General features: G+C 47.0%; 1 protein-coding gene across 1 annotated transcript; it reads left to right on the top strand.

Annotated features, from left to right (window-relative positions):
* Window positions 1-57,658: 57,658 nt before the first annotated feature.
* Window positions 57,659-226,906, top strand: LOC139669195 (testis-specific H1 histone-like). Its single transcript, XM_071549643.1, has 6 exons — window positions 57,659-57,701; window positions 58,642-58,699; window positions 225,640-225,727; window positions 225,796-225,803; window positions 226,048-226,339; window positions 226,853-226,906. Exons 1-6 carry the CDS (start codon window positions 57,659-57,661, stop codon window positions 226,904-226,906), a joined length of 543 nt encoding a protein of 180 aa, XP_071405744.1.
* The last annotated feature ends 467 nt before the right edge of the window (window positions 226,907-227,373 follow it).

Raw genomic sequence — 227,373 nt, 5'->3', positions numbered from 1 at the left:
GAGGGTTTTCCTCAGTGTGGGGAACAGCAGCTCCAAAGAACACACTGATGTTGGAGAGCTCAGAGAAACCACCAGGAAGGGAGGTGGGAACCAGATCTCCAATCACTTGGAGAGATTAAACACTGCAATAAAATCATCTAATTAGTTTTATTCTTTATTATTTTTTGAGACATCTTCAGGACTGGAGGTTTTATCCTTCTGCTGCTTTGCTGCCCTGTGTCCCCTGCACCCCAAGGCTCTGAGATGTGGCCATGAGGGCACCAGGAAAGGTCACCACGTGGATCAAACAAAGCCAGAGAGAATGAGACTCATCTTTAAATCCTCTTGTTAATTAAAAGACAAAAAAATCTGAGTCTGGTCATGTTTCCAGTCAATAAAATCAAAGTTTTGCTGTTGTTCCAATGGCAACCAGGTCAGGTTTCTGCTGATATTGATCAAACATCAGATGCAAGAGGGTGAGATGGGAAGTGTGGAGGGCAGAAAAGGGTTGGCCTTGATGAAAGGGTTGGACTTGATGATCTCAGAGGTCTCTTCCAACCCAGCTGATCCTTTTATATTCTAAAAGCAATCAGAGTGAGGACACCAAGAAAAACACCCCCTTTGGACATTGGTCTGCTGTAAATTAATCACTAAACTGATCTTTGGAAACAAAGAATTCCTCAATTGCTGCTCTGATCATCATAGCAAAGAACCTGAGGTTTGTCAGAGATGGTTCATACTCTCATTGTCTTCCAACAGCTTCATTCCAGAGGGTCTGGTTTGGTCTGGGCTGTCAGCCAAGAGTTCTGGTGAGCACAGATCTGATGTGCAGCCTGGGCAGGATTGGGCTGGAAAGGTCTGAAATGAGCTGTCAGTCCTTTAAATGTTCTGGAGAGGCTTCTGAAGACATTGAGCCCTAAATGTGATGGGGAGAAAGCTGGAGTTGGATAAAGACACGAATAAAAGAAATGGAAGGACTGTCTTAAAACTTGGCTTTATAGATAAGAGAATAACCCAAGCTATTCAACAGTTATTTCTATGAAAACCAGGAAAATATGTCCAAAGCAGAGAGAAAATTCCCTGTGACCAAGCAGCAAATACAGGCCCTTACTGTGAGGAGCAGCCGTTAGATCTGAAGGGAAAATCACCCCTGGAATTGTCCTTTGTGGGGGAAGAAGCTGCCACACCTTTTGGGCTGACAATCTGCCTCCCCAGGATGCACCTGAATCCCAAACCAGGTCCTGGAATCCCCTCATCCTGCTGGGAATGTTTGTGTCCTGATGCTGTGGACCCTTCAGGAGGGGCCAGAGATGAGGGAACTGCCACCACCCCACTGGCAAATGGGAGTCAATCCATTTACTTTAATTACCTGGAGCTTTTTCTTGCTTTTGTGAGTTCAGTCTGATATAATAATTTAAGATGATGTTCTGTGCAGAGTGTTTATAAAGTCTCTTCCTGCTGGTGCAGGTTCTGGTTTTTAGCAGGGAAATAAACCCAACATTTTTCAGCAAAGGTGTAGCTTTTTTTTGCAGGATTTGTTTCTAAATGGAGCCCTGAGGAGAAGCAGCAGATTCCCAGACAGTGTCTGCTTCAAAGGTCAAGTGATTCCCGGGGAAAAGGGTTGCAGGATGCTCTTCCTGAGTTCTTCTCTTCCTTGTACATTAGAAAAACAAGTTACAGGTAGAAATTATCCCCCAGTTCCACAAAAGATCCTCAACATTATTAGTTATTTCCAACACCTTCAAAAAATAAGGGCAAATAATGACAGACCAGTGTTTTGAAATGTATAAAGGTGGGAAGAAAATTAACACAATAACACCATTCCCACCATTTTATCATAAATATTTCAGTCTTATTGAAGTTTCCCCAAGAGGTTTGATTGAAATGCTTCATCTTGAAGTGCATCTTTTGTAAGAGTTGATGATGTTGAAGAGCTTTAACCATCAAGTTCTGCCTTTAACCTCAGCTTGCAATTCCATTCGTGCCACCAACATCCAGGTGAGAAAACAAACCTTCATTCCTTCAGAATGATTTGGATTTGGGGTAATTTGCCTCTCAGTTCTTCTGTCTGCACAAAACAACCAGACTTTTTCTCCTTTCAGAGCAGAGCTAAGGAATATACAAATGAGGAGATCTGCCAACTTCAGCTTCTCCCCTCTGAGGTTCTTTGAAATCATTTCCCTTGAACTCCCATCTTTAAAAAAAGCAGATGCCTTTAAACAAACCCTCACAACTCCACAGAGGCATCTGGAAAATGTTTTCTCCCAGGAAATCAAAGGCAGGAGGCTTTTGTTTCTTGAATCCTATGATAAATAAAGAACCCTGATTTAAAAAAATATATATATATATAAACATAAGAATCGTGTTAAACTCTTGTCACGCCGTGGAAAGTCACACTTGACTTACAGTTTGGAAGGAATTTCAGGGAGCACTTCAAAGCCTGTTTGTTTTTCCACATTTGCCAGAAAAGAAGGCTCTGAGGGAGCTCTTTGTACAGGAGAGCAGCATTTCCCAGGGTGGGTTGAGGGCCACAAACCCCTGAGATGTTGGTGCAGTGCTGGCTCTGACACTCAAACCCATAATAATTATGGAGTTCATCACCCCAAGGAAGAAAAGGAATCATCAGAATTACAGCAGAGCAAGATCTTGGTGTTGGAGGGGAAATATTTCAGGGATTCACACCCTCAGATAGACTTCTGTGGTGCTGCTGAAGAGCTGCCCTCAAAATGTCTTTAAATAAGGAGGGTTTTTAGCAAAGAATTGGAGGGGCTTGTCTTGGTTTGAGATAAGCAACTGCCAACCCCCCCAAGCACAGAGAGAAAAGCCTCCCTCCTAACACCAGGGAAAGGGAGGAAAAGAAAGGGGAAAGAAAAAAAACACTTCAAACTGCATTTATACTAAAACTACATATATTTTCACAGAAAGAAAGAGACAATTAGAAGAGAGTACAAATATTCACTCACACAAGTCTGCAACAACAAGTTCCCCACCTCAACTTCTTAACGAACACACAAATTCTACTGTCCTAACTACACATTACTTAAGAAAAGACTTATTCCCCAGGGAGACAAACCCAAGCAGAGAGACCCAGAACAACACATTTTACTTTCCTGAGATCCCCTGTGAGCCAGTGGTGGGCCTGGTCCTCTCCATCCCCCCTGGGACAGCATCGTGTGTCCTCCCAAGAGGAGGCTGAGAAGTGACTGCCTTAACCACTCCCACACTGGTTCCTACTGCCCTGGAGATGATGTCATAGTGTGGTATGGAATACAAACTTACTGGCTAGAAGAGGTCAGCTGTTAGCTCAGCCCAGCTCAAGTCAGCTGCCAGCTTCAGCCTAGTCCAGACTTCAGAGCCCAAATCTAGGCCCACCTGGGTGAACCCATAACACACAGTCAAAGACAGAACTGTACCCCTGTGATCCAGACTCCAGGACCACTTAGAAGATTAACAACCTGATGTCATCCTAAAAGACAAAATAAACTGCTTTATTTGCATAGCAAGTTTCCAGCCCCAAAATAATGAATGGACCCCCTTTCTGCTCCACTTCATTCAGAATGAGTGAAAAAAAATCTATATTAATCCATCTCCTTTAATTTTTGCATATAACTGTCTTGGTTTGAGATAAGCAACTGCCAACCCCCCCAAGCACAGAGAGAAAAGCCTCCCTCCTAACACCAGGGAAAGGGAGGAAGAGAGAGGGGAAAGAAAAAAAACACTTCAAACTGCATTTATATTAAAACTACATTTATTTTTCACAGAAAGAAAGAGACAATTAGAAGAGAGTACAAATATTCACTCACACAAGTCTACAACAACAAAGTTCCCCACCTCAACTTCATAAAAAACACACAAATTCTACTGTCCTAACTACACATTACTTAAGAAGAAGCTTATTCCCCAGGGAGACAAACCCAAGCAGAGAGACCCAGAACAACACATTTTACTTTCCTGAGATCCCCTGTGAGCCAGTGGTGGGCCTGGTCCTCTCCATCTCCCCTGGGACAGCATTGTGTGTCCTCCCAAGAGGAGGCTGAGAAGAGACTGCCTTAACCACTCCCACACTGGTTCCTGCTTCCCTGGAGATGATGCCATAATGTGGGATGGAATACAAACTTACTGGCTAGAAGAGGTCAGCTGTTAGCTCAGCCCAGCTCAAGTCAGCTGACAGCTTCAGCCTAGTCCAGACTTCAGAGCCCAAATCTAGGCCCACCTGGGTGAACCCATATCAGGGCTGCATCTCATCACCTTTGAGAAAAGGCAGAGAAGGAAAATTAAAATTTAGGATTCCCAAACCAGCATCAGACAAAGGGACACTCAGGACTCTGCTCTGCCTTCATAGATTAATTCAAATTATTTATAAGTTCCTGTTGATTTGTTTATCCCTCCCCCTCAGTAGGAATCCTTGTCCTGCATGAAGAACTATATGAATGCTACTTAGGGCTTAGCTTTATTGATTTGCATTTTATATGAAATTTATGCTAATCTGATCCAGATATTCTTCCCTGAACCATCGAAGGGGAGGTGGAGCCACACAGTGCAATGGTTGGAATAATTATGGCTGTCACTCACAATTATTCCAACCCTTGTCCATTAAGAAAGCAGGAAATTATCCTCCAGTTCTAGAAAATCTCCTACATGTTAAATGGTGGGTATAAGATACAAGTTCCCCAGAAGAAGTTTGGAATATCAGAAGTTTAAATTTTTAAATGTTTTTTTCCAGGTTTGCTTTGTTTTCCTACTTTCCTAAAGAGTTGCAGCTTGGAACTAGAAATGACAGATTATTGTTATTTATTTCACAGGATCCCAGACTAGTCTGAGTTGGAAGGACCCACAAGGATCATCGAGTCCAACTCCAGTCAATGCCCACACAGGGGATTGAACCCATGACCTTGGCATTGTTACCACCAAGTTTTAACCAACTGAGCTCATCTCAGGGTATTTCATTCTCCTATAAATAAAATCCCTGGAAAATAAATTCTCCAGGAAAACTTTGTGAATTAATGGTGCTTTTTTGTGAGCTCCAGCCCTGTGTGTGAGTCTGAGAGAAGTCCTGAGCACTCAGAGAAACAGATCCCTGGGAAGAGGTTTGTGGGGAGACCTGTTGGGTACCTCAGCAGGAGAAATTTGGGCACAGCTGCCCAGGAAGCTGCTCCTGGCATGAAGGTCCTTGCAGTGTTTCCAGGGTCACACCCTCCCTGTGGATGCTGCAAACCAGGGGAACCTTGGAGAGAAGGAATATATCCATATTTATATAAATATACAATCAAGAGGCCAAGAACTGATGTATTTTGCAGCATTAAGGGACCTTGGGGTACTAATTGACAGGAAGCTCAACAGGAGCCACCAGTGTGCCCAGGTGGCCAAGAAGGCCAATGGGATCCTGGCCTGGATCCAAACTAGCGTGGCCAGCAGGCCCAGGGCAGTGACCCTTCCCCTGGACTCTGCCTTGGGGAGGCCACACCTTGAGTGTTGTGTTCAGTTCTGGGCCCCTCAGTTCAGGAAAGAGATTGAGGGGCTGGAGCGGGGCCAGAGAAGAGCAACAAGGCTGGAGAAGGGACTGGATGTGGCTCTGAGTGTCCTCTTAAACACCTCCAGGGACAGAGAATCCACCATGTCTTGATCCAACCTCACTGTGATCACCAGCCCAGGGCACTCCGTGATCACAGTGAGGTTGGATCAAGGGTTGGACTTGATGATCTCAGAGGTCTCTTCCAATCCAACTGAGAAGAGCAACGAGGCTGGAGAAGGGACTGGAGCACAAGTGCTGTGGGGAGAGGCTGAGGGAGCTGGGGGTGTTCAGCCTGGAGAAGAGGAGGCTCAGAGGTGACCTCAGCACTGTCTGGAACTGCCTGAAGGGAAGTTCTGGCCAGGTGGGGGTTGGTCTCTTCTCCCAGGCACTCAGCAATAGGACAAGGGGGCACGATGGGCTCAAGCTCTGCCAGGGGAAATTGAAGTTGGAGAGCAGAAAAAAATTCTTTGCAGAGAGAGTGCTCAGGGATTGGAATGGGCTGCCCAGAGAGGGAGTGGATTCCCCATCCCTGGAGATTTTTAACCTGAGCTTGGCCGTGGCACTGAGTGCCATGATCTGGTAAAGGGACTGGAGTTGGACCAAGGGTTGGACTCGATGATCTCGGAGGTCTTTTCCAACCCAATCCATTCTATGATTCTATGATTCTATATGGAAAACCCAGTGCTGGGTTTCCACCTTTTGATGTTGTGTCACCTCTTGTAAATTCGATGTCTCCTTTTCTCCTGTGTGTCAGCTGAGACTGATGGGAGTGCTGACTACAAAGACAGGTCGGGAAAAATATTGGGGAAGAAAAAAAAAGCAGCACCAACCTTTGCTAAAGCAAAATGCTGTTAAATGTCAGAGAGCAAAGATTTAATGCAATTTAGGGAGCTGAGATGCAAAATGGGTGCACTGGGGAGTGCAGGGCCTTGGCTAAATCCTAACAAGTCCTGCAATATTCCACCCAGGCTCCTGATTGTTTCCTCATTCTCCTCCAAAGCATCTCTGAAGGCTTGGCCTCTCCCCCAGCAGAGGTGCAGCCTCTGGGTAACGCTCAGTGCATTTTCCAGGCTCTTGTTCAGCTCTCCCATCAGTTGGATCTACTCAGGATATTGTCTCCTTTTCCATTATCTCTCTGGTCCCAAGGGATTCAGACTAAAAGTTGGGCTTAAAACCTCTTTTGGCTGCTCAGAGCATCATTAGAGCAGCTGAGGAGGGAGCAGAGGCTCCTGCTGGAAGTGCCTCAGGGCTGGGAATTCTGTGCTGGCGTCAGCCCCATTTCCAGCCCTGTCTCCTGTTTGGATTTATTTTTTTTTTAATTCATGCATTATCATAATGGTGCAAAGCACTACAGAAATGTCTCCTTTACACACAGAGAGTTGAGTGTGAGAGCTGAGCTGGAGGAGTGCTATTCAGGCCAGCAATTGCCATCCCAAAGAGCTTCCCTCCCTGCAGGGAGTGGGGATCAGGATGCAGACACCTCTGCCTGTCACTCTGCTGAGGTCACTTTTTGGAGGGATGGATTTGGAACCAGAGCATCTGTTTGTACAGTCTGAGACCTGATTTGGGTCTGTCCTTCCCTGTGCCCTCTATTGTGATGCTGAATTGTGACTTCAGTGCTGGGAATCAAAGGCAAGCCCAGACTAAATACTGTGAGAAAAAAAGGGAGAAGAGCTTTAATAACTTGGTCTTACCTTTGCATTTCAAAGGAGCTGTCACATCACTGGGACAGCCTCTGGTTTAGAGAGATAATGCCACCTCTGCCAGAGCCACTATTTTATTCACTCCAGAGATTATTGATTTTGTACTGAATTTGAGTGAGAATAAAAGAGTAACAGATACTCTGGATTTGAGTGAGGATACAAATGAAACAGATACTCTGGATTTGAGTGAGGATACAAGTGACACAGATACTCTGCAGTCCACTGATATAGAATCATAGAATAATAGAATGTATTGGGTTGGAAAAGACCTCCAAGATCATCGAGTCCAACCCTTGGTCCAACTCCAGTCCCTTTACCAGATCATGGCACTCAGTGCCACGGCCAATCTGCATTTAAAAACCTCCAGGGATGGGGAATCCACCCCCTCTCTGGGCAGCCCATTCCAATTCATGAGTGTCCCGAGTTTGTAACCCAGAATTTCCTGAAATGTCTCTTCCCCTTTTCTCAGCTGCTTTCTGGTCCCACAGAGCCACTCGGTGCTGTCACTCCCTGACCAAACCCTCAGCAAAACCACTAATTGACTTGGGCTGATTAACAGCTGCCAAGTGTTCAGTGGTGCACAGCTCCAGAACTGCAAATTCCATGACCCAACCCAGCCCCCTCCAACTCAACCCAACCCAACTCAACCCAACCAACCCCACACCCCTCAAGACCTCCCAACCCAAGACCCTCCAATTCAACCCAACTCAACCCAACCAACCCCACACCCCTCAAGACCTCCCAACCCAACCCAAGACCCTCCAACTCAACCCAACCCAACTCAGCCCAACCAACCCCACACCCCTCAAGACCTCCCAACCCAAGACCCTCCAATCCAACCCAACTCAACCTAACCAACCCCACACCCCTCGAGACCTCCCAACCCAACCCAAGACCCTCCAACTCAACCCAACCCCACTCAACCCAACCAACCCCACATCCCTCGAGACCTCCCTACCCAACCCAAGACCCTCCAACTCAACCCAACCCCACTCAACCCAACCAACCCCACACCCCTCAAGACCTCCCAACCCAACCCAAGACCCTCCAATCCAACCCAAGCCAACTCAACCCAACTAATCCCACACCCCTCAAGATCTCCCAACCCAACCCAAGACCCTCCAACTCAACCCAACCCAACTCAGCCCAACCAACCCCACACCCCTCAAGACCTCCCAACCCAAGACCCTCCAACTCAACCCAACCCAACTCAGCCCAACCAACCCCACACCCCTCAAGACCTCCCAACCCAAGACCCTCCAACTCAACCCAACCCAACTCAACCCAACCAACCCCACACCCCTCAAGACCTCCCAACCCAAGACCCTCCAATCCAACCTAACTCAACCCAACCAACCCCACACCCCTCGAGACCTCCCAACCCAACCCAAGACCCTCCAATCCAACCCAACCAACCCAAGACCCTCCAACTCAACCCAACCCCACTCAACCCAGCCAACCCCACACCCCTCAAGACCTCCCAACCCAAGACCCTCCAATTCAACCCAACTCAACCCAACCAACCCCACACCCCTCAAGACCTCCCAACCCAACCCAAGACCCTCCAACTCAACCCAACCCAACTCAGCCCAACCAACCCCACACCCCTCAAGACCTCCCAACCCAAGACCCTCCAATCCAACCCAACTCAACCTAACCAACCCCACACCCCTCGAGACCTCCCAACCCAACCCAAGACCCTCCAACTCAACCCAACCCCACTCAACCCAACCAACCCCACATCCCTCGAGACCTCCCTACCCAACCCAAGACCCTCCAACTCAACCCAACCCCACTCAACCCAACCAACCCCACACCCCTCAAGACCTCCCAACCCAACCCAAGACCCTCCAATCCAACCCAAGCCAACTCAACCCAACTAATCCCACACCCCTCAAGATCTCCCAACCCAACCCAAGACCCTCCAACTCAACCCAACCCAACTCAGCCCAACCAACCCCACACCCCTCAAGACCTCCCAACCCAAGACCCTCCAACTCAACCCAACCCAACTCAGCCCAACCAACCCCACACCCCTCAAGACCTCCCAACCCAAGACCCTCCAACTCAACCCAACCCAACTCAACCCAACCAACCCCACACCCCTCAAGACCTCCCAACCCAAGACCCTCCAATCCAACCTAACTCAACCCAACCAACCCCACACCCCTCGAGACCTCCCAACCCAACCCAAGACCCTCCAATCCAACCCAACCAACCCAAGACCCTCCAACTCAACCCAACCCCACTCAACCCAGCCAACCCCACACCCCTCAAGACCTCCCAACCCAAGACCCTCCAATCCAACCCAACTCAACCCAACCAACCCCACACCCCTCAAGACCTCCACACCCAAGACCCTCCAACTCAACCCAAGCCAACTCAACCCAACCAACCCCACACCCCTCGAGACCTCCCAACCCAAGACCCTCCAATCCAACCTAACTCAACCCAACCAACCCCACACCCCTCGAGACCTCCCAACCCAACCCAAGACCCTCCAATCCAACCCAACCAACCCAAGACCCTCCAACTCAACCCAACCCAACCAACCCAAGACCCTCCCCGTGCTGTCATTAACCAGAATTTCTCTCTGGCAGCCCCGGTGCAGAGGTCAAAAAGGGGAGCAGTGTGAGGAACAGCTCAGTTTGGCTGCACACTTGGTATCTGCCCTCTGGGAACTGCTTTCCTGTGGTGCTGTAGATAAATTGGCATAAAACCACCCATTAATTCCATAGCTGGTCCCACAGCCACACCATATGCACGTTATTTCCTTTCGAGAGCCATCGTGCACGGAGTTATTGATGGTTGTACACAAGTGTTCTAATGAAATAATGGTTGTCTCAGTGCCCTGAAGCTGTGGGGGCATTGAAATGCAAGTGGCAGATGAAAGGAAAAGCTCCACGCTGCTTGTGAGGCTGCAGGACTGCTCAGATTAACATTTCAGCCTCCTAAAGTAAAGAGATTTGAGAAATGAATCCAATAGAGGCAACTGGATGGTGAGAATGGCACAGCTGAGTCTTTATGGGGTGTCATTCCCCCCCTTAGAAACACAGAGTTGGGGCTGAGGATTTCCTTTCTTAGCCCATTTCAGAGGGTGGGTTTGACATCGAGTGGAGCAGATTTAGTTTGCTATAAATAAAAAAAAAAAAAACAACCAAAAATTAAAAAAACCCCACAAAAATAAAAAAAAAAAGTTGTTTCCATTGCATGAGCACAAAACCCCCTGAAAACATCTGGTGATCCCTCACCATTCCAGTTCAAGGAGAACCTGGCCATGGAATGACCTTCCTTTCCATGAAAAAAAGGTTTTCTTTTAAAATTTAACACATCCAGGCAAGGATTCTGTTCCTCAGCCCAGGATTTGGGCTTGTTCTGCTCACAGCTCTCCAAGAGAGACGTTGGAAATCCAACAGCTCAGCCATCTGAGCACCCACCAAGCCCTGCTGGAAAGAACTGAGGGCAGGGCTGCTCCTGCTCTCCTTGGATGGATTTCCTCTCAGCTGAAACAGCTCCATATATTCCAGAAATACCAAATCATCCCTCAAGGATTCTCCTTCTGATCCCTCTGGTACCTGTAGAAGGAGAGCAATGAAAATAAACCCCCTGGAGTGGCAATGGATATTCAGGTGTTTCACTGAAGTGCTCCCCCAACTTTGGGACCCACTGTAGGTTGGTGTGATTAATTTATGTCTATCAGCAGAATCTCTCTTTGGATTTTCTTCCTGATACCTGCAAGTTGTGGATTCGAGGTGCTCCAGCCAGCAAATCCAAACAGATTTTGCCAAAAAAATAAAGTTTAAACTTGTACTAATGGAGCAAGAAAGAACAAGAGCAGGAGGTTGATCAGGTGGGAGAACAACCTCTGAAAGCAGAACAAATTCCTTTATTGTGTTGAGAGGCAGCACAGCCAGAGATTTCACAGTCCAGCTTGGAAAACTATCCTAGTTGTGCTCCACATCCATGGAACAGGAAGTGAGGGAAAACTACAGGGTCACCCTCATAGTATTTATGTTGGTTTGAGTTTTATTATTCCTATTATTCCTGAGGAATGAACCTGTTTTTCCAATCCTGCCAAGTCCTAGATCCCAAATAAATCCATCCTCACTTTCTACCCCATCCCCCAAGACTGGAGGGAGCAAAGACATTTCATTTCCCAAAAACCAGAATTTTGCTGGAAATAAATGACACCTTTTCCAAGAAATCCTCATGAATGCCCCAAACCCTGTGAAAACATTAAGTGCCCAGAATCCCCCTGTCCCTGGATTTCTGTTGTTCTGGCATTCCATGAAACCACAGAGTCCCAGGATGCCTCCAGCAGGAGCCTCAGTGTCTCCAACAAGTCCCTGAGAGCCTGAAAGCCAAACACCATCAGCCTGGAGGCTCCTGCTAATTGAGGGAGCGGAATTGCAAATGCAGAGCGGGTCAATGCCAGGGGAATTTGCTGGGAATCCTCCCTGGATTGCTCCTTAGATCCCTCCAAAGAGCAATCATAAGACAAAGGAGTGCAAATGGTTAAGCTTTAAGAGGCATCAAACGTGTTCTCCAGGATAAATTCCAACAAAGGAGTGACTGGATGGTGCTGTAGGAACCTGCCAGGGTGGCATCACCTCTGTGCCCTCTTCCTGAACCACCAGCCTGTCCACAGGTACAGGCAGAAGCTCCTCAGGCTGAGCTTTCCACCAGGAGTTCTTAAATCTGCCCAGCTGATCCCCTTGGAAATCGAATTATAGTTGGGGTCAGTGCAAAGGAGTGGAGGGAAAACCTCCTGCTGGTGTTTGCAGACAAAACTGAGAGCAGGAAATAATTAGAGACAGCAGCCTGATTAAGGGCAGGAGGTAATAAAGGAAAGATATTTATTCAGAACTGTCTTACTGCTGTTCCAACAGGAAGAAAAAGAAAAATTAAAAGGCTGGAAAATACTTTAGGAAGATGGAAAAATCAATGCACTAAGATGTCCTCTGCTCCTCTTGCTTCATGCTCTGGAAACAACACAAACAAGGTTCTCTCACTGCCATCCAGAGCAGGACGGCAGCAAAGAAGGCAGGAGCTCCAGTGTTGGAATTCCAGCACTAGGAACTCCAGTAGTCCTTGGGACACACCTGGAATTCCAGCACTAGGAACTCCAGTGTTCCTTGGGACACACCTGGAATTCCAGCACTAGGAACTCCAGTACTCCTTGGGACACACCTGGAATTCCAGCACTAGGAACTGCAGTAGTCCTTGGGACACACCTGGAATTCCAGCACTGGAAACTCCAGGACTCCTTGGGGCACACCTGGAATTCCAGCACTGGGAACTCCAGTATTCCTTGGGACACACCTGGAATTCCAGCACTAGGAACCCCAATACTCCTTGGGACACACCTGGAATTCCAGCACTAGGAACTCCAGCACTCCTTGGGGCACACCTGGAGTTCCAGCACTAGGAACTCCAGGATTCCTTGGGACACACCTGGAATTCCAGCACTGGAAACTCCAGTAGTCCTTGGGACACACCTGGAATTCCAGCACTGGAAACTCCAGTAGTCCTTGGGACACACCTGGAATTCCAGCACTAGGAACTCCAGTACTCCTTGGGGCACACCTGGAATTCCAGCACTAGGAACTCCAGTATTCCTTGGGACACACCTGGAATTCCAGCACTAGGAACTCCAGTAGTCCTTGGGACACACGTGGAATTCCAGCACTAGGAACTCCAGTACTCCTTGGGACACACCTGGAATTCCAGCACTAGGAACTCCAATACTCCTTGGGACACACCTGGAATTCCAGCACTAGGAACTCCAGTATTCCTTGGGAAACATCTGGAATTCCAGCACTAGGAACTCCAGTATTCCTTGGGCACACCTGGATTTCCAGCGCTGGGAACTCCAATACTCCTTGGGACACACCTGGATTTCCAGCACTAGGAACTCCAGGATTCCTTGGGACACACCTGGAATTCCAGCACTAGGAACTCCAGGATTCCTTGGGACACACCTGGAATTCCAGCACTAGGAACTCCAGGATTCCTTTGGACACACCTGGAATTCCAGCACTAGGAACTCCAGGATTCCTTGTGCACACGTGGAATTCCAGCACTAGGAACTCCAATACTCCTTGGGACACACCTGGAATTCCAGCACTAGGAACTCCAGGATTCCTTGTGCACACGTGGAATTCCAGCACTAGGAACTCCAATACTCCTTGGGACACACCTGGAATTCCAGCACTAGGAACTCCAATACTCCTTGGGACACACCTGGAATTCCAGCACTAGGAACTCCAGTACTCCTTGGGGCACACCTCGAATTCCAGCACTAGGAACTCCAATATTCCTTGGGACACACCTGGAATTCCAGCACTAGGAACTCCAGTAGTCCTTGGGACACACCTGGAATTCCAGCACCAGGAACTCCAGGATTCCTTGGGACACACCTGGAATTCCAGCACTAGGAACCCCAATACTCCTTGGGACACACCTGGAATTCCAGCACTAGGAACTCCAGTACTCCTTGGGACACACCTGGAATTCCAGCACTGGAAACTCCAATATTCCTTGGGACACACCTGGAATTCCAGCACTAGGAACTCCAGGATTCCTTGTGCACACGTGGAATTCTAGCACTAGGAACTCCAGGATTCCTTGGGACACACCTGGAATTCCAGCACTAGGAATTCAAATACTCCTTGGGACACACCTGGAATTCCAGCACTAGGAACTCCAGTAGTTCTTGGGACACACGTGGAATTCCAGCACTGGGAACTCCAATACTCCTTGGGACACACCTGGAATTCCAGCCCTGGGAACTCCAATACTCCTTGGGACACACCTGGAATTCCAGCACTAGGAACTCCAGGATTCCTTGGGACACACCTGGAATTCCAGCACTAGGAACTCCAGGATTCCTTGGGACACACCTGGAATTCCAGCACTGGGAACTCCAGGATTCCTTGGGACACACCTGGAATTCCAGCACTGGGAACTCCAGGATTCCTTGGGACACACCTGGAATTCCAGCACTAGGAACTCCAGGATTCCTTGGGACACACCTGGAATTCCAGCACTATGAAAACCCATCATTTGGTCTCCCTGGCAACGCTCCTGCCAATCACAGGCAGCCCTTAATTGCATAATTGTTCAGCCACCACCACCTGCTCTTCTGGGCTCTGAGATATCAAAGGAAGCCCCAGCAACTCTGAGCAGCATCTCAGTGCATTGCATTAATTAAACATAAATGAAGGAAGAACAACCAGCTGCAGCCACAGAGGAAGCTGTTGGGATCTGCTGCTTGTTGAGATTATTCCCATTCCCCTTCCAGGCCCTGATGTGTCTGGATTGGTATTCCAGGTACATGAGATTCCTGACCTTATCTAGCAAAGTTTTCACCCCTTCCCTGATCACACAGAGGTGTTTCCTGAGGCCAAATCATGGATAAAGGCAAATTAATCAATCAGCAATTAGGGCAGGGTTCTACATTCTGGCAGTGTAGCCCAGCAGAGGGGAAACCAGAAGGAAACCCCAAAGCTACCGAGGTGTAATGAAGATAATTAGAACATTATCCATTGGGTTCATATCTCTGCATCCCATTAACACAATCAAATGGATTCATCCAGCTTGGGGAGAGCTCTGCTGGCTGCAGGAACTGTTGGCTTTGGGGTTATGTCAATAGGTGTAGAAAAGACCCCAGTTCTGGGACTTGTTGGAGGGTTCATTTGTGAGCCTGGACTAATGTCTGCAGGCAGAAGAAGTCCAGGGAATGATCCAGAAGGTTCTAATGCATAATTATCTTTGGGATAAGGCAGTGAGGTGATAAACCCCTTAAATCTGTCCAAAAATCTGGGAGCTTCTACTCTTGGTGGGGGTTTCCTACAGGATCTGGGCTCCACCTTTGCTTGTGGTGCTGGGGATGATGCACCATTGCAAGAAGGAAAGGAAGGAAGGAAGGAAGGAAGGAAGGAAGGAAGGAAGGAAGGAAGGAAAAGGAAAGAAAGAAAAAGGAAGGAAAGAAAAAGGAAGGAAAGAAAAATGGGGGAAAAAGAAGGAAAGAAAAAGGAAGGAAAGAAAAATGGGGGAAAAAGAAGGAAAGAAAAAGGAAGGAAAGAAAAATGGGGGAAAAAGAAGGAAAGAAAAAGGAAGGAAAGAAAAATGGGGGAAAAAGAAGGAAAGAAAAAGGAAGGAAAGGAAAAAAGGAAAGAAAAAGGAAGGAAAGAAAAAGGAAGGAAAGGAAAAGGAAGGAAAGAAAAAAAGGAAGAAAAGAAAAAATGGGGGGGGAAAGAAGGAAAGAAAAAGGAAGGAAAGGAAAAAAAGGAAAGAAAAAGGAAGGAAAGAAAAAGGAAGGAAAGGAAAATGAAGGAAAGAAAAAGGAAGGAAAGAAAAAGGAAGGAAAGAAAAATTAAGAAAAGAAAAAGGTAGGGGAAAAAGGAAGGAAAGAAAAAGGAAGGAAAGAAAAAATGATGGGAAAAAGGAAGGAAAGTAAAAGGAAGGAAAGGAAAAGAAAGGAAAGGAAAATGAAGGAAAGGAAAATGAAGGAAAGGAAAAGGAAGGAAAGAAAAAGGAAGGAAAGAAAAAATGATGGGAAAAAAGAAGGAAAGAAAAAGGAAGGAAAGAAAAAGGAAGGAAAGAATAAATGGGGGGGAAAGAAGGAAAGAAAAAGGAAGGAAAGGAAAAGAAAGGAAAGAAAAAGAAGGAAAGAAAAAGGAAGGAAAGAAAAAAAGGAAGGAAAGAAAAAATGGGGGGGAAAGAAGGAAAGAAAAAGGAAGGAAAGAAAAAATGGGGGGGAAGAAGGAAAGAAAAAGGAAGGAAAGAAAAAGGAAGGAAAGGAAAAGGAAGGAAAAAAGGAAGGAATGAAAAAGGAAGGAAAGAAAAAGGAAGTCAAGAAAAATTAAGAAAAGAAAAATTAAGAAAAAGGAAGGGAAAAAAAAGAGAGGAAAGAAAAAGGAAGGAATTTTCAGCTTCCCCCTCTTGGCTATTTTGTCTGCTTGGGAGAGAAGTTTCTCCAGGATGGGATTTCTTTCCCTCTCTGTGCAGCAGCTCCTGCAGCAGAGCCCCAGTCACGGCACCACCCTGAATTGGAGGACCATCTGCAGCAGGGCCCCAGTCACGGCACCACCCTGAATTGGAGGACCATCTGTCCAAGTGGGACTCGTTCTCCTGCCCACTCAGTCCCACAGTCTGTCAAAATCACCCAGATTGGGAAAGGAAACCAAACCCTCCACTATTAAAAGCACTCGAATTAAGTGGATCTCCTTGACAGAACTGGGTTGAGGAATGACTAAAACTGCAGCTTGAGAGGGAGATCTAGAGGGGCAGAAGCTTCTGCCAAGGTGGCAGTGATGGCCACTCGGGGTGAGGGGGGGACAGGGAAGGTTCTTCACTGGTGAACTGGTGTGGCCACACCACCCCAGGTCCAGGTTGGAGAAGGTCCCACCACTCCTGGGAGCTGGGAAGAGAACATCCCTCTGGCTGAGAGCTGAGGTGCTGCAACCTCTTTGCTTTTCTCAACTCTTCAATCTTCACATCATTCCATAGCATGAAAAAAAAAAGGAAAGGTGTTGGACTTCAAGCTGCAGATTCCACAGTGACCAAACCTTCTTGCTTTGAGGCTTCAATTTAAAAAAAAAATAATAAAAAAAACCCAAACAACAAACCCAGACCAAACAAATCCTGGGAGCTGGGAAGAGAACATCCCTCTGGCTGAGAGCTGAGGTGCTGAAAGCTCTTTGCTTTGCTCAACTCTTCAATCTTCACATCATTCCATAGCATGAAAAAAAAAAAGGAAGGTGTTGGTCTTCAAGCTGCAGATTCCACAGTGACCAAACCTTCTTGCTTTGAGGCTTCAATTTAAAAAAAAAATAATTAAAAAAACCAAACAACAAACCCAGACCAAACAAATAGTAAAAAGTTCTCCCCCTTCCAATATTGAAAGGGATAATAAATGGTAAGGGAAGACAAAACAAGGAAAAGCACCAGCAGGGAGCCCAGCTCAGAGCTCTGTGCCAGCTCAGCTTCTCTAGTTTGGAGAACAAATATTCTGGACTTGCAACACCTTCTGTTATAATGGATATTGTTTTTATTTTTTCTTTTCCTTGCTAGGGACATAAAGCTTTCTTTCAACTTTCATTTCCAATCTTATTAAAAAAAAATCATTTATTTTCCTCCCTTTTCTGCTCACCAGTGTCAATCAGGGTTGGCAGTTCTGCTGCTTTGCTCTCGTCAGACACTCACCAACAGGATTTCCACAAGTGTCCAACCCCACTGACAGTTCCCAGTGGTGATGTTTGATCTGCTTCAGGTGGACTGAAAATTCATTTGGAATCAAAAAAAAAAGGAAGAGTCACCTGGAATGGGAATTTATTCGTTCTGAGCTCTTTGAAACAATCCTCTGGTGGGTTTGAATAGACTGGAAGCAGAAGAATCTGAGACATCCCAAAGCTGTTTTCCATCTCCTCTGAGCCACATGACAGGACTACCCTGGAAAGGACATTTTCACAGGACAAATTGTGGTTCACCACAGGCTGTGGTGCTCGTGCTGGTGGTCACAGCTCCACAGTGCCAGTCCTTGGGGAAGGTGCCCCCACCCTGCTCATCCCTCTCTCCCCCATCCTGCTGGTGCTTTCTGCTTCCACAGGGGTAGAAGTTTGAGGTTTTGGAATATGAAGTCCTTGCACACGGGTGTGTTGAAAGAAACCAAACCTCACATTTCTTATAAGAATCTCAGAATGGTTTGAGTTGGATGGAACCTTAAAGGTCATCCAGTTCCACCTCCTGCCATGGGCCACTAGATGAGGTTGCTCAGAGCACCATCCAGCCTGGCTTTGAAGAGACAGACTTGGCTTAAAAGCACTTGGATATTTTACTCTTTGAGATTATTAAACCCTCACCCTCTCAAAAAAAATCCCCAAACAACAACAAAAAAAAACCCCTAGAAAACCTCCAAACAAACAAACAAAAATTAAAAAAAATCTCACTAAACCAAACCCAAACCAACAACAAAAGCCTTCCAACTGCTGACCCCAATATCTATGTCTTAATGACAGAGGTTTGGGTGGAAGAACATCAATTCTTGGTCCTTCTCTTGGTTCCTCCTTCTCTTGGTTCCTCCCTCTCACTGCAGCTCAAGGGCTCTGCTATAAATTGGACCAGCAGATGATCCAGAGCTTAAAACCCCACCCTGAGGGTCTGTTGTGCTTTCAGTGCCTCCTGCAGGTGCTGACACGTGTCCTGCTCCAACCCAGCCCAGCCCAGGCACATCTGCCCCTTGGGGACAGGGACCACATTTAGTCTCCTCCCAAAGAAATCAGGAGCTGCTGGGTTTGGATGTCCCTTCAAGCTGGCCATGAGCTGCAAGGTCCCTGCCCAGCTCAGATATCCCTTTTCCCATGGGGATCTTCTCCTTATTTCCATCCCTGCAAGTGCCCAAGGCCAGGCTGGGTGAAGGAACCTGGTCTGGTGGAAGGGGTGGAAGGTGTTGGAATGAGGTGATCTTTAAGGTCCCTCCCAAACCAACCCATTCTTCAATGAAACTAAAATTCCTTGGCTGTTTCACCAGTAAAATAAATTCTAAATTAAAGACTTCAGGAATTAAAAAAAAGAGACTCCCATGATCCTTAGTCTCCTCCCAAGGAAATCAGGAGCTGCTGGGTTTGGATGTCCCTTCAAGCTGGCCATGAGCTGCAAGGTCCCTGCCCAGCTCAGATATCCCTTTTCCCATGGGGATCTTCTCTTTATTTCCATCCCTGCAAGTGCCCAAGGCCAGGTTGGGTGAAGGGTGAAGGAACCTGGTCTGGTGGAAGGGGTGGAAGGGATGGAAGGTGTTGGAATGAAGTGATCTTTAAGGTCCCTCCCAAACCAACCCATTCTTCAATGAAACTAAAATTCCTTGGCTGTTTCACCAGTAAAATAAATTCTAATTTAAAGACTTCAGGAATTAAAAAAAAAAAGAGACTCCCATGATCCTTAGTCTCCTCCCAAAGAAATCAGGAGCTGCTGGGTTTGGATGTCCCTTCAAGCTGGCCATGAGCTGCAAGGTCCCTGCCCAGCTCAGATATCCCTTTTCCCATGGGGATCTTCTCTTTATTTCCATCTCTGCAAGTGCCCAAGGCCAGGTTGGGTGAAGGGTGAAGGAACCTGGTCTGGTGGAAGGGGTGGAAGGGATGGAAGGTGTTGGAATGAGGTGATCTTCAAGGTCCCTCCCAAACCAACCCATTCTTCAATGAAACTAAAATTCCTTGGCTGTTTCACCAGTAAAATAAATTCTAATTTAAAGACTTCAGGAATTAAAAAAAAAAAGAGACTCCCATGATCCTGAAGCCCAGTTTTCACCCACACATGACAATGGGTTCTTTTAGAGTTTGTGCAAAGAGCAATGCCTGAAATCTTGCAAAGCCTCTCCCTCCCCTGGAATTTCAATCTGGGATCAGAAAGATCACGATTTTTTCTGCCCATTCTGTTATGGGTTCACCCAGGTGGGCCTAGATTTGGGCTCTGAAGTGTGGACTAGGCCGGAGCTGTCAGCTGACTTGAGCTGGGCTGAGCTAACAGCTGACCTCTTCTAGCCAGTAAGTTTGTATTCCATACCACATTATGACATCATCTCCAGGGAAGCAGGAACCAGTGTGGGAGTGGTTAAGTCAGTCGCTTCTCAGCCCTCCTCTGGAGAGGACGCACGATGCTGTCCCAGGGGGGATGGAGAGGACCAGGCCCACCACTGGCTCACAGGGTACCTCAGGAAAGTAAAATGTGTTGTTCTGGGTCTCTCCTTTCTGCTTGGGTTTGTCTCCCTGGAGAATAAGCTTCTTCTTAAGTAATGTGTAGTTAGGACAGTAGAATTTGTGTGTTTGTTAAGAAGTTGACGTGGGGAACTTGTTGTTGTAGACTTGTGTGAGTGTATATTTGTACTCTCTTCTAATTGTCTCTTTCTTTCTGTGAAAAATATATGTAGATTTAGTATAAATGCAGTTTGAAGTGTTTTTTTTTCTTTCCCCTCTCTTTTCCTCCCTTTCCCTGGTGTTAGGAGGGAGGCTTTTCTCTCTGTGCTTGGGGGGGTTGGCAGTTGCTTATCTCAAACCAAGACAGTTTTAATGGTGCATTGGCCGGGAAACTCGGGAGCGACGGAGGACCTTGGCGGGTGTCCCAGGATCTTGGCAGGCTTCCCGGGAGGATTGTTGTAGAAACATAGATTGATAAGTGCCTTGTTTATGTACATCCAGAACAGAAAATGTAAACAACTCTCCCTTACTGTTGAATGCTCGTTTTCACTGTTTCACTGTCTTTGTGAGTTCAAACAGCTCGACTGGTGCCTGCTGTGACTGTAGCCACTGCAGAAAAGAGAGGCCCATGAAAGCTGTTCGTGTGTGGCAAGACACGGCTGTTTGAGTTAAATCCCTGAGGACTCATCATGTGAATGCTGATGTGCCCAGGAGCCGAGCTGATGAGGAGCATCTCACCTGGACTGGCATGGGGAGGAGTTGTTCCTGGCTCGATGGGCCCATGGTGCCTCAGGCCACCTGTAGGTGGATAAAGTCGAGGGGTGGATTTAACCCTGAACACTGTTCTTAAGGTTATCCATAGCTGTGAAGCGTGCTTGCCATTGTGAGACCCCAGTGAACGGGGAAAAGAGGAGCTGTGGAACCCCCTGCAGAGAACCCAACAGATGCGGTGCCTGGAACCAGCGCCCGCAGTGCTGAGCGACCCGCAGGAGCCAGAGCTGTCGCTGGCGGGGCTGCCACCAGGGCTGCGAGCGAGCCGGGGGAGGCTACGAGCCATGAGAGGCCACGAGCCGTGAGAGGCTGTGAGCCGTGAGAGGCTGCGAGCCATGAGAGGCCGCGAGCCGTGAGAGGCTGCAAGCCAAGCCAGGGCTGCAAGCGAGCCAGGGCTGGCGAGCCGCTGGGGCTGCTCCTGCCTCTGCTGCTTGCTTGTGCTGCTGTCGGGGCTGCTTCCGAGGCTGCCAAAGCTGTTAGGACTGCTGCTAAGGGGGATGGCTCACATGGTGAACTGTAGTACTTCTGTGTGACCGAGGAGAAAGACATGAAGAGAAGCCTGCGTAAGCTGTTGATGTGTGGTGGGACACTGCCGTTTGAGTTGAATCTTTGAAAACCCATCATGTGAGTGTTGATGTGCCCAAGAGCCGAGCCAATGAAGAACATCACACCCTGGACTGGCTGGGGGAGGGTTGTTCCTGGCTCAGTGGGCCTATGATGCCTCAGACCACCTGTAGGTGGATGAGGCCAAGGGGTGGATCTGACTGTGAACACTATTTTAACCCCAGTGGGAAACTAGAGACTCCTGAAGAGAGGATGGTAACCCTACTGAAAGACATGAACCATCAGATAAGATGACCTGAGTTGGCCTGCTTTTTTCCCATCTGAAATATCTACCCCATCCTAATGGACTCTTAGCCACATTATGGAGGGGTGGAAAACAGCCCTGGAAAAGCAAAGAGTGTTTAAGCATGAGAACCTAAGATATGAGTGACATAATATGGTATGGAATAAGGGGTGGAGAATGTTATGGGTTCACCCAGGTGGGCCTAGATTTGGGCTCTGAAGTCTGGACTAGGCTGAAGCTGTCAGCTGACTTGAGCTGGGCTGAGCTAACAGCTGACCTCTTCTAGCCAGTAAGTTTGTATTCCATACCACATTATGACATCATCTCCAGGGAAGCAGGAACCAGTGTGGGAGTGGTTAAGTCAGTCGCTTCTCAGCCCTCCTCTGGAGAGGACGCACGATGCTGTCCCAGGGGGGATGGAGAGGACCAGGCCCACCACTGGCTCACAGGGTACCTCAGGAAAGTAAAATGTGTTGTTCTGGGTCTCTCCTTTCTGCTTGGGTTTGTCTCCCTGGAGAATAAGCTTCTTCTTAAGTAATGTGTAGTTAAGACAGTAGAATTTGTGTGTTTGTTAAGAAGTTGACGTGGGGAACTTGTTGTTGTAGACTTGTGTGAGTGTATATTTGTACTCTCTTCTAATTGTCTCTTTCTTTCTGTGAAAAATATATGTAGATTTAGTATAAATGCAGTTTGAAGTGTTTTTTTTTCTTTCCCCTCTCTTTTCCTCCCTTTCCCTGGTGTTAGGAGGGAGGCTTTTCTCTCTGTGCTTGGGGGGGTTGGCAGTTGCTTATCTCAAACCAAGACACATTCAGCCAATCCCTGTCAAATCAAAGCTTTCCTTTTGGCACACAGGGAGAGTCCTGTCCAGGAAACATCAATGAGGTTTTCTTTTCTACTTTTCTTTTCTTTTATCTTGATGGTGACCCACCAATACCGACCTGTTGTATGACACACAGGGGAAGTTGCTTTGTGGCAGAACAATTATTTTCAATTATAAATATTAAAAAAAAAAGAAGCAAGACCCCTCCTGTCCTGTGCTTGCCTCTCCCATTTAACTCGTAATTGCTTTTATTGATAATTTTTTTCCTTCCCTGCAGTGGGATGGTTATCAAGCAAATCTGTCTGGTTTTTGTGTGTGCAAAATGAGAATTTAACTGATTCATTTCACTGCCAATACACTTGCACACCAGATCCTAATCCCACACACCTCACTGGGATTATTTTTTTTACCATCTGAAGACCTTTTGGGCTGTGAAATGACAAACTGGGCACTCTTGGCTTTCTTCCTGTGGCAGATTTTGCAGCCACCTCTTTAGGAAATTCCAGCTGTTGTCATTAGAAACACAATCCATCTCTGTCATTCATTTTGCTAAGCAGGAATCAGCAGTTTGCCACCATCATTTGCAGGCTCTACAAATACTTAGTGGCACACCCAGATGGTTTCAGCTCTGTGGTTGGGGCTGCCTGGCACCCTCAGGGGCACCTCTCCAGCAGGGCAACACTCCATGAAGGTTCTTGGGACTTCTCAGTTCAATTTATTCCACAGACTTTGTCCAAAAGGGTTAGAAAAGAGGGGAATAAAGGGAGCACAAGGTTGCACCTTCCCTCTGAGGGGCACTGTGTGGGCAGGGACAGCACCCAGGGAATGGCTGGAGCTGTGCCAGGGCAGGGACAGCACCCAGGGAATGGCTGGAGCAGGGACAGCACCCAGGGAAGGACTGGAGCTGTGCCAGGGCAGGGACAGCACCCAGGGAATGGCTGAAGCAGGGACAGCACCCAGGGAATGGCTGGAGCTGTGCCAGGGCAGGGACAGCACCCAGGGAAGGGCTGGAGCTGTGCCAGGGCAGGGACAGCACCCAGGGAAGGGCTGGAGCTGTGCCAGGGCAGGGACAGCACCCAGGGAAGGGCTGGAGCTGTGCCAGGGCAGGGTCAGCACTCAGGGAATGGCTGGGGCTGTGCCAGGGCAGGGACAGCACCCAGGGAATGGCTGGAGCTGTGCCAGGGCAGGGACAGCACCCAGGGAATGGCTGGAGCAGGGACAGCACCCAGGGAATGGCTGGAGCTGTGCCAGGGCAGGGACAGCACCCAGGGAAGGGCTGGAGCTGTGCCAGGGCAGGGTCAGGTTGGATCTCAGGTAGAGGTTCTTCCCCCAGAGGGTGGTGGGCACTGAGCAGGCTCCCCAGGGCAGTGGGCACAGCCCCAAGGCTGCCAGAGCTCCAGGAGGGTTTGGATGATGCTCTGGGGCGCAGGGTGGGATTGTTGGGGTGTCTGTGGAGGGCCAGGAGTTGGACCTTGTGGGTCCCTCCCAACTCAGTGTGTTCCACTATTTTACATATTTCCTACCTGTGCCATAACAGGAGGAGGGTCCCAGAGCAAGAACCACCTTCCCACCATCCCTGGGTCATGGCAGATCCTTCACCTTTTGTGTCCCCTTCCATCTGACCCTCAGCACCTGGAGCCAAGAGAGACATTCTGGAAGCATCTGCTCAGAAACCTCTTTTATTCCTGCAGCTGTGAAGTGTTTCTCAGCTCTGCTACCTTTTTTTTTATCTCCAAATCTTTATTTCTGTATATTTTAAAGAATAGACTGTTATGACTCAAATCTTTTTTTTTCCCCCCCACCTCTATTTATACTCAGTTTAAAAAAAGGAAGTTGCTCTTCCACTTTTCCACAAAGAATCTCATGAAAGGACAAAGTGAGCTCCTGTTCAGTTACTCCAGGAGTTCTGGCAAAGCTTTCAAAAAAAAAAGAGGGAGGCTAATTAGAGATGTGAAATGAGCTTAATTTCCAATTGAAACCATTTTATGTCTTTTTCTTTTAATTCAAGGCATTAACTGTACCTGAGTCTGATTTTGCTGCATTTTCCTGAACTTCTGAAGTGGTTTTCAAGACTCTTTCAAACTTCTTTTGCTTTATCCAGGAGTATCTCATGTCCCATTTGTAATGGTCTGCTGCACTCATTAGACACTGGGAGCCACCTGTTAAAAATTTGCCCAGAACAAATCCAGTTTGAGACAGATAAGGAGGCAGAACTATGACTTTCTCTCAGCTAATAGCTGAATTTTTTTTTGTGAAAGGTTTTGGATCAGATGCACTTGAGATTTTCACCCTGTTTTGAGAAGAGAGAAATGGTGGTTAATTAAAAAAAAAAAAAAAAACGACATTTCTTTAGTCTCCAAAGAATATTTGTAAATCACACATGAAATTGGAAGCAATTTATCAGTGATGCTCTCGGAAATTCAGCTGTATATCCATCTGGCCATGGTGCTTTAGGAGGCAATATTGCTCACAGGACACTTTTTATTGCTCTTCTCTCCTGGGGGTTATCTGAGCCCTGCCTGGGTAGTGCTGGCAGCTGAGTCACGACACTGCAGCTAAAAGAACTGATTTCGTGGACTCTCTCATGAACATTGAGTTACATCTAAGCCTGCAGTCTTTGAAATGAACTGGTAACATCATAGCTAAATAGCTTGTTCAAGCCATCTAAGTGATGCTTGTACCCTATTTTAGCTTAACCAAGTGAATTTCAGTCCTGTCCTGAAAACTTTTCCATGCTCTTATGTCTCTTGGATTTCTTTCAGCAAAGTGATCTTTTAGAGACCCATATTATGGCTCACAATGTGTGAAGGTGCCATTGCTAATTAACATGATAACAGATACAATTTCACAGTGAAAATGCTTTTATACACAGAGGCAAGGAGCTCCTGCACAGCTACTCTGTGAGGTGGAGAGGACTGACTGTGGTCAGCACAGGCTGTGGCAGGATGGTCTGACCTCGATGGGGCCTGAAATACACTCAGAGGATGCAAGCACTCTGTGAGGAGCAATTGGTAGTGCCAAGATGATGTTTGGTGCTGCAGAAACTCCAGACACAGCTTGGTAGTGGAAAGCCCGTGCATTCATGGCTAGCAGTCAACCCCTTCATGTTATAAAAGCTGAATCTGCTTTTTGTATTGTCAAAATGTGAGAATTCTGAAATTCGAGATTCCTTTGAAAATTGCCTGGGATTTGCAAAATTGCACACTCCCAAAACTCAAATTAGCAAAATTTGTGAAGAGATATGAGAGACATAAGACACCTTACATACCCCAGCCTTGCCTATAGCTAAGGCAGAGAAACAACTGTTTCATTGATTCCTCGTATTCACATAAGAAAACTTGGTTTGCAAAATTATTAAATGGTCTAAATTTCATTTTACTTTGCAGAAACTCCAAAAGCCCATGAAAATGGACATTCCTGCCCCAGACTGAGAACTGTTGAAAGATGGGACACTGACATCTGCATGCTGACTAGAGAGAGTCATCTCAAGTACTGTCAACTAACTACACCACAGTGTCTTGGTTTGAGATAAGCAACTGCCAACCCCCCCAAGCACAGAGAGAAAAGCCTCCCTCCTAACACCAGGGAAAGGGAGGAAAAGAGAGGGGAAAGAAAAAAAACACTTCAAACTGCATTTATACTAAAACTACATATATTTTCACAGAAAGAAAGAGACAATTAGAAGAGAGTACAAATAGACACTCACACAAGTCTGCAACAACAAGTTCCCCACCTCAACTTCACAACAAACACACAAATTCTACTGTCCTAACTACACATTAATTAAGAAAAGACTTATTCCCCAGGGAGACAAACTCAAGCAGAAAGGAGAGACCCAGAACAACACAGTTTACTTTCCTGAGATCCCCTGTGAGCCAGTGGGTGGGCCTGGTCCTCTCCATCCCCCCTGGGACAGCATCGTGTGTCCTCCCAAGAGGAGGCTGAGAAGAGACTGCCTTAACCACTCCCACACTGGTTCCTACTGCCCTGGAGATGATGCCATAATGTGGGATGGAATACAAAATTACTGGCTAGAAGAGGTCAGCTGTCAGCTCAGCCCAGCTCAAGTCAGCTGACAGCTTCAGCCTAGTCCAAACTTCAGAGCCCAAATTTAGGCCCACCTGGGTGAACCCATAACACACAGTCAAAGACAGAACTGTACCCCTGTGATCCAGACTCCAGGACCACTTAGAAGATTAACAACCTGATGTCATCCTAAAAGACAAAATAAACTGCTTTCTTTGCACAGCAAGTTTCCAGCCCCAAAATAATGAATGGACCCCCTTTCTGTTCCACTTCATTCAGAATAAGTGAAAAAATAAAATCTATATTAATCCATCTCCTTTAATTTTTGCATATAACTCATAACAAGCTGCAGTGCATGGATTTTGTTCTCCCTTCCAGGGAGAGGTTGGCACATGTGGGCTCCCTTTTGTTCTCCCCTTTTGTTCTCCCTTCCCTTGGCAGAGGTTGGCACATGTGGGCTCTGGGATGCCCACCTACAGCTTGGGCAGAGCCACGAGGGAAGGAACCAGGTGAAGTTTTAGCCTAAGACAAGCTCGAGCTGCATTTCTAAGCTCAGGGTTGAATGGGAGTGTTGATTCTGGATACACTGATTTTATCACACTGAAATACAGTCAGGAATAGAGGTCGTGCTGTCAATGAACACCAGGAGATGACCCAGAAATATTTAGATTTGTATTTTTCTTAAATAGACGTCTAATCAGATAAATTGAAGTCCAGTTAGGGGTTGTACAGAGGGGATAGTTTGGATAGAGACCAGTTTTCAAATTAAACATTGCTTTGGTGTCCAAGAAATCTGGATCATGGAATCACAGAATGGTTTGCATTGAAGAGCCCCAAAAGCCCATCAAGCCCAGTCAGTTCCACCACCTGCCATTGACCTTCCTACAATGATGGGGAAGGTAAAATTGTCTGTCTCAGGTGGACATGGCACAGCCCAGTTCTCCAACAAACAGATCAGATCAAATCAATGCCCTGGAATTGTGGCTTTCTGTGGGATGGAGTTTGGCAAATGGAAGGTCAGGAGGCAGCCAAAAGGCCACTGGACAGATTTCCAGGTGAGCACAGGATGTTGTGTGAGACTCCAGCTCAGATTCCTGCCTGAGCTGAGCATGGAAATGTGGAGCTGCTACAACACAAGCCCTGCAGAGATCAGAGGTGGCAGCAGGGCCTGGGGCAGCCTCAGGATGGATTAAAACTGGGATGTTCCTCTTGATTAAAAACCTCAGAAAGGCATCCAGGAGAGAAATGCTGTCCAGCCAAGCCAGGGGGACATGGAGCTGCCAAGGGGATTGGTGGAGGTGTTTGCCAGAGATGCAGAGCTGCCAAAACTCGGTCCAGGGGACCTGCTTTGCTCAGGGCAGATCAGAAGATGTATTTCCTCACAGAAACCCATCCAGAAATACCAGCTACTGTCACCTGGAGGGAAAAATAAGGACAAGAATTGTGCTTTGGGCTCCTTGCCAGGGCAGAGGTGCTGTGAGGACATCCCTGCTGTCTTGGAGAAGGATGAGGATGGATGGAAAGAATCAATCTCCAATCCCAGTTTTCTCAGTAGACTAAATCAAGCGTTGAAGGAAGGTAGAAAATCCCAATGGAATTCCAAACAGGTGCTGAGGAACCAGTTCCTTCCAGCCCTTGCCAGGAGAGGCTCTTTTCTCCCCTAACAGTGTGATTTGCACAACTCTTGGAGACATCCTTCACCTCACACCAACCACTGCTCATGCAAAGCTGGAGCATTAAATTGCAAATGGAGGATTTAATTAAAATGTTCCTTTTCCCAAGATCAATAATCGAGGCAAGAAAGTTTTCCTTTCCGTTGATAAATCTGTTTTTTCCCCTCATTTAGAACAAACTGTGAATTCCACTTTGGAGCACGTTGCTTCCAAAAAAACCTCCAAAATCAAATTAAACCCTTGGATTCATTTCACATGTTACCCAGAACAGCTCAAAGGCAATATTAGAAGACGGCACAAAATAACATAATTAGGCACAGGTTCATCTCTGAAGTTTGGAGAGTGAGGAAGAAACTTTTTGGGCATTTAAGTCATTCAGTAAAACTCGAGTGTTCCAAAGAAAAAATTGTGAACATTTTGATCTGTGTAGAGTTTGAGTCCAAACTCCCAAAGCTCAGCAGAACTCACTTTATAAAGTGACTTCTAATTTATATTCTGTGTTAATGTTAAGAAATTAAATCAGAAATCTGGAGACAATTCTACATAATCAGGTGGAAACAGTGGAATAAAATCTGTCAAATCATTTCGATCAAAATCCATTACACTTGTGCTATCTGAGCACTGTTCTCTCTGCACAGAAAACTTCCAGCATTATTGCATTTTATTTATTTAAATTTTAATATTACTCTATCACAGGAGAGTTGTTGTTTTTTGGGTTTTTTTTTATCTCAGAACTGATACGAAACCTTCAAATTAATTTTATGGTTATGGAGTTTAACTGGGAATATTTTAATTTCTGTCAGACTGTGCAAGTCCAGAGCTGGAATCATTCAAAAGTGATGCCAAAGATCCACAACCATGATCATAGAATCACAGAATCAGAGAATGGATTGGGTAGGAAAACACCTCAGAGATCATCAAGTCCAACCCTTGGTCCAACTCCAGTCCCTTTACCAGATCATGGCACTCAGTGCCACGGCCAAGCTCACCTTAGAAACCTCCAGGGATGGGGAATCCACCCCCTCTCTGGGCAGCCCATTCCAATCCCTGAGCACTCTCTCTGCAAAGAACTTTTTTCTGCTCTCCAACTTCAATTTCCCCTGGCAGAGCTTGAGCCCATCGTGCCCCCTTGTCCTATTGCTGAGTGCCTGGGAGAAGAGACCAACCCCCACCTGGCCAGAACTTCCCTTCAGGCAGTTCCAGACAGTGCTGAGGTCACCTCTGAGCCTCCTCTTCTCCAGGCTGAACACCCCCAGCTCCCTCAGCCTCTCCCCACAGCACTTGTGCTCCAGTCCCTTCTCCAGCCTCGTTGCTCTTCTCTGGCCCCGCTCCAGCCCCTCAATGTCCTTTCTGAACTGAGGGGCCCAGAACTGAACACAACACTCAAGGTGTGGCCTCCCCAAGGCAGAGTCCAGGGGAAGGGTCACTGCCCTGGGCCTGCTGGCCACGCTAGTTTGGATCCAGGCCAGGATCCCATTGGCCTTCTTGGCCACCTGGGCACACTGGTGGCTCCTGTTGAGCTTCCTGTCCCTCAGTCCCCCCAGGTCCCTCTGCCTGGCTGCTCTCCAGTCACTCTGTGCCCAGCCTGGAGCGCTGCAGGGGGTTGGGGTGGCCAAAGGGCAGGACCTGCACTTGGCCTTGTTGAACTCCATCCCATTGCAATCAGCCCATCTCTCCAGTCTCTCCAGATCCCTCTGCAGAGCCCTCCTGCCCGCCAGCAGGTCGACACTCCCTCCCAGCTTGGTGTCATCAGCAAATTTGCTGCTGATGGACTCAATCCCCTGATCTAAATCATCACTAAAGATGAAAACAGGACTGGACCCAACACAGACCCCTGGGGAACACCACCAGTGACTGGCCACCAGCTGGATGCAGCTCCATTCACCAGCACTGTTCCTGTTCACTACAAAGCTGATACACCTTTTTTCTCATCTCTAAAACTCTGCTGCATAAAAAGAGAGAAGAAAATAAAGGTGAGCAGCACAACAATCAAGCATGGCAGGTCTCCACATTGCTCCTTCAGTGATGCACAATCTGCAGGCTGTAAACAGCCTAATATTTCCACAAGGAAGGGATAAATCAGCCAGTGAGGAGCAGCGAGGAGAAAATGATGGAGCTCCCAGTGAGCTGTGAAGCAGTGAATAAGGATGTGTTACACCACGGGAAACCATCAATATTTGTGGATTGTGTCAGAGTGAGAGAGAAATCTGTTGGGTAATTTGTATTCTCTTTGCTTTAATTGCACTGTGGCAGCCCCAGGGGCTGGGTCGGGGTTGGGGCTCTGGTGGCTGCCTGGTGGGGTTGGCCAATGGTCCACAGGAGACAGGGAGACCCTGCAAGGCATCCCATCACTCCAGGGACCAGGGAAGGGCAGTTCTTTGGGTGTCACTCCGACACTTGGCACCTCTTTGTCTTCCTAAGGATGGTATTTATCTGATGACTAAAAGTTGTGGACACTTTATGGAACCACAGAATGGTTTGGGTTGGAATGGACCTTGAAGATCATCCAGTTCCAACCTTCCTAGAAACCAGTGCTAGGATTAGTCATGCTGGACTTAACTAACCCCTGTCTGATGGCCCTGGTTCCAGGTGCCTCCTTTCACTGAGCTGCTGCTTTGACTCATGTTCTTCAGAGTGGTCATTGATTGGAGCTACAGGGACCTGATCTCCAAATTCCCTCAGACCACTGATGGAGGTGTTGGAGTTGCAGCCACCCAGCATCGTGAGAACTGAGGTTTGGGTTGTTCTCTTTGGTCCTTTGGTCCTCCTGGCTGGAGGGTCGGGGCCAGAGAGTGCTGGTGAGCGGAGCTGCATCCAGCTGGCGGCTGGTCACCAGTGGTGTTCCCCAGGGGTCTGTGTTGGGTCCAGTCCCAGCGTCCACCATACCAAAGGGGCTTCAATCTTTTTGCCTGCTTAATGGCAGCACAGGTTTCACAATCATGGATAACCTGAGAGATAATGTCCATAGTTAAATCTACCCCTCGGTCTCATGCCCATTTATAGGTTGCGTCCCGGCATTGGTGGCCTGAAGCATCATGGGCCCATCGAGCCAGGAACAATTCTCCCTTTTGCTGCCAGTCTAGGTCTACTTGTGACACCTCGATCTGTGCAGCTCGGTCTGCCTGTCTGTTATTATCATGTTCCTCCTTAGCTCGACCTTTGGGCACATGGGCATCTACATGGCGGACTCTCACGTTCAGCTTCTTTACTCTGGCAGCAACGTCTTGCCACAGATCTGCAGCCCAGATGGGCTTCCCTCTACATCTCCAATTCATCTTCTCCCACCGGTCTAGCCACCCCCAGAGGTCATTCGCTATCATCCAGGAGTCGGTGTACAAGTAGAGCCTTGGCCATCCTTCTCTTTCTGCGATGTCCAGGGCCAATTGGACAGCTTCGAGTGTTGGGATTTCATATGCTCTTAGATCTAAAGTGTGAGTTGTGTATTGAACTTGTTTCTGTACTTAGCGTGTTGTAGTTTCAAGGACTAGTTAATGAGGTCAGCAGCTCCTGCCACCCTCTCAACAGATGTGTGTAATCGGCCAATTAGAGCGGGCATTGTCATGCAAAGAGCATTGTTAACCAATTATCAGTGCCAAGGTGGCGGAGCTGCGGAGGGATTCAGCTTTTGAAGTGTGTAAGAGTTTAGTGAGCGGATGAATAAAGTTGCCTGTCGCAGTAACTTCTGTCAAGTCGTCTCAGCAGGTCACAAACCCGCCTCCCTCCGTTACCTTTGAGTTCCGCAAACCGACTCGATTCGCCTTTCCCTTCAGTGGCTTCTGCCACCCGTCTGGTGGGACTCCACACAGCTGCTCTCCACTTCTGGCTCTTTCCTACGATACGGCAGGAACCATCGGTGAAAAGGGCACAGCGTGTCTCTTCATCTGGCAGCTGGTTATATGGTGGAGCTTCTTCAGCACATTTTGGATTTTAGAAAATATATGGATCTAACAAGTCAAAAAGGAGAAGATGTTACAAGTTTTCATGCAACCAACATGAGAACTGGTTTTTCTCTGGTTTGTTTGACCATTTTGTGAAAACTGAGTGAGGAACCTGAAATAGCTCATTTAGTCTTCTGCTTCTCCCACATTCTTCTGCCAACAAATATGATCTGAATTGTTTGTTCATGGAAGGTTTTATAAAGGTCTTTTTAAAAACTCATTTCAAGGTCCTGTTGTAAAGGGCTGCAAAGGTTATGAGGGTTTGCTTTGAATCCCACTCTCGTTTCTTTATTATTAATCTAATTTGGGCCATTTAATACATGTCTGTATGCAAGAAAAAAAAAGGTGGATTGATTCTCATCAGCTTGGACTGAGGTGTTTCAGGACAGAAAAGAACTGGTGTGACAGAAAACAAATATAGAAGCAATATTTACCTACATGAAATATGTCATAGGAACCCTTGGAATCCTTGGGGAAAAGGGGAAATAAAAGGTTTTTATTGTATTAATCATTTAGCAACTGGCAAAACTCTTGGTAATTTTTTCCCTTATTTGCACAATTCACCATTTGAACTTACTTGTCCTAATGTCATAAATATTTTTGTCTCTCTTGAGGAGGGATGTTTTAACAGAATTAAATTTTTTTTCTTGATTACAATTTTTTTTTTCATTGATATTTGTGCAATGGTAAAATCAAATACACAAGAAGCCAAATGGTTTCAAATCTAAATTCACCTCTTAAGGGACTATTACTGTCCTTGAAAAAAATCCCCCAGCAGGGTCTACATCATAGTTTAATTTTGGTTTGTTGGCAGATGCCTCATTTTGTCCTCTAGAGGACAGATATAACAACCTGAAGAGTTTTGGTCCAAAGACTCTATTTCTGTGACCTGTAGCACAAACAGGGAGTGTTTATTCCTGCAGCCTCACAAGGACCATCAGCAGGAGCTCCCACCAGGACAACAACTGGTTAAAAGGGGTTTCTTCCTGTTCTACTCCCTAATTAAACACCCAAAGTCTGGGGTCAGAGAATGCCAGAAGGGTTTGGGTTGGAAAGGACCTCAAAGCCCATCCAGTGCCACCCCTGCCATGGACAGGGACACGTCCCACCAGCCCAGGGTGCTCCAAGCCCTGTCCAACCTGGCCTTGGGCACTCCCAGGGATGGGGTTAAATCACAGAATCATAGAATGGCTTGGGTTGGAAGGACCTCGAAGCCCATCCCATCCCACCCCTGCCATGGGCAGGGACACCTCCCACCAGCCCAGGCTGCTCCAAGCCCTGTCCAGCCTGGCCTGGGACACTCCCAGGGATGGGGTTAAATCACAGAATCATAGAGTGGCTTGGGTTGGAAGGACCTTAAAGATCATCCCATCCCACCCCTGCCATGGGCAGGGACACCTCCCACCAGCCCAGGGTGCTCCAAGCCCTGTCCAACCTGGCCTTGGACTCTCCCAGGGCTGGGGCAGCCACAGCTTCTCTGCCCAACCTGTGCCAGGGCCTGCCCACCCTCCCAGGGAAGGATTTCTTCCTAACATGTAGCCTAAATATCTCCTTTTTTAGCTTAAAACTCACCCCCCTCCTCCTGTCAATATCTGCCTGTGTAATAAGTCACTTTACCTCTTTTTTTAGGATCTGAACTCATGTTTCAGGGTCTGTTTTGTTAAATATCTCCCCAAACCACAACCACTGCCAGCAGATTCTTCTTCCCTTGTTGCTCTTGCAGAGAGTCATCTCAGATTTAAAAAAAAAACCCATAAATTGCCTTCAAACTGCTTGGTCATCTTTAATTTTAGAAAAGCTGAGTAAAATACAGTACCTGAGGATGTCAGCAGAGCTGAAGAGGGGACACCAGTGACCCCCACACCAGCCAGCACAGGTGACACAGCCTGGCAAGGTGGGGATCGGCCACACTGTGCCCAGATTGCTGCCAACAGCTCCTCTCCTGCCTCCTGCACTCCCAAGGAGGACATGCCAAGGATGCTTCACTCACAGTATTGCCCTGAGACCCCCAGGAAGGTGAGAAGCCACTCCCTGGGTTTGTTGGCCCCCAGCTTTTCATTTGGCTCTCAGCAGGGAGGGGCAGAGCTGGCACAAGGATGGCACAGCCTTCAAAGGGGCTTGGATGGGGTTCAGCTGGTTCATCCCACCAGGGCCACATGGACAGAGTTCTGTGCTCCTCTCCTTTCCACATTGCACTGAGTCTCAACAGTTAAAATGCCAAAGATCAATTTGTTTTAATTGCATTTCACCGTGAAAAAAAAAAAAAACAATTAAAAAACCCCATCCCACGCTCAGCCCTTCAGAACTCAGAATATTCTTGGCCTTTAGATGTCTTTCCAAATAAAATTACTCCAAATTTTATTACTTGTTTTCAAACATTTTGTGTTCTTTGGTTCATTTAAATCTCAGCACACTCGACAGAGTTGTTTTAATGTCACTTGATTTACCAGCAGTTAAATCTCAAATAAAGAGAAGGAGACAAGGACAGCTCGGGTTGCTCCACCTGCAGAATAAAAGTACAGAAGCCTGAGAGAAGTTAAACAATTATTCAAAATTAAGTCTAAACAAAAGCAAATTCTCAAGGCCTGATCTTCAACTTGTGAAAAATCTCTGAAGGACTTGGTGAGAAATGAGAAGCAGAAGCAAACAAGGAGCAAACAATGAGGCCCAAGGCAAATAACAAAGGGGTAAGGAGGGAACTGCCATCACAGCAGAGCCTGCAAACAAAGGGATTAGAACACAGACAAGGCAGTGTGAGGTTTCCATCAGATACCCTCAGTGTCAGGTCTGTTGGGAAGAAAACCTTGTGTGCAGTACAAGAAAACAAAGCAACCCCAAATTCGACCAGTTTGAATGAAAATACTCAAATGTTGCAGCCTCATAATCCATTAATCAGGTTCCACAGTTAACAAGTGGGCAGAAAGGATGGCTACAAAGACTCTTTATCCTCCAGTTCCTTTGGGACATATTAATGTAATCCTTTTAGGATGTATAGGATGCAAAGAAATCAAATCTGCTGTCTCTCCTGCAGGAATGGATCAGGCAGCTCTCAATGGATGGTGGATGGAGCAGGATATTCCCAGCTGAAAAGGAAATGGAACTCTGCAGAGTTCTACAGACTCAGCCTGTCTTTGAGAGGAGCCCTTGGTACCAGTGGCATTGATTGCAAAACTGTCTGTAAACTTCTGCTTGGCAAAATACAAGCTCCATTAGGAATAATCAGTTCTCTTGGATACACATCACTGGGGAACTTCAGCAGTGTCTTGAAGGAAAATCAGCACTGTCTGCAAAAGAAACTTGTCTGAAACTCTGTAGCTGCACTTCTCTGACACAGGATTTCTTCTTTATCTGGAATGAGATGTAGATCCACGTTTTGAGACTTTTTGGGAAGTCCCAATTTGATTTGGCACCAACTAAAATTTCTTTCGTGTCTGTGATGGACAAACAGTCCTGAAAAGTCTCGTCCAGGTGTTTCTCTGGGAGGTCACAGCTCCAGGTCCACACCTACAGACACCCAAGGTGAAAACCCAATCATTGGGTCAAGTTTAGCCAGAGAACCAACCCAGCAGTGAGGGGGGAGTTCAGGAGAATTAAAAGCAGTGTATTCCTAAGGGAATCATCACTTGGAGAAGTGGGTTTATCATTTCTCTTTATACAGGGACAATATTTTTTTTCAAAGACTGGAAACCCAAACATTTTTTCCACAGGCTTCAATACTGTGCCTGTTTGCAGTGAACACCTTTGACCTGATCTCACATAAAAACCACCCCTGAGGAGCAGCAAACCACAGGATTTCATCAAGAATCTCTGGACCTAAAAATCTGTTGTGTGCTCCCATCTGGTTTTATGTATTTTATTAAATATGTCTTGCAGTTCAGTAGCTGTTGGGCCCTCACCCCACCTCACTGAGATGCCTTTTCAGCAGCAACAGCAGAGAAAAAGCAATGTGGGCATGACACATCTGCCTGAATAAATATAATTATGTTTTCTTGTAGTTTCTTGATGTGGTGACTATTTAATTTCCCACTTAACCAGAGAGTTTTCTTTCAGCTCAAAGAAAAAAGGCTTGTCTGCTGATAACTGCTGTTCAGTCTGTTCTCTTGCATCCATTCTCTTCCCAGCTTTGTGCAACAAATGCTTTTCTCCTTTCCATAACAACGGGAGGCTTTTAGTCTCATGATAATCTCGTGCAGAGGTGATAAGAGCTGCACTGAGGGAGTGTAGCAGCTTCCTCCCTGCAGCTGTATTTTGTAGCACCACTGGATTCTCTCTTGGTGTTGGTTTCTCTCTTGGTGTTGGATTCTCTCTTGGTGTCGGTTTCTCTCTTGGTGTTGGATTCTCTCTTGGTGTCAGTTTATCTCTTGGTGTTGGTTTCTCTCTTGGTGTTGGATTCTCTCATGTTGTCGATTTCTCTCTTGGTGTTGGATTCTCTCCTGGTGTCGGTTTATCTCTTGGTGTTGGATTCTCTCTTGGTGTTGGATTCTCTCTTGGTGTTGGTTTCTCTCTTGGTGTCAGTTTCTCTCTTGGTGTTGGATTCTCTCTTGGTGTTGGTTTCTCTCTTGGTGTTGGTTTCTCTCTTGGTGTCGATTTCTCTCTTGGTGTTGGATTCTCTCTTGGTGTCGGTTTCTCTCTTGGTGTTGGACTCTCTCTTGGTGTCGGTTTCTCTCTTGGTGTTGGTTTCTCTCTTGGTGTTGCTTTCTCTCTTGGTGCTGGACTCTCTCTTGGTGTTGGATTCTCTCTTGGTGTTGGTTTCTCTCTTGGTGTTGGATTCTCTCTTGGTGTTGGTGGTGGAGGGTTTGGTTGCAGCAGGTCCTTCTGGTGTCACATATACACAGAATTATCTCTTCTATATGCACAGTGAACCTGTTTTAAAAGGAAACCCCAAACACTTCAAGCTCTCTGAAGCTCTTTTTTTTTTTTTTGCCATTTTGTTCAGAGGAGTTGAGTTTTGTTTCCTTTTTTTGTGATTCTGCAGGATGGGAAGATGAAAAAATGGACAGAACAATCCCTGGGGGGGGTCCAACTGCAAACTCCTTTTCATTGGTATATATTGAAAGCAAATCCAGGAGGCATTTTCATGTTCATCAGTTTTCATCCATCCCATTCACACACTGAGGGAATCTGTCCCACTTTCTTTTACCTTCTGTGCTTTGTTCTGGGCAGAAACGTTGCAAAGTCTCACTCTGGGAAGGTCGTGTTGCACTCAGACAAATATCTTGTCTTCCCTGTAGTGAAGCTGAGAATATCTTCAGCTTTTTTTTTATTTTTTTTTTTATGAAGCAGAGGTTCAAAAGTTCATCCTGCACAGACTTCAGCTGTGGTGAGGAAGAAAGGGGAAAGCCCTGAAGAGATGAGTGGTATTACAATGAGAAACTCAAAGTCAGCCTTGTCTGGAGGAGGGTTTCGTTTAATTGGGCCACGATTAAAGCTTTGCCTTTCCCTGTCTTTGGAGATGGGGATACAGCAGCTTTTGGAGTATTCTTAAAAACTGATAGTGCAGAGGACACCTCTGAACTCTCTGTGTTTTACTGGGAAGAGGCTTTGGGAAGTTTATTTCAGTCTGAATAGTCACAGAATTGGTGGGAGGAAATTGCATTCTGGGTTGCTGATAAAGATTTCACATAATTTATAAGAAAATAACATTTAGAATGAATACAGAAGAAAAAAATGTGCATTCAGTCCCACTAGACTCCCAAAATCTTTGTTCTATCATACTAATTGACTTCCTGTTTGGAGTCATCTTTGAGCATCCTCTTTGAGGGACAGCACTTGATTTTTTCCAAAGAACTTGGAGCTCCAGTTGCAAGAAAAGCTCTGGAGCTCCTCTTGATTATCTCCACAAGTTTGTAAATGTTGTCTCCTCAGCTTTGACCTCACCTGGAGCCCACATTCAATTACCTTCCTGGACAGTGTTCCCCCTTATGGCCCCTCTTTGTTACTTCCCATATTCCTTCCTGGACAGTGTTTCCCTTTATTGGCCCCTCTTTGTTACTTCCCATATTCCTTCCGGGAAGGTGTTTCCCTTTATTGACCCCTCTTTGTTACTTCCCATATTCCTTACTGGACAGTGTTTCCCTTTATGGCCCCTCTTTGTTACTTCCCATATTCCTTCCTGGACAGTGTTTCCCCTTATGGCCCGTCTTTGTTACTTCCCATATTCCTTCCTGGACAGTGTTTCCCTTTATGGCCCCTCTTTGTTACTTCCCATATTCCTTCCGGGAAGGTGTTTCCCTTTATTGACCCCTCTTTGTTACTTCCCATATTCCTTCCTGGACAGTGTTTCCCTTTATTGGCCCCTCTTTGTTACTTCCCATATTCCTTCCTGGACAGTGATCCCCCTTATGGCCCCTCTTTGTTACTTCCCATATTCCTTCCTGGACAGTGTTCCCTTTATGGCCCCTCTTTGTTACTTCCCAAATTCCTTCCTGGACAGTGTTCCCTTTATTGGCCCCTCTTTGTTACTTCCCATATTCCTTCCTGGACAGTGTTCCCTTTATGGCCCCTCTTTGTTACTTCCCATATTCCTTCCTGGACAGTGATCCCCCTTATGTCCCCTCTTTGTTACTTCCCATATTCCTTCCTGGACAGTGTTTCCCTTTATTGGCCCCTCTTTGTTACTTCCCATATTCCTTCCTGGACAGTGTTTCCCTTTATTGGCCCCTCTTTGTTACTTCCCATATTCCTTCCTGGACAGTGTTCCCCCTTATGGCCCCTCTTTGTTACTTCCCATATTCCTTCCTGGACAGTGTTTCCCTTTATTGGCCCCTCTTTGTTACTTCCCATATTCCTTCCTGGACAGTGTTCCCCCTTATGGCCCCTCTTTGTTACTTCCCATATTCCTTCCTGGACAGTGTTCCCCCTTATGGCCCCTCTTTGTTACTTCCCATATTCCTTCCTGGACAGTGTTCCCCCTTATGGCCCCTCTTTGTTACTTCCCATATTCCTTCCTGGACAGTGTTCCCTTTATGGCCCCTCTTTGTTACTTCCCATATTCCTTCCTGGACAGTGTTCCCCCTTATGGCCCCTCTTAGTTACTTCCCATATTCCATCCTGGACATTGTTTCCCTTTATTGTCCCCTCTTTGTTACTTCCCATATTCCTTCCTGGACAGTGTTCCCCCTTATGGCCCCTCTTTGTTACTTCCCATATTCCTTCCTGGACAGTGTTTCCCTTTATGGCCCCTCTTTGTTACTTCCCATATTCCTTCCTGGACAGTGTTTCCCTTTATGACCCCTCTTTGTTACTTCCCATATTCCTTCCTGGACAGTGTTCCCCCTTATGGCCCCTCTTTGTTACTTCCCATATTCCTTCCTGGACAGTGTTTCCTTTATGGCCCCTCTTTGTTACTTCCCATATTCCTTCCTGGACAGTGTTCCCTTTATGGCCCCTCTTTGTTACTTCCCAAATTCCTTCCTGGACAGTGTTCCCTTTATTGGCCCCTCTTTGTTACTTCCCATATTCCTTCCTGGACAGTGTTCCCCCTTATGGCCCCTCTTTGTTACTTCCCATATTCCTTCCTGGACAGTGTTTCCCTTTATTGGCCCCTCTTTGTTACTTCCCATATTCCTTCCTGGACAGTGATCCCCCTTATGGCCCCTCTTTGTTACTTCCCATATTCCTTCCTGGACAGTGTTTCCCTTTATTGGCCCCTCTTTGTTACTTCCCATATTCCTTCCTGGACAGTGTTCCCCCTTATGGCCCCTCTTTGTTACTTCCCATATTCCTTCCTGGACAGTGTTCCCCCTTTATGGCCCCTCTTTGTTACTTCCCATATTCCTTCCTGGACAGTGTTTCCCTTTATGGCCCCTCTTTGTTACTTCCCATATTCCTTCCTGGACAGTGTTCCCTTTATTGGCCCCTCTTTGTTACCTCCCATATTCCTTCCTGGACAGTGTTTCCCTTTATTGGCTCCTCTTTGTTACTTCCCATATTCCTTCCTGGACAGTGTTCCCTTTATTGGCCCCTCTTTGTTACTTCCCATATTCCTTCCTGGACAGTGTTCCCTTTATTGGCCCCTCTTTGTTACTTCCCCTATTCCTTCCTGGACAGTGATCCCCCTTTATGGCCCCTCTTTGTTACTTCCCATATTCCTTCCTGGACAGTGTTCCCCCTTGTGGCCCCTCTGTGTTACTTCCCATATTCCTTCCTGGACAGTGATCCCCCTTATGGCCCCTCTTTGTTACTTCCCATATTCCTTCCTGGACAGTGTTTCCCTTTATGGCCCCTCTTTGTTACTTCCCATATTCCTTCCTGGACAGTGTTTCCCTTTATGGCCCCTCTTTGTTACTTCCCATATTTCTTCCTGGACAGTGTTCCCCCTTATGGCCCCTCTTTGTTACTTCCCATATTCCTTCCTGGACAGTGTTTCCCTTTATTGGTCCCTCTTTGTTACTTCCCAACTTCCTTCCACAAACACTTAAACCCTTAAAAGCAGAACAAACCACGACTATGATCTAAACCAGAACAAGTGTGTTCTCTCTTCAGGAGGAAGTGGTTGCCCTTGTTCAGTGAAAGGTCAGATTAGATGATGCTAATTAGCTCTTCTGTCCCCAAATCTCTAAGTTAAGCCATGCCCTTGGCCCAGCATGGAACTCAGAGCTCTTCCTTAGGAACAGATGAAATAAATTACAACGGAGAACCAAAAGTCACTCATTTGGGCAGCCAATGAGAGCCCTCACTTGTTTTATATGCCATTTACAGTCCACTTTTGTGCTGCTGCACTTGAGTGCAATCTGTGGCACTGATTATACCTAATTGAGCCATTTCCTGTGCTGCCCTTGGATTGTTGACAAATTCTGCCACTGGCACCGCAGGGTTTGCCCTGGCCCAGCCATCACTAATGCAGCTGTTGCTGGGTCATTTGAGTGCTGTCTGCACAGCAGAACTGGGTGTTCTGTCCCCTCCACCTGCACCACTCAGACAAATAGTGTGGTCAGCAGGCCCAGGGCAGTGACCCTTCCCCTGGACTCTGCCTTGGGGAGGCCACACCTTGAGTGTTGTGTTCAGTTCTGGGCCCCTCAGGTCAGAAAGGATATTGAGGGGCTGGAGCGAGGCCAGAGAAGAGCAACAAGGCTGGAGAAGGGACTGGATGTGGCTCTGAGTGTCCTCTTAAACACCTCCAGGGATAGAGAATCCACCATGTCTTGATCCAACCTCACTGTGATCACCAGCTCAGGGCACTCTGTGCCCTGGGCTGGTGATCACAGTGGGGTTGAATCAAGGGTTGGACTTGATGATCTCAGAGGTCTCTTCCAATCCAACTGAGAAGAGAAGAGCAACGAGGCTGGAGAAGGGACTGGAGCACAAGCCCTATGGGGAGAGGCTGAGGGAGCTGGGGGTGTTCAGCCTGGAGAAGAGGAGGCTCAGAGGTGACCTCAGCACTGTCTGGAACTGCCTGAAGGGAAGTTCTGGCCAGGTGGGGGTTGGTCTCTTCTCCCAGGCACTCAGCAATAGGACAAGGGGGCACGATGGGCTCAAGCTCTGCCAGGGGAAATTGGAGAGCAGAAAAAACTTCTTTGCAGAGAGAGTGCTCAGGGATTGGAATGGGCTGCCCAGAGAGGGGGTGGATTCCCCATCCCTGGAGGTTTTTCAGCTGAGCTTGGCCGTGGCACTGAGTGCCATGATCTGGTAAAGGGACTGGAGTTGGACCAAGGGTTGGACTCAATGATCTCAGAGGGCTTTTCCAACCCAATCCATTCTATGATTCTATGATTCGAAGTTCTAAAGCCTAAAGCCTGGACTTGATGTTGTTACTGACTCAGGAGAAAATAAATGTTTTATGTATGTATTAAATCTCAATGGGTTGTGCCATTCCAGTTTGTTCCTTTGGAGCCTTCTCTAATTACAGTAATTAGTTTCTCTCGTTTTCCTCTCAGCTGATACCATTACTTGGCATTTCTTGCTCTTTGTGTGTTTTCTGTTGTTCTTTGCTTCTGTCCAAAGCAAGTTGTGCCAAATTTCATCCTCAGTCACATCATTCTGGTTTTGTTTCATAATGATTTCAACAGAGGGATGTTACCATAGGGGGGAAAGGATCTAGTCCCAAATTATGGGGCTTTTCTTTTCCAAATATTACAATATGTAAATATCTGAGGGCAGAGGAGCAAGTGAGAATGAGAATTATAAAAACCAGCAGATTTAGGAGTGAAATGGAAACCTGGGCAGGAAATAGGAGGGGAAGGAAAGAGAGATCTGTTTATAGGGAGAACAGTTGTTCTTTTCTTTGCCTCATTTAAAGGACTCTTTTGTAGACATTGTTTGTGCTGTAGATCTTTCTTATCTCCCTCTACTCAGTTTTGTTTGTCTAATATCTGCTCAGCAAGTGACTGACTTTATTTGTCTTCATCCCCCTGTATAGTCTCTGCAAGAATCCTTCGGTGTTATATGTCTTTGTTTGACTTACATTCCCTTGGCAGTTTTCCTCTGAGGCTCTTCATCTTCATTGCCCCAATGTTCTCTGAGCAGCAGTTGGCTGCCACTGCCCAGGCTGGATGTCCTCAGCCCCAGTCAGCAGCAGTTCCCTGGGGCCATCCTTCTTCATCTGCCCACCACCCAACCTCATCACATCCCTTGTGTGCTTTAGGAACCATCATCTGACAGACTTCACCTCCCTTTCACTTCCCAGGACACCCAGCAGTCCTCAGCAGGTTCCATTTTCTCCAATCTTCAGGGTTGTTTGTCTTTCTCCTGGATTCTTCAGCAGACACTCCTGTACAGCCCAGCCCTGAGTTGTGCTGAGGATGTTCCTGCTCTGGGTGTGCCACCCTGGGGTTCATCATCATGGAATCATAGAATGATGGAATGGTTTGGGTTGGAAGAGACCTTAAAGATCATCTTATTCCACCCCCTGCCATGGGCAGCGACACCTCCCACCAGCCCTGTCCAACCTGGCCTTGGACACTTCCAGGGATGGGGCAGCCACAGCTTCTCTGGGCAACCTGTGCCAAGGCCTGCCCACCCTCACAGGGAGGAATTCCTTCCAGTATCCATCTATCCCTGCCCTCTGGCAATTTGAAGCCATCCCCCTTTGTCCTGGCACTCCAGGTCCTTGGGAATAGTCTCTCTGCATCTTTCTTGCAGGTTCCTTCAGGTACTGGAAGGTTGTCATGGGGTCACACCCCAAAGCTTCTCTTCTCCAGGATGAACAATTCCAACTCTCCTGGATTTTCTGTCATAAAACCTGCAGATCTAATTCTGTTAAATGGGCTCTTTGCAAGGTGTGTTGATCTTACAGAGAAAACCTCAGATTCCTACAAAATTAAATTAATTCAACCATCATTCAAACCATCATCAACCCTCATTCACCAACATCTCTATGAAACAACTGATGGACTTGTGAAGAAAGTCTAAGACACTCTGAGGAGCCCTTGGATCTTTGTCATGTTTCTCACACAGCTTGAACTAAAGGAAAGGAAAAATGGGTGTAAATCTTCCAGATCTCAAGAAATATCTGACCCAACTCCCTCATCAATGGCTGCAAAGGGTGGTGAGATCTCCTGAGGGGAAGTTCTACCACAGAGATGAGCACCAGCTGTTGGCCAAAACCTCAGAGATCTTTGGGGAAAGGACCTAATTGGCTTCATTGTATTGAATCTGTCTCTGGCTGTTTCTTCCTGGAGCTGTTTCCACTCATGGAGTAGTTGCAAATTCTTCTGTAATATTTCATGATGGGGTTTGTGTTCTGTCCAAGAGGACCTCGTTGGAGCCCTAAAGAGCTGCTGGGTGGCCAATCCCACCAGGAATTCCACCCTGGCTGTGCTCTGGGATGAGCTTGGCAGCCTGGGACAAACTGCCAGTGCTGTGGAGATCACTGAGGAGCTTATGAGCCCTCAGCACCCATGTGGGCACCCACGTTCCTCCTGACCTCCCATTCCTTAGATTTCCTCCTCTCTTGGCCAAGCCATGGCTGAAAAGGAGCTCAGCACCCGACAGTAAAAGCTGAGTCCTTCCATCTGCTCCATCTACCCAGTGATTCCCAGTTTTCCTCAGAGCAGATGGGACACGAAACCCCCATTTACATCCAAGGGCGTAAATCTGGAGTCCAAAAATAAGTTCCACTCTACTTGTGTGTCCATCAAAGAGGGCAAAGCAGGGAGGCTGTGCTGGCACAGAGGAGCTCAGGCCAATGAGGAGGCAGGAATGTTCTTGGACTGCTCCACTGCACTTATCTGTGTGCATTCCTTACCAGTTCCTGCTTCCCAGGGACTTCTCGGGCAAGTTTTATTTTGCAAGCTTGGCTTTGTTTTATTTCTCTGAAGGAAAAGCCAGGCTAAGAGGTCACCCACTGGAATCTTTTGAACTGATGCTTCCTGAACTCTGAGTGCCTTGAAAATGATTCTCCAAATGTTTTCTGCAGTTCTCTACACCAAGAAAAATATTAGGACTGGAAATATTTGAAACATAAATATGAATTTTTTTTTTATACAGAGAATTTTTTGCTTTTTATCAGTGATCTGTTGTATTATGATAAATATTCTTTGGTCCTTGTTCTGGGAGCACGTAACCACCTGAATTTTTCTCTTATTGTAGGGATTTCTGTGTTTAGAAGCACAATTTAGCATTCAGAAGGCATATTGATGCTCCTTACAGTCTGTTGACCTCCACTGGCTGGTGGTTTGATAGGAAGAAGAGCATCTCCCTCTGGAAATGCTTCCCTTTCCCACCAAGGCTCGTGGCTGATTTGTACTTCCTGTGGTGGGAGAAATATCATAGAATCAGAGAATGGATTGGGTTGGAAAAGACCTCAGAGATCATCGAGTCCAACCCTTGGTCCAACTCCAGTCCCTTTACCAGATCATGGCACTCAGTGCCACGGCCAAGCTCAGGTTAAAAACCTCCAGGGATGGGGAATCCACCCCCTCTCTGGGCAGCCCATTCCAATGCCTGAGCACTCTCTCTGCAAAGAATTTCTTTCTGATCTCCAACTTCAATTTCCCCTGGCAGAGCTTGAGCCCATCGTGCCCCCTTGTCCTATTGCTGAGTGCCTGGGAGAAGAGACCAACCCCCACCTGGCCAGAACTTCCCTTCAGGCAGTTCCAGACAGTGCTGAGGTCACCTCTGAGCCTCCTCTTCTCCAGGCTGAACACCCCCAGCTCCCTCAGCCTCTCCCCACAGCACTTGTGCTCCAGTCCCTTCTCCAGCCTCGTTGCTCTTCTCTGGACTCGCTCCAGCCCCTCAATGTCCTTTCTGAACTGAGGGGCCCAGAACTGAACACAACACTCAAGGTGTGGCCTCCCCAAGGCAGAGTCCAGGGGAAGGGTCACTGCCCTGGGCCTGCTGGCCACGCTAGTTTGGATCCAGGCCAGGATCCCCTTGGCCTTCTTGGCCACCTGGGCACACTGTTGGCTCCTGTTGAGCTTCCTGTCCCTCAGTCCCCCCCAGGTCCCTCTGCCTGGCTGCTCTCCAGCCACTCTGTGCCCAGCCTGGAGCGCTGCAGGGGTTGGGGTGGCCAAAGGGCAGGACCTGCACTTGGCCTTGTTGAACTTCATCCCATTGCAATCAGCCCATCTCTCCAGTCTCTCCAGATCCCTCTGCAGAGCCCTCCTGCCTTCCAGCAGGTCGACACTCCCTCCCAGCTTGGTGTCATCAGCAAATTTGCTGCTGATGGACTCAATCCCCTGATCTAAATCATCACTAAAGATGTTAAACAGGACTGGACCCAACACAGACCCCTGGGGAACACCACTGGTGACCAGCTGGATGCAGCTCCATTCACCAGCACTCTCTGGGCCTGACCCTCCAGCCAGCTCCTAATCCAGGAGAGGGTACACTTGTCCAGGCCATGGGCTACCAGCTTTTCCAGGAGTATATTATGGGAGACAGTGTCAAAGGCCTTGCTGAAGTCCAGATAGACACACCCACAGCCTTCCCCTCATCCACCAGGTGGGTCACCTGATCGTAAAAAGAGATCATGTCTCGACTTCTGCAAAATCTGTGATAAATGTAATAAAAAATCTGTAAATAGGAGAATGTTTGAGCTGGTTTATATAATCCTGGATTCACAGAATAGTTTGGAAGGGATCCCAAAGCCCATCCAGTGCAGGGACACCTTCCACTGGCCCAGCTTGCTCCAAGTCCCATCCAACCTGGTCCTTATCCCACTGGCCTCCATGGAGTTAAACCCCCCTGCAGCTCTTCCCTGTGCCAGGAGAAATGGTGGCCACCCTCATTCCCTGAATTCCCTGAATTCCTTGAGTTCATGCCAGAGCTGAGCACCCACTGCTCTGCTTTCTGGGTGTTTACTCTTCAGATGTTGTCCTCTCACTGAGTATCTTTATGTATGTCAGAAATCTCGGGATCTAAGGATGGATCCAGGACTGTCAGCCCCATCCTGAGGCTTTTCAGGATTGTTTGGGCTCAACAGATTGAGAACTCGCCAACACACTTTTTTTTTTTAAATAGATGTGCCAATTCATCAAAAAACTCTGTAGGACACCAGGAAAAAAATCCAAACAAAAAAACCTACCAAGCATGAAAGAAATTCCCTGTTCCAGAAGAAAAAAAACCTGGTTTTGAAGATGTTGAAACATCCCACTCCCCATTCTGAGTAAAATGTCTCATTTTTTTGATTTGAATTTGAATCTGAAATTGCCTTTGCTATTGAAATTGGGAAAGACATGGCGAGCAAAGAAAACTGAAAATTCAAGATGATCATGTGCTTGACATGATCCAATTTCATTCCAGGCCATACTTTAATCAGAATTTGGTTTTGCCATAATTCTTTCAACCAGCTCTGAGGTCCCATGTGAGAACTACTGAGCACTGAGCACATTCTGACCCATCAGAACCTCCAGATATTCCACATTTATGTCAAATCCTGCAGCCTCTCCAATGCATATAAAATGCAATTCACTGATTTGTTTTTTTTCAAGCCTGGACCAACACGTCATTTGCACAACTCAGAGGGTTGTTTGCTGCTGTATCTGCTTGAGTTTTGGAGGGCTCAGCTCCTCCTTCTCCTCCTCCTCCTCCTCCTCCCTGGCCATGTGTCCCTCTGCTGAAGGCACTGGCTGCTTCTTCCCCCAGTGAAGAGCAAAACTCTGTAAAGCAGCATCTGCTCCACATTCCTCTGCCTTTGGTTTCACACTTCAGGCACAAACTCCTGGGCTAAGCCTTTGGTAACATCTTTGTGAAAACCTGAACATTTGGTCCCTGCAACCCCCGGGGCAATTCATGCTTTTGAAGAATTTGCAAAACCCACTGAAGCCTGACCTTTCTTTTCTCAAATCATGTTGACTGTGTTTAATTCTGTAGACTTCCCTCTGCTTTTTTTTTTCCTTTCTATGTGATCTTCAAATAACTTTTGGCAACATTTCTCTGTAAACTGAGGTTGTTTTCTGAGCTTTGTTTTAGGATGCACATAGAATGTTTTTTATTTTAAATAATGGGCTCAGTCAGCTGCTTTCCAATCCCAGGGGAGTTATTCCTTTTGTTAATTTATATCTTTGACATTTTGTTCTTATGTTTGAGTTTTCCCATTTAGGTGGTTCATTTTTACAGAAGCTCCTGGCCAGAACATCTTCAAGCATTTCCCCAGCCCTGGAGGTGCCCAAGGCAGGACTGGCCGTGGCACTCAGAGCTCTGGGCTGGGGGACAAGGTGGGCATCGGGCTCAGGGTGGGCTCCGTGGGCTGGCAGGGCTTTGCCAAGGTGGGCATCGGGCACAGGGTGAGCTCCAGCAGCTGGCAGGACTTTGCCAAGGTGGGCATCGGGCACAGGGTGGGCTCCATGGGCTGGGAGGGCTTTTCCAAGGTGGGCATCGGGTACAGGGTGGGCTCCATGGGCTGGGAGGGCTTTGCCAAGGTGGGTATCGGGCACAGGGTGGGCTCCATGGGCTGGGAGGGCTTTGCCAAGGTGGGCATCGGGTACAGGGTGGGCTCCAGGGGCTGGGAGGGCTTTGCCAATGTGGGCATTGGGCACAGGGTGGGCTCCAGGGGCTGGGAGGGCTTTTCCAAGGTGGGCATCAGGCACAGGGTGGGCTCCATGGGCTGGGAGGGCTTTTCCAAGGTGGGCATCAGGCACAGGGTGGGCTCCAGGGGCTGGGAGGGCTTTTCCAAAGTGGGCATCGGGCACAGGGTGAGCTCCAGCAGCTGGCAGGGCTTTGCCAAGGTGGGATTTGGGCACAGGGTGGGCTCCATGGGCTGGGAGGGCTTTGCCAAGATGGGCATCGGGCACAGGGTGGGCTCCATGGGCTGGGAGGGCTTTTCCAAGGTGGGTATTGGGCCCAGGGTGGGCTCCATGGGCTGGGAGGGCTTTTCCAGCCTCGGGGATTGTGGGATTATGGCTTTAGAAACCCTTACAAGTATTTTCCTGCATTGACTGTTCCCTTCTTTGCAGACATTGGTGAATGTCCATGTTCTTCCTCCAGGAGAAACACCTCACTGGGCTCTGCTTGTGGGTTTGTATCATTTCAGTCACAAAACCCAAAGAGAAACAACTTCTTTAGCTCTGATAAATGAGTAACAATGACATGTATCTTCCAGCAGTGGAGGGAAAAAGTGTTTGAAGAAATATTTCATCTCAAACCATGGAAATCTCTCCCCATTTTCCTGAGTTTTTTTGGTCCATCTCCCCTCAAAACTTCATGGCTGATGGTGGAAATAACCCACCTTTCCCTTCAGATGCTCTGGGAACTGATTCCTTTCAGCACTGAGAAAACTCTGCCATTTGTCTGACACTTTGGGTACTGAGACAGCTCTTGACCTTTCCAAGGAACAAACACCTTTGCTGAAATCATCCCCTTTCATTTCATGAGTGGCAAAATCCTTGAAATCCTCCCCAACTCAGCATTCCAGATGTTTTCCAACCCTGCATCTGCTTTCACAGTCTGGCCCAGAGTTCCCACTACAAAACCACAAGTCTACACTCATTTTTTCCCCCCCAACATTTCCTCTTTCACCACAACATCCTGCATTAAAAATTGCTTTGCTGTCTTTTAACTCTGCCCAGACTCTCTGACTAGACTGTGGGGCATTGACATGATGGTCTCTTCATTGCTTCTCAGGAGATATTTTTTATTAAGTTCTCATCTACTCTGCCTCTTGCACATCCTTCTAAATTTGAATTTTGTGTTTGACAAGAGCAGGAATACATTATAAATTATGCTGCTGGGCATAAGTAGGCCAATATCACATATTTTACTTTTTTATTATTTTGCTCTCTGTGTATTTCTACCTTTCCATTGAGTTTCTGCAGTGGAGGAAATGAATGCTCAGAGGTGCTGATTAACTGCTGCTCAGGGAGGAAGGGGAAAGAGGAGGGAAAGTGGAAAGAATAATTGGAAAATGAATTAAAAATCACTGTACCTTGCTTCAGCTCCCTGGATTTCCCTTCAACTTGCCCAGTTCACACTTGAACCTGCCCAAGCAGCATCTGCTGCTCATGAGAGGGCAGAGGGAACCTCTTCAGATGAGACACAACCCCAGGTTGACACTAATAATGATGTATTTAATGTGATTAGGCAACTTCCATGTATCCAGTGATATTTTTTAGCCTCCCTGAAACATATTTACAGTCCCAAACTGGTCTCATCTGGTATCAGGTACAGTCTGAAAGGTGCTGAGACATCTGTATTTCGTGGCTCCTCATCAGCTGAACTGCTCACTGTGGCTTTCCCTGCTGGACTTCCCAGCCATTTGCAGGTTCCCAGTTCCCTCAGGCAGACAAACAGATAATAAAATCCTAAATCCAGGCCAGACTGCCCATAGGATGCTCCCTGATATGGGATGAAGGGTTTGTAGGGCTCTGCCACCTCAGCAGGAGCTGCAGGTGGGGAGGAGATAAACAAGGGAGGTCTGGGCTGCAGTGACAGCCCCTGGACTGGGGCCCTGCAGGGTGTGGCACCCCCAGCACTGCCCAGAAATGTTCAGGAACAAACTGGAAGGAATAAACTGTGATGCAGCATCTCCCGTGGCAAGGTCAGCCCACTTGGATGAGCATCCCTTTCTTTGAGGGAGTGTGTGAAAGAGCTCTGGAAATGCCCTGGATTTGGGATTTTAGGGGTTTTTCCTTCATCAGGGTATTTTTATGCTCCCTAAAGCACCATGGATTCTCATGAACACAACCAGAGGGGGCACAGGGAGGGTGATAAAGGAGGGCAAGAGAGCCCTACCACTGGAGAATGGGTGGGACTGTGTCGTTGGACACACACAACTGCTGTTCCTGAACTTTCAGCTGTCTGACTTCTGCAATGACTCAAAACTGTGCTGTAAAATCTGATTTTTTTTCATTTTACAGCAATTTATGTCCAGCCTTTCACAACCTTAAGACTCAGAACAAGGCATGAACAGGCCCTGGCTCTGAGAGCTGCCCCATCCATCCATCCATCCATCCATCCATCCATCCATCCATCCATCCATCCATCCATCATCCATCCATCCATCCATCCATCCATCCATCCATCCATCCATCCCTTCATCCATCCATCCATCCATCATCCATCCATCCATCCATCCATCCATCCATCCATCCATCCATCCATCCATCCCTTCATCCATCCATCCATCCATCCATCCATCCATCCATCCATCCATCCATCCATCCATCCATCCATCCATTCCCACCTGGATTGGGCAAACCCAATGATTCCACTCAATTCTTGCAGAGGAATTAATCATTTTGCTGCCCCACAGTGATGGGAATGTTCCTTTTTCCCTTTCCCACCTGCCTGCTGTTGGGTGTTGCCATGGAGAACTCTCCACCTGGGCATGATGGTCCTTCCCAGGATGGCAGCTGGAGTTTCATGGCCATGGTGAAGAGGAGATGTCAGTTCTGGCCTGTGGTTCCTGGGTGGTGGGAGGTGGGAAAGAGCTCCTGCTCAGCAGCTGCTCCACAGGAGGGAGCAGTTCCCATGAATTTCTCAGCAGTTCCCATGAATTTCTCAGCAGTTCCCATGAATTCCTCAGCAATTTCCATGGATTTCCAAAGCCTTGGGTATTCTCAGCCCAGAGCCACAGCTGTCTGGGTTTGAATGCAGGCAGAGAGACTCAGGAATTCAAAAGCATTTCATGGAGACTGAATTTGCCTCTGATTTTTTTTGTCTGTGTTCACGAATGTGTTTGGGTAATTGAAGAGAAGCCTGAGAGGTTCATAGACAAAGATGCAAACACTCCTTTTCTCAGTGTTACAAAAAAGTCTCTGTTTTGTCTGATCCCAGCATTAAAGGAAATGTCTTACTCCTAAAACCAGAACCCACCACTTTTCCTTTCTGCTTCAGCTTCCCTTTCTCTCTGAGCATCTTTTCTGAGGTTTGCAGGCTCCCTGAATTTAAGGCACGACACTGATGGCTGATCTCTGCATGGATAGGGTGAAACTGGGCTCTGGCAGCTCTCAGAACCCTGCAGAGAGCTTCAAGACAAGCAACAATGTTGACAATTCCCTTCTTCTTTAGTTCTCCCCAAATGAGGGCTATTCCTCACAATGGCTTAAAAAACTTCCCCATTCCCAGGCAGACACATGTGGGTTGTTTCCCAGCTGGACTTCATAGAATCACAGAATCATGGAATCGATTGGGTTGGAAAAGACCTCCAAGATCATCGAGTCCAACCCTTGGTCCAACTCCAGTCCCTTTACCAGATCAGGGCACTCAGTGCCACGGCCAATCTGCGTTTAAAAACCTCCAGGGATGGGGAATCCACCCCCTCTCTGGGCAGCCCATTCCAATCCCTGAGCACTCTCTCTGCAAAGAATTTTTTTCTGCTCTCCAACTTCAATTTCCCCTGGCAGAGCTTGAGCCCATCGTGCCCCCTTGTCCTATTGCTGAGTGCCTGGGAGAAGAGACCAACCCCCACCTGGCCAGAACTTCCCTTCAGGCAGTTCCAGACAGTGCTGAGGTCACCTCTGAGCCTCCTCTTCTCCAGGCTGAACACCCCCAGCTCCCTCAGCCTCTCCCCACAGCACTTGTGCTCCAGTCCCTTCTCCAGCCTCGTTGCTCTTCTCTGGCCCCGCTCCAGCCCCTCAATGTCCTTTCTGAACTGAGGGGCCCAGAACTGAACACAACACTCAAGGTGTGGCCTCCCCAAGGCAGAGTCCAGGGGAAGGGTCACTGCCCTGGGCCTGCTGGCCACGCTAGTTTGGATCCAGGCCAGGATCCCCTTGGCCTTCTTGGCCACCTGGGCACACTGGTGGCTCCTGTTGAGCTTCCTGTCCCTCAGTCCCCCCAGGTCCCTCTGCCTGGCTGCTCTCCAGCCACTCTGTGCCCAGCCTGGAGCGCTGCAGGGGGTTGGGGTGGCCAAAGGGCAGGACCTGCACTTGGCCTTGTTGAACTCCATCCCATTGGAATCAGCCCATCTCTCCAGTCTCTCCAGATCCCTCTGCAGAGCCCTCCTGCCCTCCAGCAGGTCGACACTCCCTCCCAGCTTGGTGTCATCAGCAAATTTGCTGCTGATGGACTCAATCCCCTCATCTAAATCATCAATAAAGATGTTAAACAGGACTGGACCCAACACAGACCCCTGGGGACACCACTGGTGACCGGCCACCAGCTGGATGCAGCTCCATTCAAGACCAGCGTGGCATGGAAACATTCAGGTCACTGTCACACAGACTTCAAAACTCCATCTGGAATTCCTGAGGGATCCATGGACTGATTTCCCAATTTGTCCTGTCACGCTGAAGCTCAAATAGAATTTATTGGCTTGATGAAAAAAAATTACAGGGGGCAGTTCTGCAGCTTGTGCTGCTCACAAAGCCCAACTCTGCAACCAAAACAGCCCCTTCAGCCCTCAAGAGCCATCAGAGGAACCTGCAGGATTGGAGGTGTCCTCATCCTGGGCTCCACAAGCTACATCAGTATTCTGCTCCCTTCTCCTCTCTGCTGCAATGCTGGAAATGAACATTTCAGCATCAGCAGAAAAGCCAGAACGTCTCTGGATTTCCCCATGGACAGGAGAGGCACGTGGAGACAGAGCAGTGCAGAGAGAGCAGTGGGTTTCTGTGGCATCTCAGCAGCTCCAGCAGGTGATGTATCACCTGCACAGTGGGCTCACCCTCTTGTGTCTGGCACAAAGGGGGATTTTCGTGCCTAAATTCTTCTTATCACTGTGTGTCATTTCCCTCGTTAATCATCATCTCTTCCATGCCATTCCCTGTCCATCTGGTTGGGTGTCAGGTGTGGGACCAAAAAGCTCCACTACATTAACATCCAACTGGTGGCTACTGGTGGCTGGCAAATGAGGTCGCTTTGGGACTGTTTATTAGCTGTGTTAATTGTCTGACAGATCGTTATTGACTCCCATCCCAGGCATGGCAGATGGCCAGTAAAAGGCAAACTGAAGCTCACTGTCTTTTTGTGGCATCTTGATGGCTCAGATTTAAAAAAAAAACAAAAAAAAAAACAAAAAAAAAAACCCTTTGTGTTGCAGAAAATAATCTGTCATCAGTCAGATGAAAATGAGATAAATTATTATTGAATTCTAGTTCTAATTGAAACTTCCACCTTCTCATTCCCCCCATGGCAGGGGAATGGAACTGGATGGTCTTTAAAGCCACTTTCAACCCCAACCATTCTGTGATTCTATGAATTATGCAGGAAGGTCAGAGCTATGGCTAATAGGGCTGTAAAAATGAAAATATTAATATAAATAAATCTGCTTTGAGTCTCCACTGCAAGGTCTTTCTACAACCAATGACAAAAAACATTCAGAAACCTGTAGATCTCTTTTCCAGTGGAAAACAAAAAGTATCAAGGGCCAGAAAACAAGTAATGAGCACCACCCAACATGGTGAGAAATGTATCTTTTTTTGGCTGAACAGAATTTTTCTTCAATGTGCAATACAGTTTTTACAAGAATTAGATCTGCCATGGAGATGTTTGGTGAAGCCAACACTCATCAAGCTGCTGCTGGAACCAAACCCAAGCCAAACCCTTCACCTCTCCCTGTCCTCAGGTGAGGTCTGAAATGGGGTGAAGGTCTCTCTGTCCCTGAATTTGGGTAGATCCATGTTGAGATTAACATTAATTTAACAGATATATTCAAACCCCCTGTTCTGTTCCCACCTGCACTCCAGAGGTGCCACCAGCTCTGATTTTTCTCTGGAGTGCCACCTCACACCCCCACCTTTCTCTCCAGTCTTTGTCATGGTTTAGCTTCTCAGCAGCAGGATTATGACTAAGCCTGATAAATGTGTGGAAACTTGGTAATTCTCCACCTACTTCCTCCAACTCTCCTGCTCTGAGTCACTCTCTGCTGAGCTTTTGACATTTATTTTGAGTTTTTTCTCTTGTCATGTGGTTCCCATAATACCACACAGTGCTGAGGCACAGAAATCATGGAGACACCACAGAAATCCCCTTGGGGGACAAGAGGAAGACTCAGGTTTCAGTCTGAAAAACTGACATTTCTGGGCAGTGATGCACCTGGGAATTTATATTTGGGACCACTCAGTGGGCCTGAGAACTGGTTTTGGTCCAGCAACTTGAGCAGCCTCTGGAAATGAGTTTGTCACTTAAAGAATGTGCACAGAGGTAGCCAAAAAGCAGATTTATTCTCCCCACTCACCTGGCAGCCTAATGTAGAAAAGGAGGGAAAAGAATGGCAGGAATCATGGAATACCCTGAGTTGGAAGGAACCCCCAGGGATCATCAGTTCAACTGCTGGCCCTGCTCAGGATAGCCCCAAAAATCCCCCCCATGTGCCATCATGAGGATGATTTGCTGCCAAATCAGGAGAAAACCTCTGCCAGCCCAAATCCCTCTTCAGGGAGCTGAACCACTGTGTGCCCTAAAGATGGGCCTTTCCTCTCTCCCCTCCTGCTGAGAGCTGTGCCCAAAGTCCTGCTGGATTCCCAGAGGAATCCCAGCTCTGAGGATCCAGCACTGCACCAGCAGCTCCTCAGCAGGGGAAGATCAGGAATATTCCCAACAGAACTCACCCCTAAGAGGTCATGGCAGATTCTTGGAGACTGTGGACACCTCATGGGTGAGATGATTCCCAAGCAGCCAAGATATCCAGTGCTGGAAGGACAATTGCTGGGCAGGGATGTCAGTGAAGAGGATGAAGGGATGAAGGTAAATGTCAAAGCATTTCAAAAACTGGCTCCTCAGCAGCCTAAGGATAACCACTGAAAAGGCAGGTCTTGCTGCTCAAGGCTGTGGTTCTTTGTCCATCTGGGGAAATGTTTCCATCAAATTCAGCACAAACACCACTGAGGTTGTATTTTCTCCTCCCAATGCACGCTGACTCCTGAATTATGTGGATTTTTGTACCTTGTGTCAATGGCAGCTTTCTTTTTTGGTTGTTTCCATGGCTTCAGTTAAATTGCATGAGCTCTGGCCTGCATTTTCCTTCATTCAGTGCATTTCCCTTTTATGAATCATGTTATTTGTCAGCCAGTGTGTTTAGCACAGCCTTGGTGCCCCATATCAGCCTCCTGTGCTCTTTACTCAGGGTTTTGCTATTGCTGCTCTGATTTCTTTGCACCTTCCAAAATGCAAGTCAAAGCCCATTGAATAGGGAGGGCCATCGTGGAAAATGCAGAAGAAGACAATTTAAAATAGCAGCAGTTCTGGGGGGAACTTCCCCACTTTTTTTTTTTTTTCTGCTGAGATTTAAAATTCAAAGAGAGATGATGGGATTAACATACACTGAAGTGTTGAGGAGGGAGGCTCTGCGAGAGGCTGCTGGAGCATAAATGCATCCCATAGAATACTTTCATTCCTACATTTTACAGTGATTTGCATGACTGGCAAGGCATTGTTTAAAATGCAGTTTGATTAAATCCAGGCATAGGAGAAGCACCGTATTAAATCTTTCAGAAAGCACTTTGTATCACGCTGAGTTGCATCAGTCACACATGGCTATGACTGCAACAAAAGCCAAGACTAAAGTTGTTTAATTTTAGATGGTATATGTTTACAGTCTATAATAAGACATCAAATGTTCTCTCTCCAAACAGTTGTCTTTATCCTAAAAAGAAATTCCTTTCAGATAGCACATGAATCTCTGTGCTTTTCTATTTTTGAAAACACGAGGAGTGCACTTAGTCATTAATCAGCGACAGGGACGATTGGACCAGTGCAATTAACTCCACTTGTTCTATTAATAATCAAGCATGCCACAAATGCTTCTGCACTCAGGTGTTAATCAGGACACCATGTAGCTCTGCGTTGCTTCCCTCTAAAGTGAGAAAGGAAATGCAGATTAATGGAGAATCAATGTGAGATATGGAAGTGTGACTTGCACTTGTCAGTAAAATTCAGCTCTCCAGAAGACACAAAGATGGTGCAGCTGTAAAAAAGGCAGCTCAGTTTATCAGGCACCCTCACAGAGCTGCCTGGTAAATGGGCCCAGAAACACTTTAATATCAGGAGAAACAACCAGAGCTGCTCCTTCCTCACTGCCTTGTGTTTGTAGGTATGAGCAGAATGCAGCTGAGTGGCAAAGTGGCATCTCACTCCTCCCAACAGCTGCCCTTGAACTGTCTGAGGTTTGGTGCTGGCAGGGCTCGGGCAAGGCTCGGTGTGCCCTGGGTGCTGTGGTGACTGTGGTGACTGTGGTGTCTGTGGTTGGTGACTGTGGTTGGTGTCTGTGGTGTCTGTGGTGACTGTGGTGACTGTGGTTCTGTGGTGTCTGTGGTTGGTGACTGTGGTTGGTGTCTGTGGTTGGTGTCTGTGGTGTCTGTGGTGACTGTGGTGACTGTGGTGTCTGTGGTGACTGTGGTGTCTGTGGTGTCTGTGGTGACTGTGGTGACTGTGGTGTCTGTGGTGACTGTGGTGTCTGTGGTTGGTGACTGTGGTTGGTGTCTGTGGTGTCTGTGGTGACTGTGGTGACTGTGGTGTCTGTGGTGACTGTGGTGTCTGTGGTTGGTGACTGTGGTTGGTGTCTGTGGTGTCTGTGGTGACTGTGGTGACTGTGGTTCTGTGGTGTCTGTGGTGTCTGTGGTGACTGTGGTTGGTGTCTGTGGTGTCTGTGGTGTCTGTGGTGTCTGTGGTGTCTGTGGTGACTGTGGTGACTGTGGTGTCTGTGGTTGGTGTCTGTGGTGTCTGTGGTGACTGTGGTGACTGTGGTGTCTGTGGTTGGTGACTGTGGTTGGTGTCTGTGGTTGGTGTCTGTGGTGTCTGTGGTGTCTGTGGTGGGTGTCTGTGGTGTCTGTGGTGACGGTGGTTGGTGCCTGTGGTGACTGTGGTTGGTGTCTGTGTTGACTGTGGTGACTGTGGTGACTGTGGTTGGTGTTTGTGGTGTCTGTGGCGACTGTCTTTGGTGCCTGTGGTGACTGTGGTGACTGTGGTTGGTGTCCATGGTCTCTGTGGTTGGTGACTGTGGGGTCTGTGCTATCTGTGGTGTGGGCAGCCCTCGTGCCCAGGGTGTCCTGCCATCCAGCCCCTCTCTCCCACATCTGCCTGGCTGAACTGGGGCAGTCATGGCTGCAGTTTGGTGAAGGCTCTGCAGCACAGCCCTCAGCTAATTAAGCCTCCCTGCACTAACGAGTCTGTGCCTGCTCCACTGCACAGGTTTGCCATGATTTGTCATGACAGTGGCTGTATTTTAATATCTGCTGAGGAGCCAGTCCTTTGACTCTTTTGATTCATTTGAAAACATATTTCCCAGTAGTACATCAACTTTTTTCCTCTTGTTTTCAGTCAAACATCCCCAGTGAAGAGCCCCAAGGCTCTGGTTGGGTGGCAAACACACAACAGCTGTAGGGAAGCTGATCCCTGGCACTGCCTGGGCATCTGCACACCAAGCAGTGTCATTGCCCACCATGGAGGTGACAGAAGGGACCAAGGGCTTCCCATGGCAGCCAGGTTGGTTTTGCCTTCTCTCAAAGGCATGAGGGACCTTCAGCCCTTGAGGACCAGGCATGATTTAATGGGTTAATTCAGGGTTTCATGAAGGCAAGCATCAACCAAAGGATGTAACTCAATACCATTAATCCATTAATCAGAACCCTCCTCTTCTCCCACCCCAAACCAACCCACTAATTTCAGTGCTAATTAACCTATCAGTCAAAACAGATAACAACTATCTCCCACACAGGCAGTTCAACATCTACCTACCTATTTGTCCCACTGTGAGTGCAAAGATGTGGTGGGCACGCCATGGACAGTGGTGGCTGCAGCCCCAGGGGGTACCTGGGAGCCCCAAGGACCTGACTCCTGATGAGAAGCAAGGAGATGAATTTTGGAGCTGCTCTTCACCCTGTTTCTGGGTGCTCTTCTGTCAATAGAGGAATGATTCCTGTTTGTAGGTCCATGCAATACAAATATCTGTTTGTTCTATTGGCAGAGGGCAGGGTTAGGTGGGATGTTGGAAAGAGTTTCTTCCCTGGGATGGTGGGCAGGCCCTGGCACAGGTGCCCAGAGAAGCTGTGGCTGCTCCATCCCTGGGAGTGTCCAAGGCCAGGTTGGAGCACCCTGGGCTGGTGGGAGGTGTCCCTGCCCATGGCAGGGTGGCACTGGGTGGGCTTTAAGGTCCCTGCCAGCCCAAACCACTCCATCCCTCTGAGATTCTATAAAAAGTATTGTTTTCAAGGCACTGTGGCATTTAAGAGTCAACAACTCAGGAGACTCACAGGATGTGGGATGCTCAACCTGGGCATCTTTAGGTCTATAAAGCAGCAGAGGTGTGACACAGGACAGTGTGACAGGAAAAAAGCAACGTTATTATACCACTAAAATTGCAGAAGGGACTTGGCCACGCTTGAATGTCACTGGTTTTATCTGCTGGCACTTGTGGCTTCCCCAGCTGGTGGCCCTGGAGTGTTTATTCACATCTCTGAAGAGCTGAGCAAGAAGGTCACAAGGTATGACACGACCTTTACAAAACTAACTCCTTCTACATTGCACTGATCCTGCACTAAAATAATTAAATATCAATTTTTACCACAACATTGTCTGACCAACCTGATCTCTTTTTACGATCAGGTGACCCACCTGGTGGATGAGGGGAAGGCTGTGGATGTGTCTATCTGGACTTCAGCAAGGCCTTTGACACTGTCTCCCATAATATACTCCTGGAAAAGCTGGTAGCCCATGGCCTGGACAAGTGTATCCTCTCCTGGATTAAGAGCTGGCTGGAGGGTCGGGCCCAGAGAGTGCTGGTGAATGGAGCTGCATCCAGCTGGTCACCAGTGGTGTCCCCAGGGGTCTGTGCTGGGTCCAGTCCTGTTTAACATCTTTAGTGATGATTTAGATGAGGGGATTGAGTCCATCAGCAGCAAATTTGCTGATGACACCAAGTTGGGAGGGAGTGTCGACCTGCTGGAAGGCAGGAGGGCTCTGCAGAGGGATCTGGAGAGACTTGAGAGATGGGCTGATTCCAATGGGATGGAGTTCAACAAGGCCAAGTGCAGGTCCTGCCCTTTGGCCACCCCAAGCCCTGCAGCGCTCCAGGCTGGGCACAGAGTGGCTGGAGAGCAGCCAGGCAGAGGGACCTGGGGGGACTGAGGGACAGGAAGCTCAACAGGAGCCACCAGTGTGCCCAGGTGGCCAAGAAGGCCAAGGGGATCCTGGCCTGGATCCAAACTAGCGTGGCCAGCAGGCCCAGGGCAGTGACCCTTCCCCTGGACTCTGCCTTGGGGAGGCCACACCTTGAGTGTTGTGTTCAGTTCTGGGCCCCTCAGTTCAGAAAGGACATTGAGGGGCTGGAGCGGGGCCAGAGAAGAGCAACGAGGCTGGAGAAGGGACTGGAGCACAAGTGCTGTGGGGAGAGGCTGAGGGAGCTGGGGGTGTTCAGCCTGGAGAAGAGGAGGCTCAGAGGTGACCTCAGCACTGTCTGGAACTCCCTGAAGGGAAGTTGTGGCCAGGTGGGGGTTGGTCTCTTCTCCCAGGCACTCAGCAATAGGACAAGGGGGCACGATGGGCTCAAGCTCTGCCAGGGGAAATTGAAGTTGCATATCAGAAAAAAATTCTTTGCAGAGAGAGTGCTCAGGGATTGGAATGGGCTGCCCATAGAGGGGGTGGATTCCCTATCCCTGGAGGTTTTTCAGTTGAGCTTGGCCATGGCACTGAGTGCCATGATGTGGTAAAGGGACTGGAGTTGGACCAAGGGTTGGACTTGATGATCTCGGAGGTCTTTTCCAACCCAATCTATTCTATGATTCTATGTTTCTATTATCCCTTCATTTCTGCCTCTGATGGACATTTATTATATTTTTTTCTGTTTTGGCCGAACACTTTTAGTATCCTGCAACTATTTATCCAGAGAAAAAGATGAATTTGGCCTTTTAAAATCAGATTTAAGTAACTTTTATTTTGGTAATCTATTTTATATGTTTGCATTAAAAAAGAAAAAAAAAAAAGAAAAATTGTGTTTCCTACTTTATAGCCCATTATAATCTAATGATTTCAGGGAAATATCAAATTAAAAAGCTGCAAAAAAAACATATATTGAACCTGGCAATCCCTTCTGGAGTTTTAAAGCTTATGATCACACAGAGCTTGCCAGGGAAGTTTTTATCTCCCCCAAATCACTGAGCCATTACAAAGCATCATGTAATTATGTAATTAGGTGATATATCATCTGTATTAAAAATGCCTGTGAAAATTTGTGTTACCTGTGAGCTGCTTTTGAGCAGAGCCCTGTTCTGGACTGGGGGACTGAGGCTGCTCAAGTGATCTATGGCTTTGTTTTGTCACTGTCTCTTTATTCTCTCGCTCTCACAGTCCGTGGGCATCAACACACAGGAAAAAAAAATATGATCTGTGTAATAAAATGTAAATCAGCTCTGAGGCCAAGCCACACAAAGATTTCACAGTCCTTGAGTCTGTATTTAGGCAGTTCACTAGTCAAATATAATAAAATTATAGAGATAAATTGGCTTGGGCTTGCTTCGTTTCCATCACCTTTCATTTCCACCTGGAAAAGTGCAGGGAAGCAAAGCCCTGACCAGGGGCTTGGGTGGGTGGGTGGCCTTTGCAGCCATTCCTGTGGCCTTTGTAGCCATCCCTGTGGCATTTGCAGCCATTTCTGTGGCCTTTGCAGCCATCCCTGTGGCCTTTGTAGCCTTTCCTTGGCCTTTTCAACCATCTCTGTGGCCTTTGCAGCCCTTCCTTGGCCATTGCAGCCTTTCCTGTGGCCTTTGCAGCCATCCCTGTGGCCTTTGCAGACATTCCTTGGCCTTTGTAGCAATTCCTTGGCCTTTGTAGCCATCCCTGTGGCCTTTGTAGCCATCCCTGTGGCCTTTGCAGCCATTCCTTGGCCTTTGTAGCCATTCCTTGGCCTTTGTAGCCATCCCTGTGGCCTTTGCAGCCATCCCTGTGGCCTTTGCAGCCATCCCTGTGGCCTTTGCAGCCTTTCCTGTGGCCTTTGCAGCCATTCCTTGGCCTTTGTAGCCATTCCTTGGCCTTTGCAGCCTTTCCTTGGCCTTTGCAGCCATCCCTGTGGCCTTTGCAGCCATCCCTGTGCCCTTTGCCTCCATCCTTGTGGCCTTTGCAGCCATCCCTGTGGCCCTTGTAGCCATTCCTGTGGCCTTTGCAGCCATTCCTTGGCCTTTGCAGCCATCCCTGTGGCCCTTGTAGCCATTCCTGTGGCCTTTGCAGCCATTCCTTGGCCTTTGCAGCCATTCCTGTGGCCCTTGTAGCCATTCCTGTGGCCTTTGCAGACATTCCTTGGCCTTTGCAGCAATTCCTGTGGCCTTTGCAGCCTTTTCAGGGCCTTTGCAGCCATTCCTTGGCCTTTGTAGACATTCCTTGGCCTTTGTACCCATTCCTTGGCCTTTGCAGCCTTTCCTTGGCCTTTGCAGCAATTCCTTGGCCTTTGCAGCCATTCCTGGGCCTTTGTAGCCATCCCTGTGGCCTTTGCAGCCTTTCCTTGGCCTTTGTAGCCATCCCTGTGGCCTTTGCAGACCTTCCTTGGCCTTTTCAGCCATTTCTGTGCCCTTTGCAGCCATCCCTGTGGCATATGCAGCCATACCTGTGGCATTTGCAGCCATCCCTGTGGCCTTTGCAGCCATTCCTGTGGCCTTTGCAGCCATTCCTTGGCCTTTGCAGCCTTTCCTGTGGCCTTTTCAGCCATCCCTGTGGCATTTTCAGCCATTCCTTGGCCTTTTAGCCATTCCTGTGGCCTTTGCAGCAATTCCTTGGCCTTTGCAGCCATTCCTGCGGCCTTTGCAGCCATTCCTTGGCCTTTGCAGCCATTCCTGCGGCCTTTGCAGCCATTCCTTGGCCTTTGCAGCCATTTCTGTGCCCTTTGCAGCCTTTCCTGTGGCCTTTGTAGCCATCCCTGTGGCCTTTGCAGCCATTCCTTGGCCTTTGCAGCCATTCCTGTGGCCTTTGCAGCCATTCCTTGGCCTTTGCAGCCATTCCTGCGGCCTTTGCAGCCATTCCTTGGCCTTTGCAGCCATCCCTGTGGCATTTTTAGCCATTCCTTGGCCTTTGTAGCCATCCCTGTGGCCTTTTCAGCCATTCCTGTGGCCTTTGCAGCCATTCCTTGGCCTTTGCAGCCATCCCTGTGGCATTTTCAGCCATTCCTTGGCCTTTGCAGCCATTCCTTGACCCACACATGGGAACCAGGAAGCTTAAACCAAGTTCACAACATCCAATGAGCCCCAGGACTGGAGAGAAGGTGCTTCAAGGGAAAAGGGGTGCCAGATGAAGGGATTGAGGGATCCCCTTTATCCCTCATAGCCTGTCCATCCTGTTGTGAGTCCAGGCCTGCCAGTGATGCCTGGAGATGTTCTGTGCCTGGGGCTGGGGTTCTCCTCCCTGGTCCCTCCTCCCTGTGCTGCCTCCTGGCCCCTTCCCTATCCCACTACCCCCTTCTCCCTCTGATCCCCCAATAACCCATTTCCTCCCTGCTCCTTCAGCCACATCAGCTCAGTTTGGCCAAAATTGGGGCTGGAGAGCACAGAGAAGTATTTTGGCCAGGAAATGAAGAGGCCAAGGTGGAGCTCTGGCCACAGCAACCACCAGAGGGTAAATCCATCTTCTAGGAGGTGGTTCAGCCCAACCAGCAGAATTTGCAGGCAAAAAGATGGCCATATTTCTAAATGTTCCTCTGTTTCCTTGGAGGCAACCTTTGGACTGCATTGATTTGCTTCTCAGTGAATACTCAGGCAGCTTCCCACTTCTCTGCACAGCCGTATTCCCCAGTTATTCCAGCCCCTCTTCCCCACAGAGACACAAAACCAGGGATGTGGGACACACAAACCTGCTCTCCAGTCCTACCACCAAGCTGCTAATTCAACAGGTTTTGCCTTCCTTCTGTGTTTGTCTTGCTCAATAGGAAAGTGGAAAGATTACTGTATTTATAAATTTCTGCCATCTATGAGAGGAAAAAAAAAAGTCATTTAAAGAACAAACCCCTCTGCTGGGTCATATTGCTGTGGAATAAGGGTGGGGAGGAGGGGAAGAGACAATTAAAAGTGTCCTCCCTTTATCTGGTCCCTGCTGTTCTTTTTACAGCCATGCAGCCAGCAAAGTTACCTGTGATGCTTTTAAAGAAGCCAGGAAAAGTAACATTAGTTCTCAAGGAAATGCAGTTTTTCTTTTGAATTCTCTTTGTTCTCTCTTAAAATAAGGCAGTGAAGCTCCTGGTGGGGTCAAGGGAAGGTGATCCCACAGCAAGATGTGGTGGCCCCTCAATTCTGCGTCATCAAAAGTTGTTTCCTAAACACCAGGGATTTTTTTCTCTTGTAGGATGCCCTTTTGCAGGTCTGTCTGTAGGAAATGGAGCCCTTTCTTTGCTCCAGAAGAGCTGGCTTTGGGTTTAGAGCAAACCCAGAGGATCCTCAGCTGCACCAGCCTAAGAGCATCTGCTGAGCCTCTACAGCCACAACTCACTCTGGGCAGGTTTGGCATTGAGAAAAGAGTGATCTGTGGCTTCTTGAAGGCCTCCATTTGACCCAGGAGTCAAATCAACCCCTCTCAGTATTGAATGGTGGATAATAAATGCTTAAAGAAATGCTCACAGTGGATAGTTAAAGATGATACCCTGACTTACAAGTTCAAAATGAGCTGGTTGGTATGAATTATTCACTGAAGAACAGTGAGTAGCAAGTGGATTAATAAACCAAGCCAGAAAGAATTTATTTTATTTTTAAAGAAAAAGAAAATTTGCTTTATTTTTGGAATGTTTTCAAACAATTAAGAGGGGAAATTTTTAGAAAGCAAGTTGGTTGTTACAGATTCTCCAACCAAAGGGAGGTCCTGTAGTAATTTTTTTGTGCTGCTACTCAAGACACACTTGTGTGCTCTTGGTACTGCAGCTCATCCCAAGTGCTCCAACAAGCAAGGAGATCTTCCAGCTGCTCCTGGGCAAGGGTTCCTCACCCTGAGAGAAGCAGCTCCTGGCTGTGCACGGTGTAACTCCCACCTTTCTGCCACTAAAAGGCTGATTAGCACAATAACTTTAATTAACAGGAAAACACCACCAGGTTTAAGGACTCGGTTTCACCTTTCTCCTCCCGTGAGCAGGAGTTGGTAGCACAAACCCACAGCCTGAATCTTGGAGTTGCAGAGGGTTTCTCAGTGGTTGGCAGCAGGTTACTTGAGCAGAGGGTGGGGCTCCTTTGCAGCTGCCTGTTCCCTGCACAGCACACGTGGGAGGCTCTGACATCACAGCACAGGGGAGGAGAAGGTGAGTCTGGCTCTGTGAAGGTGCCATTCCACACCTCCACACTCATCTGTTATGCATTTTATTTCATTCTGAGTGATTTTTACCAACCCACCCAGATCCTGGACCTCTAATTTGTTGGGAGCATATTGTTGGGAAACAGGAGACCTCTATTTCACATCCAAAAAGAGTCTCCCATGGGAAATAAAGATCTTGTCTGCTTTTCTTTCAGCTGTATCAGCTGATCTAATAAAAAATAGTGTCTCTGCTGAACTTGCTCTACTTAAATCCTTCAAGCATCACAGCCACTGATAGCACAGTGAGGGCACCAGTACAGCCTGACACTGGTGCTTTACCAGCCAAGGTGCCCTCGGTGGTGCTGGAGCCAAGAGGAGACTGTGCAGGGCTCTGTGTGTGCCTGCAAACCCAGTGGGCTCACAGGGTGTGTCCAAGGCAGACCCCTGACCACTCCTGCTCACAGAACCTCAGGATCCCTGAGGCTGGCAAAGCCCTCCCAGCCCATGGAGCCCACCCTGTGCCCACCTTGTCACGAGTGCCCCATCCAGTCCTTCCTTGGGCACCTCCAGGGGTGGGGACTCCAAACCTCCCTGGGCAGCCCCTGCCAATGCCAGACGACCCTTTCCATGCAGAAATTCCTGCTGCTGTCCCACCTGTTCCTGCCCTGGCTCAGCCTGAGGTCATGCCCTCTCCTCCTGTCCCTGTGCCTTGGAGCAGAGCCCAACCTTCACCTGGATCCATCAGGGAGTTGCAGAGCCAGAAGGTGCCCCCTGAGCCTTCTTTTCTCCAGGCTGAACCCCCCCCAGCTCCCTCAGCCTCTCCTCATCCCCCAGCCCACACCAGGCATCGTTGGCCATGGGAATGACCCCTCTGGGCAGTGCTGGATGGGACAATGCCCACCAGGAGCTCCTGACAGCCACTCCAGCCCCCAAGGAGCTTTCAACCCATAGGCCCAAACCAGAGAAGGCACAAAAACAAACCTCTAAGGACAACCATCAGGTTTTCCCCTCTACAAGTTTTGCTCTCCAGTGGCAGCCTTGAGGGCCACATACATGACCCAACCCACTGCAGGTAACCTGGAGGGGCTCTGGGATGTCCAGTCCAAACCAGTATAACAGCACTGCCTGATGGTCAGCACATGCAGGGCATGGTCAAGGACCTTGTGTCTCATCACAGCACGTCTATGACACCCAAATCAGGGCTGCAGCCCTTGCTTCAGGATTTCACTCCCTTACTTTGAGTGGCTTTGAAGAGCTCTCCAGGTGATTCTCTGTCTCCTGGGGTGACTCTCTAGCTCCTGAGGTGACTTCCTATCTCCTGAGGTGACTGTCTCCTGGGGTGACTCTCTGTCTTCTGGGGTGACTCCATAACTCCTAGGGTGACTCTCTACATTCTGGGGTGACTCTGCCTCCTGAGGTGTCTCTCTGTCCCTGAGGTGACTCCCTGTCTCCTGGTGTGACTCTGTCCCTGAGGTGGCTGTCTGCCCCTGAAGTGAGTCTTTATCTCCTGGGGTGACTCCCTGTCCCCTGGGGTGACTCCCTGTCCCCTGAGGTGACTCTCTATCTCCTGGGGTGACTCCCTGTCCCCTGGGGTGACACCCTGTCTCCTCAGGTGACCCTGAGGTGACACCCTGTTCCTGGGATGACTCCCAGTCCCCTGAGGTGACTCTCTATCTCCTGGGGTGACTCCCTTTCCCTGGGATGACTCCCTGTCCCCTGAGGTGACTCTCTATCTCCTGGGGTGACTCCCTGTCTCCTGAGGTGACCCTGAGGTGACACATTGTCCCTGGGGTGACTCCCTGTCCCCTGGGGTGACTCCCTGTCCCCTGAGGTGACCCTGAGGTGACACCCTGTCCCTGGGGTGACTCCCTGTCCCCTGGGGTGACTCCCTGTCCCTGGGGTGACTCCCTGTCCCCTGAGGTGACCCTGAGGTGACACCCTGTCCCTGGGGTGACTCCCTGTCCCTGGGGTGACTCCCTGTCCCCTGAGGTGACTCTCTATCTCCTGGGGTGACACCCTGTCCCTGAGGTGACACCCTGTTCCTGGGGTGACTCCCTGTCTCCTGAGGTGACCCTGAGGTGACCCCCTGTCCCTGGGGTGACTCCCTGTCCCCTGAGGTGACCCTGAGGTGGCACCCTGTCCCTGGGGTGACTCCCTGTCCCCTGAGGTGACTCTCTATCTCCTGGGGTGACTCCCTGTCTCCTGAGGTGACCCTGAGGTGACACCCTGTCCTGGGGTGACTCCCTGTCCCTGGGGTGACTCCCTGTCCCCTGAGGTGACTCTCTATCTCCTGGGGTGACTCCCTGTCTCCTGAGGTGACCCTGAGGTGACACCCTGTCCCTGGGGTGACTCCCTGTCCCCTGGGGTGACTCCCTGTCCCTGGGGTGACTCCCTGTCCCCTGAGGTGACTCTCTATCTCCTGGGGTGACTCCCTGTCTCTTGAGGTGACCCTGAGGTGACACCCTGTCCCTGGGGTGACTCCCTGTCCCTGGGGTGACTCCCTGTCCCCTGAGGTGACCCTGAGGTGACACCCTGTCCCTGGGGTGACTCCCTGTCCCTGGGGTGACTCCCTGTCCCCTGAGGTGACTCTCTATCTCCTGGGGTGACTCCCTGTCTCCTGAGGTGACCCTGAGGTGACTCCCTGTCCCTGGGGTGACTCTCTATCTCCTGGGGTGACTCCCTGTCTCCTGAGGTGACCCTGAGGTGACACCCTGTCCCCTGAGGTGACTCTCTATCTCCTGGGGTGACTCCCTGTCTCCTGAGGTGACCCTGAGGTGACACCCTGTCCCTGGGGTGACTCCCTGTCCCTGGGGTGACCATCCCAGCCCCCAGGAGCAGAGCTAACACTCTTCCACACCACCAGCCCAGGGAATGACGAGGTTTTCTCTGAGCACACCAGCACTTACGAGGTACAGAGAAACAGAGGGAAAGGAAAAGCACTCAGTGAGAAGGATGATGAGTCTCCTACTCTCGAAGAAAATTGTTTTACTCGAGACTTAACGTTTCAGCAGAGCTCTTTTTGTTCTGATTTTAAAGCTATAGATTAATCTCTCTGATTTGGGCAGAAAATAAGCCATTAGTCTGGCTAGCTCTAACAAATGCCTCTAATGGAAGTATTTTCAAATATGTTCTCCTTCCCCACGTATTCCCACTTACCAAGGCTATAAAAGTTAGTTTGTGTGTGGCATTGCAGAAGCACATTGAGACAAAAAAAAAAAACCATAAAGACGGATTTTATTTTCAGCATAAAGGATTTAGCCACGGTTCACTTGTCAAAATTGCTCGACTGAAACTAATTTAAAAAAGGAAACTGTAGTCTTGATTAATCAGAAATTTCCACAAAGAACATCTGCTTTCTGTAGGAAATGTTGCCATGTCAAAGAAACGGATTTCGTGGGCACGGTCCAGCCCAACATAAACATATTTTAAGCTCATGAATTTCAGAATCTTTCCTTTCCACGTCTTGGAGTCGGAATGAAATTCTCAAACAGTTCTGCTTCTTTTTAAATTCATTGAGGTGGATTAACAATTGTGTGAAAGGAAACCTGTGCAGAGCATCCCTCCTGGAGGCAGAGGAGGGAAGGATGGTGGGGAGAGCCACCAGTGGGCTCCAGGGTGGCCACTGGGGTGGGGAGGGAAGGAGCAGTGAGACTGTCCCAACCTGCTTGGGAAACCCCAGCCTGGGCTCAGCTGTAGGTTTTCCAGGCACACCAAAAGAATGTGGAGCTTGGTTAATAATCTGATTTATTGTGCCCTGGATCTGAGGAGTTCCAGCAGAACAAGAGGAATAGAAACTTTACTTTGGGGGGGAAAAAAATCAGGTGTTGTTCTGCCTGTGGAAACGAGGCTCTGCTTGCAGCTAAAAAAAAAAGAAATACCATTAATAAAGATTTTTTTGCTGCTTTATCTGATGCCAACACAATAGATGGTCGGAGAATGTTATGGGTTCACCCAGGTGGGCCTAGATTTGGGCTCTGAAGTGTGGACTAGGCCGAAGCTGTCAGCTGACTTGAGCTGGGCTGAGCTGACAGCTGACCTCTCCTAGCCAGTAAGTTTGTATTCCATCCCACATTATGGCATCATCTCCAGGGCAGTAGGAACCAGTGTGGGAGTGGTTAAGGCAGTCTCTTCTCAGCCTCCTCTTGGGAGGACACACGATGCTGTCCCAGGGGGGATGGAGAGGACCAGGCCCACCACTGGCTCACAGGGTACCTCAGGAAAGTAAACTGTGTTGTTCTGGGTCTCTCCTTTCTGCTTGGGTTTGTCTCCCTGGGGAATAAGCTTCTTCTTAAGTAATGTGTAGTTAGGACAGTAGAATTTGTGTGTTCGTTAAGAAGTTGAGGTGGGGAACTTGTTGTTGCAGACTTGTGTGAGTGTATATTTGTACTCTCTTCTAATTGTCTCTTTCTTTCTGTGAAAAATATATGTAGATTTAGTATAAATGCAGTTTGAAGTGGTTTTTTTTCTTTCCCCTCTCTTTTCCTCCCTTTCCCTGGTGTTAGGAGGGAGGCTTTTCTCTCTGTGCTTGGGGGGGTTGGCAGTTGCTTATCTCAAACCAAGACAGAGCAGCAGCGCATTCCTTTGCAAGTCACGTGGTGGGGACTCACCATCTGAGCTCTCCCCTCCTGCTCCTGCCCTCATTTGTTTTGTTCAGAGCTTTGGGTGACCCACGTGGGCTGAGCCCTTCTGCCTTTTCAATAGCTCACCAAATAAATTCAGAATGCTTAATTGAGGCTTAACCTTTGTTTTGTTCAGTAAGTGGGTTCTCCATCTAACAGCTCCACACAAGGAAATAACTTTGTTGAGGTTTTGCATTTTGCCAGCTTTGTCTCTCTCTAAAGATGGAGAAAATGAAGCCTCTGCAATGAATTGATGGAGCAGAGAAGCAACGGAGGAAGAAATAATTTTGATGATTTCTTCTTTGCGCTGCAATTATATCCAGTACACTTGACAATGGAATAAACAAATAGTACAAATGAAGCCATTAATTTCCTTTCTATCCACACAATTTTAATTAGAATCATTTAATTAGTCTTGGCTACAGTTTCTCAAGGAGATTGCACAGCACACATTGAAGCTGGTCTGCTGCACAAAGCTGTATTTATCATTGTTTATTAAGCACAACAAATAGCTCTAAACATTTCTAGGTAGGCTGTGAAAAATGCTGCTGCCAAAAATAATTCTTCAGCACCAAATGTATTTGAAAGCAAAGTTATCTCCTTGTTCATTAGTTATTAAGCTTTTGCTATTTTAATTGTTACAATAAATGGAATGACATCTTTAATATATTCCCTAACTTTTTATGGCTTGTCATGTTTTGTAGCTGGCAATAAATGTCCCTGGGCCTTGAAGTCATTTATTCCCTGTTTGCTTTCCCAAAGATTTCACTCCAGAATCACAGAATCACAGACTATTCTGAGTTGGAAGGGACCCACAAGGATCATCAAGTCCAACTCTTCAGTCAGTGGCCCACACAGGGGATTGAACCCATGACCTTGGCATTGTTACAACCAAGTTTGAACCAAAACAACCTTTTCAAGGTGCAACATGAACTTACAGCAAATTGCTCTGCAAGGGCCTTTGGGTTCATTACAGAGGTCCTCTAATTTCTCCACTCCTGCTCTCCTCACCACTGCTGATGGTGATTGTTGTAGAACCAGTTCCAAGAGCCTCCAGCTCCAAAGTTTCAAAGGCTCCTTCAATCTTTAACTGGTTTCACACTGAGAAAGTCATTTATTCCCTGTTTGCTTTCCCAAAGGTTTCACTCCAGAAAAACAACCTTTTCAAGGTGCAACATGAAATTACAGCAAATTGCTCTGCAAGGGCCTTTGGGTTCATTACAGAGGTCCTCTAATTTCTCAACTCCTGCTCTCCTCACCACTGCTGATGATGATTGTTGTAGAGCCAGTTCCAAGAGCCTCCAGCTCCAAAGTTTCAAAGGTTCCTGATGCTCCTCCAATCTTTAACTGGTTTCACACTGAGAAAGTCATTTATTCCCTGTTTGCTTTCCCAAAGGTTTCACTCCAGAATCACAGAATCACAGACTATTCTGAGTTGGAAGGGACCCACAAGGGTCATCAAGTCCAACTCTTCAGTCAGTGGCCCACACAGGGAATTGAACCCATGACCTTGGCATTGTTACAACCAAGTTTGAACCAAAACAACCTTTTCAAGGTGCAACATGAACTTACAGCAAATTGCTCTGCAAGGGCCTTTGGGTTCATCTCCAGAGGTCCTCTAATTTCTCCACTCCTGCTCTCCTCACCACTGCTGATGGTGATTGTTGTAGAACCAGTTCCAAGAGCCTCCAGCTCCAAAGTTTCAAAGGCTCCTCCAATCTTTAACTGGTTTCATACTGAGAAAAAATTTCCTTGTCTTACCCAACCCTTCCTTTCAGTCAAAGGGAAGGATTCCATGTGGTAGCCATGGAGAAGACATCCCCCCTTCCCTGGCATCAGCCTTGTTTCCCTGTCTCCCTTTGACCTTCTCCAGCCTCTGCAAAGAGCTTTGTGTTTCAGCTTTACCTCCCCAGGGTGAGATGGGTCAGATTTTGCAGCTCCTTCCAAAGGCAGCAATTCCCCAGTGGAAATGTCATTAGGATGAGAGATCAGAACATCAGGAAGACAAGCCATGAACTTATTCCAACATATCTACATGTCCACAGGACTGGACTCAATGATTTCAAAGTGCTTTTCCAACCTTAATGAGTCTGTGATTGTGAGTCTGTAACTGAATCGTTGTCACAACTGAGAAAATCTTCAGGGAATCAATTTTTTTTTTCTTTCTGTTTTCAGTTACAAGCAGAACTGGAGAAACAGTCACAACAAATAGTTTGTCAGCTGAAATCCTGTCTTTCATTCCTGGCATGAGCTGCCCAAAAACCTGACAGTTTTCTCAGCTGTATTTTCTACTTAAAACCATCTCCTGAAAAGTTTTAGTTAATATTTCTTGGCTTCTGCCTCACTTTGAGGCACATTCCTAAGTCCACATTGCTGAGGTTTCCAACAGCCTCATTGTGATTCTAAGCCAAAGGGAACCAGATCCTACAAAGCAGTGGATGGTCACAAAACCATCCTACAAACCAGTTGATGGTTCCTGAGAGACAGGAAAACCAGTGTAGGGATGTGGGAAGAGGAAATATTTAGAATTCTGGAAAATTCAAGTGATAAACAGCATTTTTCAAGACGTTGGCAAAGGCTGGTTTGTTAAGCAGGGGCAAAATGTACCTTCTGTGGAAGAGAGAAAATGAAGTCAGATATTAAAGGAGAAATAAAACAATCCAGTATATAAACATGAGAAAGTGGAAGGATTTCATAAGTTTAGGAAGCTGAAAAGAAAAGTTAAATTCTCAGGATAAATCCATTCATAAGAGCTGAGGAAAATAAAATTCATTTAATACTTTTGTATAAAAGAAATCCTGGTAGTTTTCTGGGTTTAGCACTTCAGGTTAAGGTTGTCAATGACCATGCAGGGACAACAGAACTGCTCCACAAACATTCCTGTCTCCCACTTTCAAAGGAAATACACAGATTAGGAGTCATCTAATAACTCCCAAGGATGTTCAACAACGCAGATAAACACAAATATTTCCATATTTACAACCACTGAGTCACTTCCCCCGACCTCAGTCCTGGCAAACAATGGGATTAAAGCTGACAGAAGATTCAAGATGAAGAACTGAAGATGGGAACATGATTGTCATGAAACAGGTCATGTCAAACAAGCAACCCCGATGTTGTTTCCCTCATAACTTCACCAGCACGTGCAGCTCTTCCATCCCCTGAATTTTGTGCAGTGTTTGACTCAGCCCTGGGAATATTTCGATTGAAAAGGAGAATTATTCAATAACAATAAAAGAGAGGTTAAATCTATTAAAAATGGGCAAGCTAATGGATGTGAAATGCAGCCATCAGAGGGGAATCCTAATTAAGTGCAGGGCTGGGGTTCTGCTGGTATCTGCTCCCTGCTATTAATCATCTCCAGTAATGATTGGCTTGTAAAAGTTTGTGATGACACCAAGATTGATGGGAAGGGAAATAATCAGGAGAGCAGAGAAGCAACAAAGAGCATTCTGGATCCCTCACTAACCTTCTTCCTTCAGAAGGAGAAGGTTTAGTCCAGTCGATCCCTCACTAAACCTTCTTCCTTCAGAAGGAGAAGGTTTAGTCCAGACAGACTCAAAGATATGTTTAGAAGACAAGAATGAGGCCACATATGCTAAATTTAGGTTGGGACCTTGGAATTTCCCTCAGTGGAAATGGTTTAGTTTTTCATAAAACAAAGGAACTGAGAGGAGGAAACAGCAAAAAAGGGTTCCATGACCCTGACAGGCACCTGCAGCAGAGCAGAGGGGATGCAAATCCCTGCTGGTTTCCCTTGGGATACAACAGTGCTGTGAAAATAATTTGGAGGAAAATCAGGAATTCATTGAAAGGGATAAATTTCTCTCCATGGGCAACCAAGGTCTGGGTTATTCCTGTTCAAAGGGAGCTCCATTAACAGGGATGTCACCAAAGCTCCTTGATGGGGCTCAGACAGAACGTGGTCCATCTCACAGAGGACAACCCTCCTGCTCCACAGCCCTCCCAGGGGAGAATTGTGCTGGATACTGGGAAGATCCTGAATGGAGAAGACACCAAAGGGGCAGCTGAAAAAAGAGGCACTCAAACCAGAAATAGGAAAAGTAATTTTAAGAAGGAGAGTTCTTTCTTTTTGGGGGAGGATTGGCCTTCTCCACTTGCTGATGCCTGTTTGAAATCACTCCTTGAGCAGCAGAAATTATTCCAGAGGAAGGCTGGGGGCAGTAATAATATTTAAAAGCTGCCAAAGCCCTCAGAACTAAATCTTTATGAATCAATATGAACTAATCCCCTGTAATATCACTTTAATTCATTAATTACTCCACTGTAGTATCACCTCAATCATCACAGCCAATGATCCCAGTTGTGTTTGAAGGTTTGTTGTGTTGACTACGACCCAACTGCAGCAGAATTGGGTTTAAAATCCCCCAAAGACTCAGTTCTACCACTCTGGGGAAGTTTTCCCTCTGTGCCTTTCTGATTTTCTGCTTTTTATTGAATTTAGGACTCTCAGAGGGGGGTGTTTCCTTTCTGTTCCCTGTTCTGCAGCTGTTCACAGATTTTTTTCTTTCTCCATCTGCAGGTAATTCCACCTTTATTTTTTTTTTTATGAATTGGCATATTTTGCTGAGTCTACATTTTATATATATAAAAATACACCATATATATTTTATATATACATATATATGTTCTAAATGGAATCATTCCACAGAGAGATTCTTCTTGCCACTTTTGTGATGTTTTTCTATTTGCAGCCCTAAATTCTACAGTCATTTTTTTTGCTACAAAAAACACACCTGCATTTCCACGTTATTGATTCCTGAGTTTTTTAGGTTGAAAATATTAGGTGATAAAATCAGATGCAAGGAGTTGCTGGTGAAACTCATAAAACCCTTCACAAGTTAATAAATAGGGGGTTTATCATTGCATGTAATCAATCACCTTTTCATCCACACTACAAAGAGAAGATTTTTATCCAAAACAAGCAGAGTGAACGCTCAAAATATGATTTTTCATGGAAAAGAAAAGATCAAGTGTTTTGCTAATATCAAAATATCTTTGCAGTCAATAACCTTTTAGCTGGTGTGCAATTAAATATGAATAATAATAAAATAATTCAAGCTCATCTAACAAGCCCCTGTGTTCTCTCTTCACTTCTCATTGTATTTATGGATCATAAATTCGTCACCGCTTCATCCCAGAGCTTTGAACACAAAAGATGAGGTTAAAGCAGAAGCAGCCTTGAATTTGGTACATTTAAGAGCCATGATAAGCAGGCACAAGATCTCAGTGTGCTCTTCTTGACATGAGGAGGAGCTTTTCCTCAGCAGAACCTCCTGAAGAGCTTTGCTGGAGCTCCTCACACGAGTCAACACTCCCTTGGACAAGAACCTGCAGCAGCTGCTTGAAATTCTGCAATGAAAGCACCTTTTGTGGAGAACAGGAGCCATTCAGATGGACTTCTGAATGCCAGTGGACCTCAGAATGTGTTTGCTATCCCAAAATACAGATATCAGGTGTAGGATGCTCAGAGGTTTGTTGGTTTTTTGTTTTGTTTTTTCTTCCTTTTAGTTACTGTAGCATCAAATAAGTCCTGCTCTCTGTCTTGATTTACCTCCAAAGTTAAGTGTCAGATTTTAGGCAAATAAAAAGTGATTAAAATATGACAGCTGGTGAATTATTCTAACACCTGGTAACAAATCATTCTTGGCAGTTCAATAGCACACTTGTTAAAGCACAGCTATTAATATTATAAACAGTGAACAGCAAAAAAAAAATCAAAAAAAATCTGTAGCACTTCACTAACACACTGGGTTTGTCTTAATGTGGAAAAATGTCAAGCCTTATTCCCTGGGATGGAAGCAAACTGGAGATGAAGAACTGCAAACACACAAATCCTTCCAAGGAATGTTGGTGTGGAGGTTCAGAACCAGCATAAAATGAGATTTCAGCTGGAGGGGGCCAGTCAGCCCCTTACTTGGACTCTAAATTCAGTCCATGTGCCATTTATTGGTGGAGATATCCAAGTGTGGAAGTATTTAGGTGACATTTGGTATTATTTCATTAATTCTTTGGCATCTGCTATGACTGGCTATGAGATGGGCTGATTCCAATGGGATGAAGTTCAACAAGGCCAAGTGCAGGTCCTGCCCTTTGGCCACCCCAACCCCTGCAGCGCTCCAGGCTGGGCACAGAGTGGCTGGAGAGCAGCCAGGCAGAGGGACCTGGGGGGACTGAGGGACAGGAAGCTCAACAGGAGCCACCAGTGTGCCCAGGTGGCCAAGAAGGCCAAGGGGATCCTGGCCTGGATCCAAACTAGCGTGGCCAGCAGGCCCAGGGCAGTGACCCTTCCCCTGGACTCTGCCTTGGGGAGGCCACACCTTGAGTGTTGTGTTCAGTTCTGGGCCCCTCAGTTCAGAAAGGACATTGAGGGGCTGGAGCGGGGCCAGAGAAGAGCAACGAGGCTGGAGAAGGGACTGGAGCACAAGTGCTGTGGGGAGAGGCTGAGGGAGCTGGGGGTGTTCAGCCTGGAGAAGAGGAGGCTCAGAGGTGACCTCAGCACTGTCTGGAACTGCCTGAAGGGAAGTTCTGGCCAGGTGGGGGTTGGTCTCTTCTCCCAGGCACTCAGCAATAGGACAAGGGGGCACGATGGGCTCAAGCTCTGCCAGGGGAAATTGAAGTTGGAGATTAGAAAAAATTCTTTGCAGAGAGAGTGCTCAGGGATTGGAATGGGCTGCCCAGAGAGGGGGTGGATTCCCCATCCCTGGAGGTTTTTCAGCTGAGCTTGGCCGTGGCACTGAGTGCCATGATCTGGTAAAGGGACTGGAGTTGGACCAAGGGTTGGACTCGATGATCTTGGAGGTCTTTTCCAACCCAATCCATTCTATGATTCCATGAATCACAGAATCATTTAGGTGGGAAAGGTCTCTAAGATCAGAGTCCAAGCCTTGACCACCACCTTGTCATGAAGTCTTGGATTATCTTGAATAAATCAGAGTTTTTGGAAGATCACAATCCTTATTCGTATCCCAGGGGAGTCTTTGCCCATGAACCCGTGGGAATTAATACATTAAATCACTTTTACACCCATTAATTGTCTCATTTCTTTGTCTAATGATGACATAGCACAAGACTCTTTAAACATCCCTTCAGAGGACTTCAAACCACAGATTTCCTCATTTTGGATTCATCACTTATCAAGAGGATCATGACCATTTGAAGACAATGACAATGTGCCTACAGGCCTGGAGGTCCATCCTGCAGCTCACAAGGGACTGGAGGACAGATGGAGACCAACTCTGGTCACTCCACCCTTCTCTCTAACCTGCTTTTCAGACTTCAGCTGAACCTGAGCTTAAAATTCAACACAATCAGCTCTGTCCCAAATTTCCTGCAGGGCAGATGAGGTGCCACATCTCTCCTACCCCTTGGCATAGGAGGGAAGTCTCCAGGTGAGCATTAAAATGTGACAATACATGAGATAGAATCACATCATCTCTCTGCATGATGGGGAAGACAGATGAATGTGACATTAATACAATATCAGAGATGTCACCAGGCAGAAATTTCACAACCTCACAAGTTATTTTCATGTTATTTTTTTTTTTGCTTTTCATGTTGCCTTTCTGGTTTGATTTCACCACGTTGCAGAGGAATAATTATTTCTCTGTTATACAGGTGGTTGTGCACAGTTTGAGGGACTAAAAATAAACTGGGGCTTTACTGATGGATTTTTTGGACTGATACATTTTTTGACTGATACGTTTTTTGACTTTGTCATAGATAATTTATGGAATAATTTTACACTTCTGCAACACCCAGCTCACAATTCACATTCCAATCCATGAGGTGTCATTTGCAATTTGCAATGGGTTCTTAATGAAATTCTTTGGATCTTACCTTCTAAATGTTTCATTTTCTGCTTGGCCAGAAGAGTGAAAGTGTGTTCATATACATTTATACCTTGTAAATGGAAATAAAGCTGTGATCTGGCTCATCTTTCTAATCTATTTACCCTCCCAACTCTCCCAGTGTTACAAAGAATTTTATCTGCATTACATGGGGAGAGAAGCAGGAAACAAGAAGCAAATCTGACTTGTTCAAGGTCACAAAAGAGATGGATGAGAAGTAGGGAGTTGAATCCATAAAGGATCATGGAATATCCTGAGCTGGAGGACACCACAAGGATCATCAATTCCAACTCCTGGCCAGGACAACCTCAAAAATCCCACCACATGCCTGACAGTGTTGTCCAAACCCTCCTTAAGCTCTGTCAGTTTGGAGCCTTTAGCCCTCTCAGCTGTGCTGGGCTCATCCTCCAGCTTAAATTAACTCAGTAACTCATTAACTAGGACACAAATGAATGCTGAGCTTTAGTTACATTCAGAGGAAGTCACCTGGAGGAGCAGAATCACAACAGGTACCAACTGAACACGTGGCCCTTGGAGACACCACAGCCCAAGCACCCCTTGGGCTCCTCAGCCAGAGCAGAGGAATTTTAATTACTGTCAGATTACTCCTTTTTTCAGAGCTGTGCCCCTTTCTGTTGGCTCCTGCCCAAGGAGGATGCTGCTAAATTGGAATGGGATCAGATGTGGTACCACTGCACGATGAGAGCCTTGGAAAACTGCCCTCCAGTGCAGAGCCACGCAGCTAATTGAGCTGTTGGTCTGGGCTTTTTTCCTACTAAAGCAAAGATCAAGGGCTAAACTTGCTCTGTGAGCATCTGTGTGGAGAAGGGAAATTCTAAATAACACCCTCTCAGTCCAGCCAGGGTGTAATCAGGTTAAATAACCAGAGGTTTAGGCTGAACATGCAAGATTTGCAAGGAATTTTTATGATAGTTTTCAAGGGACCATGGGAAGGGTCTCCATCCCTAGAAGTTGAGACACTTCAGAGCTCAGTAATACCTCTGACAAACTGTTCTTCATTCTGAAAGTCTTCCCTCATTTCAGAATTCGTTGTGTACAGAAGGCAACAAAGGAAACAAATGGGAAAAAATCAGTGTGTCAAAATTACGGATGCAAATTAATGGATTGGAATTTGTTCAATGTAATTACAGAACAATTTCATTTTTTTAACCCCCACCTGGGGATGCAAAGAAAACCCAATTACTGTAGAAGTGAACATGTTTTACAGGTTTCCCACCATCTGCTCTACGAGTGTCTCCTCCAGCAGATATCCAGCCCAAACAGCTGTTCTAGAAGCTCCAGTGGAATGTTCTCCAGGGCTTCTCCAGGGATGTCTCTACCTGTGCTGAGAGCACAGGGAGCTGTGGGCACTGTTGGCAGCAAACAGAGCCCACCTTTCTGCTCTCATTGGCTGACAGCTCTCACTGGGACCACACAAACCCTCTCTCCTTCCAGAGTTTGGCTGTTTCTGAAGGATGTGGTGGCTTTAAACTCAAAGCAAGTAGGTTGAGATGGGATATGGAGAAGGAATCCTTCCCTGGGAGGGTGGGCAGGGCCTGGCACAGGTGCCCAGAGAAGCTGTGGCTGCCCCAGCCCTGGAAGTGTCCAAGGCCAGGTTGGAGCACCCTGGGCTGGTGGGAGGTGTCCCTGCCCATGGCAGGGATGGGATGGATGGGCTTTGAGGTCCCTCCCAACCAAACCAATGTGGTTTTGGATGATCCTGTGACCTTGGCTGCGTGTGGGTGATTGAGGTGCCCTCTCCTCATGGGCAGTGCCTCCCCAGGAGCAGAGCTGAGCAGAAGGTTGTCCAATGAAGAAGCTCTCACACTGAGATCTGTTCCATGCTGGTCTGACCCAGCTCATTCATTGACCTTCTGCTCTTGGTTCAGAGCTCCAGCAGATTTTAGCTCCGAGTTAGAGAGTCCTTCATTGTAAAGAGCTGTTGAACTCCAAAAAGACTCCTCTGGGGGCTGATTTCTGTCCATTAGTTCTCTGCAACATGATGCTTTATGAAGCCCTGATATTGTGTTGCTGGATGGGTATGTTTAGCAAGCTGCAAATGAAAACAGAGCAGCCTCCTCAGGATCAAATAGATGGAGAAAATGATACTTCAAGATGATCAAAAAGGCAGAAAAAACAATGTTTGCTCCAAGATCTGTATTGTGCATATGTATATGTGGAGATATATCTCTATATTTCTCCCAGAGCACACCAAAAACAAGGGAGAAGATTAAATATGGATTTTTAATGGGTGCATATTTACAGTCAGAGCCATTTCTCTCTCTCAAATGCAACAATGTGCAAAGAGAATCAAAGGGACATGGAGAAGTCTATACTTGAAAAAAAAAAGAAGCTTTTCATAATACTTTGCATTCCTCAACTTGGTGTGTTTTTGCTGTAATTCATTTTCTCCCCTCAGTTCTGAACAGTCAGACATTCTGGAGTGTTTTGTTCCATAAATTTATAGTGACAACTTCCAGTAAATTGTCTGAAGAAGACAATAAAATTGGACCCTTTGGATTGCTGTGTGAGGAGATCAATGTTCTATTTTCCAGTGTTATGATAATGAGTTAATTCTAAAGATGTATTGAGTGATTTGGCTTTAATTCTGGCTTTGAAATTTCCCTCATGTCTGGACACCAGTGCAGTTTGCTACAGTGCTCAGGACAAAAAGCACAGGGCTGTAAATGGCATTTCTGGAGTGGAATTTACCTCACCCACTTGTGCCTACAAGTGTTGAGGTGCTTGGCTCAGCTCCAAGGGGTGATGCCAGGAGGGATGTCCCCTGAGAAAGGGGGACACAGAGGGCAGGGAGGGGCTTGGGGGGGTCTGTGGGACTCACTCCAAACCACCTCCCCAATTCTCCTTCTCCAGTTCTGCTGGAGTTTCTCTCACCCTTGAGATCTGTCAAAGGAAAGAGGAATTATATCTCCAGATTAGTTCACAAATGGGAATACTTGATGGGTGTTATGGGTTCACCCAGGTGGGCCTAAATTTGGGCTCTGAAGTCTGGACTAGGCTGAAGCTGTCAGCTGACTTGAGCTGGGCTGAGCTGACAGCTGACCTCTCCTAGCCAGTAAGTTTGTATTCCATCCCACATTATGGCATCATCTCCAGGGCAGTAGGAACCAGTGTGGGAGTGGTTAAGGCAGTCTCTCCTCAGCCTCCTCTTGGGAGGACACACGATGCTGTCCCAGGGGGGATGGAGAGGACCAGGCCCACCACTGGCTCACAGGGGATCTCAGGAAAGTAAACTGTGTTGTTCTGGGTCTCTCCTTTCTGCTTGAGTTTGTCTCCCTGGGGAATAAGTCTTTTCTTAATTAATGTGTAGTTAAGACAGTAGAATTTGTGTGTTTGTTAAGAAGTTGAGGTGGGGAACTTGTTGCAGACTTGTGTGAGTGTCTATTTGTACTCTCTTCTAATTGTCTTTCTGTGAAAAATATATGTAGTTTTAGTATAAATGCCATTTGAAGTGTTTTTTTTTCTTTCCCCTCTCTTTTCCTCCCTTTCCCTGGTGTTAGGAGGGAGGCTTTTCTCTCTGTGCTTGGGGGGGTTGGCAATTGCTTATCTCAAACCAAGACAATGGGATGGTAAGGAAATGTTGCTGGAAAGCTCTGAGGAGCAGTTGCACCTCCTTCCTGCTGTCCCAGCCAGGTGGGGACAGCATGGGAGCCAATCCCCTCTGCTTCTCCTCCTGTTTGGAGCCCCCAGGGGGGTTCTCTAAAGATCAGAAAGTCAAAGAAGCTGTTCCACTTCAGAAACCTTCTCATGTGCATCTCAGCAACAGGGCAGAGATCCACATCTCCTCAAGGAGGATTAAATACAGTGGCAGAGATACAGAAGGTAAAAGCATTTCCTTGCTGTGGTTTTGTTTGTGGATAACTCTTTTTTCCAAGGCAGTTGGGCACAGGAATTGAGTGTTGGACACAGCAGTTTTCAGCAGGTAAAAGATGAGTGAGCTCTAATTGTCCTCAATCCTGTCAGGGCTCCCACTGCACCCTGAGGGCCTGAGGCTGAAACTGGGGGAGCACTTTGTCATGAGCTTTCTCACCCAGGCTCTTCCTAATTCCTTTCACACAATTCTTGTGTCTTTAAATTGTCTCTTTTCACAGCATTTCAAGGTGCCTTTTCCTTTTCATCCTTTCTTTTTGCAGGAACAGTTTTCAACACCCCTCCACACACTGAAGCTGAAGACAAAACACTTCCCTGTGTTGCATATTCAGGAGTGGCACATGAATTATATGCCAGGCTACCAGAAAGGGCCATGGGTAAAGGCTGGTGTTGGCAAGCCCAGGAATGAGGAGGAGACACCAACCACCTACACCACGTGCTGGGAACATCCATTGCATCCAGTTTCACCTAAACTGGGGACTTCCACAGAGAAGAGGCAAACAGGGCCAAAACATTTCCAAGTCATCCCTGAGAAGCTTTGGGATGTGCACAGTCCCTTCCTGCCACTGTGCAGCCAGAGCTCAGATGTGGAGCTGATGGTGCCCAAAGGGCAGCAGGGGTGGCATCAGGCTCTTGCCATCACTGGAAGGTTTCCCCTCCCTGCCCTCCACACAAGAGCTGTGCAGAATTCCCCACAGTCTGGGCAGTTGTGGCAATGAGAAAACAGTTCAGTGTGAGGTGGCAGAGGGTGTTTTTAATCCCCCAGCAAAGAGCCAGGCAGAGCATCCAAGCACTGGCAGCTCCTTCCCCTGCATGTGCCACAACCAAAGGTCACACAATAAAGAGCATTAAGTTTCCAAACTCGACACAGCCAAAGCAGGAAATCAGGAGAATTGCAGCCTGATAGATATATTTGACCCCTACACCACTCATTTTTACCTTATTACTCTTGGGAGGCCGAGTTGAAAAGGAATAAAATTGTGGATTGCAGTTTCCAGAGCACTCAGGGTCCTGCCTGGAGTGCCAGGAGAGGGGGATTTTCTCCTCTGAGAGGGGAAGGAGGGCCAGGGATGGCACTGACTGGTACCTGTCACTGCTAACCAGATGAGAATAATGCACTCTAAACATTCATAGTCCTGCTCTGTGAACCACAAACCCAGCACAGAGGACAGATTGGTTCATTACCCCTCTTCTGTATGAGCTGGAGCCTTTCCCAGTGGCCTTGGATTCCAATTACCAAGGCAATAGTGGCATTATCAGAGCCATAAAGGCTCCTGTCCCCACATAATCACAGAGAGAAAGGACAAAGGTGGGCTGGGGGAGAGGAGAAAATATATTTCTGCAGGTTTCCTATTTATTGTGTGTTGCTGTTCCTGTGATGACTGCAATGCATGGGAGGTCCTGGTGCAGACCAAGCCTGGAGATGCTCCAAAAGCTCCCAGGAGGTTTGGTGGTCCTGGGACCACAGAGTGGAGACAGCAATCCTGGCTGCAGGTTTGGGGATTGAATAAAACCAGTTAAATAAGAATTACCTACACTTTTAAGTAATCTGTGAACCAGGTCTAAAATTCTGCCTTTTAATCTCAAACTAAATTTTTTAGAGAATATTTGTTTTCTTCCCTTCTCTTCCTATTTCTCCCCCACCCCCCACCCCCTTTTTGTTTTTTAGGGTTTGTTTGTTTGTTTGTTTGTTTGTTGGTTTGGTTTTTTGGTTTTTTTTTTATGAGCTCTTTTTAAAAGAAAGGATTATATTTGACAGGTTGCTTAAATTCCCTTCCTCAGATAGGGTCACCAGAGGCAACAATTATACCTGAGGATCTATTCTAAGTTTTGGACAAGCTGTTTTAATGATTATATTCACCTGTTAATACCCAGTTCTTTCCAGGTGTTGAGAAAATAATAATTAGCTGCTGTTAAAAATCAGATATTAGGAAGAGTTGTCTGACATAATGGGGTAACATTAATGTGGTTTATAATTTATCCTGACATTTTCCTGCAGTAGTGGTGCACTCTGGTGTGGGGATTATGGACACTGGAGAGACTTTTAGTGCCCTGAGGTTGTGGAGGGTATTTTTACACCACTTCCATTTGGACTATTTAAAAGCCAAGATATTGAAACACCTTAATTGGATGTTCTGATTAGCCCAGGATGGAGTTTGATTTCATACTGATATAAATCTGAGAAAGGCCTCCTGATGTTACCAGGAATAAACCCACACAAGACCAAGGGGAGAGCAGAATCAGACCCTTTTTATTCTTACCTGGGGAAATCTGAGCAAACCAGAAGGATGTTATTTCTCCACTGGTTCAAGGGCAGGCAGGACTTTCACAGGAAAGGTATTTACAGCAAAGGGCTCTCTCCCTGTGACTCATTCCTCTCTCCTCTGCCCAAAGCACCACCTGGCATCCCGAGGGCTCTGCCCTCTGCCAGGCTCTCCCTTGCCCACCTGAGACATCCCTGGAGGGGTTCCAGCTCCCTCAGGAGGATTCATCCTCAGCTTTACCTTTAAACTGCCCTCCAATACTAATTGCAAAACCTATTTATTATTAACTAGGTATGAATTTTAAATAACTCTGTTGAACATCCCAGTGCATAAAACCTGCATTTCTTTCCATTCCTGCAGCAGCCTGGGCTGTTTACATTAATTTATTTAGCATTTCTGCATGTTTCTCACCCACAAGAGAAGAGAATATGATCACATCCCACTTTACATATTTAGATGTATATGCATGGATAATTAAAAAGTAAGAATTACTCAGTGAATTGCTTCCTGAATTATTTATTGGGATTATTGTGGTAATATCTTACTGTAACTATTAAACACCAAAATGTTTCCTTTAACCACAGGGCCTGGATTAGCACTTGCTGGAATAGAAGGAATACTTCAAGCCCCACACATAATTCAGGTTTATCTCTGCCTTTGCCACCAGCGTCGCTTTAGAGAATGGAAATGGGAATTTGGTGCCAGTTTGAGGGAGCTGCCCATCCCCAGGGCACCTGGCAGAGCCAAGGTACCTCCTGGTAGTTGGCAGACAGATGCCAGCTCGGTGTGGTGGCCCTTGGATGCAGCCAAAAGCCACGTGGACACTGTTGGTGGAGCAGCAGCTCCTGGAGAGCCACCATGGGAATGGCTCCATGTGCCCAGATGGCTCCTGGCGGGCACAGGGCATGGGCAGTGCCAGCCAAGTGCCCCTGGAAAGCATCCATGTCCCCAGCACAGCCTTCTCAGGCAGGGTGGCAGCACTAAAGGCCCCTGCTGTGCTGGGAGGTGCTCAGTGCCAGCAGGGCATGACAAACCTGTGCAGAAATGCCAGGGCTGGGCACTGTGCTGTTCAGAGGTGGTGCCTCCAAAGGGGTTCCAGCCCAGGGAAATGCTGGCTGGGATTGCTGTGGCAAGAGGAAAGCTCCCAGATTTGAAGTCTGACACTGCATCAAGGCTTGTCATTTTCTTACTTTGTTTTTTCTTTTTTTTCCTCCCTAAATATGCAGGAAATATTTGAATAAAACCCAATGTCTTTTTTTTGGAAAGGATATTTGCTAAAAGTCTACAGAACATCCTGAGGTGGAAGGGACCCACAAGGATCATCAAGTTCAGTTCCTGGCCCTGCACAGACATCCCAACAATCCCACTCTGACCCTGAGAGGATCATCCAAACCCTTCTGGAGCTCTGGCAGCCTTGGGGCTGTGCCCAGTGCCCTGGGGAGGCTGGTCAGTGCCCACCACCCTCTGGGGGAAGGACCTTTCCTTGAGATCCAACCTAATCCTGTCCTGGCACAGATGGACAAATAGATGGAATAAATTGGGTGACCTAGAACAGCAGAACAACAAAAGAGCCAAAAGCAAAGGACAGAAACTGAAGCATCATTTTGTTAAGTGAGATTATCTAAAAAGATCAATATAATCATGGAAGAAGCAGCACAGAAGAACAACCAGGCAGACTCTTGGTCTGTTTACCCACCCTGGTCAGTGGAAACCAGACAGGTCCAGCAGGCTGGGCTCTGGTCATGTTAAAAATGGCAAATATAGGATGATGATGATGATGGTACAGGGGTCTGTATTAGGTCCAGTCCTGTTTAACATCTTTATTGATGGTTTAGATGAGGGGATTGAGTCCATCAGCAGCAAATTTGCTGATGACATCAAGCTGGGAGGGAGTGTCGACCTGCTGGAAGGCAGGAGAGCTCTGCAGAGGGATCTGGAGAGACTGGAGAGATGGGCTGATTCCAATGGGATGGAGTTCAACAAGGCCAAGTGCAGGTCCTGCCCTTTGGCCACCCCAACCCCCTGCAGCGCTCCAGGCTGGGCACAGAGTGGCTGGAGAGCAGCCAGGCAGAGGGACCTGGGGGGACTGAGGGACAGGAAGCTCAACAGGAGCCACCAGTGTGCCCAGGTGGCCAAGAAGGCCAATGGGATCCTGGCCTGGATCCAAACTAGCGTGGCCAGCAGGCCCAGGGCAGTGACCCTTCCCCTGGACTCTGCCTTGGGGAGGCCACACCTTGAGTGTTGTGTTCAGTTCTGGGCCCCTCAGTTGAGGAAAGAGATTGAGGGGCTGGAGCGGGGCCAGAGAAGAGCAACGAGGCTGGAGAAGGGACTGGATGTGGCACTGAGTGTCCTCTGGAACACCTCCAGGGACAGAGAATCCACCATGTCTTGATCCAACCCCACTGTGATCACCAGCCCAGGGCACAGAGTGCCAGAGTGATCCCAGTGGGGTTGGATCAAGGGTTGGACTTGATGATCTCAGAGGTCTCTTCCAACCCAACTGAGAAGAGCAACGAGGCTGGAGAAGGGACTGGAGCACAAGTGCTGTGGGGAGAGGCTGAGGGAGCTGGGGGTGTTCAGCCTGGAGAAGAGGAGGCTCAGAGGTGACCTCAGCACTGTCTGGAACTGCCTGAAGGGAAGTTCTGGCCAGGTGGGGGTTGGTCTCTTCTCCCAGGCACTCAGCAATAGGACAAGGGGGCACGATGGGCTCAAGCTCTGCCAGGGGAAATTGAAGTTGGAGATCAGAAAGGAATTCTTTGCAAAGAGAGTGCTCAGGGATTGGAATGGGCTGCCCAGAGAGGGCGTGGATTCACCATCCCTGGAGGTTTTTCAACTGAGCTTGGCCGTGGCACTGAGTGCCATGATCTGGTAAAGGGACTGGAGTTGGACCAAGGGTTGGACTCAATGATCTTGGAGGTCTTTTCCATCCCAATCCATTCTATGATTCTATGATGATGATGATGATGATTTTTGCTCCTCTGAACCACACTTGTGGATGTCTAAGGGAATCAGCTGCAGGTCTCTGGTGGGAGTCAGAGCTGCTCTGGTTTGGGGTGAAGCTGCAGGTGGAGGGCAGGGCTCTCAAACTAAACTCAGGGCTGTGTTTAACAGCCAGGAACTGGAGTGGAAACAGCCCATGAGGAAATCTGTGCAAGGCATGACTAAGAGCCTTCAAAATGCTGAAATTGCTTTTTTGTAACACTTTTTGGCAGAAATTGGAGTAATTAATAATAGTAAAGGCCCACAGTCCATCTCACTCCCTCACAGGCAGCAGATGCAAGTGTGGCCAATCAGGTAATTAAGCAAATACCAGCAAAAAAAAAAGGAAACCTCAACAAAACTCCAACATTTCTTAATAGCTTCAGATCAAGCAGTAATTGCTGAAAGTCTTGAAACTACAGGTCATGAGGGAGAATTCAAAGTACCCCTCTTCAGTTTACAAGGTTTTGAAGCCACATGTCCAATCATCAGATTGGGAAAACCCTCAGAGGCCACTGAGTCCCACCATTAACCCTCAAGTGCCAGGGCCACCACTAAGCCACATCCCTCAACACATCTACACTTTGCTTGAGCACTTCCAGGGATGGTAATTCCACCACTGATCTGGGCAGCCTGTTCCCATTCCTGACCACTCTTTTGGTGAGGAATTTTTTCCTGATATCCAACCAAAACCTCCCCTGGTGCAACTTTCCTCTTGTCCTACAGCTTGTTATGACCCTCCTCTGTTTCCAACCTCCTGTCAGGGAGCTGGAGAAAGCAAGAAGAAAACTCTGATATATCTCAGATACTCATCTTGCAATAAAATAAGTTTAAATGTAGTTTTACAAAAGGTTTGGAGTGTGGTTTAATTCTGAGCTGACATTTACTGAGTTCTTTTCTTTTTTTATCAGCACAACAGGAATGTGCTTCTGTGAGCCCACAGTCCACCTGGGTTCAAGTCCTCTCTGCAGAGCCAGACACTGAGGAACCACAAACTGAGAGAATTTCAAATATATTTGAATATAGATTTGTTCTGCTTTGTTTTGCTCTATCCAAAGTTAGAAAGGTTTGTGATTGCAGGTGGTGTTTGGCATCAGAAATGATCTGGAGCAAAGATGCTCCACTTACCTCTGCCTTTTGTTTGCTTTGACTGGAGAAATATTGTAGATTATGGAATAATCTCAGATGATTTGGGTTGGGAGGGACCTTAAAGTTCATCAAGTGCCACCCCTGCCATGGGTAGGGACACCTCCCACCAGCCCAGGGTGTTCCAAGCCCTGTCCAACCTGGCCTGGGACACTCCCAGGGCTGGGGCAGCCACAGCTTCTCTGGGCACCTGTGCCAGGGCCTGCCCACCATCACAGGGAGGAATTTCTTCCTCATATCTAATCTAAATTTGTTCTGTATTAGTTTAAAACCACCCCCTTGTCCCCTCACCACATGCTCTTGTAAAATGTCCCTCTCCCACAGATACACAAGTTTTCCTCCCTCCAGCTGATGTGACATGTGGGTTTAAAGATCAAGCAGCCTTTGGGAGCCAGGCGGTGCCACCAGAGCTGCCAAGGGCCCCAGTGGGTATCTTTTGTCTAAGATCTATTAATATACCCTGGAATTAAACATACTATAATCAAATTAAGTTGCAAGTCCAGCCTGGCCACTGCTCTGGAGCTCTGAGCAGGTCTCAGCTTGCTGTCAGGAGGACACCACCACCCCTGCAGGGCCACAGGGAGGGGCTGAGACCCCCCAGGCTTGAGCAGGGGGGAAGTTCTGCTCTCCTGCCAGGCAGGGCACCTGGGCATGGAGTGTGGTGGCTCTGCAGAGGGATCTGGATAGACTTGAGGGATGGGCTGATTCCAATGGGATGGAGTTCAAAAAGGCCAAGTGCAGGTCCTGCCCTTTGGCCACAACAACCCCCTGCAGCGCTCCAGGCTGGGCACAGAGTGGCTGGAGAGCAGCCAGGCAGAGGGACCTGGGGGGACTGAGGGACAGGAAGCTCAACAGGAGCCACCAGTGTGCCCAGGTGGCCAAGAAGGCCAAGGGGATCCTGGCCTGGATCCAAACTAGCGTGGCCAGCAGGCCCAGGGCAGTGACCCTTCCCCTGGACTCTGCCTTGGGGAGGCCACACCTTGAGTGTTGTGTTCAGTTCTGGGCCCCTCAGTTGAGGAAAGAGCTTGAGGGGCTGGAGCGGGGCCAGAGAAGAGCAACGAGGCTGGAGAAGGGACTGGAGCACAAGTGCTGTGGGGAGAGGCTGAGGGAGCTGGGGGTGTTCAGCCTGGAGAAGAGGAGGCTCAGAGGTGACCTCAGCACTGTCTGGAACTGCCTGAAGGGAAGTTCTGGCCAGGTGGGGGTTGGTCTCTTCTCCCAGGCACTCAGCAATAGGACAAGGGGGCACGATGGGCTCAAGCTCTGCCAGGGGAAATTGAAGTTGGAGAGCAGAAAAAAAATTCTTTGCAGAGAGAGTGCTCAGGGATTGGAATGGGCTGCCCAGAGAGGGGGTGGATTCCCCATCCCTGGAGGTTTTTCAGCTGAGCTTGGCCGTGGCACTGAGTGCCATGATCTGGTAAAGGGACTGGAGTTGGACCAAGGGTTGGACTTGATGATCTTGGAGGTCTTTTCCAACCCAATCCATTCTATGATTCTATGATTCTAAGCACCCTGGGGTATGAGATACCCAGCAGATGCCAAGGAGCCCAAGGAAGGAATCCTTTGGTATAGATTGGGCTGGGTGCTGATAGGAAAGGGTGCTCTGGCTGTGACCAGGCTGGAAAAACTCTTTGAAGGATTCTTACATTTATTTGTTGACTACTGGGTTAGTTTGAACCCACCAAGTGCCCACAAATGCCCACACAACATCTCCCCCTGTGTCTCAGGCCACCCCACCAGCCTCAGGATTCCTGTTCTGGCCCCCCCAGATCCAGCCAATGATTACAGAAATATTAGTGGGGCAAGACATGATTCCAAATGGGATGATTTGAATTTCACAGCAGCACCTGGTGCAAACTCTTCCTGTGCAATGACATTTTCTTGCTCAGGTTTGATGACTCTGCCTCTCTCATTATCAGCATTTCCTTTCCTGCCAGTGGTTCTTACACATGTAGCTCCCTAGTTAGTACACAGAAACACCTGAAATTATTACCAATCTGCAGCAGCTTTTTGTTTGATCTCTAATGTTTTATTTCTTTTCTCCCTGTGCACACCCTGACAAGTTTTTTTCTAGTTAGCCCAGGAGAGTTTCCCCAGCACACTCTGCCTTTTGATGCTTTCATCTTTTCTCTTAATCTGGTTTATCTGTATTCCTCTTCCTTTAGCCTTGTTATTTATGTTCCACAGGCTGGATATTTACTTCAGGGATAAGTCATTCCTGGTTTTTTTTTTCCTCCAGAAAACATACTTCTCTTTTATTAAAAAAACCCCATCCTGTCAAAGGTTGCAGTGCCATAACTCAGAAAAACCCAAATTCTTTCCATTTCCTATAAAGCCTACATTTTAATTAGATGATGTTTTCTTTTTATATTGTCAGAGAATAAAGTTTAAGACAATATTCTTCAATACTTTATGCTTTCAATAAATTATTTACACCGAGGTATATCCTAAGCTGCACTGGCTGCTTATTTTTCAAGGGCAAGGGCTCTGCAGAAGGAGAACAGTATCCATAAATATTCCAAAAAAAAAAAAAGAGATATATTTAAAGGAAACAAATGCAAAGGGAGCTGTTACAAGCAGAACTTTGGCAACCAGATGGCAAAACCTGTATGATAATTTGGATCACTATCAGACTTGAAGTGGATATCTGGGTCATGTTTACAACAGCATTTTCTCTCTGTAGACTTAAGAGTTTTAGGGGGGGGGAAAGAAGTGAAAAAATGGATTAAGATACAAAAACCTGAGCAGGATAAATTTCCTGAGCAGGTTTCCCAAGGAGCTACAAAGTGCATGGGCTTGGTTAAAGAAATAAAGCAGAGTGTGTGCCCAGTCACAACAGACCAAAGTTGGCCAAATATTCTAATTTTCAACCACTTTGAAAAGGCTTTTTCAAAAACTAAACAGGATACTTTGAACTCCCTAACCTGACCTGTGAAAACAGAATTATTGAAGCCCAAAATTTAGGCTCAGGACTGATGGAAACAATTATAAAACAATTAGGAGAAAGGAATGAGCTGCACCAGTGACGTGCCCTGTTCATGGATTAGCAATTCCTGTTTCTGCAAAGCCTTCAAAGCAACATTCTGACCCAGTTTCTGCACACTGTTCCTGCACCCTCTGATGTTGAATTAAACCCCTTGTGTTTGATGTTTGCTGAGTGAGGTAGCACATCTTTGCCTCTCCAAGATGTCTTTATCTCAGGGTAAATCTCCCTTGTTCTCAGCACTGCTGGAAAAATTCAACTTGTAATTACGTATCGAGGCATTCTCAATATTCACATTATTTTTATCAATTAATGTGTGCTCACAGCCCTCCCAGAACACCTTCCCCATCCTGTGCACAACTCCTGGTACATCCTTGTCTTGGGTTGAGCTGGCAAAACACCAACTGTCCAAGACAGAGTGAGTCCATCAGCATCAAATTGAGTCCATCATCAGCAAATTGAGTCCATCAGCAGCAAACTGAGTCCATCAGCAGCAAATTTGCTGATGACACCAAGTTGGGAGGGAGTGTCGACCTGCTGGAAGGCAGGAGGGCTCTGCAGAGGGATCTGGAGAGACTTGAGAGATGGGCTGATTCCAATGGGATGGAGTTCAACAAGGCCAAGTGCAGGTCCTGCCCTTTGGCCACCCCAACCCCCTGCAGTGCTCCAGGCTGGGCACAGAGTGGCTGGAGAGCAGCCAGGCAGAGGGACCTGGGGGGACTGAGGGACAGGAAGCTCAACAGGAGCCACCAGTGTGCCCAGGTGGCCAAGAAGGCCAATGGGATCCTGGCCTGGATCCAAACTAGCGTGGCCAACAGGCCCAGGGCAGTGACCCTTCCCCTGGACTCTGCCTTGGGGAGGCCACACCTTGAGTGTTGTGTTCAGTTCTGGGCCCCTCAGTTCAGAAAGGATATTGAGGGGCTGGAGCGGGGCCAGAGAAGAGCAACGAGGCTGGAGAAGGGACTGGATGTAGCTCTGAGTGTCCTCTGAAACACCTCCAGGGACAGAGAATCCACCATGTCTTGATCCAACCCCACTGTGATCACCAGCCCAGGGCACAGAGTGCCCTGGGCTGGTGATCACAGTGGGGTTGAATCAAGGGTTGGACTTGATGATCTCAGAGGTCTCTTCCAATCCAACTGAGAAGAGAAGAGCAACGAGGCTGGAGAAGGGACTGGAGCACAAGTGCTGTGGGGAGAGGCTGAGGGAGCTGGGGGTGTTCAGCCTGGAGAAGAGGAGGCTCAGAGGTGACCTCAGCACTGTCTGGAACTCCCTGAAGGGAAGTTCTGGCCAGCTGGGGGTTGGTCTCTTCTCCCAGGCACTCAGCAATAGGACAAGGGGGCACGATGGGCTCAAGCTCTGCCAGGGGAAATTGAAGTTGGAGATTAGAAAAAATACTTTGCAGAGAGAGTGCTCAGGGATTGGAATGGGCTGCCCAGAGAGGGGGTGGATTCCCCATCCCTGGAGGTTTTTAAATGCAGATTGGCCGTGGCACTGAGTGCCATGATCTGGTAAAGGGACTGGAGTTGGACCAAGGGTTGGACTCGATGATCTTGGAGGTCTTTTCCAACCCAATCGATTCTATGATTCTGTGATTCTAAATGTCCTGCAGAGCAAATAAACTACCAGGACTTACACTTTCTTTTCATTAGGCACTCAGCTCATATTCCTCTGCACTCTGAAGAGACCAAACAAATAAACCCATGGCAGAGGGCTTGGCACACACTCCCTGCAGTGCCCAGGGCAGGGCAGGGCCCTGTTTGCATGGTAAGGGCACAACCAGCCTGAAAAACCTGGGATGGTTATGTTGGTTGGCACCTGGAGGAGAAAACTTCCATGTTGTGGCTCAGTAGAAAGAGCTTTGGGAATGAAGTTGGTCACTAAACTCATGAACTCACAGGAGGAAACAACAGAGAGAACTTCTACAATGTCATGGACATCTGGACACCATGAGGTGTGAGGGGACAGTCTTGTTGGGTGCTGTCCTGACCTGCCAAAGCAACAATGGCAGCCTCTCCAAACCTCTGTGGTCTAAAGGGCAGTATCACCTTCAGACTCCTTGGAAAAGGGAATTTATGCTGCTTTTCCAGATTCCTTCTACTTTGAAATGCCCCTGATCTTTCAGGTCACTCCCAACTCAAACCATTCTATGATTCTGTGACAACACCACCATGTTTCACACCCGTGGAGATGCTCAGACAACAGATTTAAAAGCTTCAAGTGCAGTCAAAACCAGATTTTTGGGCCCAAAGAAAAGTCCTTGGAGGCAATTGCAGAGGAGGCAAACAAAGGCAATGCCTTTGAGCAGAGAATTATTTTTGCCAATCCTGCCCAAAGCAACTCTGGCCCAGCAGTTCCACCCACCAGCAGCACTTTGTGTGCCAGCTGTGGTGGTGGGGCCTGTTCTCTGGGCAGTGGGGCACGAGCACAGCCCATTCTGCACAATTCCTCAGCTCCACATTGCCCAGCCCCAGCTTTTGGTGGGATCTGGTCTCCAATGAGGGACTGAGAAAGGGGGAGATGTGCAATAGGCTCCATAATGCATTTTCCATCAGGCTCAGGCTGCTGTAATAGAACATTTATACCCAACAGTCAGAGGGTTTAAATATCTATTAACACATTGCTGGAAAACAGAGGACCATGAAGAACATGAGAAGAACCAGCACTAAGTCCAATGTTCCCTCTCCTGTGTTCCCTCTCCTGTATTCCCATCTCCTGTGTTCCCTCTCCTGTATTCCCATCTCCTGTGTTCCCTCTCCTGTATTCCCTCTCCTGTGTTCCCTCTCCTGTGTTCTCTCTCCTGTATTCCCATGTCCTGTATTCCCATCTCCCGTGTTCCCTCTCCTGTGCTCCCTGTGCTGTGTTCCCTCTCCTGTATTCCCATCTCCTGTATTCCCATCTCCTGTATTCCCTCTCCTGTATTCCCTCTCCTGTGTTCCCTCTCCTGTATTCCCTCTCCTGTGTTCCCTCTCCTGTATTCCCATCTCCTGTATTCCCTCTCCTGTATTCCCATCTCCTGTATTCCCATCTCCTGTATTCCCATCTCCTGTATTCCCTCTCCTGTATTCCCTCTCCTGTGTTCCCTCTCCTGTATTCCCATCTCCTGTATTCCCATCTCCTGTATTCCCTCTCCTGTGTTCCCTCTCCTGTGTTCCCTCTCCTGTATTCCCTCTCCTGTATTCCCATCTCCTGTATTCCCTCTCCTGTGTTCCCTCTCCTGTATTCCCATCTCCTGTGTTCCCTCTCCTGTATTCCCATCTCCTGTGTTCCCTCTCCTGTATTCCCTCTCCTGTGTTCCCTCTCCTGTGTTCTCTCTCCTGTATTCCCATCTCCTGTATTCCCTCTCCTGTATTCCCATCTCCTGTATTCCCTCTCCTGTATTCCCTCTCCTGTGTTCCCTCTCCTGTGTTCCCTCTCCTGTATTCCCTCTCCTGTATTCCCTCTCCTGTGTTCCCTCTCCTGTGTTCCCTCTCCTGTATTCCCATCTCCTGTGTTCCCTCTCCTGTATTCCCATCTCCTGTGTTCCCTCTCCTGTGTTCCCTCTCCTGTATTCCCATCTCCTGTGTTCCCTCTCCTGTGTTCCCTCTCCTGTGTTCCCTCTCCTGTGTTCCCTCTCCTGTATTCCCTCTCCTGTGTTCCCTCTCCTGTATTCCCATCTCCTGTGTTCCCTCTCCTGTGTTCCCTCTCCTGTGTTCCCTCTCCTGTGTTCCCTCTCCTGTATTCCCATCTCCTGTGTTCCCTCTCCTGTGTTCCCTCTCCTGTGTTCCCTCTCCTGTGTTCTCTCTCCTGTATTCCCATCTCCTGTATTCCCTCTCCTGTATTCCCTCTCCTGTATTCCCATCTCCTGTATTCCCTCTCCTGTATTCCCTCTCCTGTGTTCCCTCTCCTGTGTTCCCTCTCCTGTATTCCCATCTCCTGTGTTCCCTCTCCTGTATTCCCATCTCCTGTGTTCCCTCTCCTGTGTTCCCTCTCCTGTATTCCCATCTCCTGTGTTCCCTCTCCTGTGTTCCCTCTCCTGTGTTCCCTCTCCTGTGTTCCCTCTCCTGTATTCCCATCTCCTGTATTCCCTCTCCTGTGTTCCCTTGGCCTTGGCCAAGTGGGTGGGAGGTGTTTGGAAGCAAGGAGTTCATCAGATTATCAGGGGGAATAAGAATGCTCATCTTCCCCCCATTGAAAAGCTGGACTGGGGGAAAAAGATAATTTAAAATAATTATCATTGTTATATACATATGTTTAATGCACACATCTGTAATACATACAGAGATATACAGATAAGTATATCTGCATATATTTGTGCACCTCAGACATTGTCACTCCTTCGGGCAGGCCTGCCACTGGCCCTCAGGTGGATGTAATTACCCTAATTAGCTCGTTACCCATTTGCCTTTCATCTCCCTGGGAGGAATCCTGAGTTGTCCCAGGTGATTCTCATTCCCTTTAATTTAGTCCAACCCCACCCAACCTGTGGGCTGGAACTGTTGCTATTTCTTTGGGTATTTACTGGAGGCAGGTGGAGTTGGAGCTTTGGCTGCCTCAGGAAAGCACCAGCGGGCTGGGACTGGCCTGGGGAGCACTTGGAGTGTAAGGTAAGGATGAGTTTTGTGTGGATTTTTTAATAGTTTGTGGTTCTTGGAGACTGGGAAATGGAGTTTGTGGGGGATAGAGCCTTGCTGGAGAGTGAGGATTGGAAACAAGGGTTAAAATCCTTGTCCAGTGTGGAAGGAGGAGGGAGTTGTGAAGGTGTTGTTGTGGTTTGGTTTTTTCCTGCTGCATTTTTACCAAGCTGAGGGAGCAGCCTGAGAAAAGAGGCTGGACCAGAGAGCTCCACCCTTTCTCTCTTTCCTTTCTGAAATCAAACTTATCAAAATACAAACTTTGATTAATCAAGTGTTTCACCTTTTGCTGTGAGTCCCAGTTTTAAGCTTTGACATCAGGTGGATCCTTGGTCCTTTACAGCCCAAAACAGCCACTTTCCAGGGGTGTTTAAGCTTTCAGGCTTCCTGGAAGCTCCAGAGAAGACTTGGCTGAAAGGAGCAGCACATATTCCATGCAGGGTGAATGTGCTTTCTCTGCTTGCAGGGCCTGCAATACCTGCAGGGGGTAATAAATACCTTCATCTTCCAGTATTTCCATTCAGCTCATTGGAAATGGGGGTGATGCTGCATTTTGCCTGATGTGCAGGGGTGGGCTGGTTTCCCTGGGGCAATGTTGAATTGTTGTAGGAAAATAGAGTTCACAATCCCCCAAAGTAAGTGTAGAGTGTTATGTTTGACCCTAAGAATGGGCTCAAAACAGGCTAAATTATGCTTACAAGTAACATTTTTCTTAGGCTTGAGGTACAGAGGAGTAAAACTCCAAAGATTAGGACATGGCTGGTTTTTACTCCTACATCTTCATCTTTAATGAAGAGATTAATATCAAAGTTATATCTTTGGGGGATTGTTATGTCTCTATTTCACTCTGCTATTTGGTGACTTTGCCAAAATGAGGAAGAGAAGGGCACAAAATGTTTCTCAGCTTGTTTTTTCAAAGGCTCCTGTCCCTGTCACTTGGTTGAATTCCATGTGGCCAACACGGCAGTGGCTTTTTTGTGGAAGTGGCAGGAAATAATAGTGATTTTTCCTCCTTGCACATGAGGAGCATTGGCATAGAAATGCTTGTGTGGTTGTTTTTGTTGCTTTTGGGGGGCTCTCATAGCCCAGGCCATGTCCTTCTGTGAGATGAAAAGCTGTGGATTCCCACAGGAGACTTCTGTCCACATCCTGGAAGAGCATCACAAAACCTTCACCATTAATAGTCTGAAGTTATTACACTTGAAATAGAATTGCCTGCAGGACTATAAATATCTACCAACTTGGTATTTTGTGCTTTAAATGTGGTTTTTGTTGTTCCTGTGACGTCAGCAATGAGACAAAAGGGGGAAATACAGGGTGGGTTTGAGTCAGGAGTGTGACTGTTCCCAGGGGTGGGTGTTGAGCTCAGCTGAGCTGTTCCAAATTGGTTGCAAATTATGGGCTCTCTCCTCTGCCAATTACCTGCTCAAACTTCATGGTCTTAGCCTGTTCCTGGCTCACTTCACTAGATGATAGTTATTCAGATTAATCCCTGGGCCAATTAGGAAAGTGTAATCATTGCCTTCCTACCTTTTACTTTGTCTCACTTGTCAACTGCTCTCAACTTCACTGGGGACTCCAGAGAAACCAAGAATTTGCTTTTTTGTTGTTGTGTTGGTGAGATCTGCCCAACAGGTGAGCTCCCACCTTTAAACTCTTCCCCTCTGGGATCTATCTCAGCAGTCTCTGGGTTTCCTTGATCCAGTTTCATGTGTGCCAAGGGTACCACTGCTGTAAAACTGAAAGTGCTGGAGAATGGGAGTGTTACTGTTCTGCCCTTTAACTTCAAAACACTCCCAGCTGGCAGAAGAGCTCAAACCTACAGCTGAGATCATTGCAATACAACACAAACTTCCAAGAATGCCAGAAAATAAATATTCTGTAGGATCCATCCACTCTGATGGGATTGAGTCCATCAGCAGCAAATTTGCTGATGACACCAAGCTGGGAGGGAGTGTCGACCTGCTGGAAGGCAGGAGGGCTCTGCAGAGGGATCTGGAGAGACTTGAGAGATGGGCTGATTCCAATGGGATGGAGTTCAACAAGGCCAAGTGCAGGTCCTGCCCTTTGGCCACCCCAACCCCCTGCAGCGCTCCAGGCTGGGCACAGAGTGGCTGGAGAGCAGCCAGGCAGAGGGACCTGGGGGGACTGAGGGACAGGAAGCTCAACAGGAGCCACCAGTGTGCCCAGGGGGCCAAGAAGGCCAAGGGGATCCTGGCCTGGATCCAAACTAGCGTGGCCAGCAGGCCCAGGGCAGTGACCCTTCGCCTGGACTCTGCATTGGTGAGGCCACACCTTGAGTGTTGTGTTCAGTTCTGGGCCCCTCAGTTCAGAAAGGACATTGAGGGGCTGGAGCGGGGCCAGAGAAGAGCAACGAGGCTGGAGAAGGGACTGGAGCACAAGTGCTGTGGGGAGAGGCTGAGGGAGCTGGGGGTGTTCAGCCTGGAGAAGAGGAGGCTCAGAGGTGACCTCAGCACTGTCTGGAACTGCCTGAAGGGAAGTTCTGGCCAGGTGGGGGTTGGTCTCTTCTCCCAGGCACTCAGCAATAGGACAAGGGGGCACGATGGGCTCAAGCTCTGCCAGGGGAAATTGAAGTTGGAGAGCAGAAAAAAATTCTTTGCAGAGAGAGTGCTCAGGGATTGGAATGGGCTGCCCAGAGAGGGGGTGGATTCACCATCCCTGGAGGTTTTTCAGCTGAGTTTGGCCGTGGCACTGAGTGCCATGATCTGGTAAAGGGACTGGAGTTGGACCAAGGGTTGGACTTGATGATCTCGGAGGTCTTTTCCAACCCAATCGATTCTGATTCTATTTCCCACTGACCAGGCTGCAAGTCACAGGAACTGGGGAGATGTGCAGGAATTAGGTGGCCAAAGAGAAGTCAGGAATGATTCCTTTTCCCAGGGCAGGGAAAAGAACCAATCAGCTGGTCAAAGCAAAGGGCCTCCAGCAAATAAAAGTCCCACGAATGAATTTAGATCAGCTTTTAATGGAAAAACAAACCTGTTCTGTTCTTGGTTAATCAGGTTTCCAGACTCCAACTACCGAACTGTCTGGATGGAAGGTGCTTTCAGTCACCCTTTACTGCCTCCCTGAAATCTTCTGCTTTCTGCACCTGAGATCCCACCAGTTTTCAATACATTTTTATAAAAAGGCTGATTTTTCCAAACCAGGGGATGGGCAAAGTTGCTGCTCTATTAATTAGTGTTGATTGGGGAGGTTGCTGTCAGGATTGCTGCAGGGATGGGAGTGGGTTCAGGCTCTTCAGCCTGGTAATAGAACTTGATAAGAAGTAAATCAGAGAAACATATTTGGTCATAATGGACTTTGTGACATGTGCTGCTTTCCATTTGTAAAGGGCCTCTTTTGTCATGCAGTCCACGGAGTTGTTTTCAGCTGATGAAACCACAACAGAGCCCTTTTATCACAGCAGGAAACTTCCCTTTCCCCACAGATTTTCAGCAATAACAATTCTGGGGGGTAATAATTATTCCAGCTGCACTGTACCATGTAAATGGATCTGCTGCTTTGGTGGCATTACTGCAAAAGGCAACGCTGATGGTGGATGCCCAGAATGAGCCAATTAATTACCCAAACTGTGAAATCAAATAAATCTCACAGCAGTGACCTCGGTGCCAAAGAATCAAGGAAGACATTAGGTTGATGTGTGGTTGCTTTTGTTGAAGTAAAAGCAGAACTTAAGAGCTAAATGTTGTCATTATTCTGATTTAAAATCAACCTTCAGGCTGGCACGGCCGTGCTGGCAGAGGGAGATGGATGTTTGATGCCCATTTAGCTTCTTGTCTGGATCTGCTGCAAACAGGCTCATGAAGCAAATGCCCCAAATGAAAATTGCATTGGAAAGCTGCATCAGGGATAAAAATCCAGCCCTACAGATCCCCTGTTGATGGGAGCACTGTGCCATCTCTGTGCCCTACACAACCCCCTGGAGGTGGCACCTCGTTTGGCCTCTCTGCCCAACTTGGGCATTGCCCTCAGTGCTGATGCTTTTACCTCCTCTTCTCTGGAGGGTGAGAGTTTCCAGAGGCTCTGAGGAGCATCCACGAGTTGGGATAACAGCAGTGCTCTGTTCTCCACTTTCCTTCTCCCCCCCAAGCCTGATTTTTGCAGCTTTTCACGTAGCAAAGCAAGGGAATGTGTGAGTGGAGTATCAGGATGGAACAGCAGCACAAGCCCTGCAGGGTTGCAGATGTGTATCAGCTGTGCTGTTATCAATACATGCTGATGGGACAGGAATTCAGTGATGTTCTGCAAGGAAATGATTACAGGGAGCTCCAAATCCTGAGGTTTTGTGCTGTCATCTGTTGTGGAAGTACTGCAAAATCAGTGAGGATTTTTCATCAAAGAGGGGGGGAAATTCATATGGTTTTTACTGCATTTATTTAAGAAAAGTCAGAGTGCTGTGCAGGGAATTTCATCAGTATCCAAAATGCTCATCAGTATCCAAAATGTGATGTTTAATAGTCAGCAAGTGCATGAGATTTCCTGCTATGGGTAAAGGGCTCTGGGTGGTGCATTGAAGGGAGGAGAAATCTCTCTTGGTTTTCCACTGGTCACCCAATTCCCACTGGAGCCAATTGTCTTATCATATTTTTCTGTCTGCAAAGTCAACTTTGAGTTGTTGGAGTTTCCCTTACTGATTGAAACCCTCCAGGTCCCACTGGGACCTCAAGTCATTGATGCTGGGAGGTTCATTCACTACCAACTGGAGAACTGGTAATTCTTTCTCTGCCCACCAACCTTTGCTTAGGCTGCAGGAATGATCCTAAATCCCCAAAAGGCATTTTAACATCCAACCCCCAACAGTTTCCATGGAGAGCAGGGTTGTCAGTAGGAATTCAGAGCACAAAAGTGTGGACAGAAAACCATACCAGGAATGCTCTGTGGGATAAAATGAATAAAAATCACAGTCCCTGAGACAGAACACAAGAGTGGTGCTCAGGGAGACAAGATAACTCCATGGGAACTGCAAGATTCCTGTTCAGAGCATTCAGTGATAGTTCCTGACCAAAGGAATTGTCACAAACTCGATCCCCCTGATCTGTTATCTTAGTATTGATAATTAATGTATTTGTCAGTTCCTTCTGTCTGTCCACCCTCCAAAATGAGGGAGTTTTCTGGCTGAGGTGAGATGTGAATACATGTGGGTATCCCCATGGAGCAGGAAAGGGATTCCTAAAGGTTGGGGTTAGTGGTTTATAGATATAAATTTTTAATAAGGAGGGAAATTTTTTGGATATTTTTCATTTTACAGCAGGTGATTAATGCTGGAGTTGTCCAAGGGCAGGTTGGACAGGGCTTGGGAGCAACCTGGGCTAGTGGAAGGTGTCCCTGGAACTGAATGATCTTTAAGGCCTTTCCCAACCCCAACTCTTCTAAGACTTTAAATGTCATAAAAATGCAGGGTCTTTCAAAAGTGGAGCTGAAGGTTCCTGCTCATTCCCAGATTGCAGGTTGGCCCTGGGTGTGATCCAGGGGAGAATTTGGATTAAATAAAACCCACCAATGACCCCAGCAGGAGGCCAAGGCTTCATTCTCCGTGCCTGGCAGGGTTATGGAGCAGTTCATCCTGAGTGCAATCACACAGCACCTTCAGGGTGGACAAGGGATTAGACCCAGCCAGCAGGGGTTTAGGAGGGGCAGGTCCTGTCTGACCAACCTGATCTCTTTCTATGATCAGGTGACCCACCTGGTGGATGAGGGGAAGGCTGTGGGTGTGTCTATTTGGACTTCAGCAAGGCCTTTGACACTGTCTCCCATAATATACTCCTGGAAAAGCTGGTAGCCCATGGTCTGGACAGGTGTACCCTCTCCTGGATTAGGAGCTGGCTGGAGGGTCGGGCCCAGAGAGTGCAGGTGAATGGAGCTGCATCCAGCTGGTGGCCGGTCACCAGTGGTGTCCCCAGGGGTCTGTGTTGGGTCCAGTCCTGTTTAACATCTTTAGTGATGATTTAGATGAGGGGATTGAGTCCATCAGCAGCAAATTTGCTGATGACACCAAGCTGGGAGGGAGTGTCGACCTGCTGGAAGGCAGGAGGGCTCTGCAGAGGGATCTGGAGAGACTGGAGAGATGGGCTGATTCCAATGGGATGGAGTTCAACAAGGCCAAGTGCAGGTCCTGCCCTTTGGCCACCCCAACCCCCTGCAGCGCTCCAGGCTGGGCACAGAGTGGCTGGAGAGCAGCCAGGCAGAGGGACCTGGGGGGACTGAGGGACAGGAAGCTCAACAGGAGCCAAGAGTGTGCCCAGGTGGCCAAGAAGGCCAATGGGATCCTGGCCTGGATCCAAACTAGTGTGGCCAGCAGGCCCAGGGCAGTGACCCTTCCCCTGGACTCTGCCTTGGGGAGGCCACACCTTGAGTGTTGTGTTCAGTTCTGGGCCCCTCAGTTCAGAAAGGACATTGAGGGGCTGGAGCGGGGCCAGAGAAGAGCAACGAGGCTGGAGAAGGGACTGGAGCACAAGTGCTGTGGAGAGAGGCTGAGGGAGCTGGGGGTGTTCAGCCTGGAGAAGAGGAGGCTCAGAGGTGACCTCAGCACTGTCTGGAACTGCCTGAAGGGAAGTTCTGGCCAGGTGGGGGTTGGTCTCTTCTCCCAGGCACTCAGCAATAGGACAAGGGGGCACGATGGGCTCAAGCTCTGCCAGGGGAAATTGAAGTTGGAGAGCAGAAAAAAATTCTTTGCAGAGAGAGTGCTCAGGGATTGGAATGGGCTGCCCAGAGAGGGGGTGGATTCCCCATCCCTGGAGGTTTTTCAGCTGAGCTTGGCCGTGGCACTGAGTGCCATGATCTGGTAAAGGGACTGGAGTTGGACCAAGGTTTGGACTCGATGATCTTGGAGGTCTTTTCCAACCCAATCCATTCTATGATTCTATGATTCTCTGTCCCATTACCTTTGCAATATGGACACTTCAAGCACTGACTGTTTATTGTTCCTCTAATGGAAAAAAAAAATTCCTTTTGAAGGAATCTGTTCATGCTGATTTTTTCCTCAGAGATTTAATTTGCTCTTGTGGTTTCCCTAAGAAAAAACAAACCAGTTTTCTTGAGGAGCTTTATTTAATCCTCCTGCAGAGGCCCCTGGGCTGTGGCTGCAGGATGGGGCAGTTATTGATAGCTCCAGAATAATACAAATATCTCCCATAAAATATCTCCTAAAGGCCATTTGAGGTTGTTTCCTAAAGCTGTTCCATTCCCTCCTTTAATTCTTGTTTCAAGCCACTTCCCCAGTTTTTGGGCTCAAATCTTCCCCCAGGATTCTCCAGAAAATGTCACCCTTGGGATTGTCCCTTCAGATAAATCTTGTGAGAGGGATTTATTGCAGATTTCACTAAAGAACAGCTGACCCAAGTCCTCTTTTAATTGTGCTGATGGAACTTCATTGAACAATCCCTGACTTCCATCAGCGCCACTGAGAGAAAAGCCAAGCTGGGAAGGGTCTGAAATGCAGAAAAAAAAAAGAGCAGAGTGGAAGAAACTGGTTGGAAAGAGGAGAAAAAAAAAACCAAACTGGGAAGGGTCTGAAATGCAGAAAAAAAAAGAGCAGAGTGGAATGAACTGGCTGGAAAGAGGAAAAAAAACCAAGCTGGAAAGGGTCTGAAATGCAGAAAAAAAGAGCAGAGTGGAAGAAAGTGGCTGGAAAGAGGAAAAAAAAACAAGCTGGGAAAGTTCTGAAATGCAGAAAAAAAGAGCAGAGTGGAATGAACTGGCTGGAAAGAGGAAAAAAAAACCAAACTGGGAAGGGTCTGAAATGCAGAAAGAAAGAGCAGAGTGGAAGGAACTGGTTGGAAGGAGGAAAAAAAACCAAACTGGGAAGGGTCTGAAATGCAGGAAAAAATAAGAGCAGAGTGGAATGAACTGTTTGGAAAGAGGAAAAAAAAAACAAGCTGGAAGGTTCTGAAATGCAGGAAAAAAAAAGAGCAGAGTGGAAGGAACTGGTTGGAAAGAGGAAAAAAAAAACAAGCTGGAAAGTTCTGAAATGCAGGAAAAAAAAAGAGCAGAGTGGAAGGAACTGGTTGGAAAGAGGAAAAAAAATATCAAACTGGGAAGGGTCTGAAATGCAGGAAAAAAGAAGAGCAGAGTGGAAGGAACTGGTTGGAAAGAGGAAAAAAAAAAACCAAACTGGGAAGGGTCTGAAATGCAGGAAAAAAGAAGAGCAGAGTGGAAGGAACTGGTTGGAAAGAGGAAAAAAAAAACAAGCTGGAAAGTTCTGAAATGCAGGAAAAAAAAAGAGCAGAGTGGAAGGAACTGGTTGGAAAGAGGAAAAAAAATATCAAACTGGGAAGGGTCTGAAATGCAGGAAAAAAGAAGAGCAGAGTGGAAGGAACTGGTTGGAAAGAGGAAAAAAAAAAACCAAACTGGGAAGGGTCTGAAATGCAGGAAAAAAGAAGAGCAGAGTGGAAGGAACTGGTTGGAAAGAGGAAAAAAAAAAACCAAACTGGGAAGGGTCTGAAATGCAGGAAAAAAGAAGAGCAGAGTGGAATGAACTGGTTGGAAAGAGGAAAAAAAAAACCAAACTGGGAAGGGTCTGAAATGCAGGAAAAAAGAAGAGCAGAGTGGAAGGAACTGGTTGGAAAGAGGAAAAAAAAAAACCAAACTGGGAAGGGTCTGAAATGCAGGAAAAAAGAAGAGCAGAGTGGAAGGAACTGGTTGGAAAGAGGAAAAAAAAAACCAAACTGGGAAGGGTCTGAAATGCAGGAAAAAAGAAGAGCAGAGTGGAAGGAACTGGTTGGAAAGAGGAAAAAAAAAAACCAAACTGGGAAGGGTCTGAAATGCAGGAAAAAAGAAGAGCAGAGTGGAAGGAACTGGTTGGAAAGAGGAAAAAAAAAAACCAAACTGGGAAGGGTCTGAAATGCAGGAAAAAAGAAGAGCAGAGTGGAAGGAACTGGTTGGAAAGAGGAAAAAAAAAAACCAAACTGGGAAGGGTCTGAAATGCAGGAAAAAAGAAGAGCAGAGTGGAAGGAACTGGTTGGAAAGAGGAAAAAAAAAAACCAAACTGGGAAGGGTCTGAAATGCAGGAAAAAAGAAGAGCAGAGTGGAAGGAACTGGTTGGAAAGAGGAAAAAAAAAAACCAAACTGGGAAGGGTCTGAAATGCAGGAAAAAAGAAGAGCAGAGTGGAAGGAACTGGTTGGAAAGAGGAAAAAAAAAAACCAAACTGGGAAGGGTCTGAAATGCAGGAAAAAAGAAGAGCAGAGTGGAAGGAACTGGTTGGAAAGAGGAAAAAAAAAAACCAAACTGGGAAGGGTCTGAAATGCAGGAAAAAAGAAGAGCAGAGTGGAAGGAACTGGTTGGAAAGAGGAAAAAAAAAAACCAAACTGGGAAGGGTCTGAAATGCAGGAAAAAAGAAGAGCAGAGTGGAAGGAACTGGTTGGAAAGAGGAAAAAAAAAAACCAAACTGGGAAGGGTCTGAAATGCAGGAAAAAAGAAGAGCAGAGTGGAAGGAACTGGTTGGAAAGAGGAAAAAAAAAAACCAAACTGGGAAGGGTCTGAAATGCAGGAAAAAAGAAGAGCAGAGTGGAAGGAACTGGTTGGAAAGAGGAAAAAAAAAAACCAAACTGGGAAGGGTCTGAAATGCAGGAAAAAAGAAGAGCAGAGTGGAAGGAACTGGCTGGAAAGAGGAAAAAAAAAACAAGCTGGAAAGTTCTGAAATGCAGGAAAAAGTAAGAGCAGAGTGGAAGGAACTGGCTGGAAAGAGGAAAAAAAAAACAAGCTGGAAAGTTCTGAAATGCAGGAAAAAGTAAGAGCAGAGTGGAAGGAACTGGCTGGAAAGAGGAAAAAAAAAACAAGCTGGAAAGTTCTGAAATGCAGGAAAAAGTAAGAGCAGAGTGGAAGGAACTGGCTGGAAAGAGGAAAAAAAAAACAAGCTGGAAAGTTCTGAAATGCAGGAAAAAGTAAGAGCAGAGTGGAAGGAACTGGCTGGAAAGAGGAAAAAAAACCAAACTGGGAAGGGTCTGAAATGCAGGAAAAAATAAGAGCAGAGTGGAAGGAACTGGTTGGAAAGAGGAAAAAAAACCAAACTGGGAAGGGTCTGAAATGCAGGAAAAAAGAAGAGCAGAGTGGAAGGAACTGGTTGGAAAGAGGAGAAAAAAAACCAAACTGGGAAGGGTCTGAAATGCAGAAAAAAAAAAGAGCAGAGTGGAAGGAACTGGTTGGAAAGAGGAAAAAAAAAAACCAAACTGGGAAGGGTCTGAAATGCAGGAAAAAATAAGAGCAGAGTGGAAGGAACTGCTTGGAATCCTGCCCAGGAATTTATGACATGGGAAACCCCTCAAAGAAGAATTCAACCATTAATTTTATTTTAGTTGTGCCAAATCTGGATCAGTTTGATGTGATTAACATCTTATTTTGAGTTTTATTTGGGTTTATCTTAATCTGCTGGAGTTTGATTTATGTAACATTGTGCACAGCAATACATTATTCAAACCAGCATTCTAATATAAACTAATTGCCTGAAATCAAAACAACAAAAAGATATATTTTGACAAACTAAATTAGGAAACCATGCACTTCTTCCTTGAAAATATTTCACATTCTCCTTTGCCTCTGCTGCTGAACTGCACCTTTCAACCCAAATAAAATCCCTCAAAAGCCTCTGGGGCCAATTGTAATTTTAATGTTTCCTACTCGGAACCAAAACACACTTCAAGTACCACTCTCAGATTAGATAAATATACTATTGTTTACAGTTGTGATAACCTTTAAGATCCTGAAAATGCCTTTTAAAAAAGCCAATTACAGGCTTTTATTTGCTGCTAGTAAAACCAGAGGAATAACAGCCCAACTCATTTAATCCCTACTGTGATTTCCTCTGGGCTAATTAAAGTGTACTCAACTGATGTCTTAACTGCACAGCCACAGGCAAGGCAAACATTTAAAGGGACCTGCATCCTGAATTCCTCTCTGGAATGGGATGTGCTGCTCCACAGGGGTATTTGTGGGCACTGGGGATGTCCCACGGAACTGCCCTGGAGGAGAAGTCTGGGCTGTGCTGTCAGTGCTCACACTGAGAGGTTGGATCAAGGGTTGGACTTGAGGATCTCAGAGATCTCTTTCAACCCAGCTGATTCTCAGATTCCATAAATGCCAAGGATGGTCCTGTTCTAAATATCTCCAGAACTCTTAGTGAGGTCTCCTCCACTTCCTCCTCCATGTTCTTGCTCCACAAACCCTCCTTGAAAGCCCCTCCCAGGTGGGAAACCAGTGGACTCCCCAGCCAACCAGCCTGGAGGAGCTTACCCTTGAGAGGTTCTGGGAGCTGGAAGGGAAACAGGGTGGCAAAGCTGGATGGGCTGATAGAACTGCCCAGTGCTGGTGGTTGTCTCCACACCAGCCCCTGCCAGTGCTCACACTGAGAGGTTGGATCAAGGGTTGGACTTGAGGATCTCAGAGGTCTCTTCCAACCCAGCTGATCGTAAGATTCCATAAATGCCAAGGATGGTCCTGTTCTAAATATCTCCAGAACTCTTAGTGAGGTCTCTTCCACTTCCTCCTCCATGTTCTTGCTCTACAAACCCTCCTTGAAAGGCCCTCCCAGGTGGGAAACCAGTGGACTCCCCAGCCAACCAGCCTGGAGGAGCTTACCCTTGAGAGGTTCTGGGAGCTGGAAGGGAAACAGGGTGGCAAAGCTGGATGGGCTGATAGAACTGCCCAGTGCTGGTGGTTGTCTCCACACCAGCCCCTGCCAGTGCTCACACTGAGAGGTTGGATCAAGGGTTGGACTTGAGGATCTCAGAGGTCTCTTCCAACCCAGCTGATTCTCAGATTCCATAAATGCCAAGGATGGTCCTGTTCTAAATATCTCCAGAACTCTTAGTGAGGTCTCCTCCACTTCCTCCTCCATGTTCTTGCTCTACAAACCCTCCTTGAAAGCCCCTCCCAGGTGGGAAACCAATAGACTCCCCAGCCAACCAGCCTGGAGGAGCTTCCCCTTGAGAGGTTCTGGGAGCTGGAAGGGAGACAGTTCCCAAGCTGGACGGGTTGATAGAACTGCCCAGTGCTGGTGGTTGTCTCCACACCAGCTCCTGCCAGTGCTCACTTTTGGAGAGGATGAACTGGCACAGAGTGCTCAGAGAAGCTGTGGCTGCCCAAGGCCGGGGCTGGAGGTGCCCAAGGCCGGGGCTGGAGGTGCCCAAGGCCAGGTTGGACAGGGCTTGGAGCACCCTGGGCTGGTGGAAGGTGTCCCTGCCCATGGCACTGGGTGAACTTTAAGGTCCCTTCCACCTCAAACCACTCTGTTCCAAAAGGAATTATTTTCATGCTGTCTGTAACTACCAATATGTGCAGTTTAGGTAAAAGGAACCTTTCAAATCCCTTCATTCCAAGATGAAAATGGGTTTCACACACACAAACATGCACTCTTAGCTTGAATAATGAGTACTTTGAAGGCAATGGAGGTGCCATGGAGGTCAAAAATCACCCTCTTGTTACCAATTTCCTGTGTCTTAGTGCAAACAGCTATTCCTGGCTGGATTAAGGCTTTGGATTGTCTGGTTAATGCTCTGTGGTGCTGAGGAAAGAATGAGCTCTGAAGAAAAGCTGCTCCTTTACAAGCAGCTGCCCCTGAGTTTTCTGATGCTGACACTTGCACTTCTAAGTGGCATGAATGGACTATTCTTCACCTTTAAATGCACAGGATATTTCTTTCCCATTTCTGACTTGTTGATGGCTCTTTAATGCCACAATTCAGCGTGTATTAATTTTTACAGCTGTTAGAGAGATGCTGGAAGGGAAATAGTGAGTGCTCAGCCCTCCCCTATCATACCAAACACTGGGGCTGCAATAAAACAAATAACAGTGATTCATTCAGGCTGCACAAACCTCTCCATCAGAACACTCAGGAGGCTGAAGGGACGCTCAGTGCTCTCCTGTGGCTTTTGTTTTCTTGACTTGTTGATATTGAGCTCATCCTGTTTTCCACCTCCTCCCAACAGTTGTTCCCTCCACCACTCCTGAGGCAGGAATGGGGATGTGTCTCTCTTTTTGGGGCCCTCAGCCCACAGGGGATGCCTGGAGCCATCAGCAGGAAGGGTTGGTTTGATTTTCTGACATGAATGCTAATTATGTTCCTGCTCTTGTTGAGAAGTGAATTTTTCTCCTTCAGCATTGTTTTGTTTTACAAAGATTTTCCTCCAAGTTTTGTCCTTTCCAATAATATTGTAGCATAGCCTGAATTTCCAGGCAAAAGTTTCTCAGTGTTATTTTCCTCTTGCAGTTGCTTGGAACCCTCTGGGTCAGCTATTTTTCCTTCTAGATCTTTAAAATACATTTCATTCTTCTTGTTGGACAAAATAAGAATGGAAAATCTGTCTTAAAAACCTTCCTGTTTTGTTTCAGGCTGTGAAAGGACTAAATTTGCCTCTCAGAATCCTCCTGACCCCGAGTTGAAACTGTATTCAACATATTTATGGGCAATTTAGCTCTTCCTTTTTAACAATAAAATCATATTCAGGCATGAAACACTCAGTTTTTAAGGGGAGAACTTTTGTTCCCAAATCTGATATCAAGACTCGGTTCAAATTTTTCAGGCCAAATAAAAATACAGGAAAAAAAAGTAGGAAAAACATTCCCTTAGGTCCATATCCATATCCAGCCAACTCAGTAAGAATATTTTAGTTATAAACAAGTCACAACAACAACAAAAAACCCTCTGAGGAATCTTTGCAGGGAGGGTTTTTATCCCTGATTTTTGCCAATATTTGTCTGCTGTGTGTTGTGGGTGGGAGTGACTTGAAGTCCCGGGTTTTAGAGAAGGCAAATAAGGAATGATGGAGCTGTCAGCTCAGCCCTGGGAAATTCTGGGGGTTGATGGAGCTGTACTGGTTTATACTGGGCTGGAGAAGGGGTCCAAAAATCCCCCCCAGAGCCAGCAAGATCTGCCTTGAAATCTCAGCATCTCCTGGAAACCCATTTCAGACCCCCAGAGCCAGCAAGGGCTGCCTTGAAATCTCAGCATCTCCTGGGAACCCATTTCAGACCCCCAGAGCCAGCAAGGGCTGCCTTGAAATCTCAGCATCTCCTGGAAACCCATTTCAGACCCCCAGAGCCAGCAAGGGCTGCCTTGAAATCTCAGCATCTCCTGGAAACCCATTTCAGACCCCCAGAGCCACCAAGATCTGCCTTGAAATCTCAGCATCTCCTGGAAACCCATTTCAGACCCCCAGAGCCAGCAAGATCTGCCTTGAAATCTCAGCATTTTCTTCAAACCCATTTCAGACCCCCAGAGCCAGCAAGATCTGCCTTGAAATCTCAGCATCTTCTTGAAACCCATTTCAGACCCCCAGAGCCAGCAAGGGCTGCCTTGAAATCTCAGCATCTCCTGGGAACCCATTTCAGACCCCCAGAGCCAGCAAGGGCTGCCTTGAAATCTCAGCACCTCCTGGAAACCCATTTCAGACCCCCAGAGCCAGCAAGGGCTGCCTTGAAATCTCAGCACCTCCTGGAAACCCATTTCAGACAACCAGAGCCAGCAAGGGCTGCCTTGAAATCTCAGCACCTCCTGGAAACCCATTTCAGACCCCCAGAGCCACCAAGATCTGCCTTGAAATCTCAGCATCTCTTGGAAACCCATTTCAGACCCCCAGAGCCAGCAAGGGCTGCCTTGAAATCTCAGCATTTTATTGAAACCCATTTCAGACCCCAGAGCCAGCAAGGGCTGCCTTGAAATCTCAGCACCTCCTGGAAACCCATTTCAGACCCCCAGAGCCAGCAAGATCTGCCTTGAAATCTCAGCATCTTCTTGAAACCCATTTCAGACCCCCAGAGCCAGCAAGATCTGCCTTGAAATCTCAGCATCTCCTGGAAACCCATTTCAGACCCCCAGAGCCAGCAAGGGCTGCCTTGAAATCTCAGCATCTCCTGGACATCCATTTCAGACCCCCAGAGCCAGCAAGATCTGCCTTGAAATCTCAGCATCTCCTGGAAACCCATTTCAGACCCCCAGAGCCAGCAAGGGCTGCCTTGAAATCTCAGCATCTCCTGGAAACCCATTTCAGACCCCCAGAGCCAGCAAGGGCTGCCTTGAAATCTCAGCACCTCCTGGAAACCCATTTCAGACTCCCAGAGCCAGCAAGGGCTGCCTTGAAATCTCAGCACCTCCTGGAAACCCATTTCAGACCCCCAGAGCCACCAAGATCTGCCTTGAAATCTCAGCATCTCCTGGAAACCCATTTCAGACCCCCAGAGCCAGCAAGGGCTGCCTTGAAATCTCAGCATCTCCTGGACATCCATTTCAGACCCCCAGAGCCAGCAAGATCTGCCTTGAAATCTCAGCATCTCCTGGAAACCCATTTCAGACCCCCAGAGCCAGCAAGGGCTGCCTTGAAATCTCAGCATCTCCTGGAAACCCATTTCAGACCCCCAGAGCCAGCAAGGGCTGCCTTGAAATCTCAGCATCTCCTGGGAACCCATTTCAGACCCCCAGAGCCAGCAAGGGCTGCCTTGAAATCTCAGCACCTTCTGGAAACCCATTTCAGACCCCCAGAGCCAGCAAGATCTGCCTTGAAATCTCAGCACCTCCTGGACATCCATTTCAGACCCCCAGAGCCAGCAAGGGCTGCCTTGAAATCTCAGCACCTCCTGGACATCCATTTCAGACCCCCATTTGCACATCTTGGAGACACAACCACCCTGCTGAACACTGAGAGAGAGGGAAACTCAGTCTGAAGGTTGGATTAGAAACTCCATCTCAATTTAGAGCCCAAACCAACTGCAGCATTTGGTAACTTCTATCAGGTTTTTGTGTCCACGCTCTGAAACAAAACCCTTCAGCTCTTGACAAACCCTGTAGGTTTGGTGAGGTCGGATAGGAAAGGGCTGCACATGCTAAAAATTGAGAAATAAATAGAGCTCTTGTAGGTTGTTTATATTCTAAAACATCTTCTAAGGAAGCAAAATGAGATAAAATACACTGAGGGAAATTCTTCCTTTGTGGCACAGCAACCATTCTGGTGCAGGAGGCTCTTTGCTGCCACAGGGAGGGGAAAAATCAGATTAATTTGGGAACCACCCTCACCAGACCTGTTTTTTTTTTGCCTGATATGGGGCAAAAATGCCTCTTTGCCTCCAGGAGAGTTTGATTCTCACCAGCTCCTCCTTCTCAAGGAATATGCTCCATTAAGCCACTCTTGGAAGGTGTTGAAGATATCAGGGATTATGTCTTTATTGAGACTAAAGAGGAGTGAGTTGTCCCTGCTGAATCCAACCTCCAAGCCCTTCTAGGAGTTTATAATTATTACCATTTCCCTTCCATATGGAACTTAATTGTAAACCTGCCAATGAATTTCCTTCAGCATTGCACTTGCCTGCCTGGATGAGTTTGGAATTTATTATTTCAATTTGATTCCCTGCACTTTATTTTGTAGGAAATATTTGGTGTTCTTCAGTGGAAGAGCTCGTAGCGAATTTACAGCCCTTTGTTCATCAATAAATTCCAAAAAAAATCAAATTATTGTTAGGCACAAACCCCTCAAACACTGTATTATTAAAGTACATTTTGAGACAAGGCATCATCTTGTTTTATGAGATGTAGTTCAGTGCTGGAATGGTGTTAGAGCCTTGTACATGAGACACTTGGAGGGGTTATTTTTTTGCTTAGGAGATTGATAAGGACCACAAGAAATTACTGGTGAACACTTTTTACTGCAGTGATTTGATTCTGGTGGTGTTGGTTTCAGTTATTCCATTCTCTTGTTCTTAATTAGGGTCCAAATTGGAGGGTTTACTCATTAGTGGGAGTAGTAACTGCCTTCTGTTTTGGGGTTATTTTTATTTTTTCCCTGACCAGGAATTGCCCTTTCTGGGCTGTCCCAGGTTCCTCATCCCACAAAAGATCCTTGTGCCACTGAGGCTGCTGAGATTTCCCATTAGGAAAATGGAAAGGATGGGAAAATTATCCCATATTTAGGATTACAATATCCATCATTTGCACAGGGAACAGTCTCCAAGCTGAGTTAAAAGCTTGCCCTGGAAATAAGGGCTAAATATTGTCCTGAAGTCACTCTGAAATTACCCAAATTGAGGCATTTTACATAAAATCTTGCAAGATTTTCATGATAAAATGAACAGCAGGATGGAAATCCAGGGGAGCCTAAACAATGGCTTTGGTTTTTGGACTTGTAGTCTGTCAAATCCATCTTAAATCTCCCTGAGATAAACCTGGAGATTAAAATCCAGCAGGTTCTGAGCACAGACTAAAATTGATGCAGTAGGAACAGTCTCCAAAAGGTGTTGGAAGGATCTGTGTCTGTTCATTAAGCCAAGTGTTAATGAAGAGAGAACCATCATATATTGGAGCTTCCATTTCCTAAAAAACCCAACGAAATTCTCAGTCATCAAGAGCAAAACCAAATCATGATCAATTTGAGGGGGGGAAAAAAAATATAATAATTTGGTGGTGAAATGGATGGTTTATTAATTTGAGTCCTCCTGAAGTTACATCTCTTCAGGAAACTCTGCAAAAGACTCGAGTCCAATATCAATCCTAAGGAGATTAAGTACTTAAGCATTATACTGTCCTCTAAATTAAGGAAGTTGTATAAGCTTAATTTCCAGAGGATTCTAAATGTGATTAAACAGGATATGCCGTGATTAAATATCTCGCTGCTCTCCATTTGGGGGTGGATTAACTCCCTTCAAATGAACTCTCCCACAATATTTGTTTCAGATGAACTCCCTGGGAGAATTTTTTTTGTGTGTGTGTTTTACAGAAGCTTGTCTAGATCTTGGCAGTTTTGCACAGAAAATAAAAAAGTCTAAAAGTGCAGATATTGCAGAAATCTACTCAGATTTGTGTCCCAGCAGCTGAATTAAGTCTGGGGGGGGGGGATCTGTTGCACAGCCTGAAGCTGAAGCTTCTCACATTCCCCCTTTGGAGATTGTAAATGCTGAATTTTTCCATGGCTCATCCAGTATCTGTCCAGGAAAAACCTCCCCAAAATCTCCATCCAACTTGCCAGCAGTTCCACCTTTCCCCCAAACTGTTTTGTGTCTGATGCATCCAAATGGGCAAAAGAGTCTTTTTGTAAAAATTAAGAGGTTATTTCACTTTGCACTCGGGTTTGCAGAGAGATTCCAAAGGGTTTTGTAGCCTTGAGAATTTCCCTTCACTTTCCAAGTGTGTTGAGCCTTAATTTTCTTTATCAGCACGTGAACATCAGAAATATTAATGTCATATGATTTGTTGCTATGAGATTGAGGGATAACTGAGAGCTCCAGATTCTCATATTCCTTAACCAAGTGCATTTCAGGGAAGTTTTCAGTGGCCACAAAGAACATTTAGGAATTGTCGCAGATTGCAAGGTGGAAAATGTCCCCTTTTAACAAGATTTTTAGGTATTAAATATTGTCTGAAAGAGGGACAGGAAGTTGTGCAGCCCTTGTGGGACACTCTCCAGCAGCCTGAGCTGAGCATTAACTCTCATGGATGTGAACTATTTCTTTATATATTTTTTCTGCCTTTTGCACATTTTTCCCTTGGCAGATTTTACTTTTCCTTCCTCCCACACTGGGTATGGGATTTGCTGGATGGGAGCAGAGGTGAGAGTGCAGTAACCCACTGCTGGCAGCAGTCAGGAGAATATTCCCAGGAGGAGACAGGGAGCCCTGGCATCAGCTGCACATAACCTTAAAATAAAAATAAAAACCAACCAAACCAACACTAAATATCCATCAGGATTGGGTAGAGATGCTGCTCTGAGCTGCACATGAGCTGGAGCAAACAAATACATCAGCTGCAGAGGGACCTGGAGAGACTGGAGAGATGGGCTGATTCCAATGGGATGGAGTTCAACAAGGCCAAGTGCAGGTCCTGCCCTTTGGCCACCCCAACCCCCTGCAGCGCTCCAGGCTGGGCACAGAGTGGCTGGAGAGCAGCCAGGCAGAGGGACCTGGGGGGACTGAGGGACAGGAAGCTCAACAGGAGCCACCAGTGTGCCCAGGTGGCCAAGAAGGCCAATGGGATCCTGGCCTGGATCCAAACTAGCGTGGCCAGCAGGCCCAGGGCAGTGACCCTTCCCCTGGACTCTGCCTTGGGGAGGCCACACCTTGAGTGTTGTGTTCAGTTCTGGGCCCCTCAGTTCAGAAAGGACATTGAGGGGCTGGAGCGGGGCCAGAGAAGAGCAACGAGGCTGGAGGTGGATGTGGCTCTGAGTGTCCTCTTAAACACCTCCAGGGACAGAGAATCCACCATGTCTTGATCCAGCCCTACTGTGACAGATTATCCAGGGTCAGAGAATCCACCATGTCTTGATCCAACCCCACTGTGATCACCAGCCCAGGGCACTCTGTGGGGTTGGATCAAGGGTTGATGATCTCAGAGGTCTCTCCCAACCCAACCCAGAAGAGAAGAGCAACGAGGCTGGAGAAGGGACTGGAGCACAAGTGCTGTGGGGAGAGGCTGAGGGAGCTGGGGGTGTTCAGCCTGGAGAAGAGGAGGCTCAGAGGTGACCTCAGCACTGTCTGGAACTGCCTGAAGGGAAGTTCTGGCCAGGTGGGGGTTGGTCTCTTCTCCCAGGCACTCAGCAATAGGACAAGGGGGCACGATGGGCTCAAGCTCTGCCAGGGGAAATTGAAGTTGGAGATCAGAAAGAAATTCTTTGCAGAGAGAGTGCTCAGGCATTGGAATGGGCTGCCCAGAGAGGGGGTGGATTCCCCATCCCTGGAGGTTTTTAAACTGAGCTTGGCCATGGCACTGAGTGCCATGATCTGGTAAAGGGACTGGAGTTGGACCAAGGGTTGGACTCGATCTTGGAGGTCTTTTCCAACCCAATCCATTCTATGATTCTGTCATTTACTCTGCAAAATTTCCCCCCCCACCACCACAAAAACTCAGAAAGTCTCCTGCTGTGCTTCCATGTGGTTCACTAAGGGTGTGGTGCAGCCCTTTGCCCACCTGCTCTGTCCCTCTGCTCCCCAGAACAGAGACTTGCAGGAACCAAGGAACCATTTACCAGTTCCTTTAAGCTGCAAACATATTAATGTATGCAATTTTTATATGCTCATTATCCATTTATTGTGAGGTGAACCACTCAGAGTTCATTAGTCTGAGCTGTCTAAACTATTGCTGAGGTTCTGTTGATGCTTTAATGGCTTTTGTTGAGTCCATCCATTACCCTTGGTGCTTTATAAACGTGAGCTCCCCCTTTAATATCTCCCTCCTGTTTCCCTCCCTGCCCTGATGTCTGTCTGGGTGTGCTTGGCTGCTGTTTAGCTCTTCTTCCAGCTGGCCTAATGACTAAGTCATATATAGGAGGGAGGGATTTAAGCTGCTAGTTTTGTTCTTCCCTTTAAATCCAGCTCAGTTCAAATATCCATCAAATCTACCTGAGTGCATCTGCTTGTCAATGAGGTGAATGTCTAAAATCCAGAGTGAACACACCTGAGGTTCAAAAACCAGCAGTTTGGTCAATGCCCTTTAAAAAATTCCCTTCACACGAAGATTGTACAACAGAACTGTTGGATTAATGTCAAAGCTGAGATGCTCCCCCAGTATCAATGTCCTTCCTTGCCCCAAACCCTCCCTGGGCAGGAGCAGATTGCTCAGAGAAATGCCATCCCAGTGGAGTGCAAATAAACACTGCTCTGCTCTCCCAGTTCCTCCCCCCAAATGCCAGTGATCAGATCAACATTTCCAAAGTGCCCCAAGCACCTGCTGCCAGTGAGTGAGAGGTCTGTCAGCAGCAGAGTGAACCCTGTCCATGAGCTGATTTGGGATGAAGCACCAGAGCTGGCCTGGAGCACCAGGGAACTGGTTTAATGTCACCACTTCAGCTCAGCCCAGTGCTACAAGTTCTCGGTGCAGAAGGAGCCCTGCAGGAAGGCAACAGCAGCACATCTGTCAGCTCTCCACTGAGCCTTTCCTTCCCTCCCTGCTGGCCGTGGAATGTGGGCTTGGGCTCTGCTCCACCTGATGGGCAGCGCAGCCCTCGTGGGTTCCCTCCTTACTTATCCTCTCAAAGAGGTTTTCTCAGCTCAATGCCTTCCTTTGTGTATTAATCACCTACTGATCTTAAAAAAAAATGGGCTGGGAAAAACCCTAAACTATGTTTAGTCCTGTCTCTGTGTAGGAAAAGCTGTTATTTTAAGCTGGAGTTGCCAAGTGCTGGGCTCACCTGAGCCCCTCATTGCTCACCCCTCTCCCAGAGGGTTCAGACAGCACGTACTCAAATATGGGCATTTCATGGTAATTCGATTAGAGCTGGAAGCTGAAAGTGTTGTTTTTATGTGGAATATGCAGAGTCCTAAATAACCCAAAGAGAGATCAGGCTGATCTGAGTAAACATGATTTTTCAACCCTTTCCTGAGACAGCTGTCAAATGGCAAAAGGATCTATTGGCAATGTGGCCACTGTTGACTTAGCTACAATATTCCTCTCTCCCTATAATTTTCCTTTTCACCTGCCAAACCTGCCCATTTATATGCTTATATCCTGTTATTATATAAAATCAGGATGACAAATTGTATGTCTGCAGCCCTCTTTGTTCCCATTCTCCAGCCCAGTGAACATTCCTGGTGTACATCAGTTTTATGGGAATGGAGGATGTTTGGGGTTTGTGACAAATGTTGCTGGGCTTGATTCATTTTACAGCAGGTAATGCCAGGGGAGAAAAAAAACAAACCTGCCCAGCACCTCTATTGAAAAGAATAGCCTGCCTGTTGGACTTTGCACATAGATTTCTTTTGTCTGGTGGTGCTTTTGTTTAAGGCACTCTCCAGGTGGAATAATCAGGTCTCTACAAGCAGAAAGCCATCAGGATTATACATCAGGGGTTCTGAGCATCACTCACACCTATGTCAGGGCAGAGGGTTGGGCTTTAGTTTTTTTTATTTATTTTCAGGTTCCCAAAGCTGTGCCTTTTTCAGAGTGGTTGGTGCTGCCTGGGTGTGGGCAAAGGGATCCCAGGGTGGGCTCCAAAGGGGAGTTCATCCTCCCTCAGTCCCAAGGCAGGTGCTGGTGCCACCAGAACATTCTTACTCACAGGGCTGAGTGGAAAAAGCAGAGGAGGAAAATTTGGTTCCACTCACACTGGGCATAAAACTCTCATTGACTGCGCTGGGGCCAGGATTTTATTCCTGATATGAATTTCCTCTGTCAGACAATTTAAAGATGCTTTTATGAGGGAAGGAATCTCACCATCTAAAAGAGCATGTTTGCAATTCTGGAAATCTCTGACATATGTTTTAGGAGTGTGTCATATTTCCTACCAGGAGACTTTATGATGCCCAGAGCGTTGTGGGGAGATATTTCCACAGGCTGTGATAAAGCAGCTGAGATGTTCAGTGATGGTGCTGGAGGTCATTTTAAAGTTACAACTTGTTCTTTAAATTCACTTCCTAAACCTCCCTGTGTTGTTTAAGTGCAAAAGAATTGTCAGTGGTTTTGTTTGGGCCTCTTTTGTTTAGATTTAATGATGTTTCATGTGCTGCTGAGAGAAGTTGGGTCTGGCTTTTATTTTTGTGGAATCCCAGGATGGTTTGGGTTGGAAGGGACATCAAAACCCATCCAGTTCCATCCCCTGCCATGGGCAGGGACACCTCCCACCAGCCCAGGGTGCTCCAAGCCCTGTCCAGCCTGACCTTGGACACTCCCAGGGATGGAGCAACCACAGCTGCTCTGCCCACCCTGTGCCAGGGCCTGCCCACCCTCACACAAGATAATTCTTCCAGGTATCTCATTTAATCTCCCTTCTGTCAGTTTGGATCCATCTTGCCTGGCCCTGTCACTGCCCTTTTAATTACTTGCACTAATAGTAATATTTGGATTATTTGCACCAATACTTCTGAAGTAACTGACTGTACTCCTTGGACAGCAAAGGGAGTTCATGTAGACAGGACATGTATTTATTCAGTGTGTTAACTCTGTTTGTAACTGTTTATTGTCCCAGGGCTGGGGCAGCCACAGCTTCTGTGGGAAACCCATGCCAGGCCCTCCCAGGGAATAATTTCTTCCAAATCTGCCCTTTTTCAGTTTGAAGCCATTCCCCTTTGTCCTGTCACTGCAATTCCTGATGATTTTTGTGAATTCCTCTATTTCTAGTAAATGGACTAGAGTTGGACCAAGGGTTGGACTCGATGATCTTGGAGGTCTTTTCCAACCCAATCGATTCTATGATTCTATGACTTCCATAACTCCAAAAGCCTTTCCCAGCAATAGCTGAGTCTCCCTTTGCTTCCTAGTGGAGCCTGACTCATTAACACAAAGAATTTAATTGAAGGACAGACTTTTATTTCTTGCAAGTGCCACAGATACCTGTGTGCTTCTACATCTTTGTGAGTAATTGAAAATAACCCCTCTTTCCATGGCCTTTGTTCCTGGGGGGGGATCCACCCCAAGTGTGCAGTTCCCAGCCAAGTGCCAGGCAGTGTTTTGTGGTAACTCAGCACATATTTCGTGTCACTGTTCTGGGTGAGTTTAACACAAAATATAACCCTATTAAAATTACAACGCGTTTCTCACCTCGCTCAGTTCAAAGGACTCACGAGCTGCAGAGAATTTAATTAAAACATGATGATTTAATAGGTAGGCTCCATCTATTGTTTACTCAGGAGGTTGAGATTCTGTTTAAAATTGGGTCCCAAATTGAATTTAGGCTTTCCCTGCCTTGTCAGAGAAATGAGACTCCTGGAGTTGCAGGTTCTTTCCTCTTGCCCAGCTCCAGGAGAGTTTGGGAAGGGGCAGGTGATGGGCTTTGTAATTCTCTTTTAAGAGAAACATGAAGAAAAAAGCATATTCACCCCTCAGGGATGTTTGTCAGCAGAGGTGGGGAGGCAAAGTGGCCCAAGGAGGGCAATGCTCACATGGGCAGCCCTGGGAAAGGTTCATGTTCCTCTTCCCTCACCTGAGCAAGACCCTGGAGACAGAATTTGTCAGCTTGAATGGCTTTGGTTTGTGTTCTCAAATAATGACTCGTTCCCTGAGGCAAAGGTCTCCTCAGGGCTAAAGCTGGTTTTCATTTCTTTCCTGGCTTTGTGATACCCAGTTTACAAAAAGATACCACAGAATGTCCTTAAAATGGGTTGTGTAAGAACAGCTGCTCATAAAAACATAACAAGGAAAGGAAAGGAGCTGAGGGAAGAGCGAAGAGCTGCAGTCATTTTGTACAGCATTGAGTGTTCAACAGCACAGAGAACCTACAACAAAAGGGCTTTTCCTCAGTGCCAGGTGCTTTCTTATATAATCACAGGATGATTTGGCTTGGAAGGACCTTGAAGACCATCTCATTCCACCTCCTGCCCTTCCACAGGACCAGGTTGCTCAGAGCCCTGTCCAGCCTGACCTTCTTGCACCCAAATATCCACCAAGGTGTTTTCACACCCACCCTCCAGCACTGCTGAGGTTGGCCCAGCCTTGTCCACAATCCAATAATTTCATTTCTCACTTATGGAAAGCAGCCAGGATGGGGGGGGGTTGGACCTGTCCTGGCACAGGGAGCAGGGGCAGCATTTTTACCACCCCTTTATCAGGCAAATGTGTCTTTCCACAGATGGATCTTGGTGTGACTCAAGGGAAGGATTGTACAAGACTTCTATAAACAGCAAAAATGTACAAATCCTGCCATGACACGATGATTTAATGTATAGATAAGAAAAGGCACCGTGCCAGATTCTCAGCTTCTGTCACAGCTTTAATGAAAAGTGATTGCAGCATTTGAGAAACCTCAAAAGCTGTCCCAGCCAAATGCCACGTTTCTATATATTTTCTGGGCCATAAATCTAAGTTGGAGCAGGATATTACCTACATGTTTTGATAAAAGGCAGCATTTAATCATTTCTTATATGAAATTAATTCTAATTTATTGCATCTATAGCTATATAATGAGTTGTTTCAGGGAAATTTCCTTTACATGGCAAAAGGATCCACGGGAAAAACATCTTAATTCAGTTTCTGTGCAAAAAGCTGTTCTGTATTCAGAGGCAAAGTGGAGGAGCCCTAATTCAGTGGCTCCAGGAACCTGCTTGGATAGTCAGGACATGTGTTCTATCATCAGAGGGCCCTGCTTTGACATCCCCAGCCTGACTCTCAGCAGAGAATTGAAGCTGAAATGCCTGCTGTGCTTTGCATATCCCCAACCCACATTATTCAAATTCCCACCTCAGGAGCCACTTGTGCCCCTCTGGCCTTTGGAAAGTGGAGAGTTGTTCCTGTGCCCGCAGGGCAGGGGCTCTGCCAACGCCACCCGTGGGCTCTGCAGACACCACAACTGCTCACAGGGTTTGACCCAGTGCATTAGAAATCCATAAGTTTGGAAAGAAAGGATTTAGGGGTTCATTGGACTGTAAGGAAGAGAGATTGGGCCACTGCTGGGGGGGTCAGTGACTGCCTGCCATGCCCAGGCCACCTCCAGCCATGCCATGCAGAGCCCTGGGTGGTGGGGTGGGGCTGGCTCAGCAGCCCACACACCTCAGCCTGTGTCACTCTGATATTTTAGCCTGTCTTTGGGGTAAAAAAACTCTTTCTTCATGTTCAGAAAACACCAGTCCCATTTTTGATGTCACCACAAGCAGGGTGTGGTGTAACCCACAGTCCATCAAGAAGCTGCTCCTGAGCACTCAGAGGGAGCTCCACCAAGGAATTCCAACCCTCCCTAGGCTGAAATCACCCAATTTTATGTCACCTTTGGTTGTTTTTTTTTCCCAGTCCAAGGGGTTTAACTGTGATTGAGCACCATGTCCTTCAGAGGGAGCTCCACCAAGGAATTCCAACCCTCCCTAGACTGAAATCACCCAATTTGATGTCACCTTTGGGGGTTTTTTCCCAGTCCAAGGGGTTTAACTGTGATGGAGCACCATGTCCTTCAGAGGGAGCTCCACCAAGCAATTCCCACAACCCCTCCCAGGCTGAAATCACCCAATTTTATGTCACTGTTGGGTTTTTTTTTTCCCAGTCCAAGGGATTTAACTGTGGTTGAGCACCATGTCCTTCAGAGGGAGCTCCACCAAGGAATTCCAACCCTCCCTAGGCTGAAATCACCCAATTTTATGTCACCTTTGGGGTTTTTTTTCCCAGTCCAAGGGGTTTAACTGTGATTGAGCACCATGTCCTTCAGAGGGAGCTCCACCAAGGAATTCCAACCCTCCCTAGGCTGAAATCACCCAATTTTATGTCACCTTTGGGGGTTTTTTTCCCAGTCCAAGGGGTTTAACTGTGATTGAGCACCATGTCCTTCAGAGGGAGCTCCACCAAGGAATTCCAACCCTCCCACCCTGAAATCACCCAATTTTATGTCACCTTTGGGGGTTTTTTTCCCAGTCCAAGGGGTTTAACTGTGATTGAGCACCATGTCCTTCAGAGGGAGCTCCACCAAGCACTTCCAAACCCCCTCCCAGGCTGAAATCACCCAATTTTATGTCACTGTTGGGTTTTTTTTTCCCAGTCCAGGGGGTTTAACTGTGGTTGAGCACCATGTCCTTCAGAGAGAGCTCCACCAAGGACTTCCAAACCTGCCCTCCACCCTGAAATCACCCAATTTTATGTCACCTTTGGGGTTTTTTTTCCCAGTCCAAGGGGTTTAACTGTGATTGAGCACCATGTCCTTCAGAGGGAGCTCCACCAAGGAATTCCAACCCTCCCACCCTGAAATCACCCAATTTTATGTCACCTTTGGGGGTTTTTTTCCCAGTCCAAGGGGTTTAACTGTGATTGAGCACCATGTCCTTCAGAGGGAGCTCCACCAAGCAATTCCAAACCCCCCCCCCAGGCTGAAATCACCCAATTTTATGTCACCTTTGGGGTTTTTTTTCCTAGTCCAAGGGGTTTAACTGTGATTGAGCACCACGTCCTTCAGAGGGAGCTCCACCAAGCAATTCCAACCCTCCCTAGGCTGAAATCACCCAATTTTATGTTACCTTTGGGGGTTTTTTTCCCAGTCCAAGGGGTTTAACTGTGATTGAGCACCATGTCCTTCAGAGGGAGCTCCACCAAGTACTTCCCACAACCCCTCCCTCACCCTGAAATCACCCAATTTGATGTCACCTTTGGGGTTTTTTTTCCCAGTCCAAGGGGTTTAACTGTGATGGAGCACCATGTCCTTCAGAGGGAGCTCCACCAAGCACTTCCAACCCTCCCCACCCTGAAATCACCCAATTTTATGTTGTCTTGGGGTTTTTTTCCCAGTCCAAGGGGTTTAACTGTGGTTGAGCACCATGTCCTTCAGAGGGAGCTCCACCAAGGAATTCCCACAACCCCTCCCAGGCTGAAATCACCCAATTTTATGTCACCTTTGGGGTTTTTTTTCCTAGTCCAAGGGGTTTAATTGTGGTTGAGCACCATGTCCTTCAGAGGGAGCTCCACCAAGCAATTCCAACCCTCCCTAGGCTGAAATCACCCAATTTTATGTCACTTTGGGGGGGTTTTTCCCAGTCCAAGGGGTTTAACTGTGATTGAGCACCACGTCCTTCAGAGGGAGCTCCACCAAGGAATTCCCACAACCCCTCCCACCCTGAAATCACCCAATTTTATGTCACCTTTGGGGTTTTTTTTTCCCAGTCCAAGGGATTTAATTGTGATTTAGCCCAACTTGGCCAGTTGCCTGGTGCCCCTCCTTGGTGGGACCCTGCTCTGCTGAGAACTGCAGGCTGTTCCTGCTGAACAGAGCCATGAATTATTTACTTTGCCTTCCTATAGCAACTTATTGACCACAGCATTGTAAAGCACCCTATTAATGTTTTAAGCATCTCACTTTATTTGAATCTGAGTAAATTATTTAGGAAAAGTTAAAATGCTTTATGCTTTGACTAATGAGAGTGAAAAGTGTACCCTGGCTCTGATTTTAATTGGATGTTTCCCCTGTCCTGGAGAAATCAGGCATTTATTTCATCCTTAATTAACTATGGGTGCAATCCCCAATGGATGCACGTTGAGTTTTTCCACTTGATCTGGTCATTAAGAGCCATAAATGTGCAGATTATTTTTTTCCTTGGAAATACAAAATAATTCTGCTTTTTCAGGTTATTTGGTTGCCCTGCAAAGAGCCAATTCCTACTCTGCTGATCATCCTGATGCTCCCTGAAATTAAAGCAACGCAGCACATAAATTTGGGATAATGTAAATTGATTCAAGTGGTGCAGAACTCAGTCAGCCTGAAATGAGTGATGTCTTTGAGCCTCTCTTTCATCTTTGTTAGCACAGAAATGGGCTGCAAGATCAGTTCTGTTATGTCATAGTCCATTATAGTCACTTTGAGGCAATATTAGTGTTGTGTGTGGAGTTATGGAATGTTTGCTGGGCTTCAACAGTCTCTTGATTTGCCTCTTGGAGAAAGGTGAGGAGTATCCACTTTTGCTCTAAACCATGTACTGACATCACAAATAACATGCACAGAGGTGGAATAAAGGGTCCAGCAAAGCCCAATTTTTTTTTTATCCCCCCACCTCAGCAGCTTTTTCTTCAGGGAAATCAGATTGAAGACAAGACAGCCCAGTGGTGCTTCTTGGCTTGCAGCAAATCTCAGTTTTTAGCTCAGTTTTGTTGCCGTTTCTCTTTTTTCTGTTTTTATTTTGTGTCATAGATCCAAAACCTGCTGCTGAACAAAGATCTGAGCCGGTGCCTGATCCTGAGCTCTGGTATTTGGAAGTCAGGAGCAGTTTAATGCTGAGAGTGTTTCAGGCAGGGCCTTTGACAGACAAGCCATGTAATGTGTTCTAATGTTGTACCAGGGCAAAGGAGGGTTTGATGATGACTACAGGAAAAAAGAGAGCTATAAAAGACCAGGCAGCAGATTCTTCCTTATGTATTTTTGATCACCCAGCTGTTGTCTCTGAGCTTCCTTACAATGGTCATATTTGCTTCTAAAAAGCACTTCAGGCTCTGGTTTGAGAAGCAGCAGATCAGAGAAGGAGTTTGTAGGACAAAGGAGGTGTTGGAGGAGGAAATTAAAACAAGGAAACCTGGAGGCAGCTTGGGAAAGGTGTCAGTGGTGAAGAACTGCTGAGGGAGCATCGACAGACTGTGAGAATGAGGATGGCAGATGACTCTGGGAGGAAGTCACTGGCATCCTGTGCACACATGGAGGGTGTAGTTGCTGTGGGGTTGGCATTTTTCACAGGAATGTGGCAGCACAGAGTGGTTTGGTTTGGAAGGGACATTAAAACTTACACAGTGCCCTGTGCAGGGTCACCTCCCACCAGCCCAGGGTGTTCCAAGCCCTGTCCAGCCTGGCCTTGGACACTCCCAGGGCTGGGGTAGTCACAGCTTCTCTGGGCACCTGTGCCAGGGCCTGCCCACCCTCCCAGGGAAGGATTCTTGCCCAATATCCCACTGAACCTTCTGGCAGTGGGAAGCCATTCCCTGTGTCCTGTCCCTCCATCCCTTGTCTCAAGTCCCTCTCCAGCTCTGCTGGAGCCCCTTTAGGCTCTTGAAGGTGCTCTCAGGTGTCCCTGGAGCCTTCTCTTCTCCAGGTGACCCCCCAGCTGTCCCAGCCTGGTCCATCCAGAGGGCTCTGTGTGACCATCAGCAGGAGGGTAAAACAAGCACCACTAAAGGCAGTTGGGCTGATTTTCCAGGATCAGCCACCACCCCACCAGGTCACACCATGCCAGGTCCTGATTCCATGAGGTGGATGGAGGTCAATGGAGTGACAAGGCCCTCTCCTGTCACAGGAATTCCACAGTGTTGGGCTACAGTAACTGGAACAAATTAGTCTTTCCCAGCCTGCAATATCACAGCAATTTTCTTAAAGCCATCCACTTGAAATGAGCTTTCCCAATTACCACACAGGCTTCATAAAACAATCACAGGAGTGCAAACAAAGCCCCTTAGGCTGATGTCCTAATTACCCTCCAGGCTCCTGATCTTTTGAGTTGCCTTCCTGGTGCAGAATTGATGCTTGGAAGTGAATTCCTGCCTCCATGTGCTGTAGGAAAAGGTCATTTACTGAGGCACATTTCACTGTGTGCAAACTATAAATGCCCAATTTCCTGTCTGTAACCAGTTTGGTCCTTGTGGTCACTGAGTTTTAGAAGTTTCCCAGATATTTCTAAATATTCCACTTCTATTTTTTCTGGGGGGAAAATGCATTTCTTCTTAGGAGTAGTTATGAGATAGACTATTAGCCTGGATAGCATTGATGGCAATGAGAACTCCTGCTGAGCTTTCAGCTCGAGTTTGATAGGAAGAAATGCATCCCTGGGATAAAGACTAAAATAAAAAGCCACATGGAGAGTTTAGCAAAGATATTTCAGTGATAGTGATCTGTTTATTCCAGAGGTAGAGCTGGAAAATCCTGAACTAAAAACTATGGGATAAACTTGGCTGCTCATTTCGTACTTTTCAGCAGGAGAGAAAAATATAATTTCTTGCTACCTGTCTTAAAAGAAACTGAAATAAAAATACTTTCAATTAATAATTAAACTGAAAGAGGAGAACTTTAGGTTGGATATTGGAAAGAAATTCTCCCCTGTGAGGGTGGGCAGGCCCTGGCACAGGTGCCCAGAGGAGCTGTGGCTGCCCCATCCCTGGGAGTGTCCAAGGCCAGGTTGGGTTCCATAAGAGCACCCTGGGCTGGTGGGAGGTGTCTCTGCCCATGGCATGATCTTTGAAGTCCCTTCCACCCAAACCATTCCATGATTCCATAATATTTCTGCTTATTTCCTCTACATTTCCAACCTCTTCATTCCTCTTATTCTCCTGGATTTGTTGCCTCCCTTTGTCTGTACATTCTCTGGATCAATTAGCCTGAAAATGTTCCCCAGGGGTCTGTATTGGGTCCAGTCCTGTTTAACATCTTTAGTGATGATTTAGATGAGGGGATTGAGTCCATCAGCAGCAAATTTGCTGATGACACCAAGCTGGGAGGGAGTGTCGACCTGCTGGAAGGCAGGAGGGCTCTGCAGAGGGATCTGGAGAGACTGGAGAGATGGGCTGATTCCAATGGGATGGAGTTCAACAAGGCCAAGTGCAGGTCCTGCCCTTTGGCCACCCCAACCCCCTGCAGCGCTCCAGGCTGGGCACAGAGTGGCTGGAGAGCAGCCAGGCAGAGGGACCTGGGGGGACTGAGGGACAGGAAGCTCAACAGGAGCCGCCAGTGTGCCCAGGTGGCCAAGAAGGCCAATGGGATCCTGGCCTGGATCCAAACTAGCGTGGCCAGCAGGCCCAGGGCAGTGACCCTTCCCCTGGACTCTGCCTTGGGGAGGCCACACCTTGAGTGTTGTGTTCAGTTCTGGGCCCCTCAGTTCAGAAAGGACATTGAGGGGCTGGAGCGGGGCCAGAGAAGAGCAACGAGGCTGGAGAAGGGACTGGAGCACAAGTGCTGTGGGGAGAGGCTGAGGGAGCTGGGGGTGTTCAGCCTGGAGAAGAGGAGGCTCAGAGGTGACCTCAGCACTGTCTGGAACTGCCTGAAGGGAAGTTCTGGCCAGGTGGGGGTTGGTCTCTTCTCCCAGGCACTCAGCAATAGGACAAGGGGGCACGATGGGCTCAAGCTCTGCCAGGGGAAATTGAAGTTGGAGAGCAGAAAAAAATTCTTTGCAGAGAGAGTGCTCAGGGATTGGAATGGGCTGCCCAGAGAGGGGGTGGATTCCCCATCCCTGGAGGTTTTTCAGCTGAGCTTGGCCGTGGCACTGAGTGCCATGATCTGGTAAAGGGACTGGAGTTGGACCAAGGGTTGGACTCGATGATCTTGGAGGTCTTTTCCAACCCAATCCATTCTATGATTCTGTGCATTAATTGTGCATGAACCCTTCCCATGGTCGTGCCTTGCCCCTCTGTTCTCACGGTATGCACGAGACAAAGATACATTTAATTTTCTCTGTCCTTCCTAACTCACTTTTACTCCCTTGTAAAGCTGCTGCAGAAGAAAGAGCAGCTCTGGGGTGCTGGATTAGCCCTTTGCAGGCAGTTCCTGAAACAGGTTTCCATGCTGTAGATATCATGGAAAAGATGCCAGGAGGAAAACAGACACCTCTACAGATGGGGTGAAAAAAAGTCCTGCTGAACTGCACTGAGCTCAGCTTTGCTATTCTGGTCTTTTGTTTGGGTTTTTTTTTCCCCAAAAAAGTAGGTTTATTATTTGAGCTCAGCACAAGACTTGAGCTCCTTCTCTCCCAACTATTAAAATAATATCCATGAGTTCAGGAGAAACTCTGAACTTTTCCTGATCTCACCCAGGCAACTTCTGGAAGAGTTTTCTTATTTTGTTTTCAGAAATACAGAAAAAAATGGAAACATAAAGAAAAGAATGTATTAGTTATTTTTATCACTTAAGCCCTTTTGCTCAAAACTGACTTTTTGGAGATGAAAACCCAGCAATTGAGATACAGATGGATAAGAAAAAAAAGCTGTTTCCTGTCCTGCAGCAATTCTCTGTCTTGAGATGTCAACAGCCTTATCATTCCTGTTGGGGATGAAGTGATGCTCTGAAATAAGAGGGGAGATGTGCTCCTCCAAAGTCCCAGCTTTAGGGTTGAGATACTTAATCAAGATCCCTGCAACTGGAGCAAATTCAGGTGGAGGGACCTCAAGAAGCCATTTGTTTCATTTGACCCAGAGACAGGGTCTTACTTGTCCTTAGAAATTTCCAGTGCTGGATTCTACAGCTTCAGAATGAAAATACTGTATTGCTTAGTGGATATTCCTGTTAAAATGGCTTTATTTTCCCCCCCCTCACCTTTTTCCCAGATATTTCTGTGGTTCCTTAAGTCTTTCAGGACCTGTGTCCCCTCTCAAACATCTGATAAATGCCACTGCCTTTTCTCCTGGTGCCCCAAGTCCCCTCTTTGTGTCCTCCAGGAATGGCATGAGCGAGCCCCGAGCTCACCTCGTGACCACCCCAGTGCTGACCAGTTTATTTATAACAGATTTCTTTTTCCCAGATATTTCTGTGGTTCCTTAAGTCTCTCAGGTGCTGTGTCCTCTCTCAAACATCTGATAAATGCCACTGCCATTTCTCCTGGTGCCCCAAGTCCCCTCTTTGTGTCCTCCAGGAATGGCATGAGTGAGCCCTGAGCCCACTCTGTGACCACCCCAGTGCTGACCAGTTTATTTATAACAGATTTCTTTTTCCCAGATATTTCTGTGGTTCCTTAAGTCTCTCAGGTGCTGTGTCCCCTCTCAAACATCTGATAAATGCCACTGCCATTTCTCCTGGTGCCCCAAGTCCCCTCTTTGTGTCCTCCAGGAATGGCATGAGTGAGCCCCGAGCTCACCTCGTGACCACCCCAGTGCTGACCAGTTTATTTATAGCAGATTTGGGTGATCACATGCAAAGGAAACCCTAAAGTGGCATCTCTCACATCCCCAGGGGGTTCTCAGAGAGCTCATTGCTGGGTTTGCTCCTCTGGCTTTGTGGGGTTGCCAACACCTGAGACAACACAAAAGGGACAATCCTTGGGCTTGGGAAAATGGGGTTACAAGGAGAGTTCCCAGGCAGGATTTGGAGGTGGGATTGTGGAGCATCTCCTGTCCCTCTCAGCTTAAAAGGGACAGTCTTTGAGCTTTGACAAATAGAGCTACAAGGAGAGTTCTCAGGCACGATTTGGAGGTGGGATTGTGGAGCATCTCCTGTCCCTCTCAGCTTAAAAGGGACAGTCTTTGGGCTTTGGAAAATGGGGCTACAAGGAGAGTTCCCAGGCAGGATTTGGAGGGTGGGATTGTGGAGCATCTCCTGTCCCTCTCAGCTTAAAAGGGACAGTCTTTGGGCTTTGACAAACAGAGCTACAAGGAGAGTTCTCAGACAGGTTTTGGAGGGTGGGATTGTGGAGCATCTCCTGTCCCTCTCAGCTTAAAAGGGACAATCTTTGGGCTTTGGAAAAAGGGGCTACAAGGAGAGTTCTCAGGTTTTGGAGGTGGGATTGTGGAGCATCTCCTGTCCATCTCAGCTTAAAAGGGACAGTCTTTGAGCTTTGACAAATAGAGCTGCAAGGAGAGTTCTCAGGCAGGTTTTGGAGGGTGGGGTTGTAGAGCATCTCATGTCCCTCTCAGCTTAAAAGGGACAGTCTTTGGGCTTTGGAAAATGGGGCTACAAGGAGAGTTCTCAGGCAGGTTTTGGAGGTGGGATTGTGGAGCATCTCCTGTCCCTCTCAGCTTAAAAGGGACAATCTTTGGGCTTTGGAAAATGGGGCTACAAGGAGAGTTCTCAGGTTTTGGAGGTGGGATTGTAGAGCATCTCATGTCCCTCTCAGCTTAAAAGGGACAATCTTTGGGCTTTGGAAAATGGGGCTACAAGGAGAGTTCTCAGGCAGGTTTTGGAGGTGGGATTGTGGAGCATCTCCTGTCCCTCTCAGCTGTCCTGCTGTGGCACAACCCACTGCTGAGGATTCCCACATTGGAACAAACACATCAGCACCTCTGTTAGTTTGTTATAATAAAGAGGGGTTTGTCTTTCTTTCCTAACACAGCATTTCACATGAATCTGAAGGTAATATAATGTTGTCACTGGGTAAGGTCTGTCTGCACCCACAGTTAAATACAGATATTTCTGCAGGAGGAAGGCACAGAGATCACCACACACACTGGTTTTGGTTTTCATGTGAAAAATATAGTCCTGAGTGACCAGGTGAGATGAGACAAATCCCAGCCTACAAAGTGGTTTCTCAGAGAAGTTCCTTCTTTCCCATTTTCCTTCTCCTGGTACCTCCCAAGTAGGGGATTGCTGTGAGTGCCACCATGGCTTGGGCTGGTGGCCACGGTGGCCCTGGCCATGCATGGGGATGTCACACCACACCTTCAGCTCAGGGCAGGTGTCAGGAGCTTTCAGTGCAGTAAAACAGAGTCTGTGCATCCTTTTTGAACAAGAAAAACCTGTTTTACCCAGCAAGGAGAGCAGACCCTTCCTCCCAGACAGGGGAAATGAGTGCTTTGTTTATGACAGATTTCTGCTTTTATTCCCAAGGTTCCCAAGTAAATGAGTGTAAAAACTCAACCAGAACCTGTAATATTTGCCTGCACATTATTCATCCAGCAATCCTGGAGCTGCAGATCAGGGGGCTGAGAGGCAGCAGGTAAAATATGGGGCTGCTCAGCCTCTTCTGTGCTGGTGTAAATCACGAGGAACTCTCAGCAAAGCCAATGGAGCATAAAATTGGTGTAAGTGGGAATCAGGACCATCTCCTGTACCTGCACATCAGGGAAACTATTTCTTTAAAGTGCTTTTAGAAAGAGCTTCTTTTCTTCCTGCATTAAAAAGATCAAAGGTAGGCAGAGTAATTTTCCAGCACAAACATGTTTATTTATTGCCACGTAACTTGCAGGAGCCACACTCTGGTTGAGTCTGAGTGCAAAAAAATAGTGATTGATTTTTGCTTTTCTTGCTTTAATAAAAGGAATCACAGGGCTCGATGAAAACATGGATTCATTTGATTTGATTGACACCTTCAATTCTGGAGATAGATTCCAACTAATGGAATGAATATTGCAACACACGAATCAATTATGTTTGTTCACTTGTCAGGGTTGGAAAGGGAGAACTGGATAAATTCTATATGATCCAGCTGTCTATAGATTATCTTGTCTTCATAGGCAATACCATCATCAATGCATTTGTTTTAATGAGGAGCTTATCAGCATCCACAGCCACTCTTATTTAGGGAAATAATGGAGTTTTCTCCAGGAACTTTCCCCACTTCCAAACCAGGAGATGAAAGATTTGCTGCTGTAATTAATACTTAATATTATCAAAATCACTAATTTGCTGGCATTATTATTTATGTTTTCACAGAGTATTTTGCCTTGCATTTTAAGCAAAATTCTCCAAGTACTCAAGCTGGGTTAAAGTCTAAAATTATTTCAATATGAGCTTGACTTAAAGCACCCAAGTAATTGTTTGATAATATAAATCAGCAAACAAATAGGTCTGTGGCTATTTGGAAAATATTCCAAACTTCCACTTGCAAAATATTCCAAACTTTTATTTGCAAAATATTCCAAACTTCCATTTCCAAAATATTCCAGACCTTTATTTGCAAAATATTCCAAACTTCTCTTTGCAAAATATTCCAAACTTTTACTTGCAAAATATTCCGAACTTCTCTCTGCAAAATATTCCAAACTTCCACTTGCAAAATATTCCAAAGTTCCACTTGCAAAATATTCCAAAGTTCCACTTGCAAAATATTCCAAACTTTTACTTGCAAAATATTCCAGACTTCCACTTGCAAAATATTCCAAACTTCCACTTGCAAAATATTCCAAACTTTTATTTCCAAAATATTCCAAACTTTTATTTCCAAAATATTCCAAACTTTTATTTCCAAAATATTCCAAACTTTTATTTGCAAAATATTCCAAACTTTTATTTGCAAAATATTCCAAACTTTTATTTGCAAAATATTCCAAACTTCCACTGGCAAAATATTCCAAACTTCCATTTCCAAAATATTCCAAACTTTATTTGCAAAATATTCCAAACTTTTATTTGCAAAATATTCCAAACTTTATTTGCAAAATATTCCAAACTTCCCTTTCCAAAATATTCCAAACTTTTATTTGCAAAATATTCCAAACTTTTATTTGCAAAATATTCCAAACTTCCACTTGCAAAATATTCCAAACTTTTATTTGCAAAATATTCCAAACTTCCCTTTCCAAAATATTCCAAACTTTTACTTGCAAAATATTCCAAACTTTTATTTGCAAAATATTCCAAACTTCCACTTGCAAAATATTCCAAACTTCCACTTGCAAAATATTCCAGACCTTTATTTGCAAAATATTCCAAACTTCCACTTGCAAAATATTCCAGATCTTTATTTCCAAAATATTCCAGACCTTTATTTGCAAAATATTCCAGACCTTTATTTGCAAAACATTCCAAACTTCCACTTGGAAAATATTCCAAACTTTTATTTGGAAAATATTCCAAACTTCTCTTTGCAAAATATTCCAAAGTTCCACTTGCAGAACAAACATTCCAAACTTCCATTTCTATGATTTTCCCATTTTTTGACCTTTCCTATAATTCTTAATTATCTGTAATTATATCACAGTCTTGCATCTATTTAACACCTTTCCATAATTTTTTTGCAGCTTGTATTAACCATTTTTTATTATGCAAATAATGGGAATGGCAAAATTATTATTAATCAGTCCAAGAAATCTTTCTAAGCAGTTGTGTGAGTTCTCAGTTCTGTAATTTTAGTTAGTTTGGGTTTGCAGAGGATTCAAAGGACTGAATTTTTTAGAAATATGGAGGATTTAACTGAATTTTTTAGAAATATGGAAGATTTAAAGGACTGAATTTGTCAGAAATATGGAAGATTTAAAGGACTGAATTTTTTAGAAATATGGAGGATTTAAAGGACTGAATTTTTTAGAAATATGGAAGATTTAAAGGACTGAATTTTTTAGAAATATGGAGGATTTAAAGGACTGAATTTTTTAGAAATACGGAGGATTTAAAGGACTGAATTTGTCAGAAATATGGAAGATTTAAAGGACTGAATTTTTTAGAAAAACAGAGGATTTAAAGGACTGAATTTGTCAGAAATGTGGAGGATTTAAAGGACTGAATTTTTTAGAAATATGGAGGATTTAAAGGACTGAATTTTTTAGAAATATGGAAGATTTAAAGGACTGAATTTTTTAGAAATATGGAGGATTCAAAGGACTGAATTTTTTAGAAATATGGAGGATTTAAAGGACTGAATTTTTTAGAAATACAGAGGATTTAAAGGACTGAATTTGTCAGAAATATGGAGGATTTAAAGGACTGAATTTTTTAGAAATACGGAAGATTTAAAGGACTGAATTTTTTAGAAATATGGAGGATTTAAAGGACTGAATTTTTCAGAAATATGGAGGATTTAAAGGACTGAATTTTTTAGAAATATTCAGGATTTAAAGGACTGAATTTTTTAGAAATATGGAGGATTTAAAGGACTGAATTTGTCAGAAATATGGAAGATTTAAAGGACTGAATTTTTAGAAATATGGAAGATTTAAAGGACTGAATTTTTTAGAAATATGGAAGATTTAAAGGACTGGATTTTTTAGAAATATGGAGGATTTAAAGGACTGAATTTGTCAGAAATATGGAAGATTTAAAGGACTGAATTTTTTAGAAATACGGAGGATTTAAAGGACTGAATTTGGTGGAAATGGGGTGAATTTTTGTCTGAAAAATAAGTTTAGAAATGGCACAAAAAATTTGATGGGGATTGGACTTGTCTGATCTTTATTGTCCCTTCCAACCCAAACCCTCCTGTGATTCTCCAAGTCTTGAATTGGAAACTTAAATAGCCTGAGTTGGGTTTTTTTCGGGATTTTTAGAAAAGATTTGCACAAAAATTCTGAGGAACCCTCTTTGGGGTCTCAGCTGGTTCCTGAACAGTCACTTGGAGCAAATCTGAGCATGAAGTGCAAGTGGTGCTGCCATGAGGCTCATCTGGAAGAGTTTTCCCCTTGTCTTTCCAACTTGGGAGGTCTCTCCTTGCTGACCAGACCTGGTGCCCGCACAGGTTGGGTTGTCCCTCAATTCCCTGGTGTTGCCTGGAGGGATCTGCTCAGGAGACACTTCCAGGTGGGAATACAAGGGGAATATAAAGGGATCTAATGCTGTAAAACCAAATATTTCCCTGTCTCTGGTGCATTCACACACATTTGAGTCCAGACCAGCCTCTGTGCTACACCCAGTGTGGGAACAGGCTCTGCCAGGAAGGTTTCCTTTCCTCCTCAGTTCTGAGGAATCAGAACATGCAGATGGTGGGACTTGGTAGTCTTGGGGGATTTGGGGTGTGGCATCTTGGACTGTTGCAAATGGACTTTTCTGTAGAAAATGCAGGAGAGGGCACTGCCCAGGAGCATCCAGTGCCCCCAGTTTGTGGGCACAGCCACAGCTCTGCCATCAGAGCAGCCCAGCCCTGAAGGGTCTTTCCATTTCTGTTGGTTCAATGATGTGGGAGCTAAAAAAGAGTAGGATAGTGCAGCACAACAGATGGAGATGATTTATTGTGGTTTACAAACACCACTTTGGAAAACCAACAGCCTCACCAAAAGAGATGTTAAATTGATGAACTAAGCTATGATAAAGTTATGGATCAGAGAATGGGTTGGGTTGGAAAGGACCTTAAAGATCTAGTTCTGACCCCACCCCCATGGGCAGGGACACCTTGATCATGTAACATTTATTATTACAACACTTATTATTTATAGATCACAGTTATTGCTCCCAAAAAAATCAGAAAACAGACAATGAACTTCATCTCTTCTTAGTCCTGAGCCTGGAGCTCTGTGTCCACTTGCCCTCACTCCCATGTTGTCACCTCTCTAAATCAGTCAAGATCCTTAAGTTGAGGTTGTAATGATGTTCTCCATGTCTTCAGGAAGACCTAAAACAAGATAATTTCAAGAGTATAAACCCTCCTGCCTCTGGCTACCAATCAACCTCTAATTACCAGCAATAAGGAGGACAATTTCTGTGCCTGCTGGAGATCCTGGCAGAGCATTTTTCCAGACTTTGTTCTGGTTTCCTTCACAGAGAGGACAGGACAGCAGGGACATGGGCCACTTACCTGTGCTCTGAACCAAATCCAGAGTCATTTTCCCAACTGGAGAATGGCTGAGCTGGGAATTAGGTGATGCCTTGGTGAGATGCAGACCTGCCCAAAGCACCTCCCCTACAGAAGGGCCCAAGTTCTCTCTCCATGGTGGTGGCTCAGTTAATTCAACACTACAAACACAACATCCCCTGCACTCTGTGTTCCCTTTTCCACTGATAATCAGCCACTCTGCCAGGAGGGCAGAGCAGGAAGGTCCTGGGCCACCCACTGCTCCCTCCAGCTCTGCTGAAACTCTGAGGAAAAGCTCTTTTCTGAAGCACAGGCTGGTGCCAGAATTCAGCCTTGTCTGTGGCAATGAATGTTAATTCACACACATGAGGGAGTTCTGGGGCTGATTCAAAGCTCTTCCTAGACCTGCAGGTGCCCAGGAGAACTGCAGGAGTGTTTGTGGAGGAGAAAATATGCAGAAATTATGCTGCAAATGCCTTTTTGGTAATATTGACACACTTTCACACAGGCTTTGGGTCTCACAGACAGAAGAGGAACATTCATCTGTCTTGAGGCTGAGGGTTTGGGATTTTTTTCACTCATGTGATGTTCTTGACAGCGTTCTCAGGGTACTAATTTGTTACTTTTAATGCTAATTCTGTGTCCACATGAGAACAGACATACATCACACACAGACACTGTGCTGGCTTCCATAAAATATTGATGAATCATTATTGGCATTAGGGATATCGGAAGCCCAAACTTGTGGGAGGCAATTTCATAGAAAATGAAATTATGGAATATTTATTCCCCCAGTAAGCTGCCCTGAGTCTGTGTCTCCTGCAGAATGAGGGAGTTAGTTATTTATGAGCTGATGTCCTGCTCCTCTCCCTTAAAGAGAAACCACAGAGCAGGTGGAACAGGATGTTTGTTTACAAACTGGCCGGAGAGAGCTTTGCTCTCCCTTTGATTTGCAGGGACTAATGAGCAACATCATTTTTAATCAGAGGGTTTGCAGCCTGACAAGCACCTCCTGCCTCTGTTCTGAGATCTTGGTTGCTGTGGGGGATGAGTCAGAGTGAAAGGCATTCTGTTGGTACCTGGGCACTGTGTGTGTCTTGTGTCCTGAGGGCATGTCTGAGGCCAGGCTGGATGGAGCTTTGAGTAACCTGGTCTAGTGGAAAGTGTCTTGTGTCCTGAGGGCATGTCCCAGGCCAGGCTGGATGGAGCTCTGAGCAACCTGGTCTAGTGGAAAGTATCTTGTGTCCTGAGGGCATGTCCAAGGCCAGGCTGGATGGAGCTCTGAGCAACCTGGTCTAGTGGAAAGTGTCTTGTGTCCTGAGGGCATGTCCAAGGCCAGGCTGGATGGAGCTTTGGGAACCTGGTCTAGTGGAAAATGTCTTGTGTCCTGAGGGCATGTCCGAGGCCAGGCTGGATGGAGCTTTGAGAACCTGGTGTAGTGGAAAGTATCTTGTGTCCTGAGGGCATGTCTGAGGCCAGGCTGGATGGAGCTTTGAGCAACCTGGTCTAGTGGAAAGTGTCTTGTGTCCTGAGGGCATGTCCAAGGCCAGGCTGGATGGAGCTCTGAGCAACCTGGTCTAGTGGAAGGTGTCCCTGCCCATGGAGGGGGTGGAACAAGGTGGTCTCAAAGGTCCATTCTAACACAAACCATTCCATGAGTGGGTGGGTTTTACTGGTGAGGAAGATGAGGATCTGGCATGCAGTCCTGGGGCTGTGTGTGGAAGTTGTGCTTCCATGGTGACATTTGGCCACATCTGCTCCCAGGCTGAGCCTAACGTAGAAGAAAAGCAGTGAGGCAAAGATTGGTGTGGCAGGAGAGGGTGAGACTCTGAGTGAGCTGTGCTGTAAAGGGTTTCTCAGCCTAGGACTAGCTAGGCTGGGCTTTAGTGGCGCAGCAAAGCCGAGCTCTGGACTGGGGGGTGGAAGGAAGTCAGTTTGTCTGTGCTGATGAATCAAAGGGCAGCATCACCAGGGCTAAATAGAGCATGAGATGTCGGGAGTTCTCCGGGCTGACTCCGGAGCCGCCCCGGCCAGCGCGGCAGGAAGGGCTGGAAGCAAATCGACGCTGACAAAGCTTTTAAGATTCATCTCGCCCTTCCCCAGCAGCTCAACACGACAGCTGCTCATTCGTTGTGCCACCTTCTGCACAAACAACCACGTGTTTGACCTCCTCCTCTGCCTCTCTGTGCCAAAGCATCCCCAGGGAACGACCCTGCCTGGGGAGGGAGGATTTTTGCAGCGTCCCCAAAGGCAACGAGACCTCAGGGAGCTTTGTGACCTCATGTTTTCCTCCCCCACATCTGCAAAGAGCAAAAGTCACTTTCTTCATTTCCCAGGTCCAAAAAAAAAGGATTTTTGAAGGTGAAAAATGGGAGAGGACAGGGCAGAGCAGGGGTGTTGTGCTGAGCAGTGCTCTGTCTCTGCACTGCCTGAGTATCTCACCCATCTCTCCTACCTGCCTGTTCAGGCTCAGAGGTCCCTCTGCACGTTCCTGCCATGACCCCAAATTATTCCCTTAATAACAATATACACACATTTTCCATTATTCCTTGATAAACCCTTGTTTGAGTGATCACAAAGGTGGGTTTCTTCATTACCCAGTTAACACAGCCCTTCCAAACAAGCAGTTTTGGCTTGAAAGTGCTTTTTATCCACTTTTCTCCTGTAACAAAGAGCCTCTTTCAAGTGGAGATGACTCTGATAGCACCAGAGATATTAACACATGTTGTTACTGCAACCCCTTTAACACTTCCAGGAATTTAATTTCAATTAATTACTTTGTACTGAGAATGGAGAAAGTGAGAAATGGATCACCTGCTTTTATGGGGAAGAAAAGCAGAGATCAAGACTTCTTGAAAGACTTAGTGAAAGGGAAAACAAGACTGCTACATTTTCTGCTTCTGATTTAGGGCTGGGAGATACTTTGCATCACATTATCAACTCCTTTTACATTTTAATCTGCATAAATCCCATCAGGATGTGCCAAGTGCTCCCAGGAACGGGCTGCTCTGCTGCCACTTTTCTGACCAAGTATTACAGGAGGGATTGGATGTAAAATCAGCAAACAGAGCAAACTTCCCTGAAGGGAAGTTCTGGCCAGGTGGGGGTTGGTCTCTTCTCCCAGGCACTCAGCAATAGGACAAGAGGGCACGATGGGCTCAAGCTCTGCCAGGGGAAATTGAAGTTGGAGAGCAGAAAGAAATTCTTTGCAGAGAGAGTGCTCAGGGATTGGAATGGGCTGCCCAGAGAGGGGGTGGATTCCCCATCCCTGGAGGTTTTTCAACTGAGCTTGGCCGTGGCACTGAGTGCCATGATCTGGTAAAGGGACTGGAGTTGGACCAAGGGTTGGACTTGATGATCTGGGAGGTCTTTTCCAACCCAATCCATTCTGTGATTCTCTTCTATGATTCTATGGATAATGACACAGGGCTTAGGCAGGAGCCTTTAATAAGACAAAATTAAAGGTGTACCAGCTAAATTCTGTGCTTTTCAAAGGGACTGGGTGTCCTCCTTTTAGAAGTGCTTGGGTGGCTGTAATGGAGAAAGACTGTGATGATTTTTGACGCGTGTTAATGGTGTGTGTCACGTTCTTTCCATTTTCCTAAGGACTTGTCTAATTTCTGATGGCATGTGTCACATTGCATATGCTTGTTAAATATAGGGCACAAGCTAAAAATATGCCCAATTTTAGCAAAATATATATGATAACAATTGCACATATCTCCCTCATCACAGCAGCATCGACTAATCCTAAATCTGACTCTGGTAACAGGTTTTTTAAAGCTCTGTCTTAAAAGGTAGTGGTGAAAAGTGAGGCTTTGGTGGAGCTGTTATTGAGGAGAAGGAATTCTGTCTCACTGCTCATTCCTAGAGGAGGGTGAAAAATGCTGAGCTGTGAATGTGTGGCAGTCCCTGATTTATGTGGTTTGGCAAAGGCTGCAAAGAGCCCCTGTGGGGAGGAGGGTGAGGGCACAGTCACGTCCCAGCTGTGGCTGAAAACGTGACCTGCTGCTCTCCAGCTCTGTGGGTGATGCTATTCCTCTGCAGGGAGGAACACAAGGGATGACAGAACATTCTCCAAGCCCCACAGTTCCCACAAAAGCCCAGGATGGGAAGCCAGGACTGTCCATGTGGTCATTATTCTCTTACCAATTAACTCTTGCTCTCTGGCCAGTGGTCAAGCAGCTCCAAATGAGTCTCAGTGTCTAGTCCAGACCTTTGCAACACTCAGATTTCACCCTTTGCCTCGAGCTGACAAGACTTCTTGATATTGAAGCTTCTTCCTTTGAAAAAAAAAGTGCCATGAGCAATAAATGGATCTCAATCAGTCACCAAAGTGAATTATGTTATGAGTGGTATTATGGCCACATACCTTTTAATAAGATGTTATTTGATTTTCTGATTAGATGAGGTTTATAATTAATTTTTTTTCACAGTTAAAGAAAGGAGACCAGGTTGTGATGTTTTTCTAGTGTTTGAATGTTGCTCTAGTTTTTCCCAACAGTTTTCCCTGTAATTAAATAAGACTATAAGGACTTGTGTCCCTCCTCCAGCTCTTGCTGTAGGACTGGGATGAGCTGAATGATCCTGTCAGGGTGTGCAGGATGGAAATGGGAGCAGGCTTTGCTTTTGCTGCCTAAGAAGAATCAGACACTGTAATGGACTCACAAGTGTTACCGAGAAATGAATATGAAAAATAGATAAAGTGAGCTCTGAGAACCACGTGGTTGAGATTTATAGAGAGATGTGGGTAGGTGGAATGTGTGTGTCCAGCTCAGCCAGGCTCTGAATGAAGGAAACATGGTCAGAGGTTGAATGGAAAACCATTTCATACCAGTCAGACCCACTTCAATTTGATGGTCAACAACTTGAAATGAAATGGTGGAATTTTGTCTGAGTTTTCAAAGGGCTTTCTCATTTTCCCCTCAAATCCACCAGAAGTGATGCATTAGTGGAAAAAGGGAACATCATATCAGCCAGGGAACTTGCTTAACTTGTAAGTTCATTCCAAAAGCCTTTGTAAATCCTTGGAATCACAGTGCCCTTCCTGCCTGACCCGTCCCTGCCTGACCCGCTCCTGCCTGAGACCCGTCCCTGCCTGACCCGCTCCGCCTGACCCGCTCCTGCCTGACCCGCTCCTGCCTGACCCGTCCCTGCCTGACCTGCTGCCTGACCCGCCCCTGCCTGACCCGTCCGTGCCTGACCCGCTCCTGCCTGACCCGCTCCTGCCTGACCCGCTCCTGCCTGACCCGTCCCGCCTGACCCGCTCCTGCCTGACCCGCTCCTGCCTGACCCGTCCGTGCCTGACCCGCTTCTGCCTGACCCGCTCCTGCCTGACCCGTCCCTGCCTGACCCACTCCTGCCTGACCCGTCCCTGCCTGAGACCCGTCCCTGCCTGACACCCGTCCCTGCCTGACCCGTCCCTGCCTGAGACCCGTCCCTGCCTGAGACCCGTCCCTGCCTGACACCCGTCCCTGCCTGACACCCGTCCCTGCCTGACCCGTCCCGCCTGACCCGTCCCTGCCTGACCCGTCCCTGCCTGACCCGCTCCTGCCTGAGACCCGTCCGTGCCTGAGACCCGTCCCTGCCTGACCCGTCCCTGCTTGAGACCCGTCCCTGCCTGAGACCCGTCCCTGCCTGAGACCCGTCCCTGCCTGAGACCCGTCCCTGCCTGACCCGTCCCTGCCTGACCCGCTCCTGCCTGACCCGCTCCTGCCTGACCCGCCCCTGCCTGACCCGCCCCTGCCTGACCCGTCCCTGCCTGACCCGTCCCTGCCTGTGCATGAACCTTGGCCAACACCTCCCCTTCTCTTCCTTCTGATCATGTTGATGGGCAGCGCAGGGAGCAGGTTTTGCTCTCCCAATCCAGCAGCTTCCCCTGTTGGGATTTTTCCATGAGTGTGTGCCAGCCTTGGAGAGGGGAATTTGATGACTTAGGATTGAAACCAAGGCAATCAGAAATCTGCTGTATATGCATTAAATAGCCTGTATAATCCTCTAATGAAGGGGTTACTCAGCACAGCCCATGAGGATGCTGAGCTGGAGGAATCATGACAAAAGATAACTTCAAATTCAGTGTTTTTCCCTCCTTCCCTCAAGAAAGGAAGAGCTACAAAATCTCCTCACCTGAACAAACAACTCTCCCTTTCACTCTGTCCTGTCCTCAGTTTCACATCACTTCTGATAAATGATTTTGATCTTCTCTGGGAGACAAAAATTCTTAATGAGTTAAAAAACAGAGAAAATCTCTACAGTCTGAGGAAACAGCCACTGTCCCCTTCAGTCCAGTTCTTGCAGCACATCACAAAGCAATAAATCCCTGACAAAAAATCAGAGTCACATCATCTTAATTCTTTCACCAATGCCATGAAATTCTGTTTTAATTGAAGATATTGACAGCTGTCCCCATGAAAGGACCAGATGATTTCAAGGGGAAAATAGTGCAGGCACTGGTTTTAAATGTTTTCTTGGCTTTTGTAGGACTTGGATGGCTGACAGGAAGGATGTTTCATGTCTATAAGATTATCCATTATCCCAAAAACTAACATTGAAAAGAAAATTTTCTTTTGGATGAAGTCATCCCCTACCCTGTTACACCCAGTTGTGGCTGTGAGGCTTAAAGGAACATCAGCACTTTCCATTTGTAAGAGAAAAATTCACTGCAGAGCCTGAAGGCAGAAAATGAAATTCTGTTTCATTCCATCATCAGGTTCCAGAAATCTTTTTTGATAGAAATCAAAATATGAACTCTACAAAATCCTTGATATTAGTGAGAGGAGAACTTGGTTCAAACAGAAACAAGAATCAAACAGAAAGGAGTTCAAATAGAATTAAGGTTCAAATAGAAATAAGAATCCCTTCAAAGGACAAGCCAGGGTGGGGCCAAGATAAAGATCTTTATTTCCACAGAGTTAACATGTCAATTTTGCTTGTCTACAACCCAAAGGCTTTGCTGAAGCCCAACTGAGGCTGATGTTCCTCCTACATGAGCAGAGGAAGCTCTTGGTCCATCATTCCATGTTGCCACAAAGACTTCCCATCACAATGAAGGTCTCTGGAATATCCCAGGAGCTGAAACACTTCCTGCTTCCACTTCACACAGCTGAGATTCTCTGCTGAATTCCAGAGAATTCTTTTTAAAATCTGAGAGAAAAGGGATTGAAATGACAAAGGAAACTGCTTTTCTTTCCACCTGTTTCCACTCTTGTTTCTCCAAGATCTGGGTTGTGTGGCACTTTTTTTACTCAAAGGTGTTGATGCCATGAATGACCCTTCCCCCCAAAAACAGGACTCTGAGCCACATTAGTGCAGGGTAAGATAAAAAGTAAAGGTCCTTTAATATCCCAGGCCTACAGCCCACAGGAATACAGGATGACATCCATGTGTCCCAGTTCTTGTTTCCATGGCTTTTATAATAAGATCCCTCCAATCATTGCTTTACACATTTCTCAGTCCAGCCCCAGTCCCACCCCTGGTCCAACCCCTGGAATTGGGTCTGGGGTCGTCAAGACCCTCTGTCTTCATCAGCTCTTCTTCCTCGGGCACACAAAGGTCTCTTGGAGTTCATCCAGTTCTGGCTTTTGGGTCACTCTGACCTGTGTTTATGTTTCATCCTGTGGGCCTTCTGATATCCTTCAGCTCTACCTTGGAAAGGAGTCTGAACAAGATTAATTAACTAAAGGAATTTGAGCTCCCTGTTCTGGGACAGGGGTAGTGATAGAAAGGCATTAAACTGTTAGAAATATTAACCCTCTAAAAATCCACAACTACTGTGTTCCTAAAATCTACAAAATGTGAAAATCAGAACAAAAACCCCTTTGGCATCAGTGGAGTTGCAAATTTACCCTTCCCTGCACCTGTTCTTGCCACAGCCCAACTCCTGAAGGAGATTTTTCCACAAGAGCCATATCAAAAGCCCATGGAGTTGTTACACATGTCATGTTCTTCACTTACCCTTCCATGGAAGAGACCCATTTATTCATCCTCCCCTGAAAAATGGGCTCTGTTCAGCAGAGTGAGCACTGAGAACCTGATGTGGTTTGTGAGTAAATGAGGTTTCAATGTCCCTTTTAAATACCTCTGAATGTTCCTGATATCCTGATGTGACAAACACAGGAAAGACAGATAGGTTTGCTGCCACCTTTAATATTCTGGGCATATTGCAATGGCTGCAATTCTCCTTGGGAAGGGAAACCAAGTGGCTGAGCATGAAAAGGAAGGGGCAGGTGATGGATTGAAGTGAGGAAGGGAAACAAATCATGGAGAATTAGGCTAATGAAGGGAAGAAACCATCCAGTGACCGGGATGGAATCACAGAAAATGCTGAGCTGAAAGGGACCTACAGGGGTCATTGAGTCCAACCCTCAGCCCTGCTCAGCCCCATCCCCAGAGTCACACCCTGTGCCCCAGAGCATCATCCAAACCCTCCTGGAGCTCTGGCAGCCTTGGGGCTGTGCCCACTGCCCTGGGGAGCCTGGTCAGTGCCCACCACCCTCTGGGGGAAGGACCTTTCCCTGAGATGCCACCTGACCCTGCCCTGCCACAGCTCCAGCCATTCCCTGGGTGCTGTCCCTGCCCTGACACAGCTCCAGCCATTCCCTGTGCCCTGTCCCTGCCCTGGCACAGCTCCAGCCCTTCCCTGGGTGCTGTCCCTGCCCTGGCACAGCTCCAGCCCTTCCCTGAGTGCTGTCCCTGCCCTGGCACAGCTCCAGCCCTTCCCTGGGTGCTGTCCCTGCCCTGGCACAGCTCCAGCCCTCCCCTGGGTGCTGTCCCTGCCCTGGCACAGCTCCAGCCCTTCCCTGGGTGCTGTCCCTGGTCCCACAGGGCAGAGCTCAGTGCCTGCCCCTCCTGAGGAAGTTGTACCTGCAATGAGGTCTTTCCTCAGTCTCTTCTCCAGCTGAACACACCAAGTACCCTCAGTGACTTGTTGTAGCTTCCCCTGACAAAGATCAAGAAGTCTGGAATTGGCTTCAAATTCCTCCTTATGTTTTGGCCATGTTTGATGGACATTTTGTTGCACTTCCCATTGATCCTATTTTGCTTGTAAAGCAGAAAAAGAGAAGGAGAGTTTTCAGTGTTGTTGCTGCCATGGGGTTTAATTGGTAAAGAGAGATTTGGTAAACCCAGGATGGGCTCATTGGGCTGAGACAAGAGGAGGAAATGGGGTTAAATCCATGTGGGAAAACCAGGATTTTGGTTGTCCCTGGTTGGTGTCCCTTTGTGGAGCACCTGGGCCATCCCTGCTGTGCTGCCACGTTCCTCCTTCACTAACAGCAGCACCCACAGAGGAGCCCAAGGGACACCCCAGGACAGCTCAGCCCCATGGCCTGAAACCCTCATGCAGTTTTTATGTCAGAAATGGTTTGCCTGATGGTCAACAATGTGGAAACAGCACTGATTTAAGGAAGAAAAAACCCCAACAAATTCACAACAGCAAATAAGATATAAAGGAATGATGCAGACTGTGAAGAGTCTGGAAAACCTGAGTTCTTATTTTACTATAGAGCTATCAACAAACACACACACACACAAAAAAAAAGGAAATAAATTATTTTTAAATTCAGATATTGAACTCTGGAAGAAAAGCAAAAGTGCTTTCCCTGCTGTTCTTTCCAATATTCACTTCATGTTTTATTAGGGATTTAGAGTCATCTCCACTTTTATTCTGAAGTGTTGCTATTTCCAGAGGAACAAAGAATGTTCCTTATCAGCGTCTTCCAACTGGACTTCCTGATGTCTTGGATTCCCAGTTATTAACCAGGGAGCTCTGTATCCACAATCACTTGGTGGTTTTTAAGACCCCACAGGTCTGGAAGTGTCTGGACATTCTTATAAAGATTTAGTAGTTTATTTTGTGCTCAGCAGAGTTTGCCAATATCCTCTTGGAGCAGGAGGTCAGCAGGTCAAACCTCCCCACGTCTGCACGTTCCTCTTGCATCTCTAATTGTTCTCAATGAACCCCTCAAAACAGGGGGGTTTAATTATCTGAAGGCAGAAATATCTTGTTATTGCCCTCAGCTCAGCACAAACACTCACATGGAACTATTACAGCATCCTTAGGAATATAAAATCATGGAATCACGGAATCATTAAGGCTGGAAAAGACCTGAAGCATCATTGAGTCCAACCTTTAACCCAGCACTGCCATAGAATTGCCCAGAATCACCTTAAACCTTCCTAAAATCTGCTTTAGAAATAAAACCCCTCCCTGAAAATTCTACTGTGATGCCTGAAAACTTGTGGAATTAGGGATGGTGATGGAAGTGGGAGCGGAGCCCAACAAACACCCTCAGGAAGGGAATGTTGGGCTGAACCAAGAGCTGGGTTTGGGGAGCACAGACACGGAACCAGCACAGACCCCCCTGTGCTCCACAACATCCCCTCAGTGCTCCTGAAAACTTTAGTTAAATTTGCAAATATTTCCAGTAAAACTTGGTAAGGGCTGTTTTTCCATCACGGGCTAATTTACATCTCATTTCAAGCCATTTGCAAAGTTGATTATAAATTTTCAACTCACATTGCAATGTTTGTTTTCAGCTGGTAAATCACCACTTTTAGGGAATGGCAATCCTTTGATTTTTTTTTAATGAAATTTAAGATTACAGGATTGTGTTGCTTATCTAAAATTAGAAGTGATTGGATAACAATTTTCCCTGCAAACTTTATGTTTTCGTCTCGCTCCATATTTTTATGAGTGTTTTGCAGATAATCCACTTAACATGGATGGGAAATGTGTGTTTAACAAAAAAAGTCTTCAAACACCAACCTAAAATTTGTTTGCTTCAAATTCCATGTATCATAAAAGGCTTCAGGGGGGACCTTCTTTCTGTCTGCAGTTACAGGAGGGAGGAGCCAGGTGGGATTTGGTCTCTGGTCCCAGAGAATAAGGGACAGGATGAGAGGACATGGACTCGAGCTGTGCCAGGGCAGGGGCAGGTTGGGCATCAGAGGGAATTTCTCCATGGAAAGGGTGGGCAGGCACTGGAAGGGGCTGCCCAGGGAGGTTTGGAGTGCCCAGCCCTGGAAGTGCTCAAGGCAGGACTGGCCGTGGCACTCAGAGCTCTGGGCTGGGGGACGAGGTGGACATCGGGCACAGGGTGGGCTCCAGGGGCTGGCAGGGCTTTGCCAAGGTGGGCATCGGGCACAGGGTGGGCTCCAGGGGCTGGCAGGGCTTTGCCAAGGTGGGCATCGGGCACAGGGTGGGCTCCAGGGGCTGGCAGGGCTTTGCCAAGGTGGGCATCAGGCCCAGGGTGGGCTCCAGGGGCTGGCAGGGCTTTGCCAAGGTGGGCATCAGGCACAGGGTGGGCTCCATGGGCTGGGAGGGCTTTTCCAAGGTGGGCATCGGGCACAGGGTGGGCTCCATGGGCTGGCCAGGCTTTGCCAAGGTGGACATCGGGCACAGGGTGGGCTCCATGGGCTGGCCAGGCTTTGCCAAGGTGGACAACGGGCACAGGGTGGGCTCCAGAGGCTGGGAGGGCTTTGCCAAGGTGGGCATTGGGCACAGGGTGGGCTCCATGGGCTGGAAGGGCTTTGCCAAGGTGGGCATTGAGCACAGGGTGGGCTCCATGGGCTGGGAGGGCTTTTCCAAGATGGGCATCGGGCACAGGGTGGGCTCCAGAGGCTGGCAGGGCTCTGCCAAGATGGGCATTGGGCACAGGGTGGGCTCCATGGGCTGAGAGGGCTTTTCCAAAGTGGGCATCGGGCACAGGGTGGGCTCCATGGGCTGGCAGGGCTTTGCCAAGGTGGGCATCGGGCACAGGGTGGGCTCCAGGAGCTGGCAGGGCTTTGCCAAGGTGGGCATCGGGCACAGGGTGGGCTCCAGGGGCTGGGAGGGCTTTTCCAAAGTGGGCATCGGGCACAGGGTGGGCTCCGTGGGCTGGAAGGGCTTTGCTAAGGTGGGAATCGGGCACAGGGTGGACTCCATGGGCTGGGAGGGCTTTACCAGCCTCAGTCTGTGCTTCTGTACCATCAAACCCCTTGCCCAGCACAGGGCTCTGATTTCAGTGGGGTTTAAGTGTGTGCTTGAAGTTAAACCTGAGTCTAAATGGTTTGTGGGGCTGAGCCCTCACCCACGTGCACGAGCAAGTTGATCTTAAAAGGAGAACATTTCACCTTGATCCAGGCAAATTGCAAAACAATTTCTATAATTTCACCATATATTTGGGTCAAGAATAAAATACACAATAAAACCTGCACCAGGCTTAGAAAATGTGAATCTCCATGGTGCAATTATATAAAAAAATAACTTTTGTTTGCATCTGTCTGGCCCAGAAAACATTGGCACAAACGTGTTCCTGTAGACTGGACTCTGCCAGTGTTGGTGTTATTGCTGTAAATCACCTTCCTCCATTGTGCTCTGGCCTGATGATTTATTACTTACATTTTGAGCAATAAAAAAGGGAAACCTCATCCTATTAATTGCTTTTTTCCCACCCCTAAACTCAAATATCCCTGGACTAAAGGAACTTTGTGTCACAGAGGGTTATTTGTCTATTAACAGACACCCCAACCACATTTATTTCTGCTTCAGGGGAGTCTCTGAGTCTCTAATTTTTAGATTAATTTTTTTGCCTTTTTTTTCCCCCCCAAAAAATGTCTTTATAATCATGTAGTGAATCTTGGAATCAAGGCAGATCTTGATATTGGGCAACAAGTACCCTCAGACTCAACTTGGAGGGCACATATTGAAGCTGGCACGGTCCCAATCAGCTTATTAGTTTTATAGATTTGAATTCTCTTGGCACCATGTGAGAAATAACACAGAATTTCACACCCAGCAGCATTTCTGGCTGGGTAGAGTCAATCCAATCATCATTTGCATTTAAAACTGGTATAAAAATCTACATTTTCTTGTTCCAAATCCCTGCCTTTCCTTCAGACCAAGCGTGGACTCCCTTTGCACAATCACGTGAAAATGAAGTTTAAAATCGATGAGGAAAAAAATGTGAAACATCTGGAAACATTCAAATTCCCCCAAAACTCCTTCCCATTATGTTGAAACCACAGGAAACTAATTTACCTCTCCAGCTCTGCAATCTTAGCAAATGAAAGTGCCCTGTTTTGTCCACGGAAATTCTGCAAGGAGTTCATGGTTATTTGCCACAATTTGCTGTTCTGCCCATTTGCAATAGAAAAAATAAAGAATATTCTGGGTTAATTACATTGTGCCTAATTTGCTGGAGCTAAATATAGTCTGACCTATGATGGATGCTGAGCTATAGCTGAGATCAGGAAGGGAGAATTATTTCAGCACACCTGATTTTTGCTGTCCCTGGCACAGCCCTGGGTGGCTGCACCTTGTCCTGACATTTCTAGGCAGGAGTTTGTTTGTTCTGCTGAGGAAACCAACTCCCCTTCCCTTGTTCCCCTGACTCCTGTGTGGGTTTCCCATCCTGTGGCTTTGGGGTTTGGTCTGCTGAGGTTTTGTGACTCCCAAGTCCCCGCAGGTCACTGTGTCCTCCTTGCAGGTGCTTTCAGTGGCCAAATTTTGAGGTTTTCTTCTCAATTTATGTTGGTGATTAATGCTGATTTTTTAAATAATGTATTGCAATAGTATGAGAGAAGGGAACGGAGCTGGGGAAGGGGCTGGACCTGCAGGAGCAGCTGGGAGGGCTCAGCCTGGAGAAAAGGAGGCTCAGGGGGGACATTCTGGCTCTGCAATCCCTGATGGATCCGGGTGAAGGTTGGGCTCTGTTCCAGGAAACAAGGACAGGAGGAGAGGGAACAGCTTCAGTCTGGGCCAGGGCAGGGGCAGGTTGGATAGTCAGGAAAATTTCCTCACAGAAAAAGTGTCCAGGCCCTGGCACAGCTGCCCAGGGGTGTGGTGGAGTCCCCATCCCTGAAGTGCTGGAAAGGTGTGTGGATGTGGCTCTTGGGGAGGTGGGTTAGTGGTGAACATGGAGCTGCATTGAGTGGTTGTGGACTCATCTTCTCCAACCTTGATGATTCTGACTCTGTAGCACTTGAGGAGCATCTCACAGGTCCCACACCAAAACTGCTGCTGGATTCTCTCTCCTCTTCTGCACTCACAAAGAGCATCCAGGTCTGGGACAAAACCACCTGATGGGAATCAGTGTCCTCCCAAGTGCTTCACTCCTTTTATCTCAGTCTCCCCTCCCAGGGAGTGGCAGAGGGAGGGGTACCCACAACGGGAGCTGTGCAAGCACCAACCAGCTGCAGGAAACTGTCTCTTTGCCCAAACCCTTCTGTTTAGAGACAAACACCCAAGACAATGGCTGGACACTGACTGGAGGCCAAGGCAAGTGCAGAGGCAGATTGATGGGCACAACACACTGGTTGCTGCTCAGGAGTTTGGGTGTCTCTGTTCCACTTGGACACCACCTACAAAACAAACTGAACATCCTCAGCAGCACTAAATAAAGCACCATAACACACAGCAAAACACTCACTGAGATCTGCCTTCCCCAGGGGGTTCTGGCAAAGTATTTCATCCTCTGGTTTGTGCCTTTCTCTTTTATTTTTGTTCTGTGTGGTTTTCCCCATGCGTGTGGTTCCTCCCAGCTATCCCAGAGGCAGAAATTCCACTCACACCCCAAATCCCTTCCCTAACAGTCCAGGAGCATCAGCAGCACGAGCAAACTGCAAACTCGAGTTTGTGTTCGTGTCCTGTCAGAAGCTACAGTTGAAGTGAGGCCAGAATTTGTTCCCCAAAGTTTTCAGGTGGGAAGAAATCCTGTTCCTATAGAAAAATCTCCCCAAATCCTCCTGCTGGCTCCCGTGCCTGGTTGGGAACCACTTCCCCTGCACCAGCTGCTGTGCTGAAAGCACTCTCAGTGTGCTGCCATCAGATTAGTGGACACTTTCCCCAGCCTGTGAACTCCAGATAAATCCCAGAGCAGCAGCAGGAGGGAAGCAGCATAAGCTGGAGCAGAAGGTCCCCGTTTATTGGAAATGCACGTTCCGTGCGCTCCAGCAGCTCCAGGATGACAAACTGCTCCACCTGCCCCTCCAGATCTGGGAGAGCAGAAAAGCAGATGCTGTCCTGACCTGTAGCCAGTGCATTTGTGCTGCTCTGCTGGTTTGGAGTTATTTGTGCCCCAATTATATTACTACATTTATTATTCCTGTTCAGTTCAATGGCTTGTGTGTGTTTTTGAGACATGTTGTGTCTGGGAAAAAAGGTAGATATGGGGATTAAATATTCTGGCGTTTTTCGGGGTTTCCACTGCACTTATTCCCATCAGAGGGAGCTGAAATTTCTGGGTTTAGCAGCTCTACAGGTTGGCCATGCCTGGCCATGGCACCCAGCTCAGACCTGCTGCTGGTGCCACTGGTCTCATGTTGAGCCCAAAGACAGCCCAGGGTAGGGCCAGAACTCACAGCACTGGGATTGTGGCACAGCCTGGGCATGAGGCAGAAGCTCTGAAGGTGTGTCCTGTGTTTACAGAATCCCAGAATATCCTGAGCTGGAAGGGACCCACAGGGATCATCAAGCCCAACCCTCAGCCCTGCCCAGGAGCATCTCCAGGAGTCTCTCCCTGTGCCCCAGAGCATCATCCAAACCCTCCTGGAGCTCTGGCAGCCTTGGGGCTGTGCCCACTGCCCTGGGGAGCCTGGTCAGTGCCCACCACCCTCTGGGGGAAGAGCCTTTCCCTGAGATCCAACCTGTCCCTGCCCTGGCACAGCTCCAGCCATTCCCTGGGTGCTGTCCCTGCCCTGGCACAGCTCCAGCCCTTCCCTGGGTGCTGTCCCTGCCCTGACACAGCTCCAGCCATTCCCTGGGTGCTGTCCCTGCCCTGACACAGCTCCAGCCCTTCCCTGGGTGCTGGCCCTGCCCTGGCACAGCTCCAGCCCTTCCCTGGGTGCTGTCCCTACCCTGGCACAGCTCCAGCCATTCCCTGGGTGCTGTCCCTGCCCTGGCACAGCTCCAGCCCTTCCCTGGGTGCTGTCCCTGCCCTGACACAGCTCCAGCCATTCCCTGGGTTCTGTCCCTGCCCTGGCACAGCTCCAGCCCTTCCCTGGGGGCTGTCCCTGCCCTGGCACAGCTCCAGCCCTTCCCTGGGTGCTGTCCCTGCCCTGACACAGCTCCAGCCATTCCCTGGGTGCTCTTCCTGGCCTGGCACAGCTCCAGCCCTTCCCTGGGTGCTGTCCCTGCCCTGGCACAGCTCCAGCCCTTCCCTGGGTGCTGTCCCTGCCCTGGCACAGCTCCAGCCCTTCCCTGGGTGCTGTCCCTGCCCTGGCACAGCTCCAGCCATTCCCTGGGTGCTGTCCCTGCCCTGGCACAGCTCCAGCCATTCCCTGGGTGCTGTCCCTGCCCCGGCACAGCTCCAGCCCTTCCCTGGGTGCTGTCCCTGCCCTGGCACAGCTCCAGCCCTTCCCTGGGGGCTGTCCCTGCCCTGGCACAGCTCCAGCCATTCCCTGTCTCCTATTCCTGAACTTTTCACCAAAAAGCAAAGTCCAGGAGTTGGATTTCAATGATCCTTCTGTGTCCCTTCCATCTCAGGTTATTTTATGATTTTTTGAGCTTTGAGGAGTTTTTCCAAACCTTTCTCATTATGAGGTACCCTCTCCAGGTCTACACCACGGGGAATATGGGCTTAGTTTGCCAACTTACTGCTCCTCAGATGCTTCTTGCAGGTAAAAGGGTGGGTTAAGCCCCTCCTTGCCTTTCTTGCAGGTTGTTTGGAAGGACAGAGCTGAGCCCAACACTTTAAAACTCTTCCACTGTAAATGGAAAGATATTCCTAAAGCTGGGGACACATTTTAGTTGCTCATTTGTAGAGTTTTACTTACAAAATCTATTTTCAGATGCAGTTTGAGATTTACAGCTATTTGTGGACTGTGCCTTAAGGAAAAACTCTTTACTAATAGATATGGAAATTAACTGAGGTTTACATTTTCTCACCAAAACTCCGTTGTTGTTTTTTTTTCCCTCACTATTTTTAGCTTAAGATGAAACAGCAGACATGAGAAGAAATAGAAGTGCACAAGCAATGAAGGGTTTTTTTTGTGAAGGGACCAGTTCCAGTCAGGGATGGAGGATTTATCAGAGCTTGGGACACTGGGAGGAGAAACCAACAGGTGCATGTCCTGAGTAGGCAAAAGAAAAATCACTAAATTTACAATATTTGATGAAGTGAATGCTGAAAATGAGAAATATAAGGAAAACTCTTTCAGCTCTCCAGGCAGGATTTTTTTCTGTGCTTCCCACCCACAGCTGAAGGGCAGCACGTGGTGGGTGTTAATTAGGAGTGGTCAGGCATTGGAACAGGCTCCTCAGGGGAGTGGTGGAGTCACCAACCCTACAGGGGTTCATAAAACAAGTGGATGTGGCACTTCGTGACGTGGTTTGGTGGCCATGGGGGTGTTTGGCCAAAGGTTGGACTTGATGATCTCAGAATTCTTTTCCAGCATTAATGATTGTGTGATTCTATGGGTAAACTCTTTTTTTTTTTTTTAACTTCTCCTGAACCTTTAATTGGGGAAATAATTTACAGTCAGCACTGACAAGGGTTTGAGTTCTGCATTGGAGAGACAACTACTGACTTTCCCATAATTCCCACTTTTTCACTCATGCCACAGGGATGTACACAAGGAATCAGGAACTGAAAAAAAACCAGGAATACCACAGAGCAAAAGAACAAATTCAGTTAAATTCCACTTTTTGACCTGCCTTTTCATTTTTATGAGTCTTAATAAATAGTTCTGTGCATTTTTTGCTCTTCCAGGAGCCCCTTCCTGCAGAATTCTCTTTCTCATCTTATTTAGGGCACATGTAAAATGTGTCTAAACAACACACACAAAATGCTGGGGTTTAAAATGGCCCAACAGCCAAAACCCAGACCCTACCAGGGCACCAAGTACCCAGATATTTTCTGAAATCAAATCTGCTCTTTCACTGCTGGTTTGTTGGGTTTTATTTATTCTCCTAATAATTAGTTGGAATCTCTCTGTGTTAATGGAGATTATAGAATAGTTTGAGTTGAGGGACCCTAAAGATTATCTCATTCCATCCCCTGCCATGGGCAAGGACACCTCCCACCAGCCCAGGGGGCTCCAAGCCCTGTCCAACTTGGCTTTAGACACTTCCAACTTGGCCATGGGAACTTCCAGCCTCGCCTTAGACACTCCCAACCTGGCCTTGGGCACTCCCAACCTGGCTTTGGACACTCCCAGTCTGGCCTTGGGCACACCCAACCTGGTCTTGGGCACTCCCAGCCTGGCCTTGGACACTCCCAACCTGGCCTTGGACACTCCCAACCTGGCCTTGGACACTCCCAACATGGCTTTGGACACTTCCAACCTGGATTTGGGCACTCCCAACCTGGCCTTGGGCACTCCCAACCTGGATTTGGGCACTCCCAACCTGGCCTTGGGCACTCCCAGCCTGGCTTTGGACACTTCCAAGCTGGCCTTGGACACTTCCAACCTGGACTTGGGCACTTCCAGCCTGGCCTTGGGCACACCCAACCTGGCCTTGGACACTCCCAACCTGGCCTTGGGCACTTCCAGCCTGGCCTTGGGCACTCCCAACCTGGCTTTTGACACTCCCAACCTGGCCTTGGAGACTCCCAACCTGGCCTTGGACAATTCCAACCTGGCCTTGGACACTCCCAACCTGGATTTGGGCACTCCCAACCTGGTCTTGGACACTTCCAACCTGGCCTTGGTTATTCCAACCCTGGAAGTTCCATAAAACTCCCCCCAAAGCATGAACTGAGTTCTCTTACCTGCTGATTGAAGCAAGAACCAGAGGAATCCCTGTGGTTACACAATGCCCAGCATCCCTGTTGGCAATCCTAATACCAACAGTATCACATCATTCTTGATCTCCTTTCACAGATTCCTCTGATCTTTGAAAATGTACAAAGTTTAAAAACACTGTCACTGGAAATAAACCCTCCACTGGGATGGGCCACGCTGGATTTTTTTTTTCCATCCAACAACTGTGAGGAGGTTTTTTATCCCGTTCATCCCTGCCTGGTGCCAGGGATGAGCAAATGCACGTCAGCCCCTGTGCCAGCCATCTGTTGAGCAGAGCCTGTGCCAGCTGCTCCTCGTGGGCTGCAGGTAAGAACAGGCTCTAGGGCAGGCAATGGGAAGTTTATGGGATTTTAGGGATTTAGGTGGGGCTTCGTGGAGGAAACAGCACTCCAGGCACAGGGATGGGGTTTGGAGCAGAGCATTACTGATGTGCTATCATCATCATCATCATCATGGCCAGGCTTCGCGAACGAAGATTTGAGAAGGGCACTACCCAGGCTTGCTGCACATGCTGGTGGCTAAAAAGGCCGATATGGGATAGGCAGGGCTGGTCACAGAAGGCACAGGGAACATCTCCCTGGGTGACATTGGCAAGGAATGGTTCTTTCTGCGTTGTCTTTTCTGCTCCAGACTGACCCTTTGTGCATTCTCAAAGGAAGCAGCAGCGTCGTGAATGGTGTGTCTCCATGAATGCCAACTGGAGGCCAGAGTGGACCATTGGGGCAGTCAATATGGCCAAGGCTGAGGTGTTGTTTCAGGGAGTCCTTGTATCTCTTCTTTGGGGCTCCTCTCTTGCGGCAGCCGGTGGCGAGTTCACCATAGAGCACAATCTTTGGGAGGCAGTGGGTGATCCTCCATCCTGGAGACGTGCCCTGGGCAGTGGGTGATCCTCCATCCTGGAGACGTGCCCTGGGCGGTGGGTGATCCTCCATCCTGGAGACGTGCCCTGGGCGGTGGGTGATCCTCCATCCTGGAGACGTGCCCTGGGCAGTGAGTGATCCTCCATCCTGGAGACGTGCCCTGGGCAGTGGGTGATCCTCCATCCTGGAGACGTGCCCTGGGCAGTGGGTGATCCTCCATCCTGGAGACGTGCCCTGGGCGGTGGGTGATCCTCCATCCTGGAGACGTGCCCTGCCCTGGGCGGTGGGTGATCCTCCATCCTGGAGACGTGCCCTGGGCGGTGGGTGATCCTCCATCCTGGAGACGTGCCCTGGGCAGTGAGTGATCCTCCATCCTGGAGACGTGCCCTGGGCGGTGGGTGATCCTCCATCCTGGAGACGTGCCCTGCCCTGGGCGGTGGGTGATCCTCCATCCTGGAGATGTGCCCTGGGCAGTGGGTGATCCTCCATCCTGGAGACGTGCCCTGGGCGGTGGGTGATCCTCCATCCTGGAGAGATGCCCTGGGCAGTGGGTGATCCTCCATCCTGGAGACGTGCCCTGGGCGGTGGGTGATCCTCCATCCTGGAGACGTGCCCTGCCCAGCACAGCTGCGTTCTCACCAGCATGGCCTCCATACTGCTGACCCTGCCTGTTCAGAACAGACACACTGGTCACGTAATCAGAGCAGTGGATGTTTAGGATTGAACGAAGGCAGCGCTGATGTACTATACACTAAAGGGGTTTTGTAGCCCTGTTTGGTCTGCCAGGAAAGGTGCTCTGCGTGATTCATCAGGGTATTTTTGTGATCAGGTGACTCAAACTCACCCTCTTTGTGGCTCTGAATACAAACCTTTTATAGGATATTCAAGATGCTCACTGGGACTTTCCTTTTTTGGGAGCCCAGTCGGGAGCCAGGTAATTCCGTGGCTTCCTTGCACATTGAAACGGGTCTTAAGCAGGTCCTTCAGGACCCCGGACAGCTCCCAGGACTTGTCCCGGCAGTGGGAAAGAACAGCAGCTCCACCATCTCTGATTTATCCCACACAGCTCCTCAAGACATCTCCGTTTCATTCTTATTTTTAAGCCCTGCCAGGAGTGAGTGGAAGCCCAGGGGAGTTGTGGGTTCAGTGATCTGCCAGTCTGGGACGTGTGGGTTTGATTTTCAGGACAAACAGGCACACAGGGTGAGGAAGGACAGGTCCCTCTTTAACAGCCTGGCCTGATCTCCTTGGGGACATTTCTGTGCTGGCAGCCACAGTCCCAACAAGTCTGAGCCCCAGAGGAAACTTCATCCATCCTTTATCGCTTCATTTCCTCTGATCCTGCTACAACTACAGCCCTGAAAAGAGATAATGTCTTCAGATTGCAAATAGCAGGAGAAGTTTCCAGCAAAAACCCTCCAGATGAGACACCTGAACTCTGTGTCTGGCCAGAACTGAGCTGATCTCATGATTCTCAGCCTCTTTCACATTCCAAACACACCTCAATTATTTTAGTTCAAACCTGTATTCTCAGTAAAACCTTTACAATATTCCTGCTGTCCTGGGCAAAAGTCCAGCACCTCTGACCTGCTGAAGGGTCCTCTGTGTCCTGCTCAGGTGTCTTCTGTGTCCTGCTCAGGTGCCCTCTGTGTCCTGCTCAGGTGTCCTCTGTGTCCTGCTGAAGGGTCCTCTGTGTCCTGCTAGGGGGCCTCTGTGTCCTGCTCAGGTGCCCTCTGTGTCCTGCTCAGGTGCCCTCTGTGTCCTGCTGAAGGGTCCTCTGTGTCCTGCTCAGGTGTCCTCTGTGTCCTGCTGAAGGGTCCTCTGTGTCCTGCTGAAGGGTCCTCTGTGTCCTGCTCAGGTACCCTCTGTGCCCTGCTCAAGTGACCTCTGTGTTCTGCTGAAGTGGCTTCTGTGTCCTGCTCAGGTGCCCTCTGAGTCCTGCTCAGGTGCCCTCTGTCTCCTGCTCAGGTGTCCTCTGTGTCCTGCTCAGGTGCCCTCTGTGTCCTGCTCAGGTGCCCTCTGTGTCTTGCTCAGGTGTCCTCTGTGTCCTGCTGAAGTGCCCTCTGTGTCCTGCTCAGGTGTCCTCTGTGTCCTGCTCAGGTGCCCTCTGTGTCCTGCTGAAGTGGCTTCTGTGTCCTGCTGAGGTGTCCTCTGTGTCCTGCTCAGGTGGCCTCTGTGTCCTGCTCAGGTGCCCTCTGTGTCCTGCTCAGGTGTCCTCTGTATCCTGCTCAGGTCCACTCTGTGTCCTGCTCAAGTGACCTCTGTGTCCTGCTGAAGTGGCTTCTGTGTCCTGCTCAGGTGCCCTCTGTGTCCTGCTCAGGTGTCCTCTGTGTCCTGCTCAGGTGCCCTCTGTGCCCTGCTCAAGTGACCTCTGTGTCCTGCTGAAGTGGCTTCTGTGTCCTGCTCAGGTGGCCTCTGTGTCCTGCTCAGGTGTCCTCTGTGCCCTGCTCAGGTGTCCTCTGTGTCCTGCTCAGGTGCCCTCTGTGTCCTGCTGAGGTCCCCTCTGTGTCCTGCTCAGGTGGCCTCTGTGTCCTGCTGAAGTGCCCTCTGTGTCCTGCTCAGGTGTCCTCTGTGTCCTGCTCAGGTGCCCTCTGTGTTCTGCTCAGGTGTCCTCTGTGTCCTGCTCAGGTACCCTCTGTGCCCTGCTCAAGTGACCTCTGTGTCCTGCTGAAGTGGCTTCTGTGTCCTGCTCAGGTGCCCTCTGTGTCCTGCTCAGGTGTCCTCCGTGTCCTGCTCAGGTGCCCTCTGTGTCCTGCTCAGGTGTCCTCTGTGCCCTGCTTAGGTGGCCTCTGTGTCCTGCTCAGGTGGCCTCTGTGTCCTGCTCAGGTGGCCTCTGTGCCCTGCTCAAGTGACCTCTGTGTCCTGCTGAAGTGGCTTCTGTGTCCTGCTCAGGTGCCCTCTGTGTCCTGCTCAGGTGCCCTCTGTGCCCTGCTCAGGTCCCCTCTGTGTCCTGCTGAAAGGTCCTCTGTGTCCTGCTCAGGTGTCCTCTGTGTCCTGCTCAGGTGCCCTCTGTGTCCTGCTCAGGTACCCTCTGTGCCCTGCTGAAGTGTCCTCTGTGTCCTGCTCAGGTGTCCTCTGTGCCCTGCTCAGGTGCCCTCTGTGTCCTGCTCAGGTGCCCTCTGTGTCCTGCTGAGGTGTCCTCTGTGTCCTGCTCAGGTGTCCTCTGTGTCCTGCTCAGGTGCCCTCTGTGTCCTGCTCAGGTGCCCTCTGTGTCCTGCTGAAGTGGCTTCTGTGTCCTGCTGAGGTGTCCTCTGTGTCCTGCTCAGGTGGCCTCTGTGTCCTGCTCAGGTGCCCTCTGTGTCCTGCTCAGGTACCCTCTGTGCCCTGCTGAAGTGTCCTCTGTGTCCTGCTCAGGTGTCCTCTGTGTCCTACTGAAGTGGCCTCTGTGTCCTGCTCAGGTGTCCTCTGTGTCCTGCTCAGGTGCCCTCTGTGTCCTGCTCAGGTGCCCTCTGTGTCCTGCTCAGGTCCCCTCTGTGTCCTGCTGAGGTCCCCTCTGTGTCCTGCTCAGGTGCCCTCTGTGCCCTGCTCAGGTGTCCTCTGTGTCCTGCTCAGGTGCCCTCTGTGTCCTGCTGAAGTGGCTTCTGTGTCCTGCTCAGGTGTCCTCTGTGTCCTGCTCAGGTGTCCTCTGTGCCCTGCTCAAGTGACCTCTGTGTCCTGCTGAAGTGGCTTCTGTGTCCTGCTGAGGTGCCCTCTGTGTCCTGCTCAGGTGTCCTCTGTGCCTTGCTCAGGTGTCCTCTGTGTCCTGCTCAGGTGTCCTCTGTGTCCTGCTCAGGTACCCTCTGTGTCCTGCTCAGGTGCCCTCTGTGTCCTGCTCAGGTGGCCTCTGTGTCCTGCTCAGGTGCCCTCTGTGTCCTGCTCAGGTGCCCTCTGTGTCCTGCTCAGGTGCCCTCTGTGTCCTACTGAAGTGACCTCTGTGTCCTGCTCAGGTGCCCTCTGTGTCCTGCTCAGGTGGCCTCTGTGTCCTGCTCAGGTACCCTCTGTGTCCTGCTGAAGTGTCCTCTGTGCATCTCCTAAATACTAAAATTTCCTTATTTACCATATGCCAGACCCACCCTTGTGTGCTTGAAAACACACTTTCTTTACTGATATAAGAAAAGAAATACATTTTTTAAAATATTTAATCCACCTCAGTAATTTTCTTCATTAAAAACCCTTCACATTTTTAATATTTTGACTTTCAGCAGATTTAGGGATTTTTTAGCTGCTCCTCTTGGCAATTAAACTCGGGGTTTAAAGGGCTATTTCTTGGGAAGATGAATCAGATCTGCTGGGAAGGCACCGGGCCCAACATCCATTAGAATTTCTTATTTTAAAAGATGCCTTAAACAACCAGTTGCAGCAACCTGAGTGTTTTGTGCTGGGTTAGAGGGAATTTCCTTTAATAAAAATTGCTGCTAAAAGGGGCTTCACTCTTTGTCTAAATGCTGCAGCTCCTGACATGAGAGACCTGTGCACAGTCTAAAATTAAATGCTGTAAAATTGGAGCAATCAAAATATCACATCAATCACATTAAGACGTTAATTAGCAGATCTTGATGTTTTCAGCCTTCCATTTTGATGGCTTAAAGTCAGTAAAAGGATCAGACAATAAATGTTATATAATACAGTGCCTAAAATGTAGATTTAAGGTGATTTATACTTTTGCCACATTTGAGAAACTTCAGGACTGATCCTCCCATTATAAACTTATTTAGTAAATGTGAGTCTGTTGGTTTAAAAGGAACAAGGTGAGAAACATCCCAAACGGGCTCTTTAGTCTCAGTATTTGCCAGTCCTTTTAAAACCACTCACACTAATGGGAGTCTGTCCTATCTCTGTGTTATCTGGGCTATTTTTCCCCTCTGGTTTATCAGTTTCCACAGGGTTGTTTTAGATATCTGATTTTACCAGACAAGCAGTGCAAGAGATATACATCTTCTGGGCCTTTACCTAACATATAATTAGACCAGCAAGGCTCTAAGTCTTGCAACAAAGCCTTAAAAATGATAACTTGGTACCCAGCATGTGACTGAGAGATTTAAATCTTCTCTGGAGGCAGAGTGGAAACGACCAGTCCAGATATTTGAAGATGAACAGCACGAAAATACATCAAATTCACTCAGGAAAGGTGCAAGGATTGTGGTGTTATTAATTTTAAAACCTGCAAGGGGACTCCTATAAAGATAAATTCAGGAGCAAAGAGGACAGCTATCGAAGTTTTACAGGTTAGGAAAGCTCTTTTTGGGAGGCAGAGGGAGGATTATGGATGTGTCTGGAAGAAATAAAAAATAGCTGAAAACTCAGGTTTGGAAACATAATTTTGGTTTTATTCTTTTCCTCTTGTTGTTATTTTCTCCCTGTTGCTTCTTCTTCTTAGTTTTTAATTGTCAAGGCAGGTTCTTGTGCAGGAGAATGTACAGACAGACAGACAGACAGACCATTCTGAGTTGGAAGGGACCCACAAGGATCATCGAGTCCAACTGGGTTTCTACTTGTTCTTCTTGTCCAGAAAGGAGGGGAGGGAAGGCAAGTCCTGCAGGGACTGTCCCAGTTTGCTGCAAGGGCAGAGTGGAGCCCAGACTGGGAGTACTCCTGGGCTGCCTGTTGCCAGAATCCACTGGGCAGGGAGTCCTTTGTGCCATTGAAAATGTGGGCACCACTTGCAACCCACCTGTGAAGGCACCAGGAATCCAGGTGGGCACTTGGGATCCTGTGCTGGCATCACGGGAAAGGTTCTTGCCCTGATTGTCTGCAGGGTTTAAAATTCCACTTAAACTGAGCCACAACTCTGGGATAACTTCCCAATGCATCAATAAACATCCCCTGCTGTTAGCTCAGAAATCAGAGAGTTGGTTTTATTCCCCATAATCCCTCGGAAAAACTGGCTAAGGGTGGATGTTCTGCCTTTGGAACAGGTCACTCCGTGGGAAGGAGAAGTTCAGTCACTTCCAGCATCACATTTTACACTTTTAGGTGCTGTTGCATGAGCTCAATGATTTTTGTCTCCAATTATAAAGCTGAAGGAGATCCATCCACGTTTCAAGGGTGGCCTCAGAACCCAAAAGCTGCCCAGCAGCTGCCTGGGCAGAGCTGACTCAGAAATCACACGCTCAGGATCTCTTTTGGATATTCTGCTGGTCCTCATTGGCACAGAAGGTTCATTAACTGTGTGCCATGCCAGGCTTTTCACCACGGCCCTGACAAGCCTTTCTCTTCACATGACTCACTGTGTTTGTCCCAATCAAGTCATTAAAGCAGCTCCAATATCTGACACACAGCAGGAGAAATTCAGTTTATTGCCATAAATTAAGCCTTTTTTGTTCATTACTGTGAAATATTCTAAAATCAAACATTGCTTTAGCAACGGTTCTGCAGTTGGAAAAAAACCCACACCAAATTACTTCTAAGCTCATGTTAGTCATGATGGCACAAAGGAAGACATTGTCCTCCCTTTATCTTTCTATGTAATAATTCAATTATACAATGAACAGCATCAACATCCCTGGTACATTTATCTCTGTATTTTATATATTGCAATATTAAAAAAAAAAATCAGCTTTTCTATTAATTGCTTGGTTTGAAGAGACTCTGAAAACACGAGCTGGAGGCTCAGCTTTGCTCTGCTCTCCAGAGATCTCTGGTTTGACTCCTGAACTCCTGCTCACTTCCATTGAGACAAGGGGCTGTATTTCTCCTGACTGCCATGGGAACAGGATCAGGCCAGCAATGTGTACTTGCCACAGAAAAGCAGACTAATTGAAGTCAAAATGGTTTCAGAGGTCTCGTTAGGGTGATTTTAATGAGGATTTTTAAAGCTGTCACACCTCTCACGGATCTTTTTGTCCGGGAGGTTTTGCCTCAGCAGTGATGTGAGTTCGAGAATATTCAACCAGCCTTTTGTGTTCCCTCAATGCCACAGAATCTGTGCAGCTCCCAAATTCTAAAAATAAACACAAACGGAAGCCAAACCCTTTCTTTTCTTTAATCACGTCCCTCCATGAGTAGGGAGTGCACTTTGCCCAACTGAATTTTCCTCCACTCTATAACTTCATGAAAAGCAAACATCAACGGAGCTGCAATCTCCATGGCAGAGGGAACTCGCTTGGAGATTCAAGGGAGTGTTTTTCTGATCTATTTTGCAGTAGCAGTGCAGGTTTAAACAGCATCGATGGCAACTGCTCAGTAACTGAAATCCCAGTGGCCAGATTGTGTTTTGAGAAGGGCAAAATGAACTTGTGTGGCTGTTTTGAGAGGGTGTTTACCCCTGGGAGGAGAGCTGGGCCAGGTATGGGCATCCCAGCCCACCTTTCATTGAGCTCGAGGCATTGGCTTGATTAAAGTTAATAAAGCAAGAAGAGATTTAGCAAATGGAACTGATGTCGAGGGATAATTTCAGCTGGAATGAATGAGCAAGAGATGTGGAGAAGTAATTACAGGACTTTGCTAAAGACCTCTGGGGTGAGATGCACATGACCACAGCACACTGTGGGAGGGAGCAGAATGAGGAACTAAACACAGCAATGGGATCCTTCAGTTATCCAGGAGTAAATGAGAGCAGCCTGTGGTTTCTGACACTGAGCGGCAGCAGCTGAGGAAACTCGGGAGCTGAGCCGTGTCAGGGTGGCTGACACCCTGCTGCCCACCTTGCTCAGGGTCTCACAGCTTTTGGTGGACCAAGAAAGGTACCACCCAACTCATCCAGTCCTGGATGCACTGAGGACAATCCCAGAACACACTCACAGAATCCTTAAGGTCAGAAAAGACCTCCAAGATCAGCAAGTCCCACCTTTGACCAACCACCTCCTTGAGCACCAAACACCCCGCCCAGTCTTTGAGGACTTGCTGCATCTCATAGTGGTTTATTTCATTTTCTAGAGTATTTAATTTATTTCATTTTCTTCTAGAGGAATTCTTAGGAAAAAATCCCCTAATAATCAGAAGGGTTTAAAACCAGAAAGCAAATTTTAGTGTTTTCCTCCTCTCTGGCTGCTCTGGGTTATGGCACAGTGGCTCTTGTTTACTCTGATGAACTCTGACTTTGAAAGACTCTGACAGGGCTTAGCTGCACTCTTTTAATCTAAGAGTATAACCTGTAATCAATAAGCAAGGCTTTTAAAATCATCAATAATTTATTCAAAATTATTCCATTTTTTCAGCCTTCCAGGAACCGCTTGTGAGTCAACGCAACTCCAGCATAAATAACACGCTGATTTTCCTCTTCTGCAACAATAACCTTGTTGAAGCACCAGGAATTAATCCTGAAAAGCTCCAATTCGTTGTGTTGTATAAAATATGAGGAGCCTGGTAGGCTCACTGGGGTGGCATCACTGTGTGCCAGTTTGAAGCCGGGTGCTCTCTGGGGCAGCTCCAAAGGGCAGCCAGAGGGGCTCAGCACATCCCTGGGAGTTTCCTGGAGGGACACTCTCCATCCAGGCACGTTTGGCACATCCTGAGCTGTGGGAAATGCCTGGAGGGACACTCTGCATGCAGGTTTTGCCCATTCTGAGCTGTGGAAAATGCTGCTCTCATCTGCCCTGTGTGATGTTGTGGCACACTGAGGTTTATGTTTTATGTGTGGTTCCTGCACGATGTGCTCAGTTTGTAATTCAAGGTTGTTTCCTCGACAGCCAGACTCAGCAAATTCATCCTGAAAGCTGCGATTCCACTCATTCCTTTCTTTTTTTCCTTCTGTCCTTCCTTTTTTTCCTTCCTTTTTTCCTTCCTTCCTTTTTTCCATCCTTCCTTCCTTCCTTTTTTCCTTCCTTCCTTTTTTCCTTTTTCCTTCCCTCCTTCCTTTTTTCCTTCTCTCCCTCCTTCCTTCCTTCCTTCCTTCCTTCCTTCCTTCCTTCCTTCCTTCCTTCCTTCCTTCCTTCCTTCCTTCCTTCCTTCCTTCCTTCCTTCCTTCCTTCCTTCCTTCCTTCCTTCCTTCCTTCCTTCCTTCCTTCCTTCCTTCCTTCCTTCCTTCCTTCCTTCCTTCCTTCCTTCCTTCCTTCCTTCCTTCCTTCCTTCCTTCCTCCCTTCCTCCCTTCCTCCCTTCCTCCCTTCCTCCCTTCCTCCCTTCCTCCCTTCCTCCCTTCCTCCCTCCCTCCTTCTTTCCTCTCTTTAATCTCACACTTGTACCTATACCAACAAAGATTCAGGTGTACTTTTATACCTTAAAGAACATTATACACGTGTCCACTCTGTGTCTCCAACCCAATGTGGTAAATTTACAGCCTAAAACCAAGCTGCACCCATAAGAAGGAATCCCTGCAAATTTCCTGTGTCTGGGAAATTTCTGTAGCTCCAGCACTATTTGAGGTAGATCCATTAGTCTGGCTGACATTTCAAAATAGATGTATAAGCAGATATCATGGGGCTGCTGTTGAACCAGCATGAAAAATCTATTCCATTCTTAGTAAAACTTGATCCCAAATAGAAGGGAACAACATGGCTGGAGAAGTGCTGGATGAACACACAAGTGGAAAGTGGCATCCTCACCACAGCTGAGCATTAAAAGCATAAAATTCCTTCATTTCATAGAATCATAGAATGGATTGGAAAAGACCTCCGAGATCATCGAGTCCAACCCTTGGTCCAACTCCAGCCCCTTTACCAGATCATAGAATCATAGAATGGATTGGGTTGGAAAAGACCTCCAAGATCATCGAGTCCAACCCTTGGTCCAACTCCAGTCCCTTTACCAGATCATGGCACTCAGTGCCACGGCCAAGCTCAGCTGAAAAACCTCCAGGGATGGGGAATCCACCCCCTCTCTGGGCAGCCCATTCCAATCCCTGAGCACTCTCTCTGCAAAGAATTTCTTTCTCATCTCCAACTTCAATTTCCCCTGGCAGAGCTTGAGCCCATCGTGCCCCCTTGTCCTATTGCTGAGTGCCTGGGAGAAGAGACCAACCCCCACCTGGCCAGAACTTCCCTTCAGGCAGTTCCAGACAGTGCTGAGGTCACCTCTGAGCCTCCTCTTCTCCAGGCTGAACACCCCCAGCTCCCTCAGCCTCTCCCCACAGCACTTGTGCTCCACTCCCTTCTCCAGCCTCGTTGCTCTTCTCTGGCCCCGCTCCAGCCCCTCATTTGTGGCTGTGGATGTTGGTGTGAGAAATGTGTTGGTCACAAGAGAACAGTACCTTGAGAAAGAAGCACAGCTCTTACTGCTGCCTCTGTTTCCTGCCCTAAACTGGCCTTGTTTGATACCATTTCACCCTGAGACTGGATTTTCACTCTCTTTTCCAGCTAAGCTTAAAAATATATTCTTGGATGAGAGAATTTTGGGACAATTACAACTTCTGAGAACACTCTGTAGGACGTCGCCCTCCATTTGGTGTCCTGAGCTCAGGTAAGGACTGAAATACCATTTCATCTGGTGGGGGAGGTGAGACTCCCCTTGCCCATCCTTGCATTTCACATTGGATTATCACAGAATCCCAGACTATTCTGAGTTGGAAGGACCCACAAGTATCACTGAGTCCAACTCTTAAATCAGTGATTCACAGAGGGGATTGAACCCATGACCTTGGCATTGTTACAACCAAGTTTTAACCAACTGAGCTGATCTCAGGGTTCCTTCAGTTAAGCTGAAAAATATATTCTTGGATCACAGAATTTTGGGACAATTACAAATTCTGAGTATGTTCTGGAGGTGTCACCCTCAGTTTGGTGCCTGAGGTAAGGACTGAAATGCCATTTCCTCTGGTGGGAGAGCTGAGACTCCTGTGCCCATCCCACTGGATACTTAGGGGATTGGTCCTTGGCTTTATCCTTGTTGTGCTGTTAATGATGGATTAACATGCATGAAACCTCTAATGCTGCTTGCAGGGCTCGAGCTCTCAGAACACCTGCAAAGCCCGACTGGGGTAAGCAGCTTAACAGGGATACTCCCTGGGTAACAACATCTCCTTCTCCACCACTAAACCATCTCAAGGACAGAGATCAGGAGCCTTAAGTGCTCAACACATGGAATAATAGACAAAAATGAGCCCAGAAAACAATACCTGCAAGTTTTCATTTCCCAGTGGCCACAATGAGAAGCTGCTACACAAGAAAGGCAATTTTGGGGGTCTTAAGCTCACTGTTGTCTCTTTGTTTTGCTTCAACCTGCAAGACTTCCCATCAGGTTCTCTCCATTATTCTCTCTCTTGTGTGGATCACACAATTAAGTGACAAAGCCTTGTTTTTGACATCTGTCTGATTTCCATGACAACAGATTATGGAACCAGGTGTAGTGAGCATGTGAGATGAAACCTAAGAAAAATGAGGAAGCCAAATGGAGATTTAATCAACATGAAGGTCAGCGACAGAGGGTGGGAAGGGAAGACAAAACAAAGAGGTTTCCTTTAAGGGAGGAATTTATTTTTCTCTTTCCTTTCTGCTATCCAAATGTTGGAGAATGTAAGAATAACCTCTGCTCTTTAGGGAAAGGCAACTTGTGGCCCTCAGCAGGCAAGTCTGGGTCTGTCCCTTTAGGAAGGAGAGGATGGTGATGGTAACACCACCCAACCCCAGAACGCCATGCCCACCACGCCCACGTGCCAACCACTGCTACTGTTCCTTCTTCCTCTGGATCTGGAAGGAAAAGATGGAACGACTGTGAGCTATTTAGTCAGGATTAAGATTCAAAAGCCTAAAAGGTCATTTTCTGCAAGAGATGAGGCTGCTTCCCCTGCCTGCTGTGCTTTGGACTAAGCAGAGATGAATCCAGGTTGCAGTGAGAGATATTGAAGTTTTTAAGAAAAAAAAAATAAGAAAAAAACTTCCTATAGTTTGGAAAGGTGATTACTGGGAAAAAAAAGTGCTGAGGGAATCTGTGGACTCAAAAGGAAGTTAGAAGAGGTCAGAGAAAGATCTGTCCAGCAAGATGCAGGGAGAGCTGCTCCTCTCTGGGAGAGGGAAAGGATCTCCCAGTCCTACATCTCTCCATCCCAGTTTTGTGCCGTATTCAGACCACGAGCATTGAAAACTCCTGTTCTTTAGCCTGTGATTTGAGCTTCAGTAGCTTGCTCATACTCTGGCTTAAGTTCATAAACTATGTCACAACAGGCTAAGCTGGACATCTTGAAGGACTGCCAGAAAAAGGGCAAGCAAAGAAAATAACTGTAATCCCTGGCATTTTGGAAAGAAGAGGCATAAATAAGTTTTAAAGCCACGAGCACATAGAGAGAGAAATCATGGGAAGAGACCTGAGGGAGCAAAGAGCTGCTATTTAGACTCCCTGTTAGTATTCCAAAGGCAGACAGTGAATAATAAGAGGGGGACTGATGTCTGATTTTCAAGGGATAACTTATATCCATTTTAGTGAATAATTCTGCATACACCTGGATTCCCTTCAGGACTGTTCCCTCTGCAGGGAAGGGGCTCTGAGCAGGGCTGGAAAGCAGCTCAGGGAGTGTAATTCACTGCCTCGACTTGCAGTGGGCACTGGGAGAGCACCCAGGGAGAAATCCATGTGAATTGTGGAGCATTTGTCAACAGAGGGAGAAGTTCAATTTGGCACAGGCAGGGGCACAATAACCCTGCAGTTACTTTGGGGCCTCGCTCTGTCACCATATAAATCTTCCAGCAGCTCAATTTGTGTTCGTTTTATGTGTGAAACATTAATAGATTTTTAATATAGTGGCAGCAGATAAAATGAACTTCAGCAGCATCCCAAAGAGAAATGGCACACAGGGAGCCCCACTGGGGGTGTTTTGCAGGGCTCTGGTGAGCTGGGGGAGAGGGGAGGGTGGTGAAACTCAGGTTGCACAGCCTGGGGGAGTTGGTAGCTGGGCTAAATGATTGTTATGAGACCAAGAAGTGCAGGGCTGTGAAGAGACTGAAACACTACAGGGCTTCCAAAGCACGTGAGAAGCAGCCTGCACTGGTCAGATTAATCCTGTATCTGGAATTTAATTGAGATTCACTCCAAATCTGGGATATTCTATACCATGTTATCATTAGAACCAGCTGGAAAGTTGCAAGAACCAGCTGAGTGCACTCTTCTTTCTTTCTTTCTTTCTTTCTTTCTTTCTTTCTTTCTTTCTTTCTTTCTTTCTTTCTTTCTTTCTTTCTTTCTTTCTTTCTTTCTTTCTTTCTTTCTTTCTTTCTTTCTTTCTTTCTTTCTTTCTTTCTTTCTTTCTTTCTTTCTTTCTTTCTTTCTTTCTTTCTTTCTTTTTCTTTCTTTCTTTCTTTCTTTCTTTCTTTCTTTCTTTCTTTCTTTCTTTCTTTCTTTCTTTCTTTCTTTCTTTTCTTTCTTTCTTTCTTTCTTTCTTTCTTTCTTTCTTTCTTTCTTTCTTTCTTTCTTTCTTTCTTTCTTTCTTTCTTTCTTTCTTTCTTTCTTTCTTTCTTTCTTCCCTCCTTCCCTCCTTTCTTTCTTCCCTCCTTCCCTCCTTCCCTCCTTCCCTCCTTCCTTCCTTCCCTCCTTCCTTCCTTCCTTCCTTCCTTCCTTCCTTCCTTCCTTCCTTCCTTCCTTCCTTCCTTCCTTCCTTCCTTCCTTCCTTCCTTCCTTCCTTCCTTCCTTCCTTCCTTCCTTCCTTCCTTCCTTCCTTCCTTCCTTCCTTCCTTCCTTCCTTCCTTCCTTCCTTCCTTCCTTCCTTCCTTCCTTCCTTCCTTCCTTCCTTCCTTCCTTCCTTCCTTCCTTCCTTCCTTCCTTCCTTCCTTCCTCTTTCCTTCTTTCTTTGTTATTGGAGTAACATCACCAGTATTTGAGATGGTGAGTGACCTACCTGGAACCTCCTGCAAACATTGACAATAAATTGACTGCTGTGGAGTTTCCTCTGTAGGGAGAGGTTTGTTCATGTGCTGTGTCAATCTGTAGTACATGGAGGGCAGAATTAGAGTAGAAACCTGACTATTGAAGCACTGGGGCTGGGCAGTTCCCATTAGCAGGGCTGTCACTCAGCTGCATTCTAGATATAGCCTGGATAAATACCAAAGGGTTTTCTCCATGTTTCTTCTTTTATCATGGCCACAATTGTGCTTATAAATATTTTACACCTTTTGTCTGCAAGCTCTGCTTTCTTGGCTTGCGTATTTGCCCAAGAGTGAGTGCAACGACTCTTCACCATGAGGATTAATGTTGAAATATTAAAATGCTGAGATCCTCCTCTGTGCCCACTGCCAATGAGCTGCTCCTGCCTGTGCCAGAGGAGGCACAGCCTCTCACAACAGCAAATCCATCCCGTGGTGGAAGCTCTGAACTCCAGCACTGCTTTGGGTAGTGGGTGCTTTACATGCAAAAGGCATCTCAGATGTTATATGCAGTTATAAAGTTAATATAAAAAGCAGATGGAGAGAAATTAAAGGAGATAGTCAGGGGAGAAGGGATGAGATATAAAAATAGATGGAACTGGTGAAGCATGGAAGTTGCAGCAAAGCTGTTCCAGATGCCAGGAGCTACTCCAGAGAGGAACCTCATCCCAGCAATGGGGAGTGGTGGGAAAGTGCAATGAGCACTTGGAGGGACAAAGGGAAGATTATGCAAAAAGGCCTTTAATGTTTGTCTGCAAACCCAACCAAATCCTGGTTTGAATTCTCATTTCTTGTGAATTGTATCAAAAACAATATTTACCCTCGGTATCAGCAGTCACACAAAACTTCCCACCTTTATTGATATTCTGTCTAGAAACCATAGAAAGATATTTGTCATTTTAAGCCAGTGAGCAAAAGCAGGAGTGTATGGACATGTGTTGTGACACACCTGCTTAACTCTGCACCCAGAGAAACTCTCAAAGTTTGCTTAATTTATTAAAGGTCTTAACACCACCCAAATTTATCTCCTAATCCACTTGTTTGACCAACTCTGGGATCAAACAGTGTGGCTGCCACAGTGCCTGATTTACACTGTGCTGAGCAGCTCCTCCTCTCTGGGACTCTCCCTACAGAACTTCAGGATGGACCAACATGATTCTGTGCTCTCATGTAAATAATAATTACATTATTCTGCTTTTCTGCTGGTAAATCCATAAACCCACAGGGAGCAAAGCCTGAAATCAGAAATACATCTGTGTATATACATAATATAAATATATTTTAAAAATCTATGCACAGCACATTTTCAATCCTCCCCTCACCTAAGTGGTTAAAAAGGGTGGAGTAGGAAAATGTGTCATTTTATTACAACCTCCTTGATGACACTGATGAATACAACTTTATTAGAAGCAGCAGATGTTGTCTGAAACCCTCGAGGAGTCTCTGATAAGGAGCTTTGCCTCTCTGAATTTGCTGACAAATATTATCTAATACTTCAATCTCACTCTCACTCCACAACCAGGGGCTCTCCCTTTCAGGCATGGAGTCATCAGTCTTTGCAGAGTTGCTCGTGCTCTCAGGACTGTCCTTGTCACAGCATGAGCCAAGTCAACCTTATCCTTTTTACATGGACAGTCTGTGTTCTGTCTTTCAGTCAAGTGTTTGCAACCTTTGAGGCAACACACAGGGATTGCTGCTAAGAGAGAATCCTACAGTGGTTGGGGTTGGAAGGACCTTAAAGCCCACCCAGTGCCACCCCTGTCATGGACAGGGACACCTCCCACCAGCCCAGGGTGCTCCAGCCTGGCCTTGGAAACTCCCAGGGCTGGGGCAGCCACAGCTTCTCTGGGCACCTGTGCCAGGGCTCACCACCCTCCCAGGGAGGAATTTCTTCCCAAAATCCCATCTAAACCTGCTCTTTTCCAATTTAAGACCATTCCCCCTGTGCTATCCCTCCCCTCCCTTGTGAACATTCCCTCTCCACCCTTCCAGGAATCACTGAGAGGCAGAAATCCTGACTGGAATGGTTCCTTTGGAAGCTGAAGGGAAGTTCTGGCCAGGTGGGGGTTGGTCTCTTCTCCCAGGCACTCAGCAATAGGACAAGGGGGCACGATGGGCTCAAGCTCTGCCAGGGGAAATTGAAGTTGGAGAGCAGAAAAAAATTCTTTGCAGAGAGAGTGCTCAGGGATTGGAATGGGCTGCCCAGAGAGGGGGTGGATTCCCCATCCCTGGAGGTTTTTCAGCTGAGCTTGGCCGTGGCACTGAGTGCCATGATCTGGTAAAGGGACTGGAGTTGGACCAAGGGTTGGACTCGATGATCTTGGAGGTCTTTTCCAACCCAATCCATTCTATGATTCTATGAAATGGGTCCCATTCCTTGGGAGCCAAATGGTTTCCCGAAGATTTGGGCTGGAGAGGCTCTCTGGAGCAGCCTCCCATCCATCCCACGCTGAGGCAGAGTAAGAACACAGCAATTAGATGACATTTGTGGCCATTCCCATCAGAGAACAGTGAATTAATGATGTTCTACAGAACCATTTCCCAGTATTTCCTCAGAAACTCTTGTTGGGTCTCCCCATAAATGTCTCATAAAAGCCATAAATATTCAAGAAAGGAAGGCAGTTACATATAAAGACCTCTAATAGGCACTATGAATGAATTCTGAACCATATAATAGCCAGGCACCTGTGAAAAATGGCAGGAGGATGTGATCTATACATTATATATGAGGCACTTTGCTACAGCTGCGAAGATTTCTCGTTATTCAGCGAGGCTGGGAAATTAAAACAAGAGAATATAACAAAAATGTCACTGGAATTAAGGCTTGTGTGGTGCTGCTTCTTACTCAGCGATCATTATAAGAATTAGTTTTGCACCAAACAGGATTTATAAAAGCTCATAAATTCCAGTTTTATGCAAATTCACATTTCTGGGAGTTATTTCACTTTCTACAAGCTACTTGAAATGTTTTGGTGACCAAAGGAAATGAATAATTCCAATCAAATGCAACAGGCAGAGCTGGACACCGAGATGTCACTGAGATATATTTTGGTTATGTTGTGTATATTTTAAATATACAGCTGATAAAATCCTGGCAAAATTAATACCATAAAATTTGACTGAACTTTCAGGTTTTCTCTCTCCTTTCTCCCTTTCTTCTTTTTCTTTTAATCGGTGACAGAAGCAAAACTTGCCTTGCATTGACCTCAATAAAAATTTGTCCTGAGCACTGGGGAGGGCAATTCCCAACTGCAAAGCACATCCTGAGGGTCTGTGTTGGGGTGGAGCTGCCTGGCTGAGCCCACAGGGCTGGGCCAGGGGGTGTGAGCCCACCAGAACCTTCCCAAGGGGAATGGACCACCAGGAAACCACCCCGAGGGAGAACAGGGCACCTTCACTCCTGATTGTCCTCAGCACAAGTAAGGCACCAGCTGGCACCTCAGTGCTCCAGGAATGGGGTTAAACCAGCACAGGGGTGATCAGGGATCATCCTTTGGACCTGCCCAGCTCAGGGCTGAAGGCATCTCAGCCAGCCTGTGCATGATTCCAAAGCCATCCCATCACTTTGATGGGCAGGATTGAAGCTCTGTGCTTTATTCTGCAAAATACACCTGGAAAGGAAAAAAAAGGGACTGCATTTGTCTCTATTATCTCACAGTTCGGCCTTGGGTAGGTTGAAAAAATTACTGGGGGCTGGGAAAAGCAGTTATGAGAAAGTCTGTTCTCCACTCCACAATAGGAGTCCACAGCTGAGAATCAAATTTCAAAACAAAAGCAGAGAAGCAGCAGAAGATTTTTGTCTTTCTCTGATCAGTTCTGATAAAACCTGACATGGCATCTCTTTAAGATGCTTCAGTCTCTCCTGCTACTTGGGAGGCTTGAGCTACTTGAGGTGTCTTTGTGTTGGTAGCAGTAGCCAGACAAAAGGGAGGTTCCTCCTCGGAGCTGTGTGATGCACAACCCCTTCTTCACTCTGGGTGACAGGTGCCTGTCTCTTCAGAAACACCATCCCTGTGATTCCTGCTGAAGAAATCCTTGTGCAACTCTCACTCCACCTGAGCACTGGCTGAGTGGAAGAAAAGCTCCATCTAAGCCTGAGCATCCTCAGAATTCACTTCAGCGGCGATGAGAAGTCCGGCACTTACTGTGGAGCCTTCCACTCTCTGCAAACAGCTGGAATGGGTTTTTTTGCCTGGGGTTTGCAGCCTTTTTCACCTGAGGGGCTGTGATTTGGCAGAGAGGAGCTGGAGAGCACCTTGCCACGCTCTGGAGGTTGAAGGGAATCTTGTGCCACCACGAGAGGTCACGGCACCAACGTGTGTTGGAGTCCCACCTAACGAGCGCCTCTTCTTGCAAAATAAATGATTAATGAGTGCACCTACTGAAGGCAAATGCTCTTATAATCTTCAGGCACTGAAGCTGAAAATCCTACAGAAGGGAGGATGAGCACAGCATCACTAAAAATGCCCTTTAAAACGTGTGTATTTTAGGAAGTTGCAGCCGTATGCAAACAGTCCGTGACTTTTGGCTTGTTGAGATACTTTCCCAACTATCTCCCTTTGGGAATGAAACCCTTTCTTTCATTAATGCAGCAACCTGTGGGTCTGCCTGCTCAAAAGTTACCTGCACAAACTGCCTCTGACCAGGAAAAAAAGTTTTCACTCTCAGTGCACCTGAATAATTTGCACAGTTTGGCTTTTCGTGGTGCCTCAGCCCCTTAGGTGCTCTTGTTCTCTTCTTTAACAGGTTATTCATCTGTCTGCCTCCAAAGCTAAGCAGAAAGACAAGCTGAAGTAAAACCTGTTGCCACCAGACTCTTCTTCAACTGCAGAAGCACAGGATTCCCCAGGGACAAAGCACTCTGGAGAAAGGAATAAAAAAACCCTCCTCAAAACACGAATATTTATCCCTCCAGCTCTGCAGAAAGAAGAATTTCCTTTTTTTTTTCCTATGTCTGTAACTGCAGCAAAAATGGGGCCAAAAATTTCCTTCTCATGGTAATGGGAAGAAAATCCAAGCACTGAAGTGCTGGTGGAAGTGCTGGCATCATCCCAAGGAGCAGCACGGTGGGGTGGCAGTGCTGGGGGAACCCACTGTGGGCTTCTTGGGGTTGAGACATCACCAGCAGTGCAAGGATGAGGGGAAAGCCTTGGCTGGTGTAAATCAGCTTAAATCCATCCCCATCTGATTCACTGAGACTGAGCCTGGCCCTGTGTGTGTAGGACTGGCCATGGGAAGGTTTGCCAAGGCTGGGGAGACACAATCTCCAGGGGCTGGAACGAAATGATGATCACTCAAGGAGGAATATAAAGAGAACTGAGTTCATTTTAAAATTTATGGGAGCCTTTTATCATTCAAACTCCAATGGAAATGATCACCTGGAAGATTATTACACTCAGACAGAAGCCAGGCATGGACTGGCTCTTAATCGTTCTGAAAATCGATATAAAATACAGAATAGGAGCTACAACATTAAAAATAAAAAGCTTCATAAGAAGCTCATCCTTAAGCATTTTTGGGGGGCTTTGAAGACATTTTATGTGTCAAAAACTCTACAGAAGTCTTTGAGGAAGGGATTATTCCATGGATGGGGTTGTCCATCACCTACTGAAGGGAAGACCAAAGCTATAATTAGCCATCTCTTGCTGCCATGGTGTTAAGTATCTTTGGCTAATTGTTGCAGCCCACATGGTTGTCCATATGTTTTGCTGCAAAGGATGATTAATTCTCCTCGTCTTCAATACAATATGTGCTTTATGCAGGGGATATATCTTTAGGAGCAGGAAAATTCCTATATAACAGGAAAATAAAGCTCCTGGTCCTGCCATTCCCTTGGGTCAAGTTCAGCCCAGTGAGTGGCATCGAGGTTTTCCTTTCCAGGAGTTGTTTCTAGAGGTAGGAGGATCCCAGAAAAGGCACTTTGCTCCAAGTCTGGCCAGGAGCATCACCTGTTCTTTGGAAAGTTTTCCATAGGCAGTTTTTAATGCCTGGTTTGGTTTTATTTTTTCCTCCTCCATTAGCACATTTTGAAGAAGGGAGAACATCCCCTAATCTTGTGCTCCAGCCTTGCAAAGAACTGGCACAACTCTGCCAAAAATCCCTGAGAAACATGAATTGTGGATGTGGGAGAAAAAAAAAACTACCAGTTTTCTCATAGTAGGTGACACAGCACTCTGTAATTTATTTTATTAAGCCATCAAAAGCTGTGTTTGCTTCTAAATAAGGCACAAACCACTTGACTAAACCCTCAGCCTCTTGATTTTAGGTGTTAAATCTGCACACTCCCTGACCAGCCTCCAGCCCCACCTGTCCCAATGTTTTACCAGCAGGGAAAACAGCTAAAAATCGCAGTTATTAGTCACTATTCTCCCCTTCTTCTGAGTCATTAACATCAATTACTAACCACTGCATTGTCAATTAAGACTATCACTTGCTGCTGTTCACTGCTAATGTGCTAATTGTCATCAATTTACTGCTTCAATTATGTGGCCATATACTTGCCTGGAGGTAGAGGGATGTGATATAAGGAGCTGGAGGAGAAAGATGCTTTCTCAGTGATTTTAATGCAAGGAAAGGAACCTGGAGTGGGTCTGAAATGTTGGATGTCTTTGCAGTATTCACCTGGTGTAAAATTATTCTAAAAGACAGATGATGGTAAGGAAAAAAAAAAAATTAAACTGAGTATTTTATAGGATCCTTTTTTTATTCTTGACCCTTCCACTGAGAATATGATGCTACTTCACCTGGAATAGATGCACAGATCTCGTTCACTTTGTAATCATGTATACATTTCTGCCTAATTATATCTGATTGCTTACTGCAGGTTGTACTTTCTAATGAGCATTGAATTATTAACCTGCTGCCTAGTTTTTCCCAGCATACAAAAGGGAGAGCTGGCTGGTGTCACTGAAATGCAGCCTATTGTGTTCCCTCGGAGCAGCAGCAAACTTTGGGATTCAGCAGCTTGGCAGATTCTCACAACAGACACCAGCAAGCTCCCTTTGACAGCTTTTAAATAATATGTTTTTGGTGTGCTTTATCTGACACTAAGCTGCCCTGAAAATAGCAGAGTGAGGCTGCTAGAGAGAATAAAATCAGACAAACTCCTAAAAAAAAATAAAATCTCTCTCCTGCCTCTGTTTTTCAGTCCTTAGGCAAATAACCTTGTTGGCTGCATGGAATAGTTTTGATTTCTCTTGTGTGGTGGTTGCTGAGCAATACAAGGAAACAAAGCAGAGATGCTTATCCACAGAGAGGGTGCAGAGGGAAGGATGGATCCTTTGCCAGCAAAGGAATGGGGATTTTTCACCTGCCACTGGGATGGGCACCTGATTTCCATGAGTCAGATTTACTCATGAGTGGGAATTAGGGTTGGAATCCTAATCCAACTCATTTCACTGATCCTTGGCACAGGTGCCCAGAGAAGCTGTGGCTGCCCCAGCCCTGGGAGTGTCCAAGGCCAGGCTGGACAGGGCTTGGAGCACCCTGGGCCGGTGGGAGGTGTCCCTGCCCATGGCAGGGGGTGGCACTGGGTGGGCTTTAAATTCCCTGCCAACCCAAACCATCCCATGAGATGATCCTCATAAACCTTCTCTTTACCAGGTGAAGGTTGTGCTGCTGATCTCTCCCAGCCACCAGCAGTGTGTGTTGGACCCAGCCTGGACAGAGGGAAGGTAGGTCCCAAAGGAGGGGTCTGGGAGGGAGGGATGGAGAGAGGACACACCAACTGCGGACCTTCAGCTGAAACACTTTTTAAAAGGCTTCTCCTGGACACCACGAGGTTGGTGCTTCTCTTAGGTAGGCTTTGGAAAGACTGCTGGAAGTTGTCATGGAGCAGGTTCTCCTAAGCTGTGGAAAGCCTCTTGTCTCCTCTCCCTTGTTCCTGCTGGTTGCTTTGATGGAACCTGCACTGCTGGCTGGGTTCCAGCTCAGCTTTGCTGCCTCTCTGGTTGTTGGCTCCTGTCAGGCTGTGCAGGGTGGGGAGAGCAAATCCAACCTCCACCTCAGCTGCTGTTTTAATATAAAAGAGCATCTGTGTGAGTTTGGGGGATGGATTTTTTAAGCTTTTGTCGGCTCTCTGAACCTCTTCTCTCAACAAACAATATAACTGGCTGGTTTGGTAGTTGGCATTGCTGCTTTCTGTGGATTGGTCCCATTCTCATGTTAAAGCTGGTTTTGTCTATAAAGGTATTCCAGGTTTGGTGCATTCATTTAGATTTTGACCAAAAAAAAAGCAATGAAACTGGTATAATAAATTATTATTTCTGTTTGTTTGTTCAGAAGCTTTTTAGATCATCTTGAGGAAAATTCAGGGGTGACAAACTGGTTTGAAATATTTTATAACTGTTGTGTTAAACGTTGTTCTGGCTCCATCACTACTGGAACTGAGTGGCATAAATTTGGGCTTTTTTTTTCCTGTATCTACTGGTTTTATTTTATTATTTTTTTGTTCTCTTATCTCTGTTCCTGGATAAAATCTTCTGGAAAAGAACAACCCAAGAGAGGTTACTCATTCTTTACATTTTATCTACTGCTTGTAGAAATTAGTTTAATGAAACAATTACTTCTTTTTCCAAATAAGCTTCTTGTGTAGAATTGAAATGTGACTCAGGAGTGTAATAGTCAACTGGGAGGAGGAGGAGAAGGAGGGAAGTGCTGAATAATTAGGTGGGAATGAGTGGCATGGTGGAGTCACTGGGTGGGAGTGAGCAGTTCCATGGAGGGCAGCAATCCCTAAGCACACCACCCCTCTGTGCCCATGCCCATGCCCACACCTCCCACCTGTGTCCTTGCCCACACCTCCCACCTGTGTCCTTGCCCACACCTCCCACCTGTGCCCTTGCCCACACCTCCCTCCTCTGCCCGTGCTCCACACCTCCCTCCTCTGCCCGTGCTCCACACCCCTCTGTGCCCATGCCCCCACCTCCCTCCTCTGTGCCCATGCCCCCACCTCCCTCCTCTGTGCCCATGCCCCCACCTCCCTCCTCTGTGCCCATGCCCCCACCTCCCTCCTCTGTGCCCATGCCCCCACCTCCCTCCTCTGTGCCCATGCCCCCACCTCCCTCCTCTGTGCCCATGCCCCCACCTCCCTCCTCTGTGCCCATGCCCCCACCTCCCTCCTCTGTGCCCATGCCCCCACCTCCCTCCTCTGTGCCCATGCCCACACCTCCCTCCTCTGTGCCCATGCCCACACCTCCCACCTGTGCCCTTGCCCACACCCCTCTGTGCCCATGCCCACACCTCCCTCCTCTGTGCCCATGCCCACACCTCCCTCCTCTGCCCATGCCCACACCTCCCTCCTCTGCCCATGCCCACACCCCTCTGTGCCCATGCCACACCTCCCTCCTCTGCCCATACAGCCCAGTCAGACAGTGCTGGCACAGCTGTTAATTCCACATTGTGTTCCTGCATCAACATGGTGTGGTTGTGATGCAGGTTGGGCCATCAAAGCAGGCTCTGAGCCCTCTGAGCATGGAATGTCCAGGTACAGCTCAGAAAGACAAAGCAGCTCAGCCTTGCCCAGCCAGAGGGAATGTTCTGGAACTTTAAAAAGAATGCAAACCCCACTTTTGAGTTATATAAAAATATCACCCAGACTGCCTAAAGTGACTACATAAAAGTTCATTTCTGTGCTCTGCACTCTTCTTTTCTGGCATTGCTGAGTTCACAGCCAGAGAATCACTGAATGGGTTGGATTGGGTTGGGAGGGACCTGAAGATCATCCCATCCCACCCCTGCCATGAGCAGGGACACCTCCCACCAGCCCAGGCTGCTCCAAGCCCTGTCCAACATGGCCTTGGACACTCCCAGGGCTGGGGCAGCCACAGCTTCTCTGGGCACCTGTGCCAGGGCCTGCCCACCCTCCCAGCTGAGAATTCCTGCCTGACACTTGCAAGCCTTGCAGGAACTGCAGCCAAGGGGAGGTGGTTGGTTGGCTGTGCTTTTGTGTGATAAGTCTGAAGACTAATGGGCTGCTTCTGCTCTCATTGCCAGCTGTAAAGTCCAACTCCAGGTTTAGAGCCCACAGATCTTCTCCTTTCCATCCCGTGTGTTGCAGATCCACACCTGAATCCCAATTAACATGTTGATTTATTTTAACTGTACCTCTACAAGTGGGGATCCTCCTTTATTAATGGCAGGGAAGGGGAGGAATAAACAGCCCATAAATCACATTAACATCAAGGATTCAGATGGCAACTGTTGGGGAGATCTCTGAGGACAGAGACAAAAGAGGGGGAAAGTTGGGTATTGTGGTTGGGAAGTAACTTGAAATTGTTGATTACTTCAGAAACATAAATAATTAGAAAATAAATAAATAATTAGAAAATTTACTGATGACACCAGGCTGGGAGGGAGTGTCGATCTGCTGGAGGGCAGGAGGGCTCTGCAGAGGGATCTGGAGAGACTGGAGAGATGGGCTGATTGCAATGGGATGGAGTTCAACAAGGCCAAGTGCAGGTCCTGCCCTTTGGCCACCCCAACCCCCTGCAGCGCTCCAGGCTGGGCACAGAGTGGCTGGAGAGCAGCCAGGCAGAGGGACCTGGGGGGACTGAGGGACAGGAAGCTCAACAGGAGCCACCAGTGTGCCCAGGTGGCCAAGAAGTCCAAGGGGATCCTGGCCTGGATCCAAACTAGCATGGCCAGCAGGCCCAGGGCAGTGACCCTTCCCCTGGACTCTGCCTTGGGGAGGCCACACCTTGAGTGTTGTGTTCAGTTCTGGGCCCCTCAGGTCAGAAAGGACATTGAGGGGCTGGAGCGGGGCCAGAGAAGAGCAACGAGGCTGGAGAAGGGACTGGAGCACAAGTGCTGTGGGGAGAGGCTGAGGGAGCTGGGGGTGTTCAGCCTGGAGAAGAGGAGGCTCAGAGGTGACCTCAGCACTGTCTGGAACTCCCTGAAGGGAAGTTCTGGCCAGGTGGGGGTTGGTCTCTTCTCCCAGGCACTCAGCAATAGGACAAGGGGGCACGATGGGCTCAAGCTCTGCCAGGGGAAATTGAAGTTGGAGAGCAGAAAGAAATTCTTTGCAGAGAGAGTGCTCAGGCATTGGAATGGGCTGCCCAGAGAGGGGGTGGATTCCCCATCCCTGGAGGTTTTTCAGCTGAGCTTGGCCATGGCACTGAGTGCCATGATCTGGTAAAGGGACTGGAGTTGGACCAAGGGTTGGACTCGATGATCTTGGAGGTCTTTTCCAACCCAATCCATTCTATGATTCTAAGGGGAAGAATAAATAGCCCATAAATCACATTAACATCAAGGATTCAGATGACAACTGTTGGGGAGATCTCTGAGGACAAAGACAAAAGAGGGGGAAAGTTGGATATTGTGGTTGGGAAGTAACTTGAAATTGTTGATTACATCAGAAACATAAATAAATAGAAATTGCCAAAGTGCAAATTGGGGTTTGGTTTTGGTTTGAGGTTTTTTGGAGGGAAGGAGCTTTTCTTCCTCTAGACCTAGAAATTGTTTCAAAAACTTGAATATCTCTCTTTTTCTTTTTGGAAACTTCCATCCAGTTTCATTATTTGGGTAGGTAATCCCACAAATCCAGATGGCATTTACCCCTGCCTTGTTTCCTGCCAATCTGTTCTCTTTTCTGGGTTAATACCTTCTCCCACTCCACTCTTCTATTTCAATATAAGGGTTTAAAAATAAAATGGCAGATTTCTCTTTGCTTTTCCTCTCTCTTCCTTCACATTTATATTTTGACTTTGTTACCTTTGCCTCACCTCATCTGCCTACGTGGAAAGCTTTTTTTGTTTGTTTGTCAGGTTTTCTACAGAACTTTTCCCAGAACTCAGTGAAAGCTGCACTTCAAGAACAACTTTCAGGCCTTTCAACCCAATTCACTTTTTCCTCACAAATTTTGTTGTTTATAATTTTATAACTAATTTGCATACAGAAGACAAGTGAGGAGTTCAGGGAGAGAGAAACAGGAGGGTGGGGAAAAGAAGGTCTGTGTTGGAGTTGGAGTTTCTGCCTCAAATCATGACATTGGGTCCCTTTTTCTCTGGTACAATTGAAAGTATTGAGTTGGGAGGTTCATGTATGAAGTAAAAATTGTCAGGAAAAAACTCATTTTAGTGAAATTCAAAGGAAGTTCTTACAAGGAAATAGTGTGGGGAGTGGGGAGTGTCAGATTGGACTTTAATAGAACTTTTTGCCTTCAAAATATTTAATGATAATCTTTTATTATAAAGAAAACACCAAACCATAAACATTTCAGGAACTTTCATATTGTGAGCAATGTTTTCAAGTTTAACGTTCTGAAATCAGGCATGAAACTCTCTTGTCTTCTCCCAAACATCTCACTTCAGTTTGGAAGTACTCCAAAAGAAACCCTTGAAGGCTTTCAAATCAATGTATTTCATACTTTTGTTCTGAAGGCATTTTTTAAGCCAGTCTCACTTTTGGTCACTTCCAGTTGCCCCAATAATGATCCATTTGATGCTTTTACCACAAAAGCAAGAAAAATACAAATTATCCACTTGCAACTGTGATGCCTGCCTGTCCCAACCACACACAAAAAAAAAGGTTCCTGCCAACCCCTGCTGTCATTTGCAAACTTTCTGTCACGTTCTGTCACAGCAGGGATCAATATTTGCCACGGTGCCAACATGCCAGCCCCATATGGCGCCTCTTTTATTAGAGCCTGGCACGGGGGCTGTGCCAATCCCAGCTCTGTGGCTCAGCTCCCGCTGCCCCTCAGGGCAGGCTGATGCCATGGAGTCCTCCAGAGGGATCTGCTTGAGATTTCGGGGTGTCACCACCTGCCTTGTCTCCCCGTGGGGGCCGAGTAGGTGTTTGGGTCCTTCCCACCACTCCAACATTTCTGCAGGCTGATTAATCCACAAAAAGCTCTTAATTAGCTGAGTGTTTCCCTCTGGACTCCTCAGCATGTGTTGGTGTCTGGCTCTCTCTTTGCAGCATATGTTCCCCATCTCCCCAATCTCTTACCACCCCACAGAAGAACTTCCCCGGAGCTGCTCCCGTTGGGCATGAAGTGCCACTGGATAAAATGCCATGGCAACAGCATGCCATGCATACCAAAGGGGTGCACTCATTACCAGACAACACACACTAATTAAAGACAGCTCAGCGCTCTCCTCACCTGCTGCATCAGGAGCAGAAAGGCAGGAGGCAGCAGGTGCCATGTGGGGCAAGTTTGTCACTTGAGGAAATGTGTGGAAGAAACAAGTTGTGTCCTGCTCATTTTCCACTGTTGGTAAAACCATTTCCTAATGGACTCCCCTTTCTGAGCAGCCAAAATGAATCCTGAGTGTCTTCCTTGCCCTGATGAATCCTTTCTACCTTTATGTTTCTAATTAAGGTACCCTTGTGACCAGGAAAGAATTTGTTTCCCCACCACTTGGCACAGTGTGTTTTCTGAAGGCCAGATCTGGTGGCTCTGGGTGATGGTTTGATTGATATCCATTGAGTGACATCAATATTAAAATTCCAACTGCATCTGCTTTTATGTCCCAAACCCACTTTGGAATCTGAGATGTTTCTGTTCTGGTAAAAGCTGTTTGGGTTTTCACAATGAAAAGATTATTCCTTAGTCCACTTACATGACCTTGTGCTTTTCACATCTGTAAAATTAGCAATGATTATCTCTAAAATGTCTTTGCTTTTTGTCCTTTACATGCCCTGTGATTCTCAGTAGCACGGTGTGGTCAGGCTTGGCTTCCCAGACAACCAGACACATCCAGCCATGATGTGCTCCTGGGAAGGACTTTGGCTGGTGGTCCCTCATGGGATTCTGCTCCTCTCTCATGTATCAGGACTTTGCTATGATGCCATGAGTGACCCCTCTCCCCAAAAACAGGACTCTGAGCCACGTTAGTGCAGGGTAAGATAAAAAGTAAAGGTCCTTTAATATCCCAGGCCTACAGCCCACAGGAATACAGGATGACATCCATGTGTCCCAGTTCTTGTTTCCATGGCTTTTATAATAAGATCCCTCCAATCATTGCTTTACACATTTCTCAGTCCAGCCCCAGTCCCACCCCTGGTCCAACCCCTGGAATTGGGTCTGGGGTCGTCAAGACCCTCTGTCTTCATCAGCTCTTCTTCCTCAGGCACACAAAGGTCTCTTGGAGTTCATCCAGTTCTGGCTTTTGGGTCCCTCTGACCTGTGTTTATGTTTCATTCTGTGGGCCTTCTGATATCCTTCAGCTCTACCTTGGAAAGGAGTCTGAACAAGATTAATTAACTAAAGGAATTTGAGCTCCCTGTTCTGGGACAGGGGTAGTGATAGAAAGGCATTAAACTGTTAGAAATATTAACCCTCTAAAAATCTACAACTACTGTGTTCCTAAAATCTACAAAATGTGAAAATCAGAACAAAACCCCCTTTGGCATCAGCTACAAACTGAGGACATGATTTGAACAGGAACTTTCAGAGAAATGAGCTGAAAACAGTGGCTGATACGGTTCTGAACACAACCCATCCCTCCTTGGACTCCTCTTACTTTCCCTTCTTCAAGAAGATGCCAGACATGCAGATGTGGTCAAAGCCAACATTTGGCTGCCTCACCTCAAAGCATCCTGTGGGGCAGGTTATCCTGGGAGCTGATTCCTGAGGAATGAGGTTTAGTTCTTTTCAGGCACAGGAAAGAGTTGATGGTGGTTCTCTCAAACTGGAGGGCAGGATCTCACAAGTCATTATTTTCCTTCTGTAATTTTGTGGTTCCAGCCCTCACCTCTCCTATTGTTTTTTCCTTATAAAATCTTTTCACTTTATATTGTGCAATACCACACTGATATGTGGTTTTCACCATAATTAATTCCTAACTTTCCACAGAGCAGTGGGCCAGTGGTCTGGGAATCTGTGCCCTCTGGCAACCCCTTGCAGGGAGATTATTCTGCAGCAGTAATCTGGCAAACACAGGGCAGTGCATAATCTCTGCTGCATTAACAGGATTTGATGCCAGCATGGAAGCCACTGGCTGTGCAGCCATGGAAGGATTCATGCAGACAGCAAATTAAATTGTATAGATCATGATCATCTCAGGGTTGATTAAATGAAATGAGAGTGCATTTCCTCTTTCATACAGAAAGAGGCTTAATATAAAAAAAAAAAAAAGAAAGAAAAAAACAACAACATCCCAAACCTAATCTTTTCTAAGATAAAGTTCATTAACACAATGATTATTCATTTGGCTTTTATAATGATACTGCTGCTTAATCACCAGCACATTGCTTCCTGTGCTCCAGGAGAAGCAGCAGGAAGCAACTGAAGAGACAGAGCTGGTGCTAATGCAGCAGCAGCCAGAATGGCAATCTCAGGGCTTTCTCTTTTACAAGTGGCATCACAGCCCTGCTCAGGTTTCTAAAACCCTCCCCATCCAACAGCAGGAGCTTTAAACCCAACATTAAATTTATCCAGCTCTGAAGCCTCAGGTTTCCTGTTTCAACACAGTTAACATGGAAGTTTCCCCCTGGGTGCATTTCCATTATTTATTCTGTTCTTTGCCTGCAGTGGCACCCCAGAGGGGTGTTGTAATCAGGAACGGAGCTTGTGTTGGGAGAAATGCAGTACAGTCACTCCAGAGCTGGCCTGGCCTCTTGAGTTTATAATCCTCATAAACAAGGCAAACAGTAATAGAGAGAGATAAACAAATGCTGGAGGTTGTTGTCTGCTTAATGACTTCCTTCCACTGCAGCTCCGAGTCCCACTTTGCTCCAGCCACTTCTGTTCTCAACTGCCTGGGTCAGTGTGAAACTCCAGTGCCAACCCCACATTCCCTTCTTTCACCTGCTGAAAGTGGTTTTTTTTTTGATCTTCCACTTAACCTTTGCTTATCATTCCTGTTCTTTGTTGTTATTCTCCTTCATCTTTCTCTCTGGAAGCTCCTGATGACCAGCCCTCTGACACCAGGGTCAGGCTGGTCTCCAGCTGCCACTTCAGATGCCACACTTGAGCAGTGTGGCTTTCTCTTCTCTTCCCTGGCAATATTTTAGGGTAGAAATTGGAATCATTTAACCCTTCTCTCTTTTTCTGGAGTGTTTTGCCTCTAAGAAACAGGGCAGAGAGTATGTGGTAGAAGTAAGGAAGTAGTTGGGAGATGCCTCCAAAGAAAGAGGAAATATTTGGAAGGCAATCAAAGGGGATTTTAGGAGCTGGTGATGTCAGTGTAGGGCAGAGGGATCTGTCTGCAGGCAGCCACACCATGGCCATTTCTCCATCATGAAGTGAATGTCCCAAGAGTCAGCAGAGTCTTCCATTCAGCACCAGAAGGGCTCCTAAAACTCTGTGTTCTTCAGGCTGCTGCTCACAAGCATTTGTTGGCTTATTTTCCCTTCTGCTAGAAAGGGAAACCTCACAATGAGCCTCATCCTTGCTCACAAACACTGCACTGGGGTGGGGAAACTGGGACACACCTGAGTAACTCTGAACTTACCAAAAAGCCTGAAATCAAAGGGTCACACTCTGAGCCCACCCAAGTCCAACAAAGCTGAGCTCTAACTGTCCCTGAGCAGCTTTGCTGCAGCCCTGGGGGGGATCTGAGCAGGCTGACAGATCCTTCTCCTCCTTCTCATCTTCTCCTTGGCAAGCAACGCACACAACCCTCCCCTTTCTGCCCCTGATCAGTACAGAGAGTTTACACTGGGCTGTTTGTTGTCAGTGCTGCTCCAACACAGGCTGGGGCAGAGAAAATTAGCACAGAACAAACTCCTCTCCTTCTCTTTTCTTCAAGAATCTGTTGGATGGAACACGCACAAGAGGAGATAAGGAAGAGGTTTGTTTTGCAAAAGAAATTCTGTTAAAATTCCCATTCTGTTTGTGCCATTCCCTCTTAATTCCAGGCTGGTTTTGCTCCCTGGGGGTAATTTTATGGCTGTAATCAGTAGGACAGTAAAAGCCTTTGTTTTTCCTACCTGTTCAGTGCAGCAGTGGGAAAGCTGGATAAAAACAATTAAGGAAAATATAGCAACACTTCTGCTCTAATTGGAGCTGTTATACCCCAAACTGGCTGATGAAAACATCCTTACAAGTGATCTGATATTGAAGTCCAAAAAAATAATTCAATTTGGAAGCAGAACTTCTGATTACATGTGTTGCCACCTAAATGCTTTGGATATCTGGGAAGGTCATGCTGAACTCCTGGGATTAGGAGAGTCCTGGATCTGCTGCAGATCCTTTCCATGAGCTGGAAAGGTCCAGTGAAGATCCAAGTGATGGGTACTGGGGTCATGCAGACCTGTGAGTTGTCCTTGCTCAGCCATATCGTGACAGAACTCTCGTGGGAGTGGGAACTGAGACTATTTGGGACTGAATCAGAAAGCAAACCTGTCCTGAGGCTGCTGGGTTTGGTGAGATCCAGCCTCAAAGGGATCAGGGATTTTTTATTCTGGATTTAAGCAGATTCCATAGTCTAGAATGGAATAGCATTTCTCTGCCCTCAGGGCACTATGAGAACAAAAATATTCAGCATTAAAGGGATGCTGTGTCATTAAAGACCATTGGAAGTATCTTACCCCTACTGTAATACAATGCCTCACTTCAGAGGGGTTTGGGGAATGTTTTTTCCCAAATCTTTGCCTTGTCCTTCCCATTTCCCTCAGTTCTTTTGTTATCCACCTTCTGGAACAGTCAAAGGAGTGTGATGGCCTTTTTAAACTGAGATGTGCAAACAGTTCCCTGATTCTTCTCTCTCTACAGTCACACCCGGAATAAGTGGAAAAGAAAGACTTAACTGCAGGTCATTGTTTCTGCATTTAATTAGGTATTTATTTGTTTGAACTTAGGAAAGTGTGAGACTCCCCAGTCGGATGCTCTGGGCACTCCTGGCTCTAATTGCAAAGGCATCATGTCGTGCAATTAAGGCAAACAAAACACCAGCGAGAAGTTCCAGAAATAAAAAGGAAAACAGGAAAATCACAATGGCAAACAGGAAAATCCCAGTGTCTGTCAGGTCACCAAAACCCCATCCTGTGTGCTCTGCTGTGAAGTCCCAGGGCAGGGTTGTCCAGTCCTACCCCAGACCAGAGCAGGCAGGAGAGGACCAGGGAGCACCAAGGCACAAACAAGTCTCCAAATCCAAACAATCCACGCTCAACTTCCAAGAGAATTTTGCTCCCAGGCAACTTCCTCTCCCAAGACATCTCTTCCATAGTTCCTGCAGCAGAAATAGCCCCTCATTGTTCACTTTTAAAGCAAATAAATGAGGTCCTTTCATTGCCTGCCTGCTCTCAGCAAAGCCCCGGTGCTGGTTCTGCTGTGCAGACACAGCCTGGCAGTGCAGATGTGTTATTTCAATTACAATGCTGGGAATACATTTGTGTCAGCAGCTTTCCATCTCCTCCACAAGCACTGGAGTTCTGAGGGCAAGAAAGAACTGTCTCACGAGCACCACTGTGTTTCCCCCTTTTCACCAGTCACTTTGTCACATCTGAAGAGCTTCCTCGTCGTTGCCACGCAGTTCATTTTTCTTGCAGCTCTGTGTTTGGTGCAGATAAGCTCCAAGGCTGCAGCTCAAAGCTGGGCTCTTTCCAGCTCCTGTGGATTTTCCCCAGGTTTTAATCATTGCATAACACTGTGTTATGACACAACCTCCCCCTTGCTGAAAGCAAATTGCTAAACTTGGTTTATCGAATGTTTGAAGGGGGCAAAGTTCAGATAAGAAAAGCTGAGATAGTAATCAAAAATGTCACTGAGAATTATAAGTTTCTGGAAGCATCAAAGGGTGTTTTCTTATATTTTTTCCTTTTTTTTTCTTTCCCTTTTTCTCACAGTATTCTGACTTCTCACATACTTAATATTTAGGGAAATTTTTTCTTCTTTTCCAACCCTTTGAGCAGAAGACCTGGCAAGTGCAGGCTCTGCAGAGAACAACCAGTGGGCACTTCCCAGTCCCTAGGAATGGACACCTGCCCTTGGTGGCACTTCCTGACTGCCCTAATTTCACAGCACAGTGAGAATCTCATGAGCTTCTTGCAGAAGACAACCCATGTTTGAACCTGGTGCCTCATGAGTGACTCAGAGAAGACAAGGTCAGATTTAGTTCTTGAAGGCCCAGAGCCAAAGGGGGGAGTGACAGAAAGAGGAATTCTTGTTCATTAGGGGGGAAATAACCTTTCCAGTGAGAGGAGCTGGACACTAAAATGGGTTGCACAGAGAGGCTCTGCCAATGCTGTAATTAAAGATCAGAGTTCAGTCTCTTTGGTCATGGTCAAACCTGAGCTGGTCCTTCTCTGAGTGCTGGGGATGGACCGGATGACTTCAAGGTCCCTTTCAACCTGAATTTATTCCTGGTTGGTTTCTCTCTAAGTGAGGCAGGTGTTTAACCCCCAGAGAACAAAGTAATGGTTATTTCAACCCTTTCTCTTTCCCCTCTGCACTTTGTCTATCTACACATTCTTCAAGATCAGTCACTTAATCCCAGACTATTCTGAGTTGGATGGGACCCTCAAGGATCATCAAGTCCAACTCTTCAGTCAGTGGCCCATACAGGGGATTGAACCCATGACCTTGGCATTATTACAGCCAAGCTTTAGTCAGTCATGTCTTGCTGTCTCAGAAGAAAGTCATTGTAATGATTTTCACAAGGAATGAGCTTCATTCTGGGTGTTTCCCACCCTACAAATGAGGGGAGGGATGGGAAAGTTGTTCTTCTGTCCTGGGAATTTCACTTTCTTGCCAAACCCCACCCCATGTGTTCATCAAACACAAATACTCACCATTCCTTCTGCCTTTAAAGTGATTTGATGAATTGTGGGCTTATTTATTATTTTAGGTTACTGATAATACCTCAATGACCAGTTCTTCAATATTTCCCTCCTGCTGATGAGATATTTCACTTGAGTGAAAGGCCAAGAAATGGATACAGCAATGGGTTTTTATTGTGATCATTTCAGCCAGGACAGCACTAAACTGGGGGGCTGTTCCTCTCTCCCCAATTCCTGCTCTGTTTTATCCCTTTTCCTCCTCCTTGTTTTCTGTTTTGAGTCCAAGAGGAGGAATGGCAGGCAGAAAAAGGAGAATTATCCCAGGATATCAAGATATTCTGGGATTTTGGCTCCCACCTCCACCACTGTCCTCTGCAACCCAGTGGTTGACACCCAACAAAGCTCAGGAGCACCTGAGGCTGTTCCTGTTCCTATTCAGTTCTTCAGGAACCGTTCAGTGGTAAATTGACTGTAAAAACAGGTAAAACTAATTTGATAATTACAACCTTGGAGCTGCTTACCCAGAAGTCAGTAAGCACAGATCTACATTGTTTAAGCAGTTTAAATACATAACACTGCTAATTACTAATGTGATTTCAGAATGGAGGAATTAATGGTTCTGTTACATGTTGTTTTTCTCTTTAAATAATTTCCCTTTCTATAAGTCCAAGGTCAATATTTATCTGTGTCAGATCATTATAGGGCCTGTTGTATTTAGAGTTGAGAGTTAAAAAACACTTCTGTAAAGGTTTTTTTGGATTGGGAGGGTGGACTTAATAGAGCCTTGATAAGGCACAGGGTAAAGCTTTGGGAAAATCACCAGGAAAAATCAATCTTGACCCCTTGGGCAGAGATTAAACAGGAAAAAAAATATTTTTAATATATATAGTTTCTCCAGGTGTAGATTTGGGCATAGTGGACCAGATTTGCAACCTCTGGGTGGTTAAGGATCCAAAGCCAACATTTCCTCAGCCCTAAAAAGTGGGATTGGAACCTCTGGCTGGTTAAGGATCCAAAGCCAACATTTCCTCAGCCTTAAAAAGTGGGATTGGAACCTCTGGCTGGTTAAGGATCCAAAGCCAACATTTCCTCAGCCCTAAAAAGTGGGATTGGAACCTCTGGCTGGTTAAGGATCCAAAGCCAACATTTCCTCAGTCCTAAAAGGTGGGATTGGAACCTCTGGCTGGTTAAGGATCCAAACCCAACATTTCCTCAGCCCTAAAAAGTGGGATTGGAACCTCTGGGTGGTTAAGGATCCAAAGCCAACATTTCCTCAGCCCTGAAACGTGGGATTGGAACCTCTGGCTGGTTAAGGATCCAAAGCCAACATTTCCTCAGTCCCAAAAAGTGGGATTGGAACCTCTGGGTGGTTAAGGATCCAAAGCCAACATTTCCTCAGTCCTAAAAGGTGGGATTGGAACCTCTGGCTGGTTAAGGATCCAAACCCAACATTTCCTCAGCCCTAAAAAGTGGGATTGGAACCTCTGGGTGGTTAAGGATCCAAAGCCAACATTTCCTCAACCCTAAAAAGTGGGATTGGAACCTCTGGCTGGTTAAGGATCCAAAGCCAACATTTCCTCAGTCCTAAAAAGTGGGATTGGAACCTCTGGCTGGTTAAGGATCCAAAGCCAACATTTCCTCAGCCCTAAAAAGTGGGATTGGAACCTCTGGCTGGTTAAGGATCCAAAGCCAACATTTCCTCAGCCCTGAAACTTGGGATTGGAACCTCTGGCTGGTTAAGGATCCAAAGCCAACATTTCCTCAGCCCTAAAAAGTGGGATTGGAACCTCTGGCTGGTTGAGAATCCAAAGCCAACATTTCCTCAGCCCTGAAACGTGGGATTGGAACCTCTGGCTGGTTAAGGATCCAAAGCCAACATTTCCTCAGCCCTGAAAAGTGGGATTGGAACCTCTGGCTGGTTAAGGATCCAAAGCCAACATTTCCTCAGCCCTGAAAAGTGGGATTGGAACCTCTGGCTGGTTAAGGATCCAAAGCCAACATTTCCTCAGCCCTAAAAAGTGGGATTGGAACCTCTGAGTGGTTGAGAATCCAAAGCCAACATTTCCTCAGCCCTGAAACTTGGGATTGGAACCTCTGGCTGGTTAAGGATCCAAAGCCAACATTTCCTCAGTCCTAAAAAGTGGGATTGGAACCTCTGGAAAACTCATGGAGCTCTGAAATTCTCCCCTGGGATTCCAGCCAGGACAGGCTGACCCCACCAATCACCTCTCTGGGCTCCAAAGCACCTCCCTGAGTTCCCACCCAGCCACAATTAAAATGTTAGATGATAGAAATAAAGTCAACTTCCAGGCCTGAATATTTGATATCCTAATATTCATTAAGAGACAGTAATTATCTCGTTGCATCTATTAATTCTGGCACGTTGCGTTGCTTCAGTCTTTAAACTCTGCATTAATTTTTGTGCCAATTAATCAAAACGAGAGGAGCTCTGTTTTATGCCCCTTTTCTGATTCCTCAGCCTTTGCTTCCCTCTCAAGCAAAGGGCCATCACTCAGAGGATCCCAAATGGGATGATCCCTTGGGAAATGAGACTTTGCATCTTCAAAAAACAAAAAAAAAAGGGAGATGTTTCATGTCCCACTTTCATCTTCAGGGGGGTGACATTAAGAGAGCTCCTGGAAAGCAAGACCTGCACCCTGAAATTTGGCATTCCAGACATCCCTGGGATTGTCCAGCTCACCTGTGGAGGGAAGTGGGAAGGAAAAGAGCATCTTGAAAATAATATTTCATAGCATTGTTGGCTTGAGGGGTGGATTTCTTGAGCCCAACCATAAAAATCCAAAGAAAAGCAAAGAAAATATCAGTGTTTTCCAGGGAAACTACTTCAGGTTGAGTTGGGGATTCTGCAAAACCAAATGGAAGCATTTTAACCAAAATATTTATAATTATTATGTCTGGGTGTGTGTCTATAATGATTCATTGGGGCTAATTAGTTCATACCCAAAGATCTGAGCTCTTTGGTCTGAGTCCCCACATGGATTAAAGGGGGATCATAATGAGTCTGTGCTAATTGTAACGAGCACTGGAGAAGTGCCACGGAATTTTAAGGTATTATTTAGGATTTCCTGGAAATCTTGGCTGCCACTGAAGTGCAGCCACCAAAGGTTGCTGGGAAGGCATTTTTTTTTTCCAGCCTTACCTATAGAACCCCTCAGAGTTCAAACCCAAAACAAAACACTCGTTTTTCATGTTAAACCTGGAGGAAAAAACAGAGCAAAAATTGTCAGATCCACGTAGATCAAGGGCTGAGTGTAATTGCATGTGCAGCATTTTTATATATATATTTATATATATTTATATATATATTTTTATATATATATATATATATAAAATATATATATAATATAATATATAATATAATACATATATAATATTATATATTATATATATAATATAATATATATAATGTAATATATATAATATAATATATATAATATATATAATGTAATATATATAATATATATAATATAATATATATAATATATTATATATATAATATTATATATATAATGTAATATATATATAATATATATTATATATCATATATAATATAATATATTTTATATATATAATATTATATATATATAAATATATATAATATAATATATATAATATAATATATTATATATGTAATATAATATATATAATGTAATATATATAAAATATAATATATATTATATAATATATATAATATAATATATTATATATGTAATATAATATATATAATATATTATATATATAATATTATATATATAATGTAATATATAAAAGATATAATATATATAATATAATATATATAATATAATATATTATATATATATAATATAATATATATAATGTAATATATTTTATATATATAATATAATATATATATTCATTTATGTCACAACCTGCTGTACAAATAAATAGTTTTAGTTCACATCATCTTTGTCACAATAAGTCTTGATAATTCACCTTTTTTGCAATGTCCTTATTCACTTTATTTATATCTTACCAGATAAAAAGTTACAGCAGTTTTTGAGTGAGAAATCTCTGAAACAGAGACTTAATCTGCGCTCTGATATTCAGCTCAAACTCAGTGCATTTGCTTCCCTTCCACACCCACTGCGGAGACCTTGCTGAGCACAGGTGGGGTGATACCCACTCCATTTTCCTATCCCCGTGGCTGCCCAGGATTTGGGAGCTTTAGTGAGAGGGATTATCTTGCTCTCCATGGCTGCAGTCCCTGAGTTGCTCTCCAATTTTGGTATTTTGAGAGCAGCCCCTTTTCAATTCATTTGCTCTTTGTTTCTCCCCTGAGAATCCATATAAATATTACTGTTTACACTGGAATTTAGGACTTACACTGAAGAAATAATAACAGGTGTGTTTGGCAGCTCATGGAAAGCAAGGAAATCCTGCCACATCTGAGCTTTTTTTTTAGCCTTTAATTTTTTTTTTTTAACTTGCTTTGTAGTCATTCAAGTGGAAAAGAATGAAACAACTTCAGCTTCAGGAGCTGCCCATCAAAAAGGTGGAGACAAAGGTCTGCCTGGGTTATAACACACCTTCCCCTGCACTTTAATACAAGAAAAGTTGTATTTAAGTTGATAACACTCAAAAAGTATGAGAGGAAACCTCATTATAAGCAAAATTAATTCTCCAGGAATTGGCACCACTTTGCCATTTCTTTGCCAAATTAGAAATGAAAGATGAGATCACCCAAATAAATATACCTGGGAAGATGGAGCCAAAGATAATGAGATGATCTCCAGCAGGGAAGAGGTGATGGAAGCATCAGGTAGTTTATTCCCCTTTTGTTTGCAGGAGTCAATACCTTCCCTTTCTAACAGCACAACAAAGAAAAGCATCAGTGGCCTTAAATTACTTTGGCAGTCCCTACAGAGCCCTTCTCCAAAAGCAGAATAATGGAATCTGCTGGGAAGCAAAAAGGAAAAGACCATCCCAACATACTTTGTCCTGTTCAGCACCAAATACACTGATCCAACCTCTTCCCTCTGCCATTGCTTCTGTTTTCTGGCAGCAAACTTGGAGTTGAGCAAAGAGTGAGAGGCCTGGAAGCTCCCAGGGAATTTGGGTGGGCATTTGGGAAGGAATGGGCTGTGCAGCCTGTGGAAAATGGGAATCTGGTTGGAGCTGCAGGAGGTCCTCGCTCCAGTGTAGGTGTTGAAGTCAATGGACTTGTTCTCAACTTCTGTTGGGCATTCACAGGAGGGAAAAATGCCCCAAAGAGTGAGGAATGAGAGCTGGGTGAGGTGCAGGTGGTTTGTAGCACAGTGGAGGCTGCTCAGCCCTGCCCTTTTCTCTCTGAGTAAGGATGGTGTGGTTTGGGCTTGGTTTGTCAGCTCTGTTTAGATCTGTGTGTCAAGTGTTAAAGTGTCAAAAATCCTCAAATAAAAATCCCCAAAACTCAACAGTAAAAATGCCCACCCCAAACAGTGCATGTTTGTGAATGGATGAACCAGATTCCCAATCACAGAATCATAGAATCATAGAATGGATTGGGTTGGAAAAGGCCTCCAAGATCATCGAGTCCAACCCTTGGACCAACTCCAGTCCCTTTACCAGATCATGGCACTCAGTGCCACGGCCAATCTGCGTTTAAAAACCTCCAGGGATGGTGAATCCACCCCCTCTCTGGGCAGCCCATTCCAATGCCTGAGCACTCTCTCTGCAAAGAATTTTTTTCTGCTCTCCAACTTCAATTTCCCCTGGCAGAGCTTGAGCCCATCGTGCCCCCTTGTCCTATTGCTGAGTGCCTGGGAGAAGAGACCAACCCCCACCTGGCCAGAACTTCCCTTCAGGCAGTTCCAGACAGTGCTGAGGTCACCTCTGAGCCTCCTCTTCTCCAGGCTGAACACCCCCAGCTCCCTCAGCCTCTCCCCACAGCACTTGTGCTCCAGTCCCTTCTTCAGCCTCGTTGCTCTTCTCAGTTGGATTGGAAGAGACCTCTGAGATCATCAAGTCCAACCCTTGATCCAACCCCACTGTGATCACCAGCCCAGGGCACTCGGTGCCCTGGGCTGGTGATCACAGTGGGGTTGGATCAAGACATGGTGGATTCTCTGTCCCTTAAGTTGTTTAAGAGGACACTCAGAGCCACATCCAGTCCCTTCTCCAGCCTCGTTGCTCTTCTCTGGCCCCGCTCCAGCCCCTCAATGTCCTTTCTGAACTGAGGGGCCCAGAACTGCACAACACTCAAGGTGTGGCCTCCCCAAGGCAGAGTCCAGGGGAAGGGTCACTGCCCTGGGCCTGCTGGCCACGCTAGTTTGGATCCAGGCCAGGATCCCCTTGGCCTTCTTGGCCACCTGGGCACACTGGTGGCTCCTGTTGAGCTTCCTGTCCCTCAGTCCCCCCAGGTCCCTCTGCCTGGCTGCTCTCCAGCCACTCTGTGCCCAGCCTGGAGCGCTGCAGGGGGTTGGGGTGGCCAAAGGGCAGGACCTGCGCTTGGCCTTAGGTCTATTTTTGTTATTTTCTTAAGAGACCATCAGCCAAACTCAGCTTTGGCCTTGTGGTCTTCATGGGTGGCAACCACAACAAGCCCAAATAACCACCAATAGAACACCTCAAAAGTCTGCAAAGACCTTGTTTCTGTGCCCTCACATACACCCTCAGAAAAAACTCATCTGGCAGACAGAGACAAAGATGGTACTTTAAAATTTAAAACCATTCTGTGATTTTATGATTGTAAAACTAAAACTGACCTCATTGTTCCTGACTTTTTACCTAAGGGTGAAACCAGAACTAAGTGGTATCTGGAGGTTGGCTGAAAGCTCATGACAGTCAACTGCCACGTCAGGAAATTTAATTGTGACTATTTAATTTGTAAAATCAACATTTTGTTGAGAACTGACGTGCAAGGATAGTCCATACAACTAAAAGTGGTGCAGTGAAATGGTCCAGTCGGAGCTCAATGAAATAAAGATGAGCTGAGCTGCAGTTACTCATCTTTGCTAGAGGCTTCTGGGCCTTAGAAATAGGACCTCATCTAGTGAACAAATCAACTTTCTGCATGAATTTTAGATTCAATTTAATCAATTAATGGAGTTCCTTTTTTTTTTCCTTATTTTTGCCAAGTGGAATTTTGTGTGAAGTCCCCGAGCTACCTTTTTAATCCTGTAGAAAGAGGAAATCAGTAGATTTGAGCTTCTTTTAATTGTTAACTGACACTTTCAAAGGCACAAACCCAGCTAACATGGGAGGCATTTCATCTCTTCCAGAGACAGGATGTAATTCCTTGTCCTAAGGCTTGGACTGGGCAGTGAGGAGCAGCCAGAGAAGGAGGTGATGCTGTGACAATAATTGCCTTTTGCTGCAGTTGGGAACCGAAGGCTGAGAGTCTTTAACTCCTCCTTTGAAGTGCAGATGAAGCTGTTCCTGCCAACCTCAGCCCAGCTCCCTCTGCTGCTCTGGTGGGAACATCTCAGTGCTGGTGCTGCTCCTCCAGCCAGGACTGACCCCTGTGGAGAGCAGGGCACAGGGTACCCTCTGCCAGGGGTGACAACTCCTCGGCATGGACACCCCAGCAGGGATCAGGGGCATGTCTGATGTCTTTCCACCCAGCCTTTGAGAGTGGCATGCCCTGAGATAACCTTTCTGGTTCCTTCTGCTTTGTCTGTGATTCCCAGCTGGTGTCTTCTTGTGTAGGGGAGCCATCCCTGTGGCCTTCCTGATCTTCTCCCCAGCCCTTTTGGATCAAATGTGGAGCTTTGCCAAGACAAGAGTGGGGTTTCCCACAAGCATGTTCATTGCAAGGTTGGACTGGGAAGAGCTGGTAGAGCTCAGGTGAAACCAGAGCAGGGCCAGCCCCTTTTCTCTGGAGAACAGGAGGCTGAGGGGAGGCCTCACTGCAGGTCCAGCTTTCTCAGGAGGGGCAAAGGAGGGGCAGGCACTGAGCTCTGCACTGTGGGGATCAGGGACAGCACCCAGGGAATGGCTGGAGCTGTGCCAGGGCAGGGACAGCACCCAGGGAATGGCTGGAGCTGTGCCAGGGCAGGGACAGCACCCAGGGAATGGCTGGAGCTGTGTCAGGGCAGGGACAGCACCCAGGGAAGGGCTGGAGCTGTGCCAGGGCAGGGACAGCACCCAGGGAAGGGCTGGGGCTGTGCCAGGGCAGGGTCAGCACCCAGGGAATGGCTGGAGCTGTGCCAGGGCAGGGTCAGCACCCAGGGAATGGCTGGAGCTGTGCCAGGGCAGGGACAGCACCCAGGGAATGGCTGGAGCTGTGCCAGGGCAGGGACAGCACCCAGGGAATGGCTGGAGCTGTGCCAGGGCAGGGTCAGCACCCAGGGAATGGCTGGAGCTGTGCCAGGGCAGGGTCAGCACCCAGGGAAGGGCTGGAGCTGTGCCAGGGCAGGGACAGCACCCAGGGAATGGCTGGAGCTGTGCCAGGGCAGGGAAAACACCCAGGGAAGGGCTGGAGCTGTGCCAGGGCAGGGACAGCACCCAGGGAAGGGCTGGAGCTGTGCCAGGGCAGGGTCAGGTGGCATCTCAGGGAAAGGTCCTTCCCCCAGAGGGTGGTGGGCACTGAGCAGGCTCCCCAGGGCAGTGGCCACAGCCCCAAGGCTGCCAGAGCTCCAGGAGGGTTTGGATGATGCTCTGGGGCACAGGAGGTGACTCTGGGGATGGGGCTGTGCAGGGCTCAGGGTTGGACTTGATGACCTTTTTGGGTCCCTTCCAGCTCAGCACATCCTGGGACTCTGAAGGAGCTTCTGCTGCTCCACAGATGAACATCAGGCCTGGCCTGCAGTGTCTGGTGCTGTGATGACACTACAAAGTGATGGCTTTGACTGCCTTTCTACCTGTACAACTGAGCTATTTGATTTTTTAGTGTTTCATTAGATGTTTTTTCCCTTAAACTTGAACTGTTTATGGTCAGCTTGTCCAGTTCTTGGCATCGTATTGCACTGAAATACCACAGGGATTCAAGGGAAAAAAAATGGTACCATTTCAACCTGCTCTTCACAGATATTTGAAGGTTCCTCCTACCCTTTGATTGCATAATTCTGATTTTCATACATGATGAATTTGGCCCTCAGCATGAGGCTTATGGACAAAGCTCTGTTAGGGAGAGGTTTCAGTTTTGGAAGGGAACCCAGGGGCTGTGGCTGTGATAATTGTGAAAGGCCTGTGCAGAAAGACAGATGTTTTCAATTCAGCTGCTCTGAATTTTTTATATTCTCCTTGCACTGCTTCAGGTGTCTGGATGGAAGGCACTTTTCCCCCTGGAGTTTTGGTGCCAATGTGATAAGAGTGTGAGGACTGATCATATACACTTTCCTCATCGTTTATTTATAACCACTTAATTAAGTTATTATGGAGTCTTCTTTCTTCCTTATTGGCAGTGAGACTGAAATTAATTTTCTTAGCCTTTCCTTCCTAACTAAGATCTCTGACATCCCATTTCTCTGCTAAAGCTGCTCTTTTGCAAAAGACATTCTATTATTCCCAAGCAATTCTGTGATGACCAATTCAAAACCTACCCCAGGTAAAGCTGCACCACTAACAAAGCTTCTATTTTTTATTAATTTATATTCAATTCCTCTGGCAAAATACCTGCTGGGCCTCTTTGCTGCTTCTCTGCAAGGCAAAGAAATTGTCTACTCTTTTGGGTTTACTTTCATTTTCTTAACTTATTATAAATTTCCCTTCAAGATTTTTTTCTCCCCATCCTTTTTTCTTTGGATTATTGTCCCAAAAGGACATGGGGAATCCTCTCACAGGAGGTTGGCACCTCCTTTCCCCATAAAAACCATCTTGGGAATGGCAGAAATCACACATGGGCTGTACAGAAATGTTGGGTTTGCTTCTCTGGACTCACCTGCCCACCTGGAAAACATCATCCAGTTGTTAGAGATGATAAAAAATGAAACATCAGAGTTCTTAAGAAAAAAAAAATCCCAAAGGGTTGATGTTCCCTACATATTTTGATGCCTCATTTATTCTGAACAGGATTTCTCAGTTGTTTCCAAGGAAAACTTAGAGGTTTTAGGGTTAATATTTAAAGGTTTTCTCCTCTCCATTTCACTGGAATCATCTGAAAGGAAAGAATTCCCTCTGGATCTTCCAGATCTTCCCCATTCATTTCCTCTCTGTTCCACCATCCCCAAATGGGACTTGTGCTTCAACCTGCCCCAGCTGAGCTCAGATTAAATCATTCATCATTTACATTCTGGGTGTTAAAACCACCACACTTCTTAAAATCTTTGTTTAGCACCACTGTGAGAGGAGGTTCATCATCCTCCAGCCCCTGTGGGGAAATATTAATAAGAGAAATCACTTTGGAAGAGGTGAAAGCTTTTATTTTTTCTTTTCACTCAACAAGAACATCAGGACACAGAAAGAAATATAGAATCATAGAATCATAGAATGGATTGGGTTGGAAAAGACCTCCAAGATCATCAAGTCCAACCCTTGGTCCAACTCCAGTCCCTTTACCAGATCATGGCACTCAGTGCCACGGCCAAGCTCACCTTAAAAACCTCCAGGGATGGGGAATCCACCCCCTCTCTGGGCAGCCCATTCCAATCCCTGAGCACTCTCTCTGCAAAGAATTTTTTTCTCATCTCCAACTTCAATTTCCCCTGGCAGAGCTTGAGCCCATCGTGCCCCCTTGTCCTATTGCTGAGTGCCTGGGAGAAGAGACCAACCCCCACCTGGCCAGAACTTCCCTTCAGGCAGTTCCAGACAGTGCTGAGGTCACCTCTGAGCCTCCTCTTCTCCAGGCTGAACACCCCCAGCTCCCTCAGCACTTGTGCTCCAGTCCCTTCTCCAGCCTCGTTGCTCTTCTCTGGCCCCGCTCCAGCCCCTCAATGTCCTTCCTGAACTGAGGGGCCCAGAACTGAACACAACACTCAAGGTGTGGCCTCCCCAAGGCAGAGTCCAGGGGAAGGGTCACTGCCCTGGGCCTGCTGGCCACGCTAGTTTGGATCCAGGCCAGGATCCCCTTGGCCTTCTTGGCCACCTGGGCACACTGGTGGCTCCTGTTGAGCTTCCTGTCCCTCAGTCTCCCCAGGTCCCTCTGCCTGGTTGCTCTCCAGCCACTCTGTGCCCAGCCTGGAGTGCTGCAGGGGGTTGTTGTGGCCAAAGGGCAGGACCTGCACTTGGTCTTGTTGAACTTCATCCCATTGGAATCAGCCCATCTCTCCAGTCTCTCCAGATCCCTCTGCAGAGCCCTCCTGCCTTCCAGCAGGTCGACACTCCCTCCCAGCTTGGTGTCATCAGCAAATTTGCTGCTGCTGGACTCAATCCCCTCATCTAAATCATCACTAAAGATGTTAAACAGGACTGGACCCAATACATTGATGCTCCAAAGCTGACAAACCCCAGCAACCAGCAGGGACCATTTTTGTTGCAAAACATTCAGTATTCACCCAGCTCTGAGAAAACAGAGCAAGAACAAAAGTCTTGCAAAGAGGCTGTTTAAGCCTTTGGGACATATACAGGACATAAAGCCATTTCCTATTTCCTCATTTGGAAAGCCCCAGTAAAACCCCCCAGACTGGCTATCAAAATGCACTCCTGTTATTTAATTTCATGTAATGTCAGCCCGTGTGCATTTGGTTTATTTTCCCCACAATCTCCTTTTTATTTTCTCCTCAATCTCGAGTTAATGTCATAAATAGTTGGTTTTTTTTTACCTCAGCACGTCTTGTGGGTGTTAAATCCTCAAATTGATGGAGCCATAACTTAACCCTTGACTTTAAGAGGAGGATTGTGCTTAAAACTTCTCTGATCACTCACTGTTTTCATTGAAAAGCTCCAAGTATTTGATGAAAAATATGATCATTACCAGTATTTGACGCTGGAAAATACAGGAAATGTTCATTATCCAGCACATTTGCAAGATTATTTTTATAGTTTTCAGCAGAAATATGTTCACACTGGGTTTCTATAAAACACATTTGTTGGCAATATAATTTTTTGAGCAGTTTTACAGGTTTTAAGAAGGCAGTTTTGAATTGTACACAGGAATGTTGAGATTCTCAACAACCCTCCTTGGATAAGCTCCTTTGGCTTTGTGGTCTCATCCTGGACACTCAGAGCTTGCCCAAGTAGGGCATTGCTTTGGAATCATGGAATTATTTAGGTTGGAAAAGACCTTCAAGGTCATGTTCAACCAGAGCTCTTTGGTCTAAAGTGTCCCCAAAGCCACCAGCATGGTGCAGGTGACAGCTGGTTTAAAGGTTCTCCACTGGTCTCACCATCATGTCTATACCTGGGGCAACATTTCCACCCTCCATCCACCTGCTCTGTTGGGCTCCCAGAGCACAAGGCAAAGGTGCCCCCCAAAAACCCCCCTCTCACATGTTCACCAGGAGCTGGCACATCAGGAGCTGCCACATCAGGAGCTGGCACATCCTTCTGGTCCAACTGGGCATTGATGGACCATTTTTTAGGGTGAGCCACCTGAAAGCACAGTTGGGTTCTCAGCAGGGAGGAAAGAACCAGAGAGGTTGCCCTGCAGTTCTGTGTGGTTTGCAGCCTGATGGCCTCCATGGCTCCCTCATTGTGTTCTTGCTGTGAAATGCTGTTTTCCTTCTCTTTTGGAATTCTCTCCATTACAATGAGTTATTTATGGGAAGTACAGCTCTTGTGCCAGAGCAGACAGACAGAAACTCTGCACAGATGTGTGCACAGGGCAGAGCTTTCACCAGCCCAGCTGCAAAACTTCCTTCACAGAGAAGGAAAACCCAGAAAACCACTCCCTGCTCCTCTCAAAATGACCCTGTTCCAGCAGTGATGTGAGGAAGGGAAATCTCCTCCCAGGGCTTGCAGGGATTGCCTGAAAAGTTCTCCATCCTCTCCCCATCCTGCAAAAAGCACAAGGCTTTGTTGTCCAGCCCTGCAAGTCTGGCCCCTCTCTTTAAGGTTATAGATATGAACATTCAAATTAAAGCAGGAGGTTCAGTTCATTAAGGAAAGGCACAAGGAAACCAGAGGCAGAGAGAAGGGTCAGCCCCTGCTGCCCACACAGCCCCTTCCCAGCATCTTCCCTGGTGGGGTCAGGGGGAGAAGAAGCTCCTTAAAAACCTTTCCAAAGGCCTCCATTTGTCCCTGGGAAAGCAAGGCATCAATCTAACTCCTGTCTGTCACAGTATTTCATATAAACATTTATACAGCTTTGGACAAGGCTTGGAAATTTAAATATAAAAAGAAAAGAAGCTGAGACATTCCACATCTTTGCTCCCTCGCCCATCCCTTACAAGCCTGTTCTGGTTCTTCCTTTCTTTGTCCTTTATTCTTCCTTTTTCCTTTATTCTTCCTTTTTCCTTTATTCCTCCTTTTTTTCCTTTATTTTTCCTTCTTTTTCCTTAATTCTTCCTTTCTGTGTCCTTTATTCTTCCTTTTTCCTTTATTCTTTCTTTCTTTTTCCTTTATTCTTCCTTTCTTTTCCCTTTATTCTTCCTTTCTTTGTCCTTTATTCTTCCCTTCTTTTTCCTTTATTCTTCCTTTTTTTTCCTTTATTCTTCCTTTTCCTTTATTCTTCCTTTTCCCTTTATTCTTTCTTTTTCCTTTATTCTTCCTTTGTCTTTTATTCTTCCTTTTCCCTTTTTTTCTTTTCCTTTATTCTTCCTTTCTTTTCCCTTTATTCTTCCTTTCTTTGTCCTTTATTAGTTTTCCTTTATTATTCCTTTTCTCTTTATTCTTTCTTTCTTTCTTTTTCCTTTATTCTTCCCTTCTTTTTCCTTTATTCTTCCTTTTTTCCTTTATTCTTCCTTTCTTTTTCCTTTATTCTTCCCTTCTTTTTCCTTTATTCTTCCTTTCTTTGTCCTTTATTCTTCCTTTTCCTTTATTTTTCCTTTTCCCTTTATTCTTCCTTTTTCCTTTATTCTTCCTTTGTCTTTTATTCTTCCTTTTCCCTTTTTTCTTTTCCTTTATTCTTCCTTCCTTTTCCCTTTATTCTTCCTTTCTTTGTCCTTTATTCATTTTCCTTTATTATTCCTTTTCTCTTTATTCTTTTTCTTTTTCCTTTATTCTTCCTTTCTTTTTCCTTTATTCTTCCCTTCTTTTTCCTTTATTCTTCCTTTCTTTTTCCTTTAGTCTTCCTTTCTTTTTCCTTTATTCTTCCCTTCTTTTTCCTTTATTCTTCCTTTCTTTTTCCTTTATTCTTCCTTTCTTTGTCCTTTATTCTTCCTTTTCCCTTTATTCTTCCCTTCTTTTTCCTTTATTCTTCCTTTCATTTTCCTTTCATTTTCCTTTATTCTTCCTTTAATTTTCCTTTCCTTTTTCCTCAGGAAACAAAACACTTTAAATTGAGCCCTCTGAGAGGCCAAAATGCTTCCAGGGCAGCCCCCTCTGTGCCTTCCTTCCAGACACAGTCACACAGAACAAAGAGCTGGCTAATAATAAGTAATTATCATAATAATTAGCAGATATTTCGGGCTTTACATTTTCAAGGCACTGAACAAATCTCAGCTAATGAATATTTGCTAAGCAAACATTTTGGGCTTCTAGAAGGATTATTACAAACTCTGAAGAAAATACTTTACAATATTTGGCTGATTGTTTTCCTCACTCTTACATTTACAAGGTTATTGTTTGCTGCACCTGTAACTTACCCCTGGCAAGGCATTTTGGATTTATTCTTCTTACAGGATTGAAATGGTGATGCCTTTAATTAGAATTTAAGGATTTGGGGGGGCGTAGAAATAAACTCTTAAAAATATTTTTAAAGAAAACAGTGTGGGCAATGTGGACAAACATTGATTTTTTTTCTTGCTTTAGTGCACTGGGATATTCCCAACCTTGGGGCTGAGCTCTGAGGTTTAATGACCACACTGAACCTCCAAGCCATGTTCATATTTCCATGTAGAATATTATCATTCCATCCATGTCTAAATGTTTTACTTCAAGTTGACCCAATCTATTGCAACTTCAGGGGCTTCCCACTGCCCAGAGATGCTGGGCAAGGACACGAGATTTGGTCAGAGGGACCATCCTGTGGTTGGTCCTCTGTTCTTCAGAACAGGTCCTGATAGTGCTGCACCAACCATGGGGCAGATGTTTCTCTTTTATCCTGGATGGAAGTGGTTGTGCCTCTGAGGTTTAATGACCACACTGAACCTCCAAGCCATGTTCATTTTTCCATGTAGAATATTATCATTCCATCCATATCTAAATGTTTTGCTTCAAGTTGACCCAATCTATTGCAACTTTGGGGGGTTCCCACTGCCCAGAGATGCTGGGCAAGGACACAAGATTTGGTCAGAGGGACCATCCCGTGGTTGGTCCTCTGTGCTTCAGGATGTGAAATGGGCACCTTCAGAACAGGTCCTGGTAGTGCTGCACCAACCATGGGGCAGAAGTTTCTCTTTTATCCTGGATGGAAGTGGTTGTGCCTCTGAGGTTTAATGACCACACTGAACCCCCAAGCCCTGTTCATATTTCCATGTAGAATATTATCATTCCATCCATGTCTAAATGTTTTGCTTCAAGTTGACCAAATCTATTGCAACTTTGGGGGGTTCCCACTGCCCAGAGATGCTGGGCAAGGACACAAGATTTGGTCAGAGGGACCATCCTGTGGTTGGTCCTCTTTGCTTCAGAACAGGTCCTGGTAGTGCTGCACCAACCATGGGGCAGATGTTTCTCTTTTATCCTGGATGGAAGTGGTTGTGCCTCTGAGGTTTAATGACCACACTGAACCCCCAAGCCATGTTCATATTTCCATGTAGAATATTATCATTCCATCCATATCTAAATGTTTTGCTTCAAGTTGACCCAATCTATTGCAACTTCGGGGGGTTCCAACTGCCCAGAGATGCTGGGCAAGGACATGAGATTTGGTCAGAGGGACCATCCCGTGGTTGGTCCTCTGTGCTTCAGGATGTGAAATGGGCACCTTCAGAACAGGTCCTGGTAGTGCTGCCCCAACCATGGGGCAGATGTTTCTCTTTTATCCTGGATGGAAGTGGTTGTGCCTCACGATGCCCATAATGAGAGGAAAAGCTGATGCACAGACACGGTGACTGGACCCAAAGCCTTCAGGAGATCTGATAACCCTTTGAAGTTCAGCCACCCAAGCGCTCACTGAGCCAAACCCCTCCAGTTTCAAGAGTCTGCTGTTTATAGTCCAGCTCTTCTAATGAGCCTTTCTTGATGGCTGTAATTGGTCTCTTCTTTCCTCGTCTTTGCCCTTGACTTTGAAGTTTCCATTCATTACCTTGTGCAAATTCTCCTGCTCACCATGACAAACAATTCCATAGCAGTGATTCCTGTTTCATTTCTGTCCAAGCTGCCTTTTGTAAGCTCACACACTCTTCTCTCTTCCTAATCCATTTTCTACTTTCCAAATAACCCCAGTTTTGGCACCTGTATCACGAGCTTCCTTCACATGATGTGATTAAAGCCTTCAGCTTGCTCCCTTTCTTCCTTCACCTTGTCTCCTCCAGTTTGTGCTTTGAGCAGTGCTGAGCACTGGATGTTTCTTGCCTCTTAAATTCTGCAGATCATGTGTGATCTCTATATTAGTTTCTCTTCCAATTGCTTCTGCTTGCACAATATACACTCAGCATCTGCTTCTGCCTCTGAAGGGAGAAGTGATTTCTCCTGCCAATTTTCCACTTCCCAGATAGAAGCTGCTCTTTCAAGGCTTGATCTTGTTGTGTGCTTTAAAGTCAGTAATAATACAGTGTATGTGACATGGAACTGAGCTGGGGATACAACAAGGAGCACACGGAGAGCAGCCCAAAGATTTAATAACACACGGGAATATGCACTTTGCTCGACAGGCTGAGGGAAATGCCACTCTCCTTGAGGTGCCACACTCCTTGAGGTGCCACTCTCATGGAGGTGCCACTCTCCTTGAGGTGCCACTCTCATGGAGGTGCCACACTCCTTGAGGTGCCTGTCCTTGAGGTGCCACTCCTTGAGGTGCCTCTCCTTGAGGTGCCACTCTCCTTGAGGTGCCACACTCCTTGAGGTGCCACACTCCTTGAGGTGCCACTCCCCTTGAGGTGCCACTCTCCTTGAGGTGCCGCTCTCCTTGAGGTGCCACACTCCTTGAGGTGCCGCTCTCCTTGAGGTGCCACACTCCTTGAGGTGCCACACTCCTTGAGGTGCCACTCTCCTTGAGGTGCCACTCTCCTTGAGGTGCCACTCTCCTTTAGGTGCCACTCTCCTTGAGGTGCCTCTCCTTGAGGTGCCACTCTCCTTGAGGTGCCACTCTCCTTGAGGTGCCACTCTCCTTTAGGTGCCACTCTCCTTGAGGTGCCACTCCCCTTGAGGTGCCACTCTCCTTGAGGTGCCTGTCCTTGAGGTGCCACACTCCTTGAGGTGCCACTCTCCTTGAGGTGCTGCTCCCCTTGAGGTGCCACTCTCCTTGAGGTGCCAAGACCCCAGGCCAGACAGAAAGGGGTTGGATGTAGAACCAGGCACAGAAGTGATCCGATTTATTGACTTTTTAAAAGAATTATTTCCAGTTGACCAGAAATTTAGTTATTTTCAATGACCAATGCATAGAAATAAAATAATGTTCCACATCTTTTTGATACAAACCTGTCCTATATCGCAGGAAAGTCTTGATATTTTGGAAAACTCCCTTGAATTTCTTGTATCTGCTTCCCATCTCACAGGGGTTTGACACTTTTAGAGTTTACACTTCAAGCATTTTAACTCCTATTTAGAGTGTAGATCTTTCAGGCTGGAAAAAAGTAAGAATTCATCGGTATTTATGTTATCTGGGGAAAATATGTGGGTTTAGATCTGATATTGGGAAGGAATTGTTCCCTGGGAGGGTGGACAGGCCCTGGCACAGGTTGCCAAGAGAAGCTGTGGCTGCCCCATCCCTGGGAGTGTCCCAGGCCAGGTTGGACAGGGCTTGGAGCACCCTGGGCTGGTGGGAGGTGTCCCTGCCCATGGCAGGGGTGGAACAGGATGATGTTTAACATCTTTATTGATGATTTAGATGAGGGGATTGAGTCCATCAGCAGCAAATGTGCTGATGACACCAAGCTGGGAGGGAGTGTCGACCTGCTGGAAGGCAGGAGGGCTCTGCAGAGGGATCTGGAGAGACTGGAGAGATGGGCTGATTCCAATGGGATGAAGTTCAACAAGACCAAGTGCAGGTCCTGCCCTTTGGCCACCCCAACCCCCTGCAGCGCTCCAGGCTGGGCACAGAGTGGCTGGAGAGCAGCCAGGCAGAGGGACCTGGGGGGACTGAGGGACAGGAAGCTCAACAGGAGCCAAGAGTGTGCCCAGGTGGCCAAGAAGGCCAAGGGGATCCTGGCCTGGATCCAAACTAGCGTGGCCAGCAGGCCCAGGGCAGTGACCCTTCCCCTGGACTCTGCCTTGGGGAGGCCACACCTTGAGTGTTGTGTTCAGTTCTGGGCCCCTCAGTTCAGAAAGGACATTGAGGGGCTGGAGCGGGGCCAGAGAAGAGCAACGAGGCTGGAGAAGGGACTGGAGCACAAGTGCTGTGGGGAGAGGCTGAGGGAGCTGGGGGTGTTCAGCCTGGAGAAGAGGAGGCTCAGAGGTGACCTCAGCACTGTCTGGAACTGCCTGAAGGGAAGTTCTGGCCAGGTGGGGGTTGGTCTCTTCTCCCAGGCACTCAGCAATAGGACAAGGGGGCACGATGGGCTCAAGCTCTGCCAGGGGAAATTGAAGTTGGAGAGCAGAAAAAAATTCTTTGCAGAGAGAGTGCTCAGGGATTGGAATGGGCTGCCCAGAGAGGGGGTGGATTCACCATCCCTGGAGGTTTTTAAACTGAGCTTGGCCGTGGCCCTGAGTGCCATGATCTGGTAAAGGGACTGGAGTTGGACCAAGGGTTGGACTCGATGATCTTGGAGGTCTTTTCCAACCCAATCAATTCTATGATTCTATATTTAAGTTCCCTTCCAACCAAACCTTTCTGGGATTCTATAATATATAAACATAAGAAACACTTAGGATGGAAACTCATTTTCTCTCTGGCCAGACTTCCCACATAAGGTTTTCCTGTAGGAAATTCAGTTTATTTGTGTCTGACCTAACGAATCCCAAGTTTGGTGTAAAGGTTTTCAGGCTTTACATTTATACAAATTATCTGCCATAATTTGCTGCACTTAATTTTCGATAGGGATAGAGCTCAACACAGGAAAATAACATATAACTAACCAAATATCAAAGTGAAAAATCAAACCTAAGTGGTGTTTGGGGGGGTTGTAGTTGTTTTAACATACAGACTATTATTTTCTGTTATTGTAATTTCTCCTCTCCTGTTGTGGGTGTCATCAAAGTCCATATAATGTGAAAAGATAAATGACAAGGAGGGGATCATTGCTAAAAACATTTTGTTAATACAAGGCATTGGAAAAGCTGAATTAAAAGTGAGTTTTCTGGGTTATTTTTGGAGGTCTTGATGAGCTCTGCAAGTCCCCAGTTCCTGAGAGCTCCTTGTGTACATCTTCACTCCCCACCCACCCATGGTGGTGACAGGTTTGTCCCCTGAGACAAGGCAACAAAAGGATCTGTGCTCAGAGGGTTGGGAGTGAAAACACACCCATGGGAAACAGATTCCAGCCCTTCTGCCAAGAGCCAGGTTCAGCCTTTAACAGCCTTACAAAAAGGCAAACCTGATTCTTCAACCTGCTGCAAAGGTGCTCAGCTGTTTGGCTGGTGGGAACCATCAGGCTGCTCCTCAGCAGGGAGCTCTGATTCATCAGCTCAGGGTTTCCCCAAAGCTTTCTGCCTCCATCTCCCACTCAGCTTGGCAGGGACATTGTCAGAGAATAAAAGGCTTCTTCCCTGTGTCAAAGGGCTGACATTCATCAAAATGATAATACTTTTTACCTGGAGCACCTTTTAGATGAGGTTCACAAAGCCTGTAAAGATGATGATGATAAAGAGAAAAATGTTACAGGATTTTTTATTGTATTTTTGGCACTAAAACTGGTACTACATGAAATGAAGGATTTCTTTTTTTCCTTTATAAGTTTCCTTTGGCTTTAACTTCATAAATATTCCTTGGTTAAGTCAGTGGACTGGTTTTCACATTAAGCCTAATCCAAAGCTTGTTAAGGTCAACAGAAAGCTGCTTATTAATTTCAGTAGGTTTTGGATTGAGCTCCAAGTGCAAAACTGCTCCTTGAATCAAACAAAAACCTTCTGGATTGCAAAAGCAGAATTCACACCTTCTAGGATCAAACACTTCACAATGAGGATAGTTTAGAATCCAGGGTATCTTCTGGGATTCTGATTTTTATGGGCTTGGGATTAAGGGTGTTGTGTAGAGTCTGAAGAACTGGGAGTGTTCTCTGAGCAGTTCTCATCCTTTCACCCTCAGGGAAAATGGGAAACGTGCAAATCCCTGAAAAGGGGGATTTCTGACTCTCCATACTGGACTGATTAATTGTAGGAAGAATGGAAAGTGGAGCAGTTTAGGCACAGCTGAATTGTCCCACTGTCCCACCAGAGGCTGTAGAAGCAATTTTGAGTTTGCTGGTGGTGGCTGAGAGAAGCACCAAGGCCCAGCAATGGTTAAACCAAACTGTTGTCCCATTCTGGGCAGTGATCTTGAATTTCTCAACAGGGAGCAGAGAAGGGGTGGTGGCAAAGTTGCCTTGGAAGTTGTAGGTTGCCCAGAGCAGGAGATGTGGGGTGGGAGGTGGCTGTAGCTGCACCCAAGCACACAGATTTGGGGTCCCCTGCCTGAGAACATGCTGGAGGACACAAGATTTTCCTGCAATGATCTGCTGAGGTGTATTCTGGGCTAATTTAGGGAAAAGAACTGGAGAGCTGCTTGCTGAGCTCAACCATTCCTACTTTTAAATTACAAACATGTAGATGTTGTTCCAGAGAAGTCCAGTCTGTAAAAAATCAGATTCCTGGGAAAGCTTTGAGAAAGCTGGGAAAAGGTGACTTGCAGAGAAGAGTTTTTCCAATATTTTTACTTGTAAAGACACTCCTTTATCAGCATGAGGTGAGAGAAAGCTCATGGAATATCTCTGTCCCTTGGTTAGTACCAAACTGGCCAGGCTGTGGGGCTGGTTTATTCCTCTCCACTGGCCAAGAGCAGCAAGAGGAAGAATTAATAGGTATTTTCAGTGATTTATCCCCCACTGGTGCTCCCAGATCAGCTGACCTGCTTGCAATCCAACCCATCCCATGCTTTGCATGGCCAAGATAAGGAGAACTTGGACTTTCTAAATGAACAGAGATTTCAATGAGGGTTTAGAGGGCAGCAAAATGATTTCCTGGGCAAATGCCTCATTTGCATTTTGGAAGTTCCCCTGTGAACCTTGGCATATCTGCTCCCTGCAGGCTGGAGCCACAAAGGAACACAAGGGGTCACTGAATGCCAAAATGCACAAATGGTCAATTATCCAGCTGTGCCTCACACTTCTGGTGAATCAGGATCATCCTTCCTGGGTTTACTTTAAATAGAATTCTCCATAAAGCTGATGGTTAAGTTGTGAAGCCCCAGTGGGGCTGGAACTTGATGACCTTTAAGGTCCCTTCCAACCCAACCATTCCAGGGTTCTCTGATCCCCACTGTAACTAGGATTTAATCACACCCACTCTACTCTAAACCACACAACCTTCCAGTGACAATATTATGAAAACTGATTTAAATACCTATTAGCTTAAACTTCCTTAAATACAGAGCTGTTTACTTTGAATTACCTCCCTCTCTATGCTCACCCACCTTTGCAAAGGCACAGTGGCTGCTGAGGTTTTGAAAAATGGCCTGAAAATAAAGAACAAAAGACACAATTGCTCACACTAAAGATGGATCTGCACCTCCAGCTCCTGCACCTGAGCTCCCCAGGCTCTCCCAGCCTCTGCCTGCTCTTGGGAAGGGTTCTGCTCTCAACAGGAGGCTTTCCAGGGAATAAATGCTTAGTAGCAGAGGGAATAAGTTCTCCACGTTGTGTTCACCCTTCCCAGAGACAGAAGAACTGCCTCAGAGTGGATGATGAGGACACTAAAGGAACACTAATAGGTAACACTGCAGGACCCAGAATCTTGAGTGTGCAGCATCCTCTTCCCTCAGGAACACCTGGGGATTCCAGGAGTTGGTGAGCATAAAGCTAGTCTGGAGTTTATCCTGCAGATTATCCCACAAACCTTGTGCTCCAAAGGGGAAAAGCCTGTGAAGGCATTAGCCAGATGATCTCCTTGATATCCCTTGGTTTCCCACAGCACAGAGTGTCAAAGCCTTGCAAACCTTGGCTGAGAGTGCCCAGAGAACAGCAGTAAGAGAGGACTCAGCTCCTCACTGAGGTGGATATTTACATTTGGCCGTGGCACTGAGTGCCATGATCTGGTAAAGGGACTGGAGCTGGACCAAGGGTTGGACTCGATGGTCTCGGAGGGCTTTTCCAACCCAATCCATTCTATGATCTCCCTGCTTCTAAATCACTCAGGCAATCCAAATTATCTGCTCTGTCACATCCAACATCTCCCTTCCTCCAAGGGGAGACATTCACAGAGACTGAGCATGAAAATATTGGAAAATATAATTTTCCCATGATTTTAATACAACTTAGAACTAAAACTATTGATTGCTTCCCTCACTTTGCTCAGTCTCTGAGGCTTCTCCTGCAGTTTGGTTTCTCTGACTTCCTGCTTGTCCTCCCAAACCAACCTCTCACTGAGCAGCAAGTGGAAATGGCAAAAGAAAGTGAAGCGAAGTGAACTGCAGAGCTGCTGTTTGGGAGAGGAGGTATAAAATCCCTCCAAACCCAACAGCCTCAGTGCACGAACACGCTGCCATTTGGCACTTAGGAGCCTGGGAATTTATAATAAACTTAATGCAGTTTTACAGCCCATCTTCCAAATATTGCCAGAGACAGTAAAAGATGATGGATATTTCCCGAGCGTTCTCCTTCCCCAGCAGTTCCCTGGGCAGCAGCGATTTGAAATATATTATTGATGTATCTTTGAAGATCTATTTATCTGATACCTCATGTTTATTGCCATTATGCAAGTGGCTTCAGAGTGTCCCTTCTGCAGGAGGCAGAGGCAGGAGATAGAATCTCTGAGATTGTTACTGTGTTGTGGTGGAGGAGGCAGGAGCCCAGCAGGGCTCCATTGATTTAGATCGCACACAAAGGCTCGGGATAACAGAGGAGCTGCTCTTTACATTCTGCTTTTTTAATAAAACAGGGAAACAGGAGCACAAAGAAAGAGATACAGGAGATAAACAACCAGCAGAGAATGAAGTGCAGGAGAGACAGATGTGTGTCTGTGCTGGGGAAGTTAATGAGAGCCATACTTTGCATTTAATGGCAGTGGCTCAATTGACTCCTCGGTGAGGGAATGTTGGAGAGGGGAATGAAGAGCTACACAATTAGATGCCAATACAGAAATCGTGATTGGGAAGGTGGGCAGAGTTATGGGAAGGTCAGCTCTTTTATTACTCTTGGATGCTGCATGTTGTGCTGTGCCACATCTTCAATCTCATTTCACCCCAATGTGCTTTATGGATTACGTGGCTCAGCATCGCTCTCGTGGCGTGTGCTCTCCAGTCTTATTTATTCTCACCAACATCTTTAAAGGCAAGAACTGGATCAAACTCCCAGTGAAAAGCAGCATAGATTTTCTGTTAGGGCTGATTTAAACAGAGGGCTGGGATGTTTCTATAGCCAAGAGGAACGTGAGCACAGCGTTCCCTGAGCAGGGAATGTCCCCCTGGGTGACACTCACTCGTGAAAGAGAACGCAGTGTAAGGGTAACAGTGTCTTCTAATCAGAAAAGGGGTTGGCAAGAGCAGCAAGAAGGAGAATGTTTCAAGAGAGCAGCCAGAGCAAAGGAAAGGTCATAGCCTTTGGATTGGATAAACACTCAATTCTTCTTTAATAGGGAAGGTCCATGGGAGAGCAGAGGTGGTTTTATGAAGCCAACAGACACAACTGTGTCTTGCATGGTCTGTCGTGATTTTCTTACTCATTCAGGAGACTTCTTCAGGCCTCCAAACCCTAACCCTGCTGCTCAGCTCCTGACAAGTTGCTCAGCACTTCTCAGTTCAGGGTGTTTTCAACACTTGCTGGATCCAGTAGGAGCTTTCAGCACCCTGAGCTGTTGGAGAGAGAAATGCTCACTCGATGAGCAGAGCCCAACCTAGAAACAACCCAGTGCTGGAAATCAGACAAACTCCTAAAGGAGTAAAAGAAGTTCTGTGCTTTGTCTGCACCTGCAAATATGTGTTGAGCACAGGACACTGTCAGGTCTCATGTTCAGCATGGAAATATGTGTGTTATTCCTCATGCCTGGAGTGTCCCAGGTCAGGTTGGACAGGGCTTGGAGCACCCTGGGCTGTGGGAGGTGTCCCTGCCCATGGCAGGGGTGGGATGGGTTGGGCTTTGAGGTCCTTCCAGCCCAAACCATTCTATGATTCTGTGATTTGACCCCATCCCTGGGAGTGTCCCAGGCGAGGTTGGACAGGGCTTGGAGCACCCTGGGCTGGTGGGAGGTGTCCCTGCCCATGGCAGGGGTGGGATGGGATGGGATGGGCTTTGAGGTCCTTTCAACCCAAACCATTCTATGATTCTGTGATTTAACCCCATCCCTGGAAATGTCCAACGCCAGGTTGGAGAGGCCTTGGAGCATCCTGGGGTAGTGGGAGGTGTCCCTGCCCATGGCAGGGGTGGCACTGGGTGTTCTTTAAGGTCCCTTCCAACCCAAACCATTCAGTGATTCCACAATCCTTTTATATTGGGAAGTATATACCGTGTTTATGTGTAGAAACACAATTTCTAGTTTTCCAGTATTTTGTGTAGTCCACAATGGGCCTTCTTGGAGCTCTTTCTCAGGCTTTTCACACAATGCACCAAATCCATTTGCCTTGTGGTTCTTGGGTTTTGGTTTGGGTTTTTTTTTACAATTCCAGGCACAGTCTTTAAAGTTCTCAGACATTCCAAACTGTTGCTGCAGCCTTTATGTTCCCAGGCATAGATTAATCATATCTATACATAGCCTAAAGCTGGATGTGTGTAGGTATATATGGAAATATATATATAGGTATATAAATTTGAAGCAGGAAACTACAGATCTTACAATGCTCTGTGTTACAATTAAATCATATTTTGTGATTCCTTTGAATGCAGAATGGTTTGGGTTAGAAGGGACCTTAAAACTCGTCCCATTCCACCCCTGCCATGGGCAGGGACACCTCCCACCAGCCCAGGGTGCTCCAAGCCCTGTCCAACCTGGCCTTGGACACTCCCAGGGATGGGGCAGCCACAGCTTCTCTGGGCACCTGTGCCAGGGCCTGCCCACCCTCCCAGGGAGGAATTTCTTCCCAATATTCCCAATATCCAAACCAAACCCACTCTCCTTCAGTTTGAAGCTCCTTGTCCTGTCCCTCCAGTCCCTCTCTGTCTTCCTTGTAGCCCCTGCAGACACTGCAATGTCCCTCCTCCTTCTTTCATGTCATTTTGTCATCCCTTCTTTTCTGCACTCTGCACTTTCTTTCCCATCTTTAGGACAGACACCAAACATCCACAAACCCTGAGTATTTTTATTTTATTTCCTTCTAAGGGGTGACATTTGAAATGTTGGGGTGAGGTGGGGCTGGTTCCCTTCCAAAGCTGCCAAGTCTCATGGCTGAATGTCAGTAACATTAGTTGGAGTCCTGCACAACATTTTGGTGCTGTGACAGCTGATGATAATGGTGATAATAATGTTTTGTGTCCCAGCTTTGGCTGGGAGTTGTCAGAATACAGGTGGACTCCCAGTTATTAGAGAAAATTAGTTTTCAGACAGAGCAATTATGACCTGGAGCTTTGGGTAACACTTGGAATTGAATTCAGGAAGGGCCACAGCCATGTAATAAATAGATGTACACTGGAGATTATTGCCATGAGGTGATGCATTAAAATTGTCACCACCCAGGAAGTTCTAATTCATTATATTATATACATTTTTAGGGTGGAATCCATAAACTTGTATGCAAATCTGTTTGTGCATATGTGATTCTGTCCCAAATTAGATCAGACTTTCAGCATGTCTCCACTATTCCTGTACTATTTTTAGCTCCTTGGGTGTTACAGTAATAGGGATGCATTTAAAGTATAATGTTAAAAATGCAATTATGCCTTAGCCACCATCTAAGTTCATCAGTTTTTTTTCCTAATTGCTTAGAAATTTTGAAAAATCTCTGATGTTCACTGGTGGAGCAGATGGAGCTGTGAGCAGTTTCCACTCTCTGGTTCTGGCTGATGCTGTTGCTTTGTTCCTTCATTATCTCATTAAATAATACTCAGGTTGGAAAAAATTCCAACAACTCCACCATTTGTCAAGAATTTCAAGCAGAGTAAGCCCAATTCAGGGAAACCACTGACAGTTCTGGGGTTACTCTCCTTGCATTGCTCTTCCTGAGGAATAACACCTTATATGAGCCATGGGTTTGAAATCCAAAGGCACCTAAAAAGGACTTTTTCCATTTGGCAGAACTTTTCTTGGTGGTGAATATAAAATGGTTTGGTAATTTGATATTAAACCTGGAAAATTTTACCAAGTAAAATTCATTTAGCTTAATTTTTATTTGAAATACAATGACTGTGGTTACAATAATGTGGTTACCTGGCCAATTTTTGGCCTCTTTTGCAAGTCTGATAATAACTGTAGGATCTTCTGGGCCTCTAAATTATTTGAGGCATGAAATTCAAATGAAAAATATTTACTGAATGCCATAAAATACACTGTTTAGTATAAGTCACTGATCTATGGTAGGGAATTTTGTGAGTGTATTAAAAATAGATAAATAATTATGTACTTGTACCACCTATTCCTGCAAGAAACTCTGGGGAGACACAACACAGAGCTCCACATCTCCCAGGGAGTTTATTCTTCCCATCCCATCAGAAATCAGGGAGAAACTTGAAAGGCAAAACAATGTGGGGCTGAGTTTTAGGGCTAAAAACATTGATTATCCACCAGATGGGTGCTGGCTTTTTAATGCTGAGAAGAAAACCTGTAGATGAATTTGTTTTTGTTTCTCCCAGTAGAAATTTTGGACTGTTTAATTAAAGGCCTCATTGCCCCATCATTAAATTCAAAGCAGCATATCTAATGCAAGGCACTTAGATGGAATGTCACTTATTAGTCTTTAATGACGAGGAACATTCTTTCTCCAAAGAACAGCTGTAGAAATAGTGCCCATGTCACCCACAAAATTATATATTAAGAAGAGTATTAATGTGTCTTTAATGACTGTAAAAATATTCCTTCATGGAAAAGGGCTCTGTTCTTTCTTGTTCAGCTCCACTCGTAGGGGAGGTTAATTAAAGGCAGAACATCCTGAATTCTGGAGCGCTGCAGGTCATTGAGAGGCACCAGAGTGGAACATGAGTCTGCCAGAGCTCATTGGCAGGGAGAGCTCTGCTCAACCCTCTGCCCCACTGCCCAGGAGCCACCCCTGGGCTGCCCTGGCACTTGGATCTCCTGATCCAACAGCCAGGAAAGCTCCAATTAAACAGGAGATTCATCTAACCCTTTCTGGATTATTATTTATAAATAAATATATAGGTATATGGTGGGAGAAAATAATAAAGGGACTGTAAGATGCTCAAGTAACCACAATTTTGAGGTTTTCTATGGAAATGTCATAAAATGGTGCTTAAATTAACCCTGAGATCAGCTCAGTTGGTTAAAAACTTGGTTGTAACAATGCCAAGGTCATGGGTTCAAACCCCTGTGTGGGCATTGACTTGAGTTGGACTCGATGATCCTTGTGGGTCCCTCCAACTCTGAATATTGTGGGATTTCTGTGAAATGTTGCAGGTCAAAAAGTGAAAGTCCACTTATGATGGATTTGATGTTCAAATAGTTTAGGATATTTTCTTTTTTTTTTCAAAGAATAATTTATCAATGTAGGAAAAAGGCCAGAGAAGTCTCACAGTAAATCTGCCAGGGTGGAGGAATTAACAACAGTGGGAGATTATCAGCATTTCCAAGGAAGGATCTGGATATAGAATAGAATCACAGAATCATAGAATCATAGAATGGATTGGATTGGAAAAGACGTCCAAGATCATCGAGTCCAACCCTTGGCCCAACTCCAGTCCCTTTACCAGATCATGGCACTCAGTGCCACGGCCAAGCTCAGTTTTAAAACCTCCAGGGATGGGGAATCCACCCCCTCTCTGGGCAGCCCATTCCAATCCCTGAGCACTCTCTCTGCAAAGAATTTTTTCTGCTCTCCAACTTCAATTTCCCCTGGCAGAGCTTGAGCCCATCGTGCCCCCTTGTCCTATTGCTGAGTGCCTGGGAGAAGAGACCAACCCCCACCTGGCCACAACTTCCCTTCAGGCAGTTCCAGACAGTGCTGAGGTCACCTCTGAGCCTCCTCTTCTCCAGGCTGAACACCCCCAGCTCCCTCAGCCTCTCCCCACAGCACTTGTGCTCCAGTCCCTTCTCCAGCCTCGTTGCTCTTCTCTGGCCCCGCTCCAGCCCCTCAATGTCCTTTCTGAACTGAGGGGCCCAGAACTGAACACAACACTCAAGGTGTGGCCTCCCCAAGGCAGAGTCCAGGGGAAGGGTCACTGCCCTGGGCCTGCTGGCCACGCTAGTTTGGATCCAGGCCAGGATCCCCTTGGCCTTCTTGGCCACCTGGGCACACTGGTGGCTCCTGTTGAGCTTCCTGTCCCTCAGTCCCCCCAGGTCCCTCTGCCTGGCTGCTCTCCAGCCACTCTGTGCCCAGCCTGGAGCGCTGCAGGGGGTTGGGGTGGCCAAAGGGCAGGACCTGCACTCCAGAATAGGGTGGAGAGAATTAAACAGAAGATTTTTCAGTGCCCCCCAAAAAAAAACCTGAATGACCTGCTATACTAATTTGTCCCTCCTTCCTATCCTTCCAATGACATCTTTGTAATAATGATATTAATTTTATTATCAAGAATACAGAAATACACAGGTATGAGGTGGAGGGATGGAATTTCCTCCCAAGTGTTCACCATTTCCATCACATGTGCAGTTTTTGGGTTGTTACCTGATGTAACTCTGTCCTTCAAACCACGTCTGTTTGGTACCTGCTGGACTCACTTGGGCTCTTTTCCTTGTTTTCCAGTTAAAAACTGCTGGAAATTTTACCACCCCCTTGTGGGTCCTCTCCAATTTAGGGTATTCTGTGATTCCTCAGAGCAGACAACACCCTGCAGCTCCTCTGCTTCTCACCAACCCTTGTTCCCACCCTTAACTCACCCAGAGATGGGGAGCAGCCAAAATAAATCCAGTTTGTTGCTTTGCATCATCCCAGCAGCTTCCCAGAGCCCTGATGCCCTTCTGTGCAGTGCCTGAGTCTGGTTTCATCTCCTAAAAATGAGGAATTACTCCATGGGAATGTGTGAGGAGAGAGGGAAGATGAACACCAACCCCTCACAGGAAAACTCTCTGCAGTTACTGATTCCCTTTAATTATGACACCTCCTAATATTCCTCTGGTGCTTCTCCATGTTTGAATTTACCCTGTTCAGGATCACAGTTTCTCTTGGGAAGTGTACACAGAGATTTATAAATTGTAGAAAGGACTGAATGAACACACCAGAAGATTTTCTTCCTTCCAAGCCCCAAATAACTTATAAAATTTGCCATTCTTATTAACCTTTTGTATCCACAAAGAGAAGATGGCACCAGGTGCAAGTTAAAGGAACATTTTCCTCTGAGAAAATGAAATATTACAAAAAAAAAAAAAGGAAATGGGCTGACTTTTTATTTTCCACCTGCAATTCACTGCAGTGGTTTATTCTCTCCCCAAGAGCTCCTGTCCCCTCTCCCATCTGGGGGTCACCAGGGAGCAGGAGCAGCTGGGGGCACCTGCAGGGTGTGGCACAGCACCCAGACTGCTGGCAGAGGGCAGGGCCAGGTGGGCACACGGCCAGGGGTGCCCTGGGCTGCACTGCCCAGCCTGGGGGAACACCTGGGAGATGCAGCAGCTTTGGTTCCTTTGGTTATTCTTTAAATCGAGCCTGACCACGAGTTCAAAGCAATTTGTTGCTCACTGTGAAGAGCTGGGAGGTTTCTGAATGGGCAGCATTAAAGAAGGCTCAATAATACACATTTTAATAGAGAGATATGCTTAGGCAATATGGAAATGAGATGGGAGAGGAGAAAATGTGACAGCTGAGGAGATAAACATGGACTTGTGTTTTCATTTACAAAGACCTCTGGTATATAAATGCTAATTTTTTTTTCTCTGCATTATAAGATGGTGAATTCCAAAGAGAGATTTCACCAATTTGATGCATCAAACAAGTGTCTGTTGCTGAAACCGCTTCTTAATGGATTGTCTCAAACATTTCCAAAGACAGCTGCACATCCCACAGCTGCCCATTTCCCTTGGGATGCCAACTGGCACCAGACAGGGCATTCCCAGGAGGCACTGGGTGCCCACACCCCCACCAGCACAGCTGCCCTGACAAGCCAGGACTTTTTTATTAACAGGAAAGCAAATCTGTTTCCTCTACAACATCTCCAGCAAAATCCAAGACTTGAAACCATTCTCATTTTATTCCCCCCCATAAAACCCTGCCTGAAGTAACTTGCAGACAACCAGTAAAGCCTGAAGTATTTCCTAAGCCTCCTGTACCCTACTGAAGAAGTACATCAAGGTGTTTCCAGCTTTTTGTATTTCATTTCTATTTGCTCTTCTTTTTTACCTGCAGATTTTCTTAAATCAGTCACTGCTGGGCAAGAAAGACCCCGAGGCAAAAGCTTTAGGGATGGATAGAGCAGGGATGTTCCCATTTCCTCTTCTCCCCCTGGATTAAGCTGTGATCCTTCCCTCCCCCTCCTCACCCTCCTAAGGCACAACCTGCTTACAACGTGTAGGACACTCAGAGGGGACATTTATGCTTCTCATAAAATGGAAAGCCTTCCCTCCCTGCACCACTGCAGATCTTTCTCAGTGGAACATCATCTTTTCCCTTTTTTTTTTTTTCCTGCTGCTGACATCACTCACTAAATTTCCCCCATCTTCTCTGCTTAAACTTGATCTTATTTACATGTCTGTGTCTCTCATACCTGAAGTAGACAATAAAAACAAGAAGTTGTCAGGCAGAACATGAGATATTTTAAAACTTGGTTGCAACAATGCCAAGGTTCAATCCCCTGTGTGGGCCATTGACTGAAGAGTTGGACTCGATGATCCTTGTGGGTCCCTTCCAGCTCAGAATAATCTGTGATTCTGTGATTCTGATTCTATATTGCAATAAATGGCTTTCTTGGCCAAAAAACAGTGTGCAAAGCCAGTCCCCCTGGAGCTCCTTCTTGGTTGGGCAGCTCCCAGGGATGAAGAGGAAAGGATGGAGATCACCATTAGCCTGTTGAATGCTAAACAAAAATTCAGAGCTGGTGCAAGTGCAACAGTTCAGTCCTGAAGGAAGGAAGTGCAACAGTTCAGTCCACTTTGCTGGTTGTTGTATCACAGTCTGTGCAGCTGCCTCAGCCCTGCAGAACCTGCTCAGCTCCTGCCAGGGATGCCCAGGCCTCTGCCTGGCAATGCCCACGTGGAGGGATGGCATCATTGCTTTTCATTAATCCAGTTGTTCCAAATGAATGTGACTCTGTCCCTAAATCCCTCTCAATGATGTCATTGAGCTCAGACCCAAAGCTCTTGGTTTGGGACAGAGAGATCAGGCTCAGACCAGGTTTGGGACAGAGAGATCAGGCTCAGACCAGGTTTGGGACAGAGAGATCAGGCTCAGACCAGGTTTGGGACAGAGTGATCAGGCTCAGATCAGGTTTGGGACAGAGAGATCAGGCTCAGAACAGGTTTGGGACAGAGAGATCAGGCTCAGACCAGGTTTGGGACAGAGATCAGGCTCAGAGCAGGTTTGGGACAGAGATCAGGCTCAGAGCAGGTTTGGGACAGAGATCAGGCTCAGAGCAGGTTTGGGACAGAGAGATCAGGCTCAGAGCAGGTTTGGGACAGGGGGGCTGTGGGAATCAGGCTCAGAGCAGGTTTGGGACAGAGGGGCTGTTGGAATCAGGCTCAGATGAGGTTGGGGACAGGGGGGCTGTGGGAATCAGGCTCAGAGCAGGTTTGGGACAGAGGGGCTGTGGGAATCAGGCTCAGAGCAGGTTTGGGACAGAGAGATCAGGCTCAGATGAGGTTTGGGACAGAGAGATCGGGCTCAGATGAGGTTTGGGACAGAAAGATCAGGCTCAGAGCAGGTTTGGGACAGAGGGGCTGTGGGAATCAGGCTCAGAGCAGGTTTGGGATAGAGGGGCTGTGGGAATCAGGCTCAGAGCAGGTTTGGGATAGAGGGGCTGTGGGAATCAGGCTCAGAGCAGGTTTGGGACAGAGGGGCTGTGGGAATCAGGCTCAGAGCAGGTTTGGGACAGGGGGGCTGTGGGAATCAGGCTCAGATGAGGTTTGGGACAGAGAGATCAGGCTCAGAGCAGGTTTGGGGCAGAGGGGCTGTGGGAATCAGGCTCAGAGCAGGTTTGGGACAGGGGGGCTGTTGGAATCAGGGTCGGAGCAGGTTGGGGACAGAGGGTCTGTGGGAATCAGGGTCAGATGAGGTTTGGGACAGGGGGGCTGTGGGAATCAGGCTCACACCAGGAGCCTGCCCTGCACACTGAGCCCTCAGGTGCTGTGGGAAGATCCTCAGGCACTGAAATAATGCTATTGCTTTTCACACTGTTCAGCTTCGTGGGTTTCTCGTGCTGTAAAATTGTAAGGAGCTTTACAAGATCTGCATATAAAAAGCCCACCAGGTCTGCCTTGTGAAGGAGTTATTTCCTCTCTTCTGTTATATCTCCCTTCCCCTAAAACCTTTTCCCCCCAATTTCTCATTTTTGTCTCATCCTTACTCTGCTTTACTCATCTTTAAAATTCATTTTGTATAAGCCTTTCTGCCAGTCCCTGCTTGGGCATTTTTTGCCTTGTGCTTGACCCCCCAATAACTTTTTGGGTTATGAGAGTTTCCTTTGCTCATCTGCTGGCTTTTAATTGTGCATTCAGAAAGAGGAATAATTAGGTAGTGCCTCTAACCACCTATGGGTGAGTTCCTAAGCATGGCTGCTTTGCTGATGTCCTGAAGGGTATTTGAATTCAACATTTTCCATGCTGGAAAACTCAAACCTGCTTAATAGGGAAATTGTGTCTTGTGTTGTAGAGTTGCTAATGGGAATGGCATCACTTGCCATGAGATATTCTAATTTATGACTCTCTTTAAAGAACATACTTGCCAATTAGTGTCTTTATTAGAATACTTACTTTTATCATCCGAAAATATGGCTCTTAATTGGGACCAGCTTTGCCTTAGGGAGAAACATTTGTTAATAAATAAATGAATAAACTAATCTTCTCCACCAGTACCCATGGAGGGAACCAACTTACATCATATAGACACTCTTATAGATCATATTACTGCTCTTAAACTCATTCAATTATAGAGAAAGAAAATTTCATCTAACTTTCTATTGTCTTCCTGGGAAAAATATAGACAGGATATTGGAATTTGCTTGTTTATTAAAGCCAAGTAGCTCATTAGGCATAATTAAGATAGAAGAAACAAGAGCATTAGATTTTTATACCACCCCATCAGCCTGATAGCTCCAGGAAAGGCAAAAGCACCACATTGTTCCATCAGTCCATTGATCAGGTCAGTGTAATTAAGGTGCCAATTTTCTCACTATCTGAAGATAAGTGCTTAGATTTTTTTTTCACTTGAAAAATGTAGTAAAGAAACTGTTTAAAAAAGTCAAGTTTATGTCTGAAACTCCCACTATTCAGTGAAGGGAAGCCAGAATCAGGCTCAGGTTGGCACTGTGGGGGCATCACAGTGCACGGTGCTTGTCATGACTCTGTTTCCTTCTCCAGGGGATGGTGAGAATTAGAGCAAGGGGAGGTACAGCAAGGGAAAGGTTGGATGGATGGATGGATGGATGGATGGATGGATGGATGGATGGATGGATGGATAGATAGATAGATACATAGATGTGATAGATTGAGTGAGTGAATGAGTGTCCTGCTCTGTGCTGGGGTGGCCTCACCTCAAGTCCTAGGGGCAGTTTTGGGCATCACAATACAAGAAAGATCCAAACCTGTCAGCATCCAAAGGAGGGCTGTGAAGATGCTGAAGGTCTGGAGGGGCCATACAAGGAGTGGCTCAGGCTTTGTCTGTTCATCCTGGAGAAGGGGAGACTGAGGTCAGACCTCATTGCAGCTCCTCCCAAAGGGCAGTTCTGATCTCTGCTCTGTGTGAGCAGGGTCAGGACCCAGGAAATGGCCTGGAGCTGTATCAGGACTGGTCAGGTTGGATCTTAGGAAAAGGTCCTTTCCCCAGAGGGTGGTGGGCACTGACCAGGCTCCCCAGGGCAGTGGGCACGGCCCCAAGGCTGCCAGAGCTCCAGGAATGTTTGGTCAACAGGGACAAGGTGGGATTGTTGGAGTGTCTGTGCAGGGCCAGCAGTTGAGCTGATGATCCTTGTGGGTCCCTTCCAACTCAGGACATTCTATGATTCTATTATATTTATATATACATGTGTGCAGATCTATAGAGCTCAGTGCCCTCAGTGATGGGCAGCTCTGAGCTGCCTCTGACAGGTCCCACAGGGTGGGACAGTGACATCTGCCCTGCCCTCTGACTGAACAATCTGCCCTGCACAAATGACACTTGGTCCATGATTGCAGGAGGGGAGAAAAGGCTCCAGGTTGCCTGTGCACAAGTGTGAGCTACAATCCTGTGAAAAATAGGCAAGCTGGCAGAAAGCTGTTTCCCTCAGCACAGTATCTGTGGGACCTCCCTTGGGTGCTTAATCACAAATACCTTTTTCCCTGACACACAGAGGATGCCTATTTGGAAATAAATAAATAAAAGCAGGCAAATTAGGTTACCAGTCAGAGCCATCAAATCAACAGTGCTATTTTCAGAGCCCATCACATTGTGCCTCCCAAATGATCTCCCAATCCCACCTGCTCTCAGCCCTTTAGAGCCTGCCCGTCCTCTCTGCCATTATCGCTCCAGAGCAAAGAAACAGATGGGGCTGAGCAGGAATCCAAATGAATAAATGGGGTAGAAACTGCCTGGAGCCTTTGGAGCAGCATCAGGGCAGCTCTTCTCCTTTCTAATGGGCTCAAAAAGGAACCTGCTGGAGCACAAGAGGGAATGGGGTTTCATTGTGGAGCACATGAACACACAGCCACACACCACATGTGGTTGAGAGGTTTTGGGGCAGGAGCTCAGTTCCCTTCCAGGGATTTGCTGCTGGTTTGAATCTGATAATTGCCTGATCAATAGTGTTGTTTGAAACTTGCATGAAAATGTGGGCAACTTTCCACCAGCTGGGAATATGTGGATTCCTTTGCTGTGCTGCAGGACCTCAGTGGCAGTAATTTCAGTAATTAGGCTGCTTTTCAACTAAAGGCCAGTTCCATGGATACATGACTAAGATAAATTATGCCCAGGATAAGCTTCTATTTTCCTGGATGCACTTGCCCTTTCTGTGTTCACATCCACAGAAAGAAAACCTGAATAAACATCTTTTCCTCCTCCCACCCCACGATACATCTGTGTCCTGTCTCAGCCAGGAGAGCTCTTCCCTTTCCTCAGCACTCAATATCCAACAGCACGGGTGACCTTTGGAAATTATTCTTTTCTTGTCAGTCTCCTTTCACTTGCAGATTAGCTGACAGAAGGAAACAAGGCAAAAAAAACCAGAGGAAAAATCATGATTTCCCAGGGAATGTAATCCCCCAAAACCAGGATGGGAATAAAAACAAGCAAGATCAAGAAAAGAATGCTCTGAAATGTCTTTTTTAGCCTTCTCAGTTATTTTAGATCATCTTATTTAAAGCTTATTCTAATAATTTCTCGTCAATGTCACGAAAGAGAATATAGAAAAATGAAGCAATTATTTATGAGATAATTATGTGGCTATCTCAAAAGAGCACCATCTCCACTAGAGATATTCTTAATCTTGACTCACAGAATATTTGCAGCTCGTCAGCAGGAACTGGAGTGGGGAAATGGAGTATTTTTAATTTTTGTGGCCTTGGGTGTCAGCAGAGCCCATGGCATTGAATTTAGTCAATGCCATGACTGAACTTGGGCAGCAAGACATGGCTCCCATCACATCATGAAGGGAAGTCACCCCAGGATCAGGGCCATGAGGAGAGGTAGAATGAGCTGAAGTTTTACCCACTGGAATCTGACCTCAGTCTGGCTGCTCAGGGGTCAACAACCATAAAGTTGAGAAAACCACTGAGATCTTGATTGCTGTGGGGGATGAGTCAGAGTGAAAGGCATTCTGTTGGTACCTGGGCACTGTGTGTGTCTTGTGTCCAAGGCCAGGCTGGATGGAGCTTTGAGCAACCCAGTCTAGTGGAAAGTATCTTGTGTCCTGAGGGCATGTCCAAGGCCAGGCTGGATGGAGCTCTGAGCAACCTGGTCTAGTGGAAAGTGTCTTGTGTCCTGAGGGCATGTCCAAGGCCAGGCTGGATGGAGCTTTGGGAACCTGGTCTAGTGGAAAGTGTCTTGTGTCCAGAGGGCATGTCCCAGGCCAGGCTGGATGGAGCTTTGGGAACCTGGTGTAGTGGAAAGTATCTTGTGTCCTGAGGGCATGTCCAAGGCCAGGCTGGATGGAACTCTGAGCAACCCAGTCTAGTGGAAAGTATCTTGTGTCCTGAGGGCATGTCCAAGGCCAGGCTGGATGGAGCTCTGAGCAACCCGGTCTAGTGGAAAGTCTCTTGTGTCCTGAGGGCATGTCCAAGGCCAGGCTGGATGGAGCTTTGGGAACCTGGTCTAGTGGAAAGTGTCTTGTGTCCTGAGAGCATGTCCAAGGCCAGGCTGGATGGAGCTTTGGGAGTCTGGTCTAGTGGAAAGTGTCTTGTGTTCAGAGGGCATGTCTGAGGCCAGGCTGGATGGAGCTCTGAGCAACCTGGTCTAGTGGAAGGTGTCCCTGCCCATGGTGGGGGTGGAACAAGATGACCTCAAAGGTCCCTTCCAACCCAAACCATTCCATGAGTGGGTGGGTGGGTTTTACTGGTGAGGAAGATGAGGATCTGCCACACAGTCCTGGGGCTTCCATGGAGACATTTGGCCACACCTGCTCCGTGGTGCTGCTCCCAAGCTGAGCCTCACGCAGCTGAACTACCTCAGCATGCAGGAAACCTCCACGTGCTCGACACCAGGGAGGCAAATTGGCATCACAAACAGTCATCCTTCCTTAGGAAGGTTTAAGGCAAAAATCAGGGGGATGCTCACCTGGAGGTTCAGCTGAATATTCAGTGGCAATCAGTGCTGGGGACAAATTCCACATGCAGATCTGCCTGGAGAGGCTTTTCCTGGGAATTCAGCAGAGCCCAACTCTTCTCTGTCTGTGCTGTTGCTTTGCATTTAATGTCACAGAAAAAAAAAACATTCCAGGAATTAAGGCAGCTGAATTTTTAGGTTTTGTTTCAATGTTCATCTGCTTTTTTTTTTTTAATGACAAATATAATTTGGCACAAATCAAAAAATTCCTCAATATTGTAACTCAAGGACTTTGTTTTTAAAATCTGCTTCTTATAAATGTTCATAGCCCTTGTTGTGTTTTTTTTTTTTATTTTCCATAAAATATCAGAGCTCAGTGAGAGAAAACAATGATCCTGAGGGTGTCTGAGCACTGTTTATGTGCAGAGATTCAGTACAGGTGACACAGCCCCGTCCTGTGCTGCAAAAGGGTCTCAGTCTAATGAGCCACAGTTCCCAAAGCCCCATTAATTTCAAAACAAGCCAAATATTTCCTGTTATTGTCTGAAATGCTTATTTTATTTTCTTTTTTAACCTCATGATTTTATGGAATGAGTTTGTTCCAAATAGAGCCCAGGAAAGTGAGTCAAAGCTAAAAGTGACAAATGATGTTGATCCCTTTCAGCTTTAAAGGGTTTGAATCAGGAGCTCTGCTCGAGGTCCAGCTGTATTTTTGACAGGAAACGTGGTTTGATTCAGCAATTATTTGTCAGCTTCATTAAAATGGAAATTGCTCCACGAAGAAATCTGAAGGAGATTGAGCCCAAAGATATGTAAATATTCAAATGTAATTGGGGTTCAAGCCCTACATCTCTATTTTTGCCTGTACAGTTCAAACAGGCAAGAAGGTTTTCCATCCTTCTCCTTCAAATCCAACAAAATTTCTCATACAATCCTGGAATGGTTTGGGTTGGAAGGGACCTTAAAGATCATCTAGTTCCAGCTTCACTGGCTTTGCCTCCCAAAGCAGTCCTGAGGCATAAGCTCAATTAAAATAAAATCATAAATTAGTGGAGTTAAAGGATTTGGAAGAGGAGGGGAAGTGTGGACACCTGGAATCTGGTTGAAAACTGGGGTCTGGAGTCTTCTCCTCATCCAAGCAGTTCTGTGTGCTCTGCTGGGTAGGACAGTGAGTAGAGCTGTGAGTAGGGCAGTGAATGGAGCTGTGAGTAGGGCAGGGAGTGGGGCAGTGAGTGGGGCAGTGAGTGGGGCAGTGAGTGGGGCAGTGAGTGGAGCTGTGAGAAGAGTTGTGAGTAGGGCAGTGAGTAGGGCAGTGAGTAGGGCTGTGAGTGGGGCAGTGAGTAGGGCTGTGAGTAGGACTGTGAGTAGGGCAGTGAGTGGAGCTGTGAGAAGAGTTGTGAGTGGGGCAGTGAGTAGGGCTGTGAGTGGGACTGTGAGTAGGGCTGTGAGTAGGGCTGTCAGTAGAGCTGTGAGTAGGGCAGTGAGTGGAGCTGTGAGAAGAGTTGTGAGTGGGGCAGTGAGTAGGGCTGTCAGTAGAGCTGTGAGTAGGGCTGTGAGTAGAACTGTGAGTAGGGCTGTCAGTAGACCTGTGAGTAGGGCAGTGAGTAGGGCTGTGAGAAGGGTTGTGAGTGGGACTGTGAGTAGGGCTGTGAGTAGAGCTGTGAATAGGGCTGTGAGTAGAACTGTGAGTAGGGCTGTCAGTAGGGCTGTGAGTAGGACAGTGAGTAGGGCTGTGAGTAGAACTGTGAGTAGGGCTGTGAGTAGGGCTGTGAGTAGAACTGTGAGTAGGGCTGTGAGTAGGGCTGTGAGTAGAGCTGTGAGTAGAACTGTGAGTAGAGCTGTGAATAGGGCTGTGAGTAGAGCTGTGAGTAGGGCTGTGAGTAGAACTGTGAGTAGGGCTGTGAGTAGAACTGTGAATAGGGCAATGAGTAGGGCAGTGAGTAGAACTGTGAGTAGGGCTGTCAGTAGAGCTGTGAATAGGGCAGTGAGTAGGGCAGTGAGTAGAACTGTGAGTAGGGCTGTGCTCTGTGTTAACCTGCTCATGTTCCACTCACTGGTGCAAATAGCAAATGCTACTTAGGAAATAGTCCATCTGATTTTAGGAGTTCTCCCATGGAATTCTTTTGCAGTTAAATACAAATCAGCCCTGGGAGGATGGAATCTGTTCCTAGAAACCCCCCAGGTGTTGCCAGAATGTGTCTTCCACGTGGGGCAGGGGCAGGGGTAGGGGGGGTAACTCAGCCCTGGCTGCCTGTGAGGTGTCACAGCAGAGCTGACAGTTGAGGGCCAGCAGAGACTGGAATGCAAACCAAGGGAGCTGCCTGGGGAGCTCCCTCTGTGCTCTGCCAACAACACACATGAGCACATCAGGTCAGCTGCAGAGCCTCCCTGAAGAGCAGGCTGAGCATGAAAATCAAGATGTACTTTGGATTTGCTGTCCCCACGTGTTTAGTGCAGCTGAAAGAACATTTATAACGTTCATTCCCTGGTCCCTCAGCATCCCCTCACTCCACCACTGCTCCTGGAGAGCCTTGTCCTGGAGCTGGGGTGAGCTCAGCACCCTGACACAGCAGCAGGGAAGGGAGGGTTTAGGAACCAGGGTTGGCTCTTGCCCCCACACACCATCTTCCAGCCTCACCTTTGCAAATGATTTAAGCTACTTGTGTCCAATTCTCTATCTGTAAACTGAGGAAATTACTCCTTGCCTGGATATATAAGAAGAAATGAGTCTATTTATGATTGGGATGTATTTGGGCACTTTCATGCCAGTGGAAATGACTCCTAAATTTCCTACCTGACTTCTGGAAGTGGAATCCAAGGCAGTGACACTGAAGCACAACCACTCACCCTCTTACCTGCAGCTGCTCTTGAGGCAAGCCCAGCATGGATGGAAATCATGGAAATTCATGGAAGTCTCCTCCAGATTTCTGTAACAAAGTGCTACATCCTTCGTTTAGTAGTTTCTGACTTAGTTTCAGCTATTCCCAGTCTTGTGTTTGGGTAATTTCCTGTTATTAC

This window comes from Pithys albifrons, chromosome 3, assembly GCF_047495875.1.
Source record: "Pithys albifrons albifrons isolate INPA30051 chromosome 3, PitAlb_v1, whole genome shotgun sequence".
Taxonomy (NCBI): domain Eukaryota; kingdom Metazoa; phylum Chordata; class Aves; order Passeriformes; family Thamnophilidae; genus Pithys; species Pithys albifrons.
This window is presented reverse-complemented; position numbering and strand designations above follow the sequence as displayed.

Bases quoted from the DNA above. Each gene is read 5' to 3' on its own strand.
- LOC139669195 (XM_071549643.1), top strand. From the start codon at position 57,659: ATGGAGGTGACAGAAGGGACCAAGGGCTTCCCATGGCAGCCAG. The intron at 58,700-225,639 runs GTATGACACGAC...AGCTGTGAGAAG, and splicing joins CTGAGCAAGAAGGTCACAAG to AGTTGTGAGTAGGGCAGTGA. The intron at 226,340-226,852 runs GTGAGTAGGGCA...CTGGTCCCTCAG, and splicing joins GTAGAGCTGTGAATAGGGCA to CATCCCCTCACTCCACCACT.